At 40.0% G+C, this 288,358-nt stretch overlaps 1 protein-coding gene, 1 long non-coding RNA gene and 2 pseudogenes across 4 annotated transcripts; 2 read left to right on the top strand and 2 right to left on the bottom strand.

Moving 5' to 3' along the window:
• Positions 1-82,749: 82,749 nt before the first annotated feature.
• On the bottom strand, positions 82,750-147,345 carry LOC105730920 (uncharacterized). 3 transcript variants are annotated; one of them, XR_001110599.2, is made up of 4 exons: positions 143,941-147,345; positions 125,164-125,282; positions 100,444-100,605; positions 82,750-83,008 (listed from the first exon to the last, which is right to left on the bottom strand). It is a non-coding gene; the product is annotated as an uncharacterized LOC105730920 (long non-coding RNA). The 3 variants fall into 3 exon arrangements; XR_001110600.2 differs by lacking the exon at positions 82,750-83,008 and adding an exon at positions 96,565-97,423; XR_001110601.2 differs by lacking the exons at positions 82,750-83,008; positions 100,444-100,605 and adding exons at positions 121,101-121,479; positions 122,791-122,902.
• Positions 147,346-155,426: 8,081 nt separating this feature from the next.
• On the bottom strand, positions 155,427-156,297 carry LOC105730873 (uncharacterized; annotated as a pseudogene).
• Positions 156,298-156,601: 304 nt separating this feature from the next.
• Positions 156,602-231,268, top strand: TAPT1 (transmembrane anterior posterior transformation 1). Its single transcript, XM_021668212.2, has 14 exons — positions 156,602-156,800; positions 168,885-169,015; positions 190,235-190,353; positions 201,055-201,217; positions 204,240-204,375; positions 205,780-205,877; positions 206,054-206,123; positions 213,646-213,726; positions 217,066-217,175; positions 218,577-218,636; positions 219,032-219,100; positions 222,366-222,442; positions 226,087-226,247; positions 229,014-231,268. The coding sequence occupies exons 1-14, from the start codon at positions 156,602-156,604 to the stop codon at positions 229,241-229,243; spliced, it is 1,704 nt and encodes a 567-aa protein (XP_021523887.2). The 3' UTR covers positions 229,244-231,268.
• A 15,032-nt stretch (positions 231,269-246,300) lies between these two features.
• LOC105720383 (E3 ubiquitin-protein ligase RING2-like) lies at positions 246,301-247,649 on the top strand (annotated as a pseudogene).
• Positions 247,650-288,358: the final 40,709 nt, after the last annotated feature.

Genomic DNA, 288,358 nt, shown 5'->3' with positions numbered 1-288,358 from the left:
GGAAGAAGGCAGGATAAGGATGCTGACCTCAGGAAGCTTACAATCCAGTAGAAAAGGCAGATTTGCCCAGACAAAAAGGCTTAAAATATATGTCTATGCAAGTGTGGGAGGGTGGATTGTATGGATTATACCATTTAACCTGGCCAGCTACTTTCCTTCTTGATACCACTCAGTCATTTCATTGGTTTTTGTTTTGAAAGATTACACTGTGACAGAACAGAATGTCTGAGTTAGGTTTCAAAATTGATATGATTAATTTTATGTAGACAGTTCAAAAGTTCTTTTTTCCTGTGGGCTAAATGAGATGTTACAGTGGAACATTATCTTGGTGCGGGCAGAGTGGTGAGATTATACAGTGACTCTTTGGTGCACATGAGAAAAACACAAAACATCGTAAAAGACTGACACGTGATTGTTTGGTAAAGACATTTGTCTGAGAGGAAAATCATGGTAGCCTGGAGGAGTCAAAGATACCCACCTGGAAAAAGGTGAGAACCAAGTTAGACATTGGCCTGAACCGTGATGGATTTAAGAGAGTAGACAGATATTACTGGCTATCACCATAATATTGCTGTGAAACAGCCACCTACCCCAAACTCAGCAGCTTTAAATAATAGCCATGTATTAATTCTCACAGTCCTGCAGGAAAGCTGGGTGGCTCTGCTGATCTGGACCAGGCTTGGCTGTTTCCCTGGGCTTGTTCCTGTGCTGGTGGTCAGGTAGCATGGAGGCTGGGTCTGAGGGGTCAAGGATGGCCCCGGTGGGATGGCTCCTTTCTGCTTCCCAACATCTTCATCTCCTGCAGGCTTGTTTGGGCCGGTTCTTGTGGCCATGTCAGGATTTTCAGAGAGCATGTGAGAAGCAAGTCCTCATGAGGCCTGGGCTTAGAACTCAGCATTCCCCTGACCCTCTCCATATCCCCTTGTTGAAGGAGGAATTCTGGTCAAATTTACCCCCTGGGTCTTTTGGGCTCAATACAGATAATGAGGGAAGGGGGATAATTTTGATTGATATAATGAAGAGCTAAACTAAAAGAGAAATGGGGAAAGAGGGAAAAGCGTGACAGTCTGTTGTGCTCCCATTGAGAGAGAGTTTTATGGGGGATTTAGAGGAAAGCAGAGGTTGGGGGTGGCACATGGCAGTTAAATTTATGTACAAAAGATGAAAAAGGCAGATTCAAAACTTTTGCTGTGAGTGAGACTGAGATTAAATTGCTGCGCACTTGTTATTAGTTTGGTACTGCCACTGCTCTGAGTGCAACTCTGTGCAGCCCGGCTGTGGTTTGGTGGGTGGACAAGACCATAGCGCCCACTGGGAGCAGAACACCATCAGGCTCATGCTCCAGCCTAATAAACATCTCACTTCTACCTTTGCTCAGGGCCGACCATCTGGCACCTAACCTAAGGGATAAATCAATCCTAACTCTGAATGAAGGCTGGAAATGAAATTGTCTCTAGAAAAAGATGGCCTATTCATCTGACCACTCATAAATTTTGCCTTCATTTGAAATTGGAAGAAATCTTACAGAACCTTCTTCCTGATTAAGAATGTCATAAATCCCAGGGATCAGAGGGAGACACAAAATGTTTGCCTCTGAAGTCTAATACCTTCCAGAACAGTATCTATCCCACTCAGAGAAGTTCCCTCATATTTTGTTCTGTGACCTCAGAAACTTATTGCAGAAAATCACAATTTGCTAACTCAGAAATATTTTCCAATTATTTCTGAAAAAAACATCTTTAACTTGAGACTCTATTTTCTGTATGTTCATTATCAGTGTGAACGAATATTCATAGAGACTCAAGGCACTATGCATTTGCTGTCTAGCATTGAAAACATTTTCAATGATACTTGTGAAACATGGTAAGGAAGACTTTATTTAAAACCAACACAAATAAGCACAATGACCATGGCAATGGGATTCTGCAGTACAGAGAGGTTGCACTCAACTCCAAATACAGCATGGGCAAGTGGGAATCGGGAGCCAAGGAGCCCTGGGCAGAAGTAGGAGGGGAGTCAGTGGATGAAAAATTACTAAGAGGAAACATCAGGGGAAAGAGGGTTCTGGCTCAACTTTGACCTAATAGGATTCTTGCTAAAGATGGTGCAGGGTAATCAGAAATCACAGGGGATACAGTAGAGAGGGAGGAATCTGATCATCTATCAAGGCTGATCAAGTATCAAGGATGGGAATTCTTGCCAAAGTGACTCAGCAGTTATTTGCTAAAACTGAGTTTTACTAGGGAGTGCATGGATGAGCCTAGGAGAAGGTTCAGGAGCCTGACTAAAGTTTGTCCAAGAAAAAAATGTTTGTCACTAGTTTCATAAGGAAAATGCTATTTCAGGAGTCTGTTACCCCTATCAATGACTGAAGAACAAGTTAATGATTTAATGAATTAGCAGTTGTTCTCATCTTAGCACTTACCCTCTGAAGATTTCTAAGCACAGTGGGAAAAGAATGGACCGAGGACATGTTGGTGCCTGAAGGTAATGCCCTTTGTGCATGGCAGCCAGCAACAAACAGAAAGCAGAGCCACGTGGGATCAAAGTCCAAGATTTGGAAAGCTGCTCTGGCCCCTTGAAGTCTCAAAAGCTGAGGACTGTCCTTATAAGTAGATCACATCGAACTTCTTCTTAAAATCGTTCAACGGTTTCCTGAGTCTTTAGGGAAAACTTCCACTCTTAGGGGCTAACAAGGATGCTTATGCTCAGGTCCCTGTCCACCCCCACCCCAGAATCACCTCCATCCAGCTGCCCCATCCACCACCCCTCATGTACATGGGAAATCTCAGACCTAGTCAGTAAGGTCTCATGGATAAAAAACAGTCCAGAAGCCACTCCTGGTACCATGTATGCTGCAAAACCTCCCCAGCTGATGTGTCTTTGTCCATTTCATTCTACTTTTTGGAAGGCTCTTTCTGCAGCTCCAGATGTTGAAGAAAATCCCCTCAACTCAGAAGTTATCCCCTCAGAAGGCTTCCTTGACCACTCTAGGCAGCAATAAGCTCCCTCCTCTACAACTCCCTGGAGCCATGCATGCTCTTTGTCCATAGCATTTATTTCATTGCCCTAAAACTGTGTGTTTGCTGTCTGGTCTGTTAAGCAGAAAGGAATTTTCCAAGCATCCACCGGAGATCACTAATATAAAGGCAGTCAGCACAGTGCAAATTGGTCCAAGTATTTACATTAGCTCCTCTAGGTCATATGAGAGGTTACCAAGTACATGCAATAAACCTGGGATCCTCAGCAGATAATGTGCACCTCTTCAGAGCTGAGGTCAGGTTGATTCATTCATTTATCCAACTATACATATTTGTCGAGTGGTAGCCACCTGCCACCATATCAATTATTTGTTGCTCTATGCCAAATGACTTCAAAACTTAAGAGGCTTGAAGCATCTATAACCATTGTTTAGTCCTCATTCTGCGATTTTGGCAGGTCTTAGTGGGAACAGTTTGTGCCTGTTCCACGTGATGTTGTGGGACAGCCCAACCGGAATTAGGGGACACAAGATTACAGCACATCTACATGTGCCTAGTGCCTCAGCTCCAGTGACCAGAAAGGCCTCCGTGTGGCTGTGGATCTCTTTCCTCATGCTCTCTCCTCTAGGCTCTGTCTCCCTATGTGGTCTCTACAGCAGGATAGCCTGGGCAGGGTATCTCCTTTTTTCAAGACGAAAAAGGCAGAAATTACAAGACCTCTTGAGACTTAAGCTCTAAAACATGCACCATGTCACTTCTGCCACATTATGTTGGTCAAAACAAGTCACAAACTTGGATCATATTCAAGGAGTAAAGAAATAAGATCCTGTACCATCCCCTAAAGGGAGGTGCCAAGGGGTGGAGTGTAGGGACCATCCTGAAAGCCCTAAGACATCCAGGCAGTGTTTAGGATACTGGAAATACCCAGTATCTGTTGGTATGGTTACTTCTATTGGTGAATAAGACACAGTTTCTGTCCCCCAGACAGGAAACAGATTAGTAAATAATTATTAAACGTTAAATTAGGTGCCACTGTCATCACAGGTTGGGTAACATTTTCAGCCTTGGAAGTCAAAACAATGATCGCAAAAGAATACCATAATTCTCTCTGCTAAAGAGGGGTGATGGTAATGGGGAAAAAGAATACTTACATTGTCTTCCCAAAATATTTGCAGACCCTCAGGAGCCTTAAGGCATATCCTCTCCATTCAGACTTCTCTCTCCATAGGTTGGTCCTCTTGTTGTCTCCCAGAAGGTTTGCATTCACCTTTCTATTCTCAGGCATCAGGTAAATATTTTTTTAATGCCATCATAAATAAACACCCCAGAGAACTGGTTGCTGCTGCTCGTGTCCAGCTGCTGTGAGGTTTGGTCATCTTTGGCCCCTTTTGGAATTTCAGATGTTCACCTGCACATCCCACTACCTTCCCACTGCACTCTGATTGAATTAATAGATTCTATATTTTACCCCAAGAGCCTTGATTTCCCAAGAGCTAACAGCTTCTAAACTTCTGAGAATCTGACCAGAGCAATACATCTTTTCTCTGGAAAAGTACACACATGGATTTCACTTAGCCTACCAGAGGGTCCACAGGCCGCTAAACCCCAAGTAAGAATCCACTGTCCTGATTTTGCTATTTTGCCTCTGCACTTCGACTGCTTGGAACAATGCCTGATGCATAAATGAATGAATTGGTGACTCAATGAATGAATCAATTAATTGACTGATATATGAGAATGTCAATATCACTTTCAGTTTTCTCTGGTTTAAGCAGAATCAGAGCCACCTCTCCCTCAAATCTACATTGTCATCTCAATGGTTAATCAAGAACAAGGAGGGGAGAATTTCAGAAGCATTCAAAGTCAAATCCTTCCAGCCCACAGCGAGTCTGAGCATTTAGAAGAGGCTTCTTCTCTAAGGTAACTCACCAATCCTTGTCTCAGCCCGGATCATCACCTAAGCCTGTGTCAAGGATTGGAGCTTAGCTGTTGGTCACATTATCCCACCTCCTCCGCCTCCACTTTTTTCTTCTGACAGAGGATTTCTTTTGAGTTTTGTGTAGAGAGAAAATATAAGGGCTGCCAGAAGGAAGACACAGCTGTCAGCCACTTCCAAACTCTTTCCTAATGCAGGGAAAGAAGCGGGAGGCTCTGGGCCCTTTTGTAAATAAGTGAACCAAAATCTCAAATGTAACAGGCTGGATTCATGTTGCCCCAGTGTGGACAGGCCTGATAATTCAATTTAATGATATCTTTTCTCTTCTCTTCCCCTCATCCCCTATAGTTCCCCAAGAAGCAGAGAAGACTTTGTAGACTTGATTTCATTAGTCTTCAGGAAATCCTGGGGCAATATGCTGCATCCTCAATGCCTACAGAAACTGTCTTCAGGGAGAAGAGGGTTGCCGAGGTCACAGGATGCTTCTGCTCCAAATGCAGAGTTGTGCTCTAGCTCTGATTCTGCAAAGGAACTTGAGCACAAAAGTGGCAAATAAGTGAGTGCCTTGGTAGAGGGAGCCCTAATCCACTCATGTTCTACGTCAGTTACCCCAGACACAAGGATCCCCAAATAACCTATCGCCTAACAAAAACCTACATCTAACCTATATCGAATAAACCTATATAATATCCTATATCCAATGAAAGCCTATAGTAATAATTATAATCTATAATGTAATATGAATTATATCTAATATTATATAACCTATAATAATAAGCTGTATCTAATAAAAGCCTAAATAACTTATGTCTAATAGAAGTTTGGTATTTAATTAGAGTTTAAGATCAGGTCCCTGGCCCCTTTATAACCAGATAAATGGCTTTAATCTCCTTTCATGAAGATACCCTGGAGCTACCACTGCCAAAGGCAAGGAGAGGCTGAAGCAAAGGGGAACCAAGGACCCTCCTAGAGCTGCTTCTCTCTTAGACATTTGTGCATTGCTTCATTTGAAGACAAGGTTCAAGTCCTGTATTTTTTAAAAAGACAGGAAACCTCTGCTCTCGACATGACTGCCCAAAGAAGACCAAATTAGGCTATGAAGAAAATTTGGCCAGAATAACAAAGTTCTTGAATCACAGCACCATTGAGAAAGAAAATTGTCAATGATTCATAAATTGCCTGGCAGGGAGGTTTGGTAGCCCTTGCTTAAAGTCACCATTTGGGCATTGCCATTATTTTTTAAGTTTGCAGATTGAAGAAGTATAAAATTTCCTTGCTTAAATGTGCAGCCTGTGTCAAGTATCTTGTATTTTTCACTCAAATTTAATTTCACAGCATGAATGACCCTGGAAAAGTTTAATGTCTCTAAGTCTCAGATTCTACATTTGCAAAATGGAGATAATAATACCTACTGAATAAATGCCCAAGGAATGGGGGAAAGCCGAGTGTGCTACTTTGCATGCAGGAGGCTCACACTTGTTAAAATTTCTGTTAGGGAAGTGAAATTGGTTTTGTTCCATTCTCTGTTTCTCTGAATTAACATGGTATGCTCCTAATGTTTGTAGAAAGAATGAATATATTCTAGGATTATATAAAAATGACTTAAACATGGCACAGTGTTTTGGAATGCCTACCTTATGATTCAGTGATAGATCATCAAAAATCAAAACTAGTTATATGATCAGTAGGCAAAATGTCACCAGAATGACAGAAGGCGCCAATTAAGTAAAGTAATTTATTATGGAAACATGTTGAAAGCTTCTAAACCTATGTGCAAAGGGACCATTCTATTATTTAGATCTACATTTTGCTGGTAAATTTATGTCAATAAAATGACATAAATTCATTCTCATTAGGCATAATGAGTTCATCCAACTCAACTAATAATGTGGAACATCTGGCAGGGTGACCTTCCAACATGCTCTTTTCAGTGATGTCACAGAGCTTGTTGATTTGTGCCCCCTTAAGGGCACCCAGGGGTGAAGGTCAGCTGGCTGGTCAGTGCACAATGGCTGTGAGACCCACCTCTCATTTTCTATTGTGGGCTGAGTCACGTCACTAAAGCCATATTACCCAAAGTATATTCTAAAAAAGTCTAGTCCTTTGAGATCTTAAGAGAATTGAGGGAGGGAGGGAGGCAAGGGGGGAGGCAGGGAAGGAGGCAGGGAGAGAGAGAGAGAGGAAAGGAGGAAGAAGGAAGGAAAGGAAAGGAAAGGAAAGGAAAGGAAAGGAAGAAAGGGAAGGAAGGTGCGGTAGGGAATGACAAGTGGAGGGAGAGAAAAGAGAAATTCCCACCGTCTTTTATGTTTGGCAAACATGGAATTAAACAATATTTAGTAAAGGACTTCTCAGAGCCTTTACAGCCTTTACATAATGCATACGATTCTGCATTATGACTTTCTAAGTGGAGGATTGAAAATCCTGTGTTTAGTGCTCTACTTTCATGGCTTATTAAAAGGACTTAGGCTCCAAGAAAATCACTCAGATACTGAAAAAAAACATTGTAGCCCTGTTCTTCTTTCTGAGTATGACTCAAGTCGTACTTTTTACAGTTCTTTGCTGAAGCTCCTGCAAAGCCCTCAACTGTTGTCTTAGTCTGTTTGGGCTGCTATGTAAAAAAATGTGCCATAAACTGAATGGCTCATAAAGAACATAAATTTATTTCTGACAGTTCTGGAGACTGGTAAGTATAAGATCAAGGTACCAGCAGATTCAGTGTCTCCTGAGCACCCGTTTCCTTGTTCTTAGATGCCATCTCTTCGCTGTGTCTCCACATGGCAAACAGGGCAAGACGGCTCTTTGGGACCTCTGTTATAAGGATGCTAATCCTATTCACAAGAGCTCTGCACTAATGGCCTAATCGCCTTCCAAAGGCTTCATCTCCAACTGCCATCACATTGGGGATTAGGTTTCAACACATAAACTTTGGGTGGACACAAACCTTCAGTTCATAGCAACTATCCTCACAGCAGTTACTTCAGGCATTGTAAGAAGAACATTACACTGTGTGGGTGTATCGCCAATCTTTGACTTCCTCAGTGACCTTCAAAGCCAGCATGAAATGGTCCTTTAGGCACTGCAGTAGTTGATGCCAGCCTTTCCCAGGTTGAGCTCCCAGAAAGAACCGGAGTTCTTCTTCTTCACCATCTCATCTTTAGGCAGGGCCAAGCTTAAACTAGGGTATCTTACTCAGACATCATACGGAGTTCAAGGAACAGAAACAGCAGAAAATGGCAAAGGTTCTAAGCCCATAGATCCACTAAAGCTGAGCAAGGGGCAAGAAGAAAAGGAATTCTGGAAACAAAAAAATTGGTTCATGGCATGGCTAAAATTGGGGAGAGGCAGTAACCGAGGGGGTCAGTCTGATTCAAAAGCCCTAGGTGCATGCTGATAATCAAGGTCCTAAGCAAGTTCTAAACAAGTCAGACTATCGGTTGGGAAACTCAGGCTCACAAGCTGGCGGCATCTGGAATTGCAAAGATGTTTTTGCTTGGCCAAACTTTAGTTATGCTCCTGAAAACTTCCTAGGCCCATCTGTGTACCTCCCTGTAAAATCCAATATTGACAATTAACTCCTGAGTCAATTTGTCAGGAAGTCCCTGACATGAATAACTGATTGATAGCTGATTAGATGCCTCATCCTCCACCAACCCCAGGTAATATCTGATCACCCTGGCTTGTCTTCAGCAAGAATCCTATTAGGTCAGTTTAGACAGGATCCCCCTCGCCCTGCTTTTTGCTTTTAGACATTTTCCATCCACTGACCCCTACACTGCTCCCTGGCTATATGCTCCCATCTACCCATGCTGTCTATATTCAGGGTTGAGCCCAGTCTCTCTCCTTTAATGCAAAATCCCATTACAGCTGTCTCTATACCTCTTATGATGGTCTTGAGTAAACTCTTATCACCACACCTTTACAAGAATTGTTGACTCCGTTTTTCTTCAACACTATCATAGTCGTGGAATTCAACAAGTCCGGGGTGAAGCTTTTGCCCCTACAAGATCTCTAGACACCTAATCACCACTGCATCTGCCTCAATTCCAGTTTGGCTCCTGATACCCATGTTATTTTCTCACTGAGATGGGAGGCTGACAACCTGCCTTCTCCCTGCCAGACTCTTCCCCTAATTATGATTTGCTTCTGAGCCCCAGCTGCCACAAAGAATGTGGTATCAAAACAGGAAGACCATGCAGAGCAAGAATATTGCTACCATCATGGCCTCTGCTTCCACATGATTTAGAGACTCCTGAGGAAAGAAAGAGAAGATCCATCAAGAAAGCAAAGAATCACATGTGCAGGATCCTTGTGTTAGAGCTTTCAGCTGCCTTTCACTTTTCTCACTTTCTATTTTATCCCTTGACACTAATATTTCATCCTAGATTGAGACATTCTGGGTTTCCATCCCCTTTTCTTCTAAAAACAATCATAAAACAGTCATATTAAAGAATAGCATATATCTATATATACATATATATTGATATTGTTACTGTAGGTAACTAGTCAGACATGAGCAGGGCAGGAGAGGGCTCCCCCCAGTCATGAATGTCAGGCAACCATTAGGGGATGGTCAGGCAGTTGTTAACTGTTTCTCTAAAATAATAATTTGTCACAGCCAGCACCATGGAAAAGCAATCTCCCTATAGATAGAAAAAACCTAAACTGGTGATCAGCAGCTTTCCAATAAGATCTCAGGAGTTGAGTGAGTGGGCCCCAGCATGCAAACTAAAGGCAAAATGGAGGAGTTGAACCTTCCAGGAACATTCCACCAGTAAGGGAAGAACACCTCAAGTGAGCATGCGTACAACTGCAGTAAACACACTGCGCATGCTCCCCTCCCAAGTGCTAGCCGGTCACTGTGCATAAAGTGCTCTAAAGCTTTTTAATAAACTTTCACTTCTCCTCTAAAACTTGCCTCAGTGTCTCCTTCTGCCTTATGCCCCTCAGTCTAATTCTTTCTTCTGAGGAGGCAAGAACTGATGTTGCTGCAGATCCATCTGGATTCACCACCAGTAATACACTTTGGTGCCGTGACTCAGATAACTTCTACCACTGATGTACTTTGTGCTATGTGACTCTGATACATCCCCTAGTGTTAAGAGATCTCTTTGCCTCATCTGCTTCAGCTGGAAGCATTCAATCCCCACATGCAGTTTTCTTCTCTTCTTTCTCTCTCCCGCTTACTAACCAATCTCCAGAGCAATTTCTCTTGGCCATAAGTGACTCTGCTCACCTCGGTTGATTTCTCAGCTCACGCTGATGGGTGACTCGTGGGGGTGGTTAGAACCTTGGGGTCTGCACTGAGAATAACTGAGGCACTAATGGCCCTCCTGGACAGGAGGCTTGCAAGAGTGGTAGGCCTACAGCCTAAAGCCATGCAATGTCTGGAGTTTCCACCACTTTTTCAACTACAATTGGGTCTTTCACAGAAACCTGAACCACTCATTCTCCTGTTTCCTCTGTGTGTGTTCTGAAATGGCCTTAAGCACCCCGCCTCTTCATTCCTTTCACTTCACATGCCACGTGACTTCTTAAACACACATTCCCTGTTATTCATGCACCTGTGGCTTTTGCTGCATTTGTGTGGGAGCAAAGACACAGGCTCCCTTGTAACAAGTATAAATCTCATGGGAGATTTATACTTGTTTTTAACCTAAGTCTCAGATGACCTTCAACCCTTCCCCTGTCTCCTGGCACACTGCCGGGACAGACACTAATTGGAATTCCAACTCTGCCAGATCTTTATACTTACCATATGTTTTTCATTACTGTTATGCCCCAAGGCCAAGTTTTCCAGTGGCATTTGAAGCAGTTTGTTCGCCTGCAAAGAGTTTTACTCTGGCCCTTTAAGGATTCCACCTACTTGCTTTTTTTGAGTTAGCATCCCTTTGGGAGGAGAGAAATTCTTCATTTGCCATTTGTGAGTTCTTACTCCAAGTCCCAAGTCCTCCAGAGGTTCCTCCTTTATGTCTAGAGGGCATATAAAGCCCTCTTGAATCCAAGGGCTGCTATTTTTGCGAGCATAGAAAGGCTTTCCAAGAGTATCCTTCTCACTTTCTTCCACTTCCTCCTGCAGCCTCCATTTCTCCAATTACTTCCACGCCCTTCTCAATATGCATCAAAACCTTCAAGGTTATATTTGAAGGGAGTGGAGAGGGAATTTCAGCCCCCATGTGGCAGTTATCTAAAAAATAGTCTTCTTGTCTACTTAAAAGACCATGGGAAATGGGAATCTGTAAAAAAAGAGATAATCTTTTTTTTTTTTTTTTTTTGCTAGAATGCTCTGAACAAGATCACTATAAGGTCATGGAGGCAAGGATATAGGCTGGCCCAAGGCCTCAGGTGCGAGGAACCCATAGGACAGAGTTGAAGGGTGGTCTCAGGCTAACGGATTACCATTAGAACAGAGATAAAAGGTTAGGGGGTACATGATAGGGCTGATTATTTCAGAACCCCAAGGATGAAGAGGGAGCCCACTGTTCACTCCATATCTCCTCTATTCTCAAGTGGGCAGTTGTGACAAGATGGGACCAGGGGTACACCGTAAGACTGGTTCATTCCAGGACCCAGAGGATGATGGGATATGCCCCATTCAGGACAATAGGAAAGTAGAGGGAACATCTACTTTTTCCTTTTTTTTCCTTTGTTCTGTCTTCACAGGTAGGTAATCATGTCTCCATACCGCAGGACATGCCCCTTGGATGCATCTGCAAAAATTAGGAAAAGTTTGATTCCCCTAAACCTTAAAACAAAACAAAACAAAACTAGTTTTCCTTTGTAATACTGTTTGGCTTAAAAATGAACTAGGAGGAAATTATAAAAGTTAGCCCTGGAACCCAATGCCCCTGTGCAGGAGGTCCTCAGGTTAGCCTCTTCAGTCTTTTATAACTGAGAGCAGAATAGGAGGACAGGGGTTAAGTCTGTTGGGTGATTAGGGCAAGTGGCATCCTCTCCCTCCAAAACAAAAGATTCACACTCCATCTGACATTCCTGGTAGTGGGGAGCCCTCTCCTGCCCTGCTCATATCTTACTAGCTATCTATTGTAACAATAGAATGCATACTTATAATTTAAAAATAAAAAGAATACTAAAAGCCCAGTATTCACCTTGCAGTTTAACAAATAGAACACTGTCAGCACAGGTGAAGCCCTCTGTGTATGTCTAATGGTTTACATCCCTGTCTTAACCTCTCTCATTAAAAAAAAACAAAAAAAACTGCTATCATAAATTTTATGTTAATCATTCTCTATCTGTTCTGCAGATTTTTCCATGGTTATTCCCAAACAATATAATGTTTGCTTTTGTCAGTTTTTGAACTTCGAATAAAAGAAATCATATTGGGGCCAGGCGCAGTGGCTCACACCTGTAATCCCAGCACTTTGGGAGGCCAAGGTGGGCGGATCAGGAGGTCAAGAGATCGAGACCATCCTGGCCAACATGGTGAAACCCCGTCTTTATTAAAAATACAGAAAAATTAGCTGGGTGTGGTGGTGCCTGCCTGTAGTCTCAGCTACTCGGGAGGCTGAGGCAGGAGAATTGGTTGAACCCGGGAGACGGAGTTTGCAGTGAGCCGAGGTCGAGCCACTGCACTCCAGCCTGGCACCTGGTGATGGAGTGAGACTCTGTCTCAAAAAAAAAAAAAAAGAAAAAGAGAAATCATATTGGATATATTCTTTTATAACTGCTCTTCTCACTCAACTTTCAGAACCATAAGGATAAATGTAACTCTAATTTCATGAATTCCATTGCTGTATGGTATTTCATTGTTTGAATGCAGCATACTTTTTCTCAACTCTATTGTCAAGTGACATTCAAATGTTTTCAGCATTTTTATTTTTATATATGGGCCCGATTGCATATGCACAAAAACTTCTCGGGTGAAGCTCCTCGAATTTTTCTTTCTGTTTTATTTTTGGGTTTTTTGGGGTTTTGTTGTTGTTGTTGTTGTTTTGTCTGGGCATCGGCTAAAACTTTTTGAAAATTCCCTCAAATATTTTTAAATATTTCTACGTGGATATCTAAAATTAATCAATAGAAGTTTACATTGTTGCAAAGACTGTAATATTTGTCATGCTATAAATATGGTAAAACTTTGCGATAAGGCAAATTCTCACATAAAACCTTTAGTAATTGTCAATTTCTTCTACCAGTTTCTGTTCTCAAATGAGCTTTAATCTCAAATGAGTGGGCACAGGGGCTGAGAGCTGAGGTAAAGGAGAGGATAGAGCCGGGGGAGAAAACAGCAGGCAACACAGAAGGCGGAAAGTGGGTTCCTGTGTCTTCAGAAATCTCTGGGCTGTAAACCAAAAATAAAATTCTAAATCCCTCAGCCTGCTGAAAAGATCCCTCCTCTTGTCAGGAAGATTCCAAAAAAACCTGAAAAACTAGTTCAGGCCATGAGGGGAAGGAGGGTCAGACATACCTTATTGTACCTTTCTCCCGTTGGCACTCAGGCACAGCTGACCAGCATTAAGGTTAAAACAGAGAGACTCTTTGTAGCAGTAAGATACCAAATTTCAACCTGACTCTAATATAGCATTATATGACAGATAGCAGGCCTTGAAAGTATTTTACTCCAAAACATATTTCTTTGACATATTCTGAAATGGCCCTGCAAAGCTGTCTATTGTGAGGTAAATTTACATTCTGTAGAGAATTTTCTTCTCTTTCCAGGTCCTTTTCTGATCCTGAAAGAGACTAAAAGTCTAGCACCTTTTAATGGTCTGAGTAGGAAACATGTGCCATCCATTGCATCTAAGGAAGGCCACCTATGAGACTTCATCTACATAATATCCACCTTGGTCTCCATAGTCCCTTATCTTAACCTAGACACTCTTTTCTTTTAATTCCAGTTCTTTTGATAATAACTTAATTCTTTCAACCAGCTGCCAATCAGAAAATCTTTGAAGCCACCTATGACTTGTAAGCCCCACTTTGAGTTTGTTCTGCCTTTCTGGACCAAACCAATGTATAACTTCACATATATTGATTAATGTCTTATGTGCCGTAAAACATATTTTAAAAACAAACAAACTTAAACTCAATCGCCTTGGGCACATGTTCTCGGGACCTCCTGAGGCTGTGTCACAGGTTACAGTCCTCACATTTGACTCAGGATACCTCTGTTTAAGTATTTTACAGAGTTTGGCTTTTTTGGCCAACAGAGCCCAGGCTCCCTAGAGCAGGCTGAGAAAGATGGACCTCACCTAACAGAGATGGCTGGAACAATGCTACCATTGTTCTGAGCATTCCAGAAAGTTGCAGGACTCAGAAACATTTCCTTTCTTATTAAACCTGAAAGTGAAAAAAAAAATTTGCAAAAGAAAAATTGCTCAATTTTTTAATTTTTCTCCCTTTTGTGCAAAAATTTACTTAGTAATCTAGCATCTTAAAAATTATTTTCAAGAGCCCATCAGCTAACAATTTGATAAAGTCTTTTGCCAATTTGTTTGAAAGTAAAGAATTGGAAACTATTTGACTTGCAATAAATTTCTCAGTAATTTGAATTAGTCATTTGTGTCTGGGAAAGACAGCAAAGATACTTTATTATATATCAATTTCAGGAAGATTTAACAAATAACTATTCATTATACCTGTAACTTTTTCACTTAAAGTCACCTTGCTTAACCTGATGCACTTGGAAAGAATTGTGACAATAAAATGCTGTTTATTTTCATCAAATTTTGCTGATATATTTTTGATAAAGTGCTTTTATCATATCATGTACTTATCATGTATTAAAATATTTTCAACCAAACCTAAGAAATAAAGATAATGCTAATTCAATCTGTGTATAATATATGCCAATCTGAAATAATCAAAAGAATCAGAATCCAGGTTTTTTGTTTTGTTTTGTTTTTTTGAGATGGAGTCTCTTTCTGTCGCCCAGGCTGGAGTGCAGTAGTACGATCTCAGCTCACTGCAACCTCCACCTCCTGAGTTCAAGAGGGACTCTAGTTTTAAATAGTTGTTGAGGCTAAAAGCTGGGAATGGTCATTCTGGGAAGATGGATTCCAGAGAACTGGGGTCAGTACTTCAAAGGTAAATATTAAGGTCTTGCTTTTATAGGCAGAAATCAAAAATAAAAATTAGTAGGATTATAACATTTTCTATACAAGGGTGTTTGATGAGTTACAACAATTTAATTGGTTACAGTTTGTTTTCTTTTTTGTGTAGCTTGTTTTCATTTTTTTCCAGTTTAAAAGAGCGTATTTAATATTCCAGCCTAGACAATGTGATAGTCATGAAGACTTTCAAGTGTGAAAGATAAAAGAGGGAAGTTAATCTAAATTCTTATTTGTGTCTTTAGTCCATTTATCCATTGAAAATCATTAGGTTTTTTTCTTGCTGATTATCAAGAGTTAAAAAAAGATATTATGAATAATAGTATTTTGTCAATTATATAATTAAAAATATCTTCTTTTAAATAAAATAAAAATTTCTTCTCCTGGGTTGTGAATTACCTCTTCACGTTTATAATGCGTCTTGATAATCAAAAGTTCTCAATTTTAATGTAGTCAAATTTGTCAACATTTTTCTTTATGGTTTGTGCTTTTTGTATTTTAAGAAATTCTATCTCAAAATCATAAATTCTTCTCTTATAATCTCTGCTAAAAGTTGGAAAGTTGTGTCATTCACAATAACTACTTAATCCATCTGGAATTGGTTTTTGTGCCTGAGATAGAGGACTCATTTTCATTTCTTACCATCTGGATTGATAACTGTCCAAGTATTACTTATAGAATTTCCCATCCTTTTTAATTGATCATCAGAGCCAGCTCAATTATGTAGCAAGTTTCCATATATGTGTAGATCTGATTCTGGCTCCCTGTTTTGTCCCATTCCCCTCCCTATTTATGTATCAAAATTGCAGTATCTTGATCACTTTAGCTTTATTATAATAAGTCTTGATATTCAGAAAATTAAATCTCCACTGCACCTGGGTAGGAACTTCATCATCAAAAGTGTCGTGGCTGATTTTGGCATCTTGCCCTTTGTAGCAGCCATAAAGCATATTACTACTTAGGTCTTCCCTCAAAGAGAGAATCCTCCATTGGGGAGTGCAGTAAGCTGGAGATGTCTTCAGAATCAGCTTCAGCTTTAAACCTAAGGCTATGCACTGACAGACAAGTCCCAGCACTGAGCACAGTGGTGACTGAGGATGGGCTCACTGTGTTGGGCCATACTGAGATTCCTTTGTAGGTGATTATTTTAGCAACACTCACCAATGTGGACCACTGGAAATTTCTCACATTTGCATTGCAGACTGAGGCTCTTTATGCCTCCTTTTCTCCCTCTCTCCTTTTACAGGGATCAAATCAACATGGCAGTCTAAAGCCCTTCCCTGTCTACTTCTGCTCCTTCTTCCTTTTTTCTTTCTGAGGAATTTCACCCAATAAACCTCTTGTACCTCCAACTCCATCATGGCATCTGGTTCCCACAGAACACAACCAATGCACAATCCCAGGAAAACCTTTGAACTTCTCAATCATGTTTCATAAGAAAATATGTTGAGATATAGGTTGAAAAGGCATTGACTCTATTGCTCAGTTTTGAGAAAATTAACCTCTTTACAATATGAATTCTTACTGTACATATACTTCCTATGTCTATATATTATGTCTCTTGATATCTTTCAATAAAGTTTTTGTCACAAAACATAATGTATAATGTCATTGTCAAAAATGTATTCCTTTGTACTTTGTATTTTGGTTAAGATTACAACTGCATACTTCAATTGTCATTTTCTGGCTTTTAAGCTGAATTTTTTGCTTGTTTTATGTTGTGTTGCTGATGTAAAGAAATACCTTAACTTTTGTATCTTAGACGCATAAGCCTTACTCAACAGTTTTATTCAGCCTTTTGCTTTGCTTTTATCTTCCCTTAGGTTTCCTTTGTAAATGGAATTATCTGTGAATTACGGCAACTTTGCTTCCTACTTTCCAGGCCTTGAAACTCACTCATAATTCTCTTCTAATTACATGAGTTATTACCTTTTTGACCATAGAAGTTGCAACTGGGGAAGTGCAGAGCAGGTACACCCTGGTTTTGTTTTTGAATTTAAGAAAATTTTTTCCTGTAAGTACATTGTTTGCTGTAGGGTTTTTATAGATTATTTTATTAGTTTAGGAAAGTTCCCATCTATTGCTAGTTTTTGAGGTGTTTTTTTAATAGTGAATGATATATTAGACTCCATTGTACCCTGACCCCTATTATTCAATTTTATCTTTTACTCCAGACATTGCTGCAAAAACCAGCTTATGCAGTGTAACTAGGAAACACTTGCATTGGTTGCACAGTGGTGTTTGATTACCAAATTTTTACATGGCTTCTGCTATTATGCTTTATACATGCTATGTTTCCTCTTTTTCTGTTTTTTATTGCCTACCCACTTATCCAATTAATTCAGTTTCTCTCTCTCCACCCTCCCTTAACCCCACCCATATGCTTTCCATTCTTTCTTCCTTATTAGCTTGGAAATCACATATATCGCCTCTATTCTTTTTTTTTTGTTTTTCTGGAAATTTAAAAATTCATACCTATCTTTATCTTTTTCCTGCACAGGATGATTTTTGAGTGCTATTAACTACAATAACTACAAATACCACTCAGAGTTTATACACTACAAATATTCAGAATGTTATTTCTACTTTGATTTTTTTATCTCCACAAATTAAACATATCAGTATTACTATTTACAGTTAATACTTGCTTAGATCTATCTAAGGTTGACTATTGTTTTTATTCACTTTTTAAAAATTGCATTTTATGTTTTGGGGTACATGTGAAGAACATACAAGATTGTTGCATAGGTACACACATGGCAGTGTGATTTGCTGCCTTCCTCCCCATCACCTATATCTGGCATTTCTCCCCATGCTATCTCTCCCCAACTCCCCACTCCCTGATGTCCCTCCCCTATTTTCCCCTGACAGACCTCAGTGTGTGATGCTCCTCTCCCTGTGTCCATGTGTTCTCATTGTTCAACACCCGCCTATGAGTGAGAACATGCGGTGTTTGATTTTCTGTTCTTGTGTCAGTTTGCTGAGAATCATGGTTTCCAAGTTCATCCATGTCCCTACAAAGGACACGAACTCACCGTTTTTGATGGCTGCATAATATTCCATGGTGTATATGTGCCACATTTTCCCTGTCCAGTCTATCATAGATGGGCATTTGGGTTGGTTCCAGGTCTTTGCTATTGTAAACTGTGCTGCAATGAACATTCGTGTGCATGTGTCCTTATAGTAGAACGATTTATAATCCTTTGGATATATACCCAGTAATGGGATTGCTGGGTCAAATGGAATTTCTATTTCTAGGTCCTTGAGGAATCGCCACACTGTCTTCCACAATGGTTGAACTAATTTACGCTCCCACTAACAGTGTAAACGTGTTCCTATTTCTCCACATCCTCTCCAGCATCTGTTGTCTCCAGATTTTTTAATGATCGCCATTCTAACTGGTGTGAGATGGTATCTCAATGTAGTTTTGATTTGCATTTCTCTAATAATGAGAATAGACAACTTAGAGAGGAATATAAGGAATATGAGTCAAATGTGAGGAGCTGACAAACACAACACGAGAACTTCGCGAATTGACCAAGCAGAAGAAAGGATATCAGAGGTCAAAGATCAACTCAATGAAATAAAACGAGAAGGCAAGATTAGAGAAAAAAGGGTAAAAAGGAATGAACAAAGTCTCCAAGAAATATGGGACTATGTGAAAAGACATAATCTACGTTTGATAAGTGTACCTGAATGTGGCGAGAGAATGAATCCAAGCCGGAAAATACTCTTCAGGATATTATCCAGGAAAACTTCCCCAACCTAGCAAGGCAGGCCAATATCCAAGTCCAGGAAATACAGAGAACACCACAAAGATATTCCTCAAGAAGAGCAACCCCAAGGCACATAATCGTCAGATTCACCAGGGTTGAAATGAAGAAGAAAATGCTAAGGGCAGCCAGAGAGAAAGATCGGGTTACCTACAAACGGAAGCCCATCAGACTCACAGCAGATCTCTCAGCAGAAACCCTACAAACCAGAAGAGAGTGGCGGCCAATATTCAACATCCTTTACAGAAATAGCTTTTTCTATTTCTGCCTAGAAAACAAAAATAATGTGAATGCAGCTAATCCACAGGAAAATAGCAGAATAATGACAGCCTTTCATCTCTGTAGAACTCAACAGCACATACAGTGCACTCCCACACATTCTCTCATTCGTTCCCTACAACAGGCTCAGGCAGCGAATGTTGAAGTGTCATTATTACTGCAGTAGGGAGGTGTTCCTGACAGTATTCCCCTCTGGAAGGAAGGCCACCAATGGAGCAGAGCAGACCTTGCAGCTGAGTTCCCTGTGCAAAAAGTGGAACAGGAGATAGGCTCCCAGTTGCCAGGGGTGGAGGTACAATTGCGAAGAGGGTGAATGTCTGCTGTGTGGACTATTGTTGACTCCAACTATGATGGCTAATTTATGCTTCAACTTGGTTATGGAGTGCCCAGACATTCGGTCTAACATTATTTCTGGGTATCTCCATGAAGGTGTTTCTGGTGTATTAGTCAACTTTATTTTGTAGAAGAGGATAAAGAATTTTACTATTGAACTTTATTGTTTAGAAGAGTTTAAAATTTATGGAAAAATTGCAGCGACAGCACAGAGAGTTCCCATTTATGCCACACTCGGTTTTCCTATTATTAATACTTTATATTTGTATAGCATATTTGTTACAATTATAACATATCTGTGAAGCTAAGCTCCTGTGAATTCAGAAAGAAAGGATGGCTGGGACTGCCTGCATCAAAGAAATGAATAGTGGCTCGAATTTCTGTGCTGCTCTTGGCACACAAGCCACTTTCTAACATATTATCTCATGGGATCTTTAAAAAATCTTGTACAATGGAGTGTACTATTATTATTATTTTGTAGATACGGAGAAAGACTGAGAGAGGTTAAGTGACTGGCCCAAGATAACACAGCTAGAAGGTAACTGAATTATATTTTAACACCAGTCTTCACATTCAAAATCCATATTCTTTTCACTGAGGCACAGTCCTTCTCATAACAGCAAACCATAAACTCCGCCCTTGGCAACATAATGATCTGTAAAGAAAGACAAGGAAACTTTTATAATTGAATAATCGATTTTTAGTTTTTTCACATTTAAAAGAGCACATCCAGGTGTGGGATAATAGTAGCTGAGGAATCTAGTTTTATGTTACCCTTTAATGCATGTATTCACCCTTCATCTATCCACCCAATCAACAAATTAAAAGACTGTTCTGTGCTGAGCATTGGTATAGGTGCTGAGAATTCACATGATGGCTGTCTCTCCATCATCATCATCACCAATCATCGTCAACAGCAACAACAGTTTTATCCCAATTACTTTGGTTATGTACATGCAATGTGTGGCTAGGTGATATGTCATAAGACTAAGACTACAAAGCATAGCACAGCTATCTGTATTCATCCCCAATATGGCGCACACTCACCAATGCAGGCAGACACTGGAAGGCAGAGTAAAGGAGATACAGTCATCCAAACAAAAGTGAAGAAATCCACGATTAATACATGAAGTCTACAAGGACAAATGTGCTTTGCAGGGGCATGCTGAGAAGAAAGAACTGTGATATTTGAATTAGTCAAATTGTAAGGAAGTGCCAGGAAATGGATACTGAGGATTTTGTTCCTGTGTAGGCAGCTTGACAAAGGCTTTTCAAGCCATAAAGGCAGGGTGATAGACTGTATCTCTTGCTTTTCTGTTTTTTTGTTTTGTTTTGCTTTTATTTCCAATGGGGATGAGCTCTACATTCTGCATACAGTAGATCTTAAATAAATGCTGTTTCCCTCAATTCAGAAAGATATTTGTGGAATATTTTTTAGAGAAGCTGCTTTAACTTGGAAAATAATATAAATTTCTCAGAAGGGACAAACCACAAATATATAAACTCTTCCCTTCCTTCTTTTCCACCTAAACAATGCTTTCTACTCTTTAAGATGCAGATCAAATTTGATATCTGTCAGAAAGACTTCTTCCCATTCTGGCAAGCGACACTCAGAGTTGATACTTCTGCTTTGTAACCTCACAGGACACCTACCTGGGACCTGAACACACTTCACTATAGCCTCTGCCTTTGCTCTTCCTCTGCAGTCATTGCATATGAAACTCCATACTTCTAGCTTAGGTGAAGTTTAAATACTCACTTATCCATTTAGCTGCAATAATTCTGTCTGTCTCTTATTTTTATTTTCTCCTCAGTTTTAGTTTTCAAGTTTAATGTTCTCTTTAGGTAATTCCCAACAGCAAACGTGCTTTTTTAAAATTGAGCTTAAAAAAATAAAAATAACTGTTAACTACACTTCTCTTAGGAGGCAGACCACAGCCAATGACAAACAAAAGCTGGCCCACTGTCTTGAGGTGGGGTTAAGTTTGTAGTATAAATTGTCTTCTAAAACTCGCTGTGAGATCAGACTGAAACTAGTTTTCCTCTGAAACTACATCCCTGCTTAGCTTTTCTCCTCCTTTATCGTTCTTTCCTCACTTCACCTGCTCTGAAAAGCACTTTCCCAATAAAACACCTGAGTACCAATACCCATCTCCGGATGGGTACTTTGTTTTTAGGGAACCTGGCCTAAGACAACTGGTACCCAAAGTGGAGTAGTCCTAGGAGGCTCTAAGGATGGGATTCTCAAATTGTGTCACTTGCTGGCTGAATGGCAATAAGGATCCCAGTACTAGTGTTAGTTGGATTATAGATTGTCCCCAGCATATTCAAACATTGTAATTGCTAAGACTACTTTTGATGGACTCAGATGAGACACCATTGGAAAGAGGTATACTAGCTGGTGCAGTATCTTTGGCACTTGAGAGATGTAGAATAAATAATTATGATAAGAACTGCAACTGGTGGCTGTTTCTAAGTATCATTGTTTTCTTAAAAAGAAAAAATGACAGGCTTGGATCTATTATTCAACATCTTACAGCAGAAAGTCATAGAGTATTCTTGGCAGCATTTAAAGACTTTTATCTCCAACAGCCAGCATGCAGACATTGCTCAAGATTAGGCACAAGACCTAATTTTAAGAATTGTAGAATTTTTAAAGAATTGTAGAATTAAAGAGAATCTTGAATTATCAGCCTATGAAGTATACAGTGAAAAAGTCAGGACCCTGAAACAAAGTAATAGAACCCTAAGATTTTGGACAGAGATATCCAGATACATGCACATGAAGAGTGACATCCAGATTCCTTTGAATCCTCTGTACCTGCAGAAGTGTCCCACTCTCTTTTTGGAACATAGAAAACCTCTTGCCTGAAAACTACGTAGAGACCTAAAATGAAGCAGGTGCTTTACAAGTAATAGTTGCCTTCATCAGAATCTCTTTCCACTTTTCCTACAGGCCACCAGACCCATAAGTAGAGACAAATCTCAGCCAGAAATGACAACAGAAGTAGCAATCCTGCTAAGCAAAGAAAGGAATGATTTATCAAAGGAACTGTAGGACCATGTGCTAACTGTACTGCCAGGAACTCAGAGAAGTGGATCCTGAGCACCCTGGACAAAGTGGAAGAATGGGAAGCCCATGATGGAGACCTTGTCAACATGGGGCATTCCTCTGTAATACAATGTTTAACACCTGTCAAGGACCCCATGTGATTGTTCAAATACATTGCTGGAGTAACTCCTGAGAACTTGGGAAATGTTATGGCCTATCTTGTAGAAAGGAGAGATGCCAGAGCAGACATGGAAAACTCTGGAGGAAGGAATCCCAAGCCTCAGAGAAGTAGGGATGCTAGAATATGTCTATCCTAGGAGACCAGAAAATGTACCAACTATACATGTTCTTAAGATGGTCAGAGGGCATTTTATTAACCAAAATGATAGAGGGCTCTGGTGAGAGAGTCAAAGGCAGTGCAAAACTGAGCAGTAATTGTCCTCTGTAGGTCAGGAGTGATGATAGGAGAAGTTGTTATTACAGAAGTGGGCTCCCTAATAGCAATGAGGATAAGACTCTGGAATAGAAGAGGCCAGGAGGCAGCCCTTAATAGTCAGAAAAAAAAATAAAGTGAGTCCAGTTACTGTAATGGACAGCAAGACTGGAATGGCAGCCAGAGGCATCTGACCCATAGGGATCATGGCAATGGCTCACAGAACATAGTATTCTTAGGTGCAAAATAGATGGGAACCAGAAAGTGTACTGCTTAAAATACATGATCAAAAAAGTTCAGAGAATGGCAGCCTGGTGCAGTGGCTCATGCCTGTAATCTTAGCACTTTGGGAGGCTGAGATGGGCAGATTGCTTGAGTCTAGGAGTTCCAGACCAGCCAGGGCAACATGGTGAAACCCCGTCTCTATAAAAAACACAAAAATTAGTCAGGTGCAGTGGTTATGCGCCTATACGCTCAGCTACCCAGGAGGCTGAAGCAGGAAGATTACTTGAGCCCTGGAGTTTGAGGCCGAAGTGAGCCGTGATCATACCATTGTACTCCAGCCTGGGCAACAGAGCAAGACCCTGTCTCACCAAAAAAAAAAGGGTTCACAGAGAATGGATGATCAGAAAACTAAGGCCCACTACCTCTGTAGAAAGTCTTTTTTTTAATTTTATTTATTTATTTTTAGACAAGATCTTGCTCTGTGTTTCACCTGGAGTGCAATGGCCTAATCATAGCTCACTGCAGCCTTGAACTCCTAGGCTTAAGGGATCCTCTTGTCTCAGTCTCCAGAATAGCTAGGACTACAAAACCTAATTTCTTTTTTTAATTTTTAGCAGAGACAAGGTCTTGTTATGTTGCCCAGGCTGGTCTCAAACAGTAGAAAGTCTTGACTGCCCAGTTTGCAGCCCTGAGGAGTTCTCAGATCCAGAGCACATTGACTAATGAAAGATCATATTCCCATGGAAAAAAAAAATCCTATAACACCACAGCCAGTGAGCACAGTAGTGCTTCCCAGTTCTTTCCCCCAACAAGCAAACAACAACAACAAAAAGAAAAGAATTATTACTATGTACTCAAATAATTGTACACTGCAGAAAGGGGAATTCTCAAATCCTTCAAGGGCTATAGGATACAGAATTGAGTAGGGACTAGTACCCAGGAACCCAAAGTGCCAATATTACCCCTGAGAGTGCCTATAGGGGCTCAAATAATAAATGAAGTCCTGGCCCAGGTCCATTTCACAGTGGATTCATTCTCATCCATTGCTATTTTCCTTACTCCTAAAGGCATAAACAACAATTTCACACTCAGCAGTTGACAGAACTACCACATTGGCATGTAGAGTAAGAGCTATGGTAGTAGGAAAGGCCAAGTGGAAGTCCCTGAAACTGCTCCCTGCTCTAAGGTAGTAAATCAAAACCAAGATCCCATCCTGGAGTATACAACAAATATTAATGCCACCTTCAAATACTCAAGTAACGCAGGAGTAATAGACTCTGTCGTATCCCATTTATTCACTAGGGCAAAAACTGGATGCATTATGATAGATGTTAATGGACTATCACAAACTTAGCCAAGTGTAGTCTCATTTGTAGCTGCTTGTGCCAAATATGGTGTCTTTACTAGAGGAGATTAACACAGCTTGAGGTATATCATATGTAGCTATTGATCTAATGAATGTGTTCTTTTCCATATCCACATGAGAGGAAGATCAGAAGCAGTTTGCATTCTCATGGCACATATAATGGTACAAATTCAGAGTTGCTGTGGAACTTTGTTAATTTTTCCATTCTCTGTCATGTTAAAGTTCAAAAGGACTGTGAATGTCTGGACATCCTGAAAACAGTAGTGAGCATGTAACTGTGCAATCCATTAGTCCTGCCATACAGCAAACCATCCAGAAGCTATTGCTATATGGCAGGACAGCAAACTATCCAGATGAAACAACCTTTTGATGGTATGAAACAAAAAGTGATGAAATAACCTTTTGAAGGTATAGCTGAGGGGTCAGATTGAAAATGACATCCTGCCAGGCGCGGTGGCTCACGCCTGTAATCCCAGCACTTTGGGAGGCCGAGGCGGGTGGATCACGAGGTCAAGAGATCGAGACCATCCTGGTCAACATGGTGAAACCCCGTCTCTACTAAAAATACAAAAAATTAGCTGGGCATGATGGTGCGTGCCTGTAATCCCAGCTACTCAGGAGACTGAGGCAGGAGAATCGCCTGAACCCAGGAGGCGGAGGTTGTGGTGAGCCGAGATCGCGCCATTGCACTCCAGCCTGGGTAACAAGAGCGAAACTCCGTCTCAGAAAAAAAAAATGACATCCTTTTGAAGATGAGTGCTATAATTTATGATGGGGTATCTACTATAAACCAATGGTCATTATATGGTGATGTGTACCTAACAGGCAGAACACATGGATGAAAGAACTAGGAATGGGAGTAGCATGAGCTACTTAGGAAATTTATGTGTCCTGTATCTGTTTATACGCTATAGGTACAGAAGTCTTAGTCTCCAGAGAAGGACGTGTTTCCACCAAGAGATGCATTTGAGAGTGCTACGTGGTCATTGGGCATCCTAATGCAAATAGACCAGCAATCACAGAAAGCAGATGCTATATGACAGCAGGGGTAATAGACTACCATCCTCACCAGGATATAGAACTGCTGCTTCATAATGGGCCCAGAAAAAAATGGTTGGCATGAAGGTGATTTTCAGAATATCTTGATAGTTCTACATCCTATAAATGGGCAAGTACAACAACCATTGTCCTGTGGAACTATATCCTATATTCTCTGAAGGAAAGACCTCAGCTAATGACTGACTGACATGAGTATACAAAACACTAGCACCCCTTGTCTCAAGGTAAGACTAACTCTGCTATTTTATTTGTGCTTCAGAGCTTCTCCATGGGAACAAACTAAGGCTAGCCTCCAGTTGCAGCCTCATTCTTACTTAGCTTTCATTCCCTCCCTATTCTGCTTCCTTCATTCCCCTCTCCTATGACCATTTCTTGGAAAAATTACTTGAACAGATACCTGTTTCAGCAGCTTCTAGGGAATTTTACCTAAACCACAGAGAGTTTTAACGGTTTTGTTCACTGATATTTCAAAGGTTCTAGGAAGTGTGGCACACGATGGACCCCAGATAATATTGTTAAATAAAAGTTTAAATCATATCATACTGAATTGTCACGCTGAGTTTACTTGCCATCATTATTCATTTAGTAATTTCTTTTACTCACGTAATAGGATTTTATCTAGTGCTTCCTATGTTTTTGGCTTCATGCCAAGTGTTAGAAATATAAAAAAAGGTAAGTCTGTACTCCAATTCTGATGGTACTGTCAGTCTTGTCATGTAGACCTATCGATAAACCGACTTACTTGAGTGCAATATAATGAATGCTAATGTTATGGATTTAACTGTATGCCCTCCAAATTCATAGGTTCTGTATTTTGAGATAGGACTTTTAGGGAGGTAGTCAAGGTCAAATTAGGTTATTAGAGTAGGGCCTTAAATCAATAGAGTTGGTATCCTTTTCAGAAGAGGAGGAGACTCTAGAGCTCACTTTCTCTTTTCTGCATGGGCACAGAGGTAAGACCACATGAGAACACAGCGAGAAGGTTGCCATCTGCAACCCAGAGAAAGAGGTCAAACCCTTGTTGGCACCTTGATCAAAAAACCAACCTTGTTTGTACCTTGATCTTGGACTTCCAGCCTCCGGAACTGTAAGAAAATTAACTTCTGTTGTTTAAGCCGTCCAGCCTGTGAGACTCATTAGAGCAGCCCGAGAAGACTGATACAGCTACTATACAATGAAGGCATGCATCTCCCATGTCTTTGCCCTGAAAGAGAAACACAGATGCTGGCTCACAGTGGACCCTCAATAAATAAATAAATCACTTGAAAAAAATTATCATAGCCTTATGCAATGTGGGATCTGATTGGATCTTGCCAAGCACAACATTTCTTGCCTCTCATACCTCCCTCTCCCTAGCACTGTTGCAATTCTTTAACTCATTCTGGGAAAGCCATTCCATTCCTCTTTGACTAGATCAACTCCTGTTCACCATGTAGCACTCAGTTCTGACGTCCTCACACCTGGAGCATTCTCTGATCCTATTCCACCCTGAGATGAGATAAGTGCCTTCTCCAGACCCCTGGGCCTGCCTCTTCCATTGTACTCAGAATTTTGTACCATGATTTTCTGTCCATCTGTCTGTCTTTCTTAAGACTTAATAATCAGATCAGGAACTGTGTACCCAGAACTTATCCACTGTTTTTTTTTTTCTTTGAGATGGAGTTTCGCTCTTGTTACCCAGGCTGGAGTGCAATGGCGTGATCTCGGCTCACCGCAACCTCCACCTCCTGGGTTCAGGCAATTCTCCTGCCTCAGCCTCCTGAGTAGCTGGGACTACAGGCACGCGTCACCATGCCCAGCTAATTTTTTGTATTTTTTTTAGTAGAGACGGGGTTTCACCATGTTGACCAGGATGGTCTCGATCTCTTGACCTCGTGATCCACCCACCTCGGCCTCCCAAAGTGGCCTCACAGGCGTGAGCCACCGCACCCGGCCTCCACTGTTTCTTTAATGTCCAAAGAAGGATTGGGGTATAGGAAAAAAATTTCCTATGGCTTAGGTTTTTATTGATAGTAATTTACTCACTTTTTAAAAATTTTAAAATCTGTCTTTCCTTTAGCCTTTAAATTCAACTTTCAAATCCAGTATATTTGCTTGCAAATTTAATAATTGGGTGTGAAAACTAAAAACATTCTCATTCTTTAATTTCTGTTAATTTATGTCATAAATTTCACAGATTAATTTTTCCTAAGCATTATTTTCAGACTTCAACACATTTTTTTCAGACATATCAAATTAAAGTCATAAAAGTTTATAAATAACAAGTTAAAATATCTCATACTATCTAAACTTAATTAAATTTCCTTAAACACATCAAACTATGATCATGAAATGAATATATTTTATTTTCTCAAGCACTTCAAACAACCAAGAAAGGCAAACCTAGCAATAAAAATTTTTGTAACTCTTCAATAACTTTTCGAACTTTAATAAATATGAATTTATCAAATTGTAGCTCAGATACAGGTAAGCATTTCAATATCTTCAAAAGCAATATATAAATTTAATAACTTCAAATCTCTTAAGCTTTAAGCAAATGTAATTAAATAAAACCATTTTACAATTTAAATTAAAATCTTAAGCTAGATTCTCTAGAATGTCATTATATCCTAAATGTTTCAAACGTCCTACCAAGTTTATCCAAACAACACAATGAACACAAAAGTTTTAATTACACTTGTATGATCACAATTTACATGAGGGCTTAAACACCAAATTTATTTTTTATCATTTCTATACTTATATTTTATACTTTTCTGTAGTTACAAAGTCACTTATCCAACTAAAGAGAATTGAATTACCATCTCAGGCCTACTTTAGTAAATGAAATTACAGATTCAATGTTGTCAGGGATTTGAGATACAGGTTGCAAATTCAAGGGATTTGTCAAAGACTTGGGACCACATAACCTAAATCAAACCAAGAGGAAACAACCTGAAAAACCCAAACTAACAGGCCTTCTACAAAGCAACAGACTGTAACCTTCAAAAATGTCAATGTCAAAAAAGAGAGGGAGAGAAAGAAGGCCAAATAGACACAATGACTACATGTAATGCATGATCCTGAATTGGATTCTGGATTAGGGAGAAAAATGATAGCCAAAAGGCAGCAGTGGAACACTTAACAAGATTTGAATGGAGACTGTATATTAGATATTAGTTTTATTAAATTTAAATTTCCTGAGTTTGATAATTGCATTGTGATTATATTGGAAAATATCACTTTCTTTAGGGTAGTGACACTGAAATATTTGGAGTGAAATGTCAGCTCTCCAAAAATGGTTCAGCAAAAGATAAAAATAAGAATAGTGGAAGGAGTAAGAATGTATGCACGTTTGTGTGTAGAAAGGAAGAAAAAGCAAAAATGCGGCACAAATGTTAACAGTGGGTAAATGTAGATGAAGGGTAAGGTCAGTGTAATATTCTTGCAACTTTGCTGTAGTTATTTTTACAAAATAAAAAGTTAATTAGAAACAAAATTAAACATTAAAAATAAGATTTTTGAATGGGATTATGCTAACTTGGATGTGACTTCAAAGAGAATTAAATTTGGGCAATAGATTATTTCACACAACAGAAAACCATGGGCAAATTTAAATCATAAACTGTTCTACCATTAGGATACTGGATTCTTTAGAGTTGAAGGAATGTTGGGAAACCAGTTTCAGAGGCTGTGCTTCTAGGTGAAATAGCAAAATTGAACTTCCTTGCAGGAGAACAACACTGCATCAGTGCTAAGATGAGGCATGGCAGGGTGCACCATCGTCATTACTGCCTGATAGACAGACAGTGCTACCACCACCACGGCCACTGCTCCTCTAGAAGCTGGATGCAGATGTTGTAGCTGTTGCCACTTGCTCCCAGAATAAATTCTCTGCTTTTCTTCGCATCAGTGGCTCACCATTCACAGCCTAAGGCACCTGTATCTGATTAGCTGAGTCCAAGGCACATCCCAAAGCATTGGCTGCAGGGAAACTAGGTAAATCAGGATCCGACTTCCAGGATCTATAATGTCATCAAGTCTCTGTCCACTGTCATCAAGTCTCCTAAGGGATGGGCTTCCCCATCACAGGAGATGGATTCCTATGATAAGCAGAAAAAAAGAAAAAGGATACACATCTAAGATACACAGAGGACCTCCCTAAAATCGGCCCACTGTATCAAATAGGCCACCACAGCCAAGCCTTTCATCTGAGATTTGACTTTGCAACACCAGTTTCACCACACCCCTTTCCTAAGACAACCTCTTTTAACTCTCATCACTGATGGAATACACAAAATCCACTCATCTCATCCTCACTGCTTTCAACAAAATATTTTATTGCCAAATGATTGAATTATTTGACCCTTTACACTCCTGTACCTTTTCACCACCCTTTTCACATCAGGATTGTGACTGATGTCTCCTGGTTACGAATTGTTGTGGGAGAGTCCCCAGTCTTGTTTCAACTTTCTTATTCATCTCTTGCTCATCATTTAGTATCTATTGCCAGGACCCAGTGCAGGACACAGAAGGCGGTGAGCGCTCTGGCTTGAGGACTGGTAAATGAATGCATGAAATAATGACTAAGCAGTGGGTGGATAAATAAATTGATGGATACTATAAAAAATTATCGCTCTGGCCACACAAATGACATATAAGCACACAAATTCTGGCTCATAACCACAGACACAATTTCAATCTATTCCTTGGAAAATCCTGGCTGTGTTGAAACATGAGAGTTGATTTCCTAAGGCTGCTGTGTCACTGGGTAGTGGGGGACTGGAGAGGGGGTGGACTCTGTTCCTATCTATGTGTTGGAGGAGAAAAGTCTCCTCTGTGTCATAGGAGATGGCAGGGCCAGCTAAAGATCCTACTCCTATGGCAGTGTAGAGTAGCTTTTATCCGTCCTGGAACCACTACATCCCCTCCTTAGAAGACATAACAAGCGACTAACTTTGCTCACAGCTCTGAAACCCCAGCCAGACATTAAGCTAAGAAAGCAAACTGGTTCATTCACAGATTCTAATTTTTTTAAGAGAGATGGGTAGGACACAATGCATTAATCATCAGTGTTTCAGAATCTACACAGAGAAGCCAGTCCCAGGGGGCAATTTCTCCAGGCATCTCATATTTTTCTCTCTCTCTCTCTTTTTTTTTTTTTTGGCTTTCCTTCTGCAGCCAAGGACCCTGAAGCTTAAAGGCTGAAAAGCCTATTGTCACCAGATAGAAATGTAAGTAAACAAGGCATGACAATAATGAAATCTACAGCATAAGGCAAGAACAGGGGAGGGACCTCTTTGCTGCAAAGGATTGGGTTGGAACTGGGCCATTTTCCAACTACCGTAATAATAGAAAGCTTTTGTTGGTTTCTAGACATGTAAGTCAAAAAGGATACTTCAAGACAAAAATGGAAGGAGGAAACAGTTTCTTCACCACTGACCCTCAACCTGCATTTCAAAATTGGCTTTAAGGCTAAGAAGCTCTAATCCCTCAACCAAACAGAGGGAGCTAAAAAGAGTGGATTTGAAAAGACCACAGGAAATGAGAGTGGCTATAGCACTCAGGACACAGCCCTAGTCAAAAGATTTGGGGAGGTTAAAAGGAGATGAAAAGGAAGAGTCAAAAATTTATCCACAGAATATGGATGAAACACGAGCCTGGGACCAACTGAATTACTGCACTTATTTTTCTCTCTCTCTCTCTGGATGTTTTAGACACCAAATCTGGGATTCCAGAGGCTGCAGTTGATACAATTGGAAATGCCGCACTTCTGTTTGTGAACTTCAAGTCTAAATTGTATTAGCATTAAGTGACAGGGACCCCATTTGCAATTTGATACGCAGGAGCCGACTGTTTCTGATGTTTTACTAACAATTTGGGTAAATATGCTGAAACCAGTATGTTCAGCCAGGTGCTGAACGCATTTAGCCCAGCGTGGAACGGGCCTGCACAAATCTGTATCCCCAGATGGAAGAAGCCGAGTTACAAATTAGTGCAATTCAAACAGTAGAGGTTTGACCAAGGGAGAGCTTAAAGAGATCAAAGGAAAAGCAAAGGGAAATTGGTTACAGTTGCATGCCAGTTCATTAGGAGGCAAAGGGGACTTAATTATTTTATTCCAGTTTTTTTCTTTTTTTTCTCTAAGAATTGGGTTAATGCTCTTACTATTTCAGTTTGGCCTTAAACTTCCCAAAATGATAAGGAAGCGCTGTGTCACAGTAATGTGTTAAATACCAAGGAATTTTATTCTATCATTATTAATCTGGAACCAGGCATGAAATTCCAAGTGTATTCAAAATCAGAACCCAATTTTTAAAAGGAGTTATTTACATTTAAGTGTAATCAAAGAGATCTATTTACATCGCGAGCCGTAATTTCTTAGGGTTTTTATTTATTTATTTTTATTTTCTCCAAAGAATAAATTATTTTAAAGTTATAATTAACCAACACGATAGCTTTTTAGTTATTCTGCTATTATATCCTTTCATCTCTCTCTGTAGGCATGTAAAATCATAATGATTTACTTGTTTACCTCCCTGGCTGGGGGTCTTGCCCAGAAATAGAATAGTAATTATTTTTAAAAAAGAAGAATTGGAATCATATACTGTGTCAATGGTGAGTTGTCAACCATAATCCGTGTATAGAGGACAAGGAGAAAAGAATATCCAGGCAGTATGCTAACATTATTTACAATGTCCCTAAAATTAAATTTGTAACCAAACAGCGTGGTGCTAAACTCCCTTGAAGTGGGATGCTAGAAGGAGGAGAGAGGCTAGCAGACAGGAACCGTGTAACATGGGAACTAAATTAAAGTAAGACATGAATTCAAAGAGAAAGTTTTAACGTCTAGAAGAGTGGAATCCATAGCAAAAGACCTAAGATGGGTGCTGGCTGCAAATTTAGAAAAATTAGGAGTAATATTAGGTCTTCTGAGGAAAGTCTGAGAACTTTATTTGGAAGGTGCTCAAAGGAATCCTGTGGGAAGAAACTCATGCTAAGAAAGAAGCCTGATGAGGAAAGAGAAGGGAGGTTAGAGATGGGGTCAGAAAGACAGAGAGAAGACAGCATCAGCCTTGTAGGATGGAGTTGGGAGTCTGGATTTTATTCCAAGGTCAGTGGCACACCTGTGTGTGTGTTACCAATTGAAGTGCCACCAGTTGCTAGACCTGTACCTGATGCTGAAGATACAGCAGGAACGTACCTTCTGCTCTCTCCAGCTCAATTCTAGGAGGAAAAAGCAACACAGAAATGAACAAGCAAAACAATGCTATAGGTTTTACAAAGAATTAAAAACAAACTGATAAGATAGAAATACTGGGGGCTACTCTTTTACACTGAGTGAGGAAGTCTCTCTGAAGAGTTATATTTAAGTTGATGAAATTATAATGAGCCCCATTTGCATAAGATTTACTATGGGCAAGGCTTCTCCTAAGTACTTACAAACTTTAAAGTTGTTGAGGGAAACTGAGGCAAAGGCAATTTAAGAAACTTATATAATGTCTCTTGTTTTTAAATCCAAGAAATCTGACTCCAAATCCCTCATTACTTACCAGTACATTCTGAGTGCCAATATCTGAATGAGAAGAGATGAGGATTATCAGGAGGAGCAAGTCATGGGAGTCACTGGGGAAAGAGTAGTCCAGGTAGACAGAAGAGCAGAAAACAGCAAGAAGGCAAAGAGGTCTGGATCAGTGAATCAGGGGAGGGAGGAACAGGCACAAAGTCTGACAGACAAACAGAGGGCAGAACACATAGGGCCTTGGAAGCCAAGAAAAGGTTTTATTCTAAAGGAGATGGGGAATTTTAAGTAGGGGAAAGGTGTGATCTGTTTGGGGTTTGCAAAATGTTACCTTGGCAGCTGAGTGAAGAATGGTATGCAGAGAGAGAGAGCAAAAGTCTTAGCAGAAGGAAGAATTTTAAGGAAGGGCAAGAGAGAAATGCTGCTGGCTTGAATGAGCATGGCCAAGATTGACTTGAAAAGAAGTAACGACAGGGTAACTTGGAGATGGAGCTGGCAAGGCATACTGCTGGAATGAATAAAAGACATGTTGGAAAGTAAGGAAGTAAGAATGACCATTTTATGTTTTTAGCTTGAGGAACTGAGTGAATGAATGATGAATGGTAATTCCCTTTGCTGAGATCGGCTAGGTGGGTAAGTGATGGGAGGAAGAGGGGATCGATGTTGTGATAAGGAAAGTGGAAATAGAGCAGGGTAACATAAACTGGCATGGGGATGAGAGAAGGAAATGACTTTTAAGGTAACACCTAAAGGTCATTTAGGAAACATAAGCCATTCTCTCTTGCTTGAATGACCTTCCTCACAGCCTCTCTAGCAAACCCTACTCATCCTTCAAGCTCCAGATAATACATCCCCTCTACTGTCACAGCCAAATATGTCCAAAGAAAAGCTTCATGCCAGCCACTGTGCACTTTGAAAATACAAAAACAGTAAAACACTGGTCCACTCTCAAGGAAGTTACTGTTTAGGGAGGGAAAACAAATATATAACACACAAATACAATACCTACTGGAATGGAAGCATATACAGGTTAGAGTGGAAGCTCAGGCAGACTCAGAAGTCTTCACAGAGGGACAGATACTCTAATTTTCTTGGAGGATAAGGATATATTTTCCAGGAAGATGAGAACATTTCTGCTAGGAAGACATAACACAGAGGGTTCCCAGACAGATGCAACAATGTAAGGAAAGGCACAAAGGCATAATGCAACAATAGCATCTTGGAAAATTACATATAACAGAGACCCAGATAGCCTGGATTAGGGTTAAGGGTGCTGTGTGGATTGAGAGTGACGATGGTGAGAAATGAGCTTGAAGAGGTAAGCAAAAGCCAGATCAGGCATGGATGCTGTGGCAAACCCTGCCTGTGGCTTACCCAATGTCATTCACCATGTCTTCCCTACTATTAGAACCTTGACTCGGGTCACATATAGAGATCCCTTGATCTCTGGGAAGGCAATACTCTTCTCAGTCTAGGGATTAAATCATGACTGGACTGTTCCCCTTCCTCAATGACTGGCCAACAAGCAGACATGTGATCCAGTTCTGGCCAGTAAGATGTAAAGAGAAATCTTTTGTCCCTTCCCCTTCTTCCTGCCTTCAACATAAATATGGTGCCTGGAGCAGTAGCAGGCACCACGTGACCATGAGTTAGCATGCATGAGAGTTGCCAACATGTTAACAGTGGCAAAGTAGAAAGGGAGAAAGACCCTGGATTCTTTACTGAGGCTCTGAACAAATCCCAGCCATCACTTGTTTGCAGACGTTTTATCATGTGAAGAAAATAAACCCCTGTGTATTTACTAGGGACTCATGTCAAAAGTTAGGTAGATTTAATTTACAGTGGACAAAAGTATACTAACTGATGCATATATCATGTGAAAGGGTTTGGCTTTAATCCTGAGGGTGAAAGTGTTTTCAACAGAAAGCAATCAAATTTGTTTTCTAGAAAAATCACCCTGGAAGCTTTGTGACAGATAGAAGAAAAGGGTGAGATAAAAGAGGTAGGTAGCCCAATTAGTAAAGTACTAAATATTCAAAGTTAATGATGATAAAAGAATGGAAAAGGGACACGAAAAGGAATGAAAAGAAGGGAAAAGAGTATGTTAGTGAGGTCGAATCAACAGGACTTGGCTGAGTAGATGTGAAGGATGGGGAAGGAAAGGGCAGGAGAGCACCTGGACTTCTCACATGGATAAGTTGAGCAGAATGCTAACATTTCATGAGGGAACACAGGAGAAAGGGGAGATGATAGTCAGGGAGAAGAAAATATTTTATTTTCTTAGATAAGCTGAATTTATAGTCTAACCAAAATGCAGTAAGCCTCATTATGTCTAAAATTCACCTTAGTCATGGAAACAATTACACTTTGTTTACTTGTCTGAATCCACAACCAAACCATGAGCTCCTTGAGGGCTGAAAATGAAAATGATGTTAACGGCAAACACTTAATGTGATGTTTAATGTGTTAGGCACTAGTTTAAGCCTCTTGCTAAGATAAGAAAACTGAGGCATGGAAGGACAAATAACTATCCCAAGATCAGAGAGCTTATAAGTAGTGTTGCTGCTGTGGCAATGAATTCAACCCCAGGCAGTTCTAGAATCTGTGAGCTTAGCCACATGCTCCCCTGCCTCTCAGAGACAGTTCCATTTTGACAGCTCCCAATTGCGTACCCAAAACTCAGATTAGTCTTCAAAACATTTGCACAATGAATGAAGAAATTATGAATGAATATGTAATTGTGCCTCATGAAATTTAAAAGACACATTAGACACATTCTTAATTTGTTTTAAAAATATTAATTAAAAACTATTTATTAAAAGATATTCACAGAAATCTATAATAAGCGTGTCATGAGGCAGATAGACATCCCCATAAAGATATGCATACTATGACTCAGTGGCAAAAAAAAAAAAAGATACGGATCCTTGAAATATGTTCTATTACATGGCAAGGGGAAATTAAGGTTGCTAATTAGTTAACCTTAAAACAGTGGGGTTATCTTAGATTATCTGGGCTCAGTGCAATTACATGGGTTCTTAACTGTGGAAGAAGGAGTCAAAAGAGTCAGTGATACACTATGAGCAGGACTTGACTGGCCATTACTGGCTTTGAAGATGGAAGAAGGGGATGAGAGCCAAGAAATGTGAGTAACATTTAAAGGCTGGAAAACTCAAGAAAATGAATTCCTCCCAGAAGATCCAGAAAGAACACTGTCCTGCCAATGTCTTTATTTCAGCCCAGTAAGACCTATTTTGGACTTCTAACCTTCATAACTGTCAGATAATTAATTTTTGCTGTTTTAAACCACAAACTTTATGATAATTTGTAATAATAGCAATAGGAAGCTAATTTAAATTTTGGTACCTGTAAGTTTTGATGTTATTGAGATAAATACCTACAAATACAGAATTAACTTTAGACTTGGGCAATGGGCAGAGGCTGGAAGAATTCTGAAGTGCATGAGAGAAGAAAACCTAGATTGCCTCACAAACACTGTTAGCAGAAATATTTCTGTTAATGTCTCTGTTAGTGAGGACATGGAAGAAAGTGAGGATCATGATAGGGAAAACTTACCACATCTTAGAGAATGCTTAGATAATTATGAGCAGATTGTTGGTGAAAATATGGGCATTAAAGGCACTCCCAGTGACAGCACAGATGGAAATAAGGACTACGTTATTGAAAATAAGAGGAAAAGGGATCCTTTTTACATAGTGACAGAAAGTTTAGCAGAATTGTGTACAGGTATGTGGAAAGCAGAATTTGTTAAAAATGTGCTTGGATATCAGCAGAAAATATTTCAACCAAATTATTAAAGGTGAGGTCTAGTTTCTTCTCCGTGCTGTAATAAAATGCAAGAGGAAAGAGATCGACTGTAGAACTGTTAAGCAAAGAGAAGCTGGAATTTGATAATTCAGAAAATTCTTGGCTTATCCATATTATAAAAGATATTAAAATTAGGATATTCACTTTCAGGGAAGCGTGCTTGGTAGAGAAAGTCAAGGGTGTGGTGCACAGCCTTATGCCAGTGCTTTGGAAGGATCAAAGGATCAGAGTATTCAGTTGCACAGATGGTTTTTGAAGAGACTAGAAGTGTTACTCATGGATCGTTTCAGCCATCTATGCAGAAGCCAAGAACAGAGTTGAGATTATCCATGAAAGACCTGTAGAGGAGCCTCTTGTCTAATGGCATGAATCTTCGTGACATACATGAGTGATCAACAAAGTTCTTGAAATTTCTTATTAGCAGAAATACTGCCATCTTGGACTGAAAGGTGCAGGGAGACGATGAAATGAAAACAGTCTGTCAACCCCTTCTCCAGATTCTACAGGCAAGAAACAGGCTGGTAAAACTACTCAGCTGTAAATGCATACTATCTTTTAAGAAGAAGGAGTTATGATTGTGAAAATAAATCCATAAGCCTAAAGGTTGAAGCCTCCAGCCCAGAGGGAGGTGTCTCAAGTATAGAGGATTATTCCCAGACCTTGGAACCAAATGGAGTTTTCTTGGCTGGATTTCAAAATTGCATGGAACCACTGACTCTTGGATTTTTTGTTTGTTTCCTTCAATTTTCTCCCCTTTTGAATGGGAATTTCTGTAACTGATATCTTATGTCTGTCCTACCACAGTATATTTTGGTAGCAGATAACTTGTTTCTTGAGTTTTGCAGGTTTCAGATGGAGAATTATGCCTTAGAATGGATTATACACAGAGCCACATTCATACCTGATTTAAATGATTTAGATGGTTAGACTTAAGACTTTCAAGTTGATGAAATTTAGATGACTTTTTTCTTTTTTACTGTGTATGCTGTAATTAGTTGAGACATTTGTGTCTGTTAGGAGGAATTAGACAGTTGTGAATGTTTTCATATCCAACTTATATTTTGCATATAAGTTGGATATGAAACTTTGAGGCCAAACAGCACACTGTAGGAGGCAGAATAATTTCTTTCATCCCAAAGATGTCTATGTGCTAATCTGCAGAAGCTGTAAAATATCATGTTACAAGGCAAGGGGGAGTTAAGATTACAAGTGGAATTAAGATTCCTAATTAAATTTGCATCCCTAATTCACACCATACATAAATCCATCTCAGCTTAAGCAAAGACTTAAATGTTAAAGGCATAGCTGTAAAATGTTTAGAACACATCACTGAAAAGTATTTTATAAGATTGAGGTAGAAATTAAGTCTGTAAACAAGAGAACAAAATGTAATGAAACTCACAATTCTTTTACTTAGTTTTTTTTAAAATTATACTTTAAGTTCTGTGGTACATGTGCAGAACATGCAGGTTTGTTACATAGGTATACATGTGTCATGGTGGTTTGCTGCATGCATCCATCCAACATCTACATTAGGTATTTCCCCTAACAATGCCTCCCCAATCCCCCCACCCCCAACTAACCCTCCCTTAGCCCCCCTACCCCTCAACAGGCCCTGATATGTGATGTTCCCCTTCCTGTGTCCATGTGTTCTTATTGCTCAACACCCACTTATGAGTGAGAACATGCAGTGTTTGGTTTTCTGTTCTTGTGTTAGTTTGCTGAGAATGATGGTTTCCAGCTTCATCCATGTCCCTGCAAAGGACATGAACTCATTCTTTTTCATTGCTGCATAGTATTCTATGATGTATATGTGCCACATTTTCTTTATCCAGTCTATCATTGATTGGTTGGGTTGGTTCTTCACAAATTCTAATAGAAGAGACTAATAAATTCAAATATACCAATTAAAACTTCCCATTTATGCAAAGGACATGAACAGATATTTCTCAAAAGAAGATACACATGTGGCCAACAAACATGGAAAAAAGCTCAAAATCACTAATCATTAGAGAAAGGCAAACCAAAACCACAACAAGATATCATCTCATGCCAGTCAGAATGGCAATTATTCAAAAGTCCAACCAGGTACAGTGGCTCACGCCTGTAAACCCAGCATTTTGGAAGGCCAAGGCAGGTGGATCAGCCAAGTTCAGGAGTTTGAGACCAGACTAACTGACATGGTGAAACCCTGTCTCTGCTAAAAACCCAAAAACTTAGCTGGTCCTGGTAATAAGTGCCTATAATCCCAGATACTCAGCAGGCTGAGGCAGGAGAATTGCTTGAACCTGGGAAGCAGAGGTTGCAGTGAACCAAGATTGGGGCATTGCACTCCAGGCTGGGTGACAAGAGTGAGACTCTCACAAAAAAAAAATTAATAAAATAAGATAAAATAAAAAAGTTCAGAAACAACAGATGCTGGCAAGGTTGTGGAGAAAAAGGAGCACTTTTACACTGTTTGTGGAAATGCAAATTAATTCAACCATTATGGAAGACAGTGTGGTGATTCCTCAAAGATTTAGAACCAGAAATATCATTTGACCCAGCAATTGCATTACTGAGTATATACCCAAAGGAATTCTATTATAAAGATACAGGCATGCATATGTTCATTGCAGCAATATTCACAATAGCAAAGACATGGAATCAACCCAAATGCCCATCAATGATAGACTGGATAAAGAAAACGTGGTACATATACAACATGGAATACTATGCAGTCATAAAAAGATGCGAGATCATGTCCTTTGCAGGAGCATGAATGGAGCTAGGAGTCATTATCCTCAGCAAACTAACACAGGAACAGAAAACCAAACACCACATATTCTCACTTATTAGTGGGTGCTGAACAATGAGAACATACGGACACAGGCTGAGGAACAACACACAGGGTGCCTGTTGGAGAGGGGGTGGGTGAGGCGGGGAGAGCATCAGGAAAAGTAGCAAGTGCATGCTGGGCTTAAAACCTAGGTGATGATAGATGCAGCAAACCACCATGGCACATATTTATCTATGTAATAAACTTGCACTTCTGGCACATGTACTGGGGATTTTAAAATAAAAAAAAAATTAAAAAAACATTTAGAACTTCCCATTTGTGAAAAAAATAAAGGAAATGAAAAAACAAGAAAGAGAAAATATTTGCAGTGTATACTGACAAAGAATGAATATCCAGAATTTATAAAGAAGTACAGAAAAAACCAACAATCCAATAGAAAAATGAGCAATATATATGAACAAGCATTTCACAGGAGAAAAATCACAAATGGTGAACAAACAAGAAAAAATTAACCTTATTAAAAAGCAAGGAAATGCAAGCTATGTGCCCTAATTCTTTCCCCACAACAGAACTTGAATAATGTTTGACTGACAGGAGTACAAAAAGCCAGCTCCCTTCCTTCAAGGAGGACTAACTTTATGGTGCAATTTGTGCTCCAGAGATTCCCCTGAGATCATATTGAAGCTAGTCTACAGCAGAGAGCCACTCTTGCTTGACTTTTTTCCCTGACCTATTCTGCTTCCTTTACTTTTCTTCTCCTGAGAGCATCCCTGCAGTAAATAACTTGAACATAGATCCTCATCTCAGGCTGTATTTCTTGGGAATCCAGACTTAGAAAAAAGTAAAAGAAACAAATAGTAGAAGAAAGTGAAATAATAATAATAATAAATCTAAAAGAAGGCAAGAAATTAGGGAGACTGAATATGAAAAAATTGAAACAAATTTTTAAAAGGTAGTAAGATGACAGATTTAAACCCAAATATATTTGTAATTACATAAAATGTCAACAAATAAGTATTCTACTTGAAAGCCAAAGATTGACAGATTGGAAAAAGGAAAAATACCAACTCTATGCTACTTTCAACAGATATTCCTTATGTAGAAGACTATAGAAAAGTAAAATAATGGAAAATCTGTAACATACAATCAATACGAAACAAAATAGAATTTAAGGCAAAAAATATTATTAGAGATAAAAAAGGGAAGCCTGGATGCAGTGGCTCATAGCTATATTCACAGCACTTTGGGAGGCCAAGGCAGAGGACTGCTTGAGTCCAGGAGTTTGAGACAAGCCTGGGCAACGAGACCACATATCTTAAATAAAAAATAAAAATAAATTTTAATAAAAGGGATGTTGTAATAACCAGAGAGTCAATCTACTAGGAAAATATTTTTAATCTAAATTTTTATGCACAAAATAACACAGCTTCACAAGATATAAAGCAAAAAATGACCCAAATTCAGAGGAGAAATACATGAAGCCACAATTATAGTGGGAAATTTTAAGATACTTCTTTCAGTCATTAATGGAATACATCATCATAAACAAAACTAAGGAAATGTAAGATTTGAAAATGTATGCAACAGTGAATCTAATTAATTTACATAGGAAAAGGCATTCATAAACTATAGAAAACATATTATTTTGAGGTAGGACATTTAGGAGTTGTGAAAAACAATCATATGTTGTGCCATAAAGTAAGTCTCAACAAATTCCAAATGATGTAAATGAGAATAGATTTTCCTTTGATTACAGTGAAGTTAAGCAAGAACAGCACTAATGACATAAGCTAACTGGAAAATCTTCAAATATCTTCAATTTAAGCTTTATACTCTCAAATAACCCATAAGTGAAAGAAAAAGTCAAAATGGAAATTAAATAATAATTTGAACTGAATGATAATAAAAATGCAAGATATCAAAATATATGAGATGTAGTTAAAATCATGACTATAGTAAAACATATAGTCTCAATTAAACCTAGCAGATAGGAAGATAGGCTTGAAGTAATGATATAAGATGGTGACAGGAAAAATATGTCAAGAAGGAAATAATGAAGACAAAATTCTAAATTATTGAAATACAACACAGATGTACAATAAAGAGAATCAAATCTAAAAGCTGATACTTGAGAAGTTAATACAATTGATAAATCCATTGCAAAACACATCAAGAAACAAACAAGTTGCAAAAAAGTAATACCACAAGTGAAAAATAGGATACGATTACAAATTCTATAGGCACTGAAATTAATAAAATATTATGATCAATTTATACCCATGAATTTGAAAATGTAGATTAAATAGTAGGTGATTTATTACAAAACAACTCACCAAGGCTAAACAAGAAAAAATAATTTGACTATGTTGACAGGTATTATAGATACTAAAGACTCCATCTCAAAAAAATAAAAAAAGTTATTGAAGTAAGTGAAGTTTTGCATAAAGAAAATTCCATACTAAGATACATCACTGGTGAACTCTTCTAAACACTTTAAGGAAGAAGTAAAACCAATATTACACAAATTTTTCCAGACTATGGACAAAGCCAGTCTCCTTCCCAAGTCATATTACACATAAGGCCAGTACATCTTTGTACTCAAAACTTGACAATGATATTGCAAGAAAAATACTAGAGACCAATAATTCACATGAACATAAATAAATAAAATACCAAACAAAATATCTGCAAAACAAATTAAGCAACACATAAAAAGAATTATTATGACCACATTGTGCTTATTTCAGGAACACAAGGTTAACTTAATGCTCAAACATCAATGGATATAATTCACCATATTAACAGAATAACATAAAAAATTATACAAACATGTTAATGCAAATAAATGGGTAAAATTTACTATCAAAAACCTTGAGCAAACTAAGACTAGAAAGGAACAGGTTAAATTTGATTAAGGGCACCTACATAAAGAACTTCAGAAAAATATTTTAGTTCAACATATAATAATATATTCAAAGTAACAATGCAAGATAAAGAACTAAAAGGTATAAGAATTGGAAAAAAGAAAATTGTCATTATTTGCAGATAACATTATTGTGTATATAGAAAATCTGAAAAAATACAGATAAGATAGAATTTGTTAGGTAAATTTTGGAAAGTCACTGGATCTAAACAATATAAAATTAATTTTATTTTTATATATTGAGAAAAAACTGCTAGAAAATGAAATTTCAAAAGATATCTTTTACTATAGCACAAAAACTTGTAACTACAAATACACACACACACACACACACACACACACACACACGACAGAGAGGTACAAGACCTCTACTCAGAAACCTATTGAGGAAAACATTTTAAATATTTTTAAAAATGGAGGATTATTTCATGCTTATGGACTGAAAGAAGTTGTAATAATCGATTCTCCACAAGTTAATCATTGTAATTTTAATCAATATCCCAGAATGATTGCAGTAAAAATTGACAAGCAAGTTTAAACATTTTTAATGAAAATATAGAGTGAAGAAAAGTCAACAATCTTGAAGAACAGGGTTGATGGTGTCAATTGTCAAGATGTATCATGAAGCTACAGTAATTAAGAGAGTGTGATATTAACATAAAGACAGACAAATGGAATGGAAAAAAGAGTTCAGGGATGGATAACACATAACGGTCATTTGATATGAGAGTGCCCCTGTACTGCGGTACGGAAAAGATCTTTCAATAGGTGGTACTGGGTCTATTAGACATCCATATGACTCTGAATCATTACCTTATAAAATACATAAATTCCAGAGAGATTGCCTATCTAAATATGTAAAGAACAAAACAGATTTTGAAGAAAAACATGAGAGAATATCTTTATGGCTTCAGAGTAGACAAAGGCTTCTTAAACAGGACATAAAAGGCATTCGTCATAAAGGGAAAGATTGATAATTTGACTACATTCAAAATAAAAAGTGTATATTCATCCAAAATACAATTAGAAGAGCAAAAAGGCAAGGTGCAGTGTGGGGAAAGATATAACTGACAAAGAACTCCTATTCAGAATATATTCCCTGAATCAATAAGGAAAAGATTAGCAACCTAATTTTTTAAATGGGTAAAAATCTTGGGCGAGCAATTTAGAAACGGCAATAAACATATGAAAAGGTATGCAACGTTATTAGTCAATCCATAGATATAAGTTAAAACCATGATGCTGAATGACTATCTTTAAAAAGACTGAAAATGCCAAATGTTGAAAATGTGGAGTAATGGAAACTTTAAGAACCACTGCGGGCAGCATAAATTGATACACGTTAAAAAACTATTTGGCCAATTGAATTATTGATCCAAATTTCCTCATTTCTCTGTAATAGAATTATATATTCACACACTAACAAAGACCACATAGTAGATGGCATGATCTTTCCCCATCCCTTGGGTCTGACTTGCATAGCACCACGGATGTTGGTAAACAACATGTGGACAGAGGCTTGAAATATGCTTTTGCAGTTGGGGAAGCCATCTTGGTTCCAGTCTCTTGCTGTGAAAATAATGTACCCAGAGAAGCCACTGGTCCAAGAAAGATGAGAGACACCCAAGCAAAGCCCCAGTAAACCCAACTGAAATCACAGATGGGTGAGTAATAAATGCTTATTGTTTTATGTTACTCATTTTGATGTGGTTATCTTCATGCCATTAATGTGACAATGGTTGATTAATATGTACTCTACTCTACCTGGTAAAGCTCACTATATATCCAATCTATGACTCAGCAAATCCACTGTATATTTGTGTGTGTGTGTGTGTGTGTGTGTGTATATAAATATATATAATTATAATATAGATAAACATATATTATATATTACATATTATAATTATAAATATATGTTATAAGTATATATAAATACATATTTAATGGGATATACATATATATCCAATTCAAATGTGTGTATAACTATATATATGAACACACACACCAAATGTATGAGCCTTATTATATTATTATTCATAATACCATATAATAAAAATAAATATTCATCAACTCTGAAATGGGTAAATATGCAATTATATGCTTAAACAATAAAATACTATGTAACAAAAACAAAAAAAGCGAATGAACCACACTACACCTACCAACACAGGTAAATCGCATGAATATTATGTTAAACAAAAGAAATCCAGATTCAAAATAATTTCTGTTGTATGATTCCTTACATGTAAAATTAGAAAAGCAAGCAAAGCTAATCTGTGGATTGAGAAGTCAGTACAGGAGTTATGCTGGGGAAGACGGAAGCACACAACCACACTGAGTGCTGGGAAGGTTCTATTTCTTGATCTTCACCGTGGTCATGTGGGTGGATTCACTTTAGGAAACTTCATGAAGGTGTGCACTTATGGTATGCACACTTTTCTGAACAAATTATACTACAATGAGACAATTTTTTTTGTATTTTCTTTATTGTATTTTCTGATGAAAAAATGATTGTTGAAATCAGTAGACTCTAGTCCTTCCACTTACAGCAATTCAGTGTCCTTCGGTGTGAGGTGAGCATGGACATTTTGGGGGAAGTGAAAAGAAAACTATTTATTTATCTTTGAGAAATAATAAGAGCTTTGCTAATGTTTTATTTACATATTGATACTCTCACCCACCTTTGGGTTCTTATGTGAGAGGGTCACATGCCACGTAATATGCATAGAGTGCTCCCAACGACAAGTTCCATGAAGGGAAAAGACAGCTGTGACTCCCTCACACATCTGTTCACTGTCAGTATATTAACATGCACCTGGTTAAGTGGATATGCATTTTATTGTCCAGGTCTAATCAGACTAACCATCATGAAATGGAGAAGTGGCTGAAAATATCCCTGCAAAGAAATGGTGGGTTGAGCGTAACACAGGAGAAAAACAAGAAAAGGGCAGAGTTGATGCTTCTCCTCCTGGTGTGAGTTCTTGGTCAAGAACTCACAAGATAGAAATGGTCAGCCCCATCACAAGATAGAAATAATGCAGTCAGTTAAAAATCTCTGCAGTATGTTTTCAAAAAATGTTTGACTATGAAATTATATATTAATGTTAATAATAAACTTCATCCAAGCCTGCAGTGTGCTTCCAGAGACCAATATGCATGCCTTAAGCATAGCATGAAGCCACTACAATTAGTAAGACAATAAATATTGTTTGTATCATTATCTCATTCTTTTTTATTTCTATTATCTATAGTAATGGATATAATCTGTTAATGTAGCTGTCCATGGTTCCAAATATATATTTATTTATTTATATTAGAAGTGCATGCTTAAAATTTTTTTATTGATAGGTATACAATTAAAATGCTTTAGAAACCATTGAAAACTGTAAGACTTTAGTTGCTCATTCTCTCTGGAATGAAATTTATCTATAAAATAAGAAACAATAAGTTAAAGTTGACTTTTTTTTTTGAGACAGGGTCTCGCTCTGTCACACAGGATGGAGTTCAGTGGCACAATCGCAGTTCACTGCAACCTCCGCCCCCTGCCCCCCAGGCTCAAGCAATCCTCCCACCTCACTCCCTAGTAGCTGGACCCACAGGCACACACCACCATGCCTGGCTATTTTTTTGTAATTTTAGTAGAGACAGGGCCTCGTCATGTTTCCCAGGCTGAAAACTCAATATTTCTTAGATTCTTTTTTATTCTGGTGTTCTATGAGTCTATTATTTCATGTAGTAAAGGGGAAAAATTACCTTAAGAAGTAATTTCCCCAAATCCATAAAAAATGCTATTTAGAAAACAGAAGGAGAATTAACATATAGCACCAACTATGTGCCAAGCCCTGAGCTAACAGCTTTGTGTATACAACTTATTCATTTGCAACAGACTCATGAGAGAGATATTATTGCTCCCATTTTTCAGATGAGGAGACAAAGTTTGATATGTAAATCATTGTTAAATAGGGAAACAGTCTCAGGATACATTGTGGAACAGTTGGGAATTTTAAATCAAGATCTGGCTGACTGCAAGCTTTTTCTTATTCCTTCACATTAGTATTCTGAAGCAGAACATGAAACTTAAGTTTTTTATGTGTATTTATATGAAATGTCCTGTTTTACTTTTCTTTAGAGGTGCTAGGGATCTTACCAATTGTCACTGTTAACTTCTATATCCCAAGTGCCCAGTACAGTGCCAGGTACATGGTGGCATTCCATAAATATTTATAGAAAGGAAGATGAATGAATAAATGAATGAACGCATGAATGAATGAATGACATGGTAGAACATATTCCATGCCAACTCTAAAGGTATTCGTTTGTTAACAGAGAAGTTCCTCCACACTGAATTTTGATTTTGCTATAAAAAATAAATCCAATATGAGCCTTCCTTCAGCTGTATATTGCACTGAATACAAAACCAAAACATGCATTTAAATAACTTATATCTAACTTTTTATGATGCCACTGGGAATGGTGTTCTTTTTGCATTTGCAGTTAAAGGGTAGAACAGATGGTGGAAGTTTAGTTTCAAGTGATGGGCCCATTAAAATAACTTATGCTGTTGAGTGATTGTTCACTCTAAAGGCTCCATTCATTATATCTGAGTTTGCAAGCTTCAAAATACTTGGAAGGAAATAGGACTTCAGGAAATGTTTGCTGTATCAAGAGATTTGCTAGAATAGGACTGCAGACCCACAATTCTATCCCTTAGAAAAAAAAAGTATTAGCTTGCTGGAGGCTGAGCTAAATCGGAAGCTTGTTTCACAGAGCACCCACCCTGGGAAGAACCTTTGTTGGAAGAGACGTGGAGTTAGAAAATAATGTTCTAGTGAACAAGTGTGGAACCCCCTTGAACAACTTTTTTTTCAATTTTCCTATCTTCTATGAGCATGAGCTTAAATATAAAAATTTGTAGCTACAAAAATAAGTATAAAGACAAGATGAAAGAGAAGAAAACATAAATGTCAAAATACAGTCTGCAAGAGTCAGCTGGGAGCCAGCTGCAACCGCTCCTTCGTCCCTTACCACTGGTTTAGCAGCATGGACATACACAACAGGAGCAAGGCCACATGAAGTCCTTTCTATATACTCAACTATTACATATTCGGCTCAGTTTGGTTGGCCAAATGATGGAATGCACCCTGGAATGGAAACCAGGACATCTGGGTTCTATACCAGGAAATTCAGGTGCATCCACTCATTTAATCTTCTCAACAACCCAGTGACATAATATTGTCTTTGGTTAGCATTTGACAAAACTGAGTATGCCCAGTGGCACCTCTGATCTAAACCCAAGTCTATGTGACTCTGAAATCTTTCTTCAACCCATGATTGCACACTCTCTGTTCCATCACAATTTCCAAACTAAAATTCTTCTTAGATAAAATGATGGGTCTTGGCTAGAAAATATCTAAAGTCAGGTCCAGTTATAACATTTCACAATTACACTATAACATTACAAAATTTAGTAATTTTATTACAGAAATTCAATATTCATTCCATAAACATCAGTTGAGTGTTGAGATACAGGCTTGGTTTGAAATATTGAGGATCTGGTGTAGATTAGATATGACCATTGTCCCTGTTAGTCAGGGCTCTGGCAGAAAACAGAGAGCATGTTCAAGTTGGATAAGTTAAGGAGAAGAAAGTAAAGGGAATACCTGCAAAGGAATGGGAAGAATAGAATGAAAACAAGCATAGGACCCTGGGACTAGTGACAGTGAGGAGCAGCTCACCTCTCTTCCTGCACGGGCAAGAGGAAGAAAAGGTTACGAGGACCTAAAGTAGCTGCATGCAGAGACACCTGATAGGAACTAAGGTCTTCAGACAACCCCTGAATGATTGGCATGAAGTCACACTTGCAGTCCCCTTTTCCTAAACTGTACCAGTTGGAGAATGTTAGAAGTTCATAGATTGGAAATCTAGAGGTCACTACAATTTTAAGACAGATTTCAAAGCAAATGGTTGCCCTAAGGATTGCTTTTTCTGACCTCATATATTCAATAAACATTGATTAAATGTCTACATTTGGTCCAAGCACTAGGATTACAAGAAATAATAAATAAGCCCATAAAGTTGACAGGTAAAACACAGGCATTTAGACTACAAGACGAAAACTGCAATAGGCATAGTTCTGGAAAGTATAAGAACCGATCTGGAAAAAAAATATCTTCTGGGGAAGGATGCAAACACCTTAAGTCTTAAAGGACAAAGAAGATAGTGTGACTTGGAAAGAGAAAAAAGTCCTCAAACCAAGACACCAAATGTGCAAAAACCTAAGGAAGACACATAGCACGGTTCCAGAGCATGTGGAATCTCAGAGGGCAGATATACTCAATAAATAGCTGTAGCTGGAGTTAGAGATAGAAATGTAGCATAATCCAGGAGAATGAGAAGGATAGAAGAAGAAAACGGCTACACACTATGGGTCCTGAGGTATGCAGAAGAATGGTCCCCCAAAGAAGTCCACATTGTAATCCCTGGAATATGTGAATATGTTACCTCACATGGCAAAAGGGACTGAGCAGTTGATTAAGTTAAGGATCTTGAGATGAGAGAGTATCCTGGATTATACAGGTGGGCTCAATGTAATCTCATAGATCTTTATAGATGAAAAAGGGAAGCAGAAATGTTAGAGTCAGAGAGAGATTTGAAGATGCTACACTGATGGCTTTGAAGATGGACGAAAAGTCTATGGCCAAGGAATGCAAGTGGCCTCTGGAAGCTACAAAAGGCAAGGAAAGAGATTCTTTTGTATCTCTTTCCTCTTCCTACACTTTCTCCAGAAGGACTGCACCCCTGCCCATACCTTAATTTTATCCCAGTGAAACCCATTTTGGGCTTCTGATCTCTGAACCATCAGATAATAAACTTTAAACCCCCATGACATGAGTTTACCTGTGTAACAAACGTTCACATGTACCCCTAAACCTGAAATAAAAGTTTTAAAATAAATAAATAAATTTGTGTTGCTTTAAACCACCAAGTTGGTGGTAATTTGTTATGGCAGCAATAGGAAGCTAATACAGTACTCATAGAACAGTCTGTCGTATGTGAAAATAATGTGATTAGACCATTAGTAGTAACAAGGAAATATTTTTCAAGACATATTATCATTGTTTTTAAGACAATTTGCAAAAATAAGTTATGTAAGTTTTTTAAAGCTCCATAAAACCAAAGTAAATACTCATGGATGTGTACAGATCTATAAATGCATGGGAAAAGATCTGGTACCATTTCTATCAAACCAAAAGAGTGGTGACCTCCAGGGTACAAGAAGACCCTCAAGACTGCAGATACTGGAGGACTTCAAAAAGTTTACGGAAAGTGGAACTAAAAGATAAAAATAAAATATTTAAGTTTTATTTTATATCAAAGTCAAGACATTTTTGTAAGCTATGATTTCAGCCATTTAGTTCATCCCTACAGAACTGAGGGTCCTGAGAATTTAACCATGTCAAGGCAAATCCTTTTTACATCATTAACTGAAGAAAAGCGGATGCCTCTTACAGATTTTTTTAAGATTAGGAAGCAAAAAGAAGTCAGAAGACACTAAATGGCAACTGTAATGTGGATGCCTAATAATTTCCCATCGAAACACTCCCAAAATTGTCCTTGTTCGATGAGAGGAATGAGCAGGAGTATTGTCATGGTGGGATAGGACTCCAGTAAAGCTTTCTAGACTTTTTTGTTTTTTTCTGCTCAAGCTTTAGCTAACTTTCTCAACACTCTCATAATAAGCAGACGTTATCATTTGTTGGCCTTTCAGAAAATCAACAAGCAAAATGCTTTGAGCATCCCCCAAAATTGTCACCATGACCTCTGCTCTTGGCTGGTCCGGTTTTGCTTTGACTGGGCCACTTGTACCTCTTAGTAGCCATTGCTTTGATTGTGTCTTGTCTTCAGGATAATATTGGTAAGCCATGTTTCATTTCCTGTTACAATTCTTCTTTTAAAAAATGCTTCTGAATCTTAATCCCACTTGTTTAAAATTTTCATTGAAAGTCTTTTGGCTGGAGATGACTTGATGGACACAGTGGTGTTGGAACCCAACAAGTGGAAAGTTAAATTTTTCATTCAGAAATATGTAAGCTGAACTAGTTGAGATGTTTATGATATTAGCTCTTGCTTCTGCTGTTAATCATCAGTCCTCTTCAATTAAAGCACAAACAAGATGAAGTTTTTCCTTGCAAGTTGATGTGGATGGCTTGCCACTGTGGGCTTCATCTTCAACAAGGAGTTTATTCCTTGTTAAAAGAAATTATTTATTTATAAACTGCTGAATAATTTGGGGAATTATCTTCATAAACTTTTACAAAGCATCAGTGATTTTTATCAATCTTCCACCCTAGTTTCACCATAAATTTGATGTTTGTTCTTGCTTCAATTTTAGCAGAATTCATGTTGCTCTGATAAAGATTTTTTTCAAACTGATATATTATCCTTCTTAGTGCCTCAAACTAGATCCTGTTCAGACATGTTGTAACACTTTACTATAAGTTTATTTTGGTGCAAAAAAAAATGTGAAAATTATATATAGTTTGTTCATAATATCCATTTTCTATGAACATTTCATTTGTTTTTTGGCAAGTGACATGAAGTTAAAGATGTGTTCTTTTTTAAGTTCTGGGGCACATGTGCAGAACATGCAGGTTTGTTACAGAGGTATACATGCGCCATGGTGGTTTGCTGCATACACCACCCTATCATCTACATTAGGTATTTCTCCTAATGCTATCCCTCCCCTATCCTCCAACACCCTGCTATCCCTCCCCTAGTCCCCTATTCCCCAACAGGCCCTGGTGTGTGATGTTCCCCTTCCTGTATCCATGTGTTCTTATTGTTCAACACCCACTTATGAGTGAGAACATGCAGTGTTTGGTTTTCTGTTCTTGTGTCAGTTTGCTGAGAATGATGGTTTTCAGCTTCATCCATGCCCTGCAAAGGACATAAATTCATCCTTTTTTATGGCTGCATAGTATTCCATGGTGTATAGGTGCCACATTTTCTTTATCCAGTCTATCATTGATGGGCATTTGAGTTGGTTCCAAGTCTTTGCTATTGTGAACAGTGCTGCAATAAACATATGTGTGCATGGGTCTTTATAGTAGAATGATTTATAGTTCTTTGATTATATACCCAGTAATGGGATTGCTGGGTCAAATGGTATTTCTAGTTCTAGATCCTTGAGGAATCAGAACATTCTGAAGACCTCTCCTAGGTGTGTTATGTAAAGGCTGAGAAAACAAACTCAGGAATGAACCTCACCGAAAGATAAACACAGTTACCTCTACAATATAGACGGGGCAAAGGATGGTATTTTAGGGGAACTTTGTCTTTATCCAAAAACAATGAATGGTTTGTAAAGAGATATATTCACACATTTATTATGTGAAAAACAGAAATCCAAATATTGGTTAAAATCCTTTAAGTAGAAAATAAAATGACCTGAATATAAAACTGCAGGTAATATGAATTTATTACAATCCAGCAAAGAAAGAGGAATAGGCAAAAGGGAATGGAAGGAACAGTGAGGGGAAGAAAGACTTTGAAGAATGCGTCCAGTAGTTTCAACCATGTGAAGTGCTGCTGAAATTTGAAAAGTAACATCAAAGCTAAAAAGAAATGCACTAGTTTAGCCCACAGCCTCTGAAGGCTGCGGAATCAATGGGAAAGTCAGGAAGTAGTAAGAGAAAGGGTGGCTAGGTCTTACACAAACTAGAACGGAAAAGAAAGAGCCATGCAAGCCAGAAAGACTCAGGGGAGGGTTTTCTAAGATGGCAGAGGTTTGGGAATATTTAGATGCTGGTGGGAAAGAAACAGAAGAGTGGGAGAGGTACAGAGGGAGAAGAAAATTGATAGACCCCCAAAGCCAGGTGACTGAAGAAATGATAAGGGAAGTGATCTAATGCACAGGCAGAGAAAATTACGCTTACAGTGCAATAGGGTACATTTTTCTCTGCATGTCGAGGGAAAGCCGTAAGGATAAGTTAGCATATAGGAGTTGAGGGGGTAACAAGCATCAGTTGGTTTGGTTGGCTTTGATTGCTTTTAGTGAAATAGAACGCAAGTCTGTGAACTGAAAAGGAGATGATGCATGATTGGATGGGAGTTTTAAGGAGGGCAGGAGGTTTGAAGCACTACAGAGAAGTAGGATGAAAGCTGACTCAAGAAATGTACAGTTGTTGCCAGGTAACATTGGAGACTGAGGTGAGCTCCAAGAATGTGAATTCAAACAGACACTAGCCCACACAGAAACTGGGGGACTTTACAAGTAGTAGCCAGCAGCCAGGTGGACATTCAGGAAAGAAAGCTTGTTAGAGTGACCCAGGGATAAGGACTTACAGTTGCTCAAGTCAAAAATGGCCTATAGCTTCTCCTGACATCATGACCCCCATCATTAACCAAACACATTTTGTTAAATTGAGCTCCAAAATTTCTCTTGAAAGTATCCACTTCTCTCCATACTAGCAGCCTTTGCCTCATGTCATTTAGCATTCATCTCACTGGGATTATTGCATTTGCCCTCCCTTCAACTCTGACATCTTATTCTAAGTCAACTTACTTTTTTACCTTTTTTAAAAAATTATTTTACTTTAAGTTCTGGGGTACATGTACAGATCTTGCTGGAGTGTTACATAGGTATACACATGCCATGGTGGCTTACTGCCTCCATCCCCCCAACTAGAAATACCCCAAATTAGGAGGTATTTCTCCTAATGCTCTCTCTCCCCACCCCCTGCTGTCCCTCCCCTAACCCTCCACCCCAGAACAGACCCCAGTGTGTGATGTTCCCCTCCCTGTGTCCATGTGTTCTCATTGTTCAACACCCACTTATGAGTGAGAACATGAGGTGTTTGGTTCTCTGTTCTTCTGTCAATTTGCTGAGAATGATGGTTTCCAGATTCATCCATGTTCCTGCAAAGGACATGAACTCATCTTTTTTATGGCTGCATAGTATTCCATGCTGTATGTGCCACATTTTCTTTATCCAATCTATCTTTGAGGGGCATTTGGGTTGGTTCCAAGTCTTTGCTATTGTAAACAGTGCCACAATGAACATACATGTGCATGTGTCTTTATAATAGAACAATTTATAATCCTGTAGGTATATACCCAGTAATAGAATTGCTGGGTCAAATGGTATTTCTATCTCTAGATACTTGAGGAATTGCCACACTGTCTTCCACAGTGTTTGAACTAATTTAGACTCCCACCAACAGTGTAAAAGTGTTCCTATTTCTCCACATTCTTTCCAGCATCTGTTGTCTCCAGGTCTTTTAATGATCACATCTAACTGGCGTGAGATAGTATCTCAATTTGGTTTTGATTTGCATTTCTCTAATGACCAGTGATGATGAGCATTTTTTCATATATTTGTTGGCCTCATATATGTCTTCTATTGAAAAGTGTCAGTTCATATCTTTTGCCCACTTTTTGATGGGTTTGTTTGCTTTTTTCTTGTAAATCTGCTTTAGTTCTTTGTAGATTCTGGATATTAGCCCTTTGTCAGATGAGTAGCTTGGAAAAATTTTTTCCCATTCTATTGGTTGCCAGTTCACTCTAATGATAGTTTATTTTACTGTGCAGAAGCTCTTAAATTTAATTTGATCCCATTTGTCCATTTTGGCTTTCATTGACATTGCTTTTGGTTTTTAAGTCATGAAGTCCTTGCCTATGCCTACGTCCTGAATGGTTTTGCCTAGGTTTTCTTCTAGGGTTTTTATAGTGTTAGGTCTTATGTTTAAACCTTTAATCCACTTGGAGTTAATTTTTTATAAGATATTAGGAAGGGATCCACTTTCTGCTTTCTGCACATGACTAGCCAATTTTCCCAACACCATTTATTAAACAGGGAATCCTTTCCCCATTGCTTGTTTTTGTCAGGTTTGTCAAATATCAGATGGTTGTAGGTGTGTGGCATTACTTCTGAGGCCTCTGTTCTGTTCCATTGGTCTGTATCTCTGTTTTGGTACCAGTATCATGCTGTTTTGATTACTGTAGCCTTGTAGTATAGATTGAAGTTACGTAGCATAATGCCTCCAGCTTTGTTCTTTTTGCTTAGGATTGTCTTGGCTATGTGGTCTCTGTTTTGGTTCCATAAGAAGCTTAAGGTGGTTTCTTCAGTTCTGTGAAAAAGATTAATGGTAGTTTGATGGGGATAGCATTGAATGTATAAATTTCTTTGGGCAGTATGGCCACTTTCATGATATTGATTCTTCCTAACCATGAGCATGGAATGTTTTTCCATCTGTTTGTGTCCTCTCTTATTTCCTTGAGCAGTGGTTTGTAGTTCTCCTTGAAGAGGTCCTTCATGTCCTTTGTTAGTTGTATTCCTAGGCATTTTATTCTCTTTGTAGCAATTGTGAATAGGAGTTCACTCATGATTTGGTTCTCTGTCTGTTATTGGTGTATAGAACTGCTTGTGATTTTGCACATTAATTGACTTTGCTGAAGATGCTTATCATCTTAAGGAGATTTTGGGCTGAGACAATGGGGTCTTCTAAATATAAAATCATGTCATCTGCAAATAGAGACAACTTGACTTCCTCCTTTCCTAATTGAATACCCTTTATTTCCTTTCTTGCCTGATTGCTCTGGCTAGAATTTTCAATACTACATTGACTAGGAGTGGTAAGAGAGGGCACCCTTGTCTAGTGCTAGTTTTCAAAGGGAATGCTTCCAGTTTTTGACCGTTCAGTATGATATTGGCTGTGAGTTTGTTGTAAATAGCTTTTATTATCTTGAGATGTGTTCCATCGATACCTAGTTTGTTAAGAGTTTTTAGTATAAAGGGCTGTTGAATTTGTCAAAGGACTTCACTGCATCGATTGAGATAATCATGTGGTTTTTGTCTTTGGTTCTGTTTATGTGATGGATTACATTAACAGATTTGTGTATGTTGTACCAACCTTGCATCCCTAGAATGAAGGCCACTTGATCATGCTAGATAAGCTTTTTGATGTGCTGTTACATTTGGTTTGCCAGTATTTTATTGAAGATTTTTGCACTAATGTTCATCATGGCATTTTTTAAAGTAAATGTGATAACATTCTAAATTCCTTTCATTTCTTTTGTTCCCATGGGACAATATCCAAATCCAGCCTCCCCAGCCTTCTCTCTTACCAAGACCATTCCTTAAGCTTTCTAACCATGCTGAGTTACTTGGAGTTTCTGAAATAGTCTTGCCTTTTCTTGGCTCTGGGCCTTTGCTTGACCCATGTTCCAATTCTTCACTGGATATACTCCTGCTCATATTTCAAGGTTCATAAAAGACCTCATTTCCTCCAAAACTTCCCTAACTTCCAAATCTGAATACAATTGTGTATGCTTTCATTAATATCCAGTTCTTTCCCATCATAACCATATCATGTTGTATCATAATTCCACATTTCCTCATCTGTCTCTTGCCATTAGATTTTGAGCATTACAAAGACAGGTGCTGTGTCTGATTTGTCAGCTAGTCACTGGAACCTCACACCATACCTAGAACACATTCAAATATTGATTGAACAATATGGAAAGCCAGGACTCCAAATCCTGGGCTTTTCCCATTAGACTCTCTTTTTATAGCATGAGAGGTTAAAAATATGGCATGCATGTGTTTGGAAAGAGAGAGGATGTAGTCATGACAAGCTAATGAGCCAACCACTCAGTATCATTAAACAGGCAGTGCTTATCCTCTATGGCTTGAAAAGAGTCTATTTTGATGAATAACATGCCAGGTTTCTCAACATCAATGCCAAGTGACTTCTTAATTAATTCACAGATACTGTCAATAGGAAAGCCCAGTGTTGATTATAAATAAGAATTAAGATAAGAGAACTGCTTCCTTCAGAACTTTAAAAATACATTGTAGCTATTCCATAATCAAAGTAATGTTTGAGTAAGATTTGTGCAATGTCTAATCTGCTGTTAAGCCCATTCAGTGTACTTTTCATCTGAGACATAATTTTTATCTCTAGAATTTTTATTTAGGTCTTTAAAAAAATCTCTTCTATGTCTCTACTTAATGTATCCAGTCTTTCTTCTAGCTTCTTAAATATATGGAATACAGATGTAATAACTTTTAGTGTTTTATCTATTAATTCTATCATATGTGTTATTTTTGGGTCAGTTTCAATTGATAGATGTTTCTCCTAATTAAGGTAATCCTTTCTTGCTTTTGTGTATGCTCGATAATTTTTGATTGGGTGCCAGGTAGGTTTAGTTGTTCTCCACTACTGAGGCAAGATCATTATTCATTAATCTCTTGTGAATTACAAGGTTTTCCACTGCAGCTGGTGGGCACAGGCACTATTCCCAGCCCTGCATAAGTTCTGAGTACTGTTGCCTCTAATCCTTTGGGGTGGTTCTTCCCCTGATCTTGAATCATTTTCTTATAGGCATGCATTGTATTACAGATAGGCATCATTGCTCAACTATATACTTGAGAAAGATCCTCTGTAAATCTCTGAAGTTCTCTCCACAACACTTTTCTCTTTGGTACTTTACCCTGTGGATTTTATTAGTTGCCTTGGCTTCTCCAGCCTCCGAGTTCTGTTTCTTCAGCTCTTAGAATCTACTGAGCTCTGCCTGGCTTCCCACTTCCCATGCTGTGGCTACCCAATGTGAACATAGACTGGATGACTCTCTAGGACTGCTATATGGTTGTTACCTGGAACTTTCCTTCACTGCCTCTCTGTTGGGTTTCCTGTTCCCTGGATTCTGGATTTTTCTAATTTTATGTCTTAGCCTATTCCCTTGTTTTGTTGAAATACATCTTCCAAAAGGTTCATAAAAATGAGTATGTAGGAGATAATAACTTTAAGTTCTTTTCTGTGCGAAAATGGCTTTAGTTTACACTCAGGCTTGATTAAAAGGTGACATTAGAGAATCATATGTTGAAAATAATTCTCCCTCAAAATTTTGAAAACATTTTTGTTTCCTAGCATATAGCATCTTTATTCTACTTCCTATTGCCATCCTGAATCTAATTTCTTGTACTGACTTGCATTTTTATGTGAAATCTTTAATTCTTCTCATTTTCACTGGTAGTCTAAAGTTGCTGTAAATCTATTTTTATTCACTGTGTTGGGGATTGGATAGGCCCTCTCAACCTGAAAAGTAATCTCTTACTTTTCTGAGAAATGTCTATGTGCTATTTATTTGATAATTTTCTCTCAATATTATTATCTTTATTCTTTCCAAAATCCCTGTTAGCTAGGTATTAGACTCCTTAGATTCATTTTCTAATTTCTCTTATTTCTTCCATTCTAATGTTCACCTATTTGATTTTTACTCAAGTTTCTGAAAGGTTTTCTTGATATTTCTACCAGTGTTTCTAACTAACTTTTCATTTCAGTTATATTTTTTAAATTGAAAAGAGTATTTTTCCTTATTACCTTTTGTTATGTAATCTTATTCTTTTTCATAGATTCAATACCTTGCCTTATATGTCTAAAGGTATTAATAGCAAAATTTTAAATTTTGTTTTTGCTTTCTCTATTGCCTTTGTTTCTTCTGAGTTCCTTTTTATGTTTTTTATGTTGGTGTATTTCTCGTGTTTTTCAGTTACCTAATGATACTTCATATTTCAGAATGGGTCACTAAAAGAAAAGTAGGAAGTCTAGCTGCAGGGTAGTTTGGAGGCAAATTGGGTTTTTATTTTATTTATTATTTATTTATTTATTTATTTGAGACAGAATCTTGCTCCGTTGCCTAGAATGAAGTGCAGTGGCCAATCTTGGCTCACTGCAACCTCTGCCTCCCAGGTTCAAGAGATCCCCCTGCCTCAGCCTCCCGAGTAGTTGGGATTATAGGTGTGCGTCACCATCCCTGGCTAATTTTTATATTTTTAGTAGAGACAGGGTTTCACCATGTTGACCAGGCTGGTCTCAAACTCCTGACCTCAAGTGATCCACCTACCTTGACCTCTCAAAGTGCTGGTGCTGCACCTGGCCAAATTAGGTTTTTAACTGGGGAGGTCACTACATGGTCAGGATGCCAATATCTGTAGCAGTTTTCTGCAATTCCAATTCTCCAAAGAATAATTGTCTGATATACTGTGTGTGTGTTAGTGAACAGAGGATGGGACACCTCTGGTGATGAATTTTTAAACACAAGTCAGGAACTGAAACAGGTAGGCAGTGTCTCACTATTCAGTCTAGACTCTCCCCCAGCCCCTGTGATTTCAACCTGAATGCCTCACTCCTCTATTCCCTTCTCACTGGTGCCCTTGGGGTTTGAGACTAAACCTCTGGTCCCTTTGGAGGAGAGAAAAGGAGCTGTCTTTGGGCAGTGAGAGGTGGAGACATCCAGAGGTCTTACTGTTCTAGTTCAGACTTTCAGTTAATTCTTTTGATTTTCATCTGGATCCTCACCTCTGGCCCAGCAGTTCATTATGTTTCCAAGTTTGAATCCTTTCTTGGGTTCTACAGAGTCAATTCAAACTTGCTTTTTACCCTCATTCCTCTACTCTCTTCTACATTTTCTGCTCTGTTGTGTCACCGACCCCTACTCCATGCACTTTCCAGCTTCTGATACATGTTGCTATTTCTCATAAACTGTTTTTTCCTTTCCCACCTCCCCCTTTCCTCTTTCATTCCTTTACTTTCATTTTAGTGATTATCTAGTGGGGAGCTGCATAGACAGAAGAATTCAATAATATAAATCATAAGCAAGTTTTACACATTCTGTCATTTAATTCTCACAATAATCCTATGAATTGAATGATAATTATTCCTATTATATAGATAGGGGAACTGAGACTCAAAGATGTTAAGGCACTTGCCTAGATCACATGGCCAGTAGGTGGCACAGCCAGAATTTATGACCAGTCTTGACTCCAAACACCCTGACTATATTGGCAATACTTGGTACTGTTCTGATCTTAAGTGTGGATGTGTGGATTTTCAAATTAATTGATCCCATTAGTCACTGGCATCTGAATCCCCAAAGCTCTCTCATCTAACTAAACTTGGATTCCCAAAGCCTTATGGTCCATGTGCATAAAATCTGAGGATATCCAGCCTTGACCTCTAATGTCCTGCATTCCTGGGACACACACAACTTCTCAGACACACTCCAAAAACCTTTCAGTCTTCCTGTTGCATTTCTTTCAGTCAGTACTTAACCCTGGGGCAACTTCATGTGCTAAGCACTTGCTGCAAAGATGTGTCCATGAAGCAAACACAGGCTGCCTTCAGAGTGATGGTGTCTAGTCAGAGAGAGAGATCCTGAGAGCAAGACAAAGAAGAGAAGGCCAAACTGGGGTAATGTGCCCTTGTAGAAAAGAACCTCCTATAGCTTGGATTTCTTGGAAAACCTTGCTAAAAAGATTATGTTTAAGTGGATACCTGCAGAGTCCATTCATTCATCTTTTACATTCTTTCAAAGTACATTTGCTGAGCATCTATCACAGGACAATAAAAAGAATCATTCAAAACTATGTGAGAACTTTCAAGTGTTTGGCAGTATTCAAAGGGTATATGTTAACTCATTTAATCTACCCAAACTTAGAAAGTAATTTCTATTATTTTTCCTGTTTTACAAAAGAATAAGAAGGAGGCACAGAGATTTGAAGTAGCTCTTTCAAATTGACACATTTAGAAAGTTTTAGGCTAAGATTCTGCCCAGCCTATTGAGTGCAGCATTGGTGCTCTTGGACACTATGTTATGAGGGGAGGGGATACAGAGGTAAATGTGTCAGATGGGTTCCTGTCCCCTTGGAGCTGATTTTCTAGTGATGAGAATGAGATGAATTTAATGATTTGGTGAAAGGGGCAGAAAGCTGAGGCCATGCATTGCAATATATATATAAAATGGGCTTCAGAGGGGAAAGCTATATGTCATGAAGTAGCACAGAGTGTACAATCTCCCAGCACTCATCATCCCCCAGACAAAGCTGGGCTGCACCCACTGCTGGAGCCGTTCCAGGAGAGAGGATAGCAGACCCACTGCACCAGCTGCTGCTAAGCCTCTAAAAGGGAGAAGGAATGGGATATAAAGATGATCTAGACTTGTTCCTTCTCACCAACCCAGCAAAGACCAGATGGAGGGAGAAGGCCAAGGGCTCTGAACATAGGTAACCACATCTGTTGGGGGTATGATAAGGGACAGGTCATTGGAAGTCAAGGTTAGACACCTGGTTTGCACGCAGATGAACCATAAGGCTTGAGGGACATAAGTGAGCCTTAGGGACTCTGATACCCAATGAACAATAGAAGATGCATGGCTGGGAGAAAACTGTGAACAAAGGTCAGTGGCTAGAGTGTGGTGGATGAAAAATAGAATGGTAAGAAAAGGGTTTGGAGCAGAAGGCATGGGCCACATAATGCAGGCCTGGCTAAGCCATTTTGGGAGGGTTGGTTTTTCATGCCACTGAAGATCTGATCCATTTTAAGAACTCCTTCTGGCTCCTATTTAGAGATTGACTATGAAAAGGACAATAGGGGAAGCAGAGAGACCAATGAGAATGTAAAAGATGTCGAAGGCTTGGACTAGTGACTTGAGAGTAGAGGAGGAACTGTTCAGATTAGAGACATACTTATGAGGTGGAATTGAGAGCACTTGTTGATGGACTGGATAAGGGAGTTGAGAAGAAAGCGCTGAAGGACACCTCCTGGGAATTGTGGAGCTATTTGGTGAGCAGGTCATGTCAAGCTGAGCAGCAGAGAGGAGGTGAAGGTAGACTGGGGCTTCAATTTATAGTCATCTACTGCACAACTAGGATGGAGAAATACTGGGACAGAAGCACAGAGATCTTTCCATAGACTGCCACAATGCCAGTGGAGCCAGCCCAGCCTCACCCTTACCTAGTCCAGACTGAGCCCAGCGAAGCTCACGTCTCTGTAAACTCTTACAGGCTGGAAACCGGAGAAGTTTAAATGAATAATATAGACCAGGCACCTCTGGGTCACGTAGCCATCACCCCCCCTAAAATATGACTGTTTTCCTCACATTTTTAATGCCATTTCAAGGATACCTTACATTTCCGTTCAGATATGTCATTTTATCCAGCTGGATTTCTTTTCAATTCAACCCAATTTTAACCCCAATGTTCAAGTTATTTTTTCCCATTATGCCTGTGAATAGAAGCAAATCATACCATCTTGTATAAATGCAGCTGTTTTCTCTCTTCTCTTTTCTCATTTTAGATGAAAATCTTCTTTCTTCTCTTTTTATTAGCAATAGCACCCCCTTCCTGCACCCTGCCGAGGGCCTCACCATTGGCTGTGTTTGTTCTTCATCTCCTGTGCTCTTTCCTGTTTCTTCAGGGTGTCCCTGCAGAGATGTTTTCTTATGTAATCAAATTATAGGTCAAATTCATCAAAAGAATAGCACACAGGTACATTTCTTATGAACATTAATGAATGCAATAAGTAACACATTCCTTTTTTAAGTGGAGGAACTGGTAAGTAAAGATGCTCTTTGGCAAAGAAAAATGAAGCAAGGAACACAGCCTAAAAGTATGCCAAAGTTCCTTGTTAAACTGTAAAGTTGTGCAAATGCATATTGCCATCATCACCATTGTTATTATCATGTGTGGGTATTAATTATCATAGAAAATATTTTTAAAATATTTTATAGTTGCTTTCAATAAACATCTTTTGGGTACCTAGTATAAGATACACACTGTGCTGAGCCTAGGGATGCAGAGGCAGCAGAAGGTAGTTCCTTCATGAGAAAGGGAAAAAGCAGACACACAGAGCACATAAGCAGATAATTTTGATGTAAAAAATAGAAATGCAGCAGAGACATGCTTGCAATAATACCTGCAGTGGTAGGCAACTCCAGCCAAGGCAGACACTGTCAGTCATGCTTTAGATACACGACCCCATTTAATCCACATGGTAATCATGCAAAACAAGATTATGATCCTTATTTCATAGACGAGAAAACAGAGCTACAGCAAGGTTAAGTAGTTAACTGAAAAACATCAAACTACAATTAGAGGGAATGAGAAGGAAAAATCTCCCTGACACCAAACTCTTGATTTTTCCCCATTTCTCCCAAGGATGTTGATGTGGTTTCACTGTGTCCCCACCCAAATCTCATCTTGAATTGTAGCTCCTATAATTCCCACATGTTGTGGGAGGGAGCCGGTGTGAGATAACTGAATCTTGGGGTCAGTTTCCCCCATACTGTTCTCGTGCTAGTGAATAAGTCTTACGAGATCTGATGGTTTTATAGGGGTTTCCCCTTTTGCTTGGCTCTCATTCTGTCTTGCTTGCCACCATGTAAGATGTGACTTTGCTCCTCATTCAACTTCTGTCATGATTGTGAGGCCTCCCCAGCCACATGGTACTGTGAGTCAATTAAGCCTCTTTCCTTTATGAATTACCCAGTCTTGGGTATGTCTTTATTAGCAGCATGAGAAAAGTATATACATCCACTAATGTAGATGTATACAGTGTGGTTTAGAAGGATAAAAGCGGGCACTGAAATCAGCCTAGGGTGGAGATAGGAATGAGTGGATCGTTGAGGAAGGCTGAGTGAGCAATGTCTTAAACATTGAGCCATGAGTCAAGAAGGAAGGGGTGGTGGATATGGGGCATCCTAGGTAGGAAAAAGCAGGGAGGCATGGAATAGCATAAGGCTTTGTGGCCAGACTCAAGTAGTATGGGATGGCTGGAGGACTAAGTTCAGAGAAATAAAGCTGGGGAGAGACAAGGCCAAGATCAGATTACAAAAGGCCTTATATGTCACACTAAGGAAACTGGACTTGATTCTGAGAACAGTAGAGCACTAGGTGAATGTTGCTTTAGGAACCACATTGTCAGCCAAATGGAGAGTGGATTCGATGAGGCAGGGCTAGAAACCAGGCTGTTCTTATCATCCAGGCATCCAAGGGAAGGGTGAGAGTTGTGCAGCTAACTCAGTTTGTGCAAAGCTCTTCCTGGCTGCTTCAGCTGTATTCCTGATGGCCTAAAGCAATGACTCTGCCATGATGAGGCTGCTGTCATTCACCTGATATCCTTCCCACCCAAGTATTCTCACCATCTTGCTCCCTTGGCCTGGAATTCAGCCTTACCTGACTCATCTCTTGCCACTCCATTCCAGTTCACCTGAAATTCTAGACACATCACACTTCTTACTGAGCATCAAATGTCACATAAGCTTCTTTGAAGCCTTTGCACATTTTTTTCTACCTGGAGTGTCCCTTTCCTACCTCTTTATTGGGAGAGTCCCCCTCCAAATAAAGAATTGCCTCTTGCTTTTATCAAGCCCTACAAAGCATCACCCTTTTCTCTAGGCCCCCATGGGGACCTTGTACTTTTCTCTGTAATGTCACATTTTATATGGTAACAGAATCATTCCTTGACTGTCTTTTTCTTTACCTATGCAGTAAGTTCTTAATTCCATAGGTATTTCATGCATATACAAGTGTGATGGTTAATTTTGTGTGTCAACTTGACTTGTTTAAGAAGTGCCCAGATAGTTGACCAAAACATTATTTCTGGGTGTATGTCTGAGGGTGTTGCCAGAAGACATTAGCATTTAAATCAGTAGATTGAGTAAAGACAATCTACCTGATGAATGTGGGTGGCCATTATCCCTGTTGAGGGCCCAAATAGAACAAAAAGGCAAATGCAGGGCAAATTTACTCTCTGCTTGCACTGGGACATACACATTTTCTTGCCCTTGAACGTTAATGTTCCTGGTTCTTTGGTATTCAGACTCAGACTAGGACTTAGACCATTGTCTCACCTGGTTCTCAAGCCATCAGGCTTGGACTGGAACTATACCACTATTTTCCTAGGGCCTCCAGTTTGCAGACAAACAGATCATGGGACTTCTCGGACTCCATAACTGTGTGAGCCAATCTCTCATACTAAATCCATTTCCATATTAATCTATCTATACCTATCTAGATACATATAGATATACGTATCAGATCTGTTTCTCTGGAGAATCCTGACTAACACAACAAGCAAATACCTATCCGCACAAATACACAAATACAAGTTTTTATTCTTTTTCTCTGCACAATGATGATGTACTTACACTTTCTGAACTTTGCTTTGTTAGGATTTGAGACTACACCTTAGCATTCTTCCCATAAATATACATGAAGAGCTTCTCTATTGTGTAGATGAAAAAAAATTTAACAGTAACCTTCTGTTTAACATTTAGATTGTTTCCAGTCCTCTGCAATTATAAATAATTACAAATCATGCAAAAAATAACCGTGCTTGTACAAACATTATTTCTTATGTACGGGAGCATATCTGCTGGATAAGTCTCTAGAAGTAGGAATATGTGGTCAAAGAATACATACATAGGGATCCAAGATGGCCGAATAGGAACAGCCCTGGAGTGCAGTTCCCAGCGAGAACAACGCAGAGGATGAGTGATCACTGCATTTCCAAATGAGTTATTACTGCCCACAGACCAGGGGAATCCTGGGCTGAAAAGTGCCATGAGTTTCCAGCATGGCTGTTTCAGCCAGTGCAGTGGGTCTCCACAAAAAAACTCACACAAATCTGGGCAGCCGTTTCAACTGGCACCTGGAACACCTAGGAGACAGAGTCACCCATTCAACTGAAGAAAAGGGGGCTGAAACAGGGAGCCAGGTGATCTGGCTCGGCAGGGCCCACCCCTACAAAGACCAGCAATCTGAAATGCTGGATTGAGAGTTTCACAGCAAGTGCAGCTGGACCCAGGACGGTCCAGCTCTGTGGGGGAAAGGGTGTCCACCATTACTGAGGCAGTCCACCACTACCGAGGCAGTCCACCATTACCAAGGCAGTTTGCCATTACTGAGGTAGTTCTAACTATACCTCTATAAACAAAACTGAAAGGAAGTTCACATAGGAGCTGGGCAGAGCCCATGGCAGCTCAGCAATGCCTCTGCTGGCAAACTGTGACTAGGCTACCTTCTAGCTGGGCAGGGCATCTCTGAAAAAAGGCAGCAGCACGTCAGGAACTTATAAAGCCCCACCTTCCCAGAACAGAGCACCTGGGAAAAAAAGGCAGTTATGAGTTCCGCTGCAGCAAACTTAAACGTACCTGCCCAGTAGCTCTGAATAAAACAACGGAGCTCACAGCTCAGCACTTGAGCTCCTATAAGGGTCAGACTGTCTCCTTAAGCAGCTCCCTGACCCCCATATAACCAAAGAGACACCTCATAAAGGAGAGCTCAAGCTGACACCTGGCTGGTATCCTTCTGGGACGAAGATAACAGAAGAAGAAACTGGCAGAAACCCTTACTGTTCTGCAGCTGCCACAGGTGATTCCCAAGCAAGCAGGGTCTGGAGTGGACCTCCAGCAGTCCTACAGCAGAGGGGCCTGACTGTTAGAAGGAAAACAAAAAAACAGAAAGAAATAACTTTATCATCAACAAAAAGGACATCCACTCAGAGACCCTATCCAAAAGTCACCAACTAAAAGGTCACAGGTAGACAAATCCACAAAGATGGGAAGAACCAGAACAAAAAGGATGAAAACACCCAAAACCAGAATGCCTCTCCTCCTCCAAGTGATCACAACTCCTCACCAGCAAGAGAACAAAGCTGGATCTAGAATGAGTCTGATGAATTGACAGAAACAGGCTTCAGAAGGTGGGTAATAACAAACCTCTCTGAGCTAAAAGAACATGTTCTAACCCAATGCAAAAAAACTAAGAACCTTAAAAAAAGTCTGACAAAATGCTAATGAGAATAAACAGCTTAGGGAGGAATATAAATGACCTGAAGGAGCTGAAAAACACAACACGAGAACTTCATGAAGCATACACAAGTTTCAATAGCTAAATCTACCAAGCAGAAGAAAGGATATCAGAGATTGAAGATGAACTCAATGAAGTAAAATGAGAAGGAAAGATTAGAGAAAAAAGAATGAAAAGAAATGAACAAAGCCTCCAAGAAATGTGGGATTATGTGAAAAGACCTAATCTACATTCGATAGGTGTACCTGAATGTGACAGGGAAAATGAATCCAAGTCAGAAAACACTCTTAAGGATATTATCCAGGAGAACTTCCCCAAGCTAGCAAGGCAGGCCAATATTCAAGTCCAGGAAATACAGAGAACATCACAAAGATATTCCTCAAGAAAAGCAACCCCAAGGCACATAATCATCAGATTCACCAGGGTTGAAATGAAGGAAAAAATGATAAGGGCAGCCAGAGAGAAAGGTTGGGTTGCCCACAAAGGGAAGTCAATCAGACTCACAGCAGATCTCTTGGCAGAAACCCTACAAGCCAGAAGAGAGTGGGGGCCAATATTCAACATCCTTAAAGAAAAGAACTTTCAACCTAGAATTTCATATCCAGTCAAACTAAGCTTCATAAGTGAAGGAGAAATAAAATCCTTTACAGACAAGCAATTGCTGAGAGATTTCATCACCACCAGGCCTGCCTTACAAGGGCTCCTGAAAGAAGCACTAAACATAGAAAGCAACAACCAGTACCAGCCACTCCAAAAATGTACCAAATAGTAAAGAGCATCAAAACAATGAAGAAACTGTGTCAACTAAAGGGCAAAACAACCAGCTAGCATCAAAATGGCATGATCAAATTCACACATAACAATATTAACCTTAAATGTAAATGGGCTAAATGCCCCAATCAAAAGACACAGACTGGCAAATTGGATAAAAAGTCAAAACCAATCAGTGTGCTGTATCCAGGAAACCCATCTCACATGCAAGGATACACAAAGGCTCAAAATAAAGGGATGGAGGAAGATTTATCAAGCAAATGGAGAGCAAAAAAAAGCAGGAGTTGCAATTCTAGTCTATGATAAAATACACTTTAAACCAAGAAAGATCAAAAGAGACAAAGAAGGACATTACATAATGGTAAAAGGATCAATGCAACAAGAAGAACTAACGATCCTAAATACATATGCACCCAACACAGGAACACCCAGATACATAAAGCAAGTTCTTTACCACCTACAAAGAGACTTACACTCCCACACAATAATCGTGGGAGACTTTTACACACAACTGTCAATATTAGACAGATCAAAGAGACAGAAAATTAACAAGGATATCCAGGACTTGAACTCAGATCTGGACCAAGCAAACCTAATAGACATCTACAGAACTCTCCACTCCAAATCCACAGAATATACATTCTTCTCAGCACCACATCACACCTACTCTAAAATTGACCATGTAATTGGAAGTAAATCACTCCTCAGCAAATGCAAAAGAACAGAAATCGTAACAGCTCTCAGACCAGAGTGCAATCAAATTAGAACTCAGGATTAAGAAACTAACTCAGAATCACACAACGTCATGGAAACTGAACAACTGGCTCTTGAATGTTGACTGGATAAACAACAAAATGACGGCAGAAATAAAGATGTTCTTTGAAACCAATGAGAATGAAGATACAACATACCAGAATCTCTGGGACATATTTACAGCAGTGTTTAGAGGAAATTTTATAGCAATAAATGACCACATGAGAAGCAAGGAAAGATCTAAAATTGACACCCTATCATCAAAATTGAAAGAGCTAGAGGAGCAAGTTTCAAAAAAACTCAAAAGCTAACAGAAGGCAAGAAATAATTAAGATCAGAGCAGAACTGAAGGAGATAGAGACACAAAAAACCCTTCAAAAAATCAATAAATCCAGGATCTGTTTTTTTTAAAAAAAAAGATAAACAAAATAGACCATTAGCCAGATGAATAAAAAAGAAAAGAGAGAAGAATCAAGTAGATGCAACAAAAAAAGATAAATGGGGATATCACCACCAATTACACAGAAATACAAACTACCATCAGAAATTACTGCAAACAACTCTATGCACATAAACCAGTAAACCTGTAAGAAATGGATAAATTCCTGTACACTTGCACCCTCCCAAGCCTAAACCAGGAAGACATCAAAACCCTGAATAGACCAATAACAGGGGCTGAAGTTGAGGCAGCAATTAGTAGCCTACCAACCAAAAAAAGCCAGGTCCAGATGGGTTCACAGCTGAATTCTATCAGACATACAAAGAGGAGCTGGTACCACTCCATCTGGAACTATTCCAAACAATCCAAATAGAGGGAATCCTTCCCATATCATTTTATGAGACCAACATCATCCTGATACCAAAACCTGGTGTAGAGACTCAACAAAAAAAGAAAACTTCAGGCCAATATCCATGATGAACATAGATGCAAAAATCTTCAGTAAAATACTGGCAAACCGATTGCAACAGCACATCAGAAAGCTTATCCATCATGATCAAGTAGGTTTCATCCCAGGGATGCAAGGCTGGTTCAACAAATGCAAGTCTATAAACATAATCCACCATGTAAACAGAATCAAAGAAAAAAACCACATGATTATCTCAATAGATGTAGAGAAGGCCTTTGACAAAATTCAACAGCACTTTATGCTAAAAACTCTGAATAAACTAGGTATCAATGAAACGTATCTCAAAATAATAAAAGTATTTATGACAAACCCACAGCCAATATCATACTGAATGGGAAAAAACTGGAAGCATTTGCTTTGAAATCTGGCACTAGACAAGGATGCCATCTCTCACCACTCCTATTCAGTATAGTTTTGGAAGTTCTAGCCAGAGCAATCAGGCAAGAAAAGGAAATAAAGGGTATTCAATTAGGAAAGGAGGAAGTCAAATTGTCTCTATTTGCAGATGACATGATGGTATATTTAGAAGATCCCATCATCTCAGCCCAAAATCTCCTGAAACTGATAAGCAACTTCGGCAAAGTCTCAGGATACAAAATCAACGTGTAGAAATCACAAGCATTTCTATAAACCAATAACAGACTTAAAGAGAGCCAAACCAAGAATGAACTGCCATTCACAATTGCTACAAAGAGAATAAAATATCTAGGAATACAACTAACAAAGGATGTAAAGGACCTCTTCGAGGAGAACTACAAACCACTGCTCAAGGAAATAAGAGAGGACACAAACAGATGGAAAAGCATTCCATGCTCATGATTAGGAAGAATCAATATTGTGAAAATGGCCATACTACCCAAAGTAATTTATACATTCAATGCTATCCCCATCAAGCTACCTAAGACCCTCTTCACAGAACTGGAAAAAAACACCTTAAACTTCATATGGAACCAAAGGAGAGCCCGCATAGCCAAGAAAATTCTAAGCACAAAGAATAAAGCTGGAGACATATGCTACCTGACTTCAAATTCTACTACAAGGCTACAGCAATCGAAACAGCACAGTACTGGTACCAAAACAGAGATATAGACCAATGGAATGGAACAGTAATGCCACACACCTGCAACAATTTGATCTTTGACAAACCTGACAAAAACAAGCAATGGGGAAAGGATTCCCTGTTTAATAAATGCTGTTGGGAAAACTGGCTAGCCATGTGCAGAAAGCAAAAACTGGACCCCTTCCTGACACCTTACACTAAAATTAACTCTAGATGGATTAAAGACTTAAACATAAGACCTAACACCATAAAAACCCTAGAAGAAAACCTAGGCAAAACCATTCAGGACATAGGCATAGGCAAGGACTTCATGACTAAAACACCAAAAGCAATGGCAACAAAAGCCAAAGTAGACAAATGGGATCTAATTAAACTCCAGAGCTTCTGTACAGCAAAGGAAACAATCACTAGAGTGAACTGGCAACCAACAGAATGGGAAAAAAATTTGCAATCTACCCATCTGACAAAGGGCTAATAGCCAGAATCTAAAAATAACTAAAACAGATTTACAAGAAAAAAAAACAAACAAACCCATTCAAAAATGAGCAAAGGATATGAACACTTTTCAAAAGAAGACACATATGAGGCCAACAAATATATGAAAAAATGCTCATCATCACTGGTCATTAGAGAAATGCAAATCAATACCACATTGAGATACCATCTCACGCTAGTTAGATGTGATCATTAAAAAATCTGGAGACAACAGATTCTGGAGAGAATGTGGAGAAATAGGAACACTTTTACACTGTTGGTGGGTGTGTAAATTAGTTCAACCATTGTGGAAGACAGTGTGGTGATTTCTCAAGGACCTAGAAATAGAAATATCATTTGACCCAGCAATCCCATTACTGGGTATATATCCAAAGGATTATAAATCATTCTATTATAAAGATGCATGCACACATATGTTTATTGCAGCACTGTTTACAATAGCAAAGACCTGGAACCAACCCAAATGCCCATCGATGATAGACTGGAGAAGGAAAATGTGGCACACATACACCATGGAATACTATGCAGCCATAAAAATCAATGAGTTTGTGTCCTTTGTAGGGACATGGATGAATCCAGAAACCATCATTCTCAGCAAACTGACACAAGAATAGAAAATCAAGCACTGCATGTTCTCACTCATAGGTGTGTGTTGAACAATGAGAATACATGGACACAGAGAAGTGAGTATCACACACTGGGGTCTGTTGGGAGGGGACTAAGGGAGGGACAGTTGGGGGTAGGGAGATTGGGGAGGGATAACATGGGGAGAAATTCCAGATATAGGTGACTGGGGGATGGAGGCAGCAAACCACATTGCCATGTAGGTACCTATGCAACAATCCTGCATGTTCTTCACATGTACCCCAGAACCTAAAGTGCAATAAATATATATATATATATAAAGAATTCATACATAAGCAAACTTGATAGCTACTTTCAAATTATTCTCCATAGAATTGTGCAAATTTCCATTGCTGCCAGAAATGTATAAAAATATCTGGTTTCCTGTGACCCCAATAACACCCAAATTTTAGATTTTTGCTAGTATGGTTTCTGACAGTATGATTTGCAATAATGACATGCTTGCATAGTTTAATTTGCATTTCTCTTTTTAAGAATAAGTTGAGCATCTTTTTGTATGTTTTTTACTTCTCTTTATAATGTTTTTCTGTCTGTTTACATCTTTTAGCCATTTGCCTTTTGATCATGGGTCTTTCTCTTACCATTTCTAGTTAGCCGTTTGTCTAGGCTTTGAGAAACATTGAGTGAGTGTTTCTCCCTATTTGTTGTGTGCTTCTGAGGTTGCCCAGTGTTTTCCTTTGCACTTTTTCTCTGTAGAAAAGACAAAAAGTTGGGTGAGTGATCACCAAAGCTGAAGAAGTCTGGGTCATCACTGATTAAAGCTCATAATCTTGCTAGAAAATGACTGTAATTTCTAATAATAATACATACCATGTAGCAGAAAATAAAAGGTGCCCAATTGTGTGTTCATTTTCTTTTTCCTTAAAAATAAAAATTTAATTTAAGAAAGAATTTGCTATAGAATCTGAACTGTATAAGATTTCTTTGAGGTTGGCACATGCTTCCCCCTCCTTCTAAGCACAGCACACTTGGATTTTTTTTTTTAAGCTTAGCAAAATATGCTAAATTCTTACCTCAGACAAGCCTTGCTTCTGATTTTTGCCAAACTCCTTGGACCATGCGACCTTAGAAGGCTGCCACCAAAAGATTTCTTTTTAGGAGCCAATTTTTAAGAGGTGAATGAACACTTTACATAGTTGTCTTGAAAAATAAGAAGCAGATGCAGAAAACTTTGTAATATAATCTAAGAATGATAGATGGTTTAGATAAATCCAACCTTTGCAGCAACCCCTAGATAAAGATCATATTTAATCATTTTAAAATCTGTTCATGAAGAGCATTCCTGGATGCTTTTAAATTGAAGGAGGATATGACAAGAAATATTCTGAGCATCAAATGGTAAGTAAGTATGCAAAAAATATTTGCTTATTGACTGATACGCTTTGCTATGTAAAGCATAGTTTCTAGGAACACAGAACTGTCTCAAAGAAAACAATAAAAACAACCGTTCCCGGTCATCAAATTATGTGTACATGGGTAATCTCAGCTTCTTTTTCCTCGTCAAGCACTGTTGTGCTCGACACTGAATCACTTAAAATGTTTAAGGAACTATGTCAAACTCTTCCAATGACTTGGCCATCAGAAACAGTCACCGAATTCCCATGTCAAGTGCTCACTGCAGGTAGAAGGCAGCTGGATATGAGCCCCACACATCATACCCTGGTTTCTGAATTCCAGGGCTTCCCACATGAACTCCAGGAGGCCTCATATCAGATTAGCAAGAAATAAAAACCATCACCCTCTACCTCTCACATCTCTAAAGTTGGTACATTTAAGAAATTAAATGATCATAGCAAAGTATAAAGTTAATTTTGAAAAAAGTACAAGTTATTCATTTATCTTAACATGTATGATGAACCAGGCACTCTTCAAGCTTATGAGCTCCCAATGAGCAAAAAACACAAGATCCCAGCCTTAGTGGGGGACATGGAAAATAAATACATGACAACATAGAAACAGACAGGGCATTTGCAGGTCAGAATGACTTAGAGTGATTCAGGAAGGCATCTTAAGGAGGTCACTTCTGACACATGAACTTTACAGAATAAAAATGAAGCAAATATTGGAAAAACTAGGAAAATAAAAATCTAGGAGCAAAGACCAATGATGGCATATCCTATAATAAAATAGATTCAAAGGAAGAATCAAAGAAGGGAAAAGGGAGTTTCAAATTTATATAAAAAAATTTACCATTGGCCGGGCGCGGTGGCTCAAGCCTGTAATCCCAGCACTTTGGGAGGCCGAGGCGGGTGGATCACGAGGTCAAGAGATCGAGACCATCTTGGTCAACATGGTGAAACCCCGTCTCTACTAATACAAAAAATTAGCTGGGCACGGTGGCGCGTGCCTGTAATCCCAGCTACTCAGGAGGCTGAGGCAGGAGAATTGCCTGAACCCAGGAGGCGGAGGTTGCGGTGAGCCGAGATCGCGCCATTGCGCTCCAGGCTGAGTATCAAGAGCGAAACTCCGTCTCAAAAAAAAAAAATTTACCATCGTCAAGCCATCTTACCTCTTCCATTATATAGATATAAAAACAGCGATTCAGAAAAGCTGGTTATTTTGTCAAGGCCATCTTGCTTGGGTAACATGATTAAAGGTGACCTTCCTGAATACCAGTTAGCCAGCTATTCTGACACAGCCTTTTATATTCCACTATGAGTCAAATATTAAACTATCATAGATATTAGAAATCTATGACATAACTTTAGGAAGGAAGTAGAAAACAATGATTTAGCTATGGGGTTAGAGGGAGTAGAGAAAAGCACTCGAATGCACATTAAACCCTTCCCTTCAGAGAAGTACTCAGTCAGTCAAGATTCTCAAGCACCATAAAAACAATTGCAAATGATACTTTACTTTAAAAAGTGTCATTCAAAAATCCCAAAAGACGGAAAAAAGATTAACAGCTATCATAGGATGGCTGTAAAATGGTTGCTTTAATCTTGTGAAAAACAGGTTGGATTTCGAGGGACATCTTATGAATAACATGGTGCTTGGGAAAAAATATACACATATAAATGTATAAAATACACTCTATATTCATAGTATATTCATATATAAACATGTAAAAATATACAAATACAGTATTTATATAGTTCTATATTAATATTATATATAAATTTCTATATGTATACATGAATATACATTTATATATAAATGAAAACTACGTGAAAGACTGCTGTTATGTACATCAAATTCTGCATGGGCCTGTTGGTGCAGTTCATTAACAGCAAGCACCCAGTGCTACTGGTAGCTGATCATGGGCCAACTGAGAAGATGGTGGCAGGGACTTGCTGTTCCCTGTGGGTTCGTTTTCCATTCACATACACTCAAGACTCAACATGTTCATATGTCAGTGCCCTTCACCTGTGCATTTTTTTCTTTTCCATACTCTGATCTTCCTCTGTCTCCTCTACTCCCCTAAGTTCATTCCCTAGGGCCCCAACTGTATACTGCCTAAGTCTAATATGGTCAAGGCAAAGATCCACCCTCCAGAGAAAGCAATGACTCCTACTAGAATCTTCCAGGGCCTTTGGAGAAGAGCATCTTCAAGACAAATTTTGAGAGTGCTAATATTGTGTCAGTCTTATTAAATACCTTGGATGCATTGTTACTCTAAAAACCATTCTCCGTTCCACTTAGGATAACTGGAAAGAAGGAAGGGATGATGATAAGGAAAGAATGGAGAACCCCAGCCTGCCTCATATGCTTGTCTGACCCTCTGAGATGGCTATGGGAAGCTTTCCCCTAAAGCCTCTGGCACTTCAGTTCTGTCAATTGCTGCCCTTTTGGTGTCTTTTCAGAATTTTCTATCTGCTTGTGTGACTGCCAGAAGCCTAACCATGCTTAGGGATGACTGTAAAGGCATTTGTTTGCAAATGAAACCTAACCATGAATCTAACAGCTCACCACCTGGACAGGGAAGGGAGGAGAAGGTTGGGACATTAGTACCAGAATCCAAAAGGGTTAGTCTTATGCCAGTCTCAGAAATTGGCACTCCTCTGGTATGAAGCCAACCTCTTTCTCCCAGGCCCAATCAACAGGAAAAGGATGCAAGTGGCAGTCAAAAGAGTAAATTATTGAGACTCTGTCTTTTAAACCACATCTTGCAATTTGAAAATAAAGCTTTTTATTTTTAGGACTTTTTGACGCCAGCAGAATTATTCTGGCTCAGCCCTTGCAGTCTCAATAGTGGCCTTGGGTTCTAAAACCTTGACCTTGTAAAGAAAACATTTATATTGTAAATGCAGTGGCAGTATGAAGACTATTCTATGGCGAAGTATCCAACAGAGGCTAAAAGTTCAGAAGTAGCTTTTTCCTTTCTCTGAAAGGCCTAATCCATAGGGCTTTCACAGTGACAAAATCAAACTCTTAGCAGTAATTGTGCATCGGTTCTAGCTGTGAACTTGCATAAAATCTGAAATTTCACGCAACCAATCCTGTTGCGGGGATTTTACCACTGATCATCAGGAAATGGAGCTTCTGGAGAGGCTTGGAGGAAATTAGACTGTGCAGGCTCTTGGGCAAGCATACTTGTGAACAAAATGCTTTACAGTCATCCCTTCTTCCAAAACACACGCAGCTTCATGCTTTGTTGAGCTGGTACTTGAGTCCTACAGAGGCACACAGGTTCTGATGCGATGGCTTCGAGAAAACAGACTGTGTCTATTTTAGATATTTAAATTCAACCTACTGCACCCAGACATTATCTTATCAGTCTCCATTAGGCTAGAAAAGGGAACACTCAGAGTGGCTTAGTGGCTAATTCCATGTGCTCTGATGGAGTGTCAGGTGGAAGGACAAGGTCCATTCTGACTAGTGGGCAAAATGATAGACAGTGGGGGAAGAAATGGGAGGAGGCTTCCAGCCCATCCAGGAGGGGTTCTTTCTCATCATTAAGATGATCTGAAGTTGGAATGAGCCAGGTCTCAAGGTCATGATTGGCTTATCACTAAAGATGTCCAGAGTGGGGCCTCCACTGACAATACCTGATACTAATTCTCTGCGTGGCCATGGGCCAGCATCACAGAGTGACACAGGCTAGCCTCACAGGAGCAGCTCTGGAAAATGGAGTGACATCAAGGAGTCAGGACAAGAGCATTCATCTTTCTGGGGACTCTGACTCCTTAAGAGGTTCTCCCTAAGTGTCAGGACTGCTCCAAGTGTTTTATAGTTATTAACTCATTAAAACTGCACACTAATCCTAAGATCAAAGGTGGGTGCTCTTACCTTTTTCTACTTTACGGATGAGGAAACTCGGGCACAGGGGTTACCTAACCCCTCCTAGGTTACAGAGCAAGCAAGTGGCAGAGGAGAAACCCCTGGCTAAACACCACACTCCACCCTCATACCTCTCTACTGCTCTGTCTCAGAATGCCCTCTGCAGGCCCCCTGATGTCCTATAGTGTGACCACCACTATCTGCCTTATCTGCCTTCCTTACCAGTAGCTGTTACACTGATGGATTGGGTCTCTTCTGACATAGATTTTGCAATGGTAACACCCCCTTCCCTCCCTACACAGACTGTGAAAAATCCCAAGGTTTTCTTCTTTGGTTGATGATAGGCCTTGAATTCATTTTATTTTTCAGACATAGCTCTCCAGATACACAGCCAGCATCTGCCACCGATGGCACTCAAAGCTGATGGAATGAATGATTTGACATCGGCACACACACACATTATCACCACTGAATTGCATGGATGTTATCAAATCAGAAGGAAATAAGGCCAAAGCAAATATAATACATATGTAGTGCTTTTGCTTCTTAAATTTTAGTTTTATAAGTAATTTTGGCTCTGTATCAAAAACAAAAATAATAATAATATAATATCAAACATTTATATCATGCTATGTGCCAGACCCTATCCTAAGCTCATTTTTCTTATTAACTAATTTAGTCCTCACAAATACCCTGAGATGTTAGGTAGCATTACAATCCCCATTTTAAAAGGAGGAAACCAAGATACAAAGAACTGAAGTGTAGGTTTCAGTACCTGTACTAGTAACCAGACTCCTATGCCAAGAGGATGGTGGCCTAAATCAAAGTAATTTGGAAGAGGTCCAGAGAACAGGATTCATCCAAGTAAATTATGATTCAATTACAATTAATTCAAGTAAATAAATAAATTGCAATAAAGCTGGAAATGAGAAGAAAAGAAAGAAACACAATCAAAGACAGCTGCCAGGCTTCCAGCGAACAGGTCTTCTTGTCAAAACTGTGAAGACTTTGTTCAAGCTATTCTCTTTGTTTGCAATGCCTTTCCATGCCCTTCCATGACTGCTCTGCGAAGCCCCTTATTAGCCCTTCCTCACCTCCTGCCTCTACACCCCTACATCTCCTTGTTATTTGGCATACAGTTCTTGGCTGTCACCCATCTTCCTCCATGTTTTGAGGAAGTGGGGAGCCCCAAACTCTAGACATTCGACATCAGTTTTGTGATTCTGTCTTGCTATACAGTCATGCCTGCATTACTTTTCATTTAATTTTTTAAATGACTTGGATGGGCTGATAGGTGCAGCAAACCACCATGGCACAGGTTTACCTATGTAACAAACCCACACATCCTGCACATGTACCCCAGAACTTAGAAAAATTAAAATTAAAATAACTTGCCTAGAGGATTGCACAAGTTATACAATAAAAATGAAAACATAAAGTAGAATAAAATAACAGTAACTTGCTTATTTTAGGAGAGTTTTAGATTCATGGAAAATTTGTGAAGAGTTTCCACATAGCCTCTACAAGTTTTCCATATTATTAGCCTCTTATGTTGGTATGCTATATTTACCACAATTTATGAACAAATATTGATATGTTATTACTATCATCTAAACTCCATAAGTTTATTGAGATTTTCTTAATTTTTGTTTTTATAAATGTCCTCTCTTCTATTCCAGAATCCCATCCAGAATATGGCACTTGATCATCCTGTCTCGTTAGGTTTCTCTTGGCTGGGACAGCTTTTCAGACTTTTCTTGTTTTTTATGACCTTTGTATATTTTGGATAGTTATTTATTAGGATTTATATAGAGTTGCTCACTTTCAAGTCCACTTCTCTTTCTTTTCAGCTATTTGTCATTGCTGTTGGGTGGCTGTGCTGAGTTGAACAGTGTCCCCCCAAAATTCATGTCTACCTTGAACTTATTCATGTGAACTTGGAAATAGGGACTTTATGGATACAGTAAAGTTAAAATTAGGTCATAATGGATGAGACTGGGCTCCAATCCAATGACTGGTGTTTTTCTAAGAAGAGGGAGGTTTGAGGCTGGGCACGGTGGCTCATGCCTATAATCCCAGCACTTTCAGAGGCCAATGCAGATGGATCACCTGAAGTCAGGAGTTCGAGACAAACCTAGCGAACATGGTGAAACCCCCTCTTACTAAAAATCAAAGATTAGCTAAGCATGGTGGCATGCACCTGTAATCCCAGCACTGGATAGGGTGAGGCAGGAGAATCGCTTGAACCCAGAAGGCAGAGGTTGCAGTGAGCCGAGATTGTGTCACTGCACTCCAGATTGGGTGACAGATCAAGACTGTCAAAAAAAAAAAAAGGGAGTTTTCCACAAAGACTAGCAAAAGATAACTCCATGTGATGTCAGAAGTTGGGACTGGAGAGATATATCTATAAGCCAAGGAAGGCCAAAAATTGCTAGAGCCACCAGAAGCTAGGTGAGATGTCATCTTTGCTGTTCTGCCAAAAACAACGAAGGAGGGAAGGTGGAGAAGGAGGTATATAGATGGATGGTCAGGGGAGATATGCTGGATTCCAGCAACTCACGTTGGCATTGGTCTGGTTTCAGTTGCTACACGGAGCTGGTGCTGGAATGATTTTACAAAGAAGAAGAGATATTCCCACTGTTTACAACTATGGGGTGTACAAGAAAGCCAACTTTTAATACCTCTCACCTAGAAAAAAATCTTCCCATCTTATTGCTTTAAAGTCAAATCATTCCTTAAGAAAAACACACACAAGGAGGCTGAGGCAGGAGAATTGCCTGAACCCAGGAGGTGGAGGTTGCAGTGAGCCGAGATCGTGCCATTGCACTCCAGCCTGGGTAACAAGAGCAAAACTCCGTCTCAAAAAAAAAAAAAGAAACACACACACATGAGCTGGCTCTTCTACTTCATATCCAGAAAGGCCTCATGGAGAACAGATACAGTACCAAGTTAGGTGGAAGCTGGTGGAAAGTCTATAGAGACTTTTTTACTGTGTTTTTTAAATGTCCGCTCCAGTCGCTCCAGATTAAGCATAAATGAAAGTGTTAGCTTCTAGAACTTTCTCTTCGTAAGGACTTGGTTGGGGTTGTACACAGTGACTGACAGATACTGTTCACTGTCAGGTTTGGCACATGTCTGACAGTGTCACTCTTCTCTTATCAAGTAAAGAAAATCATGAGCTTCAGGGGAAGAAAGAGTTTGGGAACCTGCAGACCAGTAGTTCTCTTTATAGGCTCTGTCACTCAATGGCTTTGTAACCTTGGCAATTCCTCAGCTTCTTCATATAGAAAATAAGGATGAGAACTCCTACCAGATGGGGTTGTGGGAGGTTAAATGAGAATAGGAGCAAAGCCATTGACATATCATAGGTGATCAATAATAACGTTTCCTGTCCACTAAACATCCTAGATGATAAAACAAAACTCCCACTTTTAAAAAATTTTCACTAGGAAAATTCTTGACCTCCCTCAACAATCCTTTCTTGTGTTACACTTTTAATGATCATTTGTGTTAAACTCCTACTATGTAATATGTTGTTATTACATGCACTTTACAAATATTGGCAAACCTCAGTGTTCCAGCAACCTGTAGGTGGGATTTCCCATGTGGAGAGGATCTGACTGGTGGTCAGGGGGTTAATAATTTGCCCAGAAACAGGGTAGCCCAGAAACAGCAGAGGCAAACCTCTAGCCCAGATCCAGATGATGCCACTATGTTGGAAGGCAAAACTCCCAACAGTTCTGCCAGTGGCCAAAAGCCATGAGTGAGCTACAAGAAGCCACAACCTCATGGAATGGAAGGGATCTTACAGTGGCTTTGGGTTGGGTGGGTTCTCCAATGTTATTGTCAACTGTTTCAGTCTGTTTCTGTTGCTATAACAAAATATAGGAGACTTGGTAATTTATAAAGAAGAGAAATTTATTTCTCACAGTTTTGGAGGCTAGGAAGTTCGAGATCAAGACAACAGCAGGTTAGCTGTCTGATGAGGGCCTAGTATCTGCTTCCAACATGGGACCTTGCTGCGTCCTTTGGAAAGGTCAAACACCATGTCATCAAGTGACAATAAGGCAAAAAGAGCCTAGCTAGTTCCCTCCTCCAGCCTTTTTATAAGATACTAATCTCATCTGCCTTCATGGCCTAATCACCAGGTGCAGGTCCCAACTCTTAATGCTGTTGCGCTGGGCATTAAGTTTTAACATGAATTTTGTAGGAAACACAAACATTGCAACTGCAGCACTAATCCACATTAGACCAGAGTTATTATGTAACAGTCTCTAGACTGTTTTTCTTTTCCCATCTCAAAGCTTACTTGAATTGAGTTGTATGAGTCAGGCAGGGGGGCCTGTGAGAATCTGTGTAGCTCTCAAGGGAATATGCCCTCATCTGTTGTGGCTAGCAGGAGCTTGGGGAGGGTCTGGAATGTCTGTTCAGCTCTCTTGGTGTGGGGGTAGTGTTCACAGTCAGGCTCTGGCCCCATCCTACAATGACACACATTCTTTGATGTTTCCTGAACAGGCAGAGTGTAATCCTAGTCATGGGAATATAAGACATGAAGACAAAGATTTTGTCGTTGATGTTTACTGCTAGTTCTTGCCCCCAGAACAGTGCCCAGCATATAGTTAGAGTTCATAGTAAGCAATAAATTAATTAACAACCAGGAATTTGCTGACTGTTCCCTCTGTTTGAAACATATTTAGCCCAGAATTAAATGGCTCAATCCCGACATTTGGGTCTAGACCATTAGGCACTGGGGACAGTTCATCCTCTTCCCCAACTCTTGAAATAAAACATTTTCAGATATTTTATACTAATGTGTAAATGACTAACAGCAGTCTCATTTCATCCCATCCCAGCCACCTGACCTCTCTCAGAATCTGGAATTTCCCATCTCTTCTCTTGCATTCATGTTTTCAAACACCTAAAGTACTTCCACTTTACCCCCAAGATAGTCTTTCCAAAATCCAAAATCCAGCTCCAGTATTACCTTCCCTGTGAAGCTCAAGCCCAGATACTGCAGCAGTTCCTGCCTCCTCTCCTTGGTTTTTCATGTAGCTCTATGTAACCAGATATTTCTTCTCCAGAAATGAGCTCTACAAGGACGGGGTCCTGCAGATGGCAGTGCAAATGGGCAGCTTTGACCTGACTCAGTACAGGAGGCTTCTCAATCCTGTGACCTCTGCTGCCAGAACTCCTGGGTTCTAATCCAACATCCCCTCTTACCACCAGTAAGACCCCAACATGTGATTTAATCATACTATGCACTGAGTATTTTGCCAGAAAACAGGGATCCTAATTATTACACTTCAATAAGCATCAAGCACCACAGACCAATGGATAAAGCTATAAAGAGGGATTCTGAAATGGGTTGCATTAGGAAATAGACAGAAAGCTAGAAGTCATTCCTTAGTTTTTCCACTGATGTATGTGGACAACATTATGAGTTCACTTGGGATTATACACGAAGAAATCAAACAATGGTTGAAAACATTTCTGAAAACCATTCAGAGCTGTATTACCTTTGTTAATTCAGCAGTAAGTTCATCACGCTGCCTCATTCAGCTCAAGGACAGGTCTTTTCTGCTCATATGCACATAGCTGTGTGGGCCATGGAAGTATATAACGAGGCAGACAGCCTCTGAAAATCATATCCAGGAAAATGAATATACAGCAAACTCCAAAACAGAAAAAAACAAAAATTATAAAATCTGTTTAAATATTCCACTATACTCTCACAGCACAAAAGTTCATATCTTATGGGGAACTTAACAGCATACAGAGGGGTTTATGACATGACCTGCGCTGTTCTCTTAACCTAATTACCATTACATGTCTGTAATACCATGAGGAAGATATTGCAGAAGGAGCTCCAGAACTCTCCACATTACTACGGATCTACTGGCTGGTCCATTTCCTGATCCATCCGCTGGGCTGCCTTTAACGGAGTTTTGCTGCCTGGCGTATTTACACAACTAGGTTTAGCAGTGGTCAAGATCTGTGTCTGAGTTGAACTGGTGAGGGTGCTTTCTATGTCCTGGTTTGGCTCTGTGGTCTCTCCCATCTCCATTCAATATTCAGGAGTGGTCTCTGGGACCTCCATTAGCTCTGTAGGGGTGGTCTTTTCAATTTCCACCTGCTCTGTGGTAGTAATCCTTTTGGTCTTGATTGTCTCAGTGGGACTGGACTCTTCAGTTTGCTCTATGGGGTGGTATCTTTGGGGTGATTGGCTCTGTGGGGGTGGTCTTTGAGATCTTGATTGGCTCTGTAGGGATGGTCTTTTGGGGTCTTGATTGGCCCTGTGGGGGTGATCTCTTTTATCCTCAGTGATTTTGTGGAGAATAACTGTTGACTCTGGGTCTTCTATCTGGGGAAGCATGATTTGACCTTGGTTGGGTCCCTGTGAGTGGACTCTTTGACCTTATCCCACACTGTGAGAATAAGCTCCATGGCATAGTGGCTAGGTTTCTTATCCGTGATCAGAGTGGAATTCACAAGCTTGATACTGAATTCTGGATACTTCTGACAACATGCCCTGGTCACCAGGTTGGCCTTGGAGTTCTCACAGACGTGTTTCTTGTGACACAGGTTCTAGCTAATTTGTTTCCAGTAGACCATATTGTTGTCCAAACACCATAGGCACAGGCTGAATTGCCCACAGAGACACAAAAAAAACTCACTGTTCATTCAAACACACTCAACTTTGAGAGTGATGCCCTCCTCCTACTCAGTCACAGCCCATCTACAGTTGGCTTGGTCTTTGGTGACAAGGCTGCTGTGATTGGGAACTTGTATGGCAGGGTTTTTGTCACAATCTGGAGCTCTGGGGCTTTCCCAGAGGGACCTATTGATCCCCAGGCAGTATTCTGTTGTCTTCTTTACTCCATTTTTCCCCTCCACCAGGAGCATCTGAGAAGCCAGTAGGAGGAAGGAGAGCAGGGTGAGGCCATGGGTCCTCATGGCTGCAGCTGGGCAGACACCTGTTTGACAAAAGGCAGGTGAATCAGAGGAAGGCAGCAGTTAGGCTGTGCAGGATCGCAGCTTGGCCTCTCTCCACCTTGACGGGTCTCTGCCTAATTTAGGAGTAGACCAAGAACATTTCTGGCTCCCAAACAGCCTGTCTGCTCACATTTCCACTTGACTTGAGTCCTGAGTGTCACAAAACTACCACTCTTTGGAGCCTCACAAACTCTTATTTCTCATCTACTCACTCATGTACTCCTGCTTTTACTCACTCCTCACTCTCATTCACTCACTCAACAAGCATTTATTGAGTGCCTACCATTAATATTTGCCATGCACTAGACTAGGTGTTCAAGATACCACCGTGAATGAGCAAGCCTCAGGTTTTAAAGACCTTGGAGGCTACTCATTTGGAAACTTAAATATCATTAACCAGGGAGTCTGTCCTGTCTCTGTCTCAACTTGATCTTAGAGAAGTGACTCTCCCCTGGAGTTTCTATTTCTTTCCTTTTTTTTTTTTTTTTGAGACAGTCTTGCTCCTGTCACCCAGGCTGGAGTGCAATGTTGTGATCTCGGCTCACTGCAACCTCCACCTCTCGGGTTCAAGAAATTACCCCTCCTCAACCTCCCGAGTAGCTGGGATTGCAGGTACCCTTCAACACACCTGGCTAATTTTTCATATTTTTAGTAGAGACAGGGTTTCACCATGTTGGCCAGGCTGGTCTTGAACTCCTAACCTCAGGTGATCCACCTGCCTCAGCCTCCCAAAATGCTGGGATTACAGGTGTGAGCCACAGTGCCTGGCCCTCAGTTTCTTTATCATCTGGAAATCACAGTGTTGGATAAAATGATGACCAAGATCTCTTCTAGCTCCAATGTGCTAAATTTCTATCTCACAATCCCACATGGACTCAGATGACCACAAAATGAGAAAGGGCATGGTAAGACTCATGAAAGTGTCATAAAAGGTGATATTGACACAGGGTTGAACATGCATGGGGTTTGACACTGGAAGTGGATGGGGTCGTAGGGGTAGGAGGAGCATTTGGGGAGAAAGTAAGAGCCTCAGGAAAGGCATGAATATGAAGAAGTCGTCCAATTTGACTGGGTAAAGTGAACCCAGGGCATAAGGAAGACCCATAATCAGGCCAGGAGCAGTGGCTCACCCCTGTAATCCCAGCACTTTGGGAGGCCGATGCAGGTGGATCGCCTAAGGTCAAGAGTTCAAGACCAGCCTGGCCAACATAGTGAAACCCCGTCTCTACTAAAAATACAAAAATTAGCCCAGCGTGGTGGTGGCACCTGTAGTCCCAGCTACTCAGGAGCCTGAGGCATGAGAATTGCTTGAGCCTGGAAGGCAGAGGTTGCAGTGAGCTGAGATCGTGCCACTGCACTCCAGCCTGGGTGAGAGAGTGAGACTGAGTTTCAAAACAATAAAAAAAGAAGACCCATAATCAATGCTTTTTGAAAGAAATCATTGACTCAGTGACTTATGACTCAATGATGACTTGATAGAACTACTTAGCCTCTCTTATCTCCCATCTACTCATCCTCCCCGTCCTGACAAAAACAACACTTCATGTATGGTTGCTTCATGTATGGTTACTCAATGTTCACAGTGCTGAGTTACTAACATAAAGTGAAGCAAAAGAAATTTGGTTCATAATGGGTCTGAAACTTTGTTCTTTACAAAAGACATATTATTTATGTATGCATCAGATAGTAAGATACTTCCATTTAAAAAAAAAAGATGTGGACTTCAGTATATCTTGTCACCTCAATTTTCATAGATTTAGGGTATAAAAAGTTGTTCACTTCTTTCTTAAGTGGAGAGGGATCAATATTGTCAGACTTTCTGATTGTTTTAAGAGATGCTTCAAAATAAAGATGTGTTTATATGAAACTGGTTGACATGTAATCCAAGTTTCCTAAAAGCAGTGTCTTGATCTAACAGTGTACAGGTTAAAACTTATAACTGTGTTTGGATTTCATGTAAATCCACCTGTTTGAGAAATCCGTGGTCACAGCGACAGATGTTGACTGATTTACTCACACGCTCAGTCTCTGCATGAATCCGTCAGAAGCTGCCATTTCTGAAGCTCTGCACCTCTCTTAAAGTTGGTTCACCCAGGGGTCCATCCTCACTGTCCTTACAAACACCTCACTGAGGCCCTGACCTCTGCAAACAGGTGCTCTGGTGCAGTATTTTTTTTTTTGGAGAATTATTTGGACATAAAGGAGATAAAACTGCTTTTCTCAACAAGGGAGACATAAATCGGGGATTTCCTACAAAATGTGAAACTCTACTTGATCCTCGGGAGGCAAGCAGATTCTTTCTGGAGAAAGACTGTCAGAAGACAAAGCATATTTACAAGGAAACACACAGACTCTGTGGTCTTTCTGGGAAGTGCTTCTCTGAGATTTGCCGAGTGGCACTGCATACTCCCCACTGGCTCCTGTGGCCCTTCCCCTTCCTGTGACTCCCATCCCAGTGTCTGCCTTGGTCTTTCCCTTCTAGACTAGGGGGCACAGCATCTGAGCAGGCTGTGGGGCAGCTGCCTGCTTGGCCTATCCTGTCATCCACCCCTAGATACACACAGAGGGACACACATATACACAGACACATACACACACACACAAAGATATATATAGACATACAAAGACACATACACAAACACACACAGACACTGACACAGACACACAGAGACATACAAAGATATACATACACACATACACAGACACACACACAGAGACACACAGACACACACACACACACACACACACTGCAATCTGGCCACATTGAAACCCTGTCCCACCATTCTCAGACGCTCCGTGCCCATTCCCACTGTCTGCCTTTGCCTCTGCTGTTCCCTGCCCTTGGGCTCCCCTTCCCGTCCCTCTCCACCTGGCACACACCACCTCATCCTTCAAGGCCAGGCTCCAATTCCAGCCCCTCTCTGTTGGTATCATTGGCTCCTGATGCTCCCCAAGGCACCCCACACCTTCATGGATGTCCATGCCCCCATGTGTTTGTAAGGACAGTGAGGATGGACCCCTGGGTGAACCAACTTTAAGAGAGGTGCAGAGCTTCAGAAATGGCAGCTTCTGACGGATTCATGCAGAGACTGAGCGTGTGAGTAAATCAGTCAACATCTGTCGCTGTGACCATGGATTTCTCAAACAGGTGGATTTACATGAAATCCAAACACAGTTATAAGTTTTAACCTGTACACTGTTAGATCAATGCATGCTTCCTCCAAAGTGTGCCAGGCACTGTGCTAAGGCTGTTTCCCCACACTTTCTTCACATCTAGATGAGCTTAGGAAACGATGGCCTTTTCCAGTGCCCTGGGGAGACTGCAGAGGACACAGAACAGGATGTCCTTTTCCAGTGCCCTGGGGAGACTGCAGGTTCCTGCAGCTGCAGGCCTCTCCACCTCCCCATGCTCCCAGGACCAAGGGGATCTGTAACTCCTAGAGATGAATGTGTAAAGGCCCATTAGCTTTTATTTCATAAGAACCCTAACCTGGGGGAAAGTCTCCTCAGGTTCTCATGGGATGGATGGGAACTGAGGCTTACAGGGGCCAAATCCTTTGGCAAATGCTGCAGAGCTCAGAAAGCAGAGCCTGGGCTTGCCTGGGTCTATGGGCAATGACCCTCCCAGCAGAGTGTTTGGGGCATTGTCATATGGTTCTTAGATCTGAGTGTCTTTCTCCTGTAGATTTCGGAGAAAAGACAATCCCTCCGTCTTAGATACCTCCATCTTCCATTATCCATAGCACTTCCTGGTATATACTAAGTGACTTAGTCTAATTATTTTAATAATAGGTTAAGAATCTTGACTTTAACCAGTTTAAAGGGAAAAAAAAACATTTTCTGTCTCACTGTATATAAGAAGTGAGGATGGTTCAGATAAACATGGATCCAAATGTTCAGATAATCTCTGTGTGTGTGTGTGTGTGTGTGTGTGTGTCTCCCTGTCTCTGTGCCTCTCTCTCTCTCTCTCCGTGTAGCTCTGTGTGTGTGTGTCTATAGCTCTGTGTGTGTGTGTGTGTAGCTCTTCCTCCACATCTCTCTGTCTGTGTGTGTGTGTGTGTCTGTACCCCTGGCTCTGTGCATGTGTGTGTGTGTGTGTGTGTGTGTGTGTGTGCGTGCATGTGTGTGTGTGTCTGTAGCTCTGTCTCTCTCCACATCTCTGTGTGTGTCTCTCTCTGTTTCCCTCTCTCTCTCTCATACACTTTCCACTATCTAGTTTCATTCTCAAGCAGGTTCCTTCTATTTGCCAAAGAGAAGAACCTGACCTTTATCTCCCTAGCACTCACGTGAACTCTAAAGGGATCTCTCATTGCCCACCCTGGTACAATCACTGAGTCTGTCACAGGGAGCAGCGGCCAGGTGGTGGACAGCCGCCCAGAAACCCACAGAGTACGGGAGAGCAGTTCTCAACAGGAAAAGAAGCTTCTACTATCCACAGAAAAAGACTGATACACTTGCATACCTGCACTTCAGTAGTCACTCATTAGATAGGAACTAATCCAGATCATACACTACAAAAAAAATTCATAGCCATTAGCTAGTTGGCTATATTATTGAGAAAGACTTCCCTGGGGCTGGGTACCATTTAACTGATTCAGGAAGTTATTTCAAACTCATGGGACACTCTGTTGGAATCTAGTTACCTGAAGGAGAAGGTTTGTGATGGGAGAAGTAGGAGGAAGATTGCAAAGTCGAAGAGAGGTCTTAACTGCAAAGCTGAAGAGTTTATCTCACTGGCCAAAGATGACAATTTACCTAGATCACTTTCCCCTTCAGTGCCCCTGGAAGGATGCTTGGCACTCCCACAGGCCTGAATACAGTCTCAGAGGCCATTTCAACCCCAGCATCCAGAATACCAGCACGAAGAACACCTGTCCGCTGGTTCTGCTGTAGATGGGGGAAGAGCTTTTGATCATCATTCTTAAACAGAAGAGTGAGCGAACTTAACCCTTACAGCATCCTCAAGCTTTAAACAAGCCATTAAACATGCATCAGGAGTAAACTTCCATGGAAGGCTTTCCTTTCCTTCACATTTTGTTCTGGTTTAATAACCCTGGAGAAAAACAAGAACCAGTACCATCTAAAGCCCCAGGGTTGGATGTCTCCTCTTGGTCTGAGAAAGGATTTGTCTCTTACCAACCAACCCTAAAAGGGAGATGGAAAGAGAAGCAATGGCACAGAGACAGGGCTGGACAATCGGAGGAGGAAACTTCATGTCGTTATGACTCTTTTAGGGGCCTTGAAGCTGAGAAATATTCACCTAACAGAACTCACTTTATCCTTCCAGCAGATGGGTAAGACAGTTATTCCTATTTTACACTAAAGAAACTGAGATTTAAGATATTAAGCAATTTTCCTCCACGATATCTAGATAATGATGATGATGATGATGATACTGATAATAACTATCAGCAACACGGTGCTTCTCCATTCTAAGCACTGCTGTAAAAATGTGTCTCCCTTCATTTTTACAACAACCCAGCTATGATCTCCTTTCATTTAGAAAGGATAATACAGAAACAAAAGCACAGAGAGGATTAAAAAAACTTTGCTAGACAAGTTCTAAAGATTATAAGTCATTCTGTTAAAAAGACACATGCACACTTATGTTTACTGCAGCACTGTTCACAATAGCAAAGACTTGGAACCAACCCAAATGCCCATCAATGATAGACTGGATAAAGAAAACGTGGCACAGATACAGCATGGAATACTATGCAGCCATAAAAAAGGGTGAGTTCATGTCCTTTGCAGGGACATGGAGAAAGCTGGAAACCTCATTCTCAGCAAACTGACAGCAGAACAGAAAACCAAACACTGCATGTTCTCACTCATAAGTGGGTGTTGAACAATGAGAACACATGGTCACAGGGAGGGGAACATCACACACCAGGGCCTGTCGGGGGTGGGGGGTTAGGGGAGGGATAGCAGGGAGTGAGGGTTAGGGGAGGGATAGCATTAGGAGAAATACCTAATGTATATGATGGGTTGATGGGTGCAACAAACCACCATGGTACGTGTATACCTGTGTAAGAAATCTGTACGTTCTACACATGTACCCCAGAACTTAAAGTATAATAAAAAAAAAAAAGAAAGAAAAGAAAAACTTGCCAGACCAATTCCTTTGACCTGAAAATCAGATTCCTTGTCTCACAGGGTTGTGTCATGCTTAAGTGAGAGCTGTACAAAGTATTTAGCGTGTGTGCCTGACACACAATGAAATGAAAGAATTAAATAAAGATCACTTCTGTTATTTTTATTAAAATGAAGTAATGTATCACACGTTGAAAATCTCTCTTTTTCTTTATTTCCCTCTCATTCTTTACATTAAAAAAAAAAAAAACCTTAGAATCATTTTACATTTTCAGAAGAATTGCAAAGAATGTCCTGCACCACAGTCATCCAGGGTCCCCTATGTTAACCTCTGACATTACTATGGTGCATTTACAACAATTAATGAACCAATGTTGATAACTTGTTATTAAACTCCATACTTTATTCAGATTTTATTAGTTTATACCTAATGTCCTTTCGATTTATTTATTTATTTTTTTTCAGATGGAGTCTCTCTCTGTCGCCCAGAGTGGAGTGTAGTGGCATGATCTTGGCTCACTGTACCCTCCACCTCCCTAGTTCAAGTGATTTTCCTGCCTCAGCCTCCTGAGTAGCTGGGATTACAGGCACACGTTACCACACCTGGCTAATTTCTGTATTTTTAGTAGAGACGGGGTTTCACCATGTTGGTCAGGCTGGTCTTGAACTCCTGACCTTATGATCCACCCACCTCAGCCTCCCAAAGTGCTGGGATTACAGGCATGAGCCACCGCACCTGGCCACCAGTCGTCTTTTTGATTATTAATGGACTATAATTTTTGCAGCAATTTTATGTTCACAGCAACATTGAGCGGAAAGTACAGACGGTTCCCTGTGTCCCCTGCTCCCTCCCAGCCACAGCCTCCCCTACTATCAACATCCACACCAGGTGGGACATTTGTTACAGTCAATTAACCTACACTAATACATTATGATCGCCAAAAGTCCTGGTTTCAAGCCTTGGTGCTAAACATTCTGTGGGTTTTGAAAAATGTATAATGACATGTATCCACCACAATAGTACCAAACAGAATACTGTCACTGTCCCAAAATCCTCTGTTCTGCTTATTCGCTCCTTTCTTCCTCCTTACTCCTGGCAACCACTTATCTTTGTCCTGTTTTGCCTTTTCCAGAATGTCAGATAGTTGGAATCATACAATACATAGCCTTTTCAAACTGGCTTCTTTAATTTAACATTTAAGGATTCTTCATATCTTTTCATGACTTGGTAGCTCATTTTTTTAAAATCGCTGAATAATAGTATATTATTGGATAGTATTATTAGATACGATTATGAATACTATCCACTATTATTGCATAGTATTAATAGTATTATATGGATGCACCACAGTTTTGCTTCCAAATTTTGGCGATTATGAATCAAATTGCTAGAAAAATATATGTATAAGGTTTTACATGGATGTAAGTTTTTAATTCATTTACAAAAACTGCCCAAAAGCAAAACATGATTGCTGGATCATATGATAAGAATCAGTTTGGTTTTTAGGAAATGTCCAAACTGTCCTGCAAAGTGGCTGTATGATTTTGCATTCCCACCAGGCGTAAATGAGAGTTCACGCAGGACCACACCTTTCTCAGCATTTAGTGTTGTTGGTGTTTTGAGTTTTGGCCAGTCTAATAGGTAAATGGTGGCATCTCATTTTCATTTTAATTAACAATTCCCTAATGACATGTGATGTTGAGCACCTTTTCTTATGCTTATTTACCATCTGCATATCTTCTTTGGGGAGATGTCTGTTCAGATAGTTTGCTGATTTTTTTTATTACATTGTCTTTATTGTTGTTGAGTTTTATGAGTTATTTACTTAATTTTATTACCAACCCTTTAATAGGTATGTGTCTTACAAGGATTTTACTCTGTCTGTGATTTGTCATTTCATTCTCTTGTTGTCTTTCACAGATCAGAAGTTTTTAATTTTAATGAAGCCCAATTATCAATTTTTTCTTTCATGGATTGTGCTGTTGTATTTAAAATCTCATCACCAAACCCAAGGTCACCTTGATTTCTTCCTGTTATCTTCCAGGAGTTTTATAGTTTTGCATTTTACATTTAGGTCTATGATCCATTTTGAGGGTGATTCCATTTTAACTTCTCTTTTAGTGGTTGCCCTGATTTCAGTAACACACATTCACAATTAATAATAGCTCTACATCACTTAGTGAGTAATGCAAATATCTTATAACAAAGTGTTACCAATTCCTCCTGCCTGTCTCTTGTGACTTTGCTGTCATTCATTTCACTTATCCATATATGCTAATATCACCAATACATTGATACTATTGCTGCTTCAAACTGACAGTTATCTTTTAGATGGATTAGGAATAGGAAATACGAAAAATTTTATTTCACCTTCATCTATTCCTTCTGTCAGTCTTCCTTCCTTTATGTAGATCCAAGTTACGACCTGTATCATTTTTCTTCTCCCTGCAGAATATATTTTAACACTTATTGCAAGACAGTTCTGCTAATAATGAATTTCCTATCTTTGTCTAAGAAATTCTTTATTCCTCCTTTCATTTTTCACCAATTGTAGATTGGAGGATTTTTCTTTCAACACTTTAAATATGTCATTGTACTCTCTCCTTCCTTGCACACTTTCTGATGAGATGTCTGATGTAAATCTTATCCTCACTTCTACTACACATGAGGTGCTTTTTTCCCCTGACTTCTTTCAAGATTTTCTCTATATCTGCGCTTTTCTGCAGTTTGAATATGATATGCCTAAGTGTAGACTTTTTGATATTTATCCTGCTTGATAGTCTCTGAGCTTTCTGGATCTGTAGTTTGATGTCTGTCATTAATTTTGGAAAGTTCTTGGACATTATTACTTTATATATATTTTCTGCTCTATTCTTTCTTTTCCATCTTGCATTTCCACTACACAGAAATTATAAAATTATACCTATTGTCACTGCTCCACATTCTCTTGTAGCTGTGGCTGCTGACAGTTCAGATTCCTCTAGTGTCATTCTTTTTGTCTTACCTCTTGACTTTGGCCTTCCCAGTATGCTCTTCCTCAGAGAGAGTGTCTTGCAGTTCTTTCAGCTGCAATCCACCATGATACTGCATCCCTGTTGGTGGGGTCACCAGGTATCAGGGAGAGAGGGCATCTTACCATCTTCTGATTAAAACTCAGACTTTTATTGCGCCTGAGTCTTGGGATTATGATCTTCACAAGAGTTTCTTCCATGATATAGATGTCCCTACTGCCCCTGAGCATCCCTCCCTGTCCACGTCATTCCAAATGACTATGAATTTTCCTCCCCTCAGGTGGGACAGGAAAGCCAACGGGATCTGAAGTGGGGAGGAATTTCCTCCTTCCAGCTAGAATAAGTTTCTGACAAAGTTATTTTTAGGAGAGCTGCCCTACTTCATCAAGTAGTCTCTGAGCTTATTCCACAATAGTTACTCTCCCTTTCCACTGCCAGAGCCTCCAGGAGGTTTTCTTAGCTTCTGCATCATGAGAACTTGATGTGGCTCCTAGAGGAAAAGCCCATTGAAAGTTTGGAGACCTCCACCAGTTTCCCACTCTCACATTGGTCTTGCATCTCAGGCAACTCATTTAAATGACTATTTAGATATTCATCTGTTTATGACTCTAGTAGTTTCCCTCCAGGTAAGCAAGTCTCTGGATGCCTGTCTCTCTATAGTGTAAGTTGGCAGCTTGTTCTATAGTCACACTTCTCTGATGATTCCAGGAAAAGTCATTGATTTTCACTTTGTCCAGCTTTTCTTTTAAAGATAGGACTGATGACTTCCAAGCTGTTTACATGCTTGAGACAAAACTCCCTACTTAATGTTTTCAAAATGTGCTTTTCCATTTTAATGGATTCTATTGGACGTTCCTTATCCACAGAAATTTTCGTGAGTCTTATTTTGTTGTATTTAGTGATTGCTGCGACTCTGAAAGGTTTTTTTTGGAGACAGAGTTTCACTCTTGTTGCCCAGGCTAGGGTGCAGTGGTGCTATCTCAGATCACTGCAACCTCCACCACCCTGATTCAAGCAATTCTCCTGCCTCAGCCTCCCAAGTAGCTGGGATTACATACATGCACCACCACACCAGCTAATTTTTGTATTTTTAGCAGAGACAGGGTTTCACCATGTTGGTCAGGTTGGTGTTGAACTCCTGACTCAGGTGATCCGACCACTTCGGCCTCCTAAAGTGCTAGGATTACAGGCATGTGCTACTGCACCCGGCCGACTCAGAAAGTTCTAAGCAGTAGACTTTTTCTAGCTCTACAAAGAAATAACCTTAGAGCCACTGGCCTCCAGCCAGACCACATACCTTTTGTTTCCTGGCCTGGAATTCTTCCACGCTGCCGCCCACTCCCTTTTGGAACCCACAGAGCACTTATATGCAACATGCATCCTGGAAGTAAAAGACAGTGGGACCAGGGGACCATCTTTGACTAATGGAAGGAAAGAGGCTGATGAATAAATGTTTTTCCCTTTCATCTCCCAGGGACATAGGATTTCAAAAGGCGCTCAGAAGATCCCGGCAAGACCAAACTCCCACCCCCTGCAGCAGTGGCCAGTTTAACAATTCATTCTTGTATCTACTTCCTGATCTACTCCCCAATTTCTGCTCCCTGAAATCATTTTCCAGAGGAAAAGCCTACATGAGAACTTCTGTCTTGGGCTCTGCTTTTAGAGAACTCAGGCTAAGACATAAGATTATTTAAAAGAAAATAACATGTCCATAAATGGATAAAAGCAGCCGTTTGCTGTTACAAAGATGAATCCTTCCTTCCATGACTTTCCAAAACTTCTTTGCCTGTCAAAATACATTCCTCTTAGCTCATTCTTCTCATTCTTCTGCATTTTGATAGCACATTATCAGTTGCATAAAATTATCTGTTCTTACGTAACTTCCTCTATATTTTGAGAAATTTAGAAGATAAGAAAAGCAAACAATGCCATTAGGGACTACTGCTTACACTCTTATGTTAAGAAAAGATTAGCAGAGTTAGGGAAGCAGTACTCAAAGGTGGTTTATGGACTATTTATTGGTCTACAAACTGCTTTTTTAGTCTACAAACACTTAATAAGCTTGCTCCAAATGTAAATCAACTAAATCACTATATACAAATTATGACTGACTTTAAAAACTGACTTTTTCAATGAAGAAAGCAAAGTATCAATTTACATTCCTGTGTCAGACTCCTGATCTCATGAAGTACTGTCTCTTTAAGTAACACTGGATTACAGGATTAGAGTTATCAAAGTACTAACAGGGACATTTCTTAGTAGGCACTCTGTTCTAAGCACTCTTCCATGGGCTTTACTGATATTAACTCATTTAATTCTCAAAACAAACTTGCATATGAGGTAGGTTCTATTATTATTCTCACTTTACAGGAAGGTAGACTGAAGCACAGTGAAGTTTAATGATTTTCCTGACATTACACAGCTAGGAAGTGGCAGTGGCAGCCTCTCAGGTGACCCCAGTGGTCTTTGCCTCTTGGTATTTACGCCTTGTGTCATCGGCTCCCATAGTGTATGTGTGACCAAAGTGCACAGTAGAAATAGTATTGTATAACTTTCAAGGGTAGATCATAACAGACACTGTTGCTTCTGCCTTACTCTCTGGCATCAGCTGCTTCAAGGAAACCAGCTTCCGTGTCATGACAACGCTCATGCAGCACTATGGAAAGGCAAGGAACTGAGGCCTCTGCCAGCAGCCAGCACCAACTTGCAAGCTGTGGGAAGGGCCTTCTTGGAAGAGAAGCCTACTGCTCACTCAAGCCTTCAGATGACTCCAGCTCTGGCTAACATCATGACCATGACCTCACAAGAGATGCTGAGTCAGAACTACCAAGCATAGACACTTCTCAATTCCTGACCCACATGATCTGTGCAAGATAATAATTTTTTGTGGTGTTTTCCATCTCTAAGTTTGGAGCTAGTTTGGTATCGAACGATAGATAACTAAGACAACAATAGAAAATCTGGCTCCAGAGCCTGTTTTGTTAATTGCTATGTGTACTGTCTCTCACCTGAGAGTTTCCCTTTGGTATACAAAGAAGGATTAAAAAAGAATTGAAGGTGGAGAAGAAAATGACTTCCTTAGTATGTAATGTTATTTAATGCCAATATTGTGTACCAGCTACTATCATCTCCACTAACACCAGCAGCATGCATTCGAAACTCCAAGAGCACAGGAATAGACAGGAGAGTATGGGATTTGAAGGAAGATATGTCTGGAATTGAATCCCAGGACAGTTCCTCTGCTTATTTTGGGCATACCAAAAAACAGGCCATAATAACAAGGGAGAAAAATACTTGTAAAGGCCAGTCTTTCTGAGCACAGCTGAGAGCTGACTATATTTATTTGGGATGTGTGGAGTTCAGGGATTCACAAACTTTTTCAGAAGTGAGAGTGTTTACAGATTGGGCAATATTTAGCTGTATGCCTGTGTGACAGTCTTGCTGACTGGAGGACTTTCAGCAGTGTGTGTGCTGATCCAAAATAGTTAATGATCAATTAGGATAAGTTTAAAACCATGTATGGCAATTGTTGAGAAGGCCAAAGAACAATGAGCCTTTTCCTAAGAAGACTTTCTGTTCTTCCTTAAGCCATTTCCCTTCAATGTTCCTACCTGTAAAATGGGGAGAATACAGATATTGTAACAACTACTATTTATTAAGAGCCTTCTATGCTACTTGCCACACGCTAATCAACTCAACCACTGTATGGCAGCAGCTGCCATAAGGCATAAGAACACAACTGTATGTAGCTGTATTCCAATAAAACTTTATTTACAAAAATAGGCAGCAGGCAGGATGTGGCCAGTGGGCAGTAGTCTGCCGTTCTGCTCCAAGTTATCTTGAGTCCCAGCTGTGGCCTGCTCTTCCGCCTCTCCTAGCTTCTAGCTCTGCTGTCCCATCTATCTATCTGTATTACACTTTCCCCTCTCCTAAAATGCTTTCCTTCTACTCATCTGTTAGCTTTCAGTAAAGCATTCCCTCATTGGGAGAAAGTGCTGTCCACACCTTTAGACTATTACAGGCCCCCCTGCTGTCTGCTCCCAAATGCATTTCCTCTTTTATCTCCTTCATCTCACTTTGTTATAATTATTTATATCCCTGTCTTTCTTCCCTGCTAAACTGTGAGCTCTGGAAAAGCAGGGATTGTTTGTCTCCCATGCCATTTGATCACAGGGCTTAGCACAATTCCCTACACATAGTAGGTGTTTGGTAAATACAAGGGAAATGAATGAATAAGCACAATTTTACAGAGAACATCTAAGACAACTTTGGCTACTGTACACTTGTGTCTACCTATTTTACAATTTTTCCTAAAACCACCTTGTTCCCAAGAAGTAGATTCTTACTTATATTTCCAAGCTCACAGGCAATTTTGCCTCTATTTTACAGTGTAAGAATTTTGAAATGAGGAAACATCAGTGAAATCCATGTTTAAGGCACTTTTATTCTCTTGCCACTATTTCCCTGCAATGGTGACCTTTAAATTTAGCCTGAGTATAAGTGGGGTTGTCAGAACATCAGGTTACATTATGCTATTCAGCTATTTGTGCCTTTTAAAGACGATATAAGTTCCAACATAGACCGCACAGTGGGAACATTACCCTGATGATATTCTGGAAACCGCCGCAGCCAGGATCACATCCAGAAGTGGGTCAGTAGTCAGGAAGGCACCTGCTTCTTGGAAGTCACTTTCACTGGAAAACAGGCCCACAGTTATCCTTCCAGGAAATAAGTAACCTGTGGCTCCTGCACGGCCTTGCTTCTTCAGGCAGATTGGAGAGAGGAATGTGTTTGAAAGAAAAGAATGGAAATGTGCCTGCAGCACTTACTTTTCTCCTTGAGGGGTGGCGTGTGGAGCTGTGTGCTTGAATATGCAGTGAATGGTGGAGTCACTGATCGTTCCACTTAATCTGGGGCTCAGAGGACTCCAGGCTGGTCCTGGTTCTCCACAGTTCCTCCTAGATGTAAACAAGCCCCAACCATTTTTACAGCTGTTTGACTAGCTGAGCCCACTTCCTCATCAATAAACAGCTTTGAGAAATAGGTTGAACTAAGCAGCTCCCAGAGACACTCCCAGCTCTGGTCATGCAGTTGATTTCTTCAGGGTACTTTCAGACACAGCTATCAGGGCAAGAAGCACGGGGCTTGGAGTGAAAGGAGGAGGGAGAGGGGATTCAGCTTCGAATAATAAGACAGGGCTTCTCCATTTTTGTTGCATTGCCATGAAACAAAGACCTCTCGCTGTGCTCCCCCAAAGAATATGCTGATGTCTGAGACGAAAGATCCAAGATCTGAAGGAGATGGCACAGACACATAGAAATCATAAATGAAAAATAAAAAACCCTAACACAATGCCTAACTTGCTCCTTAGAAAACTGCAATGTGGCACTAAACAAAAGACATCTTCCTGGGCTTTACCCCAACCCAATCCAGTTTAAATGACAATGGACCTACATGTTTTAATAGTTTTTAAAGCCCATTGCCTCAGACAGGCAGAATAATCTAGTAACAATGAGAAACATCGTTAGGCACTAATTCTAGGCACTGTTCTGATCGCTGTGAAGGTATTAGGTAGAGTCATATGCAGCTACCATTTTTCTAGGCTAGACACCAGCAATTTCATGTTTCCATCTAGGATTAGCTCTTTTGATATTTACAACAATCTTCTAAACACTGTTGTTTTCTTTTGTTATGAGCTCTAGATGGGTTTTTAACTCAGCTCTGTTAATGTGCCTTCGTTTTCTGCCATGTAAAGTGAGACTAATAATACTGCTTGCTTCATAGGCTTATCACAAAGACTACATCAGTTAATAAATGTAACAGTGCCTGACACATAAGTGTTAAATATCGGTCTTTGTCATTAGCTCCACGTAAAGTGATGTTAAGGTCTCTTTCATTTAGAAATACTTTGCGCAGTGGCATTTCATGTTTTTTTCCTGCCAGGCACTTATTTCTTCTTCTTCTAAAATAGCATCCCAATTCCCCTTTCAGGTAACTCATCCCCCCCGCTGACTATCAACCAAGGATCCTTGCTCCCTTCACTATGGCGTATACAGGTGCCCTGAGCTGGGTCAGCCAGTCTCTCTCCTGTGTCCCATATTTTCCAAAGCCACATTATTCTGCTTTTCTTGTGATTCTAAAGTTCTTCTGTGTCCTTCCAATAAATTTCTTTTTTATTGCCCATGAACAATAGGCACGTGGAGGAAATATGGAAGGTAATTTAGCAGATTGTTAGCAAGTTAAGTTAGCAAGATAAGTGGTTTCCATTGTTGCAACTAAAGATCTTTAAAATTTATATCATTGGAAATAGACATTGTAATGTTATTTTATGAATAATGAAACCAGCTAACATTTACTGATTCTCTGTCTAGACTTTTACTATGTGGTTATGTTTAACACACTTCTGCAACAGTCGGCGTCATTAACCCCATTTTGCAGAGAAGAAAATTGAAGACTTAGATTCCCCTGCCAGCTTGTGCAGCTTGTGTGTCCTTGAGCATGTCTCTGAACATCTCCGAGGTCTCAGCGTCCTGATACGTGAAGTGGGGTTGGTGACATTTCCCACCCACAGGGTGGTTTTGAGAATCAAACAAGATGATGAAAGTATAAAAGCTCTTTTAACTACATAGTGAAATCCCATATAAGGGTAAGATTGCATTATGATTTTCTTTGACAAAAGGATACATTTTAACTCCTCTGTCTTGGTGCCTAATTTAAGACATTTGTTGTTCTTTCTGTATAATAATAATAATAACAAATAAATAATGCCTGTTTCAAAGTGAAAGCCCTAGCTAACACACACTCCAGAACGAGATTGTTTTTCTTAGAAGCAACATTACACCTATGTGGATTTCCTGGTTGCTTTATTTCCTTGCCAGGCTAATCATGGCTGAAGCTTGTGTTCTTTGCTTTTCTGATCAAACTTAGAGCCCTTCTCTTTCTTTTCCCTTTATTTTCCTCCTGTCTTTCCCAATCTCGAAGCTCCCCAAGGACCAATAAATTCCAGCAATGACTACACACAGCCTTCTAAGGGTTTTCAGTATATTAGAAATAAGATCCAACTTCCTGTATTAAAACCAGGATTTAAGTGAAGGTTTTCCAAAGTCTACTGAGGATTATATAAAGAGAAAGCAGGAATCATAAAAATTAAGAATATTATTTTCAAATGCCAGGGTTTTTAATAGACAAATAATGTATGGGATCAGGCTGCAGTATATTAGCAAAAGATAAAGAAAAACGAGTGAAAGATAAACAGATTTCACTTGTGAAAACCAGACGAATATTCTTGTTGACCCACAGTGCCATCTTGTGGACCATTTTTAAATAGGGCTTCGTTTTCAATTGTGATAGTATTAGCTTGACTGTTCCTAATCATGTAAAGCTTCCATTAAAGCCAGCAAATGATTTCCAGGTAACCCAAGAGAACATAGATGAACATACCTGGTGGAACTCATACATTTATTGATATTTCATCCTCCTTAGGCATGGTTAGGCAGTCATTCCATGCTTTAAATAACTTCTCTCTTTGCCCTCTGTAATAGTAGATGTTCATGGTTCTCTCTGGCCATTTTCTTCCAGCCTTCACCAAATCTACTTTGTCTATGTAACTCCTAAGGTGTGTTCTTCACCTTCTCTTTCTAGATGTAGTGGTTATGCACCTTTCCATAGGGTTCGTAACCCATAGAGAACCAATGGTTACCCGTAGTACATGGACATTGTTTCCAGAAAAAGTCACTCAGATGACTGTGCCCCTCCTGGCACACACATGCTCATACACACAGAACACACACTCACACACACCTACACTCACATACATGCTCACACATTTCGGCCAACAATTTCAGGGGCATTCACAAAGCTCCTGGTTCCATGTTTAGAAGCTTTGCTTGACAGTACTTCCTTCAGTGATGTTATGGAATCCCAGACTTGTAACTATCACACCTATGAAGATGTATCCCAGATGCCCAGGTCCTTTGTTTCCCACCGCCCTCACTTTCTAATGTAAACATCCTGCCCTGCCCTGTTGCTAACCCTGTAGCCATGTTGATCTCCTCTCAAGGAATGCCTCTGAGCACGTTCAAATTCTGTCGCTCTCCAAGCCCCGGCTCATATGCTACCATCTCTGGGAAGCCAATCCCTAATCAGAGAGAATTAAACTTTCCCTTAGTAATTTCTTAGACTATTTTTTTAATTTTTCACATTAAATATTTCAGACTTTCCTGTTTATAACTGCCTGAGTAGATAGGTCCTTAAGGAAAGAAAACATCTAATTTCATTTTGCAGCTTCTCTCATAACAAGAGAGGGGCTTACCTTGTAGCTTGTAGCTTTTGCTTTAAAGTCTTTGAGGTTGGAAGATTTGGTGTAATTTCCCACTTGAGACCTTAATGTGTGACTGTGAGCAAGGTAGTCAAGCTTTCCAAGCCTTGGTTCTTCATCTGTACACAGGGATCCAATGGTTCCTATGTGTGGGGTCTGTGGGAAGATTCAGTGAGTCAAGGTATGCAATGCACTTTGCGTGTTTCCTGGCACACAGCTGGGGATCAAAACAGGTTTCTTGAATAACAGGACCCTCAGAAAAGGAAAAGTAGCTGAGGTCATTGTCTCCAGAAAATGTATTCCCATGATTTTGAAATCAAGGAGTTTGTCCTTTGTTCCCATAAGAGTGATTAGGATGTCCCTAAATGGTAGAAACTGAGTTAACAGTAGAGATACGAAGATGAGTCAGCAGTTTGCTCTAATAGATCCAGACTTTGAAACCTTTCAATCAATATTGGGATGGCAACCCAAGTAATTTTTTACAGGATTATTTTATTGAGGCCTGTGTGGCTGGCTTCTTAGTCTGAGCTGATGGTTAGCAACAGTCATCTGCAGCTGGTGTCGGTCTCCTGGCACCAGTGGTTTTCACAGCAATGGCAAGTTGTCTGTGGTGCAGTAGAAAGAGCACTGAACTTGGAGGTAGAGGGTCTGACCTAAATGACACCCTCATTCCTCCAAACCACACAGCCAGAGAATAAATATGGACTTCTGTTGCTCATTGAGGTGCTCACGTCTATTGATACAAATGATTTTATGTCCTCCAGCATGATATTTTGTGCAAAAAAACCACGATTTTTATAAGTTTATATTTTTCATTAGAATCTGTTTATTTTACAACTTAAAAAATACTATCTTCCCGGTTTCTGCTATATTGCTTGCCAGCCCACTCCCCAGAGTGTTGATCCAGTTAACATTGGGCTAGATCACATTTCCTACACCTCCCACAGGCTGAGATGTGAAGCTTACTGTTTCTCCCTCCCCATCCCTGCCATCCTTGTTGAACTAAATATCTTCCAACAATCTGATTTTCATTAATCTGGTAGATGTACTATGGTGTCATGTTGCCATTTAAGTTGGGCATTTCTATGGTTATGAGAGATGTTGAACTCTTTTCCTAAGCTATTTAAATTTCCCCTTCTGTGCCTCCCCACTCAAGTCCTTTGTCCACAGAGTTGGCTTTCTTGCCTTTTTCTTGTTGGTTTGCAGGAATACTTTGTATATTCTAGGTATTAATCCCATTCAAAAATTCTCCTATTTTTTTTGTTAGCTTGCAGCTGTATGTTTCACATTGAAGTCTCTAATTATCTGAAAGTTCCTCCCTTGACCAACCTGGACAACACATGAGAGTGAGACCTCATCTCTACTAAAAAAAAATACAAAAATTAGCCAGACATGGTGGTTCATGCCTTGGTTCCAGCTACTCAGAAGGCTGAGGTGAGACAGTCACTTGAGCCTGGAGGTGGAGGCTACGGTGAGCCTTTTTTTTTTTTTTTGAGATGGAGTTTCATTCCTGTTGCCCAGGCTGGAGTGCAATGGCACGATCTTGGCTACAGTGAGCCTTGATCATGCCACTGCACTCTAGCCTGGGTGACAGAGTGAAACCCTACCTCGAAAATAAAAGTTCCTCTCCTTGTTTATGGAACGAGATAAAGATCTCACTTTATTTTTCTCTTTAGTATGAGTCTGTTTCCCAATATCAGCGTCTCAAAAATCTGTCCTTGAGCCACTGACTTGTCTTAGCACCTCTATCATATATCAGTTCCTAGATACATATGGCTCTGCTTCAAAATTTTCTGTTTCATTTCATTGTGATAGTTGAATGTTTCTGTAACAGCACTGTTTTTATTTCCATGGTTTTCTAGTATATCTACATATCTGCTAAGAAATTCCCTTTTATTTTCTCTTCTTTTTAAAAATTAACTTAGCTATTCATGGACTTTTAGTATTAACCACAAATTTGAGATAAGTCTTAAGTTTATAAGAAAATAATGCTGATGTTTTTAATTTCTAAATTAATTTTTCTTTTTTTGACACAGAGTCTCACACAGTCACCCAGGCTGGAGTGCAATGGTGTAATCTTGGCTCACTGTAACCTCCGCCTCCAGGGTTCAAACAATTCTCCTGCCTCAACCTCCTGAGTAGCTGGGATTACAGGTGCCCACCACCAGACCTGGCTAATTTTTTTGTATATTTAGTAGAGACAGGGTTTTACTATGTTGGCCAAGCCTGATCTCAAACTCCTGACCTCGTGATCCTCCTGCCTTGGCCTCCCAAAGTGCTGGGATTACAGGCATGAGGCACTGCACCTGGCCAAATTAATTTTCAAAGAATTGACTCTATTATAATTTTAGGTCATTCTACCCATGAACATAATGGCATTTTCATGTATTCAAGTCTTTGTCTATTTCCCCTAACAAAGCTTTAAATTATGATCTGTAAAGCTCTGTATTTTCTTTGTTAATTCTTAAATATGCTAGAGATTTATTGCTGTTGTAAATGTTATGCTTTTTTCCATTATATATTCTAGTTTGATGTTGCTGGTATAGAGAAACAGTTATCATTTGATACAATCTCTGCTAATATTACTGATAGTTCTTATTAATTCTAATTCATGACTGCTTGAGTTTTGTGCAGATTATCATATCATCTTCAATTAATGTAACTCTTTTCATCCCTTCCCATCTTTAAATTTTATTTTTCTTGGCTAATAGTAGTACCCAAGACCTCCAAAGCCAAAACAATGTTCACAGTAGCAGTAATAAAGAGTTACATTCTATTTTCCTGATCTTAATGAGAATGATAAAAGATTTTTCCGTTAAAGATCATCTTACAGTAAGGTTTAGGTGTGGATACTTTAAGTTTAAGAAATTCCCTGCTTGTCTGAATTTACTAAGACATTTAACATAAATATATTTTGAATTTTATCAGATATTTTAACCTACTAATCATATAATTATTCTGCTTTAGACCATTTATTTGGATAATACCTAGTTAATTTTTATGAATATTTCTCATGTGCTAAAAGAAAATGTTATTCAATTAGGATTTTTATTTTACTTACATATCTGTCATCAAGTTGTCTTCTGCATAAAAGTAATTCATTCTACTTTTAAAGTGTTTACCCTTAATTACTAAGATCTATACTTGTGTTTATTTTTTCTCTATTTTTAGCATTAACTCTGCATTTCTCCAAACAGTACAAAGACCCTAATTATCTTCATTACTTCTCTCTTTTTTTTTTTTTTTTTTGGTTTGATAGAGTCTCCTGTTTCAATTATAGACTTCTTACATCCTAGTTTTCAAATTGGTTATTCTTTACAAGTGCTTGTTCTGGCCTGTATTACAAATTCCCTTGACTGCTCCTTTGAGATATTTATTATATCTCTTTACATTTTAAAAAAAATATGCTCCATTCATTCTACTGCACCTGGTATAGGTTATTTCCATTTGTTTTTGCTGTTTGTTTAATACTGATTGAGTTGGCCAGTGTCTCATGATTCTCCCTGGGAGCTCATATTCCCCTGGGAATATGAATTGCTTCACCAGATCATCTTTACCAGGAGAGGCGAAAGTTCAGTCCCTGGTTTCCCTCCTGTAAGTCTGAGGAGAAAGGACCCTGCCTCCGGACATTGGGCCTCTGGGATTACTTATTTCTCTCTGGTTCCAGTTCTCCGCTAGCTTCTGGTGGTTTGCTGGTGTATTAGCTCATTTTCACACTTCTGATAAAGACATAACCAAGACTAGGCAATTTACAAAAGAAAGAAATTTATTGAACTTACAGTTCCATGTGGCTGGGGAGGCCTCACAATCATGGCAAAAGGTGAAAGGCATGTCTCACATGGCAGCAGACAAGAGAAGAAGAGCTTGTGCAGGGAAACTTCCCTTTTTAAAACCATCAAATCTATGAGACTTATTCACTACTACAAGAACAGCTTGGAAAGATCTGTTACCCCATGATTCAATTACCTCCCACAAGGTCCCTCCCATAACATATGGGAATTTAAGATGCGATTTGGGTGAGGACACAGCCAAACCATATCTGCTGGCAATTTTTTACATTCCTAGACTTCTAGCAGTATCGCCCCAGTCCCTGCCTTCATATTTACATGGCATTCTCCCTGTGTGAATGTCTGTGTCCAAATTTCCCCTTTTTATAAAGACAACAGCATATTGAATTAAAGGTCCACCCTATTCCAGTATCATTTCGTCTTAATTAATTACATCTACAATGACCTTCTTTCCAAATAAGGTCACATTCTGAGGTACTGGGGCTTAAGACTTCAACATATAAATTTTGATGCCTTCATAGGTTGTCCTAAAAATTACAAAAATTCAAAAAATATATAGTTTGAAAGACACAATTTAACCCATAACAGCCTTCAAAGTACCTCCATGGACCTCTGCTCTGGGTGCTGCAATTTTATAATCTAATTATCTAATCCTGGCTCTGTAAAGAGGAATGGAGAGAAGGTTTTCCCTCAGCTTTTATTTTCTTTCCACCCTAGTTGCATGTGTCATTTCTCTGTAGTCTATAGCGAGGGCTAAGTTTATGCTACTGTTTTTCTGATTTATGTTAGCAGAAAATATGAGAGAGAGAAACAAACACAACAAAAGAGCTTCCTTCATCTGCAGTTCCTGCCTTCTTCCACTCTGAGCTGCCATTTTCCCTCTATATTGTGACCCAACCATTGTTTTATCTCTGGGAGTTTCTTTATAGTTTTTATTCACAGTCTCAAATCCACCACCTTCTCTCTTACTTCTGTGGCATTTCAAAAAATTCTTTTACAGGCAGGAGACTTAGTCCATGTAAATCTGGTATCTAGTTGGAATCATCCTTTGCCTGAAGGTTGAAACAAAACATCCTTTGTTTTCTAGATACAAGTATGCAGGAAAATCCTTAGTTTATCAGCTATTTCTGATTTAGAGAAGAAAAAAATGAGTGTTTTTATAATTCCTATAATGAAGGCAAGTGGATAAGTAATTAAAGCTAAAAGCATAGTTTTAAAATATATTTTAAAGTTAAACATTTTTGCTCAAGAAAGACTAAGCAGCTGTAGAAAAGCTAGGACATTGATAAATGATTGTTTTCCAGACATGGATTATTGTTGAAAACAAGAAGATGCTTGTTAAAGAGATGTAGATATATCCATTTTTCTTTTCAGTATTGTTTGCTTAATATTTTGTTATGATTCTCCCTGTCAACTTAAAAATAATTAGTTCCATAAGTTTGGAAAAAATATTTTATTTCTTACAGGGGATTACAGTCTGTAAGGTGACCATACTGACAGGCTGGGAGTGTAGCCTTCAGTCCAAGCCTAGAATCAGGCACTTGGAGAGAGGGAAGAATGAGACAGGAATTTAAACTGAATACATTGGCTAAGTATATATATTTAACAGGTTACAGGAGGAGCTATGAATACTCATGAAGGTGGCCCTAACTCATGCATGCTGAAAAAACATACAACTTTCGTTCACTATGGGATAGAGACTTAACTTTTAAGTGTATTATACAGGTCTTTTCAAGACAAAAAAGCATTTGAGTGTGCAGCCACTGTAAACCAGCCAGAACCAGTTTATGGTCAGTGGCCTCTTATCAGGAGAAAGTGATTGAAATCAGTCTCTTGTCCAATCAAAGCTATAGTTGTGGCTTGTGGAACAGGAGAACCAGTCAGTGTCTTGTGGTAGATGAGCACAAATTATTTTAATATTGTTTATCTTGAAGCTAGTGCTTGTTTCACTGCCAGAGAAAAATAAAAACCTGTGGCAGTTAGAACATAGTTTATTCTTGGCTGGATGTGATGGCTCATACCTGTAATCCCAGCACATTTGGAGGCCAAGGCAGGGGGATTGCTTGAGCCCAGGAGCTTGAGGTCAGCCTGGGCAACATGGCAAAACCCCGTCTCTGTTAAAAATAAAAATAGCTAAGTAAATATATAAAAATTAAAATTGAAAAAATGAAAAATGTTAAAAAACAAACCAAAAAAAACCAAAAACATAGTTTAGTCTTTTAAGTGTAGGTGTGTAGATCTTGCCTGGCATGGCCTTAGGTTTACGTTTTGGAATCGTGCTGCCATAGAGTCCATTCTTTCAGTCTTATGATCTCTATTTAAACATCAATGCTAATCAGTTGTGTCTACACCCAAAAGAAGAGGGTATAATGAAGTGTGTCTGAGCTCCTGTCCCATCATGGCCAGGAACTCAGTTTTTATAGTTTCTCTGGGGTACCCTTGACCAAGGGGAGGAGTATATTAGTCAGTTGGTGGAGTTAGGATTTTCTTTTAGTTCACATTTCTAATGTTCTAATGCACTGTTACCAGCTGAATGTGATGGAAGAAACTGTGGAGTGAGTCAAAATTCCCAGGGGCTTGACTTGACCCTGAGCAGGCCCACTGAGCTTCAATTTTCCTCTGTCAATTGAGGGGCTAGAGCCCACATTCTGTCCACATTCTCACCACATTTCACATTCCAGGAAATAGCATTTTTTATCAGAGTGAAGATCAGTGTGCTTTTGTTAGTTTGAGAACTTGAAGGGGGTAAACCTCCAAAAAATGGTGTTTATATTTTCTTCTGTATCAATTTATCTCACAGATGGATGATGAAACCTATTTGCAGAAATTCTGAAGTTGAGTTGATTTTATAAATCTGATGGCAACATGAGATTTATAAATATACAATTTGACTCTAGTGTCTGCATTTTTAAATGGATAGAAAATGAACACATTCTAAAAATACCTGAAACAAACAGTATAATATCCAAAAGCAGACAAGCATTTCTTGATTTAAAGAATGTACTTCAGAAAATGAATTTACTTCTCAGTCTATCCTTGACGGTCATGACCTTGGGAGTCTTGAGGTGTACTGGCCAGATAGCCTATAGAATGTCCTGTAGTTTGTGTTTGTCTGATGTTTTCCTCACGATTATCCTGGAGTTACTAGCTTTTTGCAAAAATCTTGCTGATGTGAATTACATCACATCAGATTAGGTGATACATGATATTTGCATGACACCACTATACTATGTTAACTTTTATTACCTGACTAAAACAGTGTTTTCCAGGTTTCTCCACTGCAAAGGTACTTTTATTCCTTGTCCCTGTGTTATTCTTTGGAAGGAGTCATTAAGTGTAGTCTACTTTCAATGACAGGAAGTTAGGGAATGAAGCTCCAACTCTTAATGGAGTGGGAGACTACTGTATATGTCATTTGAAATTCTCCTATATTTCTTGCTCTTTTGATACACATATTCTATTTTGTTTTAGCCACATATCAGTCGTGTGGTACAGTTGGCTTATAGCTTGAAAGAGCCTATTATTAAATTTTCAGAAAATTTGCATACTGATTGACATCATGTATGCAAAAATCAAGTATGATGGGAGTGTTTACACCATAGATAATGGCAAACACTAAAAATTAGGACTTTTTTTCCTAGGGAGCTGGTTGTAAAAGTTATCAGAACACCCCTGTATTATACATATGCCAAATAGACATACCAAAATATAAAATACCAAAAAAGGGAAAGGAAGATAGTGAGTAGACCTCACCAGGGGCCTTTTATTTCTTTCCTTAATGAAACCAAAAAAGAAATCAGAAGATGTCCATGCTCTGTCACCTTACTCCTACATCAGACACTAGACCATTGTCAATGAAAAGGCTCAGCCATAAGTCTAAGCAAGCTCTCTGCTGTTTGACCCCATCAATGGAGTCATACCATCTATACCATCTCTGGACCCATAACATTCTTCAGACTACCAGCTGATAAACTTTAATATACATATTTCTTTGTATTTTCCTGAATGCAAATGTGAGGTTTCTGGATCAAAGCAGTAATTATTTACTTACTTATAGCAACAACTGCATCCATTCCTCATGGTTCAATTCTTTCACTTTCAGGAGTGGTGTAATGAGAGCCACACTTGGCCACACAATGGAGTTTCTTGTATTATGGGAGAGAAACCCCAGAAACATGAACCTGCAAGCCTATGTAGAAGTTATCCTCTCTACTCCAAAGAAAGGGAGGGAAATCTGGTCTTCTTCTTGTATATGCAGGCCCTTTGGAAAGGGAAGAGGAAGCTTCCTGGGTTCTTTCCCTTCTCAATGTAAATAAATGTCTCATCCCCAAGGGTAAGTAAGACAAATTGGAGTTTACAACCAAGGGCCTTATTCCCCTCTTTGAAATGTAAACACATAAATAACTCTAAATCCCTGCTAAGGTCTCCTGGCTTTAAATCATCATCTCACTTTCAAGCTTGTTCTTTATTTCAAGCCCCAGAATTTTTCACTCAGAAAGCCCTAAACATACAGATACAAAAATATTTTCTCTACTTTCCCAAACCATCTCCTAGTAGAAGGCAGGGACCATGCAGATCAACAATTTTAAGATTTATTTTAAAAAGCTAAATGGAGAAAACTCCTAGGCAGTCTCCAGTCTCTGGGGTCTTTTATTATAAACCAAAACATCGATATTATGGCTTTATCAAAAGAGATGAGGCAACTCCCATTTATAGGACCCTAAAATTGGGCAACTTTTTGAGAACAATGGTTGGTCTCATGAAGAGAAACAAGTAACAAGTGCTGCTTCTCCAGGAAAATGATAAATGCATCTCTGCAAATTCATTAGGCAGAGTTGGTGTCTATGTTGTGCAGAGTGACCCCAAGGTGAGCTGAAAGGATTGCATCCCTGTCATCCCTATCACTGGGACTCACTTCAGGCCTCCTGAATCGGAATCTCCAAGATTCTGGTGCCAAGGAATCCAAATTTTTAAGTCTCTTCGGATTCTCAAAGGAACCCCAATTTGTCCTCAGCTGCTCCAAGTTTCCTCCCAATTCAAAATGTTATGGTTCTGAAAAAGGTTGCAGCTCCACCTACAGATTATACTTGGTTTTGCAGCAACTCAATATACACCAGGAATATAGTTTCAGTGGGATGTAAACATGAAAACCTGAAACATTTACTTTTCTACAATTATTGCCTTCATTTAGACTCTTTAAAATTTCCTTTGATATCTGTATTTTTCTGTTTTCACATTGCTATAAAGAACTACCTGTGACTGGATAATTTATGAAGCAAGAGGTTTAACTGGCTCACAGTTCCACAGGCTTAATGGGAAGCATGACTGAGAAGCCTCAGGAAACTTACAATCATGGCAAAAGGTGAAAGGGAAGCTGGTACCTCCTTCACATGTGGCAGCTGTGGGGAAGTGCCACACACTTTTAAGCCATCAGATCTCATGAGAACTCACTCACTATCATGAGAAGAGCATGGGGGAAATTCACCCCCATGATCCAGTCACCTCCTACCACCATTGGAAATTACAATTCAACATGAGATTTGGGTGGGGACACAGAGCCAAACCATATCATTCCTCCACTGGACATTCCCAAATTGCATATCCTCACATTTCAAAACCAGTCATGCCTTCCCAACAGTCCTCCAAAGTCTTAACTCATTCCAGCATTAACTCAAAATCCAAGGCCAAAGCATCATCTGAGACAAGCTAAGTCCCTGCTGACTATGAGCCTGTTAAAATTTTTTTTTAAAGTTAGTTACTTCCAAGATACAATAAAACTACAGGCATTAGGTAAATGCTCCCATTCCAAAGGGGAGAAATTGGTCAAAACAAAGAGGCTACAGGCCCTATGGAGGTGTGAAATCCAGCAGGGCAGTCATTAAATCTTAAAGCTCCAAAATAATCTCCTTTGACTCTGTCTCACATCCAAGCCACACGGACACAAGGGATGGGCTCCCAATGTCTTGAGCAGCAATGCCCCTGTGGTTCAGAGCATATCCTCTGTGGCTGCTTTCATGGACTGGCATGAGTATCTGTGGCATTTCCAGTTATATGTTGCAAGTTGTCAGTGGATCTACCCTTCTGGGGTCTGAAGGATGATGACCGTCTTCTCACAGCTCCACTAGGCAGTGCCCCAGTGGGGACTCTATGTGGGAGCTCCGACCCCACATTTTCCCTCTGCACTGCCCTAGTAGAGGTTCTCCATGAGGGCTCTGCCCCTGAAGCAGACTTCTGCCTGGACATCCAGGCTTTTCCATACATCCTCTGAAATATTGGTGGAGGTTCCCAAGCTTCACCTCTTGCCTTCTGTGCACCTGAAGACCCCACAGCATGTGGAAGCCACCAAGGCTTGGGGCTTGCACCATCTGAACCAATGGCCTGAGCTGCAACTTGGCCCCTTTTAGCCACGGCTAGGGCTGGAGTGGCTGGGACACATGGTGCCATGTTTAGAGCCTGCATAGAGCAGCAGGTCCCTGGGTTTGGCCCATGAAACCATTTTTTGCTCCTAGGCATCCAGGCATGTGATGGCAGGGGCTGCCATAAAATTCTGAAATTCCCTGGAGACATTTTTCCCACTGTCTTTGTTATTAACATGTGGCTCCTCTTTACTTCTGCAAATGTTTACAGCAGGCTTGAATTTCTCACCAGAAAATGAGTTTTTCTTTTATACCACATGGCCAGGCTGCAAATTTTCTAAATTTTTATGCTCTACTCCCTGTTTAAATATAAGTTCCAGTTTCAGATAATCTCTTTGTTCATGCATATGAGCATATACATTCAGAAAAATCAGGTCAACTCTTGAATGCTTTGCTTCTTAGAAATTTATTCCACCAGATACCCTAAATCATCTCTCTCTCAAGTTCAGATTTCCACAGATCTCTAGTGCAGAGGCAAAATGCCACCAGTCTCTTTGCTAAAACATAGCAAGAGTGACTTTTACTCCAGTTCCCAATAAGTTCCTCATCTTCATCTGGGACCACCTCAGTCTGGACTTCATTGTCCGTATCACTATCAGCATTTTGGTCAAAACCATTCAACAAGTCTCAAGGAAGTTCCAAACTTTCCCACATATTCCTGTCTCCTTTTGAGCTCTCCACACTGTTCCAACCTCTGCCCATTACCCCAGTTCCAAAGTCACTCCCACTTTTTCAGGTATCTTTATAGCAGTGCCCCACTCCCAGTACCAATTTTCTGTATTAATTTGTTTCTACACTGCTATAAAGATACTACCTGAGACTGGATAATTTATAAAGAAAAGAGGTTTAATTGGCTCACAATTCTTCAGGCTTAACAGGAAGCATGACTGGGAGGCCTCAGGAAACTTACAACCATGGCAGAAGGTGAAGGAGAAGTAAGCACCTTTTTCACGTAGTGGCAGGAGGTGGGGGAGAAATGCCACACATTTTCAAACAATTAGATTTCACAAAAACTTACTCAATATCATTAGTACAGCATGGGGGAAATTTGCCCCCATGAGCCAATCGTTTTCCATCAGGCCCCTCCCTCAACATTAGGAACTACAATTTGACAGGAGATTTGGATGAGGACACAGACCCAAACCATTATCAACATCTTTGAGGGACGTCTTTGGGCAGGTGTTATAATTTTTCAGACCTATCCTGCTATTAAAAGTCCAGACCAGTTTAAAACTTCAGACTTAAACATGAAATTCAAACCTCCACTTCTTTCTGCTCCCTCCTCAGCAGAGGAGAAAAGATGAGATGATGAGATGAGTAATTTGTGCTGTGGAATTTTTAAATAAAATTTTCCTAGATCAATCACATTTTCACATTTGCAGTTTATATTTTTTTTCTGCCATGAGTGGCTTAGAAGCTAAACAAGCAAAAACCTACACCAGAGGAAAGGTAATAGAACAAACTGAAATGCTGGTTTAGTACTACAAGTTTACTGGGAGTGTATTATTATACTTCCTTAATTCTGCCACGTGAAAACGTTTTCTATGTGATTAATGAGCCACCATTGTACAACATTACCAGAAGGCAAACAATTCCAATTACCGATAGAGCTATACCATAATTACCATGCAAATAATTTCAATAATGTAATAGAATGGAATATCTGGTCATTACAGGGCAGACAATTCACAATGTTAATTGGGGTTAGTCTGTTTTCAGAGAGTAAATAATATTAACAGTAATATAAATCCAAACTAATATTAGGTTTGACTTTGCTTATAATCAAGGGGAATGGTCTACTGAAATTATGTTTACATTACAAAGACAAACTATACTTGCTTTGGTTTCTAGCATAAGTAAAATGATTTGGATTGAAAACACTGGGAAGCAAAATGATACTGAGATGAGACTGAAAATTTGAGAAGAGAGGTCAGTAACAGAAGACCTTTAGACAAGAACTCAGACATGGGAATAGACAACCTCTAATTTCCAGAGTTGCCCAAACATACTGGGGGCAGGAGATGATGGTTGAGAACTCTGAAACTAGGGGAGAACAAAGAAAAAGAAAACTGCTGTTAAGTCACCCTCTTAAATCCAATTTTTCCTCCCATTCTTCCTTCTATTATTGAAGTTTTAATCTTACATGACCACCAACTTGGTCTATTATAATAGTTTTCAAGTCAGTCTCCTGCTCACTCCCTCCTCTTCCCCATTCATACTTACCTCTTCCCCATTCTGTGCGGTATCAGTAGTAAAACATAAAGTTATTTCCTCCCACTACTGAAGTCCCTAAACTTTCTACTTCTGTTCTGAAGTACCCAGAGGCTCCTTCCCCCAGAACCTTTCTCTTGCCATTCTGTACAGTCCCTACAAAGCGCATAGCCCAACTTGGCCATTTATATTCATTCCTCCAAGGCTCCCAAGACTCAGGTGAATTGGGGTTTTTTTTGCTCCAGCAGCAGTGCCCTAAAGTTTGTGGAGTTACTGCTGCTTATACTTCCACAGTAGACACAGTTCCTGTTGTGGCTCCTCCCATCCTATTATTAAGCCTGATTCTCCAGTTTCCCTCCCATTCCCTGATCCATACATCCCTCTAACAAATTCCCCTTTTATAAGATCTTGGCCAGAGTTCATTTTTGTGGCTTTCCAAAGAGGAACCCTAACTGATACACCTCTGCTAAGAAATTTAAGCCATATCCACATGGCTTCTACTGAGGGGTAAGAGAGAAGACAATCATTATTATCTGGCAAAGTGGGGCTGTTTCTAAGGATTGCTTGCTGTCATTTTAAATTGGAAAATATCCTGTGAGTAGATGACATAATCAGACACAGTGGAGGTAGTGGTTAAGAACTAAGCTCCGGAGCCAGGCTGTGTGGGATTAAACCTCACTTCCTCCACTGAATAGTTGTATGACCTTGGGCAAGTTGCTTAAAAGTGAAATGGAGAAAGCAAGAAGCCATTCCTCCTGAGACTGACTGCTACAAGAATGAATGAGTTGTACATGTGGAATTCATAGAGCAGAGCCTGACACCGGCAAGCATTTGTAAGCATGTAAAATGTGATTATTAAGACTTCTGAAAAATAGGCTCTGTGAGTAAGCAAATAAGATTTTAAAAATAATGATTCAATAAACTTACCTGATATCTATATACAAGTAATTGCATAGCATCCAAAGTAGTCACCCTGGGGCTACAAATAATCTTACGATGTTACCATTATTCAAGGTTGTTTTTTTTTCTCAGAATTTCTCCTTTAGAATTCTATTTAGAATCTGCTGTACATAGGTGTGATTACCCTCGTTCCAGCAAGAAAAACATTTAGTTACAAAATGCCAATGAACATAATTATTAGAATATCTATGCTAAATGTATGACCATTCCTCCTTCTGGTCACTCAAGCCTTGTGCTGCAGGTAACCACAGAGGTGAGGAACTGTGAATCTTTGCTCCTGTGAGCCTCACTGGCTTGGGGAAACCAAGTCCTATGGAACTACTCCAAGTGATTGCCTGGAGATTCTTAAGTCTCCTCAGTGGCCTTCACAAGGTATCAGATGGCTTCCAAGGAAACCTCAGTCCCAGAAAATTTTCCCGGCCCTATGTCCCATCTCACTTCTCCTAAAGGTCTTGATCAATAAGTGCTGCTGCTGCCACCACCACCTCTTGATCCTTTGCAAAGGCTTGGGTGGGTTGCTCCCCAGTCCTATCCAGATTGCTTTCTTAAGTTCTCCAAAGGTATCCAGAGTCAGTCCATTCATCATAGTCCCTGATGCATGTTAACTTGAATCAGTTCCCAGCAAACTGAATCTGTGGGGTAATTGAAGGTCCAACCAATGCTTTATTAAGGTTTAACCCTCTGCATGGTTCAGGATTTGAAGATAGTTGAGAGTGAGATACTTTGGCTCCCAGCTGCCAATAAGATCAGGAAATCAAAAAGCCCATGATCTCCCATCCCAATGCCAACTTAAGCTGTGCTTTTTATTCAGGACTCTCCAGTGCCTACAGATATCGGTTGAGGCGTAGTAGTAGTAGTAGATATCATCAAGGCACAGGTGTATTTCAATGTATGTGTGAATCAAAGAAAGTGAATGGAAGCTGGCCTTGCTGATCCTGTTATGATCCCAAAAGATGGTCCAAGTGACCAAGTCCTATGGTGAACACAAGTGGTGGCTTTTTAGGGATACTGGCTCACCAGTAATGCAGCCTAGGAGGCCTCTGAGCCTAACCATTCAGGCTCTTAGATGAAAGCTGCTTCAGTTCCTACAGCCTCGGAAACAGAGGCAGATGATTGTCTCTGAATCCAATATGGACACAAAGTGCAGCTTGATGAGTGAGAAGAGGCTTGGGAATAGATGACTGGTTCTGCTGATCACTGCTGGAAAGCCTAACCTCCAGAGACAAGGGTTGGTGGGAGGAAAAGCAGGTTTATTTGGAGAGCCAGCAAACCAAGAAGATGGTGGACTGGCACACTAAAGTACCATCTTAAGTTGGTACAAACTTCAGGCTTTTCTTATGTTAAAAGCAGGGGGAAAAAAGGGAGAGTGGTGATCAAGAGGGGACCAATGACTACAGACATCTGAGTGCCAGGTGAGGGTTCGAGGAGACTAGGAACCTCTTTGTCCTTCGTCAGGTCACAGTGCACCTATATATCGTTAACAAAGCACAGTTTGTTGTTATCTACTTTCCCTCTAATACCAGAGTTAGTTATAGAAACTTCATGAGTGCTGTTTTTGCATATTATCTCAGTGCTCTAAAATTATCCTAGCCTCGGGGCAGGAATGGGTAAATGCTCCTTAAACAAAAATGAAGTTAGTTATGTTAGTTCTTTTGCTGTTTCCCTGTTACAATAAAAGCCAGGGATGTTCAGAAACAGGGCTACAGTTGGGATTCTACTGCAAAGACACAGGCTCCAGGGAGGTCATTCTCTGCCTGTGCAGGGGAAACAGTCCTTGAAAAGAGGGCAGAAAACAATGGATGAGGCCCATTCTCAAGGTACTTCTGGATTATTGACCCACAGCGTGAGGCTCCATGGAGGCATCTGCAGCACTTACAAGGCAGAGCCCAGTGGGTTTCAATGACAACAGGTTGTTATAGGTCTCCTGCCACAATTCTGACACCAAGCTCCTAACATCATCTTGGCCGTCTCAGTGACCACTTCTTCAGCAATGTTGCTAAATTTAAACTAGTACAAATTAACACCCAACTTTTTTTATATTTTCAACTACTAAATCTTGTTCACATATATAAATTGCTGACTGTATGTATTAATGCTTTATTTTGAAATTTAAAAATACATATTCTTAAGGAAGTTTCATCTGTTTTCATTTCTCATATTGTCCTTGTTTTGTTTTCAAGGGGAGATCAGCCTTATAAAATGAACTTAAGAACTTTCTGTCTTTCTCTAGTCACTGGAACAGTCTGCATAAGCTAGTGAAGAATGTTTCTTCACAATTTGATGGGCTTAGTCTTGAAAACTGTCTGATCCAGGTAAATGACAGCATGTGTGTTTGTGTGTGTTTGTTTTTGAAGACTGATTCAATTTCTCTAGTGTTAACAGGACTCCAGATTTTCCATATCCTTTTAAACCATTTTTGGTTCTCTATGTTTTTCTACAAGCTTAATGAACTATTTGTAAACTTTTTAGCATAAAGTTTATCATATTTTCTTGTAAACATCTGTGACATTTTCTGTATCTGTGGTTGTGATTCCTTTTTCATTCCTAACGTTATCATTTGCCAGTGATAAATGCTTAACATCAATTATTATTGCTCTAAGTTTGTCTATTTTGTTAGTCTTTTCAAAGAACTAGTTTTAATGTTCACTGATTGTCTATTTTTTGCTTCCTGTTTAAATAATTTCTGCTTTTATCTTCATTATTGCCTTTTTCTCTTGCTTTAAGGTTACTCTGCCATTCTTTTTCTAACTTCTCAGACTATATAGTTTCTTTCATAATTTTATACCTTCTTTTGTCTAATACATGTATTAAAGCCATAAATTTAAAGTATTACAATAGCTAAATCTCATTATATGTTATGTGTAGTGTTTTGTTCTTACTCTGTTCTTAATATTTTGTAATTTTGACTATAATTTCTTCTTAAGATATATATTATTAATTGATAACTATGAATTTTTTAATTTCCAAAACAATGGGGATTCTTTTAGTATCAAGTGCTAGTTTAATTGCATTTCAGTCAAACAATGGGGCCTACGGCATATTAATTTTTATATAATATAACTTTTTTGTGGCTCAGATTTTTCTGTGTGTCACTCAGTAATAAGTGTATTCTCTAACTAATGGGATTAGGGCTCTATTATGTTCATTTTATTGTATTGCTCAAATTTTCTAAAGTCTTTAAAAATTTTGTTTTATTTATCAAATTTTGAAAACGTGTTAAATTCTCCCATATTTAGAAAGAATATACCCTTGAAATTCTTTAGGTGCTTACTTCAGCATTTTGAAAGACAAAGGTATTAGGTACAGATGGGGTCAAACTATTTTAGCTTCCTGTTTATTTTATTGTTATATAGTCACTCTCTTATCCCTAACATTGGTTTTACTGCTATGAAAAATGTAGTATCAAGCTAATATTGATAATTAATAACAATAATAATGCTACCTTTTTTTAGAGGGTGTCTGGCTCTGTCACCTAGGCTGGAGTGCAGTGGTGCAATCTCCACTGACTACAATCTTCCTCTCTTGAGTTCAAGCGATTCTCCTGCCTCAGTCTCCCAAGTAACTGGGAGTATAGGCATACACCACCACACCTGGCTAAATTTTTTTGTATTTTTAGTAGAGACGGGGTTTGGTCATGTTGACCAGGCTCGTATCGAAAACCTGACCTCAGGTGATCTGCCTGCCTTGGCCTCCCAAAGTGCTGCAATTACAGGCATGAGTCACCGCTCCCGGCCAATACTTTCAATATTGCTATCACAACTTTTGGAGGAGGAGGGCTTAAATAGAAAACTTCTTGTTTCATGGAGGCAGTGAGCATGGCTTGGGCTTCCAGCCTGCAAGCTCAGTACCCCTTTGCTTAGGCCAGCCCTCAGCAAGAGAAAGCAGACGCATGCCCTGTAAGCTCTGCCTTGGTTCTCCTTGCCCTGCATGTGCTGGTCAGGGATGGGGAGACAAGACTTTGCTGATGAGCCCTTCTTCATGGGCTGCTGACATCTGCAGATGCTGCTAAGCAGAACTGCCCTGTTCTGAGTAGCTCATCCCACTCCTCCTAATGTATTGCAGCTCCTCTCCACCCTGGGTAAGTCTTAATCCAGCTCTCGCCCAGGACAAGGAGCACATCCCAGTGCCTAGGGCACTTGATAACAATCAAGAAACCTCAGTCTACCAAGAAGAAGCTGAGAGACCAGAAAAAACCACTTGGTCTGTTTGGGTGCATGTTTCTTCTATGGAGTAAGGAAGATACTTTTTTTTTTTTTTTAAGTTTGAGGTCATTGCTAGCTGAGGGAAATGCTATGAATCTATCTAATTGTAGTAAGTGATCTTGTTTTTAACATATTATAAATTTCAAATCCGAGGTGCTTTGCTGAGAAATTAGACTAATCCTCAGGATTACGTACAAGAAGGCTTGGTGATGGGGAATGGCAGGAAAAGCCATAGATAATAGGAAATAATTATTAGAGTGCAGCCTGGTAGAGCAGGAGAAACTTTCTTTAAAAAAATTTTTTTCCAGAAAATTCCCCTTTTTCCTAAACTTTCATACCTCTGAGGAAAATAACAATTTTCAAAACAAAGCAGCTGTAGTAAGGCTAAAATGTTTAATACATAATATGCTTTTGAATTGTATCTTAGTCCTCCAAAGATCTAACAAAGTAATTTTCTGCTAAGGAAAAAAGACTAAACACTTACATGTTATAGAAACCTTTTTCTAGGAAATCTTACCTATACCAGTGTTTTCACTCTAAAGTGCTATATAATTCAGAAAAATCACAGTCCTTACCAAAATTCAGATACCAAAAGCACAAATTTGAAATCCTCGGCACAGCTCTCTTGCTTCCTTTGTGTCAAGCCTATGAATTTCACTAGGTGGCAGCATGTAATAACAAATAATGACATTACAAGGTTATAAATAATAAAACTATAACTTCCATATACTTCAATAGCCAATGTCAGCCTCACAAAGATTCTAAAGTAATAGAAGGTGTCCTAGTCCTTTTTCAGCATAACTTTAAAGTCCTTTAGAGGACTTTTTTCTCCACACATTCACACATTCTATTTTAAGTAAAAATTATTGGGATTAAAGCCTAATGGCTAGAGAGGTTGGGATTCTCTTCGACATCATTTCTTCATTCATATTTAGATCAAGGAAATGAAAACTCACCTCTAAGCCAAAAGAAGTTTTAAAAGATACCAACAATCAGTTACAATTAAGTCTTTCTCATGGTCAGGATTTTATTTGGCAATTAGTGATCTAGAATAGATCTAGAATAGAGTACCAAATTCTAGATCACTAGTGATCTAGAATAGAGTACCAAAATTTTAGATATAGAAAAAAAAATACCAATTCAACTGAAATATTTAAGGCCATAGGTAGCATTCTACAAATTCAGGGGATGAACATGTTGTGTGTGTGTGTGTGTGTGTGTGTGTGTGTGTGTGTGTGTGTGTGTAGAATTGCCCATACTCAAATTTGAACACTTTTATAGAAAACTGAGAGAAATTAAGGAAGAGCTAAGTTAATAGAGAGTTGCATTCATAGATTGGAAGACTCAATAATATTAAGATGTCAATTCTACCCAATCAAATTTCCAGCAAGCATTTTTGGTAAAGATTAAGTTAATTCAATAATTTGCAAATCCAAATGACACAGAATTGTCAAAACTATTCTGAAAAAAAGAACAAAGTTTAAGAATTTAAACTACCTAATTTCAAAACTTATTCTAAAGCTGCAGTAACCAAGACAGTATGATAGAGATACAAAGAGAGACATACACATCAATTGAAGACAAGACAATGAAGAGTTTAGAAACATGCAAACATATATGGCCCTTAATTTTGCTGAAAATTCCAAACTAAATCAACAGAAATACAGTAGTCTTTTTAGTAAATGGTGTTGAAAAACTATCCATATACAAAAAAAAAAAAGCCCTCAATTTTTAATTCACACCACACATTAAATATTTAAAATGGATGAGACCTAAGTGACAAGGCCATAACTACAAAACTTCTATAAGGTAGAAAACAATTTACATGAAAAAGCATGAAAGAAAATACTCACAACCTTGGAAATAGGCAAAGATATCTTAGATAGAATAGAAAGTACACACCATAAAAGAAAAATCTATAGATTTGACTTTATCAAAACTTGTCTTTTTTAAAAGACACTATTAAGAAAATGCAAAGGCAAGCCACAGATTGGGAGAAAGTGTTCATAATTCATATATATGACAAAACGCTTGTATTCAGAATCCATAAAAAATTATTCCAACTCAATAACAAAAAGACAAACACCCAATAAAAAATGGACAAAAGATTTGGATGCTTCACAAAAGAAGATATATGAATAGCCAATAAACTCATGAAAAGACAGGCAACATCATTAGTCTTTAGAACAATGCAAATTTAAACCAAAATAAAAATAACTGCACACCTGTTAGAATGGATACAATTTAAAAGACTGGCAATATCAAGTATTAATGAAGGTAAGAAGCAATATTGCTGGTGAGAAACCATCTGACAGTTTCTCATAAATTTAAATGTATATTTAGTATCTTACTATTCGGTATATACCCAGAAGAAATAGAAGTGTATGTATATGCACATGAATCTCCATAGTAGCTTTATTTATAATAGCCAACCATTGGAAACAACCCGAATGTGTGGTTTGATTGGATAAACAGAATGTGGAATATTTATACAATAGCATACCACCCGGAAATAAAAAGGAACAAATTACTGATATATGCAAAAACATGAATGAATCTCAAAAACGCTTTGTTGAAGAAAAGAGTCCAGACACAAAAGAGTGTATACTATCTGATACTATTCATATAAACAGTCAAAACTAATGTGCCAGCCAGACATGGTGGTTCACATCTGTAATCCCAGCACTCTGGGAGGCCAAGGTGGGTGAATCACTTGAGTTCAGGAATTTGAGACCAGCCTGGCCAACATGGTGAAACCCTGTCTCTACTAAAAATACAAAAATTAGCGTGGCATGGTGGCGGGCACCTGTAATCCTAGCTACTCGGGAGACTGAGGCAGGAGAATTGCTTGAACCTGAGAAGTGTAGGTTGCAGTGAGCCAAGATTGCATCACTGCACTGCAACCTGGAAGACAGAGCAAGATTCTGTCTCAAAAATATATGTGTGTGTGTGTGTGTGTGTGTGTATGTAGATAGATAGATAGATCGATAGATAGATCGATAGATAGATAGATAGATAGATAGATAGATAGATAGATAGATATAGATAGATAAATATATAGTGGCTTTCTACATTAGAACAAGCACTATACTACTGTACACCAAGAGCAAGCAGATCTATGGTTTCCTGAGATTGGAGATGGGGGACTTTGAATGCAAAGGAGCATGAGATAACTTTTAAGGGTGACAGAATCAAAATTTTATCTTGATTGGGCTGGTGATTACATAAGTGAAAATATACACATATTTTTGAAACTTATTGAACTGTGCATTTAAAAGGAGGGGAAAGTATATAAATTATCCCACAATAAAGATAACCAAATCAGTGGGCCCAGCAGTGTGGGGAGAGGAAATATAAGAAAGAGTGATCACACCAACATCGCTGTTTTCTGCAGCTTGCCATTGATGCGTGACACATGTGTGCTTCCGGTTGCCATGCTTCATGCTTTCTGCACTAGAATATATTAAGAATTCAATACAAATAGAAAAGAATTCTCAGTCTCTCCACCTACAAACACTTTATGCTTTATTTTTCTGCATTTTTGTACATCTGCTTTTCTTTCTGTCATCCTGACTGCTGCACTAGTACAAATATAGCAATGACAAGTAATGTGTGTGTGTGTGTGTGTATCTTTTGCCTTATATAAAATCCCATCAGCCATAACCCAGCTGACTCAGTGTCATAGCAGACACTGAGAATATAAAGCCTACTTGCCATAAAATAGTAAGTGCAGAGACCATCACATATTTATTTCTAAGGAGTCACACTTCACCAAATGAATAAGGCTCCAGGGAAGGTGGAAAGGACAGGGCCAAGAGATAAGCAGGGGAATCGGCCTTAGGAAAAATCTAGGAACCTTGTCATTGAGACAGGAAAGAAGAAGGGCTGAAAATAGAGGTGTTGTGAGGGGGATGCTGCAGAATTGGCAGCCTTTTGTCTCTGCATTGTGGAAAAAAAAGTGGATAGGGTGGGGTTAGGGCTTGAGGGATATGAGAAAAGTCTGCAACAGCCACTGTGAGGAACTGGAAACAAGTTCACCACAGAAGAGCGGTACTGACACTGCCCAGTGCCAGGCGTGATGAGAAGTCCTCAGTTTATGATGGTATCAGTCAGTCTCCAGGCAAAGTTGTCTCTTCTGAGAGTCCTGGGTCTGTTCTTTTTTTCATAGGTAGACATTTTAGCATTTTGAAAATGCAGAAGAGTGTGTGTCTGTGTGTGTGTGTGCATGTGTGTGTGTGTATATCACTACACATCTCTGGGTAGTGAGAATACAGAGGTGTTACTTTGTGTTACTACTAGGTTGGTCAAAAGTAATTGTGGTTTTCGTCATTACTTTCAATGGCAGAAACTGCAATTATTTTTGCACCAATCTACTATAAATGTCCCTAAGTCTTCTCCTTTCCAGTTTAACATCTCAACCTACAATCATTCCTCAAAAAACAGTTATTTTGCCATCTTGGCAGTTTTCTCTTGGAAAAAGACAAACAACAACAAAAAGTTAATAATTCTTTACATTACTTTATGTGATGGTTAACTTTATGTGTCAGCTTGGCTGGGCCACAATCCCCAAATATTTCATCAAACTTTATTCTAGATATTTCTGTGAAGATGGGTTTTGAATGAGATTTATATTTAAATTGGCTGATTTGGGGCAAAGCAGTCTGCCCTCCATAATGTGGGTGGGCCCCATCCAATCAATTGAAGGCTTTAATAGAACAAAAACTGACCTTCTCCCTAAGCAAAGAATTCTGCAGGTGGACTGACCTTGGATTTCAAGTGCAACTCTCCTGTAAGTCACCAGTCTGGTGGCCTGCGTGAACTGGTTTGGTACTCACTAACCCTCCACAATCACATGAGCCAATTCCTTAAAACAAACCTAGACAGATAGAAGATACATAGATACAGATATAGATATAGCAACAAAGATAGTTATAAACATAGATAAACACAAACATAGACATATAAAGATAGCAATATATAATTCTGTTGGTTCTATTTCTCTGGAGAACTCTTGCTAATACACCTTATTTTTAAAAATGCCTTCACATAAGCTATCCAGTAGGTGGATCATGGAAGCCATTGTGCTAATCAACTCATGCATACAAATTTCATTCACTCAGAAAGCACATAACATATAAGATCCCTCCTCCATTTCTTCTCACTAACAGTAATTTCCAAATTCCAAACCCCACAGAGACCACCAAATTTTGTGTGCTATTTAGTCTATCAATAGAGATCTTAAAAGAGTTGGTTACACAGTGGTATGTTCATTTTTTAAATTATTTAAGACCTTGATTAACAAGTGTTTGCAGTTTTTAACTTTTTGGAAAAAAAATCAATTTATAAACGTTTATTACAAATTAAAAATGTTCTCAAAAATCTCGACTGGTTATAAAACATTTAAAAATCTTTAAAGGCATATTGAGTGAAACCAAGCTTCAATTCATTCATAGCATTTAAAAATAATAATCAGTGAGCAGGAATTTGTTTATTTTCCAACTTTCCCACTGATCTTCAAATACCTTGCTTTTGTTCAAATAATGCAGGGTTTCTAACAGTCCAATTGTAAGGATTTTTACTAAAGTGGATTTGAGATTTAGCTTCTAATCTATTGAGAATGATGACAAATTTGCTGGAATAAAGATGACTAATAATTATTATCAAGAACAGCAACAGCTAGGCTGATGCAGTTGGCAACTCACCCACATATTTCCAAAAGTGGCCCACCTTTAAATATGCGTGATAGGACACTAGCAACCTTCTCCTCATGCTAACCTGTCAGGGTCTTTTCTTTGACCAGTTTGCTGACAGATCATTACTTTCAAGCCAACAAACCCTTGTCCCTGTGTTTAGGATGGGAAGTGAATTGGGGATCATAGTATACATAGGATATATTGTCTCTCTTTTCAACTCTAGTTATGTAGGATTTTGTTTGTGGGGTAGAGCTACTTTAGATCAGAAGCACCAGCACAGCTAAACCAGATATTAAGATAGTGAAATTGCTTTATTGGAACACGGCTGCTATCCTATGCAAACACCTTCACCCCATACTATCACTTCCTCTTCTCTGATACATTCTTAGGATCCCTCCAAGACCTTTCCAGAATTTCTGACTAAAGGGATAATGCATGGCAGAGTTGAGACCCTTAGAACCCTCCCCTGGAGCTACGGCCAGCATTCATTCCAGTCTGGAAGCATCCATGCCCTACTGATTGCTAAATATTCCAATAACATACTTGATTGGCAGGGACATTTTTGAGTATCTTTTTACCTCCTTTGTTTGCTTACAGAGAGATTCCGATTGCTCAATCTATTTTTGTTAAAAATAAAATAAGAAGTAGAAGCATTTTTATAACAATCTATCCTTTGTAGCTTTCCCAATACATGAGCTTATTCAACAACTACTCATTTAGCCCTACCATGTTCCAATCACTATGATAGGTATTTACACACACATGTATATGCACACATCATTTATTCCTCATGACAGTCCCCTCACTTGGGTGGTACTATAATAAATTTTACCAAAAATCATATTATATATTATTATATATTATTCTGTATGCTAGATGACAGGCACTATGCTGAAGATGTAACATGGATTTGCCAATTTGATCTACAAAAATGTTTTGAGATATATTCTTTATTCATCCCCATTAGATGGACGAGTCAACTGGGACTGAAAAAAGATTAGGACACATCCGTAAGGCTAAAGAGCTGTAGCACCGGCACAAGGACTCTGATACAGGTTATCCAATTCCAGCTTTTCCACTGTTTTCTCCATTGTTCCATGTTCCGTTGCATTAGAAGTTGATATTGGCAGAAGTTCTGAATAACAGGGCTATTGTAATTTCTAAATGGATACAAGTTTCTTGAGTTCTGACTTTCAGTTTCGGCACTGGCATCTTATATTGGCATCTTATATTTTTCACATTAGAAAAGTGACAAATTCATAACAACAACCATTTTCTAAATGAAGCTCTGCTCTAATTTTTCTTTGCTAAGGATTCTGTTTAAAGGGTGGCATTTTGGTAGGCTTCGGAGACTCTGTGTTTTTCTTATAAATTTTATTTATGATTTTTATGTTGATATATCTTCCTAGGGATATTACAGAAAAGAAGGGAATGCTTTACCTACCTGATTCTATCTCTTCTCCCCATTTTTCCTTCTTTTGTCCAGGGAGGAATGCTAGACCATAAGCTTAGAGGAGAGGGACTATGTCTATTTCATCGCATCTCCAGCCACCAACCTAGTGTCTAGAACATAAGGAAAAAATAAATATTGTTTGAATACTGGAATAAATATGGGTGGTGCTTTTTGTTTGTTTGTTTTTGAGATTAAGTCTCTCTCTTATCCCCCAGGCTGGAATCCAAGGGCATAATCTCGGCTCACTGCAACCTCTGCCTCCCAGGTTCAAGTGATTCTCCTGCCTCAGAATCCCGAATAGCTGGGATTACAGGCACCTGCCACTTCGCCTGGCTAATTTTTGCATTTTTAATAGAGATGGGGTTTCGCCATGTTGGCCAGGCTGGTCTTGAACTCCTGACCTCAGGTGACCTGCCTGACCGGCCTCCCAGTGTTGAGATTACAGGCATGAGCTACTGCGCCCGCCCAGGTGGTGCTTTTAAAAAATGTATAGGAGATACAATTGTCATAAGTATGATAATTATATGTTTTAGCTCCCACAACATTCTGTGCACTCCAACCAGGTTAAAAATCCACTATATGTAGTGGATGACATCTGGTACTTGATTCTCTCTTCATTCTTTTACACAACAAACATTTACTTAAAAAATCATTTATTTATTTAACAAATATTGGCTGAACACCTCTATATGCCAGGCAATGTGCTAGATTCTGGGACTACAGTGATGAACATTAAGGTCGGCCCCTTCTCAGGGAGTTTAGATACTGGTTGGGAGGAGGAAACAGGATAAATACAACAACAAACAAGTTTTTTAAAATAAGCAAATTAATTATAAATTGTTTGAAGGACTACGACCAAGATAAACATGGAAAAGAGATGGAGTAGCTGGGAGTAGCAGTGAGAAGGTGACCTTTCAGTTGAGACCTAAAGAATGAGGGTGACCCAGCCATGCAAAGAGAAAACAACTCTCTAGGCAGAGAGGAGAGCAAGTGCAAACATCGGGGTTTCTTGGGAACGGAAGAGAGGCCACAGCTGCTGAAGTCCAGTGAGCCATGGGGAACGGAGAGGGGAGAAGCAGCCAGGCCTCACAGGGCTCCGTGGTGCAGTTTGGATTTTATTCTCAGTCAGTAAAGGGAGATGAAAATAATTGTCTCTCTACTGTGGAGAGTAGGCTGAGAGGAAAGAATAAAATCAGGGGAGTGATGTGGGTGTACTCACAAGACGCAGTGGAAATGGAGAAAAGTGAATGGATTCAAGTTCTACAAGAACTGGGTATGTCAGATAAAGGGAGAAGGTAAGGGAAAGGACATGACTTAAGCAACCAGAATATGAAAAGCAAGGTAGTGGTAAGCTGCAGTCAAGAACTTTCTTCTAGTCCCAAGAGCAAGTGTTTTCTCTTCACCTTCTGTCATGATTTCAAGTTTCCTGAGGCCTCCCCTCCATGCTTCCTGTACAGCCTGTGGACCTGTGAGTCAACTAAACCTCTTTTCTTCATAAGTTACCCAATGTTTTCCATTGGCTCTTAAATACCCAAATGGAAATATCAAGTAAGCAGTTGGACATACAAGTCTTGAGTTCAGGAGGGAGTGAAATCAAAGCTGGAAGTAGTAAATCTGGGTATCAACCACAGATAGATGGGATCAACACCAAGCTAATACACAAGGATCTGCTATTTAAACACCAGTTATGAACCATGCTAATTCTACGATCTTGAGAAAATAACAACTTCATTCTTCCATTTTCTCATCTGAAAAATGGGAATGAAAGTAACGTTTTTTAGGGTGGTTGTAAGAATTAATGAAATAATCCCTAGTACCTGGGTAAGCACTCCAAGAAGCCTATTGTAAATGGTTTATATTATTTTCTACAAATGCCTTTACATTCACTCTGTGTATGGCTGTTTTAAGACAACTAAAACCTGAATGCTTTCCATGGGGTCCACTCAGACATGCTTGCTCATTCAAACTCTGAAAGTCCTGGAGGATTACCCCTCTGCTGGCCCAAATCCTCACCAGCCATCTCAGATAACTTCAGTCAGCTTTGCACCCTTGGAATTCTCCAGGCTAGAGAAAGGTACCAGTCTCATGGAGTGATACATTCAAATCCCCTCTTGATAAATATCTTTCCTTCGAGGTTTGCTTTGAGGGCTGCCCTAAGTTGCCATAAAAGGACACACCCTCTTTTCTTCCTACAGAGTGAGGAGTCAAGAAATATCAAAATGCTCATACACCTACAAATCCCCTTTAAAGCACCTTCTCAAGCCCTCTCTTACATAGTTGAAGGGGGTTGATGCAGGTGACAGTCACAGATTCTGTTTCACCATTTCTCAGTAAGTCCTAAAAATTTGTCTAGTGTCACTATTTATAATGTAGAGAACTTGTAAATTATAATCAGCCTTGAGCTTCAGCAAAAATTCCAATAAACATCTTGATATGGTTTGGCTCTGTGTCTCCATTCAAATCTCATGTCAAATTGTAATTTCCAGTGTTGGAGGAGGGTCCTGGTAGGAGGTGACTGAATCACAGGACAGACATCCCCCTTGCTGTTCTCGTAATAGTGTTCTCAGGAGATTTGGATGTTTGAAAGTGTGTAGCATTTCCTCCTTTGCTGTCTCTCTCTTCTGTTCCACCATGGCAAGAAATGCTTGCTACCCCTTCAATTCTGCATGACTGTAAGTTTCCTAAGGCCTCCTGGCTATGCCTTCTGTACAGTCTGTAGACCTGTCAGTCAATTAAATCTCTTTTCTTCATAAATTACCCAGTCTCAGAGAGTCTCCTTTTAGCACTATAAGAACCTACTCAATCCCATTTCACATCGTATGTATTTTATTTTTATTTTTTTCCTCAGTATCAAATGTGTTAGCCCATATAGCCTCCACACAAAAAAATACTGGCCCATGAATCTGAAGTCCAAAGAAATTTAAGACAAATGATGGTATATATGCTTCTTTCTATATGCTTATGTATTGGGTTACAAACACAAATAAGGCCTTATAAAAATCTGTATCATAGAGAAGTTTGCCAAAAAAAAAGTCATCTGGGTGATATTTGAGTTTAAGGGAAGGTAATAATTAGCCAATTTTTCTCTCCAGAGTTCAAAATTAATTAAGAAATGGAGTCAGATTCAAGGAAGCCAAATCATTGCCTGTATAATATAGAAAGGCTACACTGGAGAAGGCAGCTTATCCTGTAGTAAAACACAGGCTTCCCACTACTTCCCACCATTACCAGCTCAGAAAGGCAAGCTGCCATATTTGCCAAGATGAAAGCCCATCCTTGAAACCCTCCCACATGGAAGTGGAAGCCATGAAAGCATGCTTATTGTAGCAGGCAGATGTCAGAGGGAGAAAGGAGGGACAAACAATCTGAGAAACTTGGACAAGGAAAGGTCAGACTTTCCTTGCCTTCCAAATCAGAATAATGAACATGGAGGCAGATGCTAAAAGTGATCATTGGAGGGTAAGGGTACCCCTCAACAGGAAGAATAAAATGCTATAAGAATAGAAAGTACAGAAAGATCACCTTAGAGTAGAAAAACCCAGGGATGGCAGAATCCATGGATGTTTACTTGTTCTAAACTTGCAAGGTGTGATTTTTTTTTTTTAAGGAGAAGGTATGCAAGAAGCTTTCCATTCAGAGGAGAAGCATGAGTGAAAGACAGGTGGTAGAAGGCAGTGGGCTTGGGAAAAAGTTAGTGGGATAAACTGACTTGAAAATCCAGGGTTTGGGTGGGAGAACAGTGGGAGACAGTGAAAAGGCAGTCTGGAGCCACTTCAGGGAGGGTCTTGGTTACAAGTCAAGGATTTTGTATACTATTTGGTCAAGAATTGGAAGGCAGTTGAAGTCTTTTAGAAGAGGAGCATAATTATAGCAAGGCTTTAAGAAGATTAAGTGGGCAGCAGGTTGCAAAATATGTTATCTGGGGAGAATTTGAGAAGCAGAAAGATCAGTTAGAGGCTTCTGTATAGACTGGAAGAGGAACTAACATTAATTAATGTCACCGCAGTGGGACTGGAAGGCAAATGACATTTGTTTGGTGCTTTAGAGTTTAAAAAGTTCTTGTTGCATTCATTACTTCATTTGATATGGCACTTATGGGAAGTAAGTTAGCTCAAAGATAAACACACCATAAGACAGTTTACAGTCAATAAATGTGAAATGAATAAACATAAGGAAGACTCTAAAGGGCTGGATGACTATACACAGAAGGGAATGCAAGTGAGGAGCCAAATATGACTCACAGCCTTGAACAACTGGAATCATTCATTCATTCATCAAGTATTTGTTGAGCTTTTGTTATATGCCAGGAAAAGTTTCAGATGCTAGGATTGTAGCACAGAACATGGTAGACAAAGACCCTATTCTCAGGGAGCTAATGTACTAATGAAAGAGAGAATCAATAGACATATAAAGAAATATAAAATATCATATGGCAAAGGAAAAAACAAATCAGGGTGAGAGGATAGGGTCTATGGGGCTGCTTTTTCAGATATTATGGTCGGAGAGGCCTCTTTCCAGAAGTGACTACTGGGCAGAGACCAGAAGGAAGCGAGGCAGTGAGCCACATGAAGTTCTAGAAGAGAAGTATCTGGGGCAGAGAGAGTAGTATAAAAAAAGCCCTGAAATGGATGCCCATCTTGTGTGTTCAAGGGGGCCTGTGCAGGCAGCAGAGTCAACAAGGAGGAGGTGACAGGTCAGGAGCCCAGAAAAATAGCCACAGGCCATATCCTAAATGGTCTTGCAAGCCAGGGTAAGGACCTCTGGTCTTTGTTTGGAGGAATCATTTGTAAAGAGCAAGTGTGAACTGACAGAGACCAGTGAGAAGGCACCATAGGAGCCCAGGGAAGAGACGATGGTGGCTTGAATTGATGTGGCATTACTGGAGGACATGAAAAATGACCAGATTGCAGATCTATGATAAGGCAATGCTTGTGGGATGTTTTTTTTTTAATTGGATTTGATGTAGAGTAGAAGAAAAAGAGAATCTATGGATGATTCCAGGGTTTGTACTCAGAACAGCTGAGTACAAACCCTGGAATCACCTTTACCATGGTGGTGCCCTTATTGAGATGGGGAATGGTGGGCAAAGACAGCAAGGGCTTTGCTTAGTCCCTGTTAGATTTAATAAACCTGTTGAACATTCAGGTGGAGATGTTTTGAAAAAAGGATATGATCATGGAGTTAGGAGGACTGTCAGGGTTAGAGATATAAATGTGAGATGGCTTCACCACCATCACAAATAGAGAAGCCAGGCGAGAGAAACGGATTCACATATTTGTTCTGAAATATGCATTAAGTACTGAATAAGTGTGTAAATCCACTTACTATGTGTTAAGCACTTTTTTAGGCCCTGTGGGTAAAAACATCAAAAACACACTTCTTCACTTCCAAGGGCTCACAGTTCACCTGGGAATACAAACAAGTAAGCAACCAGCTACACTTCAGTGTGATATGATCTATAACAGAAGTTTCCAAGGGGTGCTATAAGAGACAGCAGAAGGGCACCAGATGTAGGCATTCAGGAAGGCTTCCTAAGCCTTTCTTGAAGGAAGCCTTAAAGAAAAATTTGGAGGGTTGAGGAAGGATTGCCTGGGTACAAAAAATTCAGGCCCAAGGAAAAGGATGTTTCAAGGGAGAGATCATAGTTTTCAATAGCATAGAGGCATGTGAAACATGACATGTTCATGCAACTACAGTTATTTATACGACTGGAAAAGCAGGTGCTTGTAGAAGAGTGGTAAGAGATGATACTAGAAAAGTGAGCAGGGGATAGACCAGAAAGTTCTCTTTAGCCCACACTGAGGAGTTCAAAGGCAAAGAAGACAAGTTTCATTTTAGAAATGCTAAGTTTAAAATACAAATGTATGCTGCTCAGGTGATAGGTACACCAAAATCTCACAAATCACAACTAAAGATCTTATTCATGTAACCAAATACCACCTGTTCTCCCAAAAACCTATGGAAATAATTTTTTTAATCTCTCTGGGAGCTTTTAATAGGAACAAGTGCTGCAGCCCTACCCTACATATTCTAATAAAATTGTTCTGGGATAGAGACCTGCCATTGGTCTCATTAAGATGTGTTTGTGTGTATATACACAATATACATGTACAGGTATTCATATATATGCAATACATATGTATATGTATTACATATATGTAGTACATGTGTGTATGCATTCATATTTTTACAATACATATGATTATCTCATTTCTTTCTATAAAAATAAAATAAAATACAAATAGGACTTGCCTAGATGGTAGCAGAAAATGGAAGAGTAGAACTCCAGGGGAGGTCAGGACCAGATTTATATTTCTACTTATGTCTGTATCTGTAATATTTCAAAACTTCTGTCATAGAAATCATCATTGAAGCCATAGGAGTGAATTAAATATCTAACAAATAGAAAATGCAGAGAAAAGAGAAGACAGAAAAGGACAGATCTGTAGGCAGAGCCCACAACCAGAAGACTAGAGAAGAGGAAGGAAGTCATTATGGAGCTTAGGGAAGGAACCTTCAGGAGCATTGAAGAGCTAGAAGAGTACATTGTCGCCATCGCCATGGAAACAAGGACTCATGAAAGGGACGGTGGTTGACAATATCAAACACAGAGAGGTTAAGGAGGGTAAAAATGGAGAGATGGTCATCAAATGTGATGACCACATCATCCTTGGGTGACCTTTAGAAGAAAGCAGAGAATAAATGTCAGCAGCAAAGATGCTGGAGTAATTAGGTTATGAAAAGTGAAAACTGGGAAGGTGAACTACTAAGCCTTCTTTTCCAAGGCTGTCCCATTTTCCTGCCTGGCATCTGCCTTTTGTACTGCACCTTGACTTGACCTTTTTCCCTGGCATTTTGTCCTGTCTCTCTCACTTCCACTGTCTACTGGCCCCCTGTGATGGTGTCTCTTGCCAGCAACAATTCTAGCATTCAGCCAACTAGCAAGCTATGAACTGAATCATCAAGTAGACTTTAACAGATAAGAAAACAGATCAAAGGTTACCTTGGTGAAACATGTGCTGTCATAGATTCTGTACAATAAATGAAATCTCTTTAAGGACATTTTGAACTGAAAGAATCCCCACCTGTCTATTAACAGAAGTTATCCCCAGGGTTTTAGCCAGGAGGAGGTTATGGTGGGGGGAGCCTTTTTATTTTTACCATATACATCACTTTATTGTTTTAGGTTGTTGTGATTGTTGTTGTTTTACAACAAAAAAAAGTGTTGAAGGTTTTCAAATTTAAATATTTTGAGTGTGTTTTTTGTTTTTTGTTTTTTTAAAAAAAAGCATGCCCTCCATTCTTCTAATCTGCAGAGGTACCATTTGGCTAAGATTGTCTATACTTCTTCTTCTTTTCTTCATGTTCTCCTCCTATAGTTCTTTGGCAGTCAGAATTAACTCAGTGGAAATGTTGGCAAATTCTCCAGTCAGTCTTTGTTCTTTTTAATGTCATGGACATGTCTAGATAATTGTTCTTCTGTATCAATTGATATCTAGCTTTTAACATAATTGGATCTTCACATATCAAAAAGCCACTTATGCAAATTAAAACAATGACTTCACTCAATAAACTGGGAATGATAACCACAGTCATTATGAAAGTAAGAGAAGCTAATCAAAGCCCCATCTTCATAATTGTCTTTTTAGAGACCAATAGCTAAAAACAAGTAGACCAGGAAGAGAATAATTGGCCACTTATTCTAATCCTTGCCATTTGTAATAATAATAAACAGCACAAATAGCAAACAAATTAATGACTGCTCCCCTGAGCCAATCAATTACCAAGTTATGATAACTTTACCTCCTACTTCTTGAATCTTTTCCTTCACCACTGACTCACTCCATCTGTCTTTTCCTCTCTCATAGATCATGACAATAGCTTCCCAGCCTCTGTTCTTGTTTTTCTTAAAAATATGCTTCATATTGGTCACCAAAATGAGCTCTTTAATATAAAAACCAAGCTGTCCTTGCTTAGAACCCATAAATGGCTCTGAAAGCATCATGGAATGTCTAAACTCCTTATTGTAATATGCAAACTTGATGGGTCTCCTGGTTTCTACCTGTGAATATTCTGCACTAGACTCAGAGTGCACCAGACTGAGTTCTTTAACCTGGAGTTAGTGCTGTTGTGTGGAGTTCAGATCACTGCCAGACTCTATTTCTTCTTGTGATGAGTTGTCCTTTGGGACTTTACTATTCTCTTCTTCCATTGCACCTTGGTCAAGACCATCACAGTCCACTGTGACAAGGTTTCCTAATTTTAACATTTGGTAGTAAGAATTGGTGCCTCCTTTCCTTCTCTTCCAGAAGGCTTTTAGGATCCTTATTCAAATATGTCCACTCCCTCCCCAAACCTCTGCAAACTGAGAGGAAGCCTTTGCTAAGACACAGGATTTTTTAAAAAGTAATTGTATACAATTTTCCAAAGTCAAAACATGCCTCAATTCTTCACATAAAGATTCTATTCCAACATAACTTTCTATGTTCACCTCTAAATAAAAAATTCTACCTCACCAGGTACACTATTACACACATATAATTAGCTGTGTATAAAATTCAACTCACTATTAACACATACACATATCGTAAAGCTTTATATCTCAGCTTAGAAAATTACTTTTCTGACAACATCCTTTAATAATATTATTGCTGTTTTATAGGGGTCCCTAGGACTAAGATCAGAGCTTTCTGTGACTTTAATCAAGACTCAGATGAATGAATCCTCTCAATTAGCTGATTATTATTTCTTCTATACCAGACTTCTAAAAGAAAGAAAGAAAGAAGCTAATAAATACAGATGTGTCAGAGACCATTTTCAAGCTGTTGAAACAAAGCTTTTATCTACAGACTTCATTCATAAACACACACATACATATACCTACAGTTCTTAAGATCTATTGACATTTTGGAGGACAATGTCTTCAAACTTGTCCCATTCAAGCCCTTTCACCATGTATAAGTTTACCTCTGGAAGATCGTACTCAGCTGTGTAGAAAATGGTGACTGCAGAGACGGGAATTTCCAATGAAGAACAGACGGAACAAAACTTCAGGAGTAAAATGTTGGACCCTCTGACAGCAATAAAAATATCTACAGGTCCCATGGTCATATAATCAACTAGCAAGCTACAGTCTTTTTAAAGACCTTTAAATATATAAAAATATAAAATATAAAAATATAAAAATCGGTCCCACGTATGTTTTCAACTCCTTCAGCTTTCTGAGGTCATCCATTCTTAAAAGTCCAAGTTAAAGCAGACAAGAAACTAATTCAAGGACATTAGCAGCTCTAGAACCTCTGAAAGGGCCTAAGAATTGCTGTTGAAAGCCATCTAGAGAGGCAATTGTAAATCAACTTGTGTAAGGAATTCCATCTATTTGATTTGAGATTATTGGAAGAGATTAAGAAAGCTTTGGGTCCTTCTTCACATTACAGCACCTTTCAAAAAATAATGAGAAGAAGAAGAACCTTATAACCCATTGCTTAGCCCCTTTTTGCCTTACTCTCAGGGAACACAGAGCCCAATTCAGAACTTCTCGCAGTAGCTCCCCAATTAAAGGGCTGAACATATCACCTCCCTTTTGAAATCACCTTGTTTAGATGGGTTAAACTTTTAAAAGACAAAATACAAATTCCAAATAAACAAATTAAATAGAAAGCATAATATCATCACAGTCAATTATTGCTAGACAAAGGTACAGTCATAGTATGGCTATGGCTTATTAAGTAGACTCTAGATTATCAAAAATCAAATGTCCAAGGCTTCTCTTTTGCCAGGCCCTCATGTCTTCTGAAGTCATCATTCCTTAAACATCCTACCAAGAGGGCCTGGGCCCCTTCCATATATCTCGGAAAATTCTGTGGCTACTTTCTCCCATCACAGACTCCCACAGACAGATATCACATGCACACATACTTGTCCCATTCCCATGTCAACATCTCCAAGTTACCCCAGTGAGATTGTGTTTCAAGCAGTTGGCACATCCTCCAATCTGTCTTCTTTCCCCACTTCTTTGCTCCAAGATCGTTGGTACAGTGGATGCCACTGGTGCTCCCTTCATCAGAGAATTGTCTCAACCAAAAGGGAGCTGCCTCGTCTAAATCATACTTCCACCTCAACCTCTTCAGAGAAGACTTGGGCCAATGACTGACCAACACAAGGATTTAAAGACCATACTCTTTACCCTAAGAGGAGTCCAACTCTGTCGTGCAATTCACGCTCCAGAGAGCTATCCATGGGATCTAGACTAATTTGATTCCAAGCCAAAACAACATCCACACTTGGGCTTCTTTCCCCCTGCATTCTTCTCTCCCTCCCCTTGTTCTGAGAGCACTCCAATAAGTCACTTACAACAACCCCTGCCTCAGGCTCTACTTCCTGGGAACCCTTCCTGACACAGTTGGATTCAGTAGATTTTTCCTGAAGGACAATAATAACTCAACATAGAACAGTAACAATTTAGATGTGAGGATCCATGCTACATTGCTAAAAGAAGGAACATCAGTGAACAACTGCAGAGTCCACAGTCCTCTCCTCTGTATAGGGTTTTGTAGCCCAAGTTGAGAACATCATCTCTACTTTCATCTATCAGAGGCTTTTATTCTGTCCTATCTCTTGACTGCTTCCCAGGGAGGGAAGTGAGCACAAAAAGAAGAAAGCAAATCCTTGGTGTAGGAACCTTCTAGAGTTTGACACTGTATTAAAAAGTTTTTGAAAGCTGGTGGGGCACAGTGGCTTGTGCCTGTAACCCTAGCTCTTTGGGAGGCCAAGGTAGATGGATCACCTGAGGTCAAGAGTTCAAGACCAACATGACCAATATGGTGAGGTTTCACCATATTGGTCTTAACAATATATCTTGTCCCTAATAAATAAACCCATTCTTTACTAAAAATTCAGTACTTAGCTGGGTATGATGATGTGCACCTATAATCCCAGCTACTCGAGAGGCTGAGGTAGGAGAACCACTTGAACCTGGGAAATGGAGATTGCAGTGAGCCAAGATCGTACCACTGCACTCCAGCCTGGGTGACAGAGTAAGACTACATCTCAAACAAACAAGCAAACAAACAAACGGTTTCTGAAAGCTGTTGGAAGAGACACACGGCATAGGAACCAGATAATTCAACTTTTATAGATGCATCCTTCCCCAAACTCATTCCTCTCACTTTCTTTCTCACCGATGCTTATCTACAAACTGAAAAATGCAATTCATTTAGAGGTTGTGCTAAGAGCTACCAGGAGAGTACTGTGATTCCAGGAGGGAGGGTATAGGCAATGTGATCACAAGGAAGTCCGTGCGACCTGAGATGGGCAGGATGGGCACAGCTTCCCCACCTACAGGGTGTGGGTGCCACAGGGTTAATGTCCATTCAGTTTGCTACATGGTTCATTCAGGTGGGTAGGCTAAATTTGAGGGATATACAAATTGCCACAAAACTACAGAAAAAAAAACAACCAACATCACTTGGTGAGCAGGCGGGGAAGGTCAGCAAAGTTTCCACTGAGTGTAGAATGTCTGATCTGTGCCTGAGAGGATAAATAGATGGCCAAGCAGAAAAGGAGAAGAAAAAAGTCCCGGGCAAAAAGCCTGGACAGCACAGAGATGTGGATGCAGATGGCAGTGCACAGACTACCTGCTAGGGTGTGGCAGTAGATGAGGCTGGGAAGACAGCCTGAAACCCACTTGAGAAGGTTCAGAGGATGATGGAAATTGTTCTAGCAGGAAGTGCTTTGTTCATGTGTATTGTTAAGACCAATCTGCCCACTCTCTGGGGAACAGATTAGCAAGATGAGAAGGCAGCAAAACCAGTTAGCAGGCTTTTGAAATGATATCTAGTGCTCATTATATACTTACTATGTGCCAGGCACTACTCCTAGCATTTTACACATTTTATCCTCACTCTGACTGCATGTGACAAATAGTCTTCGGCATCTCAAATGACATGAGGAAACTGAGGCACAGAAGGTTAAGTAAGTTACCCAGAGAGTCAAAGCTAGTAAGTACAGGGCAATGAATTAAACCGAGGGGGGTCTGGCTCTCGAGTTTGCACACTTTTCTGTCCCCCATTCTGAAATCATTAAGGAGAAATGCTAAGGGACTATTCTAGGGCAGTAATGACTAAAATACAAAACACAGGACAAGACAAATGACATTTGAGGGTGAACATAGGTGAGGCAAAGAGATAAATAAAAAGAACTGAGGTTTCCAGTTTCAGTGACCCAGGAGAAGAGAATTCGGATTAATAAGAGATGGAGCAGCAACTTCAGAGGTGCAAAGAATACCAAGATTTGAAGCATGCTAAGTTTGCAGAGATTTGGAGACATTCCAGTAAGATGCCTAAAAATGTTTGTCTTACTCCCAGCCTTATCTTAAGATATCCTCTCCCATTGTGATGGTTATGATCAGTGTCACGTCGGGGTCACCACCAGAGACATTGATCACCAACTGCAATGTCTGTCCTGTAGACCCTGACCCAGCAATGGATGAATGAAATACACTCACACACCAGAGTACAGTGAATTGGAGTGGGCTAGGGAGGTCGTCAGTTGCTCTCAGAGAGCGATTGCAACTAACCAACACCACGACTCCCTATTCCTTCTCCCATTTATTCAGTATAGATTTAATAAAAGGGATTCTAAATCAACATGCTTGTGGATAATTAACATGGTTAAAACAGTGGTTTTATGAATGATAAAAGCTTTTGGTTCCGCGACCCAGAATAAACACTATTAATGGGTAATTCCCTTTAAATCTCCCCCAGAGAGGATCATCCAGCACAAAGTTTATATGAGTAAACAGAGGAAGGACAAAGGAATGTGGGGTAAACGGACTTAACTGGGGAAGCTTTAATTATCCTAATCTTTATTCTACGACTTAATGTTCTAATGTAAGAACTGGCTGCCTTTAGCCAGTCTCATTGAAACCTTTTGGCCTTCCAAAAGGTTTGAGATTATAATCTATAATTTTCCCTAATATTTCCCTAATATTTTGCTAGCCACCCCAAGCAAATCCCAACAGATGGTTAATACTGAGTGTCAACTTGATTGGATTGAAGGATGCAAAGTATTGATCCTGGGTGTCTGTGAAGGTGTTGCCAATGGAAATTAACATTTGAGTCAGTGGGCTGGGAAAGGCAGACCCACCCTTAACCTGGATGGGCACCATCTAATCAGCTGCTAGCATGGCTAGAATATAAAGCAGGCAGAAAAATGTGAAAAGCCTAGACTGGCTTAGCCCCTCAGCCTACATCTTTCTCCTGTACTGGATGCTTCCTGCTTTCGAACATCAGACTCCAAGTTCTTCACTGTTGGGACTTGGACTGGCCCTACTTGCCCCTCAGCTTGCAGACAGCCTGTTGTGGGACCTTGTGATTGCATTAGTTAATACTTAAGCTCATACACACACACACACACACACACACATCTCCTATTAGTTCTACCCCTCTAAAGAACCCTGATTAATACACCCATAACTTGGTATCATCACATATGCTCTCTCCTTTGCTCAGGCTGTTCTTAAGACAGTGTCCATACAGATGCCATTCACACATGAATGTCAGCAAATTCTCTCTTTCTAGGCAGGCCTGATATTAAATGAAAGCTTTACCTCTTATTAATCAGTAAAAATTAATAGAACATGATGGAGAGGCATTTCTGGAGAATCTATTCTGCCTAAGTGTATGACTTAGCCCCTCTTCCCAAGACAAAATCAGACATTCAAACCTATCAGGTTCTCCCATTAATTCAACAGCTACAGAATGGACTTGGGGAGTTCTTAGAGTCCTCTCACAAGGCACAAAAGCCACAAGGAATAAAGAACACTTTGGAATGTCAGCTAATTCCCTAGAGTATCCAGACCTTCTTTCAAAAATGTCCTTTGGCAGGGTGCAGTGGCTCACACCTGTAATCTCAACATTCTGGGAAGCCAAGGCAGGAAGATCACTTAAACACAGAAGTTTAAGACCAGCCTGGGCAATGTAGGGAGATCCATCTCTACAAAACATAAAAAATTAGCCTGATATCATGATGCATGCCTGTGTTCCCAGCTACTCAGGAGGCTGAGGTGGGAGGATCACTGGAGCATGGGAGATCAAGGCTGCAGTAAGCTATGATCAAGCCACTGCACTCCAGCCTTGGTGACAGAGTGAGACCTTATCTCAAAAAACAAAAGAAAAGTTTTTGTTCAAAAGATTATCTTTTTAAAAATCAAGCATCTTCCTTTTCCCCCAACTACATCCACCTCTCTCTGTCTCTCTCTTCTGTCCTTCTGCCCTCACCCTCAGTTGTTTTTGTTAAAAGAAAGTATTAAAAGAAAAACTAAGGCACAATACAAATCTTAAAGAGTTTATCTGAGAAAACAACAATTCATGAGTTGGGAAGCACCAAACCAAAAGAGGTTTGGAGCTCCATTAAAGAGGCACAAAGGACTGAGTGAATGCGGAAATAAAGGAAATATCTGCTCAGCACCTGGAGATGTTGAGATGAGGGGAACACTTAAGGCCAAGAATTTGAGACTAGCCTGCACAACACAGCAAGAACTCCCCATTCTGTCTCCCTGTCAGCCCCCTTTTCTACAAAATATTAAAAATTAGCCAGGTATGGTGACACAGCCTTTAATCCTAGCTACTTGGGAGCTCAGGCAGGAGGATCACCTGAGCCCAGGAGGTTGAGGCTGCATTGAGCTACACTCACACCACTGCATTCCAACCTGAGCAACAGAGTGAGACCTTATCTCTTAAAATTAAAAATAAAATATTTGATTGATTAGGAATATTTAATTCCCTTATTTGGTTTGTCCAACTAGAAAGTCTCTAGTTACATAAGTTAGTTGGTTGCTTCTGATTGTGTGTAAGTTTTGTTTTCCTCTGATATAAGCATTTACATATAATGGCCCAAGTTAAGTTTTGCTTATATTTGCAATTTAAGCAAGGTCAAGATTATTTTCAAGGCCTAACTCACTTTGACTGCTGAGGGATCTTTCAGGTCTAGTCTCCATTTTAGTTTATTTTAACAACTGCCCCTTTTTGGTTATCCTCTCAGCAAGCTGAAAGTGTGATTAAATGGTATAGCATTCCTCTTGGTTATCACCATTGAAGGAGTTGACGTAGTCACTGGGACAGAGTCATGGAGACATTATCATAGTCCATAGTTGCACTGGAAGGAAGGGTGGTGGTGTCACTGTTATCAGCACCTCTGTAGTCATCAATGGTCAGGTGGTTGAGCTCCTCAAGTTGTCTGATCCTGATGGCAATCATTTGACATGTGAATAGCTGTTGGAAAGCATTTAAAACCCCTGACAGGAAACCATGCACTAGGGAGATAATACAATGACTCTAAAGAGAATAATCACCAAAGACCAAAAAAAAAAAAAAAAAAAAAAAACTCCCAGAGCAGAGATTCTCAGGAGCCAAGATTTAATCATCTAAACAAATTAGAAGATGTAGCTTTACCTATGTTATGAAAAACCTGTATCTGTTTTTTTAAGATCTTTTAGATTTGGGGCAAGAATTCCTGATCTATTAACATAGAAGCTACATTTTTCACCACTAACAGCACATGTACCACCCTAGTGAATGGTTAGGGTATATAGAACTTCTCTATTTTGCAAACTAATGAAGCAAGGTTGGAGAGACCTCATTTGTAAAGCCAAGACAAAAGTGGCAAGGTCATTGAAGCTTTTTTCTGAAGTCCTGGGAACATTTACAATAGCCGTTTCTAATTCAGAAGCATCAATGGAAGGAATCAATGCTCTGACAAATGAGTGAAACCTAGAACTGCATGTAGTGAGAAAGCACTGCATGAATTTCTCTTATAAGAAAAAATTTTATGGACAAATGAGCCAAGATTAATGGTTTCATTGCAGAGAGAGTTTTTTTTTTTTTTGCCTCTGACCATCTTTGAACCACTTTAATCCAAAATGTTCATTCAATTTGAGGGCAATTCTTGCACAAATGTGCTGCACTGGAAATAGAGTCCCATTCCTTTTTTGAGTAATGCTAAAATTTTAGGCGCTCGGTTCTATCCCCATCAGTTTCCTTAAGAAGTAGAGGGTAAGCAGACTTCCAATTATTGACTTTAGATAATAAGAAGAGTTTGCTGTTGGATATAGATTTGAGAGGTAGCTAGTGAAATCTATTTGGATTATAGTATTAATAATGGGTATAGGCAGAGGAGGATTTTGTGTGGTTACATTGGGAAAGGCTAATCCAAAGTTTCAACATGTAATTGAGGAGTAATAAATTCTAGAGAGAAATAAGTGTGATTACTAAAAGTATAGACAGGGAATTTTCTTTCATTTGAGGATAGATAGGGAATATAATTGGGTAAGACTAATTAGGCTTGGGAGATGTGTCCATATCCCAGTAGGTTGGTACCAGACTGTTTTATTGGCTGGATGCAACTGTGAAAATTTATCAGTTCATATACTGTACGGACGCAAATCCAACATTGTGACCAATTAGTTATAGATGCTATTTTTTATACACTATCTACCAAGGGGTGTTTGCAATAAATGTTAGTAAAGCCTAATAAAGCTATTGATAAAGATACAGTATTTTAATCACAGTGCCAGTAAACTTGTATCATAGATGCAAAGGACTATTCATTTTATCATTATTTATAATAGCAGAAGACTGAAAACAATCCAAATATCTACTAATAGGGGATCTATAAACTATGACATGTCCCCACAATGCTGTATATTCAGCTTTAAAGAAGAAAAATAAGAAAAAGCCTCATTTACTAATATGGAGTGATGTCCAAGAGAAATTGTTAGGTGCAAAAATCAAGGTGCAAACCAAGTTAAGTAGTATGCCACTTTTATATATATGCATATTTATATATATATGCATATGCAATTCTTCCAATATTTCTTTTTGCAAATATAAGCATACGTATTTTTGCAAATGTAAGCATATATATTAATCCAAGTTAATATATAATCAAAGTTTATATTAAATATAAGCATATATATATATATATATATATATCTCCTTATATTTGCAAAAAGAAATACTGGAAGAATAGACCAGAAACAAAAGTAGGCAACTGAGGCAAACAGGGTTTGAAGTACAAGGCCTGAAGTAAGAGTACCCTGATGTATTAGTCTGTTTTCATGCTGCTGATAAAGACATACCCAAGACTGGGCAATTTACAAAAGAAAAAAGTTTAAATGATCTTACAGTTCCAGATAGGTGGGCAGGCCTCACAACCATGGAATAAGGAAAGGAAGAGCAAGTCACATCTTATGTGGATGGTGGCAGGCAAAAAAAAGAGCTTGTGCAGAGAAACTCCTGTTTTATAAAACCAGCAGATCTCGTGATCATGACAACAGCATGGGAAAGACCCATCCCCATGATTCAGTTATCTCCCACTGGGTCCCTTCCACAACATGTGGGAATTATGGGAGCTACAAGATGAGATTTGGATGGGGACACAGAGCCAAACCATGTCACCTAGGTATAACTATATCATGTTGCCTATAACTATATCATGTTGACTTTGGAATTATGTGTTACACATATTCAAAAAGTGAAATTAAATTTTAAAAAGGAATAAACCCATCTCATGTAGACATTCATAGGAGATATTTTACAAAAGCAAACCTGCAGGGAGAAGTCAAACCAAGGCCTCACCATGGTTTATGGCCCTTAGTGCCCTCTTAACCCTCTAGATGGCCTGCCAAGGATGGGCATGAAATGGGAGTGGAGGACAGTAGCCGGGAAAAGACAAGGATTGGATAGAGAAGGGGAGACAATGTCAAGAAGAGTGTGGCCAAGAGGAAGTGACAAGAGAACAGGAAGTGAAAAGCAGCACCAACAAGACACTGCTTCTCCAGACCACTGCCTGTCTGCAAAGCCTTCTCCCTCAATCTTGTCAGAGAACTCTGTTATTAGCTAATATTGGCTTTTTAAATAAGTTAGAAATACATTTTTCTAACAGCCCTAGTTATTTAGGGGGGCTTCTCTATTAGCACTTTTGTTTGTGTGGCAGGGTACTATTTTAAGATACAAAGCTGTGCAATTTTGTCTCCACATGTGTTCATCCTTTCCCTCCCTGCTCCTCTATCTCCTCGCTGAGCAGGCAGGCACCTATGTGCTCACTGCCTCAGGGAGCAAATGTGGAGGGTACAAAATGAAAGCCCTTCTGTCTAACATTCACTGCTCCTCTCACCTCCTGCCCTAAGGAAGTGGGGAGGAAGAGAAAGAAAGCAGCCACCGGGGTCCTGAGCACCGTTCGTGCAGGGAGGGGAAGACTTGTGCCGGGCATGGCCAAGTGGCTGCCACACTCTATGCAGAGGGCATCATAAGCAGCCTTGCATGCATCTGTGCTCCAAGCAAGTGAGCTTGAAGGGAAGCAGAGAAAGACCCATTGGATTTGAGAAAGCTATGCAGTCAGAGACCTGTGGAGTCCCACCCATTCCTTGCAAAGGACAAAATCAGGAACTGGTGAACACAATGTCAGAGAGAGAGAGTGCTGGGAAACCTTTTCTCAATAGCCTGCCATAATGTAGAGTTCAAAGTTAATATTAAAGTGGTTTACAGATAATTTTAACATAGTGTTCACTGCACATTTTAATTTTTAGGATGACATTTATGTCCAATATCTCTGACTCATTCTCAACCTAATTAGACATGCTTTGACCTCAAGGTGTATAGAGGCCTGGGGCAGGAAAACAAAAATGGGGCAGGAAAACAAAAATAGGGCATCTCCAGCTTTCCCCAGGCTCTCTCAAACCCATGCTGTCCCCCACAGTGCCCTACTCACATGGGGTGCCAGTGCTGGAACCCAGAGACAGCAGCACAGCCAAGGAATCAATAAACAGCAAGGCAAGCAGGGGCAGAGGCTTGGAGAACCTGTCAGAGAAAGACACAGATTATGACCTCTCGGTTTACCTTTATTTCATTCCTATGCTCAGAACTAAATTTCACAGAGCTCAAACAAATACACTTGACTCAAGAACAAACACAAAATTGTCCTGCACTTTGTTTTGAAGGCAAAACAAACAAAAAGATCAGAATGGGGTCAGGGTGCAAGGGGATGCTAGCTAAAAATATAGAGGGGTTTGAAGAGAATGCCCTTTTTTCAATGTTCTGAAGACTTAGTAGCTGATCTTGGCTGCTACATAAGCAGATGGGTCTTCTTTAAGATAAATCGCAGTCCTGGAACCTATCCAACTTCATAAAATAGACTCACCCTTTGGAACTGTGTAGACTGGCAGGGGAAACAATTACATCAGGATGAGAGAGTGTATTTCATATGTTCAACTGAAATCATGAGATTGTTATAGGTCCTACCAAAAAAAAAAATTTAGGGCAATCTACCAGTCTCTGCTTATCTAGACTAACTGGTTCTTCACTTTGCCCATCTAGCACACAGTATTAACTTACTGTGTTATTATCTAGCAACAAGGATTAACTTACCTGTGGGACCAGGAGCTCCCTAAAGGCTGGAGCCATGTTTCTTCATGTTAACTTCTATTTCTTATCGCAGTGCCTGGTGCTAGGATGTGCCCCACAAACATGCAGTGAAGACACCAGGGGATGTTTAGATAAGCCCTCAGTGGATGAAGAGAGGAAGGATGTATGCATTGGCCATTGCCCTGTTATTCATGAGGCAATCCAAGTTTTGCAGTAATTTGTTCAGTAACAGGACAAATGGTAGGAGCAGGGAATGATCAGGGCCACCACAGAGTGTTTTGTTTCATCTGACCTGTGAGTGGTGGATCTAGTAGATGGGGTAAGACCCAGTTCACTGCTGGAGAGCAAGAGTATCAAAGCTTACCTGATGTTGTGGCCAACACATGGTAGCAGGACTTTCTCAAAAGCAGTACTATTCAAGGGTCATGGCAAGTGATGCCATTGTGGGGTTAAGGGCAGTTGAGATCCCCTTGACTAAGATGTGATAAGCAAGTGATAGCAGCTCTGGAGAAAGTTCTGGGCCCAGGAAGAAATCAGAGGATTAATCGGGAACCCAAAGTAAAAGCCCAAATGCCTGGGCCAGATTGAGGATGGTTCTGTCTTGGGCACACGGCTGCAGAGGAATCATTAGATATGGAGATTCAGGTAGCAGTGCTAAATTCTACCCCCAGAAAGGACTGGGATCTTAATGTTCTTCTTGGGCATCCTGTTCCAACTCTCCTGTACATGCATCCTCTCCTCTCCAGTCCATCAGCACCTAACCATGCTTAAGTTTCTCCCACATTAAAAGAAAATGAACCAGACAATTGATAAGCAAATTTTCCTTCTTACAGCCCAGTGTTGTCCTTGTAATTATCTCCACATCTTCGCTTCCTTCTTGTTCCTCTTCTGTATACCCAGCTGCCTATCTTCGTTCATGAGGTTGCCTTCAGTGATGACAGGATGATGTTATTGTTGCAAAATCCACACATTTCAGCATGCAGTCTCTTTGCAGCATCCAACATTGTTGACCACTTCCTCTTTCTTGACTTGATTTCCACAGAATGCCATCTTGTGGGTTTCTCCCCACCTTCTACTGCTCCTTCCTGGATTCCTTCTCCTAGTTTTCTGGGGTGCTCTTCTCTCATGCTATGCACCATCTGGCGAGATGCCATCCACTCTCTTGCCTCCATACCGAGATGCAAATACTTACAAATTTCCGTTTCATCCTAGACTTCTGTCCAAATCACGATACCTACATACATGTACCTATGTTTTGGACGTCTCCCCTTGGCTCTTCCATAGACAAAAGAATGCCATTTAGATTCTGAGGTAGTTTTGGTCTTAAGAACCAAAATGATACTGACAAGGGCCAAAATGATACACAGCAAAATTTGTTATAGATGAAAACCTGACTTGAGAATTACAGATCATTGGTAATTTTTAAAGTTGCAAAAACTGTCTCATAAAACTATTTAGCTGGTTACAAAATAAAATATAAAATACAGCTGAAAATAGCAAAAACAGAAAGTGGTAAAAAAAAAATTACTGCTACAAATTAATGAAAAATCAGAAAGAGTAGATGTACAATATTTGACATGGTTAAAAACAGTACAGCTAAAATGACATTTACTATGAAAAAGTTGTATCTGTAAAAATTTGATAAAGATGATAAAGAAGTTGATAAATCAAGTATTCATTGTAACATGTACACAAGAAAGATTCTGTCCTGATGGAAACAGTGCTAGCAAAATAAAAATACAAGTGGGAACAAATAGGAAAAGATTAAATTTGCCATATGGAAATTAGGTCAAGAAATTAAACTGGCTTAATGAAGTTAACCCTGGAATAAATCTTGGCCACAAAATTCATCAGTGTTGATAACATCTTGATATAAATGTTTATATTCAAGAACAAAAAAACAGCAGGGTCAAAACATACAAGAGCTCGAAATGATGATGTCAAGATGTCCTGCACTTCCTATGGGTACTTCAAATCCCACAATTTCCACACTGGACTCACTTTCCATTCCCTAACTATCCCCTAAACTGCTTCTCTTGCATTTCCCATCTCTGAGAATAGCACCGTCATCCCCAAGTCAAAATTCTGTACATTTGCCCTGAAATTTCCTCTCCTTCCTTACATACTTTTTCCCCACCTATACTTTTTATCACCTCCTGCCTTTTCTGGCTCCGAACTATCTCTCAATGTATTCTCTCCACCCCATTTCCACTGTAACTCCTGCTGTTGAGGCTATTAACACTTCTGGGCTACAGCCTCTTCACTGGTCATACTGATTCTCTTGACTCCTTCAAACCATTCCAAATACCAGCAAGGAAAGAGATCTTCCTAAAATGCAAAGCTAATCGTCCACTCTTCACAGGTTCCCTCTGCCCTGTGCCTGGCTTGCAAGGCCCCTTGCAATATTTACATCTCCAGTGTAACCACATCATCACAGCTACATTACACCTCCCTCTGTGCCTTGGACTTCCCATCCTCTCCCTGGCTTAAAGGCACATGGTTCTCCTTCTACCTCAAATCCTGTTGCTTTCAACTAAACCCTATAACCTTGTGCTAATGAATTCTTACTTATCCTTTAAGAATTATATTGCAACTGTCTATTTCCTAGTCTGTCTCTACCACCACATTATAAAGTTCTTAGGACAAAGTCATGACTTGATTATATTCTTAATACCAGGAACAGTTACACTCACAATTACTGACATGTAATAGGACTTCTCCATACATTTGTTGAACTAATGAATGGAGCTTATTTAATCTTCACAACAATCCTGCATAGCAAGTATTACTATCGTTATTTAGAGAAGCTCAAAGAAGTTAAGTAATTTGCCCCAGTCCCCACAGCAAGTAAGGAGCAGTTTGGATTTAACCTGTATCAGTTTATAAGGTGCATGTTATTTCTATTTTACCATGCTCTGCCTTTCAACTGGATGCAACTAAAATACAGATATGGGAACATAGTTCCTACAAATATGGGATCAATAGCTGACAGGGCGAGTAATGCATTAAAAAATAGTTACAATGCAGTGTGGTGTGCAGTTGTAGATGCATGAACCATGAGTGTACATTGAAAAGAATGGCCATGGGGGAATGGGAGGTTAAAAATACTGTGAGGGGGAATATTAGAGCTGGGGCTTAAAGGATGTGGAAGAGCTTGATTGGCAAAGTTGGAAAGAGAGTCCTGGGCAGATGTAGAAAATAAGTTGTTTTCTTATACATCAGTTACTGCATCAGAATAAGCTTAGGAAATTAATATTCCTTCTGAGTGTAGTATAGATGACAAAGCGGCTAATGCCAATATTTTGAAACTCTAAAATGATTAAATGTACAAGAGTATAAATCATCAGCAAGAATGATTTCTCAGAAGCATCGAGCATTATACTGAAAGTGTCTTTCTTGGATGCTGCCAGAGACCCCGGGCAGGCCATTATGAACGTATTTCTTCATGTCTTGTGCTCATCAATGTATTCTACTGGGTTCCAAGTGCTAATTAAAATTGCACACTGACTGCCAAAGAAAAAGCAAAAGCGCTTACATTAAAATAATGTGTCTAAATTAAATGGCTCAAAACAGAGTCTGATTCCAAGTTGACATACAGTTCTCACCCTACTCCATAACTACTGGGGGATTAGGCTGACACCCAGACACAAATTTGAATACATAATGTCTTCTTCCTATTTATAATTACTCACAATAATCTAGAACTTTAAAAGTTTACAACAGACCACTTCCAAGCCATCAACATCCCATTTCACTCTTTCAATAGATTGAAATGATTTGATTTGAGGTTTTGAGGCTAAATATGATATTTTATATGTGAAGAATACATTGCCTATCATTAAAGTGTATCTGTGAATTGTTGCAATGTTAACCCTTAATGCATGATCTATTGTCTTAGAGCCAAACAAAACAAAATTTTTTTTAAAAAAAAGTTTGTTCTTATAAATGTGCTGAAATAACTTTTAAGGAAAAAATGATGGTAAAATGTCTTAACCAGACACTGGACTTGGACATTGAGAATAAGACTTAATACATAGTAAATGTTCAATAAACACAGATTATTGTTCTAATTGTTCTTGTAAAAATTTTGGGTAGAAATGCAAGTAGATCACAATATACACCAGTTAAAAAATTAAAAAAACGGAATTATTCTTCAACATGTGGAGATGGCCAAGAGGAAGTGTTGGCAACCTATTAATGCCCTAATTCCTCATTTCACTTCCAGGCCATTCTTGCACACTCTCAAGTCAAAATGCCCTACCCCACCCCCATTTATGGCCTACTATTTAGCCTTGGAAACAGAAACTCAATCTTGAAGTTCTACTCAAACACCAAGCATCTTCCTAACTCTCTCACTCTGCCCATACCATAGTGCCCACCTGTCAGGCCCTTCAGTTATCTGTTTTCCATCTGGCAAACATATCTTTCCAGATCGATCCAACTGTCATTTCCTTCTAAACTGTCCTGGTCGTCTCAAAGAAGAATTAATTAACTTCTCCTCTGAACTACCGTGGTACTTCCTTCAGTCTTCCATTGTGGTACTTATTGTATAGCAATGTAATTACTCGTGGGTGGGAAATTCATCTTATTTGCCTTTGTTACTCAAAGGCTTTGTACCAGTATCTGGCACATAGAATCCACTCAACAAATGTATGCTGAATAAGAAATACTAAAGATTGCTGATTGAAGGTAAGCAATTTAAAATAAACATTATAATTTACAAGAGGGTATTTGAGCTCACCAGAAGGAAAATATTATAAATGAATGTCAAGTCCACATTTAATGCTAGCCTCAAATAACCCGAGGTACTTAAAAATCATGTAACTCTAGAGCCAAAAGGAGACTTTGAGACAATCTAGCCCACCCTCTGCTACATGAATTAAGTAATGATGGCCCAGAGCACATCCATGTTCCACAACTAGTAAGTGGCAGGCCTGCTGATTCCAAGTTTATAGCTTTTTCCATTATATTCTGCTACTTTCTATATGATGGACTTTTATAGCCTACTGTCATCATTCAAGATTACTTTTTATGGTCTAGTCCCAAACAATTATTTCACCCACTTTGGCACACAGGCGAAGAACAGATTGTTTTGAGAAAACTATCCATTAGCTAAAAACAAATGCTCGCATGGGTGAATCCACCTGTGTGTTTATATATGTCCCTGAAGGATTAACAGTTGCTGCCTTTCTAAAAGATTTACCTTAAAACACACATACACACACACACACACACACACACACACACACACACACACAAACATACTCAGAAGAAAAACCTTTGCTGATAAACTATTTTTAAAAAATACTCCTAACATAAAGAAAATTATTTGCTTTCAAGGGAGAAGCCAGTTATACTGTCCATAAAACACTAGTGAAGAAGTCTAATCACACAAATTAGGCATTCTCTATGGAACACTATTTAAATGTTAGAGGGAGAAGAACGACAGATTTGGAGTGGACATCGCATTGCCAAAGTCAATGGCACCAAATGATTTTTAGACCTTTAATTACTTAATACAAGAATGATTGTGTTGGCTGCATTAAGATAAAGTAGAAACTGTGTATTCATACAGCTAGTAAAAATAAAATCAAATTACATGAAACTAAGAAAAAGAAAAAGAATAGCCAACCACATCAGATAATAAATATCAGAACTATAATAGTAAAATCAAATATTTAAAAATGGGTTGCAGCACTAGAAATGAATTTTTATTTATATTAAGACAATTGTGTTATTACATTGCTAAGTAGATGGATGAAAAGTCAGAGTGTAACTCAAAAGATGACAAATAATGACCAACATCTGATTTAGTCTCAGTTTGCTTTGTAATCTAATATTTATGTGTAAATTATACATGCCAAATTTGTAACCCCAGTGTATATCTGTCAAGAGTGGGCATATGCTTAGGAGAATGTGAATTAATGTTAGTATCAGCTTGGGCAAAGTGTAATTAGAAGGATAAAACTGTCATAAAAAAATAATGCTTGCTAACGCCATAATATGTTTTCTTTTTATTGCTGTTTCAAAATAACCACATTCTCCTATTCTCCTCCATGAAACTGTACACCTAAGTTATAGTATTTATTAAGCATCCACATGGAAGACAAGCAGGTAAATTTGGTTCATTATTAGAAATTGATACTAAATTGGAAAATGTCAGAAACAAGAGAAGCATTTTTCACATAAACGTAGGCTTAGAACTGAAAAGAGAATAGAATAGATGCATATAAAAGAGCAATTTGAAAACCTAAGGCCTTGAAATCAGATTAAACTAATTTATAAAACCTGGAAAGCAGAAACCCTGAGAAGATTTTTGAGAATCTGAAAGTTTATCATGCATTTGCAATAAATTTTGGTATGAAGGCAAAAGAAAGAGATAAATACTTAGGTTTGCCTCAGAGATAACAAACAATAAATAGATCCTTGTAAGAAACTGCTTTCACCTTTTAATATCTCTGAAACAAGAAGAACAAAGAAATGGAAAAACTGTTAGAATAGAACCACTGATTAATGAACAGAATGAAAGCCAATTACAAGCAGGATCGCAGCCCAAAAGAACTTAAAGGGCATAGATGTGAAGAGCAAAATTACTCAGTTACCTTAATTCATCATAGTTCAACTAGAACACCAGAAAAAAGCAAAAATTATCCTAAATATCACATAAAATCTTCCGATTACCAACCACTATTTGATGTGTGGCCAAAAGAAGCAATAAATAACTTGCCACTGAAGAATAACAAAAAGAATAATAATTAAAAAAAAAAAAAAAAAAACCTCTGCAAGGCAAAATTCAAAAGGACTAGCAACATGAGCTGGGTGGTAAATAAAATCTCTCCTGCTTCCTGAATTCCAAAATGAAAGCCTTTGCTAGCTAGAATTATAAAGAAGGATTTTTGACAGTTATCAACACATTTACTGGCAGGTCTGAATTTATTCTGCAAAAGAATTCTTGTTAATTAACCGACTAAATGACTAATATGGTTTGAAACAACATCTATTTATTTTCATCATGATAATGAGAAAGAATGTTCTTTTTTTCTCAAAGTGACAAACCTGTAATGGAAAGCCTGCTGAGTCATTACCAGGGTCCTTTCATCGTTATTTTGGAATTTTCCAGAAATTTAAAGTCCAGCACAAAATAAATTTTATATTTGATCATGAATAAAAGGCCATATAAGCCAATAAGCCTATAATATAATGAAATTATATAGGTACACACACTTACTTACATGACATAAACAGAACCTACCTTTAGGTCTTCAGAACAGAATATCCTTTATAAAACACCCCTTTTAGCAAAGTATTATTTTCAAGAAATTCTATTTACAATGGTTTCTGTCATATATTCTCATGTCAAAGAAATGCTTTTAAAAATGATTTTGCTCATGACAGTTTTAGTTAAGGTGCAACAGGAACATTAGAGTCAATGGCACATTACTTAATTTGTGCTACATCCTCCAGAAATAAAGTGAGCTGATGTCCTTTAGAAATCCATAGAATAAAGCCCAAAGACGATAAAACATAATGAGCATCAGTCAAAAAATGATTGCCAAAGATAGAAAATATTATTTCTGAAACCCAGAAATTCCATAAACTCACATAAATTTAGTTCAAAGGCTTGTTCTGGGCTCAGCGGTATATTTTATTTCTTTAGAACAGCAGTTGCAAAGCTGTTTAGAACTTTCAAAAACATCAACTCTTCTTTTTGATGACAAAATGGTGAATGAATTAAATTCAGAACTGCAGTTTGTGAAGCACATGGCATTTAGGATTCACAAAATAGAAGTCATGTACTGCTAAAAATAAGGTTTCAACTGAGAAATACAGATTTAATTAAAACTGTGCTCTAGTCAGTGTTTGAATCCATACTACGAAAATCAACTGTACAATGATTACTGAGTAATCATCTCAAATATAACTTCAGGTGCGGTTTAATGTTACCTTAGAGCAGAGTTCTTAGACTTACGTGGGCATGGGTACAATATTGGAAATTTGTTTAAAATGCAGAAACCCTGAGGCCTGGTGTGAGAAACACAGTCTTAGAGTTATGGAAGGTCACTGAGAACCCATCACTTCTCCTCATGCCAAGGAATGAAGGACTAATGCATAGAATATAAAGGTACATAAAAACTTACATGTCTTTGATATGTTACCAACACAATTACAGTATTTGAACTCTGTGCATTCAAACCTTAGACTCAATTACAAAGTGACTCCAAGCATTCATTTTTTTCTACAAATGTTGATAGTACCAAGCTTGCCTACTATTTTAAACTCAGAAGTCCAAGAATCTACAAAGGGAGTTGTGTGGAGTTTAGCCCAGTATTTTGGAGCTAGAAGAGAGGATACGTCATTGAGTCCACTACTCTACAGGTCAGAAAATGAAGCAGAGAGGGGTCACCTGTGCTCCTTTGGTCAAAGACTTTAGTTGAAGGGCCAAACAGAATCCAGGCCTTCTCATGACTCAGGATTATTTCAAGTTAACAAATATGTAATATTTTCAGTACTCAGGAAAAGTGTATGGAACTAATTTCAAAAATATTTTAAGGACAATACACTAGAAGTGTTCAAGAGATAAATTGCTTTGTAGTTAAAAAGTGAAAACTGCAGTCTAAATGAAAGGAAGGGAGAATAAAAGGAAAATTAATTTTTTTCCAGCTCTCATTATACAGGAGATGTTGCCCCCATTTACCAATAAAAGACACTGAGGGCCACAGTGGCCCTCTGCAGCCCTCTTTCCAGGGTCACATAGCTGAAATACATGGCCAAAACAGTATCTTTCCCAAGGCTTATAACTGTTGGCCCTTGTACTACTGTACTATAGCTGGTAGGAAAGAATACAGATATACAAACTAAAAAAAATCACTTATTTTAAAACTCTTGTTATTTCATGAAATGGCAGACCATAATGATTTGGTGTGGACATTAAGCAAAAGGAGTTTATATGCCTCATTAAGATAATTTTCTGGAGTTCTGAATCCATAGTTTATACATAATGGGTTCAGTATATTTTCTTTAGCCACAAAATCACAATTGTTAAATCTTTAATTACTGAAATATGAAGTTATGCAATTTCTTTTTGAAAGTTGTGTATGCTACTGCCCCAATTTTGTTCTTTAAAATATATTGTTTTGCAATTTTCAAAATACAGTAGCCTCATAGTGCGTATAGCAATCATAAGACTTTATCAATGTCTGATTTCTGCACTCACATTCAATATTCATAACTTTCCTCTACTGAAACTGTTCCCCACTAGTGGAGTATATTTTTCTTACTAGTGCAATGACATGCTACAGCACACCATCTTATTGTTTGTGAAATCAATACTTAAATTGATTCAGGAAAAGTGTATGAAACTAATTTCAAACATCTTTAAGGGACAATACACTAGAATTGCCCCTAAAGTCAGTTATAAGATAAAACCAGGATTTGGTAACAATGATGGTCAATATTGTCATTGTCATCCAAATCCTGGTTTTATCTTATAACTTAACTCAGAATGTTATTTGATGCCTATTGAATGGCTAGGGTTGCTATGTTTCTTCAATACTCATATTGTTTTCTAATGGTAATATCGTAAATATAAGCCTGTATCTTTCTTTTTACAACGGATATAAAGTGCATTATGATATTTTAACTGCTATTTATCTTCCTCAGAGAACCGCTGGTTCTTCTATGCTGCATAAATATTTCTTATTTTAAGGTAATTTGTAACCGAATATTTTGAAGATTCCAAATACATATTTGAAAATGCTTTTTTCCTGGATTCTAAAAAAGTCGCAATATGTTGAATGAACTCAAAGAAAACAACTTTTCATATGCAATAAGCTATCTGTCTATCAACACCTATACAAGGGAAGAATAGCATTAACTGAAAAATTATTTTTATTAATGGTTGTTTTTTAAATGCTTTCTTGTATGTTCACTTCAATATGGGTTTGTTTGAAATTGTGCATTTTCACGTCAGATACAATAAAGCAGTTCAATGAAAAGACTCAAACAGAGAAGCTACAAGTCCCTCAACTTGCCCACATTCCCATTTCCACATTTCCAATTTGCTCCCCCTGCTTCAGTCAGTATCTAGCCTTGGCACGGCTGCTTTCTCTTCTCTCTCTTCTATTTAAAAGGATAGGCACAGCCTTTGAGACTGAATGTCTTTTCCCGGGTCTCATAATAGAAAATGAGGAAAGTCCATTCTGACGACTGGCTGCCTTAGGAAACAGAATCTGGGATTCTTTCCCTTCCAGCTCCTGTTAAGTTAAAGGCAGAGGCACCAACCCAATAAATGTGGTGAGACAATAAATGGAAACTGACATAAACATAGCAATAAAAGCCTACTTCCTTCTTGACAATCAATATACATAATGGAATGGGTATGATTTTACATCATACAACATTAAAGAACAATAGAATTTGGGCTGAAGCTTAGAAGCCACACTTTCCATACCTTTTGACTTTCAAAACGATTCTTAAGATTTGACGAGAGTATTTGTTTTCAATTGTTTCAGAGAGGCTGTTTTGATCACATACAATCAAAACAGAGAATTTGATGGAGGATGGTCACAGGATTGGCTTAGAAATGTAATCCTGTGAGCTGTCCCATTTCATAAAGGATAAGGATCCGACGGCTTCGCCGAATGTTCCTGCTTTCAACGAGCCTGGGCCGAGGGTGGGCTCCAAGCTGTTGGGACATTTTTAGTCCATCTTGGTCTCTCACCTCTGCCTCCTGCTCAGCTGTCGGAATGCCAGGCGGCTGTGCTGCCCAAAGCAGCCCAGTCCGTTTTAAACTTGCTCAGTTTGCAATCAGGTAACCCTCAGGGCCTATTTATATGTGGTTCTGAAGTTTAAGGCTAGGGAAGTTTCCAGGAAGCTTAGTGTTCGAGGAGGAACTCATTTTGATTTTGCTAATCAGAGACACAAAAGCACAGCTGAATCCCGAAGCTGGCACAAGGGAAATGGAGGTACTACTGTCCCCTGACTGGAGGACGCATCACTTGGGGAGCGGGGAAAAGGTTCCCGCCTTCTCCGAGCCTGGGGCACCTTCGCTCCCACGGCACCAGCGGGTGGTGATCTCGACACCACGCTGGTGCGGGGTCACACGCCAGAGCTGGAAAGGGGAGGTCCAGCCCCAAATAAAGCGACAGAGTAAGGACACAGTGGCGGCCAAGGGCTGTCTCCTAGCCCCAGTCCCGAAACAGTGTGGAAACTCCGCGGGCGCCCCAGCCCATGAAGTGCTCTGCTGGTCCGGCCGCGGTCCCTCCCCTGCGCGCCCCCACCTGTTGTGAAGCTCCCCAAGCTCCTTCTTGCCCAAGTGCTTTGGAAACTGCCAGAGGACACTCAGAGGCCAGGGAATGTGACGGGCAAGCATAAATATGCAGAAGAGATGGAACCAAAATAGTGGGCACGCAGGGCCGGCGCTCGCGGAGGTCGCGGATCTGGAGCCCGGCCCCCGCCGCCGCGGCCGCGCCAGCAGTGAGAAGACCTGGCGGGCGGCGCCGGCGCACTCCGGACACAGAGTCTGCAAAAGGGGCCCCGGGCGGGCGACCGGACACCTCGCAGACTGCGGGCAGCGATCGTTGCGGCAGCCTCCCTGGGGCTCCACGGCCGACCCATCACCCGCCATCCCCGGCCCGTTCCTGCCTGGTCCCCGACCCGAGCCCCGGAGGCGCCCGCTCTGCCCGGCCGCGCAGCCCGGCTGCATGGAGCCCGCTGCGGTGCCCCGACCGGCCGAGCCCGCCACAGCGCGGGAAGCACCCGCCCGCCACGGCGAGGGCAAAAAGAAGATGGCGGCGGCCGTGGCGGCGGCAGCGGCGGCGGCGGCTGCCTCACACGCATCGCTGACGCCAATGGTGCGCGCCGGTCGGCGGGCCGCGGATGGCGGTGGCGGCGGCGGCGGTCCGGGCTCCGGCGAGGGGCGGGGCGAGGCGGGGAGGGGGCTGGCCGGAGGCGGAGGCCGAGCCAGAGCCTGGAGGGAGGCGGCGGGGACAGTTTGTTGTGCTCGGAACATGGCGGGCGTCGGCGACGCGGCCGCCCTGGGAGAAGGCGGCGGTGGCGGCGTGGACGGCCCGCAGCGGGACGGCCGCGGCGAGGCGGAGCAGCCGGGCGGCAGCGGCGGACAGGGGCCCCCGCTGGCGCCTCAACACACGGAGACGCTGGGCTTTTACGAGAGCGACCGGCGGCGGGAGAGGCGCCGCGGCTGCACAGGTGAGGCTGGTGGCGCTAGGCCGCGGCAGGCGCCGAGGGGCGGACTGGGGACTGAGGGCGGCGGGGGCGCCTTGGGTCCCCGGCCCCCGAGCCCCGCGGCCGCCGCTGTCACCCGAGGCCGCCCAGGCTGTGGGCGCACGGAGCCGCCGAGGCTCAGCGGTCGCTGACAGCTCCTTGGGCGGGTTCCGCCCGCAGCCCGGAGGCCCCCGCGGCCGCGCCAGGCCAGGTGTGCACTGGAGGGGGTCTGCGGCCGGGGAAATTCTGTCCGGTCCTTGCACCGTCCTCGGAAGGTCTTAGGTTGGCGGGCATCTCCCACGTCTCAGGGAGCCCAAACGTGAGAAGCACACGGCTGATTTCTTAGTTATATTCATGCCAAGGTGACTTTTTTTGTTCTGTGTTTTAAGCGAACTTGAGCCATACAAACCTGTTAACTTGCCCTCCGAATAGATTTTTCACAGACAGCTAACGGTGTGGTAGTGACCATGGTTCAGTAGTTTTGCCCAGGACAGAACTATTTAGCACTCCATAAAATGTTGCACCTGAACTTTTTCTAAACTGAAACTTAATGTCAAAAAAAAAAAGTTGCTGGATGAGAAAATGTGTACTTATTAAGACAACATTCAATGACCGGTTTTAAACATATTGTTAAAATGTTACAGTTCCTATAAGCTGTAAGTTTTTTTCTCGTTTTTAAAGAATTTTTTAAAATTGCATTTGTATTCATATTACAGTTGCAAATTAGTTTTAAATGAAAAAAAAGATTTTGAGATGGATGTCTTGTTGAATATGGAGTGAACCCAACGTTTTAATTCTTGCCTAAGTCTAAACTTTAAACAGCAACTGAACCATAACTCCATTAAATTTCTTCCAACTAAAAAATTATTTCTGTTGTCCAAAAGGGACTGTGTTAGCCGTTATTTCCTGCAGTTCATGTAAATAACTGTTTAAGTTGTGAGGCTGATCATCATTTATTGTACTTGAGTACTGATTTAAGAGTACTTAAAAGGGCCATAAAGTTGATCAGATGAGATTCTAATTGACTTGCTAATTCCCAGAACTGGACATAGGTTCGATTTTGAAGCGGTCCATATCTTTGGAAAATTACAAACTGTCTTGTTTGGTCTTTTTCATTAACCACTTAAGAATTCTCAACCATACTTTATTTGGTTTAGTTCTAAGTTAAACATTTGCTTGCAAGAGTATTTACTTTCTGAATTGGCAGGATCTAAGTAAGACAAAATATAAAATCTCTTAACTCCCTGTTTACTTACTTAGACTTGAATATTAAAACTGCTCTGTTGTAAATAGAAATAGATAGGGCCAGGCTTCACTATATTTTCTTTAAAATATTTCTCAGTTGCAGGAAAGCCACCATTTAAAAGCCCTTTTTTGTTGTTTTCATGGAGAGGAAATGAAGTCTGGAGTCTACTGATGAACATAGATCTTGAGCTTGCAGTATCACTTAACACTTCTTCCCTGGCTCTTTCTGAGACTGTATACCTGGGATGCGTCTGGATACCTGGACTTCCATGGGCTTCATTATACCACATATCCATTCTTCACCAATATGGTTCACCATGTTTAAGGCTGGATTTTTGTAACCCATAGTTGCAGGAAGTCATTATCAGGGAGATGCCTCCAGGTTTACCTGTTGGGGTAGTCCTTGTTCTTTCCCCAGTTCCATTGGTTTTGTGTGAGATGTCAGTGGCACTCTTGCTTTACCAAGTCACACTAGCCTTGGCGGTCAGGATTTAGGTGAGAATTCCAAATTCCAGGAATATTTCAGCTGGAGCCACTGGCCAGTGTTCTCTCTGGGCCTCCGTTTGAACCCCTCCTTCTTTTCTCCTGGTGTCCCTGCTCTGCTGGTCACATAGCTCCTACCACTGCTAGCACCCAGCCTGTAGCTCTGATAACCACATTTGTTAGAGGTTTCCCCACTAGAGACTGAATTATTTAAGTCCTTCATTGCCCAGACTGCTAAGTCTAGAGCTGCCCTCTTCCACTGCTCTGTAATCCTTCCTTCCCCTCCTTTTAAGAATTTAGAAAAATGATTCCCTAGGAGCTGGCCTGGGTCAGAGGGCCTTTGAGTGGCAGCACCTAGTGTCATTTGGATAGCATTTATCCCTGAATCAAACTAGTCCTCCAAGGCTAGATGCTCGGACTTAAGGTATTGTCGATTTTTTATATTCTGGTGGTACCTCTGAGAGTCTAGCACTCCTGCTCTTGAGCTCTAGATCCCCCTGCAAGTTAAGGCAGCCTTTGGCTTTTCTTTTTGACAATCATAATCTTAGTGTCTTGGTGGCTGAACCATCGGTTAGTTGCAAAGTCCTCTTTATCATTTCTCACAAGGAATTTAGGGCTCCTGCAAATAAGACATGTGCTGATCAGTCCCAACAGCCTAGAACTCCCTAAATAAATGTACTTATTAAGTACTTATCCAAACCTTTTCCATCTGAATAAAATAAATCAAAATGTGGTATCTGATATTCATTTTGTGTTTTATATCTCTCCTTGTTGATTTACATGTTTACAAACTAAATATGTATATTTGTTTGGATGAACAGCTGTATATGCCAAATGTTGTATTATATATGTGTCTCCATTAAGTGTAAGCTTCCTTTTCCTTATCACTTGGTTCTTAGAACTCCCATTCTGACTTATATTTAGCCTGGCAGTAGGCTGAAGCTTGTCTCAGATGCGAGTACTTACACCTTTTAACATAGTTAAAATTGGCTGTCCCAGTCATCATTCCTATTTTCATTTGCTCTCTCAGAATGATCATTGTGTATTCCCTTGTTGCATATGTGGTTACTGGCCTTGGACTCTGGTTATAGTGGTTATCAAGAACTGCAGATTGATCTCGTCTGTCTTTTTTTCCTATCCTTAAAAATCTACCAACTTCTATTGTCCCTTTTGACATAAAACCAAATAATAAACACATATTATGTTTTTCTGCTTGTACTTGACTTGATTCATCTGCAGAAGTCCTAGGAAGGAGAGTTTCTGTATAATCATATTTTTATTTAGGAATCTAAATCCAGCAAACCAACTTTGGACTAAGCGTTAAGAAATGTGTGTTTTTGGCTTGGTTGGGTTGTTGAATTGCTTTGTAAACTCTGCACTTGCTTAGACTGCTTGCCTAATCCATTTGGCTCTGTTTCATAATGCCACTACTAGATAGTTCAGTATCTGAAGCATCTAGGTTGGTTCTAGTCACCGGGGAGACTTAACAGAAGGCTTGGTGTAAATAAGGGTAGCACCTACCTGTGTGGATGAAACAATACCTGTGTAATACAGATGTTGGAGATGCATAGGGGTAGGTATTGCTTGTAAAACAAGAAAGCTTGAAGGTCAGGTATAGGTGAACATACTGTTTCTACTGGTAACAGTGCCATGGACCTATTTCTTTCCTCCTTTAATAGTGACTCTGGACCTCTAAAACTTCAACTTCCTATCCATCTCTTTTGCCTCTCTCCTCTCCCTTTAACCATGGTTAGACCTCTTCTTGTTGGATGTCTGTTAGAGATTGAGCAGAGGCAGGAAGATTGAAACCCAGAAAAGTCAACTGAATTTTAGTAATACCTTCAAAAGATTTTGAGTGGGACAAAGGTTTTAACTATTCATATTACATATGTCCTATTCTTTGTGTAGTTGAAAATTTGTCAGTTTCTTCTTTAAAATACCACATTTTTATTAAAATATGTTTTCATTTAATCAGTTTCCACCATCCATAGCCTATATCACATAGTTATTCCAGTGGCCCCAAACTTAACCTAATGGATGATTAAAGGGTGACTGATTGTAAAATTATGATCTAATGTAAATTAACTTATTTACAAAGAAAAATAATTATCAAACTGGGAAATGACTTAGAGTAACAACAAATCAGATACAAAGTAAAATTAACTTCTTCTGACAAACTATTGCTTTGCTTTTAAAATTCTCACTTGCTTTACTTAATTAGTCTATATAAACTAAACGAACATTGAAAAGTCACTGATTAGGTTTTTGCTCAGTTCAGTGTCTTGGCTTTTTACAATTTTTAACTTTAACTTAGTTTACTCTCCAAAATTCAATCCTAGCAGCTCATTTGTGCTCCAATTTGGGTACTACTAGCATAAAAGACGTCTCTAGAAAGACTACATACCATTGACTATCAAATTAATGATATTCTGTTCTCATTTGTAATCTTTTGCTTTATAACTTTATGTCCTTGGAAAAAAGTCACTTTATTTATATACGTGTTTTCCATGTATACCTTTATTAAATATTCCACTCTTCACTCCCCTAAATGAGACCATAAACATTTTTTGAAGATCTTAAAAACTTGAATATACTGTGTAAAATGGTTCTTTTACTTAACATTTGACTTAGGAAGGCAAAATTGCTGTTTTATTATTGATTCCCAGTAAAGTTGATTACTAACTGGCCTTGTACAAGAGTGTGTCTCTATATTTGTTTAATAAGCTTATTTAATATTTTAGTGTAAACTTAATATTTACTAAAGTTTTATATTAAGACTATGGAGATTTGCATGTTTCATATTTTCCTAACAGTTAACCAATATTACTTTCCAACTTTTTAAATGCTCAATGCTATTTTAAGAAAGATACATTTAGGCATATTACTGAACATATAAATATGATTACTCATTACTTTTAATTAATACTTTTTAATATTAGATTCTTATTTCTAAAATAAGCCTTCTTAGAAGATAATTAAACATTGTGTTTTTTCTTTTAGGGTTGAGGAAAAAGCAATTTATACTATCTTTTTCTCAATTTAAGGTACTGAATCAAAGAGCAGTTCTGTGGTAGGGTGATATCATGTAAAAATATGCTGGAGGAATTGATTTGGATTGACGATTGGTATTATTTTCCTTGTATTAAATACTCACAGTTGACAGCCAAGCATGGTGGCTCACACTTGTAATCGTAGCACTTGGGGAAGCTAAGGCGGGTAGATTGCTTGAGCCCAGGAGTTCAAGACCAGCCTAGACAACATAGCAAAACCCCGTCTCTATAAAAAATACAAAACTTAGCTGGGCATGGTAGCATGTACCTGTAGTCCCAGCTACTAGAGAGGCTGAGGTAAGAGGATCGCTTGAGCCCCAGAGGCAGAGGTTGCAGTGAGCCAGGACTGTGCTGCCACTGCACTGCAGCCTAGGCAACAGAATGAGACCCTGTCTCAAAAAAAAAAAAAAGAAAATTCACAGTTGACAAAATAGTGCTTCTAGTATAGAAGCACTTGTTTATGTTATAATTAAACGGTAAAATGTTTCTTTTCTTTTCTTTTCTTTTCTTTTCTTTTTGAGACAGAGTCTCTCTCTGTTGCCAGACTGGAGTGCAGTGGTGCAATCTCAGCTCACTGCAACCTTTGCCTCCCAAGTTCAAGCAGTTCTCTTGCCTCAGCCTTCTGAGTAGCTGGGAATACAGGTACTCGCCACCATGCCCAACTAATTTTTGTATTTTTAGTAGAGACGGGGTTTCACCATGTTGGCCAGAATGGTCTCGATCTCTTGACCTCATGATCTGCCTGCTTCAGCCTCCCAAAGTGTCTATTTTTAAAAGACTTTTACTGAGTGATAATTCTTCCTGGTAAGATTGAGATAAATGAACTAAAATTAATTGACATATTAAAAACTTAAATCAGTGTTCAGAAAGTAAGTATTTGGATTATTTTATTTTGAAAAATACTTATTCTTAAAACGTAAAGGTAGCTGTTTGGCATAAGAGAGACTGTTTTGCTTAGAAGGATTGAAATACCATGAAAGTCTGACAGAAGTTAAGATGTACTTAGCTATCAGAGTTCTTGATGATACCCATAGGTAAAGAACAGTGGCTTTGCTAAATAATTACCCAGGCAACTACACCCAAAATCATAGGACAGATAAGTTCAGATACGTCTATAGAATGCTAGAGAGCAACTTTTAACAAAATAAAAACAAGCGAAACACTGAAACGCAGGTATACCTCAGCACTGAGGATTGAGTGGCGCACTGGGAAATGCAGCCTTTTCTAGGAAAGGTGGGAGTGGTCCCAGTAGAGCAGAAGCAGCAAGGCTAACTCGATGGCTCTGGCAGTGAGGCAGTGCACCCTCCTACCTCCTTCACTGTGAATCACAGCCAAATTATAATTGTCAGAGAGATGGATGATCATTTTGATATAGGAGAGAGAGCATGCTAAACTAGGTGCTATTCCCAGCTTACCCCTTAGCTTTTCAGTGACTTTGGACAAGTCTCTCAACTTCTGTGAACCTCAGTTTTTTCATTTGCAAAATATGGACACCATTAATTGCTTTCTTTAGCTGTCATGATTGTAGCGAGAATTGTATGAACTAGTATGTGCAAAACCTTTGTAAACTGCCTTTTACTGTAAAGTAGAAGGATCCTAATCCCTAAAATATACCTACTTCGCCAGGAGTAGGTGAGAAGGAGGTAAGACAAAGCTTTCAAGATATTTAACCTTATGAAACTTTGTTGTTGTGGTATTTCTTTAATGTATCATTTAAAACAGTTCCCCAGCCCATTAGCATGGTGCTAATTGTACACAAAGACTACTCTTACTTTCAGAACTCACCCAGGGCTGGACTTTGAGAATATAGGGATACATGGGGCCTGCTCTCAGAAGGTTCATGGTCTTGTAAGGGAGGAACTAGTAAAGAGTGTAGCTTCACAGAAGTTATTTCAAGGTGCAGTGGGAGTGCAGAGAAAGGGTAGGGACAGAGGACTCCTAACTTTCCAGAAATAACACAGTGGCGTGTTTACAAAAGCGCTTGAGGCAATGATAGGCAAAGCTATCTAATGGTGAAAAGCACACACACTCTACCCATAGACTGCTTGACTTTGAATTCTGGCTTTTCTGTTTGCTTCCTTTGTGACCCTGGAGATCTCCTTAGCCTCTCAGGGCCTTGGTTTCTTCAGCTGCAAAATAGGTATAACAGTAGAACCTGTTTCATAGTTGTGAGAGCTGTACACTCAAAATAGGTTATGTTTTTATCATTTGACTTTTTAAATTTTTCATTGTAGAATCTAAACTAGTATTTATAATTAAAATTCTCATATATCTAGAGGTAGAATCCTGATACAGCATTGTTTTGTACTTGTAATTAAAACACTCATGTGTTTATATTGTATGACAACCTGTTTACAGAAAATTACTTAGGTGATATAGTTTATTAAATATACTTATTTGTTATATTACCTTTTAACCATAGAACAAGAAGATAACTATGAAACCTGAATTGATTAATACTACAGTACTTGTGAAGTTAATAGGAAGTAGTTCAAAACACTGCATCATGCTTTGCAGATTTTATATACTTTCATACAAATACTCTCTTAGTCCTTTGATGATTCTGTGGATAAGGCAAACGGTTGACAGGTATTAAAAAACTGCTCTAAGCTTCCATTTTCTCTTCAGTGGAATTGACGTCTGTGACTGCACTGGGGTTTCAGGAATAATGTGTGGAGAGCTAGTACCAGGACTCCCTTCCTCTGATTGCTAATCCCATGCTCTTCTGTAGGTCACAACACAACTCTCATTATGGTCAAAGCTGTCATCTGTCTGCAGTCACCAGAGAAGACACCATTGTGGAGAATTTAAATAAACCTTTTTTTTTTTTTTTTCCGAGACGGAATTTTGCGCTTCTTGTCCAGGCCGAAGTACAGTGGGGTGATCTCAGCTCACTGCAACATCCGCTTTCTGGGTTCAAGTGATTCTCCTGCCTCTGTATTTTTAGTAGAGATGGGGTTTCACTCTTTTGGGCAGGCTGGTTTCGAATTCCTGACCTCAGGTGATCTGCTCTCCTTGGCCTCCCAAAGTGCTATGATTACAGGCATGAGCCACCACGCCTGGCCCCAAATAAACCTTTTTATTTAATTTCTTTTTAAAATTTTAAATGATTGTGCAGTAATGTGTTTCTGATCTCTTTAACCCAGATGGCATTCTTGTGGGCTGCCTAACTTCTTTCCTTGCACTTAGTGTTGACAGTGAGGGTCTCCTCATTCCTGAAGCCAGGGCACTCACTGGCTGTGACTGCATCATGGTACCTTGTTTCCTCAGGGGGATGAGGTTCAGGTACCTGTTGGGTTACCTTTATAGTCACTTAGCTACACATACAGCCTCTACAGAGTAGAGGCTCCTGTATCCTCAGTAGCTGCTACATTGAGTGAAGCTTTTCACTCCTTCCCGGCTAACTCCCTGAGTCTCAGAACAATTCTGTCATAATCCCAGGTTCTTTTCTCAAGTATCTAGTATGTTCTTCTTTTGCCACTTCTGATTTTTTTTTATATTGGTACATTGTTATTTATTAAGCAATTCCATTACTATTGAACATTTTGACTAATTCCACTTTTGTATTCATATAGATCATCTTTCAGTAGAGAAATTTAGCGATAAAGAAAAATGGGAAAATTCCAGAAATTATATCAGAAGGGACAAATCACCCACATGAAAGTGTAGCCCAGTTTGCCGATTGCATCGCTTCCTCAATTCTGTGTCAGTTCTGTTCTTTGCTGCCTGCCTCCTAAAGAGACTAATTTGGTCACTTCATTTTATGTCTATGATTCTTTCTTTTCTTAGTCACTTCCCTTTCTATTTCATTTTTAGATTTTCACTGTCTGATTGTTTTTGTTCTCTGTGATTTTTCTTCTTCTCTGACCCATATATTGTTTTAGCAAACATTTGTTGAGTACCTATTATGTGCTGGGTCCTAGTGATGCAAAGGTGAACGAGAAAACCAGACAAGAAAATGAATGTAGTAAGCTGTGGAAAATCACAGGCAGGTGCAGGTACTGTGGAAACCAAGCAGGGGAAAGGACAGACTCTGCCTGAGAAACTTAGGGAAGTCTTCACAGAGAAGGTAATGTCTGGGCATGATCACTCCTGGAAAACTGATAGAGAATTCTCGGACTAAGGAACAGTGTGAATCCATTGACATGTTTGGGAGAAATGAAAAATAGGATAAGCAGAAAATTGTGACCTAGAGACTCAGGCAAGACAGGTGTGAAGCATGACTAAAGAGATGGCCTGTCGCCAGTCGTAAAGGATCTAGGATGGCCTGCACTGAGGAGATAGGACTTTATTCTGTAGGTAATGAAGAACCACTGAAGGGTTTCAGAGCCATATCTGATGTGTGTGAGGTGCTGACTAGCTGCCAGGTTGAGTTAGCATTGAAGGGAGGAAAGATGGGAAGAATGGTGCTCAGTCAAGAAGGTTTTGCACTAACCTTGAGAGAGCTAGGGAGGATTAAACTAGGGTGGAGTACAGGAAAAAGGGGAAAAAGTTAGTGTTTTAAAGGAAGAATTGGTAGACTTTGGTAAGAAGAGTGAGGAGATTGTCAAGCTTGGCCCTGGGCTTCTAGTGCAGCAACTGTGTGTGACTGGTAAAGCCAGGAACGAAAGTCTGGACTACAGGAGAGGTGCAGAATCAGTGGGCAAGATACTGCTTTCATTTTGTAGATGATTCAGTGTCTATGAGATATCCAGATAGAGGAGGCTGTTGGAAATAGGAGCCAGAGCTGAAGATGTGATGACTTTAGGATTTTGATGTGGTTTTAATTTTAGTTAGGAATATATAGGAAACAAAGTATGTATAGGAAATAAATACTAGAAAAAATGATGAGGACATATTGGAGAATACCAGCATTAGAAGAGGGCTGGCATTTTACCATAGTGAATAGAGCACTGAACCAGCAAACACTTCAGAGTCAGGTAGAGGTGGAAGAGCTACCAAAGAGACTTAGATGGGAAAAATTAGCCATTCAAGAGAGAGGAGCACCAGTGAATCAGGTTTGGGTGGGAGGGAGGGATGGGAAAGCTGCGGGGTTGGCTGCTGTCTGGAGAGTGTGGTGAAGTGACCTCTGGAGTTCAAAATTCGAGTTCACTAAGGTCAGTGAAAAATTACATATGTAGAATCTCCTTTGCTTCTGAAAGTCCTGTGCTTTTCGATTTTTACATGAAAGAACTGGTATTTGTAGATGCCAACTAATCGAAACATACTTTTCTTCCTAATTGGAAAACTGACTGAACTGAGTATGATTTTTTTTTTTATCTTTCGTTAGTCTTGGCTGCTTTTGTTGGCAACTCAAAAGGCTTTCTTTTTCTCCTCTTAAGAGAACAGATCTCGTTCTGGTTCTAGCCAGCATAGAACATATTAGAAAGTTCCTAACAAGAAGTTCTACTTTACATGGATTTGATTAGACTAAATCCTTTAAATCTAAACATCTGTTAATATATACAGTAGAGTTCACGTGTTGCGTACATGTGACCCACATGACTTCAACTGTAAATGGACCGAAGAGAGAAAGTACAACATACGTGGATAGATTCTACTTCCTGTTGCCTGAGGCTGACATAGATAGAAAGAAGTCTGCTTTTCTCTCCTGCTGTTTCAGCTCCAGATGTCTCTCATGGTAACACTGACTCCCCAAACAGATTATGAATCTGGTATTTAAAGAAGAGAGAGAGAGAGAGAGAGAGAGAGAGAGAGAGAGTGTGTGTGTGTGTGTGTGTGTGTATGCACACGTGTATATGGAATAAACCCTAACATAAGCAAGCCACTTGACATTATACTCAAAGAATTAGGCATCTGTTTAAGTGCTGGAGGAGGTAAGCTGTTGTAGACCTGTTGTTTAGAGCCATAATCAAGTTGGCTTCTAAGTCTTTCTAGGGGCTTTTAAGATTTTTTTTGTTTGTTTTTTTTAACAGAGTCTCACTGTGTTGCCCAGGCTGGACTACAGTGGTGCAATTTCAGCTCACTGCAACCTCTGCTTCCTGAGTTCAAGTGATTCTCCTGCCTCAGCCTCCTAAGTAGCTGGGACTACAGGCATCCGCCACCATGCCCGGCTAATTTTTTTTGTATTTTTAGTAGAGACAGGATTTCACTATGTTAGCCAGGCTGATCTTGAACTCCAGACCTTGTGATTTGCCCACCTTAGCCTCCCAAAGTGCTGGGATTACAGGCATGAGCCGCCGCACCCTGCCAAGGATATTTTTTACTATAAATTCTTTCCCCCTCACGTATAGGCTTTAGATCATAGCACTCAGAAGGGGCAACTCCTTAAGTAGATCCACATAAATGAAATCAACCTTCCTCCTTTGTCATTTTTTGTAGGGAACATTAATACCATATTTGGTAAAAAGGACCATGAGGCCAGCTCAGAGCAAAGAGAACAGTGGACAGTTGGAAACCTTTTGGTAACCTGCATTCTGGAAGAGACTTTACCTCCTGCAGAGTAAAAGTAGGAAGGTGTAGATGAAGTAAGGGGTGCTGAGGGTCATTGAGGGGATGGGCTGTCAGGGAAGTGTAATGCACTGAGAAGAGTTGGTGTGGAACATCCAGAGCCTAGCTTCTCACCTCAAGCTGCCAATTGTAGTGAGTGGACGGTATTTAACTTCCTTTGACCTTGATTTTCTCATCTGAGATGAGATGATTATGGAATAATTTGCTTTAGAGAAACAAGGAAAGACATGGGTGAATGGAAAGATCCAAGGAAAGGGAGGTTTTTCTGATCTAGTTGAGATTCCACTTTGTGTAACTATTGTTAGTATGTTGGTAAGTCTTCATTGGCATTATTTAGACATTTGTGCAGGATCTCTGAGGCTGAACTAAGAAGGGAGCTGGGGTACCAGTATCCACGTAGTTCACCCACAATGGTTGTTGGACTAAAGCAGTGCCAGTTGTGTGACTTGGCTCCCTTTCGACTCTATATATATCTCTATTTTATATATTTTTGATAGCTACTGATTTTCCATCCCTTATCTCTGCCAGTCCACGTCCTGTATCACCTGTAAGACTCAAGACTGAGCTCTTGAAAAATACTTTACTGACTATTCTAGCCCTTAGTAATCATTCCCTTCCATATTCCTGTGGCATTTTCAGTTTATACCACACAGAAAAATACTTTTCTCAAAAATGCTTGCTGATCATTGTGTGTAGTTTTTCAGTTCTAGGCATAGAATTATAGATTACATTTATTTTGCTCTCTTTGTTTTGTATGTATATTACCTATGGCCCTAGCGAGCGTGTAAGTTCCTTGATAAATACTGTTCTTTTTGTTTTCTGTCATTTTCTTTTTCTGTAGAGCTTTCATTATTGAGGTTCCTCAGTGCTGAACTAACAAGAGGGTACTTCCTTGAACATAATGAGGCCAAGTATACAGAAAGAAGAGAAAGAGTATACACTTGTTTGCGAATACCAAGAGAATTGGAAAAGGTACTATTTTTTTTCATTACCAGACATCGTCTTGAAAGTTACGTCAAAGTATTAACTGTGCAAAAAAAATGGTGTACAGCTAGAGTTGAGTTTTTTAAATAATTGAAATAATGTAATAAGTAAATATATTGGGGGAATGGAAATTTCCTTACAGGAAGAAGCTTTAAAGTTACAATTTTTAATGCAAGACCCAATGATAGGATATGAATAGATCTATCCAAATCTTAACTTTTCTGCCTAATATTGTCATTGTGTACTACATCCAAATAACTCTTTTAAGGAATTAATCTCTACTTCTGTACTCTTTTAGTTCCTCTCAGTTCTGTTTTACTAGAAACAGGTTTTTCCCCCCCATTCAGCATGATAAATTATTTAATTTCAGCCTTTTTAAAGGTTTCAGTTTCTCAGAAAGCACACATATTTATAAAGATACAGGACAGTCTCTTGAAAGAAAAAGATGGTTTGTTTAATCTTTATCACAGGAAGCATCACATTACCGGGTGAGTGTAGTAACATCAACACTACATCTTCATGTATCTTATTCCCTTGGCTGTGCCTTATCCTATCAAGACTAATAAAGTGGGCTGAGAAAGCAGCCCCTTCTCCCCTAGGTGATGCTAGATTTGATGAATCTAAGCAATTCCAACATTTCTTTGTAAAAGAAAAGAAGAAATAATTCAGCTTCAGCTATATCGAAACATGTTTTCATACTTCTATAGTAACTTAAATCTTGTGATAGTCCAGTCATCTTCTTAGAATCATACTTTGTATTGGAGTGGCTATCAGAAGAGTTTGGTTAGCTGGATTCATTGGTACTTCGTGATAACAAGAGCTATTACAATACAGGCAATGAGGAGTAAGGACCCAACTGGTTTGGCTGATACTCTATTTCTGACAATCTATCAGTTTGATAGAAGGAAAAGAGCCAAATGTAGAGTGACAGTTTCAGGAATGTTGCTTTGTGTAGGTTCTTGGTGAAGCGTCACTTGCTGAAGTTTTAAGGAGTTCTGTATTAGGGTGGGATTTAGAGAGCTGATGAGCAAGCAAAGATTAGAGAGAGAGCAAATATGGCACTGGTTTGATTGCCTTTGGCGAGGATCATTAAATATGCTTAGCTATTACCGTATTGCTGCATTTCTAGAGGACTAGGGTTCCATGGAGGAGCCTGATGGACTGACCGATAAGGAGGGAGGAAGATTGGGCAGGACTCTCTGCAGCACTTCTCTTCAGCACAGCAACAGCTCTGTCATATATATTGGGATTTCTTGAAGATTTTGTCTGAAGAAAGGAATGGGGTAGGCAGATGTTTCTTTTACTTGGAAAAAAATTAAACCAATTCTTGTGTCTTAAAAGACTATTAACTTGCTTTTCAGCTTTTTTCTAGTAATAAGCCATGAGATGGAAGTGTGAGGACACAGTGCAGGGGATGTGGGTGGGACAGCCTGCCAGGGCCTATATGTGAACAGGACATTGCCAGCATTGGTCAGCTTTTGCCCACCTGGCCTGAGCCCTCTCCAGAGGAATTTGGTTCCTGCTGGTCTGAGTGGTTATGAAGTCCCATTTTTCTCTGGGGAAGACACAGAGGGATTTACCTGTAACCCCCACCAAACTTTATGAACACAACCAGGGGACTGCTTCAAAGTGGGTTGGTGTCTGTCTGACCCCTTTTATTACCCCTCCTGTGGCAAAACACAAATGAGCAGTGGCAACATCCACTTCTGATTCTGATACCTCAGCAGAGACAGGCTTGTTTCACGCTTCCTTCTTTCTTTCTCTTCTTAAAGCAACACTGAAATAACAAGCAATGTTTTGGGGTAGATTTCTCACAGGAACTCATAAGCACTTCATGTTTGTATTGTCTGGTCCACTATAGAACCACTAATGGGTCAAGTAATCAATATGATAAGTTGCCATCAAAAATATTTTTTAAGAAAATAGAAGTATCAGAGAACATGACCTATTCTAGTAATCAATATGATAAGTTGCCATCAAAAATATTTTTTAAGAAAATAGAAGTATCAGAGAACATGACCTATTCTAAGTATTGTTTCATGAAACTTTGGTTTCATTTGTATGAATGTAAATGTATAATGTCAGAAAAGTTGCATTAACACTGCACATACACAATTGTAATAATTTTCTAATGATTTTTGTTTTCCCTGAAAAAGGCTTTAGGGCCTGTTTGGGAAAATTAGCTAATATTATTTTATGTTTTTAAAATGAGTTCATTGAACACCTGCACTAAAAAACAATTTAGTTTGTAACATACTTCATGCCCCTTGAAGACCATAATTGTACATTTATTTTCTCCCTTATTCTTATATGTCCTAAAGCCTGCTTTCTTAGTAGCTACAGGCCCAAATTTGTTTATGTCTCCCTGTATAATAGTAACGTTATCTTCATCTCTCTCAGTAGAATAGCAGAAGAAAGGAAATACAATTCAGGAAATGAACCATTGATAGGGTATTTGTTGTGATGAGGATCACTTCACATTGTGCTGTATCAGTTGTATAAGGTATAAATGATTTCAAAAATATAAAAGAGATTATTCAACAAATTGATACCATTCCTGTGAATAAATAACTGCCTGTAGTCCTGAAAAAAAAAAAAAAGAAGAAGAAGAAGCTTTGTAGCCTAAATATAGAAAAGAATGTCATGGTTTTGTGTTTAAAGCATTTCTTCTTAACTTCTAAAACCAAGTGGGATGTAGAGGAAAGCAGATTTAAGTTTCACTTTAATTCTTGGCTTAAATATCTCATAACTGCATGAATTCACTGTGATATCGTTAAGGCCTTTATTTTTTATAAGTAGGGTTTCACTTTAAGTTTTTATTATGAGTTGAGAGCCTATCTAGACATTCAAGATAACCTAAATTATTTTTTATTGGCTTTTTTTGTTTACATTGTCTATTCTAATATATAAAACCTTACTCATTTTCTTCTTGTTTTTGATAAATGCTATGATATTTTCACCTAATCTTTTCAGGAAGAGAAACTTGAAAATTAAGGAGCACTTTGCTTCTACAAAGGTTGCGAACAGCACAAAACATGTAATTAATTTTTATACTTTACGATAAAGGTCAACTTATCTCTTATTGAACCTATTTACTAATGTGAAAACAAATCCCCCAATTTTTGTGTTACATTGTCATTGGATAAATACCTTATACTCGATATTTAGTAAAGATGAATTGCTTATATATTTTAAATAGTATTTCCAATTATTAGCACATTATTTTCACTCTTGAACTCCTTATTTTAATGTAGGGGTATATAATTTTGGAGTGTTTGATTGGCTTTGAGAGACATTTCTTCTCTTCCACCATAAATGTTTTCCCCTGACCTCACAACCCTTGTGTTCTGTATACCAGATCTTTTACTAACTACTTACATCGTCCATTTTGGGAGCTTTTTTTTTTTTCTTTTCCATACAACCAAGGATATTAAACTATACTTTTTCTGCATTCTAAATTGAGAGGCAAGATAGCAAAGTGTTTAAGGGGATGATCTCTAAAGTCAGACTGCCTAACTCTGAATCTTGGCTTCATAATTTATTAGCTGTGAGTCCTTGAGCACTTCACTTAATCATTCTGTGCCTAAGTTTTCTCATCTATATATTAATTATATGGTAAGCATGTAAAATTTTTTCACAACCTTCACATCAGCAACTCGGGGTGAATGCATTACTCTGCTAGAGTGAGAGGAATTTAAAGGTTTCTTGTCCCTAGATTACCTTCTGGTGGATATAATATTTTTCTTTGCAGTTGGGATAGCTTTCATCTTTGGGATGTGCACAGCAGGAGGTGATTGGGAGAGGTGTGTTTTTTAGGATTTCCGTGTGTCCCAGTTTTATATCGCATTATACTTTTAATCTCCCTTCTTTGCTTGCCACTAACTTGACTTTGCTAACCTTGCAAGGGGCATGATTTTCTGACTCTTGCTTGGCCCTCTTGGGTGGCTGACCATAAGCAGAAAAAACCTCTAGGGAAAGCTGTCTTCTTTCCTCTTTCCTTTTAGTCAGGCTATCTGGGATTAAAGCTGATCTCTTTCATGAAGGACATAGCCTTCATGAAATGGCCAAGGACAATGACCATGAGAGATAGCACACCTTACCATTTTCTGCCAGGCCCTATAGAATCTGGCCTCAGTGGGCACATGCCTGAAGCCTACGGTCGTAACAGAAACAGAGTGCTTTAACCAGAGGCTTGGTGAAATCAGATATAGGGAGCATCAGTTTCCTAAAGAGGAAATTCCTGGTAAGTGATTTCTCATTGTCCCATACCCGACCTTGACTTGGACACTTAACATCCCACCTGTTGTATCCATTTCTGTGTGAATAAATAAATAACGTTTGTTATATAAGGGTTAGGTGCTAGGTACTGTCCTAGGCACTTTACATGTGTTTGTGTTCAATCCCTTCAGCAGCCTTACAAGATATATGTACTGTTATAAAGCTCCATTTCCTTTGCCCACCCCATGTGGCAGTTCTACATTGACTTCCAGACAGCTCTCTCCTTCCACTGTTGTTTGGTGGTGGTATGTGCTAGTAGTATATGCTCTCCATTTAGATCCCCGAGGAACAGTTTACCATGCATCAGGTACCAAATTTTCCCTTTTCTAAGGACTAATTTTGTCATCTTTGTGAATCTAAAGCTACAGTAAATAGTAAAGAAATACACATTATAGGATCTTCTGAAATTCCCTGGTATATTTAAATTCTAATTTAGAAAGATAAAGATCACTTATATACTTAATTATTAATTTATTCCATCTGTTTTGAGTACTTTCTTTGTTCCAAGAAGGCACTTTTGCAGGGCAGAGTATGGAGATAAACAGGACTCACACCTAGCTTAGAAGATATCAAATCCGTAAGTTATTAAAATACAGGATACAAAGTGACAAATCCTTTTAAGTAGTGTAAATAAAATGTGAAGAATTTAGAGAAGGGAAAGTGTGCTTAGATAACAGACCTGGGAAAAGGATCCAGGAAGGAAAAAGGAGGAGGTTTTGTTGTATGGGCCTTGTAGGATGGGGTAGGTATGCTAGAAAGATCCAGAAGTGGAAAATTGTTAAGTGTGGGCAGGAAACCACCAACACATTCTGGAAAGATAGACTGGCCAACCTAGGCAATGTGGCAAAATGCTGTCTTTACAAAAAATACAAAAATTAGCCAGGAGTGGTAGTGCACGCCTGTGGTCCTAGTTACTTGAGAGGCTGAGGAGGAAGGATCCCTTGAGCCCGAGATGCAGAGGGTGCTGTGAGCTAAGATCATGCAACAGAGTGAGACCCTGTCTCAAAAAAAAAAAGAGGAAAAAAAAAGAGATAGACTGGATCCAGTTACGTTGAATGATCGGGCTAGAGAGTTTAGAGTTGAGTCTGTGGAAGGAGATTATTAAATATGTTTTTCTTAGGAGTGCTTAACCATATAGACCAGAAAAGCTGGCTAACAGCGGTTTAAACAAGTAGGAAACTTTTTTTTTTTAACAAGTCTAGAACAAAGAGGTCTCAATTGTTCCAGCAGATTAATGAAGCTGTCATGGACCCAAGTCCTTTTCATCTTTCTATTTTACTGTCCTTGGCAAACTGGCTTTGGGTCCTCTTGCTTGTTGTCTTCTAGTAGAAGGACTTTAGCTGCAACCTCAGCATTACATCATTATAAACAGAAAGAAATGGGGTGGGCTTTGCCACCTTTTTGACTATGCCTTTTATAAAGAATGGAATGTTTTCCCAGATGTAGCCTAGAATTCTTCCATTTCTGTCTTACTGTCCAAACTGAGTTACATAGCCATCTCCAGCTGCAGAGGAGGCTAGGACAGTGAATATTATGCTTTTCCAACAAACAGAGAAAAGAACTGAGAATGGTTATAGGGTTAGCCATCCCTCAGAACTTTCCTTTTGGAAAATTCGTATAGTCATATTCAACATGGACTGGAAATGAAACAAGCAAGGAGAGCTCAAGATCCTTCTATGAATATAGTTAATATATAATTTAATTCTACAATTAAAATTCTAATTTAATTCTACAATTATATAATTTAATTCTTCAGATTAAAATCTTTATTTGATTTATTTATTCCCTCTCGAAATATTTATTCCTTGTGTTAAATATGTCAGATGTATATTGTGATTATCATGAAGCCTGACTTTTCTTTCATAATTCTGTGCTTTTTGGCAGTTCATTATTTTATTATTACCGCGCCTTGTACATTATGGTTATTTAATACATTTTTCTAAAAATTAAATTCAACTACTTAGTCTTAAATGGAACTACTTGGTGTTCTTGTGAATGTAGCAAATTTTTATAAGCCTTCAATTTGTCAGATTGAAAGTGAAAGTATTGATATATTATTATTACTAGGCATAGACTATTACTGTTGAAGGGGAGAAGGGTTACTGTCATACAGGGGAATGATTTGCCATCAAGCATCAACAACCTTAGCTTCTTATCTTGGGTCTGTTTGTAATAGCTGAGGCCTGATCAAGGCATCAAACCTCTCTTGAGTTTTACTTTCTTCATCTATGATTAGAAGGTTGGACCTAGGTCATCTCAAGAGGTCTAATAGTGCATTATTCATATGAGTTTGCCTATGAGGAATGGTGAGGGCAAATGGGAAGATTTAAATGTCTAGTAGAGTAACTTAGTTTTGCCTTTTTGAGGGTAGTGGCGGGGTTAACATTCAGGAAAAAATAATCCAGAAGTTCATTTCAAATGAATGGACTTAAAATGTCATATAAAGCCTTTTTGTTATATGTCAGTTTGAGGTATATGTTAAGAAAACGTAATGACTATTGTTTATTCTTTATTTCAGTAAAACATTCCTGGGCTTTCATTGTGAAACTAATAGAGGGTACTTACTCAGACTGATATTTGTGGCAGTGTTTTCTTGGCCATCCTACTCAGTTTCTGATTTCATGAAAACATGTTTAGAGAATCATCCCTCTAAATTCTTCTCATGACGCAGCTCTTGCTGGTGACACACCCTTGTGCAGATTTCCTACTCCATCCCACCCCCAGCTGGGAAGCAGGAAAGCCAGTGGGGATCCACACGTCTCAGAATCTCAGCAGCCTTGGCTTGTGCTTCTCCCCTTCTCTCCGAGGCTTGTCACACCCTGCTTGTGGTGGTGATGACCACAGCTTCCACATTCTTTCTGCAACTGTCTTATCATTCTTAATTTTCTCAGGGGAGGTTGGGCATGTGAGAGCAAAGCCTTTAGGCCTCTACCACATTTATTGATGTATTTAAAAGATAATTTTTGAACTTGGCACCGTGGGACCATGTTTATCTTTGTGAATCGATCACTTATTTCTCTCATTTCAGCTTTGGAAACAGTCTTAAATCTCTCTTCTGTGTCTTTCCATTGTCCTGTATCAAGCTGCTGTGGTCATTCAGTGATGGCTCTTCTCCTTCTGAACTGTCCTCTCTGCTCAGTGCGGCCTGCTCTGGTGCTGTGTGCTGACCACTCCCGAGAAAGTTGATCTGATCCTATATAAAAGGTGTAGGATCAAAGCCTAGAGCAGCAGCTAAGACCTCTGTTCCTTAGGTGATGCTCCGCCTTGCCCTGGGACCCTGAGAGCACTCTTGCTTTGCTGCATCATTCCAGCCCCTCAGCAGGAGGGCCACAACCCTGTCTAAGCCCTGTCTATAGCAAGCAAAATAATAGTTCCTACCTGGTAGGTTGTTGTGAGGATTAAGTAAGTTAATGTTGGTCATGTGCTTAGAATATAACATTATTCAACATGGATTGCAAATATGAGAAGCAAGAAAGTCTCAAGATCATTAAATTAAAATCTTCAATTTATTTCTTTTCCATGGCTACATATGCTTACGTAATCTTGCTTATCATAAGAGAACCTGGCTCATGGTAATCCCTTTGTTAGCCATCTACTAGAATATAGACTTGCCGGGGCATGAATTTTTTAAGTTAGATGATTAAAATGATTGATTGTAGGGATGACCTTGAATCTGCAGTAATTACTTTCAAAGTCAGTCATTTGTATTCTTGTTGATATCCTGTTCCCCTTGACATTCTACTCCTAATTGATCCCTACATGTAGGTTTATTGAGAACTTCTTCATTCTCAGCAGAGATTTATCAAAAGTACATGTTTTAAAATAATCTGTTTAATTAATCATCTTCAGGTACCTCTTTAAAACAAAAAGCTATTAGTGAAAATAATCAAAGGACAAGGATACCTTGGAACCTAAGAAAAATACAATTTGAGCTCCTTAGCAAAGAACTGAACATGATTTTTATGCCTCTTGTAATGGTTATATCCGAGCCTCTCCGCCAGGAGGCTACTCACGTTGCACCTGTGCACTCTTCCCTTTGTTTGGAATTCTGTCCTCTTTACACTACCTGGCAAAATCTAGTGCCCATCTTCTTGCCTCTGTGGGACATCCCTGCTATCTCTTGCTCCTCCTTCCCTGTAGTGTGCATGCCTCTTTTCCCCCACACCAAAACACACACACTTTACAGACCTAAGCTCATCACCTGTGTTTCCAGAGCACATCTTCATCTGGCACTTACTGCACAGTTTGTTTCAAGCTCACTGGGTTGTGACTTCCCAAGAGAAGATGTCTTTCCTCCCAGTGCAGTGTTAAGCAAGATCTGATCTCTGCTTTTACAGGAGTAGATCCAGAGCTTTAGCAAAAGCTTTATAAAACTGAAACTAGGCCTCTTTACTCTTATTTTCTACACTTCAGACCAGAGATCCTCTACTAGCAGGTGATATTTGGTGGTTGTGGTGGAGGAGATGGTATTCAGAATTTCCAGAAGATGGTTAGTGTAATTCAAGGAGGTATATTGCAGAATTGTTATGCTTCTTTCATTTTAGCCATAACATTTCATTCATTTTGAAATTTCAAATGGTGCTAAAAGGGCAGGAGATTTTTGTCAAAGGGAAATATAGGGTTTTTTTTTTTCTTGTTTTTTTTTTTTAATTGCATTTTAGGTTTTGGGGTACATGTGAAAAACATGCAAGGTTGTTGCATAGGTGCATACGTGGCAGTGTGATTTGCTGCCTCCCTCCCCTTCACCTATATCTGGCATTACTCCCCATGCTATCCCTGCCCAACTCCCCACCCCCCCGCTGTCCCCCCTCCCCCCCAACAGACCCCCATGTATAGTGCTCCCCTCCCTGTGTCCATGTGTTCTCCTTGTTCAACACCCGCCTATGAGTGAGAACATGTAGTGTTTGATTTTGTGTTCTTGTGTCAGTTTGCTGAGAATGATGGTTTCCAGGTTCATCCATGTCCCTACAAAGGACGTGAACTCCTCGTTTTTAATGGCTGCATAATATTCCATGGTGTGTATGTGCCACATTTTTCCTGTCCAGTCTTTCATCGATGGGCATTTGGGCTGGTTCCAGGTCTTTGCTATTGTAAACTGTGCTGCAATGAACATTCGTGTGCGTGTGTCCTTATAGTAGAACAATTTATAATCCTTTGGATATATGCCCAGTAATGGGATTGCTGGGTCAAATGGAATTTCTATTTCTAGGTCCTTGAGGAATCGCCACACTGTTTTCCACAGTGGTTGAACTAATTTACATTCCCACCAACAGTGTAAAAGTGTTCCTATTTCTCCACATCCTCTCCAGCATCTGTTTTCTCCAGATTTTTTAATGATTGCCTTTCTAACTGGCGTGAGATGGTATCTCAATGTAGTTTTGATTTGCATTTCTCTAATGACCAGTGATGATGAGCATTTTTTCATATGTTTGTTGGCCTCATGTATGTCTTCTTTTGTAAAGTATCTGTTCATATCCTTTGCCCATTTTTGAATGGGCTTGTTTTTTTCTTGTAAATCTTTTTTAGCTCGTTGTAAATTCTAGATATCAGCCCTTAGACGGGTAGGCTGCAAAAATTTTTTCCCATTCTGTTGGGAAAAAAACACTCTATTGACTGTTTCTTTTGCCGTGCAGAAGCTGTGGAGTTTGATTAGGTCCCATTTGTCTATTTTGGCTTTTGTTGCCAATGCTTTTGGTGTTTTGGTCATAAAGTCCTTGCCTACGCCTATGTCCTGAATGGTTTTGCCTAGGTTTCCTTCTAGGATTTTTATGGTGTTAGGTCTTATGTTTAAGTCTTTAATCCATCTGGAGTCAATTTTAGTGTAAGGTGTCAGGAAGGGGTCGAGTTTCTGCTTTCTGCATATGGCTAGCCAGTTTTCCCAACACCACTTATTGAACAAGGAATCCTTTCCCCATTGCTTGTTTTTATCAGGTTTGTCAAAGATCGGGTGGTCGTAGATATGTTGTGTCGCCTCCGACGCCTCTGTTCTGTTCCATTGGTCTATATCTCTGTTTTGGTACCAGTACCATGCTGTTTTGATTACTGTAGCCTTGTAGTAGAGTTTGATGTCCGGTAGTGTGATGCCTCCTGCTTTGTTCTTTTTGCTTAGAATTGACTTGGCTATGCGGGCTCTCTTTTGGTTCCATATGAAGTTTAAGGTGGTTTTTTCCAGTTCTGTGAGGAAGGTCATTGGTAGCTTGATGGGGATAGCGTTGAATCTGTAAATTACTTTGGGCAGTATGGCCATTTTCACGATATTAATTCTTCCTAACCATGAACATGGAATGTTTCTCCATCTGTTTGTGTCCTCTCTTATTTCGTTGAGCAGTGGTTTGTAGTTCTCCTTGAAGAGGTCCTTTACGTTCCTTGTTAGTTGTATTCCTAGGTATTTTATTCTCTTTGTAGCAATTGTGAATGGCAGTTCGTTCTTGATTTGGCTCTCTTTAAGTCTGTTATTGGTGTATAGGAATGCTTGTGATTTTTGCACATTGATTTTGTATCCTGAGACTTTGCTGAAGTTGCTTATCGGTTTCAGGAGATTTTGGGCTGAGGTGATAGGGTCTTCTAGATATACAATCATGTTGTCTGCAAATAGAGACAATTTGACTTCCTCCTTTCCTAATTGAATACCCTTTATTTCTTTTTCTTGTCTGATTGCTCTGGCTAGAACTTCTAGTACTATATTGAATAGGAGTGGTGAGAGAGGGCATCCTTGTCTAGTGCCAGATTTCAAAGGGAATGCTTCCAGTTTTTGCCCATTCAGTATGATATTGACTGTCGGTTTGTCATAAATAGCTTTTATTATTTTGAGATACGTTCCGTCGATACCTAGTTTATTGAGAGTTTTTAGCATAAAGGGCTGTTGAATTTTGTCGAAGGCCTTCTCTGCATCAATTGAGATAATCATGTGGTTTTTGTTTTTGGTTCTGTTTATGTGGTGAATTACATTTATAGACTTGCGTATATTGAACCAGCCTTGCATCCCCGGGATGAATCCTACTTGATCATGGTGGATAAGCTTTTTGATGTGCTGTTGTAATCGGCTTGCCAGTATTTTATTGAAGATTTTTGCATCTATGTTCATCATGGATATTGGCCTGTAGTTTTCTTTTTTTGTTGAGTCCCTGCCGGGTTTTGGTATTAGGATGATGTTGGTCTCATAAAATGATTTGGGAAGGATTCCCTCTTTTTGGATTATTTGGAATAGTTTCAGTAGGAATGGTACCAGTTCCTCCTTGTATGTCTGGTAGAATTCGGCTGTGAACCCATCTGGGCCTGGGCTTTTTTCGGGTGGTAGGCTCTTAATTGCTGCCTCGACTTCAGACCTTGTTATTGGTCTATTCAGCGTTTCGACTTCTTCCTGGTTTAGGCATGGGAGGAGGCTACTGTCCAGGAATTTATCCGTTTCTTCCAGGTTTTCTAATTTATGTGCATAGAGTTGTTTGTAATAATCTTTGATGATGGTTTGAATTTCTGTGGCATCTGTGGTGATATCCCCTTTATCATTTTTTATTGCATCTATTTGGTTATTCTCTCTTTTCTTTTTTATTAGTCTGGCTAGTGATCTGTCTATTTTGTTGATCTTTTGGAAAAACCAGCTCCTGGATTTACTGATTTTTTGTAGGGTTTTTCATGTCTCTATCTCCTTCAATTCTGCTTTGATCTTAGTTATTTCTTGTCTTCTGCTAGGTTTTGAGTTTTTTTGATCTTGCTCCTCTAGCTCTTTCAATTTTGACGATAGGGTGTCAGTTTTAGTTCTCTCCTTTCTTCTCATGTGGGCACTTATTGCTATATATTTTCCTCTAGAGACTGCTTTAAATGTGTCCCAGAGATTCTGGTATGTGGTGTCTTCGTTCTCGTTGGTTTCGAAGAACATCTTTATTTCTGCCTTCATTTCAGTGTTTATCCAGTCAACATTCAGGAGAAAGTTGTTCATTTTCCATGAGGCTGTGCGGATCTGGGTTGACTTCTGAATTCTGAGTTCTAACTTGATTGCACTGTGGTCTGAGAGACTGTTTGTTATGGTTTCCGTTCTTTTGCATTTGCTGAGGAGTGATTTACTTCCAATTATGTGGTCAATTTTAGAGTAGGTGTGATGTGGTGCTGAGAATGATGTATATTCTGTGGATTTGTGGTGGAGAGTTCTGTAAATGTCTATTAGGTTTGCTTGTTCCAGGTCTGAGTTCAAGTCCTGGATATCCTTATTAATTTTCTGTCTCGTTTATCTGTCTAATATTGACAATGGTGTGTTGAAGTCTCCCACTATTATTGTGTGGGAGTCTAAGTCTCTTTGCAAGTCTTTAAGAACTTGCCTTATGTATCTGGGTGCTCCTGTATTAGGTGCATATATATTTAGGATCGTTAGCTCTTCTTGTTACATTGATCCTTTTACCATTATGTAATGTCCCTCTTTGTCTCTTTTGATCTTTGTTGCTTTAAAGTCTATTTTATCAGAGATGAGAATTGCAACTCCTGCTTTTTTTTGCTCTCCATTTGCTTGGTAAATCTTCCTCCATCCCTTTATTTTGAGCCTTTGTGTATCCTTGCTTGTGAGGTGGGTTTCCTGGATACAGCACACTGATGGGTTTTGGCTTTTTATCCAATTTGCCAGTCTGTGTCTTTTGATTGGGGCATTTAGTCCATTTACATTTAGGGTTAATATTGTTATGTGTGAATTTGATCCTGTCATTTTGATGCTAGCTGGCTGTTTTGCCCATTGGTTGATGCAGATTCTTCATTGTGTTGCTGCTCTCTACCATTTCGTGCATTTTTGGAGTGGCTGGTGCTGGTTGTTTTTTTCTATGTGTAGTGTCTCCTTCAGGAGCTCTTGTAAAGCTGGTCTAGTGGTGATGAAATCTGTGAGTACTTGCTTGTTCACAAAGGATTTTATTTTTCCTTCACTTATGAAGCTTAGTTTGGCTGGATATGAAATTCTGGGTTGAAAGTTCTTTTCTTTAAGGATGTTGAATATCGGCCCCCACTCTCTTCTGGCCTGTAGGGTTTCTGCTGAGAGATCTGCTGTGAGTCTGATGGGTTTCCCTTTGTGGGTAACCCGACCTTTCTCTCTGGCTGCCCTTAGTATTTTCTCCTTCATTTCAACCCTGGTGAATCTGATGATTCTGTGCCTTGGGGTTGCTCTTCTAGAGGAATATCTTTGTGGTGTTCTCTGTATTTCCTGGACCTGAATATTGGCCTGCCTTGCTAGGTTGGGGAAGTTTTCCTGGATAATATCCTGAAGAGTATTTTCCAGCTTGGATGCATTCTCTTCGTCACATTCAGGTACACCTATCAAACGTAGATTAGGTCTTTTCACGTAGTCCCATATTTCTTGTTGACTCTGTTCATTCCTTTTTACCTTGTTTTCTCTAATCTTCCCTTCTCGTTTTATTTCATTGAGTTGATCTTCGACTTCTGATATCCTTTCTTCTGCTTTGTCAATTCGGCTGTTGAAACTTGTGAATGCTTCCCGAAGTTCTCATGTTGTGTTTTTCAGCTCCATCAATTCACTCAGATTCCTCTCTAAGTTGTCCATTCTCATTAGCATTTCATCAAGTCTTTTTTCAAGGTTCTTAGTTTCTTTGCATTGGGTTAGAACATGTTCTTTTAGCTCACGGAAGTTTCTTATTATCCATTTTCTGAAAGCTGATTCTGTCATTTCATCACACTCATTCTCCGTCCAGTCTTGTTCCCGTGCTGGTGAGGAGTTATGCTGCCTTGTAGGAGGAGAGGTGTTCTGGTTTTGGGTGTTTTCATCCTTTTTACGCTGGTTTCTTCCCATCTTTGTGGATTTATCCGCCTATTGACTTTGTAGTTGCTGTCTTTCTGATTTTGGTAATTTTAAGTCTGCAGCAGCTGAACTCTTAAACCCCCTTTTCTTCCCCCCAGGTGTTCTGGCCCAGGGAGTTAGGGCTTTATGCTTTTCAGCTGTGTTGCTACCGTTTTCCCTGCCCACAAGGTGGCAGTCTAGTCACACTCAGCCTGCAGAGGCTTCGCTGAGCTGCTGTGGGCTCCGCCCAGCTTCCCTGTGAGCTTCCCTGCAGTCCTGTTTATATGGGTGTAGTTAGAACTGCTTCTGCTATGCTGGCCCGCCCCTGTAGTGATGGAGTCTCTGTAGTGGCGGGTTGTCTTGGTTACGGCAAATTGCCCCGGGAACTGCAGGGTGTTTCCCAATGGAGGACGCCCCTCCCCCACAGAGCTGGACCGTCCCGGGTTCAGCCGTGTTTCCAGTGGTGCCCTCTTTGCCCGGGAATCTCTTGGCTTGCCTCCTTGCCTCAGCTCCCCTTGCTGGCCCAGAGGGGACACAGTCTCGTTCACTTTGCTCAAGGAGCCGCTGCTCCCCGCCCCCGGTACAGGCCTAGCGGCTGCTCCGGTCCAACCAGCGGCGCTGGGAACCCGTGGAGCTTCTCCGCCTGTGAATCTCCTGGTCTGTGGGCAGTTAAAATCCGCTGCCCTGTGTGCCGCTGCGTCAGCCGAAGCAGCGGCTCTGAGATTCGTGGCACGCCCTTGCCCGGGGGTCTCCTGACTTGACTCCCTGCTTCAGCTCCCCTTGCTGGCTCAGAGGGAATTCTGTCTCTCGCTCTGCATAAGAAACTGCTGCCCCCCGCCTCAGGGCATAGGCTGAGCGGCCACGCCGCTCAAACCAGCGGCGCTGGCGACCCGTGGGTCTTCTCCTCCTGTGAATCTCCTGCTCTGTGGGCAGTAAAAATCCGTCTGGAAATGCAGCGTCCACTCACCCTCTGCGCCTTCTCTCGGAGCTGCAATCCCGACTTCCTCCTAAGCGGCCATCTTGGATCGTCTCCGGTTTTTTTTTTTTTAAAAGGTGAAGAAACCCTGCCTCATTCCCCACAGAAAGAGGCTGCCATTTTTATTTGTTTGTTTCTTTTGAGACAGGTATTTTTCAAATGCTAAGAGCAGTACTAGTAGGTTCAAAATAAATATGATAAGAGCAGATTGTAAAAATTTTCACAAGTGAATGTTTTGTTTACTTACAATATCACAGGATAATTTTCATTTTGTAATTTCCTTAACATTAAAGTTCAGATGTTAAAAACTTATGTTAAACCTTATTTTAAAATATGTATAATGGTAAATCCAGTGGTGAGTGAGACTAGAAGGATGAATGAAAGTGTCATTAGTAGAAATAGTGTTTCAGTTTTCTGCAGACTGAGTGAAGTCCTGGCTCTGCCTCTACCACTCAGTAACTCAGGCCAACTTCTTGTCTTACTGCAGCGTGTGGGTGGTACTGGACTGCGGCCATGCACAGGCAGGCCCCAAGCCCAGCACCTGGCCAGTGCCTGGTTGCATTGCCCAGAACCTGTAGAAGGCTTCTCAAGTCCTTCCAGACAAGCTCTCTCAGAGACAGAAAGGCTGGAACATTTCTGTCCTTTGATTGTTTTCACTTATAATTTTTTATTTTAAAGAGGTCTCCGAAGATTAGTAATTAAGCAGAAGATTATATTGAAACATGTACATTTTGGTAAGTCTCTGCTGAGAATGAATTTTAGAGAATATTTTAAAATTGTATATCTGTGGTTTGTAACTCAGTACTTTTAATTCAGTTTTGTACAAAGAACTTCCCAGTGTGTTCCCACCCATAAACTCTTGTGCAAAGCTTTCTGTAGTCAGTTTGAACTGAACTGTCTTCACTGCCTTGGAAGCTGCCTAGGAGGGAACTGAATTTCAACCTGGCTGCCTATCTGGGACCTGATTTTCAGGCTGAGTTGCCACTTTTTAGTGGATCACAAATTTAGTGAGAGCAGCAGCATTGTTTCTTTTTATAAGGAAAATAGAAAATAGCCTGTATTTCATAGAAGGGAAGTATTATTTTCATGAAGCTTTTCTTTTTTTTAGTGTGTTTACAAACCTGTGCATAGGAATTGCATTGTAAAGTATGTTTCTAACTGTGGATTTTGGTCAAAATTTGATCCTCTTGTTTGGACAATGAGCTTCTTTACAAGACTTTTACCTTGTTAAAGAAGGGAACATATATTTTATTCATCTGTCACAGTCTCTGCCACATAAGAGTTGTTCAATAAAGTGATTGAAGGAGGGATAAAGGTACAAATCCGAGAATAAGCCCTGGAAAGGTTTTCACGGAAGGCTTTGTGTAGCATTTTATCTTCCATCCCTGGGAAATGCTTGTCAGTCACAGAATGGAAAACAGCTAAAAGTCTCTTACTCTAGTGTATAATTTCTTCTTGAAGTATTTTCATTATGTTTTGGTACTTTCCCATATTTTGCTTTTCTGATTTGTGTTATATGTGTAATTACCAGTTTAAGGAGATGAGATATTCATTATAAGTTTTCCCTATAAAGATTTGATACATGTCAAGTTAGATAAGGTGAAATGAGACTGGAATGGCAGGACTGCGGAAGAAAAAATGGGAAAATGGGAAGAGAGAGTGATGAGGAGCTGATGTTCGAGGTGTGGGTGTCAACTAATAGGAAAGATTGTTACCTCTGATTTAAACTGTCATAGTCCAAAATTACTGTGCTGCTTTCATTTCAATCACAACATTGTGTCTATTTTGAAATTTCAAATAGCATTTAAAGAAGGGCAGGAAATTTTTAAATGACATATGGTACCAATTCATTACTTTATAGTCACACCTTGTATATTTTTTTGTTTTAATTTTTATCTTAATTTTTGTGATTACATAGTAGGTGTATGTATTTATGGGCTACAATGAGATGTTTTGATACAGATATGCAATGCGTAATAATCACATCATATAAAATGGGGTATCCATCCCTTAAGCATTTATCTGTTGTGTCACAAGCAATCCATTTTTACTCTTTTAGTTATTTTAAAATGTACAGTTAAATTATTATTGACTATAGTCACCCTGTTATGCCATCAAATACTCTGGTTTTTTTTTTTTGCACTCATTAACCATCCCCACCCCTACCACTCTTCCCAGCCTCTGGTAACCATTCTTCTACTCTGTTTCCATGAGTTCAGTTGTTTTGATTTTTAGAACCCAGGAATAAGTGAGAACATGCAGTGCTTGGCTTATTTCACTTAGTATAATGGCCTCCAGTTTTAGCCATGTTTTTGCAAATGAAGGATCTCATTCTTTTTTATGACACCTTGCATGTTTAAGGGGAAATTTTTATTAGCCATTATTTAAGAGTGCTTCAATACATTATAGTTATTTGGTCCAAATAAGAAGGAAATAATAATTACCTATTTTACCAAGATACAGTATAGATTAATTGAAGGTGTAAAAGTATACATTCTAATTAACAATGTATATTCAAAGCTTTTAATTCTTGATAACATTTTTAGAGCTAGCAATAAATCTAAATATGTAAATTGTTTGTCTTTTATAAGTTTGAGTCATTAAATTCCTATTATTCCTGCATTTTTTATTTTATTTTATTTTATTTTTTTTGAGATGGAGTTTCGCTCTTGTTACCCAGGCTGGAGTGCAGTGGCGCAATCTCGGCTCACCACAACCTCCGCCTCCTGGATTCGAGCAATTCTCCTGCCTCAGCCTCCTGAGTAGCTGGGATTACAGGCACGCGCCACCATGCCCAGCTAATTTTTTGTATTTTTAGTAGAGACGGGGTTTCTCCATGTTGACCAGGATGGTCTCGATCTCTCGACCTTGTGATCCACCCGCCTCAGCCTCCCAAAGTGCTGGGATTACAGGCGTGAGCCACTGCGCCCAGCTTATTCCTGCATTTTTAATGATACTAGGCGAATTGGCAAGACAAGTTAGCACAAAGAAGCTACCTTAACTCTTATGCCTTGTAAAAATAGGAAGATTTTTTTGCTTTGCTAAAATTTTTTCAAAGAGGGAGTGTATAGGGCCTGACTGGGACTTCAATCCCAAGGCCTTGGGCAAACATTTGGCCTTCAGAGCCTGGTTTCCTCTTGTGTCAAGTAGTGATGATAATAGCTATCTCAGAGAGCTGTTAGGAGGGCTGATTAGTAAGTGCTTACCACCACACCTTGAATACCTTAAACACAAGAGACTTCTTTGCACAGTGCCTTCAAATTCCTGGGTCATCGTGTAAATTCAGTGAGTTACACAAGTATAAAATCCTCCCGCATGGAGTCAGGCTCACACTACACACAACATGAGTTTCTTTATATCCTTCAGGGTGAATGTTTTCAGGATTACACCTTGTTTACTTTTTAAGGAAATTCTTATTTTCATATGTAAGGAATTTCAAAGAATACTGTGTTTTATGAGAAAGCATAACATTAGAACAATAGGTACCTTAATTGAGTCACGTTTCCAAACTCTGAAAAGCATTTCTGTGGCTTTTCTTTTGTATCGTGTATTCTCATACTGTGAATGATTTCTTTTCACCCATTTGAAATTTCTTTAGATTGTAGCCACTTGTTTCCTTCCATTCGAATGTGGAGGTCTAACATAGTCACAGGCCAAGTCTAACATAGTCACGGGGCCAAAACAGTGTGAGCAGACCATTGCCTTGTCCACCGAGTTTATGTGACTGTTTTAACATGTGAAGGGGAAGGTCTATTAGACTTGTGTTGCTGTTGTTTACTGTAAACAATACTAATACACATTCCACCAGGCCAGAAAAAGGTGGCTGTGCTTTTTATTTTTAGGAGAGGGTGTTTGTCTTCATGATTGCTTTCTGCCTCAGCATTCCCACACATGCTTCCCTTACCTGTAAATCTTCCTTCCTCTTCCTGCCTCTGCACCCGCTTCTGCCCAGTCCACCCTCTCTGCGTAGCATACAGCCCTCATCTTCTCAGATGTCTCAAGGGCCTCCTCTCCTGTGGGCCTTTTTCTGACTCTCTCCAAGTTAGTTTGGCCTTTGGGCCTCTTCTGTTTCCTGTGTACTAGGTCTGATGTGGCAGCTGTTTGACAGTGCACTGGCCTACCTGCTGGTGTTTCTTTTCTTTTTTTGCTCTGTCACCCAGGCTGGAGTGCAGTGGCATGATCTCGGCTCACTGCAGCCTCTGCCTCCCACACTCTGGCGATCCTCCCGCCTCAGTCTCCAGACTAACTGGGACTACAGGTGTCTGCCACCACAACCAGCTAATTTTTGTATTTTTAGTAGGGATGGGGTTGCCCACGTTACCTAGGCTGGTCTCAAACTCTTGGACTCAAGCAATCCTTCTGCCTTGATGTCCCAAAGTGTTGGGGTTACAGGTGTGTGCAACTGTACCTGGCCCTGCTGGTGTTTCTTGTGCTCAAATATAAATAAGCTTACTGAGGACAGGAACCACTGGCTGGTGTCCTCTTTGTCTTTGTGCCTGCTGGGCTAAGCATGTTACTTGGCCATATTACCAGCTTCATAGATGTTGTTAGAATGAATAATATGTTCATCCTGAGTGAGAAAGACAACCACACACTCTCCCTCTCAGCATCCTGCATACACACTAACGTTCCTTCTGGGGAATTGGGTTTCTGGCAGTTTCTGCCCTCAGCACTGAACCAGCAGTTCACTCACAAGGAGGGAAAGACTTCTCAGTGACAAGAGAGTGATAGAAGAGGACCATGAACCCGACATGGACCTTGCTCAGCTTCCTGTTGCACTGCTTTGTGTGTAAGACAGAAAACATTCAACACTGGGACTCTACTCTAATATACCACATGTAACTTAGTAGTTTGGCATCGTAATTTTATTGCTGTTTATAATGAGTCTAAATTGTTGAAAACAAAAAAGGGCCTATATATTCAGATTTTAAAATGTGGCATATATATGTATAGCTTATTTTTAAGATATTTTTATCCAAAATTAATAAAAATGTATTCTTTCATTTAAAGACGTATGTATTAGTTTACTAGGGCTGCTATGACAAAGTACCATAGACTGGGTGGTTTAAACAACAGATATTTATTATCTTGCGGTTCTGGAAGCTGGAAGTCTGCGATCAAGTGTCAGTGGGGTAGTTTTCTTCTGAGGCTTCTTCTTGGCTTTCAGATGGCCACCTTCTCCCTCAGTCTTCATATCATCTTTCCTCTGTCTGTACCTGTGTCCAGATTTCCTCTTTTATAAGGACTCCAGTATATTGGATTAGGGCCCACCCTAAATGACCTTTTTTTCTTTTTAAACTTAAATTACCTCTTTAAAGGCACTGTCCCAGCACAGTTGTATTCTGAGGTACCAACACAGGAACTTGATAGGGGACACAGTTCAGCCTGTAACGGTGTGAATTTTAACTAATCTGTGGAGGTAGGGCACTTTGTTGACTAAAGATACATGGAGTGCTGTGGTGAGGGCATATGTATCATACCATATTTATGTGTCAGACATATAGAAAGTCACCTTTCTTAAAATGAATAGCTGAGTTTGTTAACCTAGGGGTGGCTACTTGGCCAAGTCATCAAAAGACTTTTACCCTCCTTCTGTGAAATACAGTCCTAAACTTAACAAGTAAGAGTGTGTAATGTTACCACAAAAAGAAAGGGTATGGCAAGTACTCAAGAAAGAAGGAAAAATAATAAACACTAAGAGGCTGGTCCTGGGATTAAGAATAATGCCTTCTGAGTGCAGCAAGTTTCAGTGCACATGAAATTGTGTTAAAGTTAGTGATGAATTTGCATATTTTTAACATAAACAGTATTGTAACTCAATATATATTCCACTCTTTCCCATCAGTGAAGCACTCTAAATAGGAATAGTAAAATTATGAGGAATAAAGATTTTCTATATTATCTTTAGAGCTTGAGGAAGCACTCAGAAAGCCACATCAGATGATGTGTCATTAACTATGGTCCAGGACAACTTGTTTTTGAGTAATTTCTTCTGTGAGCGGTAAACCAAAGGCTCTGTAAAGTACAGACTCACTCTTTGAAGAGTAGAACTATTAATTTGTTATTCCCAGGGCTGTTTTAAGAACTTAAGTTTTTATAATGTTTAGAAATTCTGATTTTTCAAAATTTTCATCTACAAGTATTTTAAAAATACTTTTTTTTTTCTTCTCTCCTTGTTAAAATTCAGCTGATGGTTTTTGGAATCTTTCTGTGCCTGGATGCGTTTTTGTATGTGTTCACCCTGCTTCCTTTAAGAGTTTTCCTGGCACTATTCAGGCTCCTCACTTTGCCTTGCTATGGCTTAAGGTAAGTTTAAGATCATTAACTATTGTAAATGTATAGTATTTCATTATTTTTAATACTTGTGATGGTTGCAGAGTAAGGATAATTTATACAGTTTCATCCACACTTTGGCCCTTCATGCATAAAATAATTGTTTATCTTTTTGATGGATATGATATAATATGTTTATATAATATTATACTTTTTATATGCTTTTTTTTTTTTTTTTTCAGAATTGTTTTGAACCAAAACTTTGCTGTAGCCAGTAAAATAATGTTAATGCTAGAGGCTGTGTACCAGTGTAGAAAGGACCTGGGACTATAAGTCAAAGACCTACTTACCATGTTCCTAACTCACCTGTGCCTTTTTTTCCGCCAAGTCCTTGGGCCTCTTAGGCATCATCTGTATAAAGGACAGGGTTGTAGGCTGAAGTGGTAAAGGAATCTCCTCAGGAGCTCTTACTACAGGGGTTCCTCCTCCATTTCATTTGAGAATCATTGTTATAATGGTCTATGGAGCCTTAGTTACTGGTTGTAAACAAGACTCTGATCCCTGAGAGTGGAAAAACTCTCAGGGATCATTGTCCCCACTGGGAGGATCAGACAGCCCGACCCCACATTGACTAGCTTGTGAGCTGTGTGCAACTGCCTGACTTCTCTAAGTGTGCTTCCCCCTCAGCCAAAAGGGACTATTGAGAGCTCAGCATCTTTGACCACAAAGATTGGAAGATGTTAAAGTAATAGCCAGCATAGTGCCTGGCTCATAGTAGACCAGAGCAGATAATCAGTTTTCTTCTTTTTCTTCTCTATCAAAGCTGAGAATAGTAAAGTGAAGGTGTTAAGCTTACATGAAACTTTATGCTTTATTGTTCTGGAGGTTAAAAGGAAGTTTGGCTTTTACAGTTTTCTTCCTTTGTACAGTTACGCCAGTGTGTCTCTATTCTGTATATAGTCACTCTTTACAACATTTTTATTTAGTTCTTAGCAGAGATGTCCAGGTTACATTTCTGACATGCATCACTTTTCTAAATACATTGCGTTCTGGGAAAATTCTAAAATAGACAATAACTTGTGAGACTTCATTGAACTATGGTGACTGTTCCATGGTATTTAAAATATATAATTAATAAAATAATTTAGCCATAGCAATTGAGTTAAAAGTTAGTCACCAATATACACAATTATATGTTTTTTTTAAAAAGACTAAAGCCATGGGAGATTCTTTTTTAAAGTCGTAAATGAGCATATACTTAATATTTAGTAACACATATAGTCATTTTAAAAATAAGACTCAATCCATTTTGATAGAAATTCCTCCTAGTAAATTGGAATAATTTAATGATTATGATGATCACATTATGAAGGGATTGAGAATTCTTGTTTTGCAAGATTACATGGAGTAAAAGAATTATAAAAATTCAGCTCCTGTCATTGTTATATGTTCTATTCTGTAACTTACTTGCCTTCCAGGATAACAGTGAATTAATGCTACGTATTTTATTAATCACAAGTTAATCAAATGGGATGATAGTTATAGGAATTTAGTCATTTGCTTTAAGGTATTTCTAGTACATGTTTTATTCCTTTAGGAGAAGTTTTAAGAAGGCCTTATTACTAACAAACCTTTTTAAATGTATTTTAAAAGCACGGCACATTAATACTAACAAAGCCTAACCACAATAAACTATTTTCCTTTATCACTATTGGGAGCTTCATAATATCATGGCATTTTAGTTCATTTTCAGAAGACCAAAATACAATCTAAAATAACATTACTAAATACACATCTTTATTTGGAACTACATAAAGTGAATAGATACATGCACGTTTAGATAAAGTCAAGTAAAACACATGACATAAAATTACTAATATTGTTGGGTGTGGTGCCTCATGCCTGTAGTCTCAGCACTTTGAGAGGCCAAGGTAGGAGGATTGCTAGAGGCCAGGAGTTCAAGACGAGCCTGGGCAAAATAGTAAGACCTTGTCTCTATAAAAAATAACAAAAAATTAGGCAGACATGGTGGCACATGTCTGTGGTCCCAGCTACTCCAGAGGCTGAGAAGTTGAAGAATCACTTGACCCTGAGAAATCAAGACTGCGGTGAGCCATGATTACGCCACTGCACTCCAGCCTGGGCGATGGAATGAGACCCTGTCTCAAGTAAAAAAAGAGAATAACTAATACTATGTAGGGCTTTTCACATCTACATTATGAGCTACATTACTTTTTAGTTATTCTTTGATCAACAATGTGGGGCAAGTTTGTGCTCTAGCCATCTTTATGTGGATGGCTTTTAAAGACATGTCCTGTTCTCAGTGGCTGTTGGCACAATGTGATAAAACATTAAAATGATAGATAAGCTAATGACTATCTTCCTCCTGGAGTGGTTCCTTCTTTGGGCATTGGTTAGCACACATATGAGGTATACTAAGTAACAGTGGTGATTTGCCAGTGATCCCAAGGGCCTCTCTTTAGGGACACTTATTTGAAGATCCATCTTGTTATATTGTACAGACATCTAAAACTGTGCTGCACTCAGTTCATTTCTGTGTAACTCCTGTTACATGGGGGAACAGGGCACATAAAATAGCATTAGAAGAGTCTTTTCTAGACCAGCACGGTGGTACACACTTGTCATCCCAGAACTTTGGGAGGCCGAGGTGGGAGGGTAGCTTGAGGCCAGGAGTTAAGACTAGCCTGGGCAACATAATGAGACCCTGTCTCTACAAAAAAATAAAAAAATTAGCCGGGTGTGGTGGCAGACACATGTAGTCCCAGCTACTTGGGAGGCTGAGGTGGGAGGATTCCTTGAGCCCAGGAATTTGAGGCTGCTGTGAGCTATGATTCTACCACTGTATTCCATCCTGGATGACAGAGCAAGACTCTGTCTCAAAAAAGAAAAAAAAGTCTTAAAATGTTTGTTCTGGAAACTAAAAGATGTTGCAGGGAGTTGGGAAATCTTAAATCCTCTGCCACTATTCACTTTTATGAATGGTTAATGATCCCTAGCTCCAACCTTTTTCAGATATTTTAAGATTTTTTTGTAGCATATAAGATGATTGCTTTCTTACATTAGTTTGAAATACTTTGAATCTAAATTAGTTTGAGTAGCATTTGAAAATAAGATGTTTTCTATTTTCAAAGTTTTATAGCTAAAATGACACTAGAGGGCAGCCTGTTACACTATTTAAGACTCCATTGAGGATTTCCTCTGCAAACAGTTCTTACTATTTCTGCTTTGGATTAACTGAAAAATTAATTTCATGCTATCACTAATACTTATATGTATAAAAACATGAAATGCAGTTAAAATTATATAACAGTTTCAGCAATTTTAAATGATAGGAGTTTAAACGAAACTTAAATTTTCATTTAAAGTTTAAATGAAACAGAGTTTCAACAATTTTAAATGCTTTGAGGATAGGCCAAATTACACAGAATATGAAAATACTGCCTTAATGTCTTAGTGCCTTAAGTATGCTTTGTTAAAATTGAGTAATTTGTGCTTATAGTAATATAGGTTGCAATTTTATTTTCTTTGAGCAATTTAGAAAATATCTCTTTGAGTGTTATTTTTAAAGTCACAAAACTTGAAATATTTGATAAGGTCAAAGTTATATTAAAGCTATTGCTAATTTTAAGTCTAAGACCTTTCAAATAATTTAGGAATATAAAAATATTTTTTAGGTTTACCAAATGATTATTTAGAAGTAGCCAGATTCTGCCTTCTTATAGCTTTTCTTCCAATGTTTTCTACTTCCATTAAAGATTATTTGATTTGTCTTGCCTGTAGTGATGTCACGATCCATCCTTTTCAGCAAGCAAAAAGTGCTCTTTCCTTCAGTCTGACTTTATTTTTTTCAAAGGAATAAGAAGAAATGAAATAGACTGGCAAAGAAGTTGATTGCAATATATTAAGTAATATTTCCTTTTTTCACTCTCCTGTATTTCAATCTTCTTTCCATAAAAAACTTACTGTCTTCCTAGTTTCTTTGTTCTTTGAAATTGTTTTCACAAAAGGGAGGAAACAGTCTGTTTGTCAAATTAATCACGATGCTGACATGAAAACAGTAACTCTTTGCAGTCTCTAGAACTGTTTGGTTCAATATCACATGAATAACAAGGTAATATTATTGCCTTCTTTTTACATTTGAGATCAGTGTTCTCACCTCATCTGTTTACAGATTTACTTCTCGTACAGCATTTGTGAGAGGCTTTTACAGATAGACCCCCATGTACTCTGCTTCATAGCTTAATATTTGAACCTGTTTCTAGATCTTCTGCAAACTTGCCATGGTTTTTGACTTAAGTGACCCTGTCCCTTCACTAAGGCTGAGAACAAGGGTGGGTCTACAGTCCTTTAAGTAAACTCAGCCTTCATCATGATTGTTCATCCAGCAGGGTCTTTTGCTGGCTTTGACCCTGTTATAAAGTACTGTTCATTATGAGATATTGGCAGGGTAATTATCTGGAGTCATATTTATGTGTGTTGTTTGCCAAGGATGCACTGCCTCCCTAAAAGTTTATGTCTGTTCTCAGTGATCTCAAGAATACTTCATTGAAATTGTTTCTGATGAATTAACAATCTTGAAAAATCTTTGCCCCAAAATGTTTGCTTGTAGACTTAAAAAAAAAAATAGAAAATGCATCTAAATTCTTTAAAAGCAGATTCATTTATGTATATCTTCCTTCTTTCCCAGGTAAGAGTAGTGTCATTTTAGAAATCATTTGAGAAACTTCTTGAACTAGGATAATCTTTTTAATGATTCATGACATATAAAACAGAACTAAGTTTTGATTTATTATATGAAGTATCTGTTCCTTGGAAGAATGATAGAATTTTGTTTTTTAGAAAAGCAGACTGTTCTATATTGTGTTAGGGGTACCAAACATCATTTTTCCAAATTTACTTGTAGAATTAAATGAAAGATAGCTAATTATGTAAGTTTGATTTACCTGGCATTTTTGTGAACCCTCTATTTTAAAATTTGAGACTTTATTTTGTGCTTTAGAATTCTTAGTCACGTGAGTTAAAAGTTAAAGATTATCGAGAAAAATGATATAGTTGGGTACCAAGGACTGAGTTATTGTTGAAAAAATTTTACTGAAACATTTTAGAAAGTGATTAGTGAGTTCCAACAGGCTTAAGTAATAAATGCCGGAGTGTTTTTTGGTTTTTGTTTTTTACTATTAGAGCCAGTAAAATATGTGTGAGCAAATGTTCTGACCCCTTGCCCCAGCTTTAGGCATAACACTCATGTGAGCCTTCACAGGCTTTTATTTTTCTTGTTTAAGAGGCAACAGTATGATTTTCTTTTGAGAGTTTATCCCATGGGAGACCTCCTGTCTCCCAGAATTAAGAATTTTAAATGCTTGGGAGTTTCTTAACCTTTTGAGTTTCCTTCATATGCCTTACCTCTTTTGAAATAGTTCTACCCAAAATTAACTTCACCTATATGTTATAATAGATTTTTCTCTTTTTAAACAAAATTAAGCCTTGGTTTTGGCCTAAGTGATTGATGCCACCACTGTAGCACATGGGAGAGCTCTTGGTAATTTTCTGTGGGGAAACAAATTGCCTTTTACTTCCTTTTACCAGGGCTGATCTATGTGGCTTATTTGTTGAGAGCAATATATTTGTTATTATTAGAAAGTCTTTGTTGTCCCGTTTCCTCACCATGGAGCTCTAAGTAGCGTAGCAACATTACAACCTTCTCTCTTTCTTTCTCTCTCGTAAATCAGACCGAAGGGAGGAGCACTTTCACTTCCTTTATAGAATGGAATGTGGTGGCACAGGGACTCCTTGTGGTGAGTAAACCCTGATTTTTCCTTCTATACTCTTGGCCAAATTGACATTAATTAAATGCAAAAGTAAACAGGATAGGCAGACAGCCATTAGGGGATAGAAACATATTGAAGAAAATGTGGCTCCTTATCCTTTTTAAAATAGCATCTTTACTTGGTCTTAAAGCTCTGTCCACATTTCTTTGTGAAGGATTTGATTGCCATTTCACCTAACATGAAAATCCGCTCAAAAATGATCTTTACCCATGTTAACTTAGACTTTGCAAATATTTCATCCCCAATGCCACAGAAATTGACTGAGCTTAATTCCTTCCAAAGAAGCAGGTTTTATTTTGTTTTACTACAAATAATGAATAAAAAACATTTGTTTTCTAGTATAGTTTGAAATTAAAGTGTAAGAAGTAGTTTTAATCATTCCGTTTATGTTAAGTATTTATTTTTTTGTTACATGTCAGTCAAACTTAAGATCAAAAATACTTAATTTTCTAATTCAGGAAAACATCTTCATTTCACTACTTTATTCCGGTTTATTTTAAAATTATAAAAGGACTTCACTTTCAAAAATAAAAACATAGTAAGTATTTTAGATTTTCATTTCATCAGTGCTTGTGTTTCTTCACTCTTTCAATTATACCAGAAATGGCTGAAAATAGTGAGAGAGTGAGAGATCTAGTCTATGTATTTTGTAATGAAATGACTCATGCTAATACTCTGGCATGTTTCAACACTGATTTAAAGTAACTATGCAGGGATTTTCCCATTTTTCTTGTTCATTTTTGGTGCCGTGTCTTCCTTCTTGATCTTTCTGTCCACTACCAGATTTTACTTTAGTCATAGTTAGCATATTATCTTCCACTAAAGAGTAGGAGAAAAAGTTTACCCTTGATCGTCTTTCTCTACAGTATAATTCAGTTTCTATAAACCTGTGAGCCCTTCAAAACAACTAGAGATACTCTAATTGTTAAATTGTACAATATAAAATTGTACAGTTGCTAAAAATACAATGGAAACATAAATATTTGTATGAATAAAAAATAAAATTTAGAAATGTAGAGAATTTGGTTTCTCTACAGGTGGTTTTACTAGAAAGTTTTAAAATAATTCTGTTAAATGTATTATTTTGAAAAATGTTTAAGTTCTGTTAAATATTTGTTGTAATATAACTTGTGTGATAACAGACACCTAAACCTGCAAATTAGATTAGTGGGTTTTTCACTTTGCCCAACAGTATGTTTCACTTGTTTATACTTTCATGTAGGATTTTCATCATTTGCAAGATGAATTGCCAGTAACCAGCACTTAGCCATTTATAAGAACTTTAGCATGAAAATATTTTTCAAAAGCCAATTCGGGGTTGAATGGCAGGGCCTTGGATAAGCTTCTTAGGTAGGTTGAAGTGCTTATCAGATAGTCATCTAAAAATATCCTGGCAGAGAAGGAACAAATACGCTGATTGGTTCAAGTTGTTTTAACCAGGTAAACTTATTTATGAGGTTAGGTCTTCTCTTGGTAAGAGACTGTGGTACACATACAGCTGTCTTTTAAGATGCCACCTTAGAAACAATTTTTTCTTTGGCAGCTTTTCTTTTTTATTAACAAGGACATTTCTATGAAAACAAGACCTTGTTTTTTAAAGATTCTGCTGCTTGTACTATTTATTTGAATAATATTGCTTAGTTTTGAAAATCACAGTCATCCCTGCAACAACCACATATGATGTTAGCAATGGAACATTTTCACCAGAGCAGGGGTGCACAGAAAGCAGTGAATTCAATATGTGTATATCATATACATATATAGCCTGGTTTTTTTTTTTCTTTTTGCATTTATTTTTAGAAATAAAGACCAAATGATAGATAGGTTTTTTTATGCAGCATTTTTTTCAGAAGAGATCACAGTACAGTGATAAATTATGCAGTATTAAATTTTATGGAAAGATAATAGGTTCTGAGATATTGATTCCTGTAAGTTTAGAAGTTATTTTTTAAAAAGTCTAGAATGCAGATGGTTCTGAAGAGCATGCCTTCTGGAGCCAGATTGCCAGGTTTCCATCCCTGCTGCACCATGTGGGAACTTAGTCTGTACAACCACAGGCATGTTCTTGACTGTCCCTTGGCTCATTTGTAAAACAGAGATGATCAAATGGGATTATTGTGAACACTAAAAGGAATATTTGTGGAGTGTCTAGAACTGCTACATAGTAACTGAATCGTAGCATTAGGTGTTTATACAACTTTTCTTTGTTAACTTATCAGCTTGGTTCAAAAACTGTTGTATTATATTATTTTGGGATATGACTTTGCAATGTTTAATAGATCTAATTTCTAACTATGGCTTGTATTAAATATACTATTCCTTCGTTGATACACTAACACATTGTTTTTTGGTTTGAAATATGTATGTAAAGAAACACATTTGGATATATACTTAAAAGCCTTTGTTTCTTAAATAAAATTGTTTTGACTGAGATCACTCAACTAAATAGATGCCATCTAGTACCAAAAGCTCTAAATATAGTTTTCTATTTTAATTAGTTAACAAAATTAATTTTGGTAATTAATATAAATTAATACTACCCTACTTTTAGTTCCTATCATTTTATTTAATTCATAAACATAACTTAACAGTTTTTAAACACAAAAGCTCATGACTATTGGTGATGTGTGACTTTGATTATATGCTGAGCTGTGCCACACTTCTGAGTGGGGGCTGGTGGCTCACGGCTCACCAGTTGTTCCCTGCCACCCAAGTAGAGACAGTCACACCAAGGCCAGGAGCTCACAAGTGTTCAAAATGTCTCCTCTTCTCAGCGTTTGAATGAGAAATATGTTTTAGTGACCAAGATCCAATTATTGGCAGATATAATAGGTCTTCCATCTTCAGTCTTGTAGGGATGGGGGCAGGAAATTACCTTGATATTCAAGTAGCCCTTCGCAGAGATCTGTGCTCTAGGCTGGTTGGTTGGGAGTTAGGAGATGAAGAGCATTCTTTGTTCCCTGGGGAGAAAAAGATCTCTCCTGTGGGAGAGAGAGGAACAGCACTGGATAAAAGAAAGTCGTGGTGAAAGAGAAATAATGATAGAGATCAATGAACTTTGTCCTTGGTGCAATTTTTCCCAAAGCCCTAACTTCAACTGCTAAGAATAATTTTACTTGTCTTTTCATACCCATCTTAAGTCATGTGATCTGACTTAGACAAATTCTGACCTCCCTCTCATTTAGGCTCATTGGTCTAGTCCAATATATTTCCAGCCACCTTTAGCCCTCTCTAAACAGTCTTCACAGAATTTGCCTGTTTTCAGAACTTCTGCACTATCTTAGATTCTGTCTGTAAACAGATAAGCCAAATTCATATTTAGCTGAAAACACTGTACAGTGCACATTGTAGAAAACAAGAATGAGGTTCTGTAACAACTGCTCACAGAATTGGTATGGCATCATTGTGACTTTATAAAGTAATGTCTCAGGTAACAGTTTGGAAGAGTTACAAATTCCTTGTTAAACTCTGCAAAGATCACTGGAGGAAAAGCATTAGGCAAGAACTCTGGAGAATATGTAGCCAAGGAATATCAAATACATAGGTGGCTCAGACGGCCAGTGGCCAGTTAGAAAATGAGCCTACCCCGTATTGTTGCTTAGAACATTGTCACAACTGGTAGAAATGAAGAGATTCTTCAGCTACTAAAGAAAATACTCGGGCTGTTGTATTAATTGCACTATGCATAAAAGCTGCCAAAACAAGAGACAGCATTTTCTGTCCTGAGGAATCAGCCTACGACAGGCAGAGAGAACATATATTTCCCATTCTTGTCACATGAATTTTAAATCTTAAATTTCTTTTTTTCTAATGTATTTTTTGCACTATCTTGTTAAGGTGGTTCCTTTCACAATTTAGGTTTAGCTCCTTATACTCTAACCTCAGAAGTAAGGAGTGATTCTTCTGCTCATATTAGTTATGAAAAATATATTTCAACTGAAGTCACAGGGGTCTAACGTGTAATACAAAAACTGTCCTATAAACCAGTACAAAAAAGATAGGAAGGAAGTGTTCACTTGAAATATAAATAACTGTTAAATATTTGGAAAGATGTTTAGTTTCCTAACAATAGAAATTAATGCTGAATTTACACTGTGTACCATTTTTCACCAATGAGACTGGCAAAGATCCAAAAGTTGATCAAATACTGTACCAGTGCCCTGGGCTACAGGCTTTATCATGACATTGCTAGTTGAGTTATAAACTGCACCCTGTGCAGAGGGTAGCTCAGCTGTTTCTATCAAAATTTCAAGTGAATATAACCTTGAAATTCCAATTTCAGGAATTTGTCCTACAGATATACTTTCATATATGAGACATGGCATGTACATTGCATTGTGGCTTATAATTGCAAAAGACTAGAAATCTGTTAGGGGTACGTTAAATAAACTGTGGTTCATCCACATAGTGGAACACTATGCTCATAAAAAGGAGCTCCTGATGAACTTATATGGAATATTATGCTGTTAAATAAAGTACAAGCTGCAGAGCAGTATGCATAGAATGTAACATTGTATGAAAAAGGCTGATCTAGCAGGCTACATGCAGGGATTCATGATTAGGTTAAAGACTTATGCTGTAACAGTAGAAATCTGTTGCTCGAAAGTACCCTATTGGTAGATATCTACCCTCCATGTTCATTTGTTAAGATTGCCAACTTCTAATAGTAATTCTCACTTAAAATCTATATATTCTGTACTTGGACAGAAAAGTTTACATTGTTGAGTAGTTATTTAGTTTAACTTGCCTTGTTTGAAGTTTTTAAAAGATCAACATAGTTCTCATTTTTACCTTTGTATGCCAGTGTATATCCAATAAAGATTATTGTTTTTGTGAGAACATACAAAGTAAAACTTATATTTTTATTACTTCTTGTATGTTTCAGGGACAGGCGTTTGCTTCAGCCTGCTCAGGTGTGTGACATTTTGAAGGGTGTCATTTTGGTAATCTGCTATTTTATGATGCACTATGTTGACTACTCCATGATGTACCACCTTATAAGGGGGCAGTCTGTCATCAAGCTCTACATCATCTACAACATGCTAGAGGTAAGGACCTCACTCAGCCTGCACTGGCCTGACCAGGGCACTCATCTTCAAGTCTTCCAATTCTGAAGGTACCTGAGAGTCAAGAATGCTCTACCAACTCTAGTTATGGCGATTCTGGCCTTTACTGTGCTACCATCACTTGGGGCTGTTGTTAAACGTGGATTCTGATTTAGGAGATCTGAGCTGGGTCTGGAGAATCCACATTTCTAAGGAGGTAGGGCTCATGCTGCTGGTCCAGGGTACACCTTGGTTGGCGAGCCCACAGGCATGGCGTGTCTTCATGTAGGCTGGAAAGATTCTTGCTGCCCAGACATTTTAGAACCAGTAACCCTGGAGTATGCAAATTGTCAAGTGCTAGGAAATTACTTTCATAAATTCATTAGAAACCCATGCTAGAACTTTAAAGATTGTGAAGTAAAATGTTATGATTATGTATATCGTTGCTATAACAAATACACATTTTAAATTGCTTTGAAATCTTTACATAGAGCAGACAAGCATAAGTTCCCAATTTTTGTGAGTACTTAATGTTTTTAGTACAATATGTCTCTCTTTAAAGCATTCAGCCTATGAAAATCTGCATTTATACAGAAAATAAGTTGAGCTGATATACATTCACTTTACCAAAAAAAAATGCTTTGCTTTATAAGCCAAATATTCATAAGTTTTTTTAAATAGTAAGCTACCCTAAGTTATATAATAAATTTTGAAATTCAAATTGCAAGCCAGGCACGGTGGCTTACCCCTGTAATCCCAGCACTTTGGGAGGCTGAGGCAGGCAGATCACCTGAGGTCAGGAGTTCAAGACTAGACTGGCCAATATGGTGAAATCCCATCTCTACTAAAAATACAAAAATTAGCCTGGTGTGGTGGTGTGTGCCTGTAATCCCAGCTACTCAGGAGGATTAGGCAGGAGAATTGCATGAATCCTGGAGGAGGAGGTTATAGTGAGCCAAAATTGCCCCACTGCACTCCAGCCTCAGTAACAGAGCGAGACTTCATCTTAAAAAAAAGAAAGAAATTCCAAATTACATTTTTCTATTTTAATTTGGGAAGGATACAAATAAGGTCTATTTATCTTTTTAATTTGGCATGAAGAGATTTCTCCTAGTGAGAGGACAGATGGGGTGGGGGCTACTGGCCTGTCTACTCTGAAGCTGCGTTGCTGTGGTAGACAAGGGCCCCCCATCTCTTCACAGAAGCCCCGGAACTCTAGCCATCTGAGTACCTCCTAAATTAAAGACGAAGATGTTTTAAAACCAGCTTCCTGATTCTAGGCTTGCTGCCCATACACTTGCTTTGCCCCACCAAGTAGGTTGCCTAGGGGTGGATGGGGACAAAGCTCTTCTGAAACAGAATAGCTCATCTTGTTCTCCCTTCCTTCTCATAGAAAGACCCTAGGCCTCATTCCCTTTTCCCCTGTGCTTTCTGCCTTGCTCTTTGCACGGCTGTCCTACTAGTCTCTCCTTCGTAGGCTTTCCATCTTAGGAGATTGCAGAGTGTGAGGGCTTCTCCCTGCCCCGTCTTAAAAAGCCCTGTCAAGCTAGTATTATTATCGTCACTAGAAAAATAGGTCAAGAAGCAGGATCTGTGAATTGCTGATTAAAATGATTTATATACATATTCACATTGTAGACTGTAATTGATGATGTGGCTTAAACATAGTGGATAGGAGTCCAGGCTGTAGTCTAGAGGCAAACCATTTTAACCAAATTCTAGCTCCTTCCTTTATTACCTGGTTATCCTGGACACAGTTACTGTTGCTGAATATCTCTAATCCTCAGTTTCTTATCTGTAAAGTGGAGATATGAGGAGATTATGAGGATTAAATAGACACCACATAGAAAGGATTTAGCACAATATCAGGCCTATGCTAGGAGCTCCCTAAATGGTAGCTGTTATTTATCGGCAGATCTTTAGTAGACACTTCCTGCAGGCCAAGCATCTTAGACCCTGAAGACTCGCAGGTGAACCAGCCTATTCTCTTGGAGCTTATATTCTACAGATGAGAGCTAGGCAATAAACAAGGAGATATTAAGAAATGATAAATCATATGATGAAAAAGAACAGACTAAGACAGTAGAGACCATAGAAGCCACAAGAGACTGGATGGTCTGGGAAAGGCCTCTGTAGGATGTGTCATTCAGACTGAATCCTGAAGGTCATCCCCTCCTTTTCTCTCTTTTATGTGTCACTTTTTACTTGTTACACTGTATTCAAGGAAATTGATACCTGAAAATGTGGTTGGGAAGTAAATCTGCATGTTTTATTCCATATAATAAACTTCAAAAAAATATAGTTATCATTGTTTACAAATATTAGACATGAATAGGTCAAATGATATATTTGTCCTAAGTTTGAATCCTGAATTTGAATTCAAAATGCTAAAACCAGAGGAACCACGATTTAGATTCCTTTTATTTTTGCCCACCCCTATTTTTGCCACTATTTAAGACTTTCTTTATTACCAACATAGCTAACTAGACATTCTAATTCAAATTCTATTTGAGCACTTACCGTTTGTTAAAGAGTAAAGAAATGTGGCCAGGCGCAGTGGCTCATGCCTGTAATCCCAGCACTTTGGGAGGCCAAGGTGGGTGGATCACAAGGTCAAGAGATCGAGACCATCCTAGCCAACATGGTGAAACCCCGTCTCTACTAAAAATACAAAAATTAGCTAGGCATGGTGGCGTGAAGCTGTAGTCCCAGCTACTTGGGAGGCTGAGGCAGGAGAATTGCTTGAACCCAGGAGGCAGAGGTTGCAGTGAGCCAAGATCACGCCACTGTACTTCAGCCTGGCGCCTGACAACAGAGCAAGACTCTGTCTCCAAAAAAAAAAAAAAAAAAAGAAATATGAATGAATAGTAAACAAAGATCCTCACTCTTCTTTAGGTTACCTTCAACTAGGATTTAAAACATCAGCTCTCCAGGATTTGAGCTGTATCTCAATTTTAGTTACATATTCAAATGGAATATTAAGAAACATCTTACCAATACATATATATATATATTTTTTTTTTAGGTAGCTGATCGTCTTTTTTCATCATTTGGACAAGATATATTAGATGCTCTCTATTGGACAGCAACAGAGCCTAAAGAAAGAAAAAGAGCCCACATTGGGGTGATACCTCACTTTTTCATGGCTGTTCTCTATGTCTGTATCCTTATAGACTTGCTGGACATTCCAACAGTTAATGCATAGTCTACCTTATTTTATTTGGTTAACCATTTCATAGATTTAAAGATAGATAGATAATGTGTTTATCCTGAAGATTAATATGAAACATCTGCATTCTTTTGATAAATTGGTTGTCATAGTAATTGTAATTAATTTAAGGAGCTCATGTATGCATTACTCTTTGAGCTGCTGGAAAACAGTTCTATTTTCATTGTAACTGATTATAAGGCAGAATTTTATGATAAAAAAGCAGTATATTTTTATACATGCCTTACATTTACATAGATCTGTATAACTTTTTCATACTTATTAGAATTTTTCTTGAAGTTATCTTTAAATCCAGGAATTCTTTTTTATAACCTTGGGCTTGAAATGCATAGAATTTATCTAAAAGTAAAATGTGAAATTGGTTGGGAGGAGTTTTGCTGGTTTTGTGTGTTTGTGTATTCATCCCTGGCTTAAAGCTTTTCTATTAGAGAGTAAATGCTTTACTATATAAGCAGTGTACATGTTTGTATGTACTGATACATATTTATACACACATTTCTGCTCTTAAGTTCCATGTGATGTCAGGACTCATTCACGAGAATGTGCCACATTTTTTTTTCCTACCTGTAAAAGAGTGACATTTGAAAGAAATTGGGTTAATACTTGGAAAGTTAAAGAATCAAGTGGGAAGATGCCTGTGAGGGTAAAACTTGTTCTAGTGTTAATGGAGTAAAGCAGTTACCACTCTTCGGTATAAATTAACTATGCTGTGTGTAATATAAATAGAATTCTGCAGTTTATGAATACCTTCAAAATGACATATAAAGAAGAATCTTAATTATCAGATGTTTCTTACTGCCTTAAATTCCTGTCTCTGTAAGCATGACACTTTGTCAGATATTTCTTACTGCCTTACATTCTACATTTTCCAAAGAAATAGGGAAGAAAATCACTTCCAGACTTTTATTTTGTGCTTTCTTTTTTAGAATGCATATTATCTTAATTCAGAATGTGTATTTCTAAGTATTTTTTTTCAGTATTTACCATAATTTATTCCATTTACTTAACAAACTTTTTGAGGGCCTATTTCCTGAGCACTGTGCCAAGTGCCAGAGATACAGAAAGAACAAAACAACCCTGTTCCAAAGGATTCATGGTCTAAATAAATGAATGCATAGAGATACTTTCTGCTTTGGTTTGTTTCATGTGGATTGCACATATCCTGTCAAATTTATATCAACTATAGATAATAGGGAAATTATTAAGAAAATAAAATACTTAGGTAAGATTATTTAGAAAACATCATTTTCTTTCTCTGTTATTAACTTTCAGAATGTTATAGTTTATCAGTAATAATATGCAGGCAAATTTAAGTTTTTCCTTGACCTTCTATTAGTTTTGCATGCAATTCTTATAATGGTTCAAGCAACAACTCTTAATGTAGCTTTTAACTCACACAACAAATCTTTGCTTACTATCATGATGTCTAATAATGTAAGTATGAGATTTATTTTATATTTTTGAAGTTATACGGGCATTTCAGCTGCAATACTCTGGGTGGAATAAAATTCTTTGTTCTATATGTTATTCTCCTGGAAGTTTTATAGGTAACAAGTCCAATTTTTAAACTGTTATAGTGATAAATATGGTATTTCTGTTTACTGTTTCAGTTTGTTGAAATTAAAGGAAGTGTTTTCAAGAAGTTTGAAAAGAACAATCTCTTTCAAATGTCAAATAGCGGTATGTACACTTAGATTCTATTTGCAGTCCTGTGCAGTATTATTTTGCAGTTCATTCCAAAATCCTAATGGCACATTTTCTCTGGGCCACTCTTTCTTCAACTTAAATTTTACCATCTCTTATGCTATCAACATCTTTACTAGGTTTTACTATCATCTTTGGTTACTGTAATCACAAGATGTTTGAGATAAAAAATTAGAAACATTCATGTAGCATTATACCATACTTCGAGAAGCTTCTTAATAATCTAGAAATTTCCCTGAAATGGGTGGTGTTATTCATTTTATAGATACGAAAACTGAAACACGAGGAAATAATTTGACTTCCCCACAATCACATAGCTTCTAGGAGAATTATGACTGTAAATCTAAGATTGTCTGTAGGTCCTTAGCTTTTTTGGCTAAGTTTACTGCCTTCATTCTAATCCTACAAAGTTTGAAGGCATAAAATTTGTGCCTAGAGTCGCTGTCTTATATAATTTTGAAAGCCAGAGCAGCGAAGTGTGGTGGATCATGGAGCCCTCAAGAACAGTCCCAGAGACTCTGCCAGGGAGTGCTCCAAGTCAAAAGTGTTTTTACAAGAATATGAAGATGTTATCTGTCTCTTCTGCCATGGTGACAGTTGCACTAGTCATGAAAAAATGATGGTGTTTTAGCATGAATTTAGACAGATGTAGGATAGAGAGGACCCATAAAGGAACCTGGCTTGGTGATGTCCTTGAGGAAAGCGAGGTATGTCACAGGGGAGGTATGCAGGCTGGTCATAGATAAGAGCACACATAGCTCATCCAAAGCAGCACTTGTCAGACTTTTTGGTCTTGGGACCCTTTTGCACGCTTTAAAAAGTATGATGATCAGCTGGGTGTGGTGGCTCACACTTGTAATCTCAGCACTTTGGGAGGCCGAGGCGAGTGAATCACCTGAGTCAGGAATTCGAGACCAGCCTGGCCAACATGGTAAAATCTATTCTATACTAAAAATACCAAAATTAGCCAAGTATGGTGGTGGACGCCTGTAATCCCAGCTACTCAGGAGACAGGCAGGAGAATTGCTTGAACCTGGGAGGCAGAGGTTGCAGTGAGTCGAGATTGCACCATAGCGATAAGAATTTCACTCTTGTCACTCCAGCCAGTGACAAGAGCAAAATTCCGTCTAAAAAAAAAAAAGAAAGTAGTGATGATCTCAAAGGAGTTTATTTATATGGATTATGTCTCTCGTTATTCACCATATTCAAAATTAAAACTGAGAAGTTTTAATAAAAATATTACATGCTTACAAAAATAACATTTCAATAAACAAAGATATTTTCTAAAACAAATTAAAATTTAGTGAGAAGAGTTTTTCAACAAGTAACGCTGGAACAGTTGAGTAAAGATTTAAAAAAATGAACTTTGGGTCCTCTGCTGCCCGAGAAAATTAATTCATAGTGTTTCCTAGCCCTAAAAATAAATGCTAAAATTATAAAGCTGCTAGAACAAAATACAAGATAATTTATTCACAGTCTCGGTCTAGGCAAACGTTTTTAGAGACCACCCAAAAAGTACTAACTATAAAACAAAAGAGAGAAACTGGACTTCCTCAAAATCAAAATGTATGCTCATAGAATTTAAAAAGTGAAAAGGCAAGCCACACAACTAAGAGAAAAGATTTGAGGTGCGTATATCTGACAAGGGATTTTTTTTTTCTAAATATATAACAAATTCTACCAATCAATAATGAAAGGACAATCCAGTTTTAAAATGGGGAAAAGACTTGAGCAGACATTTCACAAAAGAAAAATCTATAAATGTCCAATAAGCTCATGAAAAGCTGTTCACCATTATTAGGGAAAATGTCATTGGAGAAATACAAAGTAAAGCCATAATGAGATAGCACTGCACACCCTCCAGAATGACCTCTCATGTAGCCTGATAGTGCCACAAGTTAGTGAAGATATGGAATAACTGGCACTCTCATGCATCGATGGTGTGTGTGTAAAGTATTACAACTGCTCTGGAACAGTTTTTGGCCACTTCTTATACAGTTAACTGTTCACCTGTCCTGTATTTCAGCTCTGAAAACATATTTTCTCAGTAGAACTTGTGCAAGAATTATTATGGCAGCTTTGTTCATACTAGCCAAAAACTGGAAATAACCCAAATACCTATCATTAGGAAAATAAGCAAATTGGATATCCATACCATAGAATACCACTCAGCAATTAAAGATAAAAGAATCAATTCCTAATATATTCAGCTATGCAGATCTCAAAAGCATTATGTTTAGCAGAAAAACCAAAAACAAAAATGTACATAATGTATGATTTCATTTACTTGAGATTTATGATCAGGCAAAATTTGTTGATAATGACAGAAATAAGAGAGGTTGCTTATTGGGGCTGTGGATTTACTAGGGGGAATCAAAGGAGCTCTCTGGTTGATGGAACTTCTATATTTTAATTAAGGGCTTGGTGTCACAAATTATACATTGATCAGAACTCATCGCATTGTGTACTTAAGATCTGTGCATTTCACTGTATGTAAATTTTACCTGTATATTAGACAAGGAAAATAATGGCATATGAATATATTAAAGCAAACAAATTATAGGAGATTTGAAAACTAGCAAGGAACAAAAAGAACAAGTGGACAAATGGAAAACTTGAACATCAAGCCTAGATGATTCTATGAGGCCATGCTGGACCTGAATCTCAAATCTCAAAGCTCTGAGGGCAGTTCATATTCTTGCTGCTTATTAATGTTTCTCACCTTTCAAGTGCAGACTGCCAAGTGTCCTGAAGTTGAAATGAAAGAGGAAGGAGGGAAGGGACTAAATTATAGAATACTTTGCTTCAGTAGTTAACCATAGAGTAAATTGATTCAACTGTAACAATTTCATTTGTTGTAGAAACCATGTTTTTTTTAAAATTAATTCATATTAGTAGCCTCCTTGGGGTAAGTACTCTTTATAGAGCCTTAAACTAGACATGCAGATCTTAAGTTTTAAGAGTTTTTGATTCTTGTGTATAAAAGCCTCAAAATTATGAGGAGGAAATTGTAAATGGTTTTTAACCTCATGGCCAGCATGTTAACGTAATTAATACCCCTTTTCATTTCTATAAATGGGTCCTCCAGAATTCCAACCTCTTAGCTTAGAAAGATTAGGGATTCAATTGTTGAATTTTTAGAAAACACTGCAAAAAAAAAAAAAAATGATATGATCAAGTATGTATATCAGTTCACAGGAAATTCAGGACTTTATTTTGGCTTAAAATGGTTAGTACTTAGCACCAAAAAAAAGTATTACTTTTTGCTGTAAGTAAAATAACTCATGTTACAATGCAAGGTGGTCTGCATTGTATCCTTTAAGAGTATTATAAGAAATTAGCTTTACCCTAAGGTAGATTTTAAAACCCTTCCCAAGTAAGAAAAAAAAAAAATTAGGCAATCTTGCTAACATTGCATGTAACATTCAGCTATTAAAAGGGAAAGATCAGGTGTCACCAAGAGCTGCTTTTTACTCTTGATAACAATATGTTGCCTCCTTCATATGCTTTAGTGGTAGCTACTTAATGAGAGCCAGTCAGCAGGGATACTCATATTGGCTATTTTTTTCTTATAAATTTTCCTAGGAATTTTTTCTCCATCAGAAGGTGAGTTCCAGATATGTAGTGTAAGGTTCAGTCCTTCATGCTGGTTTAATATGAAAGACTTCATGGAGAAATCTGAGAGTAATTTTACCCCTTTCAGTGGTAGCTCACTGTATATTTTCTTTAGAGGAATTGCCTGAGGCAATGTGAAAAGTAATGTAGTTAATAAAACCAGACTTAACAACTTGCCCTTTTTCTTCACTTCGTTTTAACATAAGCACCAGCTGAGTGTCGAACCTCAGCCTTTCTGGTTTGCATTCTTGAGATGAAGAATTTTAGGTAGTTTTTTACCCATTGGTAATGTGAACTGTGCATTTAGAAAGGTCCTGCAGGAGTTGAATTATCTGAAGTAAGCTTCTTGCTCGCTTAACACTCTTAGAAGCCAGCATACCTGCAATAAATGTGGATGTTTGTTGGAAATAGTCACTCATTTTATATTTAAAATGTGACTGCAAATATGTTAAAGTATATCCCTTTTAATGGTAATATAGCAAGGAAAAAGCTTAATAGTCTGAATATCAGAAACATTTTAAAAGCATTAATACCAGTATTTTTAAGCTTCTTAATAAAGGGTTAGGAGAAAACGTTGCGATTTTCTTAGAAATTTTAATTTTTTTATCAATGTAAGAGTTCAATTTTAATCAGAACCCTGACTATTCTCAAGATGAGATATGGTATAAATATGTTGCTGATTGCATTATTTAATATATGTTAGATTATCAGTATCAGACTTTTCTTTTTATATCTTATTTTGGAGAAGCTTAAAATTTGGGTATTTTTTAGCTCAAATTTTAAAAGTCAAATCTTGATTTTATAATGTCTATATAAAATATTTAAATGTAAAAGTTGTGAAAGTGTAAGAATAAAACCTTTTAAAACATCTTCACATAACAGCCTCATTTTTATAGTTAGATATAGTTTTATATCTTTATCTTATCAAATAAAGATATAGTTATTTTTATGGTATCACTTTTTAATCTTTAAGCTTACCATCCTTCACATCTTTCATCTTATAAAATTGTATTTATTTACCATGTTTATCAATTTCTATTAATCTCTATCATATTTTGAAATAGTCCGCTTTTCTAAGATCTGTTTTGGGCCAGGTTTAGTCTCTCACACCTGTAATCCCAGCACTTTGGGAGGCCAAGGCAAGCGGATCACCTGAGATCAGGAGTTCGAGGCTGCCAGGGTCTTTCCCACAGACCCCAGCTGCACAACAGATGAATAAATGCACTCAGACACAAATTTCCAGTGAACAAATGGGCTAGGGGTCCGTGAGCCACTCACAGAGAGAGATCGCAGCTACACGACACTACTTTGCTCTCTCCACATTTATTCAGGATAGATTTGATAGCAGAGGCTCTAAGTCAGCACACTTGTGGGAAAAGATTAAAGGCCAGGTTCCAAGCCCAAAGCAAACACCATTATAGGATAATCTCCCTGGTTGACCTACCCGCAAGAGGGCCATCCAGCTCAAGGGTTAATTTTACGACCATGTTAGTAAACAAGTTATTCAGATAAACTCCCCCACATATCCTAGCTATTTGCTTTTCTTATGAACTAAATGTAAAGGAGATTTAGGCTGTCTTCAGCCGAAACTTCTACTGAAACTATGCAAAAACCTCTCGGCCTTCCAAGAAGGTTTGTGATTATTGCTTAAAGCTATCTCTAATTTTTTTTTTTTTTTTTTTTTTTTTTTTTTGCCACCACCCTGACTGCACTCTCACAGAGACCAGCCTGGCCAACATGGTGAAATCCTGTCTTTACTAAAAATACAAAAACTAGCCGGCATGGTGGTGCATCCCTGTAATCCCAGCTACTCCAGAGGCTGAGGCAGGAGACTCGCTTGAACCGGGAGGTAGAGGTTTCAGTGAGCCGAGATTGCACCACTGCACTCCAACCTGGGGAACACAGATCAAGACTCTTGTCTCAAAATAATAATAAATAAAATAAGTATATTTAGCCATAAATATACCTTTAATAAGATAAGTTTTTCCCCTTTCATCAGTATCCTTAGAAATGAAATGATTTCAGATTTTCCCTGTACTTGGAGCTGCCATGTGTCCAAAAATCAAATATAATCAATTTAAATTCTACATTGGTTTTGCTTTGTTATATTAGAGTTTACAAAAAAAGTTACTTTGGTTCATTTCAAATAGTGTTTTAAATTTCTCAAGGCCATTTATTTTCAGATAATTCTGTAATGAAGCAAGTCTATATTATATATTCATGTTTGGGAAGCATCAAAAAATAAATACATTTCTTTGTTAAATTCATTTATGGAAATGAGAAAGGACTTAGCACACATACAGGTATAGCTTTGTGAATAATTCTACAGAATTCCAATTACTGGCAAATTTATACCCCATGAATTAAGATCCACAGTTAACTATAGTAACAAATAATATATCTTGTGTCGGACTTTAATGGAACTTATTCTAGGGCAGACTTTTCTTATTTCCTTTAACCTGTATCCTCTTTTGAAGTCACAGAATAAATTAAACATGTGATCTAGAACGAGTCAAAACAGATGCACCTGAATACTTCACATGGACTTGCTCCAGATGTGCCCAGCCTCCTAAGGAGGCATTTCAGTGCTTGGCACCTTCAGACTCACTGTGCCCTGAGCTCATGCTCCAAAACACAGTACTGTATAATGAATGGTGCTTCAGCTTTGCAAGTAAGAAGCAAGTAGTGCCCACTGGGCTTTGAGGGTGTGAAGACACAGCTCAAACCCATCAGTAATAAGGAGCTGAGCTACCCTGGGAAAGAAGGTATCAGCAGCTGACTGGAAGAGCTTGAAGATGTAGGGAAAGTACAGAGAATAAAGGCCAACTCACTTATAGAAAAGGAGGTTTTGCTGTGGAATAAAAGTTAATATCACATTGCTAGAGAATAATGGAGAAAGGTGAAAGTAGAAAAAGAGAAGCAAAGAGGGTCCCGTGAAGTACATCAGGATGAAATTGAAATTCAGAGCACTTAATGGGAAGTGCACCATGGCTGAATGATATGGGTTAGGCTTGAAGCTATTACTGAGATAGTGGGAAAATAGGGAAATGACAGCAGAGTGTAAAAAAGCTTTTGAGATGGGTTGTTATATGAGTGATTGTTTCTAGTCACAGCCCCCCCCATTACATAGACACACATACATGGGTATGCCACTCTTTCTGCAGACAGATTTATTGTGTCCCCTTTCTTAATTACACAGTATCTTAGACTGTGAGAAAGTTAACAGCTTAAAAAGTGAAATATGTACACTAGCCTTTAGCAGGAATTCAGTGATTTGCTGTTATTAAATTCATTCCACCTAATCTCAGCACATAGTTATTAGTTTATGGGAAATACTGTGAAGCCCAATTTGGGGTTATTTTCCCTCAAGTTCTACATACACCCTGAGAAATGCTATTGTAGTAGCAGGATTCTCTCAGCTAAAGGACTCATCAGTTTAGTAATTGTGTACTTACTATTTATCAGATTGGAAATAGTGTGGGATTTTATACAGGGAGTTTTTTACCCAAAGTCTTGTATTTTACTCTTTGCTTCCTTTTTTCTTCTGTAAAATGGAAACAGTTGTCATATGTCTCCAAAGACCATTGGAGGAATCTAATGACCCAGTCTGAGCAGTTTGATGGTTTGAATATTTTTTGAAGTTTATAGAAAACTGGAATTTCCATACTAGAATTATGTTGGCAAAAGAAGTCAATGGCTTACCAAGGTAGCACCCACCTATATATATACACATATATATATAAAGTTGTATATTTATTTTATAGAAATTTATACATCTAATAATTTCATCATGTTCTGGCTAAAAGAATTGTTTTATATATGTACTTTATTATGTTGTTTATATACACTATAGTACTTACATGTTGATTTTTTTTTCTTTTAGATATTAAGGAACGATTCACAAATTATGTGCTTTTACTGATAGTGTGTCTAAGAAACATGGAACAGTTTTCTTGGAATCCAGGTAATTCACTCCTAACAAAACAGTGTCTTGTAATTTTACTTCTAAGCCAAAATCATTCTTTTACCTAGAATAAAATGAATATTGCAGAAAACTTCAAAAGACTTTGGCTGTTTTACTGATTGGGTATTGGAGAAACAATCATCTGCCACATAGTGACCTTTCAGTCAACAACAGACCACATACACAACGTTGGTCCCATATAATTCTAATGGACCTGAAAAATTCCTGTCACCTAATCTCCTAGTGTCCTTTTCTGTGTTAAGACATGTTTAGATACACTTACCATTGTGTTACCGTTGCCTACAGTGTTCAGTACGTAACATGCTGTACAGGTTTGTAGCCTGGGAGCAATAGTTTATAGCATATAGTCTGGGTATGTAGTTATACCATCTAGGTTTGTGTAAGTACCTTCTACGATGTTCACACAATGACAGAATTCCCTAACAACGCATTTCTCAGAATGTATCCTGTTGCTGAGCGACATATGACTGTACTGTTCAGTAGAATAGATTATGTTTTCTGTGGTGTGGTGGGATGCTGTCGTTTCCCTTAAACTCACATTGGCTCTGTTGCTGTATACTCAATAGGCGAGTATGCTCTGCCATGCCTGGCAGCTCTGAGCCTCTCTGTTTTTAACCTTAGTGTGCTTTAGTTACCTAAATCCAAAAAGATTATTTTCATCTTAGGGATTGACCAGAAGAACCTTTGCTCTTCCCTAATGTTTATCTTTTACCCATCAATTAGCATTTTAAATAGGGATAAATTAAACATAAAACAAAGTGGAGATTTTGCTACTTAGGTGCATCTCTAAAGTCAGGCTGACAGGAAATTGTCAAGATTCCATGAATTTTCATCATCCATTCAGTTAGCAGACATTCACTGAGCACATGCTAGTTTCTAGGCACAAGGGCAGGCACTGTGACAAATGTGGAAAAAAAAAAAACAAATAAGACATTTGTAGGACTTCCAGGCTAATAGGGGAAATGGATAATTATAATGCTGAAGTGAGCTGGGGGGAAATGATCAGTTTCTCAGGTATCTCAAGTAATTTATAGAGTTTTTATTTGTCTAATGTTTTTGTTGGAATTTCATTCTTAAGGGATGAGACCATGTTTGCATTTCATTTACTCCCAATATTATGTATGTTACAAGCATTTTTTTATTTCTTATTAATTTATTTTAATTCACTGGTAATTTTTAACTACCTGTGAAAAATCAGAAACATACAAAATGAGGCATGTGCTCTTGGAGATACATTTTCAAAAGTTATTTTCATAGAGAAACCGTAAGATCTGACAGCAGCTTGAGTTCTAATCCAAAGGCTCCCTGGCTTGTAGAAAAGCCTCTTCCTCCACACACACAGCTAGATTCTTTGTGTACTGTATTTCTTTAGTTCATCGTGCTATATTTCTTTATAACTAAGTCACCTTAACGGTGTCCATGAAGGGCAGAGTGGGTACGTGTCACTGGTTCCAGTGGAGTGCACGTAGGATCAGCAATTCCCAAAGCAGAGTTGTTAAACCAAAGAACAAATAGTCTTTATGCCTCCTGGACAGCTGGATATTTGAAGTCATATTTTCATTTATACTGTGACTTCTAATGCATTATCTTGTCTCCTTTATTAGTACTATGGCAGATAGTATGATAAAAGGAGCACTAGCTTTTAACGATGAATTCACCATTTTCACCCCTTTTTTTAGGTTTATTAAAATTTCTTTAAAAAAAACAAAATGCCATTTATGGAAGCTTGCTCTAAGTTCTCAGGGTCATTAGGAACATAAACAGTACTAGACCATTTTGTATGCCAGGCACATAGTTGTGCACCAGTATATCTCATTTAGTTTTCATAATAATTAAGTGTAGGCACTTACTATCCTTTACCTTGTAGTTGAGGAAGCTGGAATTTAGCTAATTAAGAAACTTGCCCTTTGCCAGTGATGTAGATTCAAAAAAAAACTTGCCCGAAGTCATATAGCAGTTAGTAGCAGAGCTTATTGGTGAAAGAAGTCCCTTGATTTCCAAAACCTAATGCAATGCTAGACTCACAGAAGCTGCCCGTACTGTCAGCCAGGATAGCCCAGCTATGTGGTCTCCATCCCACCCTCTGGCTACCTGGGTCTTGTGTTGCTGTGGGTCCTTGTCAGCATTTCTCCCTATTTTTTCTTGCTGTTTCCCATTCTTACATTCTTTTCCAAGTTCTTAGGAGATTGTCTGTGAGTCTGTTTTATCAGGTACCTGGTACTGAATTGGCATTTTAAAAAAATTTTTTTATTAATGTATAATAGATGTGCATAGTTTGGGTGTGCAAGTGATAATTTAATGCATTCATATAATTTGTGAAGATCAAATCAGTGTACTTGGGATATCCAGCACCTTAAATATTTGTCTTTTCTTTTTGTTAGAACCAGTCAAACTCTTCTACCTATTTTGAAATACACGGTAGATTATTGTAAACTACAGTTACTCTGCTTATCTATCTAACCCTAGGTCTTATTTGAATAGACATTTTAATAAATGTCATAATTGTAAGCAAATTTAACAGGTTAACATCTGTATGACAGCAAAACAAAGGATTGATTAATATCTTTAATTTGTATTGATCAAAGAAGGAGATTGCTCAGTTGACTACAGCACATCTTTGCTAGCTATTTTCTGTCACATTGAGGCATCTATGGAATTAAAGAATTTTCTAAGGAACCTGCTTAATCTAGTCATCCCATCAGCATGTCAGCACATAGGCTTCATGAAGGCAGAGGCTCTGCTAAACCACCAGAACCTACATGTAAAGCAGTGCTTGGCACATAGAAAGTACTGAATAAATATTTGAGTTTGTTGTTGTTTGAGATGGAGTCTCACTCTGTCACCCAGGCTGGAGTGCAGTGGCACGATCATGGCTCACTGCAACCTCCACCTCCTGGGTTCAAGCAGTTCTCCTACCTCAGCCTCCTGAGTAGCTGGGACTACAGGTGCACACCACTGTGCCCAGCTAATTTTTGTATTTTCACTAGAGACGGAGTTTTGCCATGTTGGCCAGGCTGGTCTCAAACTCCTGACCTCAGGTGATCCAAAATGCTGGAATTACAGGCGTGAGCCACCACGCTGGGCCTGAATAAATACTTGTTGAATGAAGTATCCTTTAACTTGATACAGTATAGCTCTTTTGTTAAAGGTTATAATTGAATGCCAGGCCTGCATAAATATTTGTTGAATTAAGTATCCTTTAACTTGATACAGTATAGCTCTTTTGATAAAGGTTATAATTGAATGCTAGTTCATCATTTACTGAAAATACTACATTTACTGAAAATATTTTATTGTTTTTCTGTTTTCTATTTGTAGATCATCTCTGGGTGTTGTTTCCAGATGTCTGTATGGTAATTGCATCAGAAATTGCCGTGGATATTGTAAAACATGCCTTTATCACCAAATTCAATGACATTACTGCAGATGTATGTATTTTGACATGTACTTCAATGTTTAAAGTTTACTTCTGCTGCTTAATTTTAAAAAGTTGTAGAATAATAGGGATTTGTTAATACTTTAAAGTCAGAATTGTAATTTTAAGTTTCTAAAAATTATTACACTACTGAAAGTATTCACTTTTATATTAGGCAATGCTAATTCCATATCTTGGGGTAGAAGTATATACCAGCCTATAGCTGAGGTCACAGTGCCACTAACTCAAAATTATTCTTATCAGTTAACACTGTCATAATCTGTGTAAAGACTTTAAAATCACATTGTTTCTATTTTAAAACTTAGACCATCAAAACTTTTCTCTCTGGCTAGGTTTGTTTGTTTGTTTGTTTTCTGACTAGGTTTAAAAAAATTTTTTTTTAAATCGATATTTTTCCATGATTATAAATAGGTTCGTGCTAAGTTTTAAGAGACAAGAGCCTTACATTTTTCTGGGGAAAGTGTTTGCTGAAACTTTGAGAAATTTTTATGCTCTAACCAGGTATTCTGGAGAATTTCTAGAAATAGATATGTGGTTATAGTTTTCTTGCATGTAAAATGTAAGAAAGTTTCCTAATGTATTCCTCATTCCTACCTTAGTCCCAAAATAAATAGTAGTTTGGCAGTTTTCTAGATTGTACTGGGTGGTACTTATGACAGTCTCACTCTAATATTTGTTTTATTTCAAAAGGCAATTATTTAAAATAAAATACAGTTGCAACAGCTATGATTTGATTATGAGTTTTTGAATGTTTTAATACACTTAAATGCAGTTTTGCACTTTTATGTAAAACACTGATAAAGTAATTTCACCATTTACTTTCTCAACTTTCTCAATGCAGAATGACTCTCTTTTCATAGGATCATTTATTTAGCATCTGAAGTCAAAATTAATAGGCTTGATTCAAACATTTGTGCAATTTTTAGCAGAAATGACAAGTCACAAGTGCCTTCATATTTACTGTGTTCCCTAACTTAGCTTTATACTTTTTTGGCATTCATTTGTCTAAGAAGGCTTTATTACAGTTAGATAAACAGTAATAATATTTTAAACTAATTTAAAATTTCAAAATTATTTTATAGACATTACACTACTTAAACTAATCACTCTTTTCCAAATTCTAAACTCTCAGGATCACAATAATTGGGTATTTATTCCTCTTTAAAAAGAAACCTTTAAAAGATCTATGAAGGTTAACAGTTCAGAGGAATTGAGGCTATGTTCTACCTTTACTGTAGGAAAACAAATAGAGAAATTATGCCCAGATGACTGTTTGGTTATTAGCACTTGTTCCTGGTTAATTATTAAATGTTTTTATTTATAAAGTCTAAAGTCTTTCCACATGATATATTTGTACTATGTTACTTAATATTTCATTCTTATTTGTCTTTAGGTCTACAGTGAATATAGAGCCAGTCTTGCTTTTGACCTTGTTAGCAGCCGACAGAAAAATGTGAGCATTTATCAAGGGCATAGTCTGAAATTAACAAAGGCATAGTCTGTAATTAACTGAATAATGTTTAATTTAGCATGAAATATTGGCTAAATGAAAGCTACATAGACTTCCTACTTATCTCTGTTCTCCACACTAAACATTTACAAATTAAGAAATAATTAAAAAAACTTAACATTACCTAGTGTATGATTTTTGCCACATTTTAAGTTATTCAACTTTTTATTTAAGACTTGTGAACATTTAGATTTCTACATCATTTTATAGGTCCCAGGTCCTGTTCTTGCTCCATAGCCCCACCTGTTTAGAACATTTGCTGGTAATAAGTGAGTAGTACTTTTAAAGTGCTATTTAAATCCCATAAATCTGAATCTTTTCCTTGTTTCTCTGTTCAGGCATATACTGATTACAGCGACTCTGTAGCACGGAGGATGGGCTTTATTCCTCTCCCACTAGCTGTTTTAGTAAGTGCATACTTTTTAATAGTTGTTGTAATGAAGTAGCCATTATTATAGAATATTCATAAATGGATTATTAATAAGATTGTTTCAAAAGGACTTGATAGAAAAATTAAGGGTAAATAACTTGGAAGAAAATTTTTTTTTAAATTATAGCAGTATCTTATATATCCAAATATCTGTTGGTTGAGCCATCCAATAGATAAGTGATGCTAAGCTGCTTTTATGTAAATGGCTTTCTAACAATGAGAATACTCTTTATTGATTATTCATTTAGTAAAAATATTTTTTAATGGAAATATCTGAGCATGGGCATTAACGTGGCCACTCTAACACATATTGGGGAAGTATAGATTAATCCAGTATTTCTACAGGGCAATGTGAGAGCATCATGCTTTTAGTCATTTCATTTCTAGGAATTACCCTAAGAAGATAGTTATAAAAGACACTCAATGATTTATGGCCAAGGGTATGCATTTCAGTGACATTTGTAATACAAATTTAGGAAAAAAAAGAAATAGGTTAAATAAATTATGATATGCCCAAATGAAGACATATTCTCTATCAATTGTAATTAATACTTTTTAAAAATTGTCCAAACTTTTTGCAAGGAGAATCTCTACTTTTATACTCAAGAAATACGTATTTTAAAAAAAAATACTACTGAAACTTACTAAATCAACCCTCAACAAGTCATCAACTTTGAATATTTTAATGAATTGCTCAAAACAGGCTTGCAAATAGTTTCTAGCCACACTAGACTATAATAATGTTAATTAAGAGGATTTGTTTAGCCTGGTATGGTGTCTGGACCTGTAGTCCTAGCTCCTCAGGAAGCTGAGACCAAAAAAAAATTGCTGGCTGCACTTGTATTTGATTATGTTCCTTCTTGACTACCTATTCTAACATCAAAACAAATACAACCAGCTGGGCGGGGTGACTCATGCCTGTAATTCCAGCACTTGAAGGCTGAGGCAGACAGATCACCTGAGGCGGACAGATCACCTGAGGTCAGGAGTTCAAGAACCAGCCTGGCTAACATGGTGAAACCCCATCTCTACTAAAAATACAAAAATTAGCTGGGCGTGGTGGTGGGCACCTGTAATCCCAGCTACATGGGAGGCTGTGGTAGGAGAATCACTTGAACCTGGGAGACGGAGGTTGCAGTGAGCTGAGATCACGCCACTGTACTGCAGCCTAGGCAAAAAGAGCAAGACTCCTTCTCAAAACAACAACAACAACAACAAAAACATAATGAAAAGGAAAAACAAATGCAACTGGCTTTTTTGCCAAAGAATATCTACTTTTCTTCTATAGCTGCAGTCTCATGCAACTCAACTGGGAAATGTGTAAAGAAAATGAAGGTCATACCAGCTATATTTTAGACCAGCTTCCTTGACTTTTTTTAGATGACAGATGATTAATAGGCTTAATGCTATTTGAATTTCAATATGACTTTCCAGATAACTACATCCCTAAACATTTTTAATTATGTGTTAATAGCTTGCTTATTATATAATAATACAGCTTTCTTTTGCTTGGGAAAAGGAACTCCTAGAATTTTGGAAAAATGGAGGCTTCTAAATAATAAAATTATTTCTTAAAGGCTTAAGAGATTGATAAAATAAAATATTAAATATTTCTGCATTTGTTTATTACAACTAGAAACATACAAGTGTAAGGATAAACCTAGATTGGCTGATTTTTTTTTCAAAGATTGGTTAAGTGGTTGGATTTAAATATGATCCTGCTTTGCCAAATAATAATTGACTTATTTATCTAGTAACCTGTCAGAAAATTTATACTTAGTATGAACTTTTATGATTTAGTATTTAAAAATTTTTCTTCATTCTTTTATTCTTTAAATGAGTTTTTCTGGCTGTTATACCAAAAGATTTATGAATGATTAATGATTGACAAAACACTTTTGGAACACCCCAGGTGTGCTGAAAGAGGGGTTATATAGTTTGTTCCTTCCACAGCACTTTGTTCACAGAGCTTTGGCAGGCATCCAGGAGCCTTGACAAATACACCGAGGCCTCTGTGACAAGTTAATTCTTTAATCAAGGCACAAGGATGGCAATTTTTTCTTCTAAGTGTTACATTCCTAAAATGATTTTATATCCAAAAAAAGGAAGAGAAATTGTGCATTAAAGTCTCATGGAAATTAGACTTTGGGTAAAAGTTACCTGTTGTGATAGATAGAAGTGAAGCTATTTAAGGCTTAAATGTGATCATTGGTTTGCCTTTCATATTAATGAACAAAATCCTAGAGTCATGTTAACTTCAGTCACAAATGCCTATACAGTAGACATTTCCCTTTTAGAGACTGACACAGTTGAGGGCTTTCATTCTCATTTTTCTCATAATGAGAGTTTATTGAACATATGACAATCCATTGCCCCACCTCCTCCCAATTGTAAAGCATTTTAAAATTTACTATGATGTTTATTTAAGATACCTTAATAGACATTTGATAACTTGACATTACTGGATAAGGCCACTTCTCCCTAATTCTCTATTTCTCTTTTAACATATGGGGACAGCTGCACTTGTAATGTGTGGAAATTTTTCCTTAACTGATTCCATGAGAGTTACTCAGCAGACTTCTAAGGATAATGCTGTTATTCCTTTATTTCTGTGAAAGAAGAAAGAAAATGGATATTTAACTGTAACTATCCATAAGAGAAAAATGTTTCAACGTCTAACTTTTTAATAGTGTTTCGTTTTTCTAAATACAAAACTTTTAAGGTTCCATTTTCTCTGTGTTCCCTGTGAATTACTGGGGATTCTTAAAAGAATCAAGGAAGAAAGGATGGGGTGGGGGCGGGGGAAGAAACAGGAATAAGGAAATGCCCACCAAATGATTCTGGCTCTGGTGTAAACGCATGTAGCAAGATGAAATCATTGGTACTTTAAAGAATAATATAAAAATCAGCTGATTTACATATCTATAAGGTGTAAGTACATGTGTCATTCATGACCTTGATATAGGGCCGACCTCCTAGAGTCAACAAGTCAAACTGTTGCCTTAGCCACAGGCATCCCAGATTTGCCTGAACAAACCCAGATGTACCACAGAAGGTTTCACAGGCAGACAGACTTTGATACAAATCATCAAATCTGCCTTTTTGGATTTTTAGACAGAGGCCAGAGATGTATGCCTAAAATGTTAAAGTCAGCATGGAGAAATCTTTAAGTATTAACTAATAACTCTGTGGTTGTGTGTTCTGTTTGTGTGTTTTTGTTGTTTTGGTTTATTTCTGGCTAGCTCATCAGAGTTGTAACAAGCTCAATTAAAGTGCAAGGAATCCTGTCTTATGCCTGTGTCATACTCTTCTATTTTGGGTAAGATTATTCTTAAATATGTTTTTGGTTATACTGTAAAGCATAAATGCAAGATATAATGGAAGTTAATAGCATTCCAATCATACTACTCCAAATCTATGCCAGGAGCTTCCTTTCAACAGCTATACCTCCAAGTGTATTTATGACTCAGTTAGATTAACTACACTGCTATTTGGTAGTAGTATTAATAGTACTTTAAAGTTTATTTTAATTTTTAGCAAAATCTTAAAGCCCTTTTTGCTTGAGACTTAGGTTTCACTTACGTTTTCTTAGATGAATAAAAATGTGCCATTGCAGACATGTTTCATATTTAGAAACATCTTTAACCCTCTAATATATTTGCCACATTGAATTGTTCAGCACACTGTAAGCCTGCATCATGTAAACCCAAAGGTAATGTACAAGTGTAGGTTTTCTGTGTGTGGCCAGCCGAATCCATCTGCAGGTTTGTTGGTCTCATGAGCTTACATTCTGGTTGAGGGAGACAAACAGTAAATTAACAACTGAATTAAAATAAATGGTATGAAGAAAATAACAATATAAAATGATGATTTTGCCTTTGTTACTTTTCTCAAGAAGTGAAATGATGATAAAGTAACCAGATCTGGCTTTCAATTAACTTATTGAAAAATGAAACAGGAAACGTGTTCCACCCTCACTTAGGTGGGATGTGTCAGGAACTTCACTCAGGGAAGGGTGGCTTGAGAGGGGTTGGACTTGAATACCTCCAGATGAAAAAGGGTGGAGGGTAAGCATAGCAGTCACAACTTGAGCAGTGGATTTGCTTAGTGTTCCCCTAGGACAAGGTCTGGTTTCCAGAGACACCCATGGTGTTCCAGTTCTGTGGTTTTTCTTAGCATGTTTTCCACCACGTTGTTTTCTGCCCAGGGCTTAGCATACTACCAGGCACATGCTCAGGAAGCTTCTGTTGAAGTAGCATGGAAATAGTCACTTACTGTCTGCAATTCCCACCTCTCCACCAAGTATCCTGACTCATGAGCCTGCTTCCCAGCTCCTGCAGTGCCTGGCTCAGGCCCTTTACCTGCAAAGCTGTGTGTAGGTCATGCAGCCAATTTCAGTGTTACACACAGCAGGATAAGGTTCTGATCACTCTGCACAGCATTGCCTATTTTTTGTTTGAATGAGTACATAAATGGTTTACTATATTAAGGTAACTCTTTCCGATTTTTAACATTAAAAAACATTAAGACCTTCCTTTTCTAATACAGATTGTCACATTGCCCCTCAAAGTTCTTAACATTGTGCTGTGTTTACCAAGGGGTATTGTAGTAATCGCAATGAGAATAGTTGTTTGGCAGTCTAATTACTCTAGTAGTTTTTACATAATAATCAGGAAGTGAAGCATGTATATGCTATATGTGAAAACCTTTGTTTAGTTACAGTTGCCTGTGCATAGTTCACCAAAGGGGATATGCTTTAATCTGAGTTACTTAGAATTCAGGGGACCTGTCCCCCCAGCCTCCAGAGTCACCTCCCTCCCCATGTTGCTTCACTTCTCCACTTGGATAGCACAGCCAGACAGATCTGCTCATTCACCTTTCTGCTTCAATCATCTACTCTAACACTCATCTCAGAGTGATTGCTAAATTATCCTCTTCCCCTTCAGAAGCTTTCTCAAAACCACCTTTCCCATGCCTTTATCAGTTAACTCCACCAAGGAATCTGTCTTCAGTTAAAAAAAAAAAAAAATAGAATTCAGTTGAGCCTCCTGATATAAAATGCTGAGCTTTTTCCACACACCGAGCTGCTTCTCTTTCCCTCCACACTCACTCTTGCCAGCTAAGGTGGGAGGACTTGCCAGCCTCTGCCATTACTGCTCTGTCCAGTGCTCCTCAGGGAGCGACTATTCAGCATCAGGGCCTGGGCTGGTCTGGGCCTTGTCCAAAAAGAAGCCAGACAAGTGTCCTGCCTTGATGTCACGGAAATCCCAGACAACAACTAGAAAAGTTACTCTAAATTGACAGTTGGTAGGAATTATTAGGAAGAAAAGCATAACAGTGTGAGGAGATGAACGCCAGAGGCAGACACAGCTGTCTTAGAGAGGGTGGGCAGGTTAGGCCTCTCTGGTGAGCTGGTGTTTCAGAAAGGAAGGGAGCTGTGCAGCTGCCTAGGAAGAGCATAGGCTCAGCAGAAGGGCACAAGGACACAGTCCTGATGGAGGAACAGCAGGTTTCAGGCAGCTGCAGTAGTCCATGAGCAGCCATGGAGGAAGAGGGCCTGGGGAGGGGAGAGCACAAGAGGGGCTAAGCAGAAGATGGCATGGTGGCTCATGCCTGTAGCCACAGCTCTTTGGGAGGCTGGAGTAGGTGTTTGAGCCAAAGAGTTTGAGACCAGCCTGGACAACATAGCAAGACCCCATCTCTACAAAAAGGAAAATTAGCTAGGCATGGTAGCATAAGCCTGTGATCCCAGCTGTGCAGGAGGCTTAGGTGGGACATTACTTAAGCCCAGGAATTCAAGGCTGCCGTGGGTCATGATCATGCCTCTGCACTGCAGCTAGGTGACAGTGCAAGACTCTGTCTCTTGAAAACAAAACGAAACAAAACAAAAAAAACAACTTATTCACTGGCTATAAAACTAGCATTGAGGTTAACGTGAGACTTTTTCTTCCCATAATTTTTTTCCAGATTTATATTTAATCCCTTAAAATATTCATATTCTTTGACCCAGAAGTTTCTGTACTTACAAGTATCTAGGAATTTATCCTAAGGAAATAGAGATTTAATGTGTTTTCTTAATCAGAAACTTTTTAGTAGAAGCAAAATATTGAAAATAATCTAAATATCCAGAAATAGGAGTCGTTTGGGGCTTTGTTATTTCATAACCCATACAGTGAAATGTTATAAGACCATTTAAAACAGTGTCACTAAGAAACATTAACTGATACAGAAAAAATATTCATGATACATTGTTATATAAAATAACAGCAATAGTAACAAAATTGTTTGCCATTTCTATGTGCCAAGCACTGCTCTAAGCATCTTGCCTCACTGCTTTCCTTTCCATATTAGCTGGTTAAGTAACTTGCCTAGGTGCACACAGGTTCTAAGCAGCAGACTCAGGACCCACACGGACACACTTCACTCCAGGGTCCATGCTCTGCCTCCTGACTCTATGTGCCTACTGCCTTGTAAAATAAACCCTGTTTTGGCTCTCTGAGAAAAAAAAAGTAAAAAAAAAAGAAAAAAAAATAGACCCTGTTTCTATACAGCAAGAAAGTAGAAATAGAGGTGTACTCAGAGAAAGCGACTGAAAGATAACATACTAAATGTCACAGTGATTATCATAAGCGTGTGGAATCATGTCATTTTCTTATTTTCTTTCTTGTTCATCTGCATGTGCTAAATGTATTTGTTGTGTAATAAAAGGATAAATGTTAAAATATTTAATACCAGGAAAAACTTCTAAGTGATATAATTTCTTATAAAAGAACTAAGGAATTCCAAAGTTTTTCTTTGTGGCAGAGAAGCCTCAGAAAACTCAAGATTGGCATAAGGTCCTCTAACCCCTGATCTTTCCCCGTCCCACGTCCCCCGCCTTCTCCTTTGCTGTGTTAGTCTATGGCATTCACAAGGATTTAGATGAACTCCAGTGGATGTGGTTTGCTTTGTTTCTGTTTTTAGGTTGATATCCCTAAAAGTACTTAATAGCATTGTGCTGTTGGGGAAATCGTGCCAGTATGTGAAGGAAGCCAAAATGGAAGAGAAGCTGTCAAATCCTCCCCCAAACAGCACTCCAGGCAAGCCGTCCAGTAAATCACAAAGCAAATGTAAACACTCTCAAGGTAGGTTTGGTCTCTTTCTTCACTTCCCTGAATCATTTTCAAAGAGTTAAATCTTTGGTCAATGTTAAACAACGCTTTAAAGATTGGTTTCACTTTGCATAGGTTTTCAGGTCTTTTAATGGTTGTGTTTTAGATCCCATCCCATATATACCTGGCCCAGTGCTCTGGGTTTTTCCGTTTACTCATTCGCTGTTCACTGTTAAGCACCTGTGACGTGCCGGCTCCAGTGGATACAGCAGTAAGGTGGAAAGGCAATTCTCTGCTCCCATGGAGCTTGTTTTAGATTGTCGGGAAGAAGGGTAGAGAGAAGTCAATATGCACTACGTCAGGTGGCAGGGGGTACTGCAGAGAAAACAAAAGCAGGACTGGGAAAGGGAAGTACAACAGTGAGTTGGGTGCTCCCCCAAATGTGAGGAGATGGCACTGCTCAGAGTCCTGGAGCCTGAGAACAGCGAAACCAGCCTCTCGGGAGCACTTCTCAGGCAGAGGCCCAGCACACCCAGCGAAGGCACCAAGGCAGGAAGGTGCTTGGTGCATCAAAAGACAGTAAAAGCCAGGTGGCTGCAGTGGCTCAGTCCCAGGGAAAAGAACTGGAATAGGGATCTTGGGGGCCATGGAGGGCTGCAGGCTGTTATGAGGACCTTGACTTTGACTCCAGGTGGGAAGGGGACTGTTGCAGGGCTTTGAGCGGAGCAGTGGCATAGTGCAGCTGACATTTTAAAAAGATTATTATTAATCTTTGTGGAAAATAAACTCCAGAGGGGTGGGCCCAGAGGCAGGGGCCAGAGAGGCAGCTGCCTGGCCAGGAGCAAGGTAGGTGGTGTGAGCAGGGAGACCTGGCCAGGTTCTGAATAGACCTGGTAGGTTTGCATGAACTATTTGTTGATGAGGAAGTTATGCAGTGTGAGAAGAGGGGAGTTCAGGATGATTCCAAGTTTTCTGGGTTGAAAGATTTAGAGGAAGACCTGGGACACTGATTAATTTTTATTGTTAGATGACAGTTCCCTGTTCACAAAGGTATTTGTTCTTATGACTTTTAGTTTAAATGGCTTATTTTTAAATGTGTGGAACAACTGTGTGCCAGGTAATAGAGGAGATGCTAAAGATAGAAAGATAAGTAAAGGATGCCCTTCAAGGTTTTACGTAACTATAGGGGTCCACATAGGTGAGTAGAGGGTTTGGAGGGACAGGAGAGGGCTCTTCTAAACTAAAGCTTGAAGGATGAAACTGGCCCAAGGAAGGCTGGTGGCAAAGACAGTCCAGAAGGGCCAGCACGAGTTATATCATGGAGGCCTGGAAAAGCATCTGGAGAACTAGCAGCTCAATATTGCAGGTGTGGAGTGTGCTTCAGAAAGAGGGAGGAGAAGAGAGTTGGGCTGGACCGGAGTCCTACATGAAAGGGGGACTGTGCTCATCGTGTGTACTTAATAGGAAGCAAAAATAAAGTAAAAAAAAAATGCATATAATCACTGGAAAGTAATTATTTTCATTATGGGAACATAGAAGGACTATTAGTAATAAGGATTGCATTTTTTTCAACCAACTAGGTAATTCACAATGGGTCCTGTACGGGTTCTGTTAGTTAAGAAATTAGGCCACTCACGGTGGCACCCACCTTTAATAATCTCAGCACTTTGGGAGGCTGAAGCAGAAGCAGTGCTTGAGCCCTGGAGTTTGAAACCAGCCTGGGCAACCTAGTGAGTCCCGTCTCTACAAAAAATATAAGAAGAGGTTAGTAAGCGTCAGACTTGCTTTCAAGGAGGATCCAGTCTAATGGGGATAAAAGTCTTAAGCACGTACTGCAGGGCCAGGCCATTGACTCAGGGGTCATGTTATGAGAAGTGCATTCAGGACGAGGGTCTGAGTGTTTGTACAGAATGTCTTGGAGGTCAGGAGAACACAGACTAGAAATCATTCAGGAGGGTGTTGAAGTCAAGCTGAAGAGAGGGAAGGGGCTGTCTCTCAAGGCTGCATCAGATTTGTCACGTAAAAGAGACAAAAGATGGCAGTCCTGGGGTTGGAGACAGGAGAGAGAGATTACTGCAGGAGAGCTGGATGTGTCATTACCTCCATCATGGCAGTGGTGTGACCAGGTGTATGCACATGTCGGAATTCATCAGATTACACATTTTAAATGTGAACAGCTGATGGTATGTCTTTTTTTGCCTCAAAGAAGCTGTTCTTACAAGGATCGAATGTATGATTCAGATGAGTTACTCCAGGCCCCAGCCCAGCTGTCCCCAAAGCCAGGCTTCAGGATCCCTGTGGCCTAAAATAAACATTGGGGGTTTTGTTTATCTGTTTGTTTTTACCTCTGGTTTGGAATTCCCAGAGATAATGATGCTAATCCAACTGTAGCTGAAGTGACTACAGGTAACAAGTGGAATGTAGTAGAACCTTCTTGGCCCACTCCCGGATGTTCTCAATAGGAGCAAATGTTAATTTTTCAGGACTGGCAACAGTCATGTTAGGTGTTGATTATATAGAGAGGAGCTGTAATGTGGGAGTTGTGATCTTTCCACAGTTGGGTGATGGCATTGTTTGTGTGATACAAGCAATGTAATATATCCTTCCATAAAACTGAACGGATGATTAGCCTCTAAGTTTTATTATAAAAGATGGCTGCTTATACAACATGCTATTTGGTTATCATTTGCTTTATCTAAAAGCATAGATGGCACTCTTTTCAGTACCACTATATTGGTAAGTTTGTATTTATTATGAATTGGGGAAAATATTTTCTCTAATGGATCTATTTTATCACAGGCCTTTCCACGGAAGAAAACCTGTCTGCTTCTGTCACCAACCAGCCTGTTCATCAAAAGGAAAATGTCATACCATTACTTGTTACAAGCAATTCAGATCAGTTTTTGACAACTCCAGATGGTGACGAGAAGGACATAACGCAGGACAATTCTGAATTAAAACACAGATCCTCAAAGAAAGATTTGTTAGAGATAGACAGGTTCACAATTTGCGGAAACCGAATTGACTGAATCTGTGGCTCCATGTGCTGAAGAAGCTGGGTCCTGGGGCAGCAAGTGCTGTGTTGCCAGGATGGACAGATGCTAAACATGGCACTTAAATATTTATTTAAAAACTTAAATTATTATTGGCAAGCAAATCTTAGTATCTTTCTTCCAGTAATGTGATCTGGCTGAGGGTCAGATCACAGGACAGGAGCAACCTCTGGCCTTGACTCTCTGGGAAACTTGATGGATTATAAAACTTCCTCCTGCTTGGCCAGGCAGCAGTGTCACTTCCGGGACCTAACCAAGGCAACATCAAAATCTGTTTTGCTTTGTCAATCTGGGCTTCCAGAATGTTGAATTTGCCTCAAGGCCTCTTCAGTATAGGGAAATACCTGGAAAACCATGAGGCTTTTACCATGACGTTACCTTTCCAGTCTGATACTATTTTCACAAACAGTTTTCAAACTTTACTTCATCTGCCAAAGCATTAAAAAAATATTAAACATAAGTCAAGATAAATGTTCTTACCACCAGAATAATCCTTAAAGATGTATCTTAATTAATCAGAATAAAAGGCTACCTTAAATAAGACATGGTGAATAGTAGCGCTTTGTAGGATAAAAAACAAACAAACATTAAACCAGTTCATTTATTTTAAAATAATTAATGAAGGCTATGCATTACTGGGACAAATCCTTCATAATTTTTCAGTTTATCCTTTAAAGCAAAATATGAATTGTATGTCATTTAATTGCAGTGGATAAAATACAAATTTCCTTACAGAAGGGCACTTTTTATACCAAGGAAGCAGAGCAGTGTTAACTTTAAGGTATACTTAACTGGTTTCGCTTTAAAACTAATTGCTTCATAAATTATTACAGCTAAAAGGATTTGATGTTGAACAGGCTGAAAAATTGTCAATGTACAAAATTCAAAACTGTCAACTGTAAAGTAAATGCTCCAAGTGTATTAGGCAGCATCATCTTGTTTGGGCTTGTCAAATGCATCAGTCCTTCTGTTTGGGTTGACAGTCAACAGCGGGTGTGCCTGTGCTGGGGCAGGGTGTGTGTTCTGTGGGAGGGTGTCTGTGGGGATGTGACTGTCAGGGCGGGTCTGTGCTGGGAGGTGGAGCAGGCCCCGGTCTGGAGAGGATTTTGTGTGAAGGTAAATGGGATATTTGAGGCGTATAGGTGGCTGTCAGTGTGGGGAGACATCTGTGTATGGTTGTTGGGACAGCAACCAAAAGGTGCTTTTAGGTTTTGTTTGAGATCAAGATTCTGTTTCCACTTAATTACTAGTTTGTGGCCTATATCATAGGTCACGTTATTTCCCATCCCATTTTATCTTGAGAATCCTGTTTGCATTTCTGTAAAACTTCTACAACTTCTGATTTCAGAACTGTCCAGAAGATGGTACTGTTAACTGTTATTTCCTTTGATGTTTTGATTTTGAAGTTTAGCTCTCATGCAAATGTTTCAGGCATGTATATACAGAAGGCAAATTTTAGGTGATTTATCTGTTTCTTGGATGAAATATAAAGCAAGCTTTATTGTTCTGACTTGTTCATTTGAAATACAAAAAAAGTAAGTGAATTTTGATGTTTTGCATTAACTAAAGAAATCTGAAAATTAAAGTTGAAATTGTATGGACGTGCCTTTGTGAAACCAGGAAGTATTTTATGTTAAAAATGAAAAAAGCTTTTAATTGCTTTGTGTGTGTTTTAGTGGAACCCCATTTTAGAATTACTGTTTTTTCCATCTCCCTTTACCAACAAAAGGAACAGCACCACAGTGAATGGAATAGTTTGGGGAAAGCTTTGCTAAACACAGCCCTAATTTCAGAGCAGGAATATGGTTTGGACAGATCTTCAATTCTGCTTGAATTCTGTTACTGTGCTGTCATTTTCGGAAGATTTCCATTCCTTTGCAGATGCTGTTGGGAATTCTGGATTATGTTCATTTCTTCTGTTATAATGGCATTCAATACTAATTTTATAAGTGCATCTTGTGTGAAACTCAATAAATTCAATTTTGTAATCTTTTTTAAAAAGGTCACTGAATTTATTTTAATACTTACTATTCGGTAGAGTGGATTTCCTACTCTATAGTAGGAATTTATTTGTAATTCATAAGTGATAGCACTATCCTAATTTGAATTATTGTTTTGGTCTTAATAGTGGCAAAATGTTTAATTTTGTCTTTGGAAAAAATAGGTCGGGCCTTGATTATAGACCGTTTAATATTTCTCAGCAAATGATGGTATTTGCATTTTACAAGTGTTTTGAATGTCACACAAAATATTTTTCACCTCTGGGAGTCAAGTTCAAGACAGTGTTTTGGTTTTTAAAAAAATCTGTTAAGGCACAGCATAGGCCAGACCCTTCTTAGGTTTTCCTTTAGAATAAGTGTAAAGACCAAGTGTCATTGATGCACTTGTCCAGATTTTCTTGTGGACTTTGGCCAGTATTTAGACTTTATATTTATTATACATAAAGTAAAAGGAAGTTGCTATGATTAGGTCATCAAAATATATCCTGCCACTCCTAGTAACTCACCAGAGGAGGAGATAAATTCACAAAATAATTTAGTATCTCTACATTGTTATATGTTTCCATTTTAACTATATTTTATCAACAAAGATTTGTTAGGCTGGGCAAGGTGGCTCACACCTTTGTAATCCCAACACTTTGGGAGGCCAAGACGGGTGGATCACGTGAGGGCAGGAGTCCCAGACCAGCCTGACCAACATGGTGAAACCCCATCTCTACTAAAAATACAAAAAAAAAAAAAACACATAGCCAGGCTTAGTGGGAGGCTGAGGCAGGAGAATCACTTAAACCGAGGAGGTGAAGGTTGCAGTGAACCAAGATCACACCACTGGACTTCAGCCTGGGTGACAGAGTTGAGACTCCATCTCAAAAAGCAAAAAACCCACAAAGATTTGTTAATCACTTCCTATGTGTCAGAAACTGTTTTAAGTGGTGGGATCAGCAATGAGCAAGATAAGTCCCTGTTCTTCTGTAGAAGACTGATAGGAACAAGTCAATGAAACAATGTCTGTTGGTCACAGGGTGTCCACTGACCAATGATCTCTCAGGCTTATTTCAGCTGTAAAATAAAGTTCTGTAAAATTTTTATCTACGTCAGATTTTTCTCCTGTTGGATTTGGTTGAAGTAAGATAATTGATAGCCATTTTATAGTGCTTCTATAAAATAGAAATAAGAAAATATCTTTTCCCTGAAGACTACTAGTTGTCCAGCAGAATCCATCGTGTAGAGCTGTAACTGGGTACGTACTGCTTGCTGGGGACTGCATTTCTCAGCCCCTCTTGCTGTTACCTGTGGCCAAGTGACTCATTCTCCCCAGGGCATGTAAGTTGAAGGGGTATGTCCCATTATTGGGCTAGGACTCAAGACTGTGGGTCAGTCCCTCTCACCACCTCTGTCCCTTTCCCACAGATGGAACCTAGAGAAGGTAGTGACTTTGTCCCAGTCAGTGCCCATCATGGCAGAGCCATGAGAGAGAAGAAACCTGGGTCCCTGAATGCCACTGTAGAGCAGGGTTGCTGGTCAACTTGGAAAATTCCGCTTGACTATACATAAGAGAAAACTTTTGAAAATGTCATTGTTTCTAAGCTAGTGAACCTGGAGGTTCTGTTCATGAAGTTAAGCCCACATTAGTTAGTACACTAGGAAATCTGAGAGGGATGATTTAGAGATCTTTACATAAAATGAGCGAGGTGTTACACCTATCTGGCTAAAACACATTATTCTGAAAATTCTCTGGATACTCATTATTTATCTGGAAAAAGATAAAGATTACTCCACCCCACTTTTTCAGAGGTCAGACTCACAGCACCCTTGGCTGTCTTGAACTGAACATTAAACTTGCTCATAAGTGGCAAAGTTCTATTTGTCCATATATTCTATCAAAATAGACATTTCTTGCCCTTTATCTCAGGAAAGTATATATAGTAAAAGAATAAATTCTAAGTACAGCTTAACAGAAGAAGAAACGGAAGCAAAAGGAGTTAATCAAGAGAGCAATAAAAATATATCTGAGGTCAGTGATGCCATGCATGTGATCACTGATAGACCTGTGTTACGGTTCAGTGTGATGTGTGGTACGCATTAAGTGCCTGAGATCTAGGATGATTTAGATGGTGTTCATTACATACGATTAAAGGCTGTGTTTGTTTAATACAAATGAAGGTTTGTACAATTGAGAGGGGAAGTTGTTCAGAAAAAAAATGGTATTCTAAGGGAGCCTGAATGATCTGAAAAGTTTGCTTATAGGAAAGAACTAATGCTTAGCAGTGCTGACCAAACAAGGCATTGCTGTGTTAAATTTCATTAAAAAAAGAGAATGAACATGTCGGCAAGTTGGCAAAAGGCACAGTTATGCATAGTGTAGTAAAGTTGTATTTGAGGTTTTTTGATATTTAAAGTAGTGAAAAAGAAGGTAGGTATAGGTGTCAATATAATATATGATTTTTTTTTTTTTTTTTTTGTCTTGTAAGGAAACCAAGGGAGGTCTTGAGGGCACATTTGGCATCTTTTTAAAGGTATTAGCTCAGGAACTAATACGCTCTTGCAGGGTGAACAAACTGCAAAGTGGATAATTTTGAAACTGCAATTATTTTCAATAAGCACACTCTCATTCCATTTTTAATAAGTCAACATAAGAATGTAAATACCGGGAAGGTTAGAAATAGCCATGATGTCAAGTTTAACCAGGTAAGCGAAACGTATAACAAGGAAGAGGCATAAAAAGCTTGTTAGACTTAACTTTCACAAATATCGATTGCACAGTCACTGGGCAGAGCACAGAAATGAAGGAGCTATGCTTTCTGCTCACGGGGCTTATCTGTAGTCTGACAGTGAAAAGTCCAAGATTCTTAGCAAGGCATTAAAGGTTGGGGGGCTGACGGTTAAACCGACCCGGCAATTACAGCCCTGTGTGATAAGTACCACCATAAACCAAGGCTCTGGCTGCAGCAGAACTTTCAACCACATTCACCGCTGTAGCCCTTGCACCTTGTTCCTGGCACACAGAGGCAGGCAATAAACACTTATTGTTGGATGAAGAAAACATAGGAGCCGTTGTAGAAGGTGTGCACTTGGGCCACCTTGAAAAAAGTAGAAATTAGATGGATAAGGAGAGAAGAAGAAGAAGGCATGAATGAACAAAAGAGGAAAGAGCACAGCAGAGCTGCAGCGAGGTTTCCTCTCCCTGGTTAAACATCAGGGCCTGTTAAATGCCAGCCATCATGCTGGGAACACGAGAGAGAAACGAGATGGCGGGTGGAGGCAGGGGCTAGATCTCCGAGAGCTCTTAATGTCTTGCTAAGAATCTTAGACTGTTAATCCTGTAGACAAAGGGTCGAGGAGCTTAAGCAGAATTTTAAGTTGTTGTAATTATCAAATGAGAAGAGAAATGAAAAAGAAACTACTTTGTAAACTATGAAATGCTATGATCAGATCAATGTTTTAGAAAAGTCAGGCTGGCGGCCTTGTGAAGGATTATTGTATAATCGCTTTTGTTGTGTTCGTGTGAAAGCAGGGCTAAGCTCATTTTCTACATTCTTCTCATTGAACCTTTATGTCTCTCTAAAGTAGACACCCCGTTTTATAAGTAGAAAACTGTGGCTTAGAAAAGTTAAGTAACTTGTTCAGGGTCACACAGGGAGCAAGGAGCATAGCAGAAAGTTAAACCCCTTTCCTGAACTGGAAAACCTGCACTCTCAAGCTCCCTGTCTTCTGCTATTTACGGAGAAGGGAGAAGCCAGGCAAGGAAACCCCTTAGGGAGGTGCCTGCAGCCAATTTTGCCAGAGTCCGAGGGCCTCAGGGATGTAGGGTGTACTGAGTTCTGGGATATTTGCCCCTCTGAGATGCTCTGGAGAGCTAGACCGCCATGTGATATTGGAGTCAAGACCTTGCTCTTTGCAACACAACAAACCTCAGTCTCCTCATCTGCAAATCAGCGATCGGAATATCCACTTCTCAGGCTTGTGAAGAGCAAATCAGATAATGCATCAGAAACTGTTTGTGATGGCAACACACATGTCTAAGCTACACTGACTCAGCCCATATCAGTGATCCCCACGGTGTGGTCTCCGGGCCAGTGGCATCATATCACCTGGGAACAGACCAGAAATGCAGATCCTTGGGCCCTGCCCAGAGCTGAATTAGAAACTTCAGGGGTGGAGATGGACAATCTGTTTTGTTTGTTTGTTTTTTTGTTTAGATGGAGTCGTTTTTTGAGATGGAGTCTACCTATGTCACCCAGGCTAGAGTTCAGTGGCACAATCTTGGCTCACTGCAACCTCTGCCTCCCAGGTTCAAGGGATTCTCCTGCCTCCGCCTCCCAAGTAGCTGGAATTACAGGTGTGCACCACCATACCAGGCTTATTTTTGTATTTTTAGTAGAGACAGGGTTTTACCATGTTGGCCAGGCTGTTCTTGAACCCCTGACCTCAAGTGATCCACCTGCCTAGGCTTCTCAAAGTGCTGGGATTACAGGTGTAAGGCACTGCACCAGGCCAAGACAATCTTGTTTTAACAGGCCCCCAGGTGAGTCAGGCCCCCAGGCGAGTCTGCCCACTAAAGTGTGAAAACCCTGGAAAATTATCCTCTAGGATCTGGACCTCAGGGTGATGGGTCCAAAAACTCACTTCTCTCTACTTTTTCCATAGCAAATATTGGAGAGACTAAAACAGGATTTGGGGGCCAGAAGTTCTCTAGCATATGCCTACTTTCTGTTTAAAATCCACTATTGCTGTCACTCACATGAGGCCAAGCAGCTAGAGAAGGCAGAGCAGGCTAGGACCAGGGGCTTCCAGATCTTCCTGAACCCCCCGCACTCCTTCTGCTGCATCCTCAGGGCTCCATCCCCATCCCCTGGCAACAGTACCTTTCAGACGAGTCCTGCAGAAATCATAGAGCACTCAAGATACCAAAACTTTAATCACCAAGAGTTGGGGAAGGGAGAAAGGATATGCAATCCACTAAGTGGCGTGATTCAGCACCAAAGCACTTTGTGGGAGATTCCGTCTCTTTCCACGGAGCAGCTCCTGTCATCTAGGAGTTGCTGGTACAGCCAGCGAGGCAGGCACGGCCCCTGTCTGTAGAAGCTTATATTCCAGTAGAGAAAACAGATTATAAAAATGTGAATGGGGCATTTCAGAGGGTGACCTGTGCTATAGAGGAGCAAGGTAAGGTGATAGGGACATGATGGAAAGGTGACATGCAAGCGGAGACCTGAACTAAGGGAAGGAATGTCATCTGGCAGAGGCCCTCAAATTCAAAGCTACCGAAGTGAGAGGGAACAGAGTGCATCCTAGGAACAGAAAGACGTTCCTCAGGGCTGGGGGAATAAGGACATGGGGGTGGGGATGGGTTGCAGCTTAAAATGGGATGGGGGTGGAAGTCCAGGTCATCCAAGCCCCAGGACCAAAGGAGTTAGGATATTACTGGTCCAAGGACCAGGTAAGGGGTTAGGATAGTACTGTCCGAAGAACAGGTTACAGGGCAACTAGCATAAAATCAGAGAGGCTAGTGAAGGGCTCAGGAAGACCTGGAGTCATGCCAGGGCAGGGCCAGGAGCCCCCAGCCTGCCCTGGCTCTGTCTCCACCTCAGAAGGGCAAATGCAGCAGCAACCTCTTGCAGGAAACTTAACACCTTCTTTGGCGACACAGATGCAGGACAGAGGATTCTGGACCTAGCTTTGCCCATTTGTTTCTTCAATGCTGACACTACCTAGTAGGCAAAGTCAACTTCGATCTAATTGTGTTTCTCACTGGATGATCATGGTGATGAATGGCTGCCAGTTCTGCTACTGTCTGAAATGATGCCCAGGGGGAAACAGAGGGAAGCATCTGTGAGCCCCCTGCCCAGCTGCAGGAAACAGTTCCTCTCTCCCCACTGAGGGAACTACACTGAGAACTGGAAACCAAAAGGTGTTGACAAGATGAAATTTTTTTAAAGTTCAGATTCTATCCATCTTTATTTGAAAACACAGTAGAAAAGAAGATGACTTTCCCTTGCAATTATTATGGATATAAATGCAGTGTTCATTTCTCTTTCAAAGATGACTTAGGCCTTAGGATGATGGGATCTCAGCATTAAAGCGGCTCTAACAAAGCATCTGACCCTATTCCAGGACTCTGTTGTCCTGTACTCCTGAGAAGTTACCAAATAATTTTGTCTTGAAATAAGTGCTGTAGTATTAATAATTTTAAAACCAATACTTTTTTTTTTTTTTGAGAAATCTCTCTGTCATCCAGGCCGGAGTACTGTGGCACCATCTCGGTTCACTGCAACCTCCACTTCCTGACTTAAAGCAATTCTCCTGCCTCAGCCTACCAAGTAGCTGGGACTACAGATGTATGCCACTATGCCCAGCTAATTTTTATATTTTTAGTAGAGACAGGGTTTCACCATGTTGGCCAGGCTGGTCTTGAACACCTGACCTCAAGTGATCCACTTGCCTCAGCCTCCTAAAGTGCTGGGATTACAGGTGTGAGCCACTGCGCCCAGCCTAAAACCACTACTTATTAAACATGTACTACGAAGCATCATACAAGGCCCTTTAAATTCGTTACCTTATTTAATTTTCACAATGTCCCTGAAAGGTCCTCACTTTACAGATGTGGAAACTGAGGCTTGGGAGGCTCTTCTCTCAACAGTCACCCAGCTAGGGAGTAACAGGGCCAGGATTTCAACCCTGGTACTTCTGATCCCAGAGTGCCAGCCCATAATCAGCATGTAGCCTACAGGACTCAGGACAGCCTTCCACAAGAGCTCTTACAGAATTCTTTTTTCTTAAATCATTTTCTAACAACAGCATGCATACTTAACAGAATTTCCATTCCTTCCACCCGCCTTTCAGTTCACATTTTCCAGACTCTCATGTGATTCTAATTCTCCACAGATTGGCTTTGCTGAGTGTTATTTTTAGCATTTGGATTATGAATAGATTGTTCTGGTTATCCTGTTTATATTTTATATTATTGAATCACCTTTTTTCTCACTAAGGAATCATGACAGCATGAGGTGTATTTATGTGATGGCTGGCACTGTTTTTCTTTCTTTTTTGTTTTTTCAAAGATATAGTCTCACTGTCACCCAGGCTGGAGTGCAGTGGCTCAACCATAGCTCCACTGCAGCCTTGAACTCCTGGTCTCAAGGGATCCTCCCACCTCAGCCTCCCAAGTAGTGGGAACTACAGGCATGTGCCACCATGCCCAGATAATTCTTTTCTCTTCCTAACTTCCGATTCCACCCTGCAAGGTGGGTACAATATAAATGGGGATATCTATGTGCCAACCAGGAAACGAGGCCCTGGCGTTCCGAGAGTCCGGGTGCAGTGCCAGGGCTGGGAAGGGGGGCTTCCTGCGTAGGCCAGCATAGGGCTTCCAGCACTGCTGTTCCATGCTGAGGAGGGGACAGTGGGGAGAGTAGCCCGCTTCCTGGCTCAAGCAATGGTAATTATCACACATTTTTAGAGCTTTTATTGTTTTGTTCCATAAGTAATATGTGGACACTAATCTTAGCAAGCTAATGCAGGAACAGAAAACCAAATACCGCATGTCCTCACTTGTGAGTGGAGCTAAATAATGAGAACTCATGTACACAAAGAGGGGAACAACAGACACTGGGGCCTGCTTAAGGGTGGAGAGTGGGAGGAGGGAAAGGAGCAGAACAAATAACTGTTGGGCACTGGGCTTAATACCTGGGTGATGAAATAATTCTGGGGTACGTGTGCAGGTTTGTTATAAATGTAAACTTGTGTCATGGGGTACAACAAATCCCATGACATGAGTTTACCTATATAACGAACCTGCACACGTACCCCAGAATACCTATAATTTCACCGTCTAATCTGGTGCATATTTCTCCACTTATAGGTATAGGTTTCCACATGTAAATATACCTCAGTGAGACTCTACCACACATGCTGGCCTGTAACATGCTTCATCCCCTCTACATGTAGTGGGCATTTTTCCATGTCAATAATTTAAAATGTTTCCAACGGCTATGTAGAATTCCCACGTATGGCCATGTCTCCATTTGTTTAATCGATTCCTCTGTGCTGGACGATGCTCTGATTATTTCCTTAGGATACATTCTGAGAGCAGAATTCATTGGACAAAGTCTTGATTTCTGTTGCCAAATTGCCTTCCAGAGGCACCAAGTGTAGAAGCGTACCTGAAGTCCCCATATTTTTACCAGCCCTGGGTTGAATGAGTGACCTCTAGTTCTTGCCAAGCTTACAGATGTTTTAAAAAGGTACCCAGTTTTAAGAATGTAATTAAATATTTAAACATATTTATTGGATATTTTCAGTACGTATTTAGTGACATTTGTATCTTTTTCTTTTTGATGTTAATGTTTCTTGATGATTTTTAAAAATCAGTGAATTAAATGTCATTCACTTGTTTAGGGCATCCAAATGTATCCATTAAAAGGTGGAAATTCCGGCTGGGCACAGTGACTCACGCCTGTAATCCCAGCACTTTGGGAGGCCGAAGTGGGCGGATCACCTGATGTCCAGAGTTGGAGACCATCCTAGCCAACATGGCGAAACCCTGTCTTTACTAAAAATATAAAAATTAGCCGAGCATGGTGGCGTGTGCCTGTAATCCCAGCAGCTCAGGAGGCTGAGGCAGGAGAATTCTTGAACCCGGGAGGCGGAGACAGCAGTGAGCTGAGATCACACCATTGCACTCCAGCCTGGACCACAAAAGTAAAACTCCATCGAAAGAAAGAAAGAGAGAGAGAGAGGGAAAGAGGGAAGGAGGGAGGGAGGGAGGGAAGGAAGGAAGGAAGGAGGAGGGAGGGAGGGAGGGAGGGAAGGAAGGAAGGAAGGAAGGAAGGAAGGAGGGAGGGAAGGAGGGCAGGCCCCACACAGGGAATTAGGCCAGTCCTCAATGAAACTTGGAAATCAATTTTTACTCTTGAAATATGCCACCTACAAAGAAGGGAAAAAAATGAAATGTTAATGCTTAATACTTATAAGGCCTTTGGTAAGAAGCCAAAAAGGGGATGCATGAAGCATCTCTCATGTGATGCGTCTATGAGAAAAAACTGCCATGGATAGAAAAATAATGTATATTCAAAGTCACTGGATTAGGACTCAGAAAAAATAGATTCTAGCAAAGCTCCACTATGAAGTATTGGAAGGATCCCCCAACTATTTCAGGCCTTCGTGTTGTCTGCCTGTAAAGTGGGAATCGATGTCTGGATGCATTCACCAATGAATTCACTTAGGGATTTTCCATCCTGCCGTTCTATAGTCATGTACATTTTGCTCGCCTTTTCTCTCTCTTCCATTTAATAACCTTTCTGGTCAGTTGAGCCAATGCTTGACTTGGGAATTCAGAGGCAGCTACTGGAGACTTCAGTGTTTTTAGGAGTCACCGTAGTGAGCTCAAAGGACCAAGACTTTCCATGGGTAGATGTTTTAGAGAAGATGGAATAAGGCAGGAAGATGGCACAAGCCAAAGGAACTGAATTGTACCCATCCTGGACAGAAGGTTAGGTGACCCTTGGATGCCTTCTAATCCCTGGTGTTCTGGGAATCATAGTCTATTCCCCATTCCTGGGGGTTGCTGAGTGTGTGGGCCTGAGGGAGTTGTCCTCTACCCCAAATTCTTTCAGGAAATTTCAGAAATCTTTAAAGCTATTTGCTAAGGAGCAGCCCAGACACTGGTAAACTCAGTCTTTTTTTTTTTTTTTTTTTAAATAAAAACAGACTCTTTTCTGGAAAACTGCAGGAGAAAGTGGAAAAGGGTTTCCACTTTGGAATTAGAAAGACCTGAGCCTGAATCAAGGCATTGCCTCTATCTTAACAAGTAACTTTGGTCAAACAATCTTGCCTCTGAGAGGCTCTCCGCTCTGAGTGATATAAAAACAATAATGCAAACCTCCCAGCATGGCTGCAGGAGTTCGAGAGCAGCCTGGGCAACATGGCAAAACCTCGTCTTTACTAAAAATTAAAAAAAATATATTAGCGGGCCATGGTGGTGTGTGCTCCTGTAATCCCAGCTACTCTGGAGGCTGAGGCACAAGAATCGCTTGAACCCGGGAGGTGGAGGTTGCAGTGAGCCAAGATTGTGCCTCTGCACTCCAGCCTGGGTGACAAAGCAAGACTCTCTCCCCAAAAAAGAAAGAAAAGCAGAAAAGAAATAGCCATCTGAAACTCCTTATGCTATTCATTAGAATACTGATTGCCATGAATACCACAGAGAGTTTCAGATGGCTGTTTCTTACATGTAAAATAGGTACATACACTTCTACATGCTGCCTTGAATCCTTGTGGGAAAAGGCAGTGGACAAATAACTAATGAGCAAGGAAACAAAATCTCCATTTTCCGGTAAGGTAGGGCTCCCCTGCTCTGACAGCTGCGAGAGACGATCAAGGGGTGACGATAATCCGCCCTTGCCTTTTGTAGAGCCTGGTACTTTCTGTACTGTGTTCTCAACTACCTTCTTTACTAGATGAGATTGCTTTAATTATCTCCACTTTTCAGAGCAGGAAAGGCCTGCAAAGGCTAAACAGCCTGCCCTAGGTCACAGGTCACACACTAGTCAAGAAGTCAAGACCCACCCAAATACGAGTCTCTGACCTACAGCTGTGGGTTTGTCCCGCTTCGCCCCCTGAGGAGAGCACCCTACTGCCACTGTAAATTGCATTCTTATGATTTCCCTATTAAAATGGCAGTAATTAGCTTTGTCATTTTAACATAGATGACTGATATCCATGCAGTCTTTCCTTCAGCTGCAAAAATCCTTTTGCTTCCCATTATTTAATTAGGCCACAAAATAATCCCCCTAGCAAGCTGCTAACCCCATTTGAAAAGTGAGGTCTTATCTCATTGCAGAATCAGCATCCTAACTGGGAATTACAGTCTCCTACGTGTCCATGAACTCCATCTATACACACAAAGGCAGCCTCCCAACTCCTGGGTTTCGTCCTAGAGCAGTTCGTTTTCCTTCACTACTGTTATGATCAAATGACACTAAGCTTTTATGTTTAAGTAGCCATTCGCAACTCATCAACCCTGCCATTTAGAGAAGCTGCAAGTTCAAAGTAATACAGTAAGTGGCAGAGGCAGGATTCAAACCCAAGCAGGCTGGCTTCAGACCTGACTCGAACCATTGTCCCGTTCCCTCCCTCTGCAGCCTTTCTGTGGCGCTGAGGGCTGTGTTTGACAGCTGGACCAGGTCCAGTCCATAGAAGGGGCAAGTCCAGCAGAGCAGCAAAGGGTCCTAGAACTGTCCACGTCCATGTGCCCCTCCAGATGACATACACATCAGCTGATTCCACACAGGGACCAGAGGGTACAGAGAAAGGAGGGGTGGGTACCTGCCACATCTGTCTTAATCCTCACAGCAAGGAGGGTCATATCTCAGGCCTACAGCTGAGGAGCCTGAGATCTAGGCAGGCCAAGTGAACCCCCTAAAACCACACAGCAGGTGGGGAGATGAGAATTAAACCCAGTCTGTCTGATGCAAAAGACTATTCCACTATGGGAAACAGAAGGGTGGCCACATCACCCTATTCAGAATCAGAGGAAACAATCCCAGGTGCAACTGGTGCCGATCATAAAAGAGGATTAAGAAAGAGTCATTGTTGTAACCACAGTATAAACCAGGTTCAGGCAGAGTCAAAGTCTCCTTAGTTAAAACCTCAATAATTTCAGAGCTTTTGTTTTGCAAGGAACAAGGTCCAAGACACATTACAGATGGAACATGCTTTTTTTAGGGGAGCCAGACTCAGTATTTTCCTAGAAAAATCAAGACTCACGTTGACACATCCTGCTCCCTTCCAGATAACGGGGAATTCAGCCAGTTCTCAGACTGACCAGCATTCGGAAGACCCTGCGGTCTCCCCTTCATGAGACCTGGGCATCCAGTGGTAGCAAGATGACAAAACACACAAAGCAAGATGGTAGCGGGGAGGGTGCAGTTCCCAGAGTGATGGAGGGAGGACAGATGAGAAGAGTGGCTAGGGAAAGGTGAGTTCCCGCCCTCTTCATTCAGACTCAGTCTTCTGCGAGACCACCCTCACCTGTGAGGTTCAGGGAATGAGGAGGACAGGCCATGTCTCCCCTGCTGCCCTCACCCACACCTGCCCTCACCCACACCTGCCCTCTTCCCCACTGGAGAACCCCCTGACCCACGTTTCTTCAGCGGAAGAACTGCCAAGACCTACATGAAAAGATGAGATCCATTTGGGGAGATTAGCATGACATGTCCCTGCTTAGGAGACAGCCTCTGGGGCTGGAGGCCAGCAGAGCTACAGAGGCTGGCAGAACAGCCCGGGAGGCCAAATTCCCCCAAATATCCCTTTCCCACTCCACCTTGGAGTAATCAGGCAGATCCCCGAAAGAGCAAGTTCTCGGAGGCCCACTCCTGGAGGACACCTGCACACCTGATATGTCCCCATGTTCCCCTCATTCAAAGGACAATGCCTGGCATGGCCAAGGCCTGAGTCTATTCCAATTGGTGCCCATGCCTTTGGGTTGGGAAATATTTTATATCTCACTCTAGGATCTGATAAAAATGTTATCAGGCAAAAAGTTTTCTGCTGCTTTAACACAAGTGAAAACCATTCTCCTGCGCTTTGCCATCCTTCTCTCTGTCCAAGGTTTCTAACTAGAGCCCACACTTGACTTTAGTCTAAAATCAATAATCAATAAAAATTAATGGAATGTCAAGTTACAATAAAAAATTGTGGCTGGGCGCAGTGGTGTAAGCCTGTAATCCTAGCACTTTGGGAGGCCCAGGCAGGTGGATTGCCTGAGCTCAGGAGTTTGAGACCAGCCTGAGCCACACGGTGAAACCCCCGTCTCTACTAAAATACAAAAAATTAGCTGGGCGTGGCGGCATGCGCCTATAGTCCCAGCTACTCAGGAGGCTTCCTTGGGAAAGTAGATCCTTTCATAAGGAAGCTCTGGAATTATTGAGGTTTTAACTAAGGAGCCTTTGACTCTGGCTGAGCCTGCTTGAACTCGGGAGGCGGAGGTTGCAGTGAGCCGAGATGACGTCACTGCACTCCAGCCTGGGTGACAGAGTGAGACTCCTTCTCAAAAAAAAAAAAGAAATAATTATAAAGCATGAAAAATATTTTGCCATAAAAAATCAGTAAGAAAAAAGAGAGCTCAAAGGAAGAGAAGAAAAGGATGTGCAAAACCGATTCTGGAAAAAAAACAAATGCATACAGTCAGTAAACATAAAAGTATGCAATCTTCCAAGTAACTTAAAAATTACAAATTGAAACAAGCACAAGAGACCAATTTTTACATACTAAATACAAGATAATGAAGAACTGTAAAACCAATGACAGGGATCATGAGCACTTTTCTGCATTTTTGTTAGAAACTGTAAATTAATACGACTTTTCTGGAGAGCTATTTGATAGAAGGTATCCAAAGAATTAAAAGAGACATAAACTCAGTATATTTTGGCGTCCAAAATGATTAACAGTTCAAGTTCTAATTTCAAACAAATCGTTTGATTACAGTATTTGCTGTTTAGAGCTGTTTAACCTTAGACAAGTCACTGAATCCCCAAGCCTCACTTTCTCTGTAAAATGGAATTAATTTTAGTATCTACTACCTACATTTCCCTATTAATTGAGGCAACATTTGCAAGGCACTTCACTCAGTCACTGGCTCTTAGTAAGCACTCAGCAAATATTCAGTGTTTTATTGTCATTAAGAATCTATTTTATGAACGTGATTTTTTCACAATGTTCTTTGTAACAACACAAATTATGATGATGTGTAAAAAAATGTGGTGTTTAAATTAATTATAGTTCATCCACATAATGCAGTTCCATGGAGGTATTTTAAAATATAATACCTTTATTGACATAGAAAAATATTTGCAACATATCGCTAGTGTGAACTCTGAATATCTGCACAGGTCCCAGTCAATTTAGAAAGTTTATTTTGCCAAGGTTAAGGATGTATGCCTATGACACAGCCGCAGGAGTTTCTGACAACGTGTGCCCAGGGTGGTCGGGGAACAGCTTCATTTGCATGAGACATCAATCAACATATGTAAGATGAACATTGCTTTGGTCCCGAAAGGCAGGACAACTCAAAATGGTGAGGAAGGCTTCCAGGTCATAGGTAGATAAGAGACAAGTGGTTGCATTCTTTTGAGCTTCTGATTATCCTTTCCTAAGGAAGCAAGCAAATATGCATTTATCTCGGTGAGCAGAAGGATGACTGTGAATGGAATGAGAGGCAGGTTTGCCCTAAGCAGTTCCCAGCTTGACTTTTCCCTTTAGTTTAGTGATTTGAGGCCCTCAACATTTATTTTCCTTTCACTCTAGCAAAGAAGAAACAGGCAAAAACACTGTAACAGGAAACTATGTTTTTAAGTCTTTACAAAGAGCCAAGAACATTGGTCGAACTGTTGAGTGATTATCATATCTGCGTGTGTGGTCAGAGTCCCATGTGATTTTTTTTCATTAAGTGATTTTTTTAAAAAAATAGGTGGTTCTGTATTTTTTACTGATATGTCGTAGTTGTACATATTTGGGAGGTACATGTGATATTTCGACACATGTATACAAGGTGTAATGATCGAATCAGAGCAATGGTATATCCTTCACCTTAAACATTTATCTTTCTCTGTATTGGGAATATTACAATTCTTCCAGCTGTATTGAAAGGTACAATAAATTATTATTAGCTATAATTTCCCTACTATGCTATAAAATCACCGGACTTATTCCTTCTATCTAACTGTATTTTTGCACGCATTTATTTTTTAGACCGGTTTTAAGTTCACATAAAAAATTAAGTGTAAAGTACCAAGCTCCCAATTGCAGAAGCCGAGGCTTGCCATGTTGTGCGGCGGCGCCGGCGGCCGCAGTGGCTGGTACCCGAGTCTCGCTCCGGCCGTGGCCAGTGGAGCCCCTGCCTGGGGCAGGAGCCGATGGAGTCTCACTCTGTTGCCCAGGCTGGAGTGCAATGGCATGATCTCTACTCACTGAAACCTCCGTCTTCCAGGTTCAAGCGATTCTCCTGCTTCAGCCTCCCAAGTAGCTGGGATTACAGCAATGTCTCAGGCTGTGCAGACAAACGGAACTCAACCATTAAGCAAAACATGGGAACTCAGTGTATATGAATTACAATGAACACCTCAGGAGGCAATAACAGATGGCTTAGAAATTGTGGTTTCACCTCGAAGTCTACACAGTGAACTAATGTGCCCAATTTGTTTGGATATGTTGAAGAACACCATGACTACAAAGGAGTGTTTGCATCGTTTTTGTGCAGACTGTATCATCACAGCCCTTAGAAGTGGCAACATAGAATGTCCTACCTGTTGGAAAAAACTAGTTTCCAAAAGATCACTAAGGCCAGACCCAAACTTTGATGCACTCATCAGCAAAATTTATCCAAGTCGTGATGAGTATGAAGCTCATCAAGAGAGAGTATTAGCCAGGATCAACAAGCACAATAATCAGCAAGCACTCAGTCACAGCATTGAGGAAGGACTGAAGATACAGGCCATGAACAGACTGCAGCGAGGCAAGAAACAACAGATTGAAAATGGTAGTGGAGCAGAAGATAATGGTGACAGTTCACACTGTAGTAATGCCTCCACACATAGCAATCAGGAAGCAGGCCCTAGTAACAAACGGACCAAAACACCTGATGATTCTGGGCTTGAGCTTGATAACCAATGCAGCAGTGGCAATTGATCCAGTAATGGATGGTGCTAGTGAAATTGAATTAGTATTCAGGCCTCACCCCACACTTATGGAAAAAGATGACAGTGCACAGACAAGATACATAAAGACTTCAGGAAACGCCGCTGTTGATCACTTATCCAAGTGTCTGGCTGTGAGGTTAGCTTTAGAAGAACTTCGAAGCAAAGGTGAATCAAACCAGATGAACCTTGATACAGCCAGTGAGAAGCAGTATACTATTTATATAGCAACAGCCAGTGGCCAGTTCACTGTATTGAATGGCTCTTTTTCTTTGGAATTGGTCAGTGAGAAATACTGGAAAGTGAACAAACCTATGGAACTTTACTACGCACCTACAAAGGAGCACAAAGGAGCTTTTAAAAACCAATTCTGAGACTGAATTCTTTATAGCCTATTTCTTTAATATTAAAGATGCACTGGCATTACTTTTATGGACAGATCTTGGATATGTTGTTCAGTTTCCTTTCTGAGCCAGGCTTGTTTAAACTATTCACATCTTTTCCCCTTTATTTAAGATTTCCTTTTCGGCTAGAATTGCATTTATTCAGTACTTTTTTCTTTCCTTTAAAAAATATATCTAAAGTTTCATGTGTTTTTTTTCCCCCCACAAAGTGTGGTTCCACTTGGAGCACCTTTTTGACCCAGGAATTTTTCATAGTTTCTGAATTCTTAAAGATTCAGTTGGCTGTCCTTTTCCCACTTCCCTCAAAAGATTTTTAGTCCTATAGAATATTAAATATTATGTATTCTGACTTTTTCCCCCCTCGGAGTCTTGTATATTTATAGTTTTCTATATAAATTGTAATATCTTCATGAAGACCCAAGGCTCAAATTTACTGTCCTTAAAAACAATTCTCATAGGATTATTCTTTTCATGGTATTTTCTTCCATAATATTTCATTTTAAAAAGAAGTTCTTTATGAACTTAGTGTCCATTGTCACGCAGTGTTATTTTTTTCCATTCTTTTTTCCTGTAATTTTTGAATTTCTGGTCCTGGAAAGAATGAAACAAAATCTTAAGTTCTGTAAGAACTTGGTTCATTGACAGACTTTGCTGAAGAAAGAAAAATTAAATTGGTAGTAAAATAATAGTTTTCAAGTGTATATTTGAGAGTGCTTTCTTTGTATTAGTTCTGCTGTCACTTCATTTCCTTTTTTATATGTCACTTTATTTCCTTTTTGATGTTTTCCCCCATTAAAATACCAGAGATAATGGAGATATTTTGCACTTTAGCCTTGATGAAAAGTACAAGATATATTCAAAGCTTCCCTAATTTTTTTCTTATTTGTAGCCACGTAAGTTTCAAGAATAACATGGCACATAAAACAATCGGAAAAAGTTTGTTTCCATTTGAAAGGTATATCATTTTGGGTTGCCAGATCAGTTTATAAATTTGGTGCTCTTCTATTACACTTTGTAGAAGGTTAATGGATCTTGAGCCCTGCTTTGATACGTAGTGAAAGATAATTCTCTAGAAAAATGTCAGCCCGTGGGGTAAGATCATTCTGCTGTTTTTAATTTTTATATTGAGGGACAATGTTGGGTGTTTGGGAGCCAGAGGGCTTTGTTGACAGGTCAGAAATAAGATTGACTTGTGTGTTATTGTTCGTCTCTCTCCAAACTCTAAGTATGTTTCCAAGTTTATATCTCACAGTATTTAAAATGACATGTTTGCATTGAGAAATTAACCCTAAAGCGTTTTTGATAGGAGAGTGTAGACTTCCAGTACCATTGTAACTAAACTCTGTCTGGTCATTATAAATATTTACCTGTCAGTTTTGACAGATTGGGGCCAGCTTAATGTTTTAAATCTTCAGCCCGGTATGAAAGCTTAAAGGTATATATTCAGTTTTTTACCATTTTATTGAAAATATTTAAAATCTGTTTTTACAGGGTTTTTCTTTTTGTAATCTGTGCCATGAAATTTGAAAACCACCAAAAATCAAGGGAACTTTTATATATTCAATTCCTTTTCTGGTGTAATGTTAAAGTTGTAAAGATTATTAATGCATGCCCACTGAATAAAACCCTGGTTTTGTGATAAAGTTGCTTAGATTTTGTTGATGACATTAGATTAGTAGTTGCATTGAATAACTAAATTCTTATGGTGATTATTAATTGAAATTTTGTATTTAAGCAGAGAGTTATTTGTGAATATAAGCTTTGTGCTTAGAGAATGTATGTGTTTTTATCTGTTAATATGAAAGGATATAAACTGCATCATTAGTGAAAAAAAAAAAGAAGTACCAAGTTCCAATATATCCTCCACCCACCACACTCGCAGCTGCTCCCACTATCAACATCCACCACCAGGGTGCGGCATTTGTTAGAACTGATGAATCTACGTTGACACATCATTATCACCCAAAGTCCATAGTTTCCGTTGGGGTCCACTCTTGGTGCTGTACATTCTTTGAGCTTTGACAAAAATGTGTGATGACATGGATCTACCCATCATAGTATTATATGGAATAGTTTCACTGCAGTAAATATCCTCTGTGCTCTGCCTCTTCATCCTTCTCTCTCCCCAGTCCCTAGCAACAACTGAACTTTTTACCGTCCCTATAATTTTACCTTTCTCTGAATGTCATCTACAGCATTTGGAATTTTACAGTGTGTAGCCTTTTCACACTGGCTTCTTTCACATAGAAATATGCATTTAAGCTTCCTCCACATCTTTTCATGGCTTGGCAACTCATTTATTTTAAGCATTGAATAATATTTCATATTCTAGATGTCCCACTGTGTATTTACGCATTCATCTGTTGAAGGACACCTTGGTGCTTTTAAGTTTTGGCAATTATGAGTAAAGCTGCTATAAACATCCATGTACAAGTTTTTATAATTTTATAGCACCTTTATTGGCATACAATTAATATATCACAAAATTCACCAAAGTATACAATTCAATAATTTCTAGCATATTCACAGAGTTGTACAACCATCACCATGATCAATGTTGGAACACTTTTTTAACCCTTCAAAGAAACCCTACACTCATTAGTAGCCAGCCACCCATCCCTGCCTTAGGAAATCACTAATCTACTGGCTATCTATAGATTTATGAACTCTGGACATTTCATTAAAGTGGAATCATATGACAGGTGGTCTTTTGTGACTGGCTGCTTTTACTTAGCATAACATGTTTAAGGTTTATCCATGTCACGGCACATATCAGCACTTCATTCCTTTGTATTGCTGAATAACATTTATTGTCTAGATATACTCTATTTTCTTTACCTACTCATTAATTAGCAGAAATTTAGATTGCTTCCTACTTTTAGCTGCTGTGGATAATGCTGTTGTGAACATTCATGTACACACTCTTCCGTAGACCTATATTTTCATTTCTTTTGAGCCTATTCTCAGGAGTGGAATTGCTGGGTCACATGGTAACTCAGTCTAACCTTCTGAGGACCTGCCAATCTGTTTTTCAAAGTAGCTGTACCAAACACAGCAGAGGATGAAGGTTCCAATATCTCCTGTCCTTATCAACCCTGCTATTATCTTTTTTATAACAGCCATCCTAGTGGATGTGGTGACCTGTCTTCAAACAATGTACATTTCTCTGTTTTACAATGATGTGTATCACTTTAGTAATTGTGAGGTGCGTGTTATTAAAACAAACCATTAAAGTCAAAAACTCCTCTGCTGGGATTTCCATTAGCAAAAGTGCATAGAAATGCAGTTTTAGTTTGGGAAGCTGGGTGGGGGTCTGTGGGAGAACAAGGACATGGAGGGAAGTCTTTGCTGCCTGCCTCTCTTGCTGTTCTCTGACACCCTGACCTCACTCCACAGTTTCCCCAAACCCACCAGGCTGTCCTCTATGGGCATGGCAATGGCAGCCTCCTCCACAGGTCATTCTTTATGTGCAGTTCTTTCTGTAGGCTGTGTAATATGTTTGGAAGCCTCCTGGCCCGAAGAGTAAGGCAGACTGGGGTGTGAACCCTGCTGTGGGACCTCTGCTAGTACACCTCTTGAGCTTTGCCATCCTCTATAAAACTGAGCATGTTTTATAGAGGCATCTCAGTCTCAAGGCATTGCTGATGGCTAAATGCAAAACGGCCATCCATGGTGCTCACAAGAGGTGTGTTTCCTGCTCCCTTTTTCTGCACTTCTGCTGTGAGCATGTGGGGATTGGCCCACCCTACCTGCATTTCAGGTGTACCTTCTGGTTTGGGTCTCACTTCATTCTGCTCCTTGGCTAGTGGGCAACAGAAAGCACTACATGGATAGAAGAACTCTAAGGGTATTACAGGAAGATGCTGGAAAGAACACTGGAGATTTGTTAGGCCCTCTTACAGGCAATGTCAGCCCCCAGCAAGGACCAAACCTTTATAAAAAGGTGAGGTTCAGAACTACGCACCTCAACTATGCTCCAGGTCACCAGTTTAACTTAGTGCATCCAGTATCGCTGGAATGCATATGTGATTAGTAGGTGCTCCTGGGGAGTCTCACCCTCCACATGTCTCAGAGATAGTCAAATGGCAGGGGACTTTTTTTTTCTTTTTAAGTGCAAACTTAATAATATGATCATTGTCTGTGTAGTCCAAGTTACAGGACTCAAAACAGTGCTAAGAATTGTAGCAGTCACTGTTAATTGAGGATTTAATGCCTTTAACTCTGCTAGTGGTTTATAGACACTATCTTAATCCTCTGGCACTCATGAGCTTCCTTGTAGCCCCCTATTTCCTTCCCTTCTCAAATGTTGCAGAAGCCACTCCTTGCTCAGTTGGTGTTTTTATTCTGTGTTTTCAATGCTTTGACATCTTGGGACTTTGCTGACCCTGGAGGACTAATGAATTCCTAGGAAGAGCAAATGTCTGGTCCTTGGAGGACTAATGAATTCCTAGGAATAGCAAGCATCTGGTCTGTGAGCCCATGTGCCTTTCATATGCAAACCAATTAATCCAGAGCCATACCCTAAGCGTGACCTATATCTGCTCTCATACTTCAGGTCACTATCCACCTGCTCTAATCACCCCAGGTCCAGACAACTTCCAGTTTGGGAAGTTGGGTGGGGGTCTGTTCCCAGGGACAGCCCTAGGGAAAAGCAATTAGGGACAGACAACTAGGGGCAGCCCCTGTGCCCGAGAGCCTGCTAAGATTATTCAAACTAGACAATCCTAAAGCTGCTTACCCTACCTTGCCTGTTCCTCCATGTGGAAACCTCAGTAAAGGACTAACATGGGTGCTTCTCCATATGGCCCTGCATGCCCTGATTCTAGGGACCTGTGAGTAGCAAACTTCTTCATGACAGTCACTTTCGTGTCTCACCATACCTACTTGAAACAAATTTGGGATGCCCTTTAAACACTCCTAGAGACCCAGTCTAGAGCCACCCAACTTCCCAATAGCCTTCAGATAATTTCTGCCAGCACCTAATTATCTGTATTAATTCTCTATATACCTAAAACCCACTTGGGGACTTGTGTTTCCTGCCATTAACTCTGATAATAGAGTAACTTACTCCAGACTGTGGAGCTGACTATGGACAAAGACGCGCACTGTTCACCTTGAGCAACCAAGCCCTCAACCAGGAAGCTCTACTCTATTTACAGTGGTATTTGGATCCTAATCTACAGTCCCAAAGGCTTACCTCTCTGAAAGCACTCCCCCCGCCACAGAATGTTGCTCTGTCCAGTATGTGACCTTTGTTGGCCAGCCTCCAGGTAAAGCTGCTGCCTGAGTAAGTGTTTTGAAATTCCTTGAGGTCTTGATCATTTCCGTGTAGTGACCTGGGCTCCAGGTTAGGTTTTAGTCCCTGGGGAACAGGAAGCCAAGACTTTAGTGAAGCTGAACTGAGCGTTCTTTCCATTTGTGGAAAAGCCCAGGAGATGGCAGGGAATCTGAGAAAACTTTCTTCGGCCTCCAACTTTTTCAGAGTAGTGCTTTGGCTCTCCTTGAGGCTTAGGGGAAAGTTTTGGGCCAGAGCCCATCAGATATTCCTACCTGTATGTTTCCTGTGGATTATTCCCTATTCTTGGCTCTCTGGGGAAGCTTCTCATACTACAGGTAGATCCTATAGCATGTGCTGGTAGTAAAAAGATTCAAGTCCAATCTAAGTCACTCAGATCTTCATTTTTACTTTTTTTCCCCCATCTCATGTCCCATTCAAAGCAGTTACCTTTCCCCCAGTTCAGGCAAGGACAGTCTCAGGAATAGGTGTGTCCCTCATATGCCCTGTTACACCTGGTGCTGGCTGGGGGAGGGGATGGGAATGGAGAGATGTGAACTCAAAGCTGCCTCACCTGACCCTTGAAGCATCTGGCCATGGGTCTTCTATGTGGCAGATGACCAAAGGTTGACCCTTACATTAGTTTGCTAGGATTGCCATAGCAGCATACCTCAAACTGGGTGGTCTACATCAACAGAAATTTATTCTCTCATAGTTCTGAAAGCTAGAAGTCCAAAATCAAAGTGTTGGCAGAACCACCTTCCCTCTGAAACCCCTGGGGCAGGGTCTTGTTTTGCCTCTTCCAGCTTCTGGCAGCCCAGAAGCACTATTCTTAGATAGTGACACCATGACTCCAGTCTTCGCATCTATTCAAATGGCACTGTCTCCTCTGTGTCCTTGTCCAAATTTCCCTCTTTTGATAAGGACAACAGTCCTAATGGATTAAGGGCCCACCCTGGTCCACTGCAACCTCATTCTAATTCATTACATCAGCCCCAACCCCATACCCAAATCAGGATCACATTCACAAGTTCTAGGGGTGAGGAATTCACTCAACACATCTTTGTGAGAAACACTGTTCAACCCATAACAGCCCCCTTTCTTTTCTCTCTCCCAGGAGGTATTTTTTGTGGGTTCTTCAGAGATATCCACTAGCCTGACTTCCACCCCTGCCCCCACCTGGGGCCTGCTGCATGGCAGACACACCCTGTGTCTGACCTCTCCCAACTCCTTCTCATCTCTTCATCTCCCACCCCAGGGGCCCACCCTGGAGGTCTGGCAGGCAGCCTACCTGGGCAGGGTTGTTTCCAGGGTGGCTCTAGTCTGGCCCCTTCCTTGGTGCTGGCTCAGCTCACTCAGTCTCTGGGGGTGCAGACTGCTCCCCAGGTTGCCTGACCATCCTCTTCATGCCTCCTGGACATCTTCAGGAAAAAGTTGACTCTGTTGTGTGGCCTCCAAAGTTCAGGAGGCCAAGATGTCACTCAGCATTGTCACTGCACTCCGCTCTGGCCTTGTAGTGGCCTCAGGTGCACAGTTCAGCAGCTTAGGAGGCATTCAGCATGCAGTCAGAAACCAGCCTGGCCCATGGACACCCCCTCCACTCCCCCAGAAGTTCTCCTGCCCCTTCCCCTCATTTAGGATGAGGAGCCCTGGCTTTTCTCATTCCTCTCAGAAAAGCTGAGACAAGTTAGGCACAATGGTATGGGTCTGTAGCCCTAGCTACTCAGGAGGCTGAGCTGTGAGGATCCCTTGGGCCCAGGAGCTCAAGACTGCAGTGAGCTGTGATCGTGCCACTGTACTCCAGCCTAGGTGACACAGCGAGACTCTGTCTCTAAAAATAATAAAAAGAGGAGGACAAACACTGTCACAAGCTCCACACCTGTGCATTTGCTTTAAGGGACAGCTTTCTGTGATCAATCTTCTCTGAATTTCTCACCTCTTGTGTAGGTTGGAAGGGAGTGGGGAGCAAGGGTCACAGGTTTTTGCAGATTTGTGCATTTCTGTAGGCATGTGTCTAACACCTCCTTTAAAAATGTGTGAGACCCCATTATCTTCATTTCTGAGGACTCAGGAATTCTCAATGGACAAGTTCCAGTCAGCATCCTGGTTGCTGGGTGAGGGTGCCTCGTTCTTAGAAAACCTTCCGTAAATGGCAGTCTTGAAAGTACAGGTTCCAATGACTGCAGTCCCAAAGTGCCACCATTTCCTTTCACTGGCAGATATTCGGATTTTTCACCTTTAAAATGATGCAAAAACGGTATGTGTTTCGTAGAAACAGTACTTCAAATACCCATGCAACCATTCTGTTTTCACTTTCAGTACAGCATTCAATACATTACATAAGATATTTAGCACTTCATTACTAGATAGGCTTTGTGTTAGATGATTTGCCCAACCGTGGGCTAATGTACGTGTTCTGAGCACAGTTAAGGCAGGCGAGGCTAAGCTGTGGTATTTGGTGGTGGATTATGTGTATGAAATGCATTTTCAGCTTACAGCCACAAGAACTGCAGGAAATGCCGCACTCCTCCGACACATGCCCAGTGAGAGACAAGCTACTAAGTTTCTGCTCTTTCCACGGTACTATCCTGTTGTCTCCCAGGCCCCTGAACTTGGATAGGTGGAAATTTGTGTGTGGTCGGAACCAACAAAAACCCCTTCCAAGAGAGTTTTGTGACCATTTCACCCAAAAGAGAACCCACCCCATGCCCAGTCTTCCTTTGCCCTTCCTAACTTTTCTTCAGAGCAGTTATCATAACTTGAAAGTACGTTGTTATACAGATGCCCGTAAAGTTACATCCCATAAACCCATCATAAGTTGAAAGTACTGTAAACTGAAAATGCATTTGGTACACCTAACCTGCCAAATATCATAGCTTAGCCTAGCCTATGTTAAATATGCTCAGAACACTTACATTATTCTACAGTTAGGGAAATCATCCAATAAATACAAAGCTTATTTAGCAATACAGTGCTACATATCTTATGTAATGTATTGAATGCTGTACTGAAAGTGAAAACAGAATGGTTTTATGGGTACTTGAAGTACTGTTTCTATTAAATGCATATTGCTTTTGCGTCCTCTTAAGGGTAAAAGACTCTAAATTGAACCATCATAAGTTGGTGACCATCTGTAGACTGTCTTTTCTTCACTGGATTATAAATTTCAAAGAACTGGGCCCTGTCTGCTGTGCTTCCTGCAGCACCCATGGCTTAAAACAGCCTGACTGAGGGTGGGGGCAGTGGGTTGGATGGTGCCCCCTCACCAAAATATACATCTATTATAATCTGTGCATCTGACTTTATTTGGGGAAGGGGTCTTTGAAGATTTGATGAAGTTAAGGATCTTGAGCTGAGATTATTCTGGATTAAGCTGGGCCCTAAGTCTCCTGACAAGTGTCCTTCTGAGAGAAGAGAATGTGTGGGGACACAGAGGAGAAGACCAGGTGAAGATAGAGGCGGTTTGGAGTTACACAGTCATTAGCCAAGGATGCCTGGAGCTGCCTGAAGCCACCAGAAGCCAGAATAGGCAAGGAGGGATTCTCCACTAGATCCCCTGGAGGAGGCACAGCCTTGTCCCTGTCAACACACTGATTTCAGTTGGTAAACGTTTACTGAGAGAGTGAATGAGGTATTTCTGCATCGTCCCCTGCAGCAGTGTTCAGCCCCTTTCTATGGGATCCTGGAGAGCTCATTACATCAAGGGGTCACCTCTAAACGAGGGAGCTCTGAAGTTGATGTCAGGACCATTGAGTTTAAGTCTGAGCTCTGCTATTAAATGTCAGTTCCTGCTCCTGGCCTCAGTCTCCCCAGTTGGAAGAGACGTCCCCATGATCCATGATCTGTAGGAATGCTACAGAGACCAAGAAGGTTCTCAAAGCACCTCTCTCTAGGCAGCCTTGTGTGCCCTAGGTCTGAGGCCTCAGCTGGCAGAAGGCCCCCGGGGTCCCTCCAGAGCAGGGGACGGGCTGTGTGCCCAGCAGTTGCAGCTGCTGTGTGTCTGTGTCTGCCCAACCCTCAGTGTCTTGTAGTTACCTTAGTGACCATCTCTTTCCCAGGGCTCCTGGCAGCAGATGGGACCAGCTGGCAGTAAGGCTGGGGCGAGCTGTCTTCTGGCTAGGAGACAAGCCTTGCCCACTACAAAGGACTTTTACTTCTGGGTCACGGTGGGGGATAGTCACTTAGGGATGTCACTTATTGGTGATAAAGGCTTATTTTCCATTCCATGGATGTAGGGATGCCCTCTGGTTTTGCCATGTTTCCTGGAAAGTCTAGGCAGCTTCCTAACATAGAGAAGGGAGGCTATTTTTGGACACTTGTAAAAATCTACAGAAAGCCCTATTTATCTACAAAAACTCCTTAGAATACTGTTGAAGGGCCAACCCTAGGTTAATTTCATCAGGCTTATGAAGAATTTTAAAAAATCAGATCCCCAAACATTTGGGATGAAGTTTAGAAAACCTCAGTCTTCTGACATTTCCAATGACTAATTCCCCCTGGGCAGCTGCTGGCCTGTTAGAGCAATCACATCCCCAACAGCTGGGTGGCATCAAAAGCACATTGGGGTAGGTTCTAGGACATGTGAGCCCTACAACAACTTGTGTGATATCAGGAAAGTTCCTAGATCTCTCTGGGCCTCTGTTGGCTCATTGGAAACCTAGAGATTGCAGTATCTGCTGTGCCCACTTCAGGAGGCATCGAGAGGATCCAGGTACTCTTTGGAGGGGCTTCCTAAGAAAGGGCTGAGAGAACCCAGAGGAATGGATGAGAAAGCATGAGAAGAGGGCTTGGCGTGCAGTAAAGGATTTATCTTGCCCAAAGAAAGGTGTGCCTTCTATCCGTACCTCTGAGAGGAAAGTCATAAACCCTTGGAATGTTTTGCCAAATTGGAGTGTCTTTGTTTATTTGGGGGTCTTGGGCTATGTCATATAGGCTATGCTAGAATTGTGATTTATGGTGGGGTCCTGGGGACACAGCTGAACTTCTGAAGAGACTGGATACTAATCTCAGCCATGTGGGTCGTCAGCTGTGTCTATATGGCTGACCTCCGGTAAAAACTCTGGACACCCAGGCTCTGGTGAGCTTCACTGGTTGGCAATACTTGTGTTGGCACACATCAGTGTCAAAAGAGGTAATCACTGTCACATATGCACTGGGGGATCACAGCTGGAGGCTCATGCCTGGACCTGCCTTGTTGCCTCTTCCTGTTGCTGAGTTTAGTCTGTACCCTTTCACTGTAGTAATCACAACTGTAAGCATGACAGCTTTGCTGAGTCCTATGATACTTCTAGTGAATTACCAAACCCAAGCATGGTCTTAGGGTTCCTTCTCCCAACATAAACTTGTACATGGAGAATGGGCAACAGTTAAGGAAGACTAGCAGCAGAGAATGCATGAGCAGGTTCCAGGGAAATATGGGATGGGATGCTACCCCTGGGTTCCGCTAGACACTCACTGCTGTTCCTGCCCTGCCCTCACCTCTGCCCTGGTCTCTCCATTCTGCCACCACTGCAGGAAATTGTCTCTAACAATCCTGCGTCTTTGCACTTCTCCCTTCAGACTCAAAATCCTGGGAAGGAGCACCTGATTAAGCCTGGGAGAGGATTTGCCTGGTAGAGGGGACCATGCTTCTCACCTGGATGAACGCAATGGGAAATCCTCTACCTCCCAAGTAAGAAGGGTGATAAGATACCGAAAAACCAACAAAGATATTCATCCCAAATGACTCATATGGATTTTTCCATCTCCCAAACTCATCTCTGAAATTAAAGAGTAGAGGGAAACTGCTTGGAAGCAGGTGTGTTTCACAGGTGCGGGCAATCTATGGAGTTGCACAGGGCCCCAGACTCAAAGTGACTCTGCACTTATTTTAATGTTCTCTTACTATCTTGAAATACTTAATGATTTTTCATTAAAGGACCCACGTTTTGATTTTGTATTGGGCCCTGCAATTATGGAGCTTGTCCTGCTAGGAAAGCACCAAGCATCATGCAAATGCAAGGACTGGCTATAACCTTCAAAGTTATTTTCACAGCTGACTCTTATTTTTTAATTACTCATTTTGACTTAGACTTAAGGACACTACCATCTGTCCCACTCATAATACCTCAAAATACGACGCCCTCTTTGGGCACCAATGGCTTCCTAAACACTAGACTCACTGGCCTGCTCTGCCATCGTCTGCTCCATTTGACTTCGACTTCTCAGTGCTTCTGCTCCATTTCTCTCTCCCTTTCCCTCCAGCCATGCTCCTCCCTGGATCTTGGCCATTCTGCACTGCCCTGCTTTGCCCCTATTTCTCCAGCTGCTGTTCCTTTGTCTTCTTCACTAGTTCCATTTGCTATATTTTCCCTCTGTCTTTCAAACCTGGATGTACCCCCAGAAAGAGTTTTCTTTTGTGTCTATTCTCCTCTCTAGACATGCCAGTTTTCTCAAGCAGAACTTTTTAGCTGAGGCTTCTAAGGTGGCTGTTCTGACGAGCTGTGGCAGCACCACAGGGATATCGCAGCAAGTTCACACCTGGTATCATTAGCAGGGCCGCATCTATCCACCTCTTGGACCTCTGGATTCTAACTATGTGATCGTCAGCCTTCCATTTTAATTGGTGTCAACTTTTTTTCTGCCTTCATATTGCTATCATGTGGTGCCTTCTAGCTGTGTCTCACGTGGTAGAAGGGTGAGCAAGCTCCCTGGTGTCTTTCTTATCATGGCATTAATCCCATCCATGACAGATCTGCCCCCCATGACATAATCAGGGCACTCAGCCCATTCAAGATGGCTCCTAACCCCCAGGGTAATGGTATTTGGAGATGGAGCCTTTAGGAGGTCCATTACCTTGGGAGTTAGAATTTCAACATATAGCTTGGAGGAGACACTAACATTCAGACCGTAGCATGACCCCCAATGCAGATATTGTGTACTGAAGCCCCAACAGTCTTCTTGGATGTGGTAGTGACCTTGAGGATATGACAGAATGCAGAAGCAAAAAAACAGAAGCCAAAGCCACAGTGGCCATGGGGTCATCATTCTGCCCTGAGCAGTCCGCCTCCAGACTCCATTTACATAAGATAAACATAAACATCGATGTTGCTCAAGCTGCTGTTTAGTGTTTGATACAGGAAAGACAATTCTAAGCCCTAGATGATACACATGTGAAATGAGTCCCAAACATTGCAGATAAACATTAACTGTGATTCTCTTGTCTTTCTATGAACTGAGAGGAATGTATTTACACAGCTACCAAGTGTGCTGTGGGAACCCTATGAGAATTCGAAAGAGAAGTGGGATTTTGACAAAACAAGTCAGATTCAAGACTTGGGGACCACACAGGAACTCTGGAGATCTGAAAATGCTTTGTAAGGTTGTGTTTACAACCTGACCCAGCTAACATGCACTTTGGGATGGAAATGGCCTGGCATGTAAACAGAAGAACTACTTGCAAGCCACAAAGATAATTGTCAATGTGATTATAAACACAGCCTGGGGAGGCTTGGAGACGTTGAGATAATGAGGAGTGCATGTGTGTCCATGCATGTATATTCTAGAGGTGCATGGTAAGCATGCATTTGACCAGATTTCAAATTGGCAAATGGTAAAGTCTGTCTCTGGTCAAAGCCAAGGCAAAAACTGAATATTATAGTCATAGATTGATGTTATATGCAATGAAAACATAAATCTGATATTTTATACAAAATATATTAATTTCAAATTGTCATTGTTAAAACAACTTAGTAGCCAATGTTACATCTTGAAGTTATAGTGTAGTAATCATGTATCTTCATCATTAGTGGCTGCGTGGCTCCTAAATCACTAATTTGCATGTTTGTTAATACCAAATAGATACCCACTTCCTGCTCTTGATAGAGGAAGATCCGCTTGGCCAGCTCTGCTAGGATCTGCTAGGATAAGGTGTGGCTGACGGTAATGTTTTCAATGAATTATCAGGCTTTCCTCAAACTCCTTTCACTTTTAGTAAGCGACTAAGGTCATGACTTACTGCCTCTTTACCTACTTGACAAGAGAATTTGGTTCATGATGCTGATGCAATTTCATGGAAGCAATTTCATAAACCAAAGCTTTGAGCACTTGAAGAAGATACTTCCACACAACTTGGATAACTTAGATAAAATAAACTAATTCATTGAAAGAGGCTATAAAAACTAACACAAAAAACAGATAATCTCAATAGACTTATAATTACTAAAAAATCAAATGGATAATTAAAACTTAAAAAAAGTAAAGCACTGGACTTTCAGTGGTAAATTCTGCAAAATATTTAAAGAAAAAATACCAATTCTCCACAATATCTTCCAGAAAATAGAAGCAGAGGAAAGAGTTCCCTAATTCATTTTAAGAGGGCAACATTACCCTACTACCAAAGCAGATAAAAACAGTACAAGAAATAAAGACTATAGACCAGATATTTCTCATGACTATAGATGCAAAAACCCTTAACAAATATGAGCAAAATCAAAACCATATATACATAAACATATATATATATGTATATACATATATGGTTACAGACATGCAAGGCTAGTTCAATATTTAAAAATCAATTGATGTAATTTTTAGCAGACTGAATAAGAAAACCCAAATAGTCATGTCCTGATGGGAATCCTCAAATATTTAGGATTAGAAAAGAACTTCTTTAACACAATAAAGGTAATATTTTCTTCAAAAATCCTATAGCTAACAGGATACTAATGGTAAAAGACTGAACAGTTTCTCTTTACGATTGGAAATAAGGCAAAGACACCTTCTCGTCACTGGAAGGCCTAGCAATGGGAGAAGAAAAGGAAAGAAAAGGCATGCAGATTGGAAAGGAAGAAAAAAATATTTAATATTCTTGAATAGTTAAAAAAGTGCCAGGTGTGGTGGCTCATGCCTGTAATCCCAATACTAGGAGGCCGAGGTGGGCAGATCACTTGAGGTCAGGAGTTTGAGACCAGCCTGGCCAACATGGTGATATTTTTAATATCTCTCTTAAAATTATAAAAATTAGCCAGGCATGGTGACAGGTGCCAGTAATCCCAGCTCCTAGAGAGGCTGAGGCATGAGAATCCCTTGAACCTGGGAGGCGGAGGTTGCAGTGAGCCGAGATTGTGCCCTTGCGCCATTGCACTCTAGCCTGGGTGACAAAGTGAGACTCTGTCTCAAAAAAAAAAATGTGCTTTTAAGATTGCTGCCCTTCCTTGCAGTTTTAAATTTCCTATACTTTTGCATGGACTTAATACTTTGTATGATCCTTTAAGACAAATGTATCCTTAAATTTTGGACCTAGAAATGTGGTAATAAAGCTAGGTGATTGACTTTTAAGGCAGCAAGATCACACCTGAATTTCTACTGCATCTCAGTTTTCAATGCATGCACATAAATCACAGCCTTTCCCTGGAGTAGAAGGATAAGAGGAATGTTTATAATATCTCAGAGGTGCCAGATATGACATTGAGGTGGGCATTTGGCTATTGAGCCTTTCAAAGGCCAAGGCTAAATCCAATTGTATATCTGGAAAAACACTGAGACCAATGTCAAACTCTGTATCCCTAGTATATGCCTAGCTATTCCCAAGTTCTCTAACCTATGAGAAACCCTTCCCTTAAACAGCCATTGTCAGGCATGGTGGGTTATGCCTTTAACCTCAGCACTTTGAGAGGCAGAGGTGGGTGGATCATTTGAGGTCAGGAGTTTGAGACCAGCCTGCTCAATATGGTGAAACCCTGTCTCTACTAAAAATACAAAACAAACAAACCAACAAAAAATAGCTGGGCATGGTAGTGCATGCCTATAGTCCCAGCTACTCCAGAGGTTGAGGCAGGAGAATCACTTGAACCTGGGAGGCAGAGGTTGCAGTGAGCCAAGATAGCGCCACTGTACTCCAGCCTGGGCAACAGCGTGAGACTCTGTCTCAAAACAAAAACAAAAACAAACAAATGAACAAAAAACAAACAATATAGGCCCAAGCCTCACATTATTTACTTGATTAGCAGAAAACACAGAGTTTTAACTGAGTCTACCCCAGGGGTCCCAGAGGGACACCAACATGTTCCAAAATATGTCTTTTATGTTATTTGTCACCTCCATAGCAACCTCCCTCCAGCCTTGCGCACTCCCTGCAGATATTCTCTCAATACTACACAGCAGCAGCTTTCCCATGCATGGATCCTGCCTCCCAATCCCCAGACCACAGCTGACACCAGACTGGAAGAGTTAATAAAATATCCCTGTAGGCAATATCCTGAGAAGGTAATTAAAAATAGAAGAAAAAAAAAAGAACTCACTTAAACAGGACACAAAGTATCATGGCTCCCAGATACAGAGGCTGAGTCCTGCCTTGAGGGATCAATCCCTCTCAGATGGGCTCTCCTTAGTCCCACACCTACCTCTGACCTACTTGGTCTCCAAACAAGATGACAGCCTTTTGCCATTTTTTCTTGCCAGATTCAGATATTTTTAGTCCTGGACCCCAAAGAGACAGAGCAACATGATCCTCAAAGCCATGCAACTCTGCCTTCAGTGAACACATCTACCTGTATCATTTTGCAGACCATGATTAGCAAAACTTCATTCAGAATTTCTTCAGTTCAGAAGAGGTCCTGATATTTTTGTTGGATTATAGGAGTCTTTTTGCAGTGTCTTCTCATAATCAGTGTGTCAGCTGGGCATGGTGGCTCACTCTTATAATCCCAATACTTTGGGAGACAGAGACAAGATCAGTTGAGCCCAGAAGTTTGAGATCAGCCTGGGCAAGATGGCAAGACCCTGTTTCTACAAAGAAGTTAAAAACATTAGCTGGGCTTGACAACATGCTGACAGTAGCTATGGTCAAGCTACTCGGGAGGCTGAGATGGAAGGATTGGTTAAGCCTGGGAGGTTGAGGCTGCAGTGAGCCATGATCATGCCACTGCACGCCAGCCTGGGTGACAGAGTGAGATCCTGTCTCAAAAACAACAACAAAAACAACGCATGGTCTTTGCCAAAGGATAAAGTGTGCTTTTAGTAACAAGAACTTATCTGCTTGTAGGTAAATATACTAATGTGTTTCCACTTCTCGATATTGAGGTTTCAAAAATATTAGGTCCAATATCAGAACATCTTATTACAAATATATATATATATTATTACAAATACATCTTATTACAAATACATATCATGGCAGACATAGTGACATCATGGCCTTCTCAACATCCTTTCCCCCCTTCTTTCCTTCTCAATATATGTTTAAGATATTTGCAGTGAAACTGTTTAACTCGTGTGTGTGTGTGTGTGTGTGTGTGTTTTGCAAAACTGTGATCACATAAATTTCTATTTAAGGAGAGTGTGACGAAGTGGTTCACGTGGCTGCCTCTCCTAGGACATCTGGCACACAGGGAGGCCATCTGTTCGGATGAGACCTCCTAATCAAAACAGACTCAGCCTTATCAGTGACTTTCCCTGAGCCAGGCCCACAGCAGGGCAACAAATATTTGTTGAGTAACTGAATAAATGAAAGAAATGTTTCCTGTTGTCGGGGTCCCCGTAATCTGGTGGAGGAGGTAATATATAAGCTATAGGATCAAATAAGTGCTACACTCACAGTGGTCCCATTTTCTGGATCAAACCCTGCAATAAGAATTCTAAAAAAGATTTACAAGAAAAAAACAAACAAGCCCATTCAAAAATGGGCGAAGGATATGAACAGATACTTTACAAAAGAAGACATACAAGAGGCCAACAAACATATGAAAAAATGCTCATCATCACTGGTCATTAGAGAAATGCAAACCAAAACTACATTGAGATACCATCTCACGCCAGTTAGAATGGCGATCATTAAAAAATCTGGAGAAAATAGATGCTGGAGAGGATGTGGAGAAATAGGAACACTTTTACACTGTTGGTGGGAGTGTAAATTAGTTCAACCACTGTGGAAAACAGTGTGGCGATTCCTCAAGGACCTAAAAATAGAAATTCCATTTGACCCAGCAATCCCATTACTGGGCATATATCCAAAGGATTATAAATCGTTCTACTATAAGGACACATGCACACAAATGTTCATTGCAGCACAGTTTACAATAGCAAAGACCTGGAACCAACCCAAATGCCCATCGATGATAGACTGGACAGGAAAAATGTGGCACATATACACCATGGAATATTATGCAGCCATTAAAAATGAGGAGTTCGCGTCCTTTGTAGGGACATGGATGAACCTGGAAACCATCATTCTCAGCAAACTGACACAAGAACACAAAACCAAACACCACATGTTCTCACTCATAGGAGGGTGCTGAACAAGGAGAACACATGGACACAGGGAGGGGAGCACTATACACGGGGGTCTGTTGCGGGGGAGTGGGGGGGACAGCGGTGGGGGGAGTTGGGGAGGGATAGCATGGGGAGAAATGCCAGATATGGGTGAGGGGGAGGGAGGCAGCAAATCACACTGCCATGAATGCACCTATGCAACAACTTTGCATGTTTTTCACATGTACCCCAAAACCTAAAATGCAATAAAAAAAATTAAAATAATAATAATAATAATAATTAAAAATAATAATAAAAAGAATTCTAATAAAGTATTTTTCTTCTGATTTTAAAATATGCTTACATGAAAATATCCCAACTTAGCACATGCAACTGCTTTCTATAACCTCCTCCTCTCCCACCTTAATGGAAGCCACATAATCTCATGCCTGTCTATTGAGGGAATCACTCACTGTGCCCATTCTTACCCTCTGCAAGTGGTTCAAGGGCTTTTATATCTGGACACAGGGCAGGTGAAAATACTCTCCTCTGGAGTCTTAATCCTATGGGACAAGATAGAAGCCTCGGGTTGCTAGTGGTCAGGTTCTCTACTACTTGAAAAAAGTTGGTCCGCAGTAGAGAAGAGTAAAATTAACAAAGCCCTAGAAAAATAATTTGAGACCCTGGATGCAGCTGTGCCAGAGGCTTGCCCCTATGAGTTCTGGATACCTAAGTCAGCTTCTCTTTTGTGTTTAAATGTCTTTGGAGTTAGTTATCTGTCACTGGCAAGAAGAAGTGTTCTGACAAATGCAATTTTCTGTCTTAGTTTCCTCTTCTGCAAAACAAGCTACCTCCTAGTTCTGTTGTGAGGATCAAGTGAACTAATGTTTGTATCGGAACATTGTAAATATAAACTAAAGTTATGCATTGTCACGTACCCACCAAAAGCATTGATTGGATAGGATGCTTTTTGGATCCAAGTAATAAAGCATGCAACTAAAATTAGTCTCAGCCATAGCTAATCAAAGTTTGAGGCGTGAACCAGCATCAGCATCAGGACCATGTGTCACAGATAACAGAGATGTTTCAAGGTGTTTCAAGTAAGTTTTTTTGTTGGTTCAGAAAGGCCTAGGAAAGTGATTGGGTGGGCGGGGGTTCGCTATTCTCAGAGGCCACAGGAGACATCACATGCTTCACAGGTCTACCTAGTGTGGAAGCTCCAAATCTTCTCCAAGGCCATACCCATAACAGCACCATGGTTTCCTTATCAATTTGGCACAGAACAGTAGTTCTACACATGCCCAGTTATCTCATCACCTAGTGGATACCTGACATCTCAAGGGATAGGTTCTGGGGTATCTGTAATTCCTAAATTCATGAATACCACTATAGCATGTAAATTCCCTCTAAAATGCACCAAGTATATTTCATGTCAGTGACAACAAACATGCTAAGGAATAAGCACCTAAGTAGAGATGTGGGCACTGGGCAGGCAGCTGGACACACTCACTTGTCGATGCCTCTGCACAGTAGTCCCACAGAGTTATTGTGGAACAATCACTGACATAAAATGTTTTGAGATAACACTCTAGCTGTCTCACAAAAATTGTGCATGCGTGAAGAAATGAGGGCTTTTTATCCAGCAGCCAGAAGGCAAGTGACTGCTTCCTCTCAGCTTTATAGGTTCTGTTTTATACATAAGTGAAACCCAAGATTCCACCCACCTATACGTGCACCTTTCCAGAAAGTTTCTTGTTTTGTGTTTTGGGATACATCCAGAGACAGGTTCTAGTACTTACAAGCAAATAAACATACAATGCTCATTTGACAAATATTGTAAGTATACACATTGAAAACAGATGGAATAATAGTAAACAGGGTAAAGTTACATCGGAAAAGAGATGTAAACATACATTTTGAAAATAAAGACAGATAATCAACAAACAAGCGAGAAAAACTTTAGACAAGCATCTGAAAAGGAACGGAGTCAGTATTTGTTTACTGTTTAACTTTTAGGTTATATGACATAAAATTATTTTGGTTGGGAGGCTAATTTCATCCATCATTGTTTGTCATTTAAATTCTTAGCTCAGAAAAATGGCAGGTTAATACATGGATTGTTAAATTTATAGAGACCAGAGATTTACTTTACATCTAGTTTGAGGGGAGGAAGTGGCAGAAGAGCGGGCCCAGGCAAGCACATCGAGTATGCATCAAAGTCACCCCTTGACCTGTCTAAAGTGAAGAAGCTCTCACACTGGGAAGCTGAGCCCTGCTGCCAGTCTACCCACAGGTTCTGCTGTTATCTGCCATTCCTCCTTCACATCCTTCTCTTTAGTTGATACGGCTTTTGCTTTGGAACAAAATATCCTGTCTCATCCTCACAGTCTGTATATATCTTCTTCCTACCACAAATTATTAATCCTACAGACCATCCCAGGACTGGTAGATCTTAGCAGCCTTTGTCAGGACTGTGGGCTTTGGAGTCAGACTGCCTGATCTTGATCCCTGGACCACTGCTAACTAACCAGGTGTGACCTTGGGCAGTGCATGTAAGCTCTGTGGATCCCAGTGGGTCTCTGTGAGATGGGGATCATGACAGCATATATCTCATGAATGTGGGGGAGGATGAAATGCTATTTTGCTTATAAAGGGCTCAGTCATTGAGCAGAATGGTACTCAGTAAATGTTCACCTTGGGTAAAGGTTAAGATGATGATCCTGGAGAATGCAGAACAGACAGTACTAAGGTCTTTCTTGATAGCAATGCCAGTGGGACTTCTGGGATTCTGGCGGTCCCAGAAGAGAGGAGATGACAACAGGAGGCTGGTCTCATACAGAATTTGCCTGTGGACCTGCTGGGAGCTCAGAAAGCAAATGGCCTCCCAAGATTATGCCAAGTCCCCAGCAGGTGGATGATGTGAAATTTCATTGAGAAGAGGGAATCTTGCTTCCAGATTCAATTCCCACTTAACAAGCTACAAGCCAACCTGGTAGAGCCACCAGGATGGGCTTAGTCAGTGAATGTCCCCATGTTCCAGGGGATGCCAGGACCCAGGAAGCTATGTGGGCCTCTAGTCCTGGGGTTCCTGGGGACTGGGGAGCAGCTGCCCATCAAGAAGTGCCCTCATCTCTAAAAGCTCTTTAGAAAGATAAAGAACTGCAAGAACCAGCATGCTCTGGAGGGATCTGAGCAACAGCGTGGACCCTGGGTCCCTGGGGCTCTCCAAGTTGAATTATTTATGATGAGGTATGGGTCTCAGTGTTTTTAATTAGCATCCTGGGAAAATGCTGCTGTATCGTGGCCCTCCTGTGGAATCTCAGAGAATGCCTTACAGGCTGATCACATTGTTTTGGTTACAGGACCAAATACCAACCACCCTGAGCTCTTGGCATCTCCAGATGAGAAGCTAGACCTGAGATAGACAGGGTCTTCCTTGCTCAACAAGGCCTTGAGGCTTTTTTCCTGTGTTTCTGAGAACCTAACCCTTCTCCCAGGGAAGAGCTGGGAGGCTTACATGAGAAGTTTCTGAACGGGCAGGCTCAGTATCTGACAAGGACAGTGTCTCTTGGCCTGGCATTGCCTGAGGGTCTTGTGAAACTTCAGAACAGTGCCTGAGACACTCCGAGGACAGAAACTCAGGGACCAACACACCTGTTTCCACAGTGCTGACCCCACCTCTGTGTTTTGGGAGCACTGTAAGCGTGCCTGCAGTTACAGCCAGGAGATGATCACGGAGAAGCCAGAGAAGAAGCAAACAGCAACCTTGGGCAAGCAGAAAGGCAGCAGCAGATGCCTGGAACCACCCAGAGGTAAGGGGCCCTGGCCGGGTGACTCTTAGTACCAAGACAAGGGGCCTTGCCACACAGGAAAAGGCGGTGGGGCAGGATGGAGGGACACACAAAACCTGCCACGTCAACCAGCTCTGCCCTGAAACAGCTGAGTGACTTGGGACACTCTCAGCCTCTCAGTACAATTTTCCTCTCTGATAAATGGGCCAGTGATAATGACCTAGCATGCAGAGGTACGCCGAAAAGAATTTTTGCTTCCTTTTGTCATTTGGCAAGTTACCTGACACCTTCCTGACTCCTCAGTTTCTTCCCCTGCAGATATAACAAGCCTCGTGCCATTTGAGTTGCACAGAAAAACATGACAACTGATGTGTGCTGCACTGACTGAGCACGTGCTCTGTAGCTCACACCATTTCAACCATTCTATCCTCCTAACAGACCTATGAAGTGGGTGCAATTAACATCTTCATTTTACAGGTGAGGGAATGAGACAGAGAGAGTTTAAGAAATCAGTCCAGGGCACACAGCAGCCTATTTGCCCATCCCCCTTTGCACGAGGGGGAAAACGGAAGGTCTGTCTCTGAAATATTAGCATAGTTAATATGGTATATCTATCTATCTTATATATATATTAAAAAAAACAAGGAGTGAAAATCTGTCATTTTAAGTTTCTTTGGACTTTTCTCCATTTCCAGGTTTTCTTTCTTTTTTTCTTTTCTCTTTTTTTTTTAATTGTACTTTAGGTTCTGGGGTACATGTGCAGATCTTGCAGGGTTGTTGCATAAGTACATACATGGCAAAGTGCTTTGCTGCCTCCATCCCCCCCTCATCTATATTTGGCATTTCTCCCCACATTATCCCTCCCCACACTCCCCACCCCTTGCTGTCCCCCCCCAGACCGCCTCCAACAGACCCCAGTGTGTGATGCTTCCCTCCGTGTCCACGTGTTCCCATTGTTCAACACCTGCCTATGAGTGAGAACATGAGTTGTTTGATTTTCTGTTCTTGTGTCAGTTTGCTGAGAATGAAGGTTACCAGATTCATCCAAGTCCCTACAAAGGACACGAACTCATGCTTTTTCATGGCCGCGTAGTATTCCATGGTGTATATGTGCCACATTATCATTGATAGACTGGAGATTTCCAGGTTTTCTACCACAGAATGTGCAACTTTGATTATCACACACAAAATGGTCTCAACAGTGGTTAAAATATATCAAAAATAGAAAACCCAATCCAGCGCTTCTCAGCTTGATGCTCTGTGTGCTATTAAGAAGAGGGTATTGAATGATTCCATTTGTTTGAAATATCCAGGAGAGGAAAATCCATAGAGACAGAAAGTGGATTGGTGATTGTCAAGGAATTGTGGGGGATGGGATGCCACTGCTTCATGGGAACAGATTTCCTTTTGGGAGGATCAAGTTTTACAACTAGGTACTGGTGGTGTTGTAAAACACCATGAGTAGGCTAATGCTGCTGAATTGTTCACTTCTAAATGGTTTTTTGCTTTGTGAATTTAACCTCAAAGTAAAAAAAAAAAGAGAGAGAGAGAGTGAGGGTCATGCGGGTAGTTAATTCTTATTCAGTGACTCGATGTACTGGAAATGCCTTTCCTTTTTATCCTCCTCCAGGGAGGAGCTTCATTTGAGAACTTCTCCTCCTAAAGCTTTGCCTGACCCTCTGGGAGGGGCCAGACCTTCAGTTTGTGCCCCCACAACCCCTGAGAAGGAGAAGGAACTCATCAGGCCCCTTAGAGCCTTGCGGGCCTTTTATTGGGCCTGCCTTTTACCTCCATCCTCTGCTCTACTGATGGCTTCAGAGCCCAGAGTCCTGTCTTCATCCTAGTAACAGTCCCCTCAGGGTCCAGCAGGATGGGGGAATGAATAATGTGCCTGTTTCTGAACTTAATCATTACATTCTTTACCTGTAATGTGGACGTTAAAGGTGAATCATCTTCCCCCTTAAACCCTTCCCTCTTTCAAACCTGCTACCGTCAACCCTCACTGAGCAAAACACTGGAAAGCTGCTGTCCCGGGATTCCTGAAATCGAAATGGGGAGCAGAACTTGCATGTCCGGAGCAATCTTCTGACCTGGAATTTTCTCCCTGCTTTGCTGCCTCTTGGGAAACGCCTGTTCCACACAAGCTGGCAAGGTACTGTGGTCACATCAGACCTGCCTTGTAGCCTCAGGGCCTGTGGGTCTTGGGGCCTCTGATATAGGATCACCCTGATTCCCTGTTTCAACACTTTTGGGAAACCACATTGGTAAGGCAGCCTTAAGGAACATCCAGAGGGGCCACCTCCAGATGGTGTAGAAAGGCTGGTTGATGATTTCATTCTTCCACGCCTTCCTCAGTGCAAACAGCACGTGCTCAGTAATGGTTTCTAGATGAATTCTATGGAGAGACAACAAAAGATTGTGTTTGACTCTCAGGTCTGCCAGTAACTAGCTGGGTGACTTTGGGTGGGTTTTTCTGCTTTCTTGAGCTTGCGTTTCCTTGGCTGTAAAAGGGGGAAATAAAAGCCTAGCCACTGGCTCCCAGAGGTGTGAGAGGCTGAGGTGGGTGAAGGGCTCCTCGTGATTAAATGGCTGGTGCCTCACAACCGAGGCTTTCTTCAGCTTTGCAATGTAAACAAGGAAACACGCTGCTCGGCCTTACATCCTCTTGGCTGCCAGGAATAGGATCCTGGCACCCCCTCAGAGAAGCAGGTGCTCTGTCCCATGTAAGCACCAGGGGGGTAATTGGCAGTGTTGCTACCAAACCACAGAAGGGTGGAGAATCATCATAATTACAGAGCCTTCTCTGTTTACAGCATGAGAGTGCAGGCTGTGCCATGTGTGGGAAAACCCCAGAGTCTCCAAACTCCTTACTGCCTCGAGAGGAACAGCTCAGTGCAGCGGGAAATGGCTTGGAAACCCAAATCCCTGCCTCTTACTGGATGTGAGGGCCTTTGAGGGGAACATCCAACCTCTCTGAGCCTGTTTCCTCATCCACAAAACGGATAACTCCTCTCTCATGGGGTATGGATTAGTTTGTGAAGGTTGCTGTAACAAAGTACCATAAACCAAGTGGCTTAAACAACAGATAGGTATTATTCCACGGTTCTGGGGGCTGGAAGTCTGAGATCAAGATGTTGCAGGGTTTGTTCTGAGAGAGAAGGCAGTTAGAGGCAGGTTAGACAGAAAGAGAGGGAGGGTCTTGGGAGTAAAAAAATACCCGTGGAATTGCACCTGCACTGACCCTGTAGTGGGAGAAAGAAATGTGGTTAAGAATTTCCTCTAATGCCAGGATGTTGCTCAGAAGGGACTGTGCCAGCCTAGGTGCAGGCACAATAAATTAACCTAAATGTCCTTAACTTAACCCAGCTCATTATAATGTCATTAGCATTCCATTAGCATTGTGTTTTAGCCCTCCCTCTCCCCCTCTACCCTGCTGTGGGTTTTGCTTAGGCACTCATGAGTAATAACCAAGATGAAGTCACTATGGCCAACCCCTCAGAGAGTGTATGGTGGAATAACCTGCAATAGGGTAGGGAGCCACCCAGCAAAGATCCTACATGAGTTGTTTCTACCACCCAGGAAAGATGAGGACAATAAAAATGTCCTCATCTTGGCCTGCACAGATGCAACACCCCTAAGGAGGAATGTTACCCCTCCCACTTGAGCAGAACCCACAGAAGACTTTCTTATCTTTGGCACATAAAGACCCAGAACTCAGCCCCATTTTTGGCAACCCTCCTTGGAACCCCTCTCATTGCTGAGAGATTTTCTGTTGCTTAATAAAACACTGCTCTGCTTTACTTACCCTCTGGTGGTCACAGGCCTTATTCTTCTTGGTTGCGGGACAAGAACTTGGACCTAGCTGAACTAAGAAGTGATTAGATTGTGACAGCTCCTTCTGAGGGCTGTGAGGGAGGATGTGTCCCAGGCCTCTCTCCTTGGCTTATAGGTGGCCTTCTCCCTATGTCTCTTCACACTGTCTTCCTTCTTTGCACGTCTGTCTCTGCATCCAAATTTTCCCTTTTAAAAAAGACACCAGCCATAATGGATTAGGGTCCACCATAATGAGTTCATTTTAACTAAATGAATTACCTCTATAAAGACCCTGTCTCCTAGTAAGGTCATATTCTGTGGTACTAGGGATTGAGACTTCAATGTATGAGTTTTTTTGGGGGGACACCATTTAGCCCATAACAGGGTAGCTATGATGATGACAGGAAATCAGGGATGGGTAAGCGTTCATAAATATCACTCTCCTGGAGGAATGGGGAGGCTTCCTTTTGAGGACATTTTTTTGTTCTCATCTTGCCTGGATGGTAGAAGAAGCAACCCACATAAGATTTTTGCTGGTTGATTCCCTACCCTACTGCAGATGATTCCACTGTACACTCTGAGGTACATGTGCCATAAACTCAGCATAAAATGTCATAGTGGGCCAGGCGTGGTGGCTCACGCCTGTAATACAGCACTTTGGGAGGCTGAGGCAGGCAGATCATGAGGTCAAGAGATCGAGACCATCCTGGCCAACATGGTGAAACCCCTTCTCTACTAAAAATACAAAAAGAATTAGCTGGGCGTGGTGGCATGCACCTGTAGTCCCAGCTACTCGGGAGGCTGAGGCAGGAGAATTGCTTAAACCCGGGAGGCGGAGGTTGCAGTGAGCCAAGTTTGTGCCACTGCACTCCAGCCTGGCTCCTGGTGACAAAGCAAGACTCTGTCTCCAAAAAAAAAAAAAAAAAAAAAAAAAATCATACTGGTCCCAAACACTGGCTTAGTGAATTCTTCCAGACCTTGTTTTCTCTTCCTTATGCTTCAACCTCTTCCCTTCACAAGCAGTCTGTTGTGGTAGCCAAACTCTCAGGCCCAGAGTCAGCCAATCTGTATTTCAATCCCCAATTTCCATTCCTTGGCAATGGCCCTTCATCTTGGAAATCAGAATTAATCACAGTCTCTATGTCTGGATTAAAGTTTGCTCTTGTATCTTCTTTACCAAGTTTACATATACTCAATATTGGTGTGTACAACTATGTAATACTGCATGACCTCTCTCTGTTCTCCTGGCAGTTCATTCAGGCTCCAGTCCCTTCATATCCCACTTGAATTTTCACAACTGCTCTGCACCACTAACTTTAGTATCTGTCTTGGAAATACATTCAGAGTTCTTCAGCTGGAGCCTGATGCATAAAAGGAACCACATCCCTACCCTGAGTTGAGCAGGTCTTCAGGAAACCCTCTGTGAGCCCACTTTGCCCCCAAGCTCAAAGACGCAGTGTCTGCCTTGGCAGAGTATGGGCATGAAGGTTGTCTTGCTAGGCTCCCGACTCCCAGTGCTGGGTGGTGCTGGTGAGTTGAGCTGATTTTTTGACGGGCTAGACCAGGTAGAAGTTCCCACCCTAAGCAGATCAGGGCAGGGACAGACCAAATCCAAGTGCACCAAATGGGGCTATAAGAAATCCTCCTGCGAGGATATCTGTGATCTCACGAATAACCCTGAGAAGACACTGCTCTGATGCTTTGATGTGATTGAGGAGGATTCCAAGCTTCCAGGTGCTGAGCAGTATCTCCCAAGAGAGTGGCCATTTTCAACGTCAATCAGGCAGGAAGGGGAGGATGCTGGGACCGGAAGTAGCTTGGAGGCGGGTCTTAGGATGGTAGAATTTGCTGCCTTCTTCTCCGTGGGGTCCTCTCTCTTGGATCTGAACCCAAGGAGTTCCTGGGCATAGGGAGGAGGAGTGCCAGGTGATGGGGGCGATGGGGGTGGTGACCGCTGCCCTGGAGGAGGTTGAGCCAGGCAATGGATGGCTGTGGGCAGCCTTGAGGGTTTTGAGAGCAGCCATGGGCAGCAGTGGGCAGTTATCAGTTGCTCTGTTTATGTTAAGGTCTTCTCTAAAATCTTGCCAAACAATCGGGTTTGATCTCATTTGGGTTGGGGCAAATTGAGGGAAGAGTCTGTATTCAGGTATAGATCAGAGTTCAAAGAACAGGCAGGCCTCACGATGCCAGGGATAGGATGACACCAGTGAGGTCCCTGAGGGAAAGGGGGACCTCGGAGGCAAGACTTCCATGGACCTCCCATGGTAGAGACTCTCCCTGACTGCTGCCAACCTTGGAGAATCGAGGGGAGCATTTAATCAGGATGCCAGTGAAGGGGGCAGAGCCACCCCAGTGACTGAAGCCCTTCTCAGTGGATTTTCTGCCCAAAGACTGGTGTCAAGTGTTGTGTGCTGAGGGCTGCATCTGATGAAGGGTGTTTTGTAAGAACAGAGGGAGCCAGCAGAAAGCCAAGAGAACCTGTCCCAGAAAGCCTAGGTTTAAACTCCAGGTTCCAAGAATCAGAGCAGGAGCAGAGTGGGTTACAGAGCTTGGGGTTGGGAAACCTTATCAGTGTTCTTCCAACTTCCAGTTCTCTTTGATCTCATTTCCTAGACCTGCACTGGACCCATCCAGGCCTCTTTGCTGTTCCCTGAGCACATGTAGCCAGCCCCTTTTCCCCAGGCTTTGCCCTATACTTTCCCTGGAACCTGCTTCTCTGGGGTATTAACTTTACTCAAGTCCTCTCAGATATCTGAGGCAGGTCTCTGGCCCCCCGTGGAAAAGAACAACTCTTATCTATTCCTTACACATTCTCTTACTACAGAACACTAATTTCCTACAATTATATTCTACAGTATGTTTATTTGTTTCTCTCATTATTGTCTGTTTGCCACAGTGGATTGTAAGCACCATGAAGGCAGGAACTGTGTCTTGACCACTGTTGACTTGCAAGCACCTCAAACAGGACCTGGCATATAGTAGTTTCAATAAATACTTGTTGAGTGAATGAAGACAATAGATGTCAACTTACCTTCTACTAGAGTTTTGCTTCAAGAAGTGGGAACATGGCAGAGGCAATGGTGAAGAGTCACAGCTATTTCCACCTGGCCCTTTCTCCTATTTGGCCCCCTGTCTTTCTATTACTTGGTCATTTCTCCCAAGATCTGTCCCTTCAGAGGATACTTTGACTGCACCCCATACATTTATCTTCCTTGCCTGTGCTCTTGCTGTCTCAGCTTCCAAAATCTTGCTCCTCTTTAAGTCCAGAACTTACTCATCCCTCAAGGGCTAACTGGAGGCTCTGTAACCTTTTTTGTAAAATCATACCAGGTGAATCTAATATTTCTTTTCCTTGGATCCCAGAATCTTTTCTTGATACTTTGATTAAAGCACTTTTTAGAATCTGACATAATTAGGACGTAACAAATGACAAAGGCTCTATCTCCTCCCTGAAACATAGGGAGGTGTTTTTTTGTTTTGTTTTGTTTTTAACAGAGTCTCACTCTGTCACTCTGTCACCCATGCTGGAGTACAGTGGCATGATAATAGCTCATTATAATCTCAAATTATGGGCTTCAGCATCATCCCCACTCAGCCTCCTGTATAGCTGGACTACAGGCACAAGCCACGATGCCTAAGTTTTTTCTTAATTTTTAATAGAGACAAGGTCTCACTATGTTGCCCAAGCTGGTCTTGAACTCCCAGCCTCAATAAAGCCTCCCACTTCAGCCTCCCTGCGATTACAGGCACAAGCCACAGCACCGGGCTGAGATTCTTAAAGGCATGAATGAAGTGCTGGTATCTCTAGTAACTTGCACATAATAAATGCCCAATTAATGTTTCCTTAATTGAATAAAATTGACATTATTCTCTGAGAATTAGGTGAGGAAAATGAAATGAATTTAAATGTGCACTGTATGCTCTACACACTGGGCTAATAGTGCCATAAAATACTTTATTTCCAAAGACCCTCCCAGCAATCTTACTGAAGTGTATTACTATCCCTGTTTTGTAGAGGATGGTCAGAAAAGTTACCTGAGCTGCCCAGGGTTACATAGCTACTGAGAGGCAGAACCAGGGTTTCAAGTCAGATTTATATATTTAAAGACAAAATGGCTTATATTCATTTAAATTATTTTTATCCTTACAAATTTAGGATGAGATTCTAGTAGACGGCATAGCTACACATCAGGCATAGATTTGGAAGCCTGGTTTTAACATGCTGAAGGGTAAATAAAAGCTATGTGTCCTTTCTCCATGAGGATGAGAATACTTTTATATAGTCTTTGTGTGTGGAGAGAGTCTAAACTACACAGAGACCTGCTCAGGATGAATCAAAACAATTGATTACATTGAGGTCACATAAGTTAACTTTTTTCTTGAGGCCAGAGGTAGTGTTGGCTCACTTGGGGCTTGAGAAGGCAAGAGAGGTATTTATACCAACAGTGATAGCTGACCGCAAGTATCTGTATAATGATTAAATTTATTCTAGGAAATCTTATAAATACTGAGTTTAATAGTTGTCACTTTGAGTTCATCAGCTGTAGCAACAGTTTAGAATTCATATTTTGAAAACCTTCATTGAAGCTAAAGTATAGAAGAATAGAGGGCTACCCTGGAGTGGTATCTTAGGGCAAACGTAGCTCACTGAATTTAGTTTGGTCCCTAAAGAAGTAAAACTTTACGATAGTTCAAGTGAACCGAAATCTTTGCCATATCAAAACTATCCCTAAAAAGGCATCTTTCCAAGGAGTGCAGTTCGCCACTTGATAGAACATATCAGAACTTGAAAATTGTCCTTTAAAGCATGCCCACTAACTCCTTCTTCAACTAAATGCTTCCAGAGTGAAAATGAATGCATTCTAAAACTTTCATGTTTTTTTTCCCCTAGAAAAGCTGGTTCCTGAAATATCTAATCTGTAAACTTCAACAAAAGCAACCCTTTTAAAAACCTAAAAAACTACATAAAGATGGGCTGGATGGAGCTGCATTTATATATTTGCAGTTATTTATTTTTCTTAAAGTTTTTCTCTTGATGATAATTAAATTTAAATGCTTTTTCATAGAAAACCTGGAAAATACACAAAAATTAAAAAGAGAAGAAAAAAGAAAAAGACTTTTGCCCCACTGCTCATGGACGCAATCATGGTTAATGTGTTGATGTATTTTCTTTTTCCTCAGTTTGGTTTTCACAGACCTTGGCTTTGCTGTTATTGATTTGCTCATGATTTGTTCTAAACAGTGCCAGTGACCTCGCAGACGCAGTTTGTGGTTAGCAGCAGACGTGGAGGTGGAGGCTGGGTGGCCAGTGAAGCTGTCAGTCAGGTGAGTCATTTCTCATCTCTAAGCCAGATGTTTTCACAGGTTATTTCTCAGAATCTGAGAAAAGCAGCGGACCCTCTTTCCATAAGTAACTACAATAGACCCACACTTTGCATACAAGTTCAGGGCCCACATCCAAATCCCTTAGCGATCCAGGAGCCTCAGGTTAAACATCCTGAACCAGGTATCAGACTCCTTGCCAGTTTGCAATGCTGCCTTTTCAAGGAAGCTTGCACATGTCTCCCTTTATTATTTGAATCAAGGTGAATTGTAAGTAAGAAAGAAGGAAGAGAAAGCCTTCTTGGATGGTTGTCTGGGCCTCTCCACTACAAACAGCCTTGCCATCTCTGGAATCTCAAGCCGTGCTGTAGGAAGTAGGGAGGAAAGCAGGCCTCTGTGCATGATCCCAAGTCCACACTGCCAGCGACATCCAGATTAGCACAGTTTATTTGTGCTGGAGTCACTGGAGAAGAATCTATTAGTCAAGGCTTAAGGAAGGCTTTGTTTTTCCTGTCCCTTCACAATGGTCCTGATTCATTACATGCCCTGGCATGCAGTTGGTGTCACATAGATGTGATGACCGCCTCTAGGTTCTAACCACACGGGGTCCAGAGGAACCAGAGCAATGACTAGATCCAAGAGACACCAACTTCCCAAGCATCTCAACGCGCTATATGGTAACTGCACACCCCCCGTCTCCTCCCCTAGGGACACAGCTAAGCTGACACCAGAGAAATGCAAACAACGAGCCCAGTCACAGACACAGCCAGGTGCTGGCAGGCAGGGCAGAGGGTTTAGTGGTCCTAGGGGTGACTGATGCCCTGGAAATAACTTCTAATTGGAAGTCTGGAAGGGGAGATGCAATAGGAAGAAATGAGGAAGCTTCTACTCACTGAGCACGTACTGCAACTAGTGCTACGAGTACAGTAATTCTATTCTTCAAGCTTTTCAATAAACATTCAGGGTAAGTATTGTTCAGCCATTGACCCAGCGATATTACCGGCTGGTGGCTCTGCGCCAGACCATGGGGAGACAGAAGCAAACCGACCCAAGTCCCTGCTGCTGTGGAGCTTACCTTCTAATGAACAAGCATTCAGGACAGAATTGGGCAAATGGGTCTAAGTGTGAGTGCACCAAAGGAAAGCTGAGCTGCCAGGTCAGCGAGTGGCAGGCAGCTGGGGCAGGCCTGGGGAGTGAGGGAGGTATAGGGGTATCTGGGGCTGACCCCTCTGCCCCCAGTCATGGGGAGCAGTCAGTGCAAAGGTCTCGAGAGGCAAGCTGCCGGTGTTGAGGTAGGCCAGCGGGATGGGTGTCCAGTTAGAAAGGGGAAGGTTAGGGAGGCCGAGGTGGGCAGATCACCTGAGGTCAGGAGTTCAAGACCAGTTTGACTACCATGGAGAAACCCTGTCTCTACTAAAAATACAAAATTAGCTGGGCATGGTGGCACACGCCTGTAATCCCAGCTACTTGGGAGGCTGAGGCAAGACAATCGTTGAACCCAGGTGGCAGAGGTTGTGGTGAGCTGAGATTACGCCATTGTACTCCAGCCTGGGCAACAAGAGCAAAACTCCACCTCAAAAAAAAAAAAAAAAACAAAAAACGAGAGAGAGAGAGAGAGAGAAAGGGGAAGGTGTTGGTGTTGGGGCTTAGGACGGATAGTTACAGGCCACACTGGGTACTTTGAACATTGTGCTGAGTGAGGAATGAAATAGTGTGTTAATCTGTTTTGCATTGCTATAAAGAAATATCTGAGACTGGGCAATTTATAAAGAAAAGAGGTTTATTTGGTTGATGGTTCTGCAGGCTGTATAGGAAGCATGGCGCCAGTATCTGCTTCTGGTGAAGCCTCAGGAGCTTAACATCATGGCGGAAAGAGAAGGGAGAGCAAGCATGTCACATGGCAAGAGAGGAAGCAACAGAGAAGTGGAGAGGTCCCAGGCTCTTTCTAACAATCAGATCTCACATGAATTTATTATTGCTGGGAGGGCAGCAAGCTATGCACGAAGGATCCACCCAATGACCCAAATACCTCCCAGTAGGCCCCACCCTCGACACTGGGGATCACATTTCAATATGAGATTTGGAGGGGACAAACATCCAAACTATAGCAGATGGGAGCCGTCAGAGCTGTTGAGAAAAGAAGTGGCAGAATTTGACTTCCATTATGAAAGCATTGCTCGGGCCACTGGGTGGAGAATTAGACCACAGAGGGGTCAGAGAGAAAGCAGGAGGCAAATGAGGAACTCTCCACCCTTCGCCATATTCAGATGAAAATTCTCAGCTCACAGATGGGCCTACAAAATCTGATGGCACCTTGACCTTGTCCTGAATCCGTGGGTGACATCCTCTGCCTTTGGGATGGAACATGCACATGACACCCCCGAGATCCTGCATAATCTGCTCTAGCCCCGCTCTGCATTGCCTTGCTACCACGGACTCTCCTTCTGTTCTCTCTCTCTGACTTGGTAAGTCCACCTGAGACCGTGTTTCTGGTATTTACCTGGCCTGATACCTGCGGCGTTCTCCTCCACTACTTCATCTGGCTAAGTCCCGGTCACCTTAAACATCTTCAGCCTTCTTTTTCTCAGGAAAGCCGCTCCTGCCTCTCACAGACCAGGCTGGGCAGGGCTCCATACAGCCTAGGGTTCTCCCTATCCACTTCAATCACATTCCTCACTTTTGGGAGTACCTACCTGCTCTTTTTGTCCTCCTTCTTTGGGCTCCAATCACCAAGGCCAGGTCAACTTCTCTCTTGTTCACCCATCAGCACTTAAGCCAGAGACAATCCCCAAAATCTGATGGCACCATGACCATCCTGAATATTTGGACCCTTGACAAGGAATAGTTTGTGAGGTGAACAGCACACTTGCCAACATCACGCAGCTACTAAGTGGGCAGATCAAGGATCAAATTTCTGATTCCAACTTCTTCCTGGCCCCAGGACCTTAACTCAAGTCTCAGTTTAGTTCCAGCTGGTGACAGCTGGTGAGTAAGACATTCAGTTTTTCTGGGTCTTGGTTTCCCCAGCTATAAAATGAGAGGGTTGGATGCTGAGTTTATTTCCAGGGCTTCATGCTCTCTCAGTCCATCTGACCACAATAATTGCCCAGGCCCAGGGACACTGATAAGAATATTCACCCGAACCTGCAGAATCACAGCTCCAGAAGATGGACTTGGGATTCTGGTTCTGTTTATTTGCTTATTTATTCAAGTGCCCCAGGTGAATCTTATCACCAAATAAGTTTTGGAAATACATTTCCATGGGACTCTTTCCCAGAAAAGTAAGGTCAAAGAGAAGGCAAAAACATGATTGTAGTGACTGTTTCAACACAGCAACAGTTCCTTCTCAAATGTCTCCTTTCTATTATAAAAAGAAACTTTGCAACTGAGCCTGATATTTATTTATGTGAATTCTTTAGTGGGACGAATAGAAGTTTCCAGAACTTTCACTGAAAGTACAGTTTCATAGACAACTGTAAATAGCTCTGCCCTGACAAATTTGACAGAGCGTGAATTAAGGAACACTTACAAGAAGCCCAAGCAGAGGTGGGGACACTCTCAGAGGTCCTGAAAGGAGAGGCAGAAGCCCAGAGAGGTTAGCCAGCTTATCTGAAGTCACACATCTGGTAGGTGGTAGAGGTGGAATCAGACCCAGCTCTCTGCATCCCTGGCTGTTATTTTTCCTTCTGAAACGTAAGAGTGCATCCGGGCAATGTTGCTTCTGGACAGAAAATTGTGGTACCCACACTTTGGAGCAAAAGGTGCTCCAAAAACACTACATGAGTGATGACCCGCCCCAAGAATAGTGCGTGGCAGTGAGTTGGCACCTTCAGATAGGGGTAACTGATCGACTAATCCCACCTTCTTATCACTATGATCTAGGAATAGGGCACTTTTCAGACTTTTTCATTCTTCTGCTTTGTTGGGTAAATTTATGGAATGCATTAGACAGTTTCCCATCAGGCAAATGATAATATGTTTTATGACTTAAAAAATAATCAGTGGGCTGGGTGCAGTGGCTCATGACTGTAATCTCAGCACTTTGGGAGGCCCAGGTGTGGGAAGATCACTTGAGGCCAGGAGTTTGAAACCAGCTTAGGCAGATACTAAGCCCTGTATCTTTACAAAATTTTTAAAAATTTGCTAGATATGTTGGTGCATGCTATAGTCCTAGTTACTTGAGAGGCTGAGGAGGGAAGATCACTTGAGCCCAGGAGTTTAAGTCTGCAGTGAGCTGTGATTATCCTACTTCAGTCCAGCCTGGGTGACAGAGCAAGAGCCTGTCTCTTAAAATAATAATAATAATAATTAGTTCTTGATAATAATGATCTAGTGTTAGACCAAGGTAGACAGACCTATTCTCATTCTGCCATTTCCTTACTTCTAGAACTTCAGCTTCCTCATCTGGAAAATGGGATGATGCCTTCATCATAGTGTGGTTCAAGAGGGTCAGATGGGATACTATGCAGTATCTGACACAGAGTCAGTCAGTATTTGTTAAACGAAAGAACAGACAAATGAATGAGAGGGGGGAAATCATTCTCTCTGCCCTGGATGTGAAATTTATCCTCTTTCCTCCCAGCCTCTCACTGTCTGTATCAGCTGTGCAGTTAACTGGAACTGGACCCTTCTGAATGAAGAATCTGTGGTTGAGGGTAGAGTGTGAGTCTGCACACACTATGCGATGAAGGTAGACATGACCATCAAATAAAGAAACCCCCATAGAACCCATCATCTTCCACTCAACGGAAGTGATCCCAGGCTCAGTTGACCCCAGAGGAGGAGAGAGAGCATGCTTGGCAGGTTTAAATCCTCCTCCTCCTCCCTCCCTCCCTCCCTTCCTTCCTTCCCATTTCTCTGCCTGAAAGACAGGGAGGGAGGAAAGAGGAAAGGTGCATGGTATTCTGGGAAGAGTGGCACTTTTGAGTCAGAGACCTGGGATTTAATCACTTGTTCCCCACTGACTGACACAATGACATTAGGAAAGACACCAACCAGCACGGGGCAGAAGCTCAATAAGTACTTGTTGGAAATAATACATGTTAGGTGCTGGGCAAAGCACTGTGTGTATTAACTCATTTGATCCTCACAATGTTATGCTGCATTAGGTGCTAGCCACAATATGCAGACAAGTGAACTGAAACACAGAGAGGTCAGATACAGCCAATCTACCTCCAGAACACATGCTGTAATCCCTCTGATATAAAACACTCACTGCACACAACTTCCTGGAGTCTCCTTCTTCTCATATGCAGATGCTTGGGGGATGGGGCTATGCTTGAGCCTAAGTCATTTTCAGTGCTAGGATTGGGACTAAGGAAAGGGAAATGTTCCTTCAAATCTCTGAATACCTCAAAGACTCAAGTCTGACATAGGAAAATGCAGAAGAGGCAGAGATTGCATACCCAGGGTGGACAGTGGAGAAAGCAGATGGCAGCAGAGTCCAGAGAGTGACACGGAGGTGCAGCTTCCAGGAGGTCCCAGACCTACTGAGCACTAGCTATGTCCTTTCCATAAAATCCTTACAATGACAGTGTAAAACAGGTGCTGTTATTTCCACTTGGTCAATGACATAACTGGAATTCTGAATGATTAGAAAACGTGTGCAAGATCATACAAGATATTGCAGACAGAGGCTTCGAACTTAGGTCTGTTTGGCTCCAGAGTCCCTGTTCTTCCTCCTAAGCATACTCCACTTCCTTGCACAGAACATGCTCCACTTCCTGCAGAGAACATACTTGTCTTGTCATGAAAAGTCGAGGACATGCTGTTGCAGGGCAATGCCTTATACAGTGGACGATTACAGTCGTGTGCCACATAACAATGTTTCAGTCAACAACAGGCGGCATATACACACCTGGTGGTCGCATAAGACTATAATACCGCATTTGCCTTGTACCTTTTCTATGTTTAGATACACAAATGCTAGCCCATGTGTTATAGTGGCCTGCATTATTCAGTACAGTGACATGCAGTCCAAGTTTGTAGTTTAGGAGCAATAGTCTATACCATATGCATAGGCGTGTGGTAAGCTAGACCATCTACGTTTGTGTAAGTGCACTCTGTGATGTTTGCACAACAAAATAGCCTTCAGTGCCTTTCTCAGAACCTCCCCATCATTTAGCAGCACATGACTGTACTTAAAATGTCTTTGAAACACCACCATCAGAGTCATTGCCAACATGGGCTGCTCTGAGTGGCATCTAGAAAGCTGGGGCAGAATGGAAGCTGACTCAGGGAAGGTGGTTGGGAAGCTTAATATAAGCTCCTATAAACCTCTTAATGCGATCAAGACATTAACACTCACTGCACCCTGGGGTTTCCTGACTTTAAGACTCAGGATAGATTGGCTGACGAAGCTGCTGAGCAGCATGACAGCATCTATTAGCAAATAATTTAATGGTCCTTTCCTAAATTAAAATATTAAGCTCCCTACAAATCACAAACTTGCTCCAGTATAGTGCTGACCTTGGAGGAAAAAAAATGAATCGCAGACCACTGGACCATGGGAAGAATCTCAGAGATTCTGCTCTTGGATGAGGAAGCTGAGGCCCGGAAGCATTAGGTAGTTCCCTAAGTCTATGTGTCTGGTCAAGGGCCTAGTCAGGCTTAGAACCTCCAGCCTCTGACTCCTGTTAGCACGCAGCATTGGCCCATGCATCAGGAACAAAAGAGATTTCCACTTAGATTAAAATCTGGACACGGCCAGATAGTTCTGAGCACCTTCTGAAATGATTTGTTTGGTTTATTTATTTCCAGATTTTTTTATCCATCTCCCAAACTAGAGATTTCCCTCCACTCACTTAATCTTGCTGTGTCCTGAACACTTGGCATGATGCCTGGCACACATAGATGTTCAATAAATATTGTAGAAGAACGAGAAGGAGAAAAGAGGGATAGAAACATCTGTAAGCACCTACAATATACCAAACACTACAGTCACATTTCATTTTCTTTCTGTGTTAATATATCTCATTCTTTCTTCCCTCCCTCCCTCCCTTCCTTCCTTCTTCCCTTCTTTTTTCTTTTCCTTCCTTCCTTCTTCTTTTCCTTTCTCTCTCTCTCTCTTTCTTTTTTTCTTCTTCCTTCCCTTTCCCCACCCCTCCCCTCCCCTTCCCTTCCCTTTCTTGACAGTATCTGGCTCTGTCACCCAGGCTGGAATGCAGTGGCACAATCATGACTCACTGCAGCCTTCCTTCACCTCCCAGGCTCAGGTGATCCTCCCACCTCAGCCTTTAGAGTACTTGGGACTTCAGAAGTGCCTCACTATGCCCAGATAATTTTTGTATTTTTGTAGAGACAGAGTTTTGCCACATTGCCCAGGCTGGTCTTGAACTCCTGAACTCAAGCAATCCACCCTCCTTGGACTCCCAAAGTACTAGGATTATAGGCATGAGCCATCATGCCCAACTTATACATCACTTATTTCTAAAATACAGTTATAGGCCCCATTTCCCATGAGGCAACTTAGGTTTAGCAAGGTAAAGTGATGAATTTAAAGTGACTACTCAGCTAACGTGTAGCAGAGCAGGATTTGAATCCAGGTTTGGTGTTTATTTCACTTTTTTTTCACTATACAACCTGCTTATGGAGGGAATGAGCCCTCACTCATTCATCGCATATTTATTGTGCTCCAACTCTGTGCCAGGCACCTGGGATATTTTAGTGAACAAAACCCATCACAACCTTTGCCCTTGCAGAACTTACATTTCATGGGAATCTAAAATTTCAGTGATGTGGATCAGAGAAAAGGGCAATGGCCCCGAGATGAAACACATAAGAGGTGGACCTTCTGGGGCCACCACCTTGGGCTGAGATCTTCCTACCATCTCTGTCTCAGGCTTCATAGAAGCTTCCCTCTAGCAGACAACACTCAGGGCATTGGAGAAACACAGTCTTCATCTGCGCTGGGCCTGGCTCTTGGAAACCTAGTGGGCAGAGCAACTTGAAACTGGGCATGTCTCTGGAAGAAGTGGACATTTGGATATATTCAGATTGTCCTATTATTTTTCTGGAAAACCCACCTACACCAGAGAGCCTCCACCTATGCAAATGAACACAAAATGTCTTCTGAGGTGGAAGCATTTGAGACCATGGCTACAAGAAGCAAGCATGCTGTGAACACTGTTGGGGAAGTCTAGATCTCAGCTGGAGCTGCGTGGAGACGTAAAGGAGGTCATGGGGCCTGGAGGAAAATGGGGAAATGGCGGAGGTGGGGCAGAGCCTCCACCCTGCCACTCCTGTGGGGGATGAGACTATTAGCACCCTTCTCATCTGAGGATTAAGATCCTAAAGCTAATGAAATACTTCCTGGGACTCCTAGGAATTTCTAGGAACATGCATGGTTGTTTGGAATTCTGAATTATGGCCCCACTTCGGGGAGGAAGCCGTTCTCCCAAGATCTATGTAGCAGCCCCTGGAGCTCTAAGTTTTGAGGGCTCTGGGAGAATCTGGAGATAGCAGTGGCAGGGAGGTTGGTGTCTCAGGATGGGATCAGTCAGCAAGGGCAGTGGAAGGGCCTCATCAGGTGGCTTTGTGGGTTGTGACCATCAGAGCTAGAGCCTAAGAATATGTCAGGCCCTGAGCAGTAGGGGACTCTCAGAAATACCAGATTGGTGCTGTAAGAGGCACTTGATTTCCTGCTGAGGCAGGTGGAGGTGAGGCAGGGCATGAAGTCTTTCTAGCTGGGATGCAAGTCTAAATGAGACCTGATTTTGTAGACCCAGGCTGTTGAGGCCAGCGGACAGTTGCTACATATAATAGTTGCACTTTGCTTGCCAGCAACTGGGAGGAGAGAAGCGACACAAGGAGATATAAACCTGATGGGTTATTCCAAAATGCCGAGCCCTTGAACCAACCCTGAGTACCCACCTGGGTGTCTCCTGTCAGGCTCCTCTCTCCACACACCTTTCTCCTCCCCAGCCCTCCTTCTGGGGTGATCTTCCTGCTATAATGTCAAGCAGTTCTTTCTCCACAATCCTCAATGTCTTCCCATTGCCTTCAGATGGTCCCAATTCCTCAGCATGGCACGTGGGCTCCTCCACTCCCTGAGCCCCTCCAACTTACTGCTCTAGATTCATCTCTCATTATTCATTTTTACCAATATTATGTCCCAGCCCACACGATTCAGCCCCACCATATCACTGACTGAATCTGAACACGCTTAAGTGTGCTGACTCCTCCGCCCAGGACTCCTCTCCCTTTGTTCTTCATCTGAGGAATTTTTCATTCTAATGAGTTAGCTGGAGCATCATAGCCCTGGGAAGCCTTTTCTGGAAGATTTCATATGGGGTTGAACTGAGACTTCCTGCCTTATGGCCATGCTTATCTTGTACTTCCTGTGTATTGGTGCATGTAGAATTCAGAGTGGCATTTATTTGTTTTTCCCACTAGATAGTGACATTCTTGAAGGCCTGACTTGGTGTTAATTACCTCTGCATCCTTAGAGCCTAGTACGGTTGAGTACAGAGCAATACTCCGAAGAGTTTGTTTAGTGAAGGAAGGCAAGTGTGAGGATGCGCTATGGTCTTGGTCAGTGTTGCATAATCACGCAAGGGCCAACACAAAATCTAAGAGCTTGCCCAAACAGCTCATTAATTACAGTAAATAATACTTAATGCAATATTTTAAAAATCCACATTTATGCCCCTATCTCCAAGATACACACGCCTCAGAATGTAACATAAAGACCGGATCTGAACCTGTACTTGCATGACAACTCACTTGCCTCCCCTTAATCCCAGTGAGTGAGCAATGAGCTGGGACTTTAGGGGGACTTCACACAGTACATAGAGTATGATGAGTCCACACAGTACATGAGTGGCTGAGTTAGCACTGCCACCATGAGACTGTGGAGAAGGGGGTGGATTACAAAAGGAAGACGAGGTCGATGTTGAAGGTGGTGTGTTAATCAATCGGGGATCACCAGAAGCCAACTCTGGCTAATAGTACTCAGAGGAGGAATATATCCAAAGGGTATTGGATGGCTCCTGGCCCTATCAGGAGGCTGGAGTTCAGAATCAGCACTCCAGGTCAGCTACAGCCTGATTAGGACACCACTGCTGGCACCTGGCACCACCCACATCACCACCCCTGCTGCTGCTCTCATGTCTGATTGGCCTCATGTGCTGCATCACACACTCCAGGGTCAAAGTCCTGGGCAGGAATGGTCAACCAGCCAGGCCTTGAAAGGGTCATGCTTGGGTGCATGACAGGTGCGTGGGAGGATGACTGTTAGGTCTTTGTGGTGGAAAGTCCTGGGCTATGTCCCACTGCTACTTTCCACAAATTGCAGGTGGAGGGGGCGGGTCCCCAACAAGAAAAGTGGTTTCATGGTTGCAACTACACGAAAAATAATATAGCTAAGGTTGAATTTTCCTCTTGGGAGGCTGACGTTATTAATTAAAATAGAGAACTATGGAGAAGGAACGAGCCTGTTATTTTATTTTTTTTTAATGGCAGAAGGAAAATACTACATTGGTTTTACTTTTAGGAATATGTTTGGTCCCCACTAGGATGCATTTGTACGTGTTTTATGGTGAGGACAAGCTGTGGGGAGGTTGAGGCCCT

Source organism: Aotus nancymaae, unplaced genomic scaffold, assembly GCF_030222135.1.
Source record: "Aotus nancymaae isolate 86718 unplaced genomic scaffold, 86718_ANA_hifiasm-v0.15.2.pri h1tg000006l, whole genome shotgun sequence".
NCBI lineage: Eukaryota > Metazoa > Chordata > Mammalia > Primates > Aotidae > Aotus > Aotus nancymaae.
This window is presented reverse-complemented; position numbering and strand designations above follow the sequence as displayed.

Coding starts and splice junctions, on each gene's coding strand:
- TAPT1 (XM_021668212.2), top strand. CDS start 156,602: ATGGCGGGCGTCGGCGACGCGGCCGCCCTGGGAGAAGGCGGCGGTGGC. Junction 204,376..205,779: donor CATGGCTGTTCTCTATGTCT/GTATCCTTATAG, acceptor ACCTTCTATTAG/TTTTGCATGCAATTCTTATA. Junction 226,248..229,013: donor CAAATGTAAACACTCTCAAG/GTAGGTTTGGTC, acceptor ATTTTATCACAG/GCCTTTCCACGGAAGAAAAC.